The sequence below is a fragment of the Tenrec ecaudatus genome, chromosome 18 (assembly GCF_050624435.1).
Source record: "Tenrec ecaudatus isolate mTenEca1 chromosome 18, mTenEca1.hap1, whole genome shotgun sequence".
In the NCBI taxonomy this organism is placed as follows: domain Eukaryota; kingdom Metazoa; phylum Chordata; class Mammalia; order Afrosoricida; family Tenrecidae; genus Tenrec; species Tenrec ecaudatus.
Genome location: NC_134547.1, coordinates 46,337,945 through 46,613,706, shown reverse-complemented (window position 1 = coordinate 46,613,706; position 275,762 = coordinate 46,337,945). Strand labels below are relative to the sequence as shown.

The window sequence follows — 275,762 nt, the reverse complement described above, 5'->3', positions numbered from 1 at the left end:
CGTTGGGCATTGGAGGCTGTGACTTCTGTCCCATGAGACTAAGAATGGAGAAATTGCTGCGTACTTTTGCCCCCATGCATTTGCTAGCTAAGCACCTGGCAGTGTTCCAGACTCTTGACTACATGAGTGGGCTAAGCATTCAAAGACCCTTGTCTTCCTGGAAACAGTGTTCTGTCAGTGAGACAGGGGGAGTCTTGGGAGACAAGAAACATAATGAAACAGACATTGCGTGGTCTGGGAGAAGGAGATAAGCCCTGGGGAAAGGAGTCACTTGGGAAGGGGTTCGGAGGTCCTGTGTGGGAGAGAGGGGTCTGGAGTCTAACAACAAGCAGGGACTTGGAAATGGTTCACATGTAAGCAAATACGGGCTGAACCATGCGGGCCTGGTAGTCATTGACTAGCCCACGGACTGCCAGAAGGAACAACCCTCTCTTGGAAGAAGTACAGGCAGCATCTCCTTGGAAACCTTTGAGGATGCCCAGACTTTACCTGCTGTGCACATGTGATAAGAAGGGACCTGTAGACCCTTGACAATGACATCATGCTTGGTAAACTAGAGGGTGCGCTGAAGACAGAGAGGCCCTCAGGGGAATGGAATGACCCCCAGAGACACGGAGAATGTGCTGATGGTGCGTCACTCTGTTGTTCCCAGGTAGCTAAGAGTCAGAACTAACGTGGCAGCACCTGACAAGAACACCGCCCTCCCCACCAGCAGTGATCGCTCCTTCACTCACGCATTCATCCGGCTGTGGTCACTCCCTGCCTACATACTTGAAGGATGCTGTGTGCTGTACCTGAGCAATGGGAATCGTTCTCCCCTCCAAGCAACTCCTGGCCTCCATGGTAGGGGTCCCCCTGGTGACTGGTATGGTCAGCACCAGTTGTGACTGGCGGGGTGTGAGAGGTGAGTGGGGCTGCATTCCTGGGGAAGAAAGGTCTCCTAGAGATGAGAACACTGCAGTGGGACAAGACGTTTGAAGAGGCTTTAGCAGTCCAACCTCAAACCTACCCCAGGACTTTTGCACTTGCTGTTCCTGCTTTCTGAGTTGTTGAGCTCTCCATTCAGTGATTATCTTTAACAAAAAAATCCCTTTCTGATCACATCAATTTAAAATACACATCGCCCTTTTTAATTCCATTAGATTCCATTAATTCCATTCTATCCAAATTTCTTTTTCGTTCCATTTGGTTTGATTGGTTTATTAGATCTCCCCCTTGGGTGGACTATGCAGCTCTGGTGGTGTAGTAGTTAATGTGTTGGGTTATGATTCACAAGGTCGATAGTTTGAAACCACCAGCTGCTCCATGGGAGAAAGATGAGGCTTTCTACTCCCTCAAAAAGTTAGTCTCAGAAACCCACAGGAATGGTTCTACTCTGGCCTATAGGGTCACCAGTTGGAGTTCACTGAGTAGCAATGAGTTTGGGTTCTTGGTTTGGGTGAACATGAGCTCTGTGCGGCTGGGAGCCTTAGCTGTTCTATGTCCTATTAGCATGTGCTGTCCTCTGTGAAGAATACAGAGAAGGGAATAGAAGAGAAACCTAGAGAAAGAGTTAAAGCCCTGGTGGTGTAGTGGTTTCGAACTGGGCTATGATCCACAGGGTCAGCAGTTCAAAACCACCAGCAGCTCCTCAGGAGAAAGGCTGATCTTTCTTCTTCTGCAGACAGTTACAGTCTCAGAAACCCACAGGGCTTACGATGAGTCAGCATTGACTTGATGGCAGTGAGTTTGGTTTGGTTTGGTTTGGTTAGCCGGGCCCCCTTGGGGCCTGCTTGAAGGCAGAAGAAAGTCAGGGAATGATTATAGGTTTCCCTCTTCATCACAAATGCATTTTTTAAAAAGCAGTAATGGAATCATCTTTCCATTTTCCAGGTCATGAAACGGTGGCTCTCAGGGACTGTGTTTTGGGACTGCAAGGTGGAAGTGACAGAGTGGAATTGAGAATGTGGGTAACCTGGCTTCCAAGTCTTGCCTCTTCTACCACCTTCTGGGGACACACCCTCAGAGCCTCTTGGGTAGTCATGTTCCCCTTCTCTCATCCACTGCACCCCCTATCAATCTGGTTATGAGGTCCTGAAGATCCCGCTTCATCTGCCTCCTCTGGAGTCCTAGCACAGCATCTAATCTAACGTTTGAAGGTTCAAGGCCCAGGGGAAATTTGAAGTAAAGGTGTGGTGATCACCTTCTGCCAAACCACTAGTGAAAATCCCAGGGAGTACCTCTCTCTCCGACACACATAACATCACCATGAAATGGGATTGACTCAGTGACATCCAACCGTGCCCCTCCTAAGCCCACTGTGGTAGTTACATAATCTGTTGTCAATCTGAGACTTAAGAGTGAAGGGGTGGAGTTTAGCCTGTCAATCAGGTCACAGTTTGATGACTTTATTTGGAGGCACTAACGAGATAAATAGCTCACTGGAGGTGGGACACACACACACACTCCCTGTGCGACATTACCGATGATGATGAGCCTAATGAAGCTTTGCTAATGCAGTCAGAGTCTGGAGCCGCATGTCACGTGGAGCTCTGCTATGCTTCCACCACCACTGGACCCACAAGACTTTCCGTCCACTGACCTTCCTGTATTCAGCATCCATGCATGTGTTGTGTGAATCTAAAGAGGAATTCATAGACTGGTATCAGACACATGGGCTAGTGTTGGACTTATAGACTTGATCTTGACTGGGCTGGAATGGTTTCTCAATATTCAATTGCTCTTTCTTATACACCTATGAGTGTCTATGAATGTGTTTCTCTAGTGTACCAGGACTCACACACCCAGCTGGCTACTGTCACCACATTGCAGTGAAAGTGTCAATTACCTTTTACTGCTCCATCACCCTACCCTATGACCCACATCCAGTAGCTTTCCAAACACATGCCCTTCCCTAGCTGCCAGAGATGTTTCTAAAACCAAAGTTTGCCCACCTCGCTCCTGCCTGAAATTCCAGTGCAAGGCACTGACCATGACATCAGTGTGATGGGACTCACCCAGGGCTTCAGGCCCTTTTTTGGTTTCTTTTTTTGCACATCTCTTTACCAACACTGCTGTACTTGATGAGCACTTGGTACTTACACAATCAGAAAAAGCAAACCCACCATTTCTTGAAATCCTCCCATCTCCCGAGATATTATCTAATCCCCTTTGGCAGCATGGACAAGATTCTGTCTGTCCCTTTACCCTGTCTGTCCCTTTACCCACATCTCATATTGTGCTAGCTCTCTCCACATTCTCCCTACAAACCAACACAAAGACCCAGCTCATTCTTTGGCAACATGAGAAACACTCAACTCCTACTGGTTTCCTTGATGTGCTGGCCTTATTTCCCCTCTACACCTGTAGACTTTTAAATACACTGTCTCCATCTTCCCTGCGTCTACCTGGTGAACTCCTGTTCATCTTTCAAAGCCTCAAAACTGTCCCCTCTACAGCAGAGTCAGGCTGCTTCAGAGGCTGGTACATTTGCCTGCTGCAGGCAAGGATGGTACCTGTGTGTCCTGGTACATGGCAGGTGCTCCAGAAACAGGAGTAGAACAGAGCTGGAAAAGGCTTCCTTCTTTGGCTGAATAGGTTGGGGCTAGCTGATGCTGGATTGCTCAGAATCAGAACCTAAAAGAGTGATATAAATATGAGCCCTTTATTTAGGAGACAATACTTGCAAGCCTGGAGAGGGGCGTGGAGGGGGTGTGGAGAAGGGAGGCCGGAAAGGAGAGGAAGCCAGCAGAGGGGCTGATGAGGAGCGGTGACTGCTGTGAGTGGCCGTTCAGTCTTGCTGGCAGCCCCAGCAAGAAAGCACAGCACACCCATCAGAGTCATCCCCCTGGAGAGACAAGGACGCTGGAGTATCAATCCATCACAGCCGCTTGCAGGGTGCCAACGTCTCCCAATGTTTCAGCCTGCCTGATGTCTCAGGTGCTGGCAGCCCAACAGGGTTGGGCTGGGTCTCCATTGGCAGGAACAGTAAGTGACAAGTGGTGTGGGCGGGGCGCTCAGTGTTTGCCCATGCAGTAGTCAGAGGGCCAATCACGAGCCCTGCCCCCCCCCCCCCCCAGCAGCTTCTGAGCCTTTTGAAGGATGCAGGGAGGAGCTGTGTTGGGGCTAGGCTGAAGAGGAAGGCATGTGGCTCCAGCTGTGGTCCAGACTCCTGACCCACAGCTCCAAGAGCCATGGGGCCATGTGGCTTCTCTCTGTGCCCTGTATCCTGCCCCCAGGTCGCTTCAGGGTGAACGTTATCAGAGTTAACGTGATCTCTGGGAAGGCGCCACTTCCATTTACCGTGGCACTTGGTGACACAGGCCATGGGGCACAGAGAATGGCTGGTGCTGTCAGGCTCTGGTCATTTCCCCGAGGTCGCCAAGACCTGGACACACAAGGCCAGGCTGGGCGACATTTGGAATCCGAGGGGCTGGGTTCAGGGGTGTCCTGGGTCACCATCAGAAGCAGCACCACCATGGTCCTGAGAGAGGAGGCGAGGCTTGCCTGGACACTTGCTTCCTTTGTTCTTCTTTCTCCTTTGTTCCTTTTAAAATGGTGTGTCTTTCTGTATGAAGGGGCATGGGGTCTATGTTCTTGCAGCCCACTGCCCCAAGTGAGCCAAGGGCAGAGTTCTCCCCTTGTGCCCTGAAGCTGAGTCTCCACACACCAAGGCCCCCCTCTCTAATAGACCTCTTATCACTGAGAAGAAAATCTGAAGTTCTCTTGTGAACTTCCCAGCCTAACGTGAACTAGGCCTAGCCTTGTGGCCCTTGAGAGAAATCATACTGGGCAGAAGCCAGGGGAGGGGGGAAGCAGAAGAGACTAGTAGAAGATGTGGATGAAAGACAACCTGGATGTGGACCACCTCTTCGGCGCTCAAACCAAGTCCATCAGCCCAATGGAGCTTCCAAGAACAAACAGAGTCGTCTGAGGCCAGGATGCTCTGTAGAAGGGAGAATGGGGAGACTTTCTCTCCTGTGCTTTGGACAGGTTGTCAGGAGAGACCAATCCCTGGAGAACGACAAGCTTGACTGATGCCTTGGCTGCCAGATTGGGTGCAAACATAGCCACTCTCAGGGCCCAGACCCAGGCCCGGGCAGTGTTTAATTCGGTAGTGTGCACAGGGTGGCCATGCACTGGAACCAATTGGATGGCACCTAAGGACAACAACAGGACAGAAAGGTTTAGTCTCCTAAGAGGCAAAGAGAACCTTCCTCCTCTAGTGAGATCTTAGCCCCGGCCCCTGAGCAGATGAGCCTGTTTGGAAAGAGGACTTTGCTTCTGTTCCTTCAGCGAGGGGAGAAGAGGGTTGGACGGGTCGTACTCATCACTGCCGATTTGAAAAGTGCAGAATCGTCACAGACACACACAGGGGCAAGAGAGACCCCGGGTGAGGATCCATCTACCAGCAAGGGAGCGACAGAGCTTGTCACCGTCCAGTTCTGTTCTCTGAAGCTCCCCATTGGTGATTTCTCTTCTGGCCACAAGGGGAAACGAAGACATCTTGGATAGAGGCATCCTTTGGGCTCAGGGCAGTGAGATAAATTTCAGCAAGGATCTCACCCCGGATGGGTTTCCTGTCCTGCCAAATGGATATTCTCCAGGGCGAAGAGGGGGCCGAGGTTGACAGGCAGTCATCATAGTGAGCCTGGCACAGGGGCTCTGTCCACCAGGGGACAGAGTAGGGAAGAACCACAGAACACCACCCCCCAGCCCCCACCTCGCCACCCATGTGTTCTCTGTCAGGAGGGAGATCAGGCACCCTGTAGCTGGTTCATGAGATTAGATCATTTTTTAAACCTTGGACTCCCTTTCTGGAAAGAAACCACACAGACAGCAGTTCTTATTTATTGTGAGATTAATGTTACATAATGAAAATCAGGCAGAACATGTATAAATCGCCTGTCGTTTAAATAACATGGATCATGAAAACACAGGAATCCCCTCCATCGTACGCCGGATTAAGAAGTAGAGCATGCCCATTTCCCTCGAAGCCACCGTGTCCTTTCTCCTGTTGCATTCATTCACCCCAAAGGTAGCCAGTGTCCCGAATTCCACAATAACTGTGCCTTGAATTACAGCTGGCGATTACTTCTGTAGGGTGATAGTTTCTCAAGGGTCTATACTGTGGAGTAAAACATTGGTTTGACAGGTCTGGGTTTGTCCCGCTTTCGATATTCATTTCTGTGTTATAAAAACAGAGATGGATGATTTTACAGTTCCAGAGCCTAGGAGTCTGAGATTGGGGTGTCGGTCCTGTGGGTTCCCTGGGAGAGCTCTGAGGGGATCTGCCCCGTGCCTCTCTCCTGCGGGTGACCCGCGTTCCTTGACTCTCAGATACTTGTCTGTCTTTGCTCTGTGAGTCTCTTCTCCTCTTTGATACAAATATCACTCAGATGAAATGAGAAGTCACCACGCATGACCTCATACTTATTTACCTCAAAACATCTCCAAACAACGTGTTTCCAAACACAGCCACATTCACAGGAGCCAAGGTCAGGACTTCAATATAGCTTTTTAATTTTATTTTTTAAGGTAGAGACCAAACCAAATGAAATTCGCTGCCATGGAGTAGATTCCAACTGATATTGACCCTAACTGCAACTGATATTGACCACGACTGCAACTCTTTATGGGAGTAGAAAGCCTCTTCTTTCTCCTGCAGAGTGGCTGGTGGTTTTGAATATTGACCTTGGAGTTAGCCGTCCAATGTGCAACACCCCTGCCCTACAGGGTTCCAACACCATAGTACTCATAATGGCAAAGTATTTTCTAAAGTGGTTGTACCATTTGAGTCTTCCTGGAGCAGGGTCTAATTTTCATTTTAATTTCTTCACATCTTTATCACTTTGGGGTGCTTTTTTTATTTTTTATTGCCCCTCCCAAATCTTTTGAGTGTGCAGTGGCATTCCACCATGGTTTCAATGGGATTCACCTGACTTTTAATGACATTGAACACTTTCTCACTGTGCTGGCTGTTATTTTGTCTTTTGTGTAAGGCTAAGCCCATCAGCTAACTGGCATGGACCATAAAAAGGAGAGAGATAGATAGATAGAGAGAGAGAGAGAGAGAGAGAGAGAGAGAGAGAGAGAGAGAGAGAGAGAGAGAGAGAGAGGTGCCCAGGGAAAAGATATTGTCCTCCTAGGAGTTAAAAAAAAAAAAAAAGGACCATGTTCCTGTCTTGAGTGAGTTGCCTTTTGCTTGTTGGTCTATGTATCTCTTAGTGATCTGGTAGCCTAGTAGGTTACAGGGGGGGGGGGGGTTGCTAACTGCAAGGTCAGCAGCGTGAGCCCACCAGTCGCTCCCCAGGAGAAAGCTGAATTACAGTCTCAGAACCCGAAAGGAGCAATTCGACTATCCTACAGGGTCAATCTGAGCTGGGATCCATTCGAGGGCAGTGGCTTTAGTTGGACTGTGTACTAGTAGCAATAATCCCCATTCGGTGCTGGTCTACCCACCTCTCAAGGACAGGGGCCAGGGAGGGTGGTGGGTGGCACGCGAGCATTAGGTAAGTTGCAAACATCTATTCTTAGTTTGTAATGTCTTTTAAATCTATAGTGAGTCTAGATTACTAGAAGTTATCACTCACTGTAGAAACCCTTCTTTCGGTTTAGATATTGTGTCTTGTCTAAGAAATCTTCCCCTATGTGGTATTTTCCTAAAATATGTAATAATTTTACAGTTTGAGCCATCATATTTGTGTGTTTAATCTACCTGAAGTTAATGTTTTGCTGAGGTGTGAGGTAGGGACTCCACTTCAATGTTTCTCATAAGCTTATCAGATAACAATCGTCAGAGATCTCTCTTATAAATCCAGTGTCCTTGTACAGTTGGGTTTGATTCTGTTCCATAGTTGTCTGGTCCCGAGCGATTCTACACTGTATTATTATTGTTGTCTTATTAAAAGTTTTCTTATCTGGTGGGACACGGGTCCTCAGCTTAGATTTTTCAATCAGCTGGTAGAGTTCTTTGAACAATTGTATTGGGATTTTCATTGGCATGGCATTCACTCTATTGATCAATCTGGGGAGAATTAGCATCTTCAACGTGTTGTTTTCCTATCCCACTCTATCTTTCGATGTACACGGCATTATAAATACAGTTGTAGAGGGGCTCACAGTTTCACATGTAAAATCCATCTCCAAAATCTTAGAATGCCCACTGGTTTCTATACACTATTTTTTTCCCTAGAGAAACATTCCTGGGGGGCTTTCCTAGCAACAAAGTTGGACCCAAGTGAACCTTCTCACGACCTTCCTCCTTTGTTCCCCTTTGTCTCACTGGCTCTCTCCTATGTTTATTCTGGGGGAAATTGTCCGATGACACTCTCACTGCACTCTGAAGAAGTAGGATGGCATTCTGGCTAATACCAGGAGCTTGTTGTTGTTGTTAGGACATCATCCCGCCACTTCGGACTCATCGAGGCTCTATGCATAACGGAACGGAACACTGCCCGTTTGGTCACGTACCACACTCACCATCATGGTAGGGTGGAGCCTATTCTTGCAGCTACTTGGTCAATCCATCTCTTTGAGAGTTTGTCCCCGCTTTTGCTGCCCCTCTCCTTTACTAAACCTGATGGCCTTTTCTAGAAGCTGACCCCTCCTGACAACATGTCCTAAGAACTTGAGACAAAGCCTCGTCATTTTTGCTTCTAAGGATCATTCTATTTGTACGTCTTCCAAGGCAGATTTAATCTATCTATCTATCTATCTATCTATCTATCTATCTATCTATCTATCTATCTATCCATCTCTCTATCTCTCTATATATATAAAATTTAATCTATGGATTAAAGTTTGGTTATGTTTGGCTGTCCTCATTACTCTCAATACTCATCACCACCATCATAATTCAAATGCATCAATTCTTCTCCAGTCTCCCTTATTTAGTGCCAACTCTGACGTGCTTATGAGGGGAATGAAAATGTCCCTTCAGTCAGGATTAGTTCAGGCACACCTTAGTCTTCCATATGACATCCTTGCTCTTCAACACATTAAACAGATCTTATGCAGTATGGTCACCTACTACAATGTGTCATTTTCTCTCTTGACTACTGCTTCTGTGAGCATGGATTGTGGATCCAAGCAAGAAAAAAATCCTTGACAACTTCAATGATTTCTCGTTTATCATGATGCTACTTCTTGGTCCAGTCGTGAAGACTTGGGTTTTCTTTATACCAAATCACAATCCACATTGAAGACTGCAATCCTTGATCTTCATCAACAAATGCTTCAGGTCCTGTTGCTTTTGGCAAGCAAGGTTGTGTCATGTGTATATGGCAAATGGTTAATTAGCCTTCATCCAATCCTGATGCCATGCTCTCCTTAACCCAATACAGCTTCTTGTGTAATTTTCTCAGCATACAGATCGAGTCTCACTGCCATCAGGTCATTGCTGACTCATAGTGACCCTCTATGGGTTTCCAAAACTGTAATTGTTTATGGGAATAGAAAATCCAGCTCCTGAAGAGCTGCTGGTGGTTTTGAACTGCTGACCAGGTGGATTGCAGCCCAACTCATAACCACTACACCAGCAGGGCTCTGATACAGATTAAATAAGTATGGCAAGAGGATACAACCCTGAAGTGCACCTTTCCTGACTTTAAACCAGGCAGTATTCCCGCATTCTATTTGAACGACTTTCTCTGGATCCGTGTCCAGGTTCTCCATGAGCCTAAGGAAGTGTCTGGGCTTTGAAACCACATCTCCCCAATTGCAATCATGGCTCCTGCCACCTATGCTTATTATCTGGGAAATCTCTGTATCACAGCGTCCTCGTTGGTAATATGGGGAAGCTGTTGATATTAACACTACTTATGGAATTGTTAAAAGGAGTAAATACACACACTTAGAATGGTACCTGATATGACACATGTGTAACTTCTTTGTTTTCGTTATCGACCTTTTTATTTCTCTATGTCTGTGGAAACAGAAACCTTTCCCAGGATTTTCATGAGTTTGGTCTGACTTCGATTCCAAGACTGGGGTGAAACAGGAACAGAGAGTGATGGTCTAAGAAGTATAAGGACAAGGTCACCAACTCATGGTGACCTTAGGTGGTGCAAAAGTTTAAGGAGCTTGGTTGTTAACCAAAAGTTTGGAAGTTCGAGTCCACCAGAGTGACTGTCTGAAGGAGAGCAGTCTGAATGGACTGGACAGCACCTGGACTAGCTCTGGGTAACAATGATGGATGTGGCTTTGGAGACAAAACCGCTGGATGCAGGGTCTGGCTCCACCCCTTACTACAGGGTAGGCTTCGGCTCCGGAACCTCGTTCTCCCCACCTGTAACCAGGGGTAGCAATGACCATGGAGAAGGGGCTCTGTGGGAGATGATGGCGATGCTGTGTTGGCAGAGGATCTGTCATGCCTCGGATACCCATGTCCTCTGAGCTCATTGCTGCTTCTTAGAAGCTTTGGCCTTTTGGCCCCTTTCCCAGCTCATGCCAGCCTGGCAGATGAGTTAAAAGTGCAGAATCCTGGGTCTCATCCTAGAAAATTGGATGCAGTGGGTCTATAGTGAGAACCAGACAATGGAATTTTATGGCCTGTTTGAATTTGGTTTGGTTTTAAATAATTCCTGTGTTATTGCCCAGGTGGAGATCGACCGGGGTGATCTGCATTTGTTTTTCTCAGACTGGCTGCACTCTTTCTTCCCTTAGTGCGGATGGGCGAGGGGGGAAGGGGGGTGGCGGCAGGGGGCGGGGTGGTAGTGGGCATTGCCATCTGGTCAATCCCAGCTCGTGATGTCCGTATGGGTGCCAAGCAGCGCTGGTCCATGGCTTGACGGGGCTGTGGTCTTTCCGCAGCAGGCTGCCAGGCACTCTGCGTGGGTTTGAACCATCAACCGTAGGAGTCAATCGTTTCGTATTCCTTTGGTGCCATCGCCGACTCTGCAGAGATGTCCTGACTGAGCTCTTTTCCCAGGGAGGGTGAGTGGGTGCCCTCTAAGCATGGATGTGGGAAAAGTGGTTTCTGACTCCTGGTCTGGGGACTGTCGGGGAGGTTCCAGTGGAGGGGTGTGGGGTGGACGAGGCGATGGAGGTGTGGACTGCATGGGGCTAAACTAGCCACTCACCATGAGCCCCCCCCCCTGGGGCTAGGGATCCACATCCAGGGACCCACTGGTGGGGCTGATCCTGCTCTGCCCTCAGGCCTAGGGCCTGAATCTGAGAAGCCGCCTGTGGAACATTCATCTGCCTCACCATCCGCAGGAAGCTCCTGCCCAAGGTGCAGTCCTCCAGCACAGAGGTTCTCTACCTCCCTCAGGCCGTGACCCTTTCACATAGCTCCTCATGTGTGGGGACCCCCAGTCATAAAATGATTTTCATTGCTACTTCATCACTGTCATTTTGCTACCGTTATGAATCATCATAACTATGTGATAGGCAGGATGTATTTCCATGGTTACAAATTGAGCATCATGAAAGCATACTGATGGATCACAGAAACAGTATGTCATTCTATCTTGCAAAATATTTACTTCTGATGACAAATAAATGGCATTTTGTCTTGAAGCATGGTGTAGCCTGGGTAACAGTCTTCACACCGGGTACTAGTATGTGGGCGTATCTGCATGTGGGCAGATAGAGGAGACGGATAGAGGAGCGGTGTCTTGGTTCCTAAGACCATCAAAAATAAGCGTTTTCCAAAGATCTTAGGCAACCCTGTGAAAGGGCCGTTGGACCCCCATAGGGGGTCGCTACGCACAGGCTGGGAACTGCTGCTCTAGCACATCCTCCTGCATCTGTAGCCCCGGAGACGAGCATTGGGGGTCTGGGTCAGACTCCTCCCCCAGACTGCTTCAGGTCTTGGTGTACTAGAAGCAAGGACAGTCCCTGCGTGTCCCCGTAAGGGGTGGGCGCTCCAGAAACAGGAGCAGAACAGAACGAGAAGACACTTCCTTCTTTGGTTGGGTTTGGCATCTTTCGCTGGGGGTTGTCTTATGTGGGCTTGCCCAGGAAGGCGCAGAACCAGAAACAGTGGTGTAAACACAGTCCCTGCGAGCCCGGAGGAGTGGGGAGGGCGTGGGGCTGGAAAGGGAAGGAAACCAGTGGAGAGAAGGTGGAGGAGCCGCTGCAGCTGTGGGCTTCATGCCCCTCTTTTAGATAAACACCCCCCTCCCATCTGAGTCCCCTAGGAGCCCCCACGTCCTCTGGTCTCCTTCTTGGAACACTTGGGCACGCACTCCCAGGATAATGACTTCCAGGTTCAACTCTTGGATGTGTCCCTTGTCAGCTGGCTAGCTGGGTGGGTCTGCCCAGCCATGCTCTCTTCGGTGAAATGGTGTATCTTTTAAAAGTCGTTCTGGGGCTGACGGCACCGATTCAGTGTCCGACTTGCCCTGAGCACCCAGGCTGAGCACTGAAGGCACAGTGCAGAAGCACCTGGCTGCTCACTGAAATGTAAATGCACCCTGCGTCCCCTGGGGATCTGCTCCCAGAATGATCGCTGTCTAGCAAAAAGTCCGGGCAACAGTTCTGTTCTGTCCCATGGGGTCCCTAAGACGCACACGTTAACTCAGCAGCCCCTACCAACAACTATGCAATAAATCATGGTTACGTATTTGCCATCCTTCCGTCCCTAAGCATTTACTGGTTCTAAGCCAGGGGTTCTCAACCTGTGGGTCGCAACCCCTTTGGGGACCGAACAACCTTTTCACAGGGGATGCATGATTCATAACAGTAGCAAAATTATAGTTATGAAGTAGCAACAAAAGTAATTTTATGATTAGGGGGTCACCACCACATGAGGAACTATATTAAAGGGTCACGGCATTAGGAAGGTTGAGAACCACTGTTCTAGGCACTCTATTTTGGGAGAAAGATGGGCTTTCTATCCCATAAAGAGCCCTGGTTCATATTGGTTATGCAGTGCACTGTGAACTGCAAGGTTGGCAGTTTGAAACCACCAGCAGCTCTGCGGGAGAAGATAGGGCTTTCTGCTCCTGTAGAGGGGCAGCTCTCCCCTGTCATATAGGGGTGCTATGAGTCAGCATCTACTGCAGGGCAGTGAGTGAGTGAGTAAATGATGTTAAGTACGATTTCCTATAATACTCACTGTTAATTATGCTTGTTTGTGCAGATTGAAAAATGAATGCCAGAAACAGTTAAAGGTCCCAACCAGGGCTTTACAATGAGGTAGTGTAGAGGGTAGGATTTGAATCCAGGCCTAGGGTGAGGTCAGGCCACACACTCTTAACCATTGTGCTCTCCTACCAAGGCTCACCCCTCCACACCCACACCCCACTCCCTCTGGGACCTGCCCCACTTGCTCTCTGACTCTGCCTTGCCTTTTCTCTCTCCTCCTCACCTTCCCTCCGGGGTCAGGCCCTCACCACCCAACACCTGCTGGGCCCAGGCATGAGCAAGCCCAGTCTCATTGCCTTCTCCCCACAGAAAGAGAGCCTGCCTCTCCGTGCCTGGTGCCCCGGGATGGAGATGCCTGTCTCCCGCTCTCTGGGCCCTATTTCCATGAGGGGAGGCCAGGCTGTGGGCCAGAATCTTCCAGCCACCACAGGGTCCAACAAGGATTTAATAGCAGTGTTTTATTTCCATTGCATTTATTTTTAGATGCTTTCTATTTATGGCATGTGAGATTGATTTTCCATTTATGAAAGTGATATAAAGTTTCTTTCATTATTTATTAGTCTGCATAAATTTTAAGTTATGAAGTATTTTAGACTTATATAAAAATAGAGAAATGGAAATGGCACTCGCCATGTCTCCACCAACCAACCCGCTGAAGGAACAAAGACATTAAACAGCGGTTGACACATTCTCTCCTGTCTTGTTCTCCCTCTTCGGGCCCTGTCCTTAGAATGTCCTCAGTCCCAAGCAACAGGTTTCCAGACTTTGGTGAGATACGAATCCGTACACCCTCATACATATTCCAGCCCTATGCATATGCATGATACGCCATCCATACATGCAACTCACTGCCATCTCGTTGGCTCCTGTCCATAGCGACTCTGTGGACAGAGTAGAACTGGCCCTGTGCGTTTCCCAGGCTGTGAATCTTTAAGGGAACAGAAAACCTCATCTGTCTTCCAAGGAGCAACTGGTAGGTTGAGACTGCTGACCTTACAGTTAGCACGGATGGGTAACTTGGCCACCTATGTATACTTTACACACATAGTGTATACTATATATATATGCTACACATGCATAAGAACTGTAAGTCCCTAAACACATACATATGTTCATGTGTGTGGGTGGAGGCGATGCCCACCTTCTGTGCTGGAGGACTGGGTTCCCGTCTGAGCCAGTGGCTCTCAGTGGAGGCTGGCATGTCGCTGTGATGCTGTCCAGGCCTCAGCGGAGATTCCAGATGAGGATGAACTTCAAAGAAAGGCTTGGCCATCTATTTCTGAAAAACAGTCAATGAAAGCCCTATGGGTCTCTGCCGTCCCACCTGTAACTGACCGTGGGGACTGCGCAGGGCCAGGCAGTGCCTTGGTACCTGGACTCACCATGAATCAGGGACCAACTGGAGGACAGCTAGCAATGGCAAGATAGGGGCACAGTGGAAGTGCCCGGTCTTCAGGTCATTTATCACATAGTTGAACACCCCACCCCCAACCTCCACCCAGGCCTTCAAGAGCAGCCAACACCCCAGAAATCCCCTCCTCCCCAAAAGGTCACCCTGTCCCACCTTAGCGCTCCAGCTTGGCTTTGCCTGACTAACGCTGGGCGGCCTCATGTTACATGTGCTCAGCGTTTATATGACGCGCACCATTCTGCGTGGATCCGTTGGCAAATGTTCTTGATATTTTTCCATGTTGATGCTTGTGTTTCCTTTGTACAATCGTACGAAGCGGGGGTGATTTAAAGGGAAACACCAGATGCCTACCATGATGATTAAACAAGGAATGCCGGGATTCAGAAATGCTGGGTTTAACCCAATCGCCTCCCCTTTCCAGATGTGACCATGGGAGCCACAGGGGGACCACCCAGCCCACTGGCAGGACAAGGGGAACAAAGCCCCTCACCACGAGCCCCCCCCCCCGGGCATAGCTCATTTCCACTATGTCATGCTGGCAGGCACTGTCCCCCACCCCACCCCACCCCACCCCACCACTATCTAGTTCCTAGCTAAAGCAAACTCTTACCCTTGAACTGCTGAATGTAAATTGTTTGGGTTGAGTTGATTGTTTGAGAATGAAGCCTGGGGTTGGGGTGGTGAGACACAAGGGGAAGGGTGTGACATGAGCCCCACCCAGACAGCTGTCCAACCTTCAAAGTTCTGACAAGTCTTATACTTGGCAGCTCCCTTCTGTGACCTATATTTTAATACGTGCTATTAGATTATTGCTAATGAGGCATCTTAGGGATAAAAGAATTACGCTCACTGCCCAGGCTGTGGTCAAAGCACAATTGAATTAAGGGATAGGACCGCTTAGGACTCTGCTAGACAACCTGTCCCCCAGGCTGGGCCCCAATGGAGATATTAAGCTTTGGAAATTACACAGGAAAAATAAGTATAATTGATCTAAGGTAACTTCACTCGTCTAAATTAAATAATGTGATTGTTCCAGGCAGAGAGGCTCAGCAGCAGGAGCAGGACGGAAGAGGCTCGCTATCTGCAAACAAAGTTATAAGTAAGAGCCCTGGGGAATTCACTTTCTTTGAGGCGCAGAGCACCCTCCTGTGGCTTCCGAGAGTCCACTGGGTGCTAGCAGGAAGTAGGGGTGCTGGGAGCACCAGAGAGGCCGCCAAGAGTTACAGGTTCAAGCACACCCAGGGGCAGTTCCACCCTGTCCTATGGGATCACGCTGAGTCAGAATCAATTCCAGGGCAGTGAGTCTGGGCTTAGGTCTTGCCTTGGTTTCTTCCTGTGTGATGCCAGAATGGTCCTTAGAAGAGAGGATGGCAAAGTTTCGCCTCACAGCTTTGTGATCAGGAGGGCCCGCTCACCCCCTGAACCTTGTGCTTGACAAAGTAGAGTAGAGGGTGCTTGGGAAGGAGGAAGACCCCCCCCACACATGGGAGGTCGACACGGTGGCAGTAACAACAGCCCCAAACATAACAACGATTGTGCAGATGGCACGGGACTGTGCACTGTTTCTTTTTCTTCTTTTATTTTGTCTCAGAGCTATGCATTTAAATTTTTCTTTTAAAACAATCTCATCACCTTCAAAGTACTCTGCATGGCACTTAATACATTTGTCAAATCTGCCATTCCATTTTTTAAAAAAAATCAATTTGGAGGGGGGGCTCATACAGCTCTTATCACAATCCTCCCATCGATCCATTGTGTCAAGCCCATCTGTGCATTTGTTGCCCTAATCATTCTCAAGACGGTTTCTTTCTACTTGAGCCCTTGGTATCAGCTCCTCATGCCCCACCTCCCTCATGAGCCCTTGATCATTTATAAATTATTGTAATCTGTTCATGTCTTACCCTGGCCAGTGTCTCCCTTCACCCACTTTTCTATTGTCCGTCCCTCTGGGAGACGGTTGTATGTCGACCACTGTGTGCAGTGTTTCCTTCTGTTGTGGGCGGGGTCACTGAAGATTGGAACGGATTCGACGGCACAGGATAAGGACAACTCTGGGCGGAGTGCTCACCTTCGGCCGGCCCTGCGGTTGAGCTAGGGTACTTGGGGGTGACCCCACTCCTGGTACTCTTTCTAAAACAGCAAATGAGGTGGTCGCTAGTGTCCCAGGCGGTCTTTCTTTGACTCCATCCTGCCCGAGTTTGCATCGGGGTCTCCTATCTGCTCTACCCTGAGACAACACAGCTGGAGCCTGCCTCCATACCGCCTCCCCTCCGAGCCTCCAAGGACCACTGGTTCACACCTCCTCTGACTCTTGGCAGAGGACAGCTGCGCCATGGGGTTTTCAAAGCTGTGGACTTTGGGAAGATGATTGTCAGAAATGTCTCCCCAGGGGCCTCTGGGTGGGTCTCAACCAGCTAACCTTTCAGTTAGTGCTTAACTACTGTGTCCCTTAGGGAGACCCAGTGGCATGGTGATTATGCGTAGGGTTGATAACTTAAGGTCAGCAGTTTGAAACCACCAGCTACAGTGCAGGACAAAGGTGGGCCTTTCTACTCCGGTCAAGAGTTCCCATCCTGGGGACTCTCAGTGGCAGTGGTACCCTACAGTACAGGGTCGCTGTGCATTGACGTGACGGCAGGGCTGGCAGTTGGGAATTTGAGTACCTCTTCAAAATCCTTAGTTCACTCTTTTAAGTTTCACCCTCTTCTGGCTAAACATCCCCCAGAACTTGTAGATGCAAGAGACCCTCCCTCCACCTTTCCTGATTTCTTCTCTCTTACTTCTCTCTGCATGCCTCTTTCTCTCCCTCCCTCCCTCCCTCCCTCCCTCCTGCATTTCCACAGACGTATCCCGACTCCTTAGCAGTGATCTGAGTCCCAGCTTCCACAGACGGAGTCCTTGATTAACCTTAAGCAGGGGGAAGAGTGACACCGTCCATATCAGTAGATACTGCAGCGCTCTCTGAAGAAAATGCAGAGTGAGGGTCAGACGCGTGCGGGAGGGCCTGGGCCCAGGAGCTCAGGGACAGCCTCCGAGGCGGCTTCTCTCCTGGGAAAGGGGGCAGCATCTTAGGTGGAAGGTGCTGCCCTGAAGCAGGTGAGAGAGGGGTCGAACATCAGGAAGGGCCGTGTGGCAAAGGCCTGTGACCGAGGGAGGGTGCCACCACGTGGAAGAAGAGGTGAGCAGGGGGTCTGGTCATAGGCACATTTGGGAGTCCCTGGTGGTACCTGTAGGCTGCTCACCAAAAGGCTGGTGGTTTGAGTGTGCCTCAGAAGAAAGGCCTGGTGATCTGCACCCTTGTACTCTGACACCCATGAGTTGCCAGCAGTTGGTCTCCATTGGACAGCAAGTGGGTCTGGCTCTGGGTGTACTTAGGAGGGTAATCTCATTCTCCAGCCAGAGAGGGAACCGAGGCAGCTTCTTAGAAGTGAGCGGTATGGTCAGCTGTGTCATGTGTAAGGCCTGGCTTCCTGGCTGCGGCACAGAGTGTGGGCCAGAGGCAGCAGGGACCTGCCTCCACACAGCCACGCAGAACAGGTCTAGTATGGAACAAAGGGTGGTGGTGACGAGATGTGTAAAGAAGGACACACGAAAAGAGCCCGCGGAACACGTTCAGATTCAGAAAATGTATTAATAAGCAATGAAAGGGAAAATGGAGTGTCCATACAGATGGGCTTTGGGTCTCCATTCCGCACCCTCCACCTCATTCACATTGATATGATTTTTTGTTCTGGGTCTTTGATGCCTGATACCTGATCCTATGGACACCTCATGATCACACATGCTGGTGTGCTTCTTCCATGTGGGTTTTGTTGCTTCTCAGCTGGAAAGCTGCTTGTTTATCTTCAAGCCTTTAAGATCCCAGATGTGGTATCTTTTGATAGATAGGCACCATCAGCTTTCTTCACCACATTTGCTTATGCACCCATTTTGTCTTCAGTGATTGTGTCAGGGAGGTGAGCACCACAGAGTGGCAAGTTAGTTGAACAAAGTGTTCTTCTGTGGAGGGAGTACTTGAGTGGAGGCCCAATGTCCATCTGCCGCTACAATACTTTATAAATAAATATATGTACATAGATTTATTCCCCAATCATTATATATAAATATATTTACATATGTACATGCCTGTATTTAGACCTCTATAAATGCCCTTTGCCTCCTAGTTCTTTCTTCTATCTCCTTTTACTTTCCTCTTGTCCCACTATCATGTTCGCACTTTAATCAAGTTTCAGTAAGTCCTCGTGGTTACATTGCCCTTGATTAAGCCCCAATTGAACATTCCTTTACAGAAGGGCCACAAGGAAGAGACCGGCCATTCAGGGTGCAGTATAGCACTGCTGAAACACACAACCTCCTTTAGTTCCTTAATGCTTCTTCCCCGCCACTATCATGACCTCAATTCTACCTTACAAATCTGACTGGACCCGAGAATGTACACTGGTACATATAAGAGCAGGAAACACTGGGAATCCAGGACAGATAACCCCCTCACGACCAATAATGAGAGGAGCAATACCAGGAGGGCAAAGGAAAGGTGGGGGCGAGAAAAGGGGAACCTATCATAATGATCTACATATAACTCCTCCCTAGGGGGATGGATAACAGAAAAGTGGATGAAGGGAATGAGCAGTTGGTGTAAGACATGGGCGGGAGGATTATAAATTTATAAATTATCAAGGGTTCATGAGGGAGGGAGGGTGAGGGAGGAGGAAAAATGAGGAGCTGCTATCAAGGACTCAAGTAGAAAGAAAATGCTTTGAAAATGATGATGGCAACATATGTACAAACGTGCTTGACACATGGATGGATTATGGATTGTGATAAGATCCCCCAATAAAAATGATTAAGGGAAATGTTCTCTTTCCAAAAGGAGCAAGCAAAACTCACTGCCACTGAGTCGATTCCAACTCAGCATGACCCCATGGGTCCATGTAGAACCGTGTCCTCTTCAGTTTCAGAGGTTGTAAACCTTGACCGGAGTAGGTAGCTTTCTCCTCTCACCGCGGCTGGTGGTTCGAACCATGGCGTGGTTTCAGCCCAATAGGCAGCCCACTACACCACCTGGGCTCTCCCATTCTGTCTCCAAAACCAAACCAAACTCAATGCTGACTAATAGCAAGCCCCCAGTGGTCTTCCAAGACTATAACTGTGTAAGAGACTAGAAAGCCCGGTCTTTCTCCCTTGGAGTTTGGGGTGGTTTTGAACTGCTGCCCACGTGGATCATAGCCCACTGCATAACTACTACACCACCAGGACAGCTCTCTGCAAATAGGTTTGCCTTCCCTCTGGAAAATGCTCAGCCTGTTTGGTCCTGCTGGAAAACCAGGGCAGGGCCTCCGTGTTAGTCTGGGTACATTAGAGAAACAACTCCACAGAAACTCATGTGTATAAGAGAGAGTTTTATATAAAGGGTAAGTGCACACCAAGAAAACATCCCAACCCAGTGCTGCCCAAGCCCACAAGTCCAACATTAGCCCATAGGTCCGACACCAATCCACAAAGTCCTCAATCTCACAAAACACACACAACAATGCCAAATGCAGGAGGAAAGCCGAGTCAGTGAGCCTGTAAGCATCTCAGCGCTGTCAGGGGTCTCCACACGACTGCTTCAGCACCCAGGGCTGCATCAGGGTAGATCCATGTGGCTTCTTTCAGGGATGTCTCACCGGAAGTGAGCCTTGCCAACTGAAGTAGGGAAACTGGCTAAGACAACTGCACCCTGGTCCGACCATCACAAAGCAAGAGACCCGAGAACTAAAAAGGCAAGGCTCACTGAGCCATTTATCTCTCCACTCTTCAATTAACCCCACATGTGTTTATTGGCCAGGTTGGCACAATAAACTTTAACTATCTCAGCCTCTCTCTGTCTGTCAAAGTTGTACTCAGTGAGTCTTCAAGAGTTACTGGGCGCAGAAGGACATCGGGTCAGGCTGCTCTCTCCATGAGTTCGTGGAAAGCACAGAGTCATTTGTCAAGAGCACAGAGTGTGACTGTTCTTAGGTATGTCCCCAAGTTTCACCCAGCTGACAAAAGGCGACTTTCTTTCCCCCACCCCAAAACCATTTTATTGGGGGCTAATACAGATAGCCTATCCTTCCACAGTTCAATCACCTCAAGCAATATTGTACAATTGCTGCAATATTGTACAATCGGTTTCAAAACATTCTCTTCCTTCTTGGACTCCTTGACATCAGCCCCCTTTTACCTCATCTCCTCTACCACCATCCCCCCCCACCCAGGAACCCTTATTCTGCTTGGTTATCTCTATAGGTTCATGGATCCTGGGTCTCCTATATTGAAAGACAGAAAAGCTTACCACTGAAACTCAAGAGAGACTCCACTGTTGAAACCCAGGAGGAGGTGTTGTTTAAAAGCAGCAGCTCAGGCTCTCAATTTAGCAAGGAGGAAGCCTTCTGTGGTGAACTTGAGCTTGACAATGAACTGACTCTTGTATGCCTCGACCATCCCCACGGCCCTTTGCACGAAGCCCGGTCTCTGGGCCTCACATTCCCCTTCAGTCTGATGGGCAGGAGGGCCCTCAGCGAGCGCTTCTGCTCTGAGAGCCTGTCTTGACTGAGAAGAAGCGAGGGAAGGGCGTGCTGGTGGGCACTCTGGGTTTTCCCAGCGGCAGCAGGGTCAACATGGTGACCCCACAAGCCTCAGAAAAGCACTGGGCTCCATTGAGCTTCCAGGGCCTGGATGCCAGGAAGTGGCTCTCCAGGCTTATCTACGTCCTCTTGGGTGGACTTAGACGCCCAGCAGGCAACAAGAAGTTGAGGATGGGAACCGTCCGCACTACCCAGGGCCTCTCTGGGCTCTGTGACCAGGCCTAAAGGAGACAGTAAATGTTGTCTCTCCCATGGTGTGCTGGCGCGGGGGCCGCCATTGACTGGGCAGAAGTCAAGGGAGCCTGGGGTGCAGGGTGGGCTGCTCTGCCTGCCCCAGAGGACGCACATGCCAGTGTGTAATGACATGTCTCCCCACTTTGCCCATTGCTTTTGTCAACTAGGGTCCCCACAAGCCTTCATGACTTTCCAATGGTCTGATTTTCTTTCTTTCTTTCTCCCCCACCCTCCCAACGGCTGCCTTCAGACTTGAAAATTAGCTCAGTGACTCAGCCTTTTGACTTTGTCTTCATCCTGTCCACCCTCTGCCCACCCTGTCCTATCTGTCCATCCTCGGCCCGACTGCTCGGAAGCCTGGCTTCTCCTTTAACTCTTCCTGAGAAGACCTTCGTCACTGTCACTCCTCACACGCCAGCAGCCTGGCCTTCTTTCTGCATCATCTTTGATTTCCATTGCAAGAAGAGAAAGAGAATTCTGGAGTTTGGGCACATTTTTTCAAACGCACAGAGAAATAAAGTGGGTGCATTGAACATCGTAGGCTATTGCTGATGAGATGGAGCGTCAACTTTCTCCAGGTAGAAGGGACCGCAGCATGTATCCAAAGTAGCCTTTCTCTCCATTGTATCATCCCCGAGCTGCGCTTGAATGAAGGGTGCTTACTACCTCCAGAGTGCATAAGAGGGCTCTTTAAGCAAACTCTGCTTCCTGAGAGCTTTGGACTTACAAAGAGATTGATACACCCCTTCTACATGCAAACCCCTCAGATACTGGAAGACAGAAATAAAAACTCCTGGCTCTACACACACACACACACACACACACACACACACACACACACGGGTTCTCTCATCTCTAGACAAAGCGCCCTTCACAATGACTTTGACCGTTGTGATTGCAGTTTGATTCCTGCTCCTAATACTCCCTATGATGGCTACGTGTGCTGTCACCTCGAGGTACCTGCATGGAGTGGAGATAGGGGTGGAGGCCAGCCTGTCAATCTAGTGATGACTTGTTGAGAGGGGTGGCATTTTCATCAAAGCGACTCAGAGGCAAAGGGAGGACTCTCTTGCTCTTCACCTCCCTGCTTGCTTGGATTCCGAGTCTGGCTCCAGGAGAGGCCCATGTGACCTGCCATCCTTCAGAGCTGTCAGCACCCTGCCATGCTCCTGCCCACCTGGGAACCACATAACTCTGCACCCACTGGCCTGTGAGTGCCTAGCTTCCCAATGGGCCTCCCTGCTTTACCTACTAGCTGCTCCATGAGTCTCTGATCCGTGAACTTGAGTTGGACAGGGCTGGGTCATTTTCTTGATATAAGATTCTGTTCTTGATATGCAGTTCTTTCATATATATATATCGTCTGAAGGCAACTGATTCTGTGTCAGCCTAACATACCCTCCATGCAACCAAGAGTAGAGCCTCCACCACCATTACCCATGGTGTTTTCTAGGCTGTAATTTTCACGAGAGCAGCTGAGCTCATCAGGCTTTCTCACAAAGAGCCACTGGCTGGGCGCTCCTTAGCAGCCAGGCGCTTAACCATCGTGCCTCTGGTGATGCTCTGTCCAGGACCTTTAAGCATGTCTTAAAAGTCTGGTTCCAAACCCAAACTCCTGGAATTGCCTTTGGAATGCCACAGCTGCCAGGAGCCTCAAAGCGAATTGCTTATGGAGCCTGGGGTGGGGGAAACACATCTCATCCCTGCCTTCGTCTCTGACTGTCACCGGGTTGAGCCAGTTTGCATGGTGGCATCCCGGTGAATGGCAAACCCTCGCAGCGCCCCAGCACCCAACACCTCTGCCCGCAGCCTCCTACTGGCCCCAGGACATAGCCCCCGTAAGTGCCCAGGAAGGGCCCAGAGACACAAGAGCAGGTTCTGTGCCACACAGCCGTGCATTCTGCGGGCCCCATGGAAGGCATTGCTTCTGTCATGGGATGTGGTAAACCAGTGCCGTGTGGGGTGGGCCAACTGGCTCTGTTTGCCACCCCCAATGCATCCCAAATCCACACACTGTAAAGCACCCATTCCTGGCATCTCCTGGGACTTCAGGAGCTCTGTCTGGCCAGCAGACCTCTGCTCCTTTTTCTCCATCTGCCATACCCAACCCGGTTCACCCTCTCGTGGACTCTGACTCACGGCAGGCCAGTGTGTGGCGGGTAGAACGAGTTCCCCAGAGTCTCCAGGGGCTGATTTTTCAGAAGTCCATTGCCAGGCCTTTCTTCTGAGGCACACTGATCACTCGCACCAGCCAGGTATTCCCTGTTCTGCCCATCTGCCTGGCCTCTGTGGTGTTTGGGAGTCTGCCATTTCTGCTCATGATACCTTACCCCTTCAGGCACCAGCATTGCCCTGGTGGTGCTAGTCCTGCTGGGAAGAAGTTGGCATCTTGCCTCTACACCAGCAATTGGGGCTTCCCACGCTTACCCACGCCCATCCCTGGCCTCGGCCCAAGTGTCCACCTACCCAAGCCTTGCCCGCTCCTTCCTGACCCTCAAGTTCGGTGGCCCTCTTGGTCTTTGCAATGTCCTCTGCTCTGCCGGGCCACCTCCAGCCTTCAAGATCCAGCTTTGGGGGCTGTTCTCTGAGTGTAAGGTGAGAAGTTACCTCTGGGCACAGCCCAAGAGGAGGGTTTGTTTGTACCTCTTATTGACATGGTCAACCAGCAAAAGTGAGACCAGCCCAGGAGGGGCTCCCCACATTCTGATGGGACCCAAAGTGGCCAGGGAGATGGGCCCACCCCCAGGCTGGGCAGCCCAAGCCCCGAGAGGGCTCAGCAACCAGCAGCTTCCCTACATTTACAAATGCGGGTCAGCCCACAGGTGATTTCCGCTAGTGACACAAATGCGGGTCAGCTCACAGCTGCTAGAGACGGGTGGTCAGGAAACTGTCTCCACTATTTGAGAGGCCAGGAGCCGTGTTTGTGGGCCAAGACTGGAGCCAGGACATCTCCTCGGGACAGATCTCTCTCAGCTCTGAGAGGGTCATGTGGAGGGGCATCATAATCTTACAAGTATGAAGTAAGTACCCATGCGTGGCTCCTGGGGCCACTGTGAACCCATGAGGACAGCCCAAGAGCACAGCCAGAGGGTGAGATGCTAATACAAATGGTCCCTCTGGGCTCCACTGCTTCTCCCCCCAGTGCAAGAGAAGGTTACAAACTCAGAAGTTTTCCCAGCCTGCCCTGTCCCTCTCACCCCTCCCCTTCCCCCCTCCCCACAAAAACCCATATTCAAGGGCATAGGGACCCGCTTCTTCTCTCTGCCTCAGACTGAATAAAGACCATGGCCTTGGCCTGGACTTGGCTGGGTCAATGCTCCTGGCCCTTGTGGAGGAGTAGCGGGATGGGCCAGTGTTTCATTCTGTTGGGCATAGAGTTGCTATGAGTCTGAACAGACTTGACGGTCCCAGACAATATTGCGAGGATGGTGCGGGACCAGGCAGTGTTTTGCTCAGTTGTACAGAGGGTTGCTGTGTATCAGAGATGACTTGGGAGGCACCGAACAACAAGCCAGTGTTTGTTAAATGGATGGTGACTCGTGGCGTTGGTCCCACTGTATGCTCTTGAGCTCAGATCTGCTTCATGAGGGGACCAGGGGAAAACCCCACTGAAGGTCTGAACTGGAAAAGGGAATGCAGAGGCTGTTAGCTGGATGGGGAGGGAGGTGCTCTTTCCCCATTGACCATGGCGGTGCTGGGACCCTGGACTTGGGAGAGGACAGCTTATGAGGACTTGCTCCAAGGGAGAGACGCCAGCACAGGAAAGTCTGCAAAGAAAGGGGCTCAGGATGGTAGGAGGGCTGGTGACCGCTGTGGAATGTTCCTTTTCTGCACAATTATTCCCAACGCAGAGCCTCAGGGCTTCAGTAACATTGACATGCACACACTTGGAGGAATGGAGGAGGGAGTGGGGCAGGAGACTGGAGAAGGGTGGTGACCAGAGGAAGTTGGTCTGTAGCCCAGAGTGAGAGGTGGTAGGTGACCAGCAGGACCGATATGTTGGATGCGGGAATGCTCCCTAAGGATGACTGGAAGGAATGTGGGCCCAAACTTCTTAAAAGACCTGGGTTTTATTATTCTAAAAGACAAGTCCCAAACCAGAACCTTCCTTGGCTATCCTAGCCCGTGATAAGAGTTTGACACTGGTTGGCATGGTGGGTGCCCACAGGAAGTCAGGGTCACAAAGCAGAAGAGTGCCCCAGGAAGGAGGAGAACAGGCCGATGTGTTATCAGAGGTGCTGTGAGCAATGGGACCCAATCCCTCTGAGAAGCCCGAGGACCACCTCTCCACACTGTCCCCCGAGGATGGGAGGCTGGACATGTTGTTGGTGTTACTGCTAAAGGCATTGACTTCCCTGGGATTTCAGGTTCAGGCCAAACCAGCTCCTGGCATTCTAGGAGCCCCTGTGGTAGAATACAGGTCAGGCACGTGCCCTCTGCAGACTGTACACAGCCTGCACATGGTAGCTTGGGACCCTGTGATAGCTACACAATTTCATGTCTAGGGTGTTGAGTCTAACCTGTCAATCAGGCCACAGCCTGATAATCCCTCCTGGTGGGTGTGGCCTTCTCATGAGGATTCTGGGACCTCCTCTCTTCATCCCTGGAGGGATAAGATAACGGATTTGAATAAAACTTCAGATCCTGAGCTTGCTTTTCCTCCTACTTCTCTGAAGGATCCCATTGGGCAGGCATGACAAACATGCTTGCTCTGAAGAAGGCTGGTCCTACTCATTGGGAGTTGTCAATCAGATGGTGAATCCCTAACACAGTATGCACTAGAGAGTCCCTTCCTGATCCAAACTGCATCGAGTGCTACAATGCCATTCCTTGGAACGAGCTAGAGTGTCTTCACTTGCTCTGTTTCCTGTTGATTGGCCCTTTGGAAGAGGTTGAGAGAGCGAGTTCTTACTTCTCCCACCTCTCTGGTCCTACTGCTGCCTCTGTCTGAACATCTGTACAGTGGGGTTTCCCAGGGTATTCACAGGACAATGCAGGTTCAAGGTCCTTGAGCTTGGAGCTCCTTGGGAGAAAAAATACCAGATTATATCCATCAGAGTCTACAGTTTTCCCAAATCCCAAGCAATCATGGTATCTTCAAATGAAGATGTTCTATTGAAATGACCCATACAAAATCTCTCAGTCATGTACCCATTTTAGAGACGAGGAAACTGAGTCCCAGGGAGGGTAAGGGGCCTAACCGACAATGCATCAGGAAATGAATCCAAGGACTGGAACTAGACATGCATGTTCTTTCCCTTCTTCACAGCAGTGGTCCTCAAGCTTCCTCATGCCACAACCCTTTCATACAGCTCCTCATGTGGTGGTGACCCCACCTCCCCACCCATAAAATTATTTTCGTTTCTACTTCATCACTGTCATTTGGCTACTGTTATGAATTGGGCGGCGACTGTGAAAGGGTCATTCGACCCCTGAATGGGTCACGACTCACAGGTTGAGAACCGCTCCGTTACAGGCTACATGGAGGTGTGGGGTTGGGGAGGACTGAGCTGGCGCCCTGGTACACAGGAACCTGGCTCCAAGCCAGGAGACCAAACCGTCTGGGAACAAACAGACCCTTCCTCCCACCGCAGAGCACACAATTATTCCGGTCTGCTCTGGCCTCACCCCAGACACCTGATGTCAGAGCAGCCAGCGAGTAGACGAGTAGACGGGCTCGTGACCTCTGCAGGAACTCGGCCATAAACCCACACACAATGGCTGAGGAAGTGGGGACTTTGATGTGGCCAGCTGCAGAGGAGTGGGCATTGGGGAAAAGGCAGGCGACACCCCAGGTCTCTTCCCACTTGTGCCATCATGTGTGACTTCAGAAGTGTTCAGAGCCCTTTCTCGGCGTCTGATTGCCCCTGCAAGTCCCCGGCAGGTAGAGGAGTCCACCTTATTTGTTCTTCTTTTCACTACCAGTTGCCTTCCCATTGACTCCTGTTCCTGGAGGCCTGAGTGTCAAAGGAGACCTGTGCTCCATCGGGGCTTCAATGGCTGACCTTTCACAAGTAAATCGCCAGACCTTTTCACCAAGGGATGGTGCCTGGTGGCATCGTGGTTATGTGTTTATCTGCTAACCACAAGGTCAGTGGTTCGAACCCACTGGTCCTGCAGAAGAAGATGAAGCTGTCTGCGCCTGTAAAGAGGTCCAGCCTCAGAAACCCGCAGGGACAGTTCTCTCCCGTTCTGTAGCATTGCTATGAGGAGGAGTCGACTCCTTGGCAGCCAGTAAGTTTTTCCAAGGTGCCTTTGCCTGGACTTGAACTTCCAACCTTTGGGTTTGCATTTGCACCACTCAGGGACTTATTTCCCTTTCGGGGATTAGAAAAGGAGGCTCATGGAGATGGAAGTGCCCAAATGATGCTGTGCCAAGTGAGTTTTCCAAACCCCAACCAAACCCATGGACATCACGTCTATTTCACCTCATAGCCACCCTAGGAGAGGTTTCCGAGACACCGATGTCTTTGAATGGGACAGGTGGAAATGGTTGCACTGGAAATAAAGAGCTAAACGCATCACTCTGGCTCCATTAGCTCCAAGATTGGAATGACCTGTGCCGTCAGTGGATGGCTGAACACATCCCTGAAGCCCCTTCGTGGCAGTCTGAGGGAGCCCAAGCTAGACGAGGAAGCCATTCTCCAAATACGTCTTCTGGGGACCAGAGGTCCTGGACATGTGCTGCCTGGCGAGTTCGCTTCTGAAAGCAACTGTTGTCCACTTGCCAAACGGATTAGCAACGTCAGCGACACGGGTGTCCCCGGCTGATGGCGTGCAAAGAAAGGGCACCACGCCTCCAGGTTAGGGTTCCATTTCCATACAGTTTCCCGAGTCACGGTGTCACTGGGAAACACAAGAGCATCCCTCTTTGAGGGTTTCTGTGTTTTATTCTGAGAGGATACAGTTCCTCATCTGAGCAGAAGCCTCCTGGCAGGGTGGCCCAGCACAGTGAAGAATCCGACGACAAGAAAACGTGGCTGTAAAGGCAAACCAAGACAGGGTGGCACGTTGGAGGGTTATTGGAACAGCGTTCCATTTTACTACGGGCTGCATCTGGTTTCTCAGAGGGGGGAAAAAATAGGCTTTTCTTGTTTTCAAGAAAATGAATCCTACCAGAAATTCTTCTAGCCGTCTAAACGTATCACTTTCCTTTTTATTTGAGCTGTGACACCTCCAGTGTGTGAAGCTGACCGGAAACCTGAAAATGGGTAGGAAACATGCCCTTCGGTGCCATCCACGGGGCTCGAGTTCCCTTCTCAGAGGAAAGGGTTTTGTTCCTACCACGCGGCAGGCGCAGAGGCTTGACGTGAACCGTCTCCGTTTCACTTGGAGAGGCTTCCAGTGCAAACACACTGGCAAGGAGATGACAGCCGCAGAGACGTCTGGAAACGCCGGCCAGCTTGTGATTCTTGCCCCGACCCTCTGAAGGAAGCTGCCTCTGTGTGAAAAGTACCGGAAGCTGGTCCCCCAGTGCAGAGAAGTGAGCTGAAATTCAAGGATGGAGATGCTAAAACAAGCAACCACACTGGCCCGGCCCCACAGTTACCCACCGACCCACCGGAACCTTCTCGATCAGACACAGGAGCTTCGGCTTTCTTTCTTTCCATTGCAAAAACAGGTGCACCGATTTAGCAAGCCACCTCTTGGGGGAAGGGACTGTTTTCTGAGGGTCAGTCACAGACAGGGCCTTCTAGGGAGTTCTCTAGTTCCATCTCCTTGTTGGCTTGGGAGGTCTTCTCCACACTCGACCGCAGGAAAGATTTCCACCTTCTCTTCTTGAGGGGAAGTTATGAAGGGGTCACCCCTGCCCCTCTCCGTATTCATTTGGTAATCTGATAACTCGGCAGAGTGTAACCTTTCACCTGGGTGCAGCGACAGAGAGTCTTGTTGTTTGAGGTGAAGTGGGGGACATCATTTCCTCTTAACTGACTCAGAGATTTGGTTCTGGGTTTTTAACTGCTCTATAATTCTTACGGATACTGAAACAATGGAGTGGGTGGGGGTGATCGTAAATGAAAGGAAACAGGTAGATCAAGCGTGAGTTTAGGTTCTTAGCTTCTACAGTTGGAACAGAAAAAATAAAACATCTGGCATAGAGCAGCAACCAAGGAGAGGGCCTCTACACATGCAGGGGAAGTTGTGACTCTCCCTTGCCTGACAGGTCTTGGGAAAAATGATGAAAGGGAGGTACAGTACCGTGATTTCACTCAGAGACAGGGGATTAACACCGGTTCTAAAATCAATGGCAAGGAGGTGAGAGCCCGACAAGGGTGAGCATGATGGTGGGGCAAGGGGAGAGTGAAAGGAAATAGAGGAAAGAAGCAAGAAGTAAAAGCCATAGAGAGAGGTATGAATATAGACATGTATATATGCAAATATGTTAATATCTAAAGATAGGGGTATTGGTCTATGTATATAGACTTATATGTGATAGTATTAAGATAGGTGATGTACTTTGGGCCTCTACTTAAGTCTTCCCTCAACACAAGAACACTTTGTTCTCATAATGGGGCACTGTGTGATACTCACTTTCCTGACACAATCGCTGAAGACAAAAATGTGTGCATAAGCAAATGTGGTGAAGAAAGCTGATGGTGTCCGGCTATTAAAAGATATAGCATCTGGGGTTTTAAAGGCTTGAAGTTAAACCAGCAGCCATCTAGCAGGGAAGCAATAAAGCTCACATTGAGGAAGCACACCAGCCTGTGTGATGATCAGAAACAAACGGTTATATTGATGTGGAGAACCAAAGCCCGTCTGTTGATAATTGGACATTACCTCACAGAAGGGACACAGGGAAGGGACAATTCATCCAGGGTGCAATATAGCACCGACAAAACACACAACATTCTAATAGTTTGTAATGCTCCCGCCCCCCCCACTATCACAGCACCAGTTCTACCACGCAAATCCTGCTAGACCAGTGTATGTATACGGGTACAGGGAAGAATCCAGTAGAGATAAACCCTTCAGAAACAGTGATGGAAGTAACGATTCCATGAAGGTATGGGAAAGTGGGCGGGGTAGGGGAGGAAAGGGGAAACTGATAGCAAGGAGGGATGTATCACCCCCCTCGAGGGGGACAAATAAAAGAAATGTGGGTGAAGGGATACAGCAGACTGTTCAAGATGTGAAATATAATTTATTAAGGGTTCACAGGGTGGTAGAGTAGGGGAGGGAGGGAAAAAAGAAGAGCTGATATCAAAGCGTTCAAGTAGAAAGAAAATGCTTTGAAAATGATGATGACAACATCTGTACAGGTTTGCTTGATAGAATTGATTTATGGATTGTTATAATATGTGTAAGAACTCCCAATAAAATTATTTAAGTGATTTATTAATCTTTATAATTTTCTACGAAAATAGGATTTATATGATTTCACTGTCTTTAAATGATAAAGTTCTCAAATTTCCTGGAAGGATTATTCATTACAATGCATTGCAGATAGTAAGCCTTGAGTATCAAGGCTTTACGCTAAAACATATCTCACCAGCTCTTGTGTGCTCCCAGTCCCATTGACTCCTCCCTCTTCGCTCTCACTGAGTCTTCTCTACCCCAAGCCAGACTCCACCGTGGGCATTGAGCCGTCTTGCTTTCACCTGGGTGGTGCAAGCTTCTTGGATTTGGCTTTCCAGGCCTCCCTTCTGGGCCATATTTGGCCGATTCATGCTTCTTTTCCGGAATATTCTAAGCTTATTATGAATCCCAAATGACCTGTGTATCAAGAGCCCAGAAAGGTAAACAGATGGCACCGCCAAAGTCGGATCATTTGAGAAGGGCTTCACAGAGGGTCAGGTTCACAAAGGTATGCCCTAGATTTAGGAAGGCAGGTGGGCTAGCCCAGGACTCTGGGACTGTGGTGGAAGCTCTTTCACCTTGAGGCTTGAAGGAGCTAAAGGAGGGAGTGGCTTTTAGGCTTCCTGGAAGGAGTCTCAGGAGGAGGTGCTGCCTTGCAAGGAGCTGTGGTCTCCAGCAAAGGGATGCAGCCAGCCTGAGAAGAATGTCAGGGATATATACCCAGACTTCATCGCCTTCCCTCTCCGAGCGAGTCACGTCTCCACATTGGTTGGATCCAGAGAACCCAAGAAGGCAAGGGAAATACAGTCTACGCAGGCCACCTTCCCATGACAGAGGTCAGGGCAGAGGAGTGGAACTGAAAGGTTAGACAGCTGGGTCAGCTTGTTGACGTGCACATTTCTCCCCACATGGCTATGGGCTTTTGGAGGGCGGGACTATGCTTGATTTACATGCCCTCTTACTGCAACAAGTATAGTGTTTATTACTTAACAACAACAACAACAACAAAATAACACAACAGTGCACTGGGTTGAAGGCTGAGTGGATTAAAGTTCCAGTGTTCCTTAAAGAGCAGCATTGAATACATTTTTTCCTGTGTATAAACTTGTTCCAAATTCCTTGTGGACAAATACACATAAGCGAGTGAACCCTAAAAGGCAGCTGGAAGCTGAGAGGACTAAACAGGTAGGCCAATTGCTGTCCATTGGCTGGACAGACAGAACTCCGACTAGGGATACAATCAAGTTAACTGCCTGCTAGGGCAAAACTCAACTCTTCAGATGCACAAAAGAAAATCCAGAGTGCCTTTAATGTATCATTCATCCTGTTCAATGTAAAATAAAATCTCACTAAAAATCTTAAGCAGGAAAATGTGACCCATATGCAAAAGAAAACAAATGTATAAGTATTAATCCTGAAAAGACCCAGATGCTACACTTAGCTGGAAAAGACCTTAAAGCAGCTATGGTGCGAAATTCAAGGACTTAAAGGAAACTATGCTCAGGAATTAACAGATAGGGAATCTCAGCATAGTTATAAAACTACGAAAAAGAACTACAGGCGAGTCCCAGGTTAAAAATGAATTCTGTTCATCAATACGGTTTAAATAGAAGTTTTATATTAAGTTGAACCAATTAGGTATGATGCATATCTAACATCACTTAATAGCATTTAGTGTCTGTTTCTATGCATACTATAAAACTATGATGGAAACACTACCAGACAGACTAGAACACCTTTAACATGCTACACCCAGTCAAAGCAATTTTAGACTGAACCTTATAAGCTGGACTTCTGTAGCACAGACGTCCATCAGTTGGGCCTTTGTCATGCAAACACAGCGCATGGAAACTATAAAGCTGACGTTTCACTTTATTGGTGTAATAGAATGTTGGAGATAACAAGAAGGGTTGGTAAACTGTAAAAAATGTGTAACGAAATGGAGGAAAAGATAGCAAAGGAAAATGAATAGGGCCTCAGAGATACAAGGGATAATTCAAAGAGTTCCTACACGTGTCTAATTGGAATTATAGAAGGAAAAGATAGAGAATATTAAGCTGAAAAAAATTGAAGAAATCATAGCAAATTCTTCCAATTAGTATATATATTAGTATATGAATATATATTAATATTCTTCCAATTAGTATATATTAGTATATTAATATATATCAATTAGTATATAGTAGTATATTAATATATATCAATTAGTATATATTAGTATGTTAATATACATTAATTCTTCCAATTAGTGTATATATTAGTATATAATATACATATTAGTATATATAATATACATATTAGAAGCACAGCACAACACAACAAATACCACTCAGTGGAGGGAAAACGCACAGTTGCCTACATCCTAGTCAAACGGCTTGATTAAATGTGAAAATAACCAGGACAGTTTGAAAGTAGACTGAGTAAAATGCAAGTTGAAGGTGGGTAAGCAACGACAGGATTGACAGTTAACTTTTCCTGAGAAACAATGGAGGACAAAAGACAATGGGCATTATATATTTCAAGAAGCAAAATCTTTTTTCTTTTCTTTTTTTTCTGATGACAAAAGTAAAGTACACATCTCAATCAAGAATTTCATCCTCAGGAGGCTGGAGACACTTTGTGGCATACCTGTAGAACAGAGACCCTAGACCCCAAGAAACACACGTGCCGTTGATAATTCTGGAACTCGAAGGAGCACTGAGTGAGCAAGTAAGGCATTGGATGACGTGCCCACTGGAAAGGGAGACTGAAGGAAAGCCGGCGTGGGCGAGAGCGATGGAACGGGATCTCACGCTGCATCTGACTCTTTTGAGATGCAGAACTAACACCCACTGGGGAGGGGCAGCCAGCTTCGTGGGAATTCCATTCGGACAGGGACACGGGTGAGTGAAGCAAGCTGAGTGGAATAGGAGCTGGATTGGGGAGAGGAACGTGCCGTAGAGCGGCAGGCTGGTACACTCATGACTAACCACAACCTCAGAGTGAGGAGGGAGGGGTCACTTAGAGGGGACCAAAAAAAAAAAAAGCTCTCTGAAAGAGATACCTGGTCCTTTGGGTTGAGGGTCCTCCATGTGGAGGGGAAGGCTTGTCAGGTAGCAGTGGGGGAGGTTGCACCCTGGCCATTCCTGTCCTTGGTTGAATCTGGGCAGGAACCAGATAATTGACTGTGCCCTCACAGAAGGGTACTAGACCCACCCTAGTGAACGGCACCCAGAGAAGTGCTTTTCTCCTGCTTTCTGAAGCACACCTTTCTGGAGCCCAGGGATGAGGCTTCTTCAACCTCCACACCTGCCTGGATCAGTCATGCCGCCTCCTCCCACCAAGTATCTCTCCACACCTGCCTGGATCAGTCAGGCCGCCTCCTCCCACCACAGGCCATCCAGCACACGGATTCCCATGCAGACTTGGCTTTGTGTCTGAAGCACACACGTGGCCGCCACATTCCGCTCTCAGGGAACCCAAGATCCCATGCCCACAGCCTCTGCGGGCTATGTGCCAGGATCTGATCCTACCTGGTGGCATGGGCAGGAAGGCTGAGGTTTGGCTCATCTGTGCAGTATCTTGTGACTACATTTCCCACAAACCCTTGCTACCCCCAGCAGAAGTTTCCCAACATACCCTTGCTCATGGGAATCTAAAAATCCTGTTCCCCAGGAGATAGGCAGGGAGGCGTCAGAGACCCACGCCTGCTTGCTGGTGGGGCTGTTTCTCTCTCTCTTGGGAGACTCTCAGTAGAATCCTCTAAGTGAAGAAACAACTCCTCCCCAATTAAAAATAAAGTGCTTAGTATATTACTTTGCTCAAGCAAGTGTTCCCAACCAGAAAATAAAAAATATTCTAAAACTAAAACTTAGAAATATTGTAAGCATTCAAGACAAGTTGCTTATTTTCAAAAAAATAAAAGAAAAGTTACTTATCTTTTTAATTAAACTTTGATTCACATGTACCTTCCTGGGTTTGGTCTGACCTCCCCCTGACTGCTTATGCTTCCACCGTGTATTGTGAGGTCAGTATCTTTTCTTCTATTCCTGCTGCGTTGATTATACTTACCTCAGGGGACTCATGTTATACTTGTCCTTTTGAGATTAACATAATTCCTTCCAACTCTTCCCAGGAGACGGTGTGTTTCATGTGATCATCCATGCTTTTTAGTGCTGCATAGTACTCCATTGTGTGCATGTGCCAGAGTTTACTAATCCACTCGTCTATCTGGGTCATGTAATATACTTCTTATCCTTTGAAGCCTCCTCATCCTGCTCCCCTCCCCCCACCCCCCGCTATCAGGACCCCAGTGCCGCTTCCCATTCTGGACTAGATGGGAGCATGTACACAGCTATAGACAAGAGATAAAACTCACCACACATGGAAGCCAGGAACAGGAATGGGAATAGAGATTTTTTAAAAGGTAAGGGAAGGGGGGAGAGGAGAGGAGGGAAGGGGGCACTGATCGCAATGAATGGCACATAACCACACACCCCCATCCAGGGGGAAGAACAACAGAACCCAGAGGGGAAGGAAGACAGCAGTTGGTGTGAGATTTGAAAATAATTAACAATCTACAATCTATCAAGGGACCACAAGGATTGGCGGGGCTGGGGGGGTGAGGAGGGAGAGAAAAAAAGAGGAGCTGATCCCAAGGGCTCAAATGGAAAGTAAATGTCTAGAAAAGAACGATGGAATATATGAATATGTCGGATACAATTGACATGTACATTGTAACAAGAGTTGTAAGAGCCCCCAATAAAATGATTATTAAAAAGTTTGTGATATATTTTTGACATATAATTCCCATAGCATACAGGTCAATGGCTTAGTCATCTTCAAAAGACTTGTGTAATCACCACCACAATCGATTTTGAAACATTTTCTTATTTCATATACTCACGATGATTAGATCTCCATGTTTCTCCAACCTTCCCTGCCGTAACACAAATCCAGTTACTGTCTCTCTGGATTTAACTATCTGGAGTTCATATAAAAACATACAAGCAACAACAACAAAACAAACAAAACCCCAACAACAATAACAAGAGAAAAAAGCCTCAACAAAAAAAACCCAGCAGAAAATATTGAAAATCAGAACAAATTTAAAATGGGCCAAAGGGGAGCTCAAATAGAAGGTGTACGTCTGCATCCTTCCAATCTCTGATAGTCTGAGACATCAAGTCTCTATGGCAACAGGAAGACTTATCATTCTCCCACACAGCGCCTGGTGGATTATTTTCCATTTTTTGGTTCCATTTATTTCTTCTGTAATCTTTACAATGTCCTTTTCCTTTGTTGTTCTTCCTTTTTCTAATTCCTGGAGTTGTTGGGTTAAGGTATTGACCCAGTAAGGTTCTTTTTTGATGTGTACATTTATTACAAAGGAGTGCGCTCTGAGTACTCACTGGTGATGCTGTGTCCTAAAGGTCTTGGTATGTTGTGTTTTCATTCACCTTACTTCTAAGATTGTTTTCCACATTTTGTTTCTTCTATTACTCAGTAGTTTTTAAGGCGGATGTTATTCTGTTTCTGTGCATTTGATGTTTCCCCCTAATCACTTCGATTATTTGTCCCAAATTTTATAACATTGTACTGTGAGGGGATGGTGTGCATCCTTTAAAGTTCAAAAAAACTGTCGAGACCTGCTTTGTGCCTACCATATGGTCTCTTCTGCACAACGACCCATGAGCTCTGGAAGAGAATGTGCATGAGGCTTTGTTGGGTGGAGTGTTCTGTATCGGATTATGGGCTCCAGTCGGTTTGCTGTGTTGTTGGGATCTTCTGTATCTTCTCTTAGTTTCTTTCTAGCGATTTCAGCCCTCGCTGAAAGTGGTGTGTTACAATCTCCTGATATTATTGTAGAGTTGTATATTTCTATTTCAAATCTATTAATGTTTGCTTTATGTATTTTGAGGTTCTTTCGTTGATATAGATATTTTTTATGTTCATCTCATCCTATAATCCTATTTCTAGGTATAGATCCTAAAGAAATAAAAGTTTAGGTATGAACAGATACATATGGCTACACCCATGTTAACTGAAGCTTGATGCACAATAGCAAAGAGATGGAAACCACCCCTTGGTGGGTGAATGAGTAAATGAATTCCAGCACAAACAGCTCATGAAATACTACAAAACATTAAAGAGTCACAAAGAATCCACAAACACCTTCAAACAGGGATGACTTTGTAGAACAATATGCTGAGTGAAATCAGTCTATCACAGAAGGACACATGTTTTATGAGTCTGTTATTATAGAGCTTTACATGCCAAAAAAAGATTATTTGATAGTTACCAGGAATAAGCTAGTAAATAGATAATACACATGTATTAATTTAGATGAAGGGGAAGGCAATATACAATAAGAAAATGACCAGTACAACATTACTAGTAAGAAGGAAGATACAAAGAAGTAAATAAGAATTGTGGACAGCAAACATAAGTAAGAGTGTTACAAACACGTCGCCATCTCTGTAGCTCTTCCCCTCAGGACTTCTATGCTCCTGGATTGACAACACATGAAAGGGTGGCGTGGGCATTCTCATGGGACTCAAATCATGTCTGTGTTTTCAATGCGTTTTGGGTTTGGGGAACAAAGGAAGTCTCAGGGGGCTACGTCAGGGTAGTAGAGTGGATGGAGTAAAATTTCCCAATGAAATTTCCATTGGAAAATTCCCTTACAACCCTTGAAGAATGAGCAAGTGGATCATCATGATGGGAACATAAAAATCATCAGGGCAACTTTCCTAGTTTTTTTTTCTCACCAAGGAAGTTTTTCAATTTTCTTAAAACTTTTTCATACGTAGCTCCTGTGAGCATCTTGTACTCTCAAACAATCCAACTTTTTTCAAGATTATGCCTTTGAAATCCCTAGAAAGTATCCTAGCAGATCCCCTCACAAGACACTCTTTGATTGTATTATTTTTAAGGTACCCTAATAGAACACTGGACACGTTACCCGGAGAGACCTCACCGAGAGGAGGACGTACATCATGCTTGGTAAAGGGGAGGGGCAGCAACGAAGAGCAAGGCCCTCAAGGAGAGGAACTGACCCAGTGGCTGCCACTGTGAACCATTGTGAGGATGGCACAGGCCCACCGTGCCGTGTTTTGTTCTGTTTTGAATGGGGTCGCAATGAGTCACGACTGACACAATGGCATAACAATGACAGCGGAAGCTGGACAAACATGTGACTGAGAGAAGCTGTCTGCGGTCATCCTCTAATCAGAGACATGCTTCAGCACATTTTGTTTGGAATGAACTTATGCACGTATGAACAAGAACCCTGGTGCTCTTGTACGTGCAACAATGGCATTTCCCCACAATTTTTGTATATATGTGTGGGTGTATTAATAATAAATGTAATGGAATCCCAATGAAAAGTTGGAAAATCTAAATCCAGCCATATCCATAAATAAATTTTGAAACACTCTGAACAGAATATCAGATTTGATAAGAAAGCAGGCCCCAATTTGATGCCTACATACTTTATCTCAAGGATACAAATATGTTTAAATTTAATGGTACAAGAGATATCATAAACCAGTATGCATCAGAAACCTGAAGTAGCTATATTAGCATCAGAAAATAATAAACTTCAAGAAAAAAATGTTACTAAAGGCGTGCAACAGAACAGCAAGGGGAACAAAGCAAAGAAGTCTCCAGGGAATACCCAAAATAGACTTTGGGGCCAGAGCGTGGCACCCCATCAGACTCAACTGGAAAATACTAAAGGCCAACAAACAGTTCTTGAACTAACTACAAACTTTCCTTTTTTGTTGTTAAAAAAAATGTTACTAGTGACCAAGGACATTGAATAATGATGAGTTGGTTATTAAAAAAAGGTCTAACAACTATTCTATACTATGAATTGAATTGACTAGAGGGCAGTAGTTTGGGATGTGAAGGTGTAATGGATTCAATTCTGTCTCACCAAAGTATTTGGTGTAAGTTCTAAACTCCAGGCCTGTAACTATACTCCTGTTTCAGAATGAACTATTTGTTATGCTAATGGGTCAAGATTCGTATAGGTTATATTTTGAGTCAATTTCTCTCGCGGTATAAAGGAATGTAACCAGCAAGCAAACAAGAGATGGAGGGAAAGAAATGGAAGTCACGTGCAGATGAAGAGCAGAGAGCTGAGTCGAGGAGTTTCTCCAGAGTAGGCAGAGAGAGGGAAGCAGCCCCCTCGAGCCACACATTTGTTCTTCAGGTCTCCTAAATGGTGACAAAATAAATGTATGCCTGCTAAAGCAAATTACACACACACACACACACACACACACAGATGTATCTGTATACATATAACAATTATTAATATTGTATTCACCTAACAATAAGACTCAAAGTATAAGAATTTAAAACTGTCGAAACTCAAAAGGGAAATAGAGAAATCTATAATTGTGGTTAGAAACTTTAACAACCCTTGTGATGGCTATATTTTTTGTCAGCTTGGCTGGACCATGATCCTCAATGGGTTGGCAGTTACAATAGCATCATCCCCCATGATAAGATCTAATAAAATGTAAACATCTCCACAAGGAGAGCTGCTAAGGACAATCGACCGATTGAAAGCAAAGTTCCCCAGGGGTGTGACCTGGCAAAGCTCCATTAATTTTGGATGGATCTAGATCCTGTACCTGACTTCTGGTTCATTGGACTTGAGCCAGCAGCCTGCTGTATTACCTGCTGATCTCGGGAGTGATTGGCCTCTGCAGCATGGGTCTCTGTACTTTATTGTTTTACCTACCAACCTTGGATTCATATGCCTTTTAGCCGAAACTTGTTTTCTGACCTATAAAAATCGGGCTCATTACCGTCTACAGCTTCATCAATCAGAAGTTTTCAGCCTGACATCTAACTCATGGAACATGGCAGCCTCTACTATCATAAGTCATTTCCTTTGCTTAATCTCTCTCACATACACACCTTTACAGGTTTTGCTTTTCTAGACAATCTAGCCTAAGACAAGCTACTCCCAGCATCTTCTAGAATAGACAGTCTCAGTCCTCCTGCCACCTCCCAAATCATCCTTTTGGTTCTTTTTCTCTGGAGGACCCTGACTGGCGATATTTTGATTTTGAAAATGGTTCTAGAAGAATAAAAGTATGGATTAATTTCCTGAGTTGGATCTGGGGTTTCTCAGGGCAGATTGTGGCAGTAAAGATAAGCCAACTATTCTCATTGGTTATTCCTAATCAAATACTTACAAAACGCAAGCACCTAGGTGCCCATGTGTGGGTAATTGATGTCTGAGAGATCTTTGCCTGGTTGCAGCCAACTATGCCAGAGAAAGTGAGGAGGGGAAAGGATATATTGAGTGGCAGAGAGAGTCAATACACCTGATGTTAGCAATCATCTGTATGTATCGATCATGCCGTTGTCCTTCAATACAGCTGTTTGGATGAAAATTTTTATGATTTAGAAGTCGTAGAATCTAGTGTTTCTCATTTCAAAGAGGACCCCATTTCTTTTCCAGTGAATATAAATAATCATAAAGTAATGGCACCGATTTAATGAAATTTCCTTTCTTACGTTAAGTCCTGACAGGAGAAAAGCCTTTGAAAGAAACTGGGTTGAGATGACAGAAAAGCAGAGTTCTGGTCTGTAGTCAATCTGAGACTTGGGACTTGTGTCATGATCACAAACCAACCAGTCAGAAGTCAACTCTTGCCACTTTGGGTAAAATTCAAGTTTTTTTCATTAGAGTTAAACTTTCTGACATTTCACAAAGCTTAAATGCAAATAAAAATGATTAATCACATTCATAAATATGCAAACTTCCATTCACCCTTGGTATTAAAAAGGTATATTACATTTGAGACAAAATGACAACACTAGAATTTTTTAAAGGCCAAAATGATTTTATGTAGGAAGCTTGTTTATTCAGTAACATACTAATAAAGCAGGAATATTATGTTGACAGACTAGTGGAATTAAACGGCATAAAACAGTACTTTAAAACAAAATCATGGGATCGTTTGCAAGAGCCTCATAAAAAGCCTTTAGTTAATAATGCCAGTCTTTCATGACTATGAAAATGATAGATGCTCTTTCTGTGATAAAAATACATCATGGTACCTGAGTATGACATACATTTAATTGCACATGATAAATACTATTATAAGGACAAATCTTGCTCATTATTTAAACTATTATTTTTGGCTCATTTAATATGTTATCTACATAGCTTTAGGTTTTTGATGCTTAATTTCCACAGCTATTTCAGCCTCTTGTCTTAGCGATGAAAGCTAGCTTGGAATCATGATTCTGGGACAGGCATAGCCTCCAACACCTCTCCTGGGAAGCTTGCTCCACGTGAACGATAGTGGACATTAGCATGAACTAGGCTGGGAGACTCGCCCACACGTTCAGAACCACAGCCAAAGCAAAGAGCTCTAGGGCCAGGGCCAACTGCAGAACACAAACTATCTGATGCCTTATATTACTAAACTGCTTCTTTGTTAAAAAAATCTCAAAAATAAAGGTTACACAGTATACCATCGACAGGATACATACGTAGGACCCAATAAAAATGGCACTTGGAGGAGATGATTGCTTAACTTCAAAGGAAACTGTCATTCGGAAGATTCCCATTGGGAGGTCACATGGGTGCTCTGAGGCTTTGGGAGCCTCTGGCCTTGGGTGACGCAGTGGACTCTGTTGTGTATTCTATTCAAAGTATCCCAGCATTGCATCAACACAATGCAAGGCAACGCTTCAAGAAAACCCTTGCTTATGGCCAACGATCTTCATCTGACTAATATATAAACAGAGAAAATCTGATTCATTTATTGGACAGGCACTCGTCATGCTGAACCATCCAATTCAAATTAGATTGGACTCTGTGGCACGCAATTCATTATTCTCATTAAGCCATCAACGCTGCCTCCAATAAGGCAATTCCCACTTAGCCTTCGGCAAAGTAGCCGTCTTGAAGATGGAGTTTAAAAACCCTTCTCTAAACCTCAGTCATGTAAAAAGATATGATTTCCTTGCAATGGGGGGCTGCAAAATAAATCTTCCATACAGATGCAAGCTCAGGGGAATATGAGTTTAGACGGAGTGTCCTCTGGTGACTGGAGCCCCCCACCCACCCTTAGGGAGCTTAGAGACCATAACATGAAAAGGGGGGGGGATGAATGTAAGAAGTCCAAGGGACAACATTCTGCATGCTTCTCAGACTCCCCATTCTTATTCTCATAATGGAAGTGGATTAGAGATATGAGAATGTTACCTTCATTTTTTCCTTTAGAGGAAGGTAGATTAAAGATGTTTACACGGGGTGGGGCCTTCACATAGTTCCTGGACAAATGGAATTAAAATAGAATGTAATTTTTCCACGAAATTTTTGAAGGCCCTTCAGCCTTTGAAAACGTGTTGAGTGTTGTTGTATCCTCGCCGGTTACTAAGGAAGGCCACGGCATTCTTTGGGATGTGCGGATTCCGTTACAAAATCCAAGAAAACTTGAGATTTGCCACCAAGCACACCCATCAGTAACTACACAGCACAATCTGATACAAAAGAAAAACGATGCTGATGTCCATATGCAATCAAGAACAATTCTAATAAGAAGCTGCGTGTTTCCCTTTTCAAACATTTCCATCCTGAGCCTCCTCTGTATGCATCAAGTACGTTGAGAAGTCAGTGGACGGGTCTGCAGCCTCACGGGAAAGCCAGTGTGGGCTTCTCTTTGGAAAGAGGCGCCTTCTTCAGTCATCTTTTTTTCCAGAGGTGCTTTCTTCATGGTTCTCAGGACCGACTTTATTGCTGGCAAGTAAGGGAGCTGCTTGGACTTCCTCTGGTAAGGCAAACACATGGCAGGTCTGGAGGTCTAAGTATGTGGTAAATATTTTAGCATATTCCGGATGCCTGAGGGCAAAACTTTTAAATTCCTCTGGAAAAAAAAGGAGGAAAAAACACAATAGGATAAATTGGGATGAATCATCTTTTGGCATGATGCAGATTCACGAGTGTGATCATTTGTCACTTAATGTCTCCAAACACATCCGTGAAATAGGATGTTATGTGACTTGGCCGTTCTGCCATCTTAAAACAAACAAACCCAAACCCACTGCCTTTGAGTCAATTGTGACTCCTAGTGACCCCACAGGACAGAGTAGAACTGTTCCTTAGGTATTCTGAGACTAAATTTCATGACAACGGATAGCCTCATCTTTCTTCCGAGAAGCAGCTGGTGGGCTTGAACCAGGGACCTTGCCGAGAGCGGACCACTGGGCCATCAAAGCCCATTCTCTACATACATATTACACAGACAGTCCCCAGATTATGAATGCCCCCGTCTTTAATGGATATCTGTCCACAAATTGGAACAGCTAAGCACGATTCATATCTAACACCAGGTAGTCAAATGTTTGTCTTGGTGTACAGTGCACCATTCTGTGCATCTAAAAGTGATACAGAAACACTCCAAGATACACTGACACATTTGTAACATAATAAACAGTACAGTCGTAATAACAGTGTGTGGACACATATCCCAGAGCAGGCCTGTTTGTGATTACAAACCATTGTATATACTTCAAGCTTTTCATACAACAAGTTTTCCAGGGATCGGGTCCAGACACATATATGCAGTTGGATATTGCCTGAGAGGACAGACAGCGTGGCCTATGGCTGTACCACAAAGTTCTTACTCAACACACAGCCGCTGCTGGTGAGAAGCTATCCACTGTACCAGCACATGGGAAAGCAGGTTTCCTCGGCCGAGTTAAGCGGACGGTGGGCACGGTTTACCCCTAGGCACAGAACTCAAGGCAGGGGTGTGTGTGTCGTGCTGGGCTCCACGATCCTGAGGGGGAGCTGCTTGCACTTGACTACTGAGTGGTCATCAACCCAGCTCATCGTTATCCATAACGGAATTCCCCCCAAATGGGCCAGTCACAGCAGAAACGGACAGATAAACGGTGGCATGTCAGCAACATGGTGCTACACAACATGAGAAATGAATGCCTCGCCATGCCGCAGCAATGTGGATGAACTGCAACACCACCGTGCGCCCCGGGAAGGAAGAGGCAGGCACAAAAGGGCCAGTGTGGTACCGTCCCACCTCTAATAGCTCAGACATGGGCACAAAACTAGGTCTGACTACTGAAGGCTGCGGCGTCTTCGCGTACAATTCTGAACAAAAGCTTAGAGGCAACCTTTCACGCGAGGAAAGGGCTCCCTCGCCGAAGCCAGGGGGAGAAAGAGCAGTTGGGAAGGGTGCAAGGGGTGTCTGGGGCTCCGAAAAAGCTCCATCTCTTGGCCCGAGTGGTGGCTAGACCTGATACCACTCCGCCATGCTCTGCATGTGCATCTTACTCAGTGCTCTGGAGGGTGGTCATTTTGGGCAAGAAGAAAGTTCAAGACACCATACTGCCCTCCAGTTGGAAGCTTCTCTGCTTTCTTTTGACTGCGGAGAGCCAAGGAAGCCTTAGCTTTGGTTGAGCCTGATCCTTGACGCCAACGTCAGAGGATTTGAACCCCATCGTCCTTTGGCTAACCTTGGATTTCTTACTGATCCTCCCATAGCCAAGGCTCCCCCTCATGCGTGAGGGACATGTGGGACATGAAGACAACAATTAGGCCTCAGTGGTGAGGAGTTACTGAGCGGTGCAGACAGTTAAGCAATCCACTACTAATGGCCAGGTTGGTGGTTCAAGCCCAACTACAGGGGCTTGGAAGAACGGTCTGTTGATTGGCTGCTGAAAGGTCCCAGCCTTGAGAACTCTGTGGGGTGCTGGTGTGCTCTGCACACGTGGGGTCCCTCAACATGACTCAACAGCCATTGGCAGAGTGAGCTTCCCCCCGCCCCCTCACCCCCTCACCCCCACCCCCAGTGGTGAGGAAGTCACTGGGTTCAGGCTAAATCAAATTCTTTGGAATTGCAACATGGCTGTGCATTAAAAGGCCTCTCCATACCTTCATAATCAGATGAGCTAATGATTTCTTTCTAGCTTCCAACATGCAGGTTCATCTGCATGAGAATTGACGATTGAAAAGACTTGTGCCCCTTCAAAAGACCCAGGGCCTACCCAGCCTCTGCTGAGAGGGGGGTGGCATCAAAAACAAAGACACTCACTCACTCACAGCACCCCTGTGCCATGGGGCCAAGGATCCTGTGGAAACCTCCAGCTGTCAGCAAACCAAATGCTTAGATTTTAAGCTCCTTACACACTCCTCAGTTTTTGTCTCAGGGCATGCGTCTTCATTTCATAATTTCTTATTAAAAAAGGCAAACAAAAAAACCTCAACGAAGTAAATGCCCTAGGCATCAAATTCCCTTAACCAGGCTAATAAGGCTTGCCAAAATGACAATAATTAAAAGCAGAGAGCAAAGGAGACATTTCCCTCTCCCAGGGAAGTTAACGAGCTGATGCAATTGAAGTACCATTAAAAAAAGAAAAAAAAATTTAAAGCCATTCCAGAGGAATCCCTCTGCAGCCTGAGGGGCCAGGAGGGGCATGGCAGGCCATCTGCCTTCTAGGCCCACTTCAAAGCTGAGGAGGGAAATGGCCACTGTCCTCCGCTGAGGAGGAGGACCTCAAACCCAACCCTCCACCAGCAACTCCATTCTGACTCACAGGGACCTGTGCAGGGTTTCCAAGACTATAAATCTTTAGGGAAATAGACAGCCTCATCACCCTCCAAAGGAGCAGGCTGGTGGGTTTGAACTGCTGACCTTGAAGTCAACAGCCCAACTCGTACCCGACCTGCACTGGGAAAACTTTGGAAATGAATTCTTCAGCTCCATGGACTTGTTTGGATGTGTACGCGTAAGCCACCAGCAGAGAGGCCAGCCATTGAAAGATGGACCTGCCACAGAGCCACAAAGTTGTCCACCCTAATAGTCAGTGCCTGCCTCGCAGGGGCTGCCACCAAGATGACAGGGAAAGATAGGGGAAGCGTACACAAAGAACCATTCAGTAACTGCTGAAGCTCCTATTAATACTGCCCGGGCACCTAACCATCTCCCCTTACTGTGATTGCAACCCAACCTCATTAGCAACCCTGGCCATACTACTCAGAAGAAGAATGCCCGAGAGAGGCTGTGCAGGCTTCAAGCTCCACGGCCAGGCTGCCAGTCCCCAGCTGGGTGGGGGGAGGTCAGTTAAGCTCTTTGTAGCTCAGGAAAGTAAGAGCAGTTAAGAATACTCATTAAGTAAGCTTTCTATCTATCTATCTAGCTATCTAGCTAGCTAGCTAGATAGATAGAAAGCTTACTTAATATATTTATGTATATTATTTATATAGTGTTTATGTATCTATATCTATCTATCTATCTATCTAGATAGATAGATAGATAGATATAGATACATAAACACTATATAAATAATATACATAAATATATAAAGAAATATATTTATATAGACAAATAAAGTTTACATATATAAATAAGCATTTACTTATAACTATATAAATATACATAAACTATAAAATATAAATTAAATGAGTTAATATATGTAGACTATTCAGAAGAATGCCTAGCTTATATTAAGTTTATAGTAAGTAAGCTAATACCTATCTTATAGTAAGCACTCAATAAGTAGCTAATATCATTATTGTTCTTTTTTTTAAAAAATCATTTTATTGGGGCTCATATAAGTCTTATCACAATCCACACATACATCATTTGTGTAAAGCACACTTATATATTCGCTGCCCTCATCATTCTCCAAATTCGCTTTCTGCTTGGGTTCCGGGGATCAGCACCTCATTTTCCTTTTCCCCCTCTCCTCCTCCCTCTCCATTCCCCCCTCCCTCATGAACCCTTGATAATTTATAAATTATTATTTTATCTTATCTTACACTGCCCGGCGCCTCCCTTCACCCACTTTTCTGTTTCCCATCCCCCAGGGAGGAGGTTATATGTAGATCCTTGTGATGGGCTCCCCCTTTCTACCACCCCCCCCTCCTTCCCTCCCGGTATTGCCACTCTCACCACTGGTCTTGAGGAGTACATCTGTCCTGGATTCCCTGTGTTTCCAGTTCCCATCTGTACCACTGTGCATCCTCTGGTCTAACCAGGTTTGCAAGGTAGAATTGGGATCATGATAGTGGGGGTGAGGGAGGAAGTGTTTAAGAACTAGAGGAAGGTTGTGAGTTTCATTGTTGCTACACTGAACCCCGAGTGACTCATCTCCTCCCCACTATCCCTCTGCAAGGAATGTCCAGTGATCCTCCCCCGACCCCCCACCTTTGGTGTTTGAAAACTGGTCCCCTCAGCCCTTCATGATCACACATGTTGGTGTGCTGCTTCCATATGGGCTTTGTTGCTTCTGGGCTAGATGACTGCTTGTTTACTTTCAAGCCTTTAAGACCCCAGACGCTATAGCTTTCAATAGTTGGGCACCATCAGTCTTCTTCACCACACTTACTTATACACACATTTGTCTTCAGAGTTTATGTTGGGAAGGTGATCACACAATGATGGTTTTTGTTCTTTGGTGTCTGCTACCTGATCCTTTCAACACCTCGTGATCACACAGGCTTGTGTGCTTCTTCTGTGTGGGCTTTGTTGCTTCCGTGCTAGATGGCCGCTTATTTACCTTCAAGCCTTTAAGACCCCAGACACTGTATCTTTTGATAGTCAGGCACCATCAGCTTTCATCACCACATTTGCTTATGTACATGTTTGTCTTCAGTGATCATGTTGGGAAGGTGAGTATCATGAAATGACCATTTAGCTGAGCAAGGTGCTCTTATATTAAGGGAATGCTCATGAGGAGACCCAATGTCCACCTGCTACCCTACTACTAAATCTATAAATATATGCACATAGGTCTATTTCCCCCATAATCATAAATATATTTATATATGTACATGTCTGTATTTAGGCTTCTATGTATGCCCTTTGCCTCCTAGTCCTTTCCTCTATTTCCTGATGCTTTTCTCCCATCCCACTAGCATGTTCAGCCTTCATTCTGGTTTCAGTAATTCTTCTCAGTTACCTTGCCCTTGGTCACTTCCTATCAGTCCTTCTATCCCCTCCCGGCCATTAGTGTAGGAGGTAGGGGTAAGGAAGAGGTGTTGGCCAACTCAGTGACAAGGGAACGAGTGGTTCAAAATCATTACTGTTCTAAAGAAGCCTGGTGGTGCAGTGGGTTACATATTGGGTTGCTAACCACAAGGTCAGCAGTTTGAACCCACCAGCCACTCTGAGGGAGAAAGATGAGGCTGTGTGCTCTGGTGAAGATTTACAACCTCAGGAAACCACAGGACCCTTTAACTCAATCCTACAGGGCCGTGGCAGGATTCGACAGGATGCCAATGAATTTGGCTTTTTTTTTTTTTGGCTTATTACTACTCTACCTCCACTTACTGTTATTGCTATCATCATCATCATTATCATGATTATTCATAGTTGAGGAAAACTGTATCCTTTCATGGGGTCCATTTATAACCCAGATGCCCTCCTTGTGGGCTAAATCAGGAAGCGCACTCCTCCGCTCACCATAGGAAATAGAATCCCCGTGGGCGATTTCCTTGAAGAGGCTCGAGACATCCAGGTCAGGAACTCCCAGGGAAGCCTGCAGAATGGTGGAGAACTCATCCTCTCTGATGAAGCCATCCTCGTCAACATCAAAGAGCTGAGGAAAAATAACCAAAATACAAGAATGTGTTCCCACGGAACAATAATGGGATGGAAAATACACCCATGAACCATTCAAGGATTTCTTATGCCAGGGACCCTTGAGACATCTGTGAAGAAAGCCTGCTCGGGTGCCCTTAGCAGGAGCCCTGGTGGCGCTGTAAGGAGTCAGCCTGTTAACTGCAAGGTCGTTAGTTCAAACCTACCAGCTGCTCTATGGGAGAAAGATGAGGGAGAAAGAAACCCCATAAAGATTTAGAGCTGTGGACGTCCTATAGAAGGTCACTATGAGTCAGAATGGACTTGATGTTGTTATAGCACTTACCTTAGGAGAAAAAAGAAAAGTGAGACACACTGCCATCAGCTCAATTCCAATGAATAGTTAACTCTATAGAGTGGCACAGAACTCCCCAAGGTTTCTAAGACTACATCTTTATGGGAGCAGAGAGCGTCATCTTTCTCCTGGGGATCAGCTGATGAGTTTGAACTGCTGACTTGGTGGTTAGCAGCCCCCTGCACCACCAGGGATCTTCAGAACTAAAACAGCGTTATCTAATGGTATGTACGAGGAGCCCTGGTAGGGTCGTGATTATGTATTAGGCTGGTCACCAAAAGGTCAGCAGTTCAAAACCACCAGGCTTTCTACTCTTGTAAAGATGTATGACCTAGATACCACAGGCGCAGTTTCACTCTGTTCACAAGGGTCGCTGTGACTCGGTGGCAGTGAGGGAGTGGTAAGTATACTCTGTGGATAGCACAATGAACCCTACCAGAGGGAAGTGAGTTGGATCTTAGAACAAGAAGAGATGAGGACTGGCAGGTGACAGCTTGGGGCGCAAGGCAGAAGCGCGACACTGGACGTCTTCCTGGTTTGGGTCATGAGGAGGGCCCAATGACGTTAGTAAACAATTTCACAGACCTGGACACCAGATGCTAATGAAATCCAGGAATGAAAGCGGTGAAAAGGGGTAGTTACATGATTTCATGTCAACTTGAAGCATCTATAAAGGTGTAGGGGTAGAGTTTAGACTATCCATCAGGTCACAGCCTGGTGATGCCTCCTTGTGGGCGTGGCCCTCTCATTCGGGGGACCCTGGAACCTCCCCATTCTCTCTCTGCCTGCAACTCCCTGCTGGCTGACCTCGATTGTGGTCAGAGCCACCACCGTTGGATCCACACGACTTCACACCCATTAACGTGTGGTCTTCCTGCATTCCGCATCATTGCCATGTGGCTGCGTGAGGCTGAAGACAGACCTGTGGACTAGTATCAGACTTGTGGACTTGAGTTGGACTGGGCTGGGATGCTTTCTCGACACATATAGTTAGTTCTTGATATAGAGCTCTTTCTTACACATATATGAGTGTCTCTGGATTTGTTTCTCTAGTCAACCCAGCCTAACAAATCTACCTCACTTGCATCGCTCCTTTGCCACAACTCGCCCAGGTCATTCCCTCAGTCTCCCTCATCTACTCATCACTTCCACATAGCTTCCCTGCTACAGAGTTCTCATATGTAGGGTGACTGACTGACTAACCATTCAACCAACCCATTGCCATTAAGTTCATTTTGACTTAGCGTGACCCTATAGGATAGAGTAGAACTGCCCTATGGTGTTTCCAAGGTTGTCCATCTTTATGGAAGCAGACTGCCACATCTTTCTTCTGTAGAACAGCTGGTAGGTTCCACCCCCCCCCCCCGAACTTTCACTTGGCAGCAAAGCCCATGGCCACTGCGCCGCGAGGGCTCGTAAGCCTAAGGGAGCCCCAGAATGAGGGTCATGGTAGGAAGTTTAGCATTCAGTTTCTTTGCAGGTGTCTCCAATGATGTCTCCCCATTGCCAAGGATACTGGGGGACTCAGAATCAAGATGCCCTTAGCAGGTCATTGACCCAGGACCCTCTGGGGCCTTCCTGGTGTTTGAATCATGAACACTGGCGTTCGCCCATTCCAACTCCAGTGCCCGCAGGAGTTCCTGTGGCTATGACTCCAGAGGTCCCTGGTTCTGAGCCTGCTCTTGTGCCTCCTCCACAGCCTGACTGCTACGTCCTCCTGGCCGCCAGCCAGCCAAAGCTGATACCTATTGCTTGCAAAGAACGAGCTGAAATATAATTCTACCCCCAACAGTTAGTGTGAAGATGAAATGAGATTTTAAAAAATGAGAAGTGGCTTGTTAACTGTCAGGTGCTATTCAAAACCAGGGTGTGAAAGGATCCTGCAGTTAAGCAGACAGTGCGAAATGACAATTAAATACAGGTAGAAAATGCTTACAAAACCATCAAGTACACCTGAGATCCACTCATCCACCCACTGCCAGTGAGCCAGTTACAACTCCGAATGGCCGTCAATCTTTATGGGAGCAGACAAGCCTCAACCTTCTTCCAAGGCAGGTTTGAACCACTGACCCTGCAGTGAGCAGTCCAATGCTTACCAGACAGAGCCACCAGGACTCATGGCAAGATTAGAAACACATACAAACTAAACAATGTAAAGTATGACATTTGCCTTACTATAGTTTCAGGTCCTTGTTCCCTTTCTTTCCCTACCCAAAAACCAAGATTGAGACTAGATAGAAATCACATGACTTCTCTCAGGAGCTAATTACTGTGATTAAGGGCCACATTTTCTATCAGGATTTTCCCCTGGTAAACCATGAGTGACCATTTCTGTAACAAAACATATCATTACACAGACGATCCCCAAACAGAAACAGACCACTTGGATCAGAATAAGTCAGCTCTGTGTGTAATGTTAGGTTTGATGATGACGATGTTGGTAAGAGCCAGAGATTGTAAACTTGGGGAAAGTTCTAGCCCCTAACTTAGAGCCTGCTGCTGGGCACCCACCACTTAGATTCACTCCCTGGACCTGGCAGTCCCTTGGGTGAAACCCGTCTGCTTTGTGGCTGGTCTTGGAGGCAGAAGAAAGGGCTCTTGGAGGAAGACAATCTCTCCAAATCATAGAGCTAAGAAGGCGTGTCAGAGGCATGGTATGTTCCAGCATTTTCTTTGTTGTGTTAATGGGGTGACACCTGTGTCTTCAACCTACTCACTTTTGAGATTATACAGAGAGCCGATTCAGTCCAGAGGAGCAAGCAGAAACAGAAGGGACAAATGATACATGCCACACGGAAATGTTGCCAAGAAACCAGGGTATGCTAGGTCTCTAAAAACAGAGATATCTTCCCTAGAGAGGGCAAAGGGAGAATCTTCTCCCAAAGCCAGAACTTGAATTTAGACTTCTAGCATCCTAAACTGTGGGGGAATAAAGTTTTGTTCTTGACAACTACCTATTTATATAGCATTTTGGTTGCAGAAACACCAAGAAACTAAGACACTCAGTGGGAGAGTCTTCTCAGATAAGGGATCCCCTGATGTCAAGAAGAGGTTAATTCCTGCAGTAAGATCAGGGAAGGCAAATAAGAAAGGATGGCAGCCAACAGACCAAGTGGCTAAACATGAAGAGCTTACTAGAAAAAGGCTGGGAAGACCTGTAAGGGCATCATGTTTTGACTTGGAACTCAAAGGAATCTTCTGTTGAAATGCTAATTCCAGGAAGAACGTTCAGTCTCCTTAGATGGAGAAAAAAACACTATAGGGATGTGTTCTTTCTTCTCCTTTGCACAGAGTGGGGATCAACAGCGTCTGTATCCTCCACAATGCAAAGTTCCATTACGCTGTGGTAAGGAACAGGACCAGCGGTTTTATTTATCTGCCCCACAGCCTGGTGACCCAGTAGGTCTGGTGTTATGAAGCTGGCTGCTCCTGGGAAGATTTACAGTCTTGGAAACACTACGAAGCAGTAGTGCTCTGTCCTCTAGGGGCGCTGTGAGTCAGAATTCACTCAATGGCACCTGGGTTGGCTGCCTTAGCTCCCTGTGATGTTTTAAAAGTGAAATGCATGATTCGACAGGGAAAGCTACAGGGTGGGATGCTGGGGGATTAAAGATGGTGTTCACCTGACATGACCCCAGCAAAATAAATTCCATCAGAAAAATATCACTTAGACTCTCACGCACAGAGGGAGAAAATAAAGATGAGTCCCACTGTGGGGGTGGTGACGGGGATGGCCCGCAACAGGTGGTGTTTATTTATAAACCTCACTTTGGGACTTCAAAAAGGGGAGGCTGAGAGAAATAATTTTTTAAGTTAATTTGTGAAGTCGCCTGCTCTTCAGTCTTGATGCTGTTACCCAGGCTGTTTCTAACGGCTTTTAGGCTTCAATGGATGCTTGTGTTTTCTTCTTCTTCTCTCATTCTCAGTAGCAATTGTCTTAATCACATTATTCTCGCAGACTTGTCACAGCAGATCTATAAACGCGCCTAATAGATTCGCTGATTTCCGAATAATACACTTAGGGTCAACCCTCGTTTGCGAGGCCGACCAAGAGGCTTCCAGGGGGGCTGACAGTACCTTAAATGCCACCTGGATGATTTCCTCGGTGTTGGCAGGATGGCACAAGACCGCCAGGCCGATCACGTACTCTCGGAAGTCGATACTGCCATCGTGGTTCTGTGAAACAAGGGGAGAAATGAATGAGGGGGGCCCCTAGAGGCATGACCACTCAACACAGCTCACATGGTGACATTCGGGTATGCCACCTACCCGGCTCAGCATCTTCGTGCACTGAAGCTGATTGACAAAAAGTCCCCGGTGAGAGAGAACAGCAAGCAAGTAGCTCACTGTTTCCAGAAGGAGCAAACAAGCATCGATCCGCTGAGCAATAAAATCAGCACCCTGGAGCACTGAGGCCATTTAGGGTGGCCTTACAGCGACCAGAGCGGGATTCTGGGCTCAGGCCTGATGGAACCCCACTTTCATGCTTCATTCATCCTAGGTGGGATCACTCCATTCATTTCAGGACACATGGTGGCCCTGCCAAATGCCTTCATGTACAGCGGCCCATGAGGTGTACGTGGATGTACATAGAGGTACATGGAGGGCGAGCAAGGGGTACATGGAGGCCAACCTCACAGCTCTAGTCTTTCTTTTATCCAGGCTTCCTCTGCAGAAAACCAGAAGTGGGAGCCAAGCTCGGCCCCTCCAATGGCCCCCTGGGAAGATCAGGCCCCAGAAGATGCGGCCCTTTGAAGAAGCAGCTGTGGCTACAGCTCTGGACACCAAACCTAATCAGGCTACCCCTGGTCACGGAAAGGCTGCGGAGGCCCTTCTCGATGTCATCTAAATGAGAGGATGGGAAAGGCAGAGCCACATGAGATACTGATCTTCTTCTGCACGTTAGCTATTCACCGAGAACAGAAAAAAGAGAGCTTAAGAAGGAAGGGGGGTATAGGAAGGAAAGGAGATGCGGGGGTGGGGGAGGGAAGCAGAGGAGAAGGAAGGGTTGACGGAAGGGAGAAGGGAGAACACGGAAAAAAGATGGAGAGTGGGAGGGCAATGAGAAGGGGAGGAGGGACTTGGGCACACATACACTCGGGAAATCCACCCCAGGTGTGAGTCACTTTGGCAGTGAAGTCTTCCAACAATGACTTCCCAGATAACCTGTGAACAGGCCAGAACAAGCCAGAGCAGCATTTGCCAGATGAGCCAGCGTTGTTGGCACCAGCAAGCTGGTCTTCGTCCCCGGTGACTACAGTCATGCACCTGCAGCCCCTTAAGGGCACGACGGCGCTTCTTGCACCAGTGCAGTTGGGCACTTGGGGGGACACCAACAATGCCACCCTCTTCCCAGCCACCCTTACCTGGGGTCTTCACGTGATAATGTGGGGTTCTTGGGTGAACTTGGGGAAAAGGCGTGGGAAGCCTTGAAATGGGATGAGATCCCCGCCCCCTTGGATTTTGTCTAGGGAAATATTTCCACAGCTGTCCAAAGACACCCCCCCCCCAAGTCACAGAAGGCCCCACATCACTTCTCCCACAAGACTTTATCTAACCAAGGAACAGACATGGTGAGGGCTGATCATTTCATCTCACTGGGCCACTGGAGTTGGTGAGACAGGGAGTTTGCAAGGTTTCCCTAAAGAAACAGGGCTTCTTCTGGGGCGGGGAAGCCCGTGTCAGCTCACTTCCAGTTTTGTCAGGCTTCCAGCTTGCGAGAACCGTCTGCTTTCCATCAGATTGGTTTCTGTTCTTAAATCGGCTTTACTGAGGTATCATTTACATTCGATAAAAATGTCTCCATTTTGACCAACGCACAGAAGACCAGGAGGTTAAGCTCCCCACCCTGCCCACACACACCTCGTCATGACTCGGGAGAAGCAGAGGGTAGGGGAGGCATCGCAGCCTCCCCAGCACCCTGCTCCTGTGTCAGGGGAGCCTGTCTTGCAACTGCCCACAGAGGTTTGGTGGGGGGGGGGGGAGACTAAAGTATCGCGAAGACTCACGTCTGAGGTCCTTCTGCCGTGGGTTTTCTCCACCAAACAACACAAAAGCCCCCCACGGGGAACTGCTTCTACCTCTGATTACTTATGCCTTGGCGAGTTAGGGTCATACATTGTCTGAATGACGGGAAATATTCCTTTGAACTTATGCCGTGTCTTTATTGTGAGAGTCCACAGGTTTTATCTGTGCTGACCCCTGTACAAGAATGCACGTTGAATATACCATAACTCAATTTTACACCGAAATGTACTAGACCTGGGGCAGGGCGTTATGGGTACAGGAATGCAGTGGGGTTTTGGGATCTTGGGGTCAGGATGAAGAAACCCGCCTCAAAGGTCCAGGGAGCAGCTCTGGGTCGGCTGCCATCAGGGCAGCGTCGAATGGGGCAGTGGCTGTGGCAGGTACCTTGTGGGGCCCGCTGTGTGTTTGGAGAGGACAGCTGGGGCTGGGATCAGGTAGCAGCAAGACCTCTCCACCAGGCCGGTGGCCTGTGGGTCCTTTGGGGGCACCTGCGGGGATGCAAAGAGGCCCCGGAGGCAGGGAAGGTGTCTTAGCAGCAAACATTGGGTCTGGTTCTTGGGCAGGTCCTGAGGAGCCCACCCTATGGCCCTGGGTCTGCACACCCCGCCATACCCACCTAGCAGCCCATGGAAGAGGGTGCCCAGGGCTTCCTCTGCTGACAGCTGCCTCCCTCTGGGTCTCCTGGCAGCGCAGCGGGCTTTCTCTGAGAACGGGGTCCCTGATGTCGGTGGTCTCCAGTTCTCGCCCTTTGCACCAGTCCAGCAGGTAAAGGGAGCAGTTACATCCCAGCTGTTGCACGAAGCATGGGACTCCATAGTCTCCCGTTCCAGGGGCTCTGCCACCCTTTGGTGTCTGGCTGGGCTGTGGAGCCAGGCTTCCCAGGGAGTTCAGGTCCCCACCTTTCAGGCAGGCTGTCCTTTGGCTCCTCTGCTGGAGGGGAGGATTTGGAGAATGGACAGCTTCCTGCTCTGGACCCCAGGAGACCCACTTCTCACAGAGCCAGAGCCCATGTGGGCTGGGCAGGGTTCCCTTCCCCCACAGGGGCTCTGAAATGGGTGGCTTGGAGTTTTCCTTTCTGTCGACAGCCACTTCCTGGAACTGGTGGACTGATGGGATGCAGCTTCTCTGGGCTGACCCTTAACATGGAGCCGGCGAGAGGGTGAAAGACAACGTTCCAAGTGCTGGCAACAGGCACGGGGCCTGGTGCGGGATGCAGCCCTGGGCGGGCCTCCTGCTTCTGGCTGTTGGGCAGTGTAAGGCCTCCTTTGGCTTTCAGCACATGGGAGTCCGGTTCATTGTGTGTGAAGTCTTCCGCCACCAAGGGTCCCTTCTGAGCGCTCTACCTGCAGCCTGGGTGTGACAACCTGGCACCGCCCAAGTTGTAGAGCACGATGGTTTCTCATCCTCATCAGTGGACAACAGCCTCTTTGTAAAGCATACCTTTGGACCACTTGTAAGATGCCGAGCTTCACAGACAACACACCCTCCACGTGCCGGGGCCTGCCACCCTGGCAGCTGCAGCTCATGCACGTCCACCACCTGCCCTATGAAGTCATCCCCGCGCTGGCAGCGGGCACCCCCACCTCCGAGGCAGCAGACCACCAAGAACTCGGAGCACAGAGCACAGCAGCCACGTGGCCATAAACCAAACTCACTGCCAAGGATCCATGCCGACTCACAGCGACCCCCCAGGACAGAGCGGAACCTCGAAACCACAATGGCAGAAGCGAGGGGCTAGGCTGCTGGGCGTTCCACCATCTGATACAAGCCCTGCACTGTGATGTGGGACTGGGGCCCATTTCTTCTCTCTCTTCCTCCCTCCCTTCCCCAGTTCCCCACCATCTTCAAAGCAGTTTTCTCCGGTGGATAAGCATGGGTGTGTATATATGTATGAAGAACTCTTACAGATGCTGAATATTATCATGGTAACAATTTTTTCTTAGTTGCTGTCATTAGAAAAAAATAAGTCTCGTGCGAGTCATTTTGACTGACAAAACAATGTTAAGGCAGATGAACTGCATGAGGTCTGGTACAAGCATGTCAATCGTAGTAATGGAAATGTAATGTAAAGTAAATGAAAAATTACAGTAGTAATGCAAAGAAAATAAAAAGCAGCCTGGAGATGTTTTTCCTGAGAGATTCTGTTGGCAGATTAAGAAAGCAGTTTGAAGACGCTAAATTTACAATCAGCACATTCAGAACTGGATGGAATCTTACTGACTTCTTTTTCCTAAAGAAAAAGCGGCCACCCAAGTTTTATCTGAGGCTATGATTGTTGTACGAAAAACCCAAACAAAACAAACTCGCTGCCACCATGTCCATTCCAGCCCCAGCAGAATGGAGCAGAGTCACCCCTCTGGGTTTCCGAGACTGGAAATCATCATGAGGAGCAAATAATAAGTCATCTTTCTCCCGCAGCACTGGTGGGTCCCACAGCTGGCTCTGCTTATCTTACAGGGCAACCGGGGCCACTCAAGTGCCATTGAAGGCAGTACGACATTTCAGACATGCCTTGTCATTCCATCTGAGACACCTCGAGTCCCTCCGAGAGAATTATGAAGAACAATAACAACAACTTTAGATAGGAAAATGTATCATGGCCTTGTTTCAAAGGAAGAGATCAATTTTTATTCACTAAGCAAAACAAAACAAAAAATAAACTAGTTGTATGAGCCCCTAAAAAATGTAAAAAAAGAAAATGATTAGAGCAAAGAATGTACAGATGTGCTTTATACAATTGATGTATGTATATGTATGGATTGTGATAAGAGATGTATGAGCCCCTAATAAAATGTTAAAAATAAATAAATAAACCAGTCCCACGGAATCACAGCTGGCTCAGAGAGACCCCAGGTGACAAAACAGAATGGCCACTAAGGTTTTCTAGGCTGTAATCTTTATTATGGATTTTAACCTTTTGATTATGAATTGGATGAAGGTTTCTGGAGCTGATCAATTTTCCATTCAACGATTCATACACATTTTGTTTCATGCCGGTGATTGCCGTCCCTGTAGTGCAGCATCATTTATCCGATTTCTTCCCTGCGTTTTCGGTTTCTATTCCCACTTCTTTCCTAACCCTTCTGAAACTTGTCCTTGGGGAAATGCTCCCCGTTTGCTCTCAAGTGGTTGATTGTTCTACGGTGTTCACATCTCCCTAGTCTTTGCATTTCCCCTTCGCGCTTAGAAAAGTAGAGGGCCGTGGAGTGAAAATGAGGAGGGCCTTCAACAAGACGGATCCACTCAACGGCTGCAACAATGGCTTCAAACCTAAGAGCGACGACGGGGAAGGCACAGGGCCAGCAGGGCTTTGTATCATTGTACATTGGGTTGTTGCGGGTCTGAGCCAACTTGACAGCATCGAACAATATCAATTGTTTGGCTGAAAAGTGAGCCAGGGGAGGAATTAATTCCCAGATCTGAAAAGGGATGAAGGGTCACAGGCTCGGGAGTCCTACCTGACCAGTAGGCCTGGTCTTTTTTGTGATCTTGAGTTTTGTTCTCCATTGTTCTCCCACACTGTCCAGGGCCTTCTAATGGGACCCTGTTCAGAGCAGTTGTCTGTGCCGATGAGCTGGGTGCCCACTAGCGCTTCTGGTGTTGGGGTCATGCAGAATGATCTTTGCATGGCCTTTTAGTCCATGGAACAAATTAGTTTCCATAGTGTTTTTACATTTTGTCTTACTTTTTCTTTTCCCTGGGGTCTCAAAAGCTCATGAGTTGCTCGCCATTCATCTAAGCAGTATGCACATTGTCTTTGCCAACTCTGTTGTGCCAACTGACCTTAGTGAATGAAACCCACAGACGCCCTCCCTCACAGGTGTTTGGTGATGTGTAAGACATCTTCACCACTTCACTCTGTACGCCCCACTGCATTCAGGGCTCCAATTGCCACAGAGGGAAGTACGCATGTGTGGATACCCTCTGCCAAAATTATAGAGATGAAGGGCACACACCCACACTCTACCTCCTGCACCTGTGTGGGCAGACATGCTTCTACTGCATTATTGCAGGCTTGTGTATAGAGCAGCCTTGATCTCGGTTGCTCTTTAGCTCTTGTCTTCTGCTCAGTGTCTCCTCCTGTCTCTATCATTGTTCGCCATCAGTGCCTTTTCCGTCACCCAAGTGAGCATGTGTCTGTCTACCTTCTACCAGCACAATCGCTGCAAGAGCACCTTCTCCATGGAGTGGCCAGGGGGCTTTAGGCCACCAACCTTGAGGTGAGAAGCCCAGCACTTAACCTCTGTGCCACCAGGGCTCCTTTCATCCTTCCCTTCAACGTGCTCTCATCTGGAGTCCAGGGCAGCCCAGAGGAGCTACCAAAAGGGGAGACTGAGCCTCACAGAAACTGCAGGCACTGGGCCCTGGACCCTCAGCTGGCAACAGGATTGGAAAAGCAGGGCTATGCCTGTTGGGGCCACTGTGAGCACCTCTCTGTCCCCACATCACACCACACCAGTCCCAGGGCCAGCAGGCCATTCAAGCCACTTGTTCCCACGCTGTCCATTTGGAATTCCCAGCGGAAACATGGCGGGTCTCGTGCCTGAGTCTTAAGCTCCTGTTTCCTAAGGTTGTTTCATAGTTAACAGTTTTAACTTAACAGAATCAGAGACTTTTTGGCACGTGTTAAGTGCAGCTACATGTAAGGTACGGTTATGAATGGATTTTGAGATAATGAGCTCCCAATGATAGGGCCTGTCTTCTCTGTGCTGTGTGGGCTCTGCTGTTACACCGCACAGGACAGCCTCTCCACAAGCAGGAGATCCTCGGGGGCGGAAAAGCCTTGTAAATGGCACATAAAGTAGAACTTACTGGGCAGTGTCCACTAAGACGGCTATAAAGATACCCTATAAATCCAGAGGGGTGTTATTATTGAGATACAATAAATTCTCAGTTACCCACAGGCATCAGGGAAGAGGTTCTGTTTCCGGGAATATTCTGACGGAGAGAATATTCTACCCAGGTATAGAACTGTTTTACTAATTTTATGGGAATTAAATTCCTTTAATCCACCTTATATTAAAAGGAATTTTTAAAAAAGTAATTCTGAAGGCACTTGGAGATCTCTACCCTGTCGATTTGCTGTCAAATCGATTCTGACTCAACGCAAACCTATCAGGACAAGCGGAACTGGTGGGTTTGAACAGCTGACCTCTAGCTCACTGCTGAGCGCTTTACCTTCGTGCCACCAGGGCTACTTGGAGTAGGTCAGAGATTGAACAACTGTGCTTGCATTCGCTCTGGGGAATAAAAGAAACGTGAGCCGCCTCAGCCTCTGCCTGCTGTGAGGGAACCAGACAGTGGGCACTCCTATGGCCGGAACAAGAGAGGCTTCTGGTGTGAACAATTGTCTAAACTTTTATGAAATTTCAGGAAGGAAAGTGTGGCGACACTGTCCTTCCCACAGTACCATGGGAAGTTTAAATCATAAGTTCAATATCCCGAGTCCTTAAGGGACATCCCAGTCGTCTTCCTGATGACTCTTTCATATGCTTAATAGGCTCGCGGACATCGAGGCCATGCCGACTCACAGCGACCCGATAGGGGCATCCCAGCCTGTACATCTTCACAGGAACATCCAGTCTCATCTTTCTCTACAGGAATGGCTGGGGGGCTTGAACTTCTGATCTTGCCATTAGCAGCCCAAGGCCCAACCCACAACACCACCAGGTCTCCTTATGCTCAGTGTAAGCGGGCTTATTCCGAAATAGAGAGATTGTCATTGCTGAGTGAGGACTTGGAGAAACCCTAACCATCCTGTAGCTGTCCTGAGCCTCCAGGCAGAGCGTCCCGCGGAACTGACAAGCCCCTCTAGGGCGGGCTCTCTGCACTTGGTATGGTTCAGAACCCAGCATGCTGGTGTTTCATAAATATTTCACGGTGGCGCTGGAGAGCACGGGGCCGAAGGCCAGCCTCTCCACATTTCACAGGGGGTTTCTGAAAGGCGGCTGGGGGCCTGTTAGCAGGCTAGTGACATACTGTCTGTACACCTTCCCTCTGAATGAATATAAAGAGGAAGAGAGAATTTATCTACATGCTGCGCTGCATTGAACACCTTCCCTCTTTCCCTCTGAGAACAGCCAGGAAAGTGGCCATGCATTAAAGCCCAGAGTGGAGACTCACGACATAGCGGGCAGGTGGACCGAGCACTGAGGAATATAGGCCCCGCCCCAGTCCACTCGGCACCGGACTCTAGGTTCTGTGGGCGCTGCTCCATCAGCCTGAATCACAATGACAGAGCCGCGCAATGCCTACACAAAGCCTGGAAGCCATGGGGGTGGAGGTTCCCCAACAGCCCAATAGTCCAACGCATGGGCATGGGCGATCCAGACAGACTCTGGATTACAGTCAGACTGGTCTGGCTGACGGACCCTACTTGTCCTTTAATGTGAATCCAGTTGCCCTCATTGTGAAACGCTTGAACCAGCCCCAGGCTCCTACCAGAGTCTTCACCACAACCCCCTGCACTTGCTGGACCTGCAGCTTTCAAATCCCAGAAAAGGTTTCTCGCACTCAACCCCCAAACCCCACCGCCATGGAGTCCCTTTTGCCTCATACACCGAACCGACCCCATCGCCATCGAGTCAGTAGGTTCTGCTGAGGCTGTCAATCGTTATAGGGGCAGCCAACCTCATCTTTCTTCCTCAGTGCGGCTGGGGGGCTGGAACTGAGGTTCGGCTAAGGCAGAGCTGTGGGCTCCTTATATCAGACCTACAAATCCACTTACAGACATTCAGGAACAGTTCCCGCTGGCAGACCTGAGTTCTCCAGCCTCACTTCTAGCTGAGCCAGCTTTGAGGAGTCCTGGGGAAAGCCTCCTGTTAAGGCAGGCTCTCAGCCTGGACTGCTCATCAGAACCCTCTGGGGCCTTTCCCTCACCCCACGACCACCTCTACACCACTCCTGCCAGTACCACCAACTCCTCTCACCGCCAAAACCACTCTGCCATCAAGTGGACGCCGACTCCCAGTGACCCTGTGGGACCGAGTAGAACTGCCTTGTGCGTTCCTGAGACTGACTCTTTACAGTCGAATGCCTGGTCTTTCTCCTGCAGAGAGGCTGCTGGTGTCCAACCGGGGACCTTGCGGTGAGCAGCCCAGGGCACGACCCCTACGCCAGCCGGCCTCCGCTCTTCCTCTTACCGTTCTCACCAAACTCGCTGGGGTGGGGCTTCAGGAGCTAGCGTGGAGGAGCTCTCTCTCCTGGGACGCTGGATCCCAGCCAGCGCTGGGAACTGCTATCTCCATACAGAGGAGGGGACGTTGGCCTTTCCCCGGCTTTATATGAGTCGCCATCGACTCGATGGTGGAATTCTATTTATTTGTTTGTTCATATTCCATTTAACTGATGGCGTTCTAAGGTTTTCTTCTTTCCCGTGTTTACTTGATTTCCTGCCTGAGATGTTTAAAAAACAAGCAAGAGGACTTGCCTTGCTCCGAGGCAAGACAAGGTAAGACATAACAGCCGGGCGTGCCTGGTATTGTAGTAAGCATCCATCAGAGCAAAGGGTTGATTCATTGTAAGCAGCCAGAACCATCTCACAGGGAGCTACCCCTGATCTTGCCCCCCCCCCCCGCAACTGATCTTGACTTTCCTTAGGAACAGAGCAGGATAAACGGAACCACTGCCCTAATGTGAATTTAACTAGAGGAACCCGACTAAAGAATTCTAGAACTTTAGGCCATTGCTCGGCCGCAAGAAAATGCTTCGCTGACCGGAGACGGCTTGGAGTCGCATTCTGAAGCTGTTTCTACCCGGTTCCACACAGAGTTTTCCAACAAGGCACATTGTACATAATGGAAAGATCAGCTGTGACTTCAGATTCTGAGCACCCTCCTTATCCTTCGATGGGGACAAACCTCTCCGGAGTGCTTCCTTGGTTCAGGCCAGGATTGCCCCCACCCCCTACCCCACCTCAATCTTGTTCTTAACAACAGAGTTCCCACTCCTTGGGATTATCTACCAAATGAGCGATAACCATTAATTACCTCCTCCATGAGGGCTCTGTCTGCAACCTCCCATTACTAATATAACCTGGCCTCCCCAAAAGCCAGTATACAAACCACTCAAATCAATTCTCATGAAACATCTCTTTTAATTAAGCCAGAAAAGTGACTCAATTTCAGAATTAGGCAGAGGTGTGATGGAGCCAGCTCGGGAGTGACAGCTGCGATCGGGGCCAGCAGGCCTGTGGAGGCGGGCCCAGCTCCAGGAGGGCTGTCCTCCAGGACGGGGCGGCCTTGCGGTGTGGCCGCTTCAGGAGTACATGGTCAGCTGCAGCCACTCTTGGATGGACACCTGAACAAGGCCATCGGCATCTCGGTCCAGAGACTTGAAGGCACGGAACATGGCATCGAGGCGAACGAGGCAGTTGATGAAGTTGTTAAAGTCCATGCTGCCGTCCTCGTCAGCATACCGGCGGACAATCATGTGGTAGAGCTGGTCATTCAGCCGGAAGCCTGCTGCCTGCACAGCCCCCTGAAGCTGAGAAGGCCCCAAGGACCCGGAATGGTCGCTGTCATATTGCTTATAGACACATTGCCATTTCCTGATGTTGTTCCACAGATACTTAAATTCTTCGAAGCCCAGCTTCCCAGTTGTGTCGCTGTCCATGACAGACACAATGCTGCGGCAGGTGTCCAGGCTGAAGCCGTCTGTCTTCAGGTCCGTGTGCTTGGCAAGGACCTTGTTGAGGATGTTCATCAGGTCGGTGGCACCCACCTCCATGTCTGGTCCGGCCAGTTGGGCAAATTGCCTCCGAAATCGCTTAACTTCCTCGCTTTCACAGGCCTCCACGGTGGTGAAATGCTGCTGGGTGGGCGGCGGCTCGGGGGTGTACTGAGCCGCGGCCTCACTGATGAGATTCACAATCCCTCCAACGAGCCCTCTCACACTGCCTCCTGCTCGCCCTGCTCTCTGGCCCCCTCCTCCCAGAAAGCCGCCGAGAGCTTCCCCGAGGCCTCGTTCTGCACCTTCCAGCACAGCCTTTGCGAGAAACATGCTTTGGGATTCACAGAGGAGTGTGGAAGCTGCCAGGATCTTGGCGATGGTGTGGAGGGGAGCTGAGATGGAGTCTGAGGTGCTCCCAGGTGGAAGAACTGGCTTTTCTGTGCCTGCTTATCCAGCACCACACCCTGGGGGTGCTGCCTCGCCTTGGACAGGGAGAGCTGGGAGTCCATTAGGTCCTAGCACCTGCCGTTTCTCAGAGGCGCACACTTAATGGATCCCCATTCTTCTAGATACATATTCATGAGTGATCCATTGGAAAACATTGTATTTCTTCAAGGAAAACATACAGAGCTCTAGATTTTAAGAATATGTGATATCATATAAAATATGATGTAAAAGATGAATAGTTATACTTCTTAGTTCTTCCCTGCTCCCTTGCCCTGCCCCAGTATCTGAGAAATGACCCCCCCCCCAACAAAACCACAAACTCGCTGACATTGAGTCAAGGTCGACTCATAGTGACCCTATAGGGCAGGGTAGAACTGCCCTTGTGGGTTTCTGAGACTGTGAACCTTTATGGGGGTAGAAAGACTTGGTGCTCCCCTGTGGACCAGCTGGTGATTTCGAACTGCTGACCTTGTAGTTAGCAGCCCAATGTATAACCACTACATCCCCCGGGCTCCTTGAAAGATGACAGTTACTTGGATTTTCCTACCAAGACAAGGTAAATGACTCATGGTTTTCTTTTCTAAAGGAGTTGCCTGGTTAGAGGGAACCTCAGAATCCATGGGTATTGGAAGGACTTTTGCCTGATCTCCCTCTTTCTGCATAAGTTCTCAAAGGGCAGTGTGCCAAGAAACACTTGGACCAGGGATACTTATTAAAACACAGACATTCTGACTCACTCCATCTGTTGTGGGACCCATGGCTCTATACTGTGGGAATCTTCATGCAGTGTAACATTCATACCCAAAATAGAAAGCACTATCAGTTGTAAGTGTACAGCTCAAAGAATTTTAACAACTATACGCACCCAGGTCATGCTCAAGAAACAGGAAACAGGACCCATGAAACTCCTCCTGCTCTCCTTCAAAGTCACTTTGGTTCCCCAAGGGGACCTGCCCTCCTGAGAGTTCACCCAGGCTCCTTCAGCCTGTTTGGTCCAGCAAATGAAAGGGATCTTACAGCGTGTACTCTGGCATGCCTGGCTTGCATGCCCTGCACTGTATTTGTGAGTTCTGATTCTATATTTTTAATAAGCACCTTCAGAATGGATTCGGTGGATCCCAGTTGGTACTTTGAGAAACAATACCCTTAGTAATATTTATGCAGCTAGGTGACATAAGTGGGTGACAACTACCTGCCAGCTGGCGGTTTGAATTGATCCAGAAGCGCCCTGAAAGGCAAACCTGGCACTCTGATTTCAAAAGGTCCCACGGGCACTTCTACTCTGCACACCCAAGGTCATCATGCATTGGGATCAACTTGAGGACAACCAACAACCCTTGACCCTCGATTGGACCAGAGTCCAAGTCTTCCCTTAAAGTGTTTATTGATGAAGCTCAGACTACAACCTTCACTATGGATTACACCTCAACATAAAGAAAACAAACACCCCTACACAAACTGGATGGAGAAGCAACCCCCTGATGAACAAGGAGAACAGACATTGTCGAGGATTTCACTGAACTTAGTGCCACAGCCGCCACCTACGGAAACAGCAGTCAAGAAGTCAAACAAGGTGGTTTCGTTGGGCAGATCTGCCTCCAAAGATCTCTCTCAAATCTAACAACAGCAACAACAAAGCCAAGAAGTCACTTGGATGACTAAGATGAGTCTGACGCATGTCTTGATAGTTTAAATCACCTCATGCGCATTCAGAAATTGGACAAAAAGAGAGGAAGAGCAAATCCGTGATGTACTTGAACTACAGAATTGGTGAAGAGTGGACCAATCTGCCTCAGGGGAAGTGTATCCCGAATACTCTGTAGAAGTGAGCGTGGTCAGTCTTCATCACACTGGCTTGGTCCACATTTTCAGGGAGGGCATTATACTTGGTATAATACAGGGTAAGTGAAAAAGAAGAAAGCCCTCCGTGAGATGGACTGACAGAGTGGCTAGAAATGTGGGCTCAAACATACCCTACTTTTGGGAGGATGGCACAGAATGGGGCAATCTTACGTTCAGTCATACGTAGGGTCACTCTGAGTCAGAATTGACTCAATGGCACCTCACAGCCTCAATACTAGAAAGAGTTCTCATACAGGTCCTCCAGAGGCCTCTGGAAATTCTACTGGTGAACTCAAGGAAAAGTGACCAGGATGTAATGACTGATTCGCGTTATCAGGTAGCATTTGGGGGTTCATTTTCTATCTGCAAAATTTCTCTTTCAATTTTACAATGATTGAATCAAATTTATTATTATCAGGACTTGGGCTTAATAGTTAGAAGACAAAAATGAATTCAACAGGATTGCTGTTCTAAAGGATAAAGATGAGCCCCAGTCATCTGAATTGCTATGTTCCTATTTCTACTCCATGACGTTTTTATAGAGTACAGTTTAGGACTGGGGTTTCATCAGAGTCCTCTGAAAGAAACCAAAGTATTCTGAAGAAGGAAAGTATAAGAGAAATCAAGATATTTATCCAATATCACACAGCTATACTTTGTATTGTCTTACCTACTCAGTATGGTGCCCAAAGACCCCTGGGTGGTGGTTTGCAAGAAGGTTGGTGGTTCAAACCTACCCAAAAGTTCCACAGAAGACTTCGATGTGGAATCTGCTTCTGTAAAGCTTATTGAGGATACACAATGCAGGGCAGCTCTCCTCTGTGAGCCAGTACTGACTTGAGAATAACTGGGGGTGTGTGTGTGGGGGCGTGTTGTATTGTTTTTTTTAAATGGTGCTCAAAATCGACAGCCAGGAATTCTGCTGAGGCTCAGGGAAGGAGAACCTTGACAGGCTGTGTCTGAGTTCTCCAAAGAGACAAGGGATCAGAGAAGCAATACAATGGGGTTTCCAGAAAGCCTCCTTGTCTGGTGAAACCACAGAGGCACTAAGGCATGTGAAGCCCACTGTGACTACTCCTGGGAGGATGGACAATAGGGTGGGATAGGACTGGACCTGCCAGGTGACAGAGGCCATCACACAGGTAGCTGTGGGGACCAGTGGAGGCTCAACTGTGAACTCAAAAGGGGATTCGAGGTAACCTCGACATTCTATCTAGAGCCAAGGACTGATTATCCTAGCTGCTCCTCGGGAGAACAGAAGTGGCGTGAGGTTCTGCTCTGGTTAGGACATGGGAGCCATGTCCTGTCGCTTCCTGCCTTAGCTGGGGGTTTGGGTTAAATTCACCAATGACTGGCTCTGTTTTTGACGCAGACAAGGAAGTGGCCCTTGTGAACACAAATGGCCCAGGATTTTCGCAACCACTCCAAAAAGTCTTGCAAAAGGACTCTTCTTTTTAGGAGATCCCAAGGGGCCATCTGGCCTCGGAAAAACATCCATTCACATCGACTTCTCTCAGAGGAAATTACCTGGCTTTTGTTTTAATAATATTACAAATTAACTTGATAGTTATGTCATACAAATGAGTCATCCGATGAGTCTCCTTATGTCTATCTGAAGTGTCTTTTGCTGAAGTTTAAATCCAATTCCTCTTATTTATTTTCTGTGAAGATGGAGGGCATGTGGCTAATAGTTTCTCATAAGCCATCAAAGAATAAAAGACTGCTATTAGATTAACAGGCCTTTCCTCTCTGGGCCATTTAATCCCCTAAGGCTATTGATGGGAACATTCATAGCCACTGTGAATGCTGTCTCAGGGAACTGTACCGTCCAGAGCTGCAGAAATCAGGCAGGGAAAGAGGCCGAATCTGATGGCTAATTTCATGACCATTTGAGAATAAGTGTTGTTGAACTTAATACGCTAATGGTGACATGGGAGTATTCTAGCAGCATTATTTATAAGATCCATAATTGGAAACAATGTCTACCAACTGGTGACTGAAGAGACAAAGTGTGGTATAGCCACACAATGGACTACTTATTCAGCAAGAAACAAGAGCAATCGACTGATGTATGCTAAGTGTGGGATGAGCCTCAAAGACATGATGCTAAGGGAAAGAAGGTGGACACAAGAGACCATTCATGGTATCAATCTATTGTGAAATACCAAAAAAGTCGGGTCTAGAGAGCGACAGAAAGTAGATTAGTGTTTTCCTAGGGCTTGAGGGTGCAGACAGGGTGAACATTTAATGGACGGGGGGCTCCAAGGGGTGATGGAAATGTTCTAACTGATTTATAGGGATAGCTGTCCAACTTGGTAAATTTACTACAATTGTATGATTGAAATGGGTGGACTGTCTAACACGAGAAAGAGGCGCAATGTGAAGGTTGTTTTCAGTTTTGTTTTGTTTGTTTTTTAAGTCAGCGCCCATCGCTTGTTGTGAAATAGAGCAGTGAAGGAAGTGTTCCGGTCCCTGCGTTGCCTTGGGCATGGCGCTTCCTCTCTTGGGCCAAAAGCTTTCTGCAAAATGAAGAGGATGGGCACTGAACACCAAAAGTCCCCTCAGCTCTAAGATTCTGCATGTATGACAGCAGCATCCTTCTCGGATGGCCCTTGGTGTCCCTCTGATGCCTTTTTAGGGTAGGTAGGTGTGATGGTTAGGTTTATTGTGCCAACTAGAGTAGTAGGAACATGTGGGCTGAGTGTGATCAAGTCACAGCCTGATTTGAGGGAAAGCAAGATAAATGAAGAGAATAGGTGTCCCATATCTCTCTTGCTCCCTGGTGACCAGACCGGAGTACTGCTGATTTAGCTAGTTCTCTGCCTCGACCTGTGTGCTACACTACCTGTGAGCCAAGCCAACCCATGGGTCCTGTCGCTAGATCTTGAGGTGCCTTCAAGACCTGCTTTGCCATGCTGCTGGTGCGTACATCGTTTGAGCTTGAGGCTGGTGGATCCTGTCCCCACGTATTGCTTGAGCTTGAGATTGCATCAGAGTCTGCTTTGCTAAGCTCCCACGCTACTGACTGTTGCTGACCCACCCTGCTGTCTGCTGCCAATAGGCAGACTCTGCCTGTCTTGCCTGAGGGAAGACTCTACTGTCTGCTTGCTTGTAGAGTAACTGTTCCATGAAAGTGAGCTAAACTGAGCCCTCCGTACAGCTGTGTGGACTAATTAGCTGTTATATTCCTACCCTCTCAAAAATATATTCTGTTATATTTCTATACAATCATGTGTTCTAGTTTTGTTTCTCTAGAGAACCCTGCCTACCATAATAGGAATTTAACCTTCCTTTACCTTCAGTCTGGTCCTATGACCTTCAAAGGATGCTTGATTATCTCTAGCTGTAGTTTGATACTTTCAAAACTATTCCTGATAGCTTGTTTTCCAAGGTAGTCTTGACTGGGGCCTATTTTGTGCACTGCAAATTCCAAGAAGAGATACTGAACCTGGTCTCAGGTGATATGAGAACTGACCACTCCCACTTGGAGTGAAACCCTTCTGGTCAAGCCGGGCCTTCATATAACTGCAGTGTGATCTGGGCCAGACCTTCCCCATTAATTGGTGAGAATGTCATGCTGGGTGAAACCAAAAGCCTTCCTAAAGCCCACACAGATACTATCTGCTCCTTTTCCCTATACTCCTGGCCTGTCACTCTATCGTCAGAGACAACTGCGCTGGTCACATCTTGTGTTTTCACGAAGCCCCGCTCTGTACTTCCTTGACTCCTGGAGGAACAGTGAGCACTCATCTGCTCGAGGAGGACTGCTAAGCTTTTCCTTTCGGCTTCCCGTGTGGATCTCTCATCTGACGATGAAATGCTCAACAAAAAGTCCATAATCCTCAGGTTTAAATAGGCATTGCCAGTGTAACAACATGCACCAAGAGAAAATAGGCAGGACCTTCAAAAAGTTCATGAAAAAACTCCACTGTCTTTCAATTCCATTTCCCCATGTCTTTCATATTATGATGATGAACAAAGTCAATCTGAGAACTGAAGGGGGAAATGGTCAGAAATATAGAGCCTTCAAACTGTTGGGGCAAATTGTACAGTAGAGCACTAAAGTTCATCTGCCCAATCCAGAAAGCCAGGGGCTGTTTCTACCAACTACAGGAAACGTCGATTTCTACAGTGCAGAGAATGCTTGATGTGGCCCTTCTAGCGATGATCTTTGTGACTCTCATGAAATAAGTGTGTAATACTAAGCAAATGTGAATTGCCAATAGCTCACCTATGGGATTGGATAGCTTGTTAATAATATAAATAGTACCTTTGTGGGGGTGGGATCATGCAAATAGGCAGAGGGAACTCTAATGTGGGGATCGATCAATTTTGTCATCCTGCTAGGTGTAAAAGGCGTCATCTCAGAAGCAGAAAGGGGACTCACTACCATCAAGAAAGAGGAGGCAGGAGTGGAGCGTGGCGTTTGGACCCTGAGATCTGGGCACTAAACTTCTTCCACCCAGGAGAAGGGAGCGGTGACGCCAGAGCAGCAGCAGAGACATGGCGGTGGCGGTGGCAGAAGCAGTACATCCAGGACATAAGACAGAGCAGTGGACATCTCAGCCTTTGTAGTGGGACAGTTGAGAGTCTTCAGGCTTCCAGGTGGAGTGGATTGCCTTTAGGCACTTAATGGTGGGTAGCTGGGTTTACAGACTCGGAACTCACAGCAGAGAGGACTGTCTTTTGGATATGCATCAGCAGAGCTAAGAGAGTTTTATAGCATTGCCCAAGCAGAGCAGGAGCCAAGGTTCTACATGGGTAAGGGGCATGCCTGAGAGTACGGCTGAAAAGGAGCTGTCTTGACGAAAGAAGTGTATCCAGAATATTTCTGAGCCTGAATCTTAACCTGCCAACTTCCCCCATGAGCACCACAATCCTAATACTGTCCACGAGTTCTATGTGGTCCTCACACAGATGCTCAAACTCAGCAGAGAAGGCGAGAGAGTCAACATTGGTAAGAAGGTTGTAGGGTGGAGACAAGTCACAGGAAGGGGCCCTGGGCTGCTGATGACAGTGTTTCTCCTGTGAGTCTCCTCCTCCCTCCTGGAGAAAGGAGAGCCATCAGGCGCCATGCCCATGCCATTTTTGTAATTTCATATGTCAAATCCAGATGAACTGGGACTGGAGTGAAGGCGAGTTCTCTTCAGATGAGTCATGAGATACTTTATTGCACATAAAACCTGAAGTGGGGATTTCGAGGACCGAAGACCTCCTTGTCTATTTCTAACTCCTTAAGCCCTCCACCACTCTGTCCGCCCTCTCAGCAGGAGCAGAGGGCCACACGGGACAGTTCTCTGCCGCATCTAACAGGAACGGGCAGCCAAGGTTCCTTGTCATTGGCACTCAAGATCTAAGATGTGAACGGATACCAAGAACAGAGCAGGCAGGAAGGACTCCTTAGACCTTAAAGCCCTGGAGAACTTTACAATCACCCAAAAGGCTGGGCCGCCAAAGTGCTAAAGTACCCACAGAGGTCTCATGTCTCCACCATTTAAAGAATGGACATGGTGGTGACAGAGAAGTGAGTACTAGTGGGGGAAGTGGGGACAGCCACACTGCTTTCAGACTTTGTACCAAGAAGTGGAGTAGCTATTGATCTGCTACATGGAGGAGACCTATGATGCGCAACCATGGGACTGGTCAAAAAGGGTGGACCAGAGTACACCTGAGGACTGAGCAATCAGTGTCCGCCGCACTTTCTATCCCATTGCTGATGAGGACGGATACACCACTAGCTAGAACTGTGAGTGTGTGTGTGTGTGTGTGTGTGTGTGTGTGTGTGTGTGTATGTGGTCAGCATGAGTACTGGCTGCCATCCTATAATCCTGTTACCTACTACTATGGTATGAACTTGGGAACTGTGGCCGGGGCCAGCACACTGCACTCTGAGTTCCACCTAGGCAGGTACCTCTTTTGGACAGGAAGTTGTATGGGAACTCACCCATGGCCATTCCTTTATAGACTGTCCGCCGCTGCTGTCATTCTACGACAGTGGGGAGGAATGGTTGCCGCAGGGACCGTATGGCGCACAAAACCAAAAAGATTTAATGAGACCTTGTGCCGCAATGGCCACCACCCAAACATTGGTGGTTCAAATCCACTGGTAGCTCTGAGGAAGAAAAGACCTGCCCCTGTGCTCCTGTAGAGAGGACAGTCCAGGAGACCCTGTGTGGCACTTCTGCTCTGCCTATAGGCTCCCCGGGAGTTGGAATCGACTTGATGGTGGGCAGTGATGACAAGCAGCACTGAGCGGTTAGCTGAAAGACCGGCCATCTGAGCTCACCTGAAGGCTCCGCGGAGGCAAGGCCTGGCGCTCTGCTCCTGGGAAGATTCCAGCCGAGGAAACAGAAAACCCTACTGGGCCGCTGTCTGGTCACGTGGGGTTGCTATGCATTGAAACCAACTCATCGGCACCCAACAACAAGAGCCTCTCCAGAAAAGGTGTGCAGATCCCTGAAATCCAGTTCTGCCACCAGGGAGTAAATGGAGGGGCTTCTTGGTGGTTGTCCAGGGACATGGAGTCAGTTCTGACTCACAGCGACCCTACGCACAACGGAGCGGAACTGTGCCCGGTCCTTCGCCATCCTCACCCTCATTCTTAGGTTGGAGTGCACTGCTGCCAATCCACCACGGGGCCCATCCAGCTCATCAAGGGCCTTCCTCTTTGTCACTGCCCCTCCACTTCACTGCCCATGTTGGCCTTCTCCAGGGACTGGTCGCTCCTGTAATATGTCCAAAGTAGGTGTTTGCTAACCCCTGAAATTCAGCTTTGCTACCAGCGATTATGCAAGCAGGCTTTTTTAAGTTCGTGAAAAAGTCTGTCTAGACCAAAGGATGTACGCTGGTACAGAGAGGAACTGGAAACACAGGGAATCCAGGACAGATGATCCCTTCAGGACCAGTGGTGTGAGTGGCGATACTGGGAGGGTCGAGGGAGGGTGGGTTGGAAAGGGGGAACAGATTACAAGGATCTACATGTGACCTCCTCCCTGGGGGACACACAACAGAAAAATGGGTGAAGGGAGACGTCAGACAGGGCAAGATATGACAAAATAATAATTTATAAATTATCAAGGGTTCATGAGGGAGTGGGGGAGCGGGGAGGGAAGGGAAAGATGAGAACTTGATGCCAGGGGCTTAAGTGGAGAGCAAATGTTTTGAGAATGATGAGGGCAATGAATGAACAAATGTGCTTTACACAATTGATGTATGTGTGGATTGTGATAAGAGTTGTATGAGCCCCCAATAAAATGATTTTTTTAAAAAAGGAAAACATGGAATGAAAAGATAATGAAATTTCCCCTGATCTTTTTGAAGTCTTCTTGGGCCAACTCCTGTGGTCATTCTTGTGTGTGGTGGCGGGGAATGATAACCTGAAGCTGTCAGGAGATGTAGAGCTAATGACGTAGGACCTCAAGTGCCCCCGGGCTGGGTCAGACTGTGGATAGGGACCAGGATATGGCTAGAGATCCCTGTATCTCTTCAGCGATGGTGATGGTGGATGCCCCACTTGTCCAGCTAGCAGTCAAGGTCACGCCTTCACTGGACTATTTGAGGCCTTTGCCCAATGGCGCAGTGGTCAAGGAGGATGAAATGAACAAAGGTACGAGGCCTTGTGGACTTTGCATGACATTGTCATTCAACAGAAATGACCGCGTGGGAATTCGTGCTGAGTTAGCTTGTGTTGTTTCTTAATTCTGTTGAGGGGTTTTAAATCCCGGCACATATGCTGATTAAAAGGAGGTCTATAAGGAACGTTGAGAAGTCATTGCAGAGCGATGGCCTCTGCTCAGTTCTAACGCCCCTGGACAGATGTGGAGGGCAGTGTACAGTCACAAAAACTTAGAGAGTTAAATGACGCTGAAGATTGAGATCGCACTAAAGTCAAGCCCACTGCCCTCGAGTTAAGGTCAACGCCTAGGGACCCTCTGAAAGGACTTCATCCAGCAGGTGCCTTCAGCCTGCTTTGGGTCAAGGCCACATTTTGGTAGAGCCTTCAAGGTGCCAACCCTAGGAGCTGGAAGAACATGTCAGGAGCTGCATGAACGACAATTTTTAAAAAAATGACAAATCGAGGGGATGTTTTTGTAGGTAAGACAAGCGCTTTTGAGAGTAAGGGAATAGTGGAGAGTCGGCCCCTCCTGACCCCCAAGTACCAACTCCAAGCACATTACACCAAAATCCAGACCAACCTGCCCCAGTGGGTTTCCGAGACTGTGGCTCCTTACATCTCCCAGGGTTAGCCGTTCACTTTGGGAAGGGGAGGGGAGTGGAGGAGAAAGTGCAGAAGGGCCAAGGAGTGGCTCCCAGGGACAGTCTGCCCCTCAAGAATTTATAGCCATTAAAAGAGCAACAGGAACACCCCCACCCGTACGCTCCCCACCCTTCCTCCCCACCCCCAGTAGGCACTGAGTTCAGGGAGATAACTTACTCAGAGAGAAACAAACTGACGGAACATCATCACTTCCCCCGTCGCACAACTTAAAGAGACACAAAAGAAAGCAGGCCCAGCCTGGGACTGGGTATGCACGTGCTACCATCCGGCTCCTCAAGACCAGGCAAGTCTGCACAGGCCGGGCACGCAGGTGTGTTTCCAGTACAGTCGAGGGCAGGGGGGGTGGGGGGGGCTGCGGGGAGCAGCAGAAAGAGATAACACAGCTAGAGAGAGAGAGGTGAGCTACATTAGTCATTCGGTTTTCAGATTACTATCCGCCGTCGGTCAGCATGTTGAAGTTCAAAAACAAAATCGCTTGGAGGGTCAGCTTACAGCCTACCTTTAAAGCTCAGCCACGCCAGGCACAGAAGGGCAGGGCATCGAGACTTGGTGTGAGCGGATGGAAGCAATCCATGGGAAAAGTCCTACCACCACACTGGCTACCGTCTCCCCAGTCTCTCAACTGTCTGAGCATGAGACTGGCTAAGCGTGGGGTTCAGGCAGCCCTGGCTCAGGCATCCAATTGCCCTTATCAGGAGACAGAGGGACTGAAACCTGGACCGGGTTAGGACACTGTGGCAAGTCCTTCTGGGAGGCTCCTTTAAACCGTGCCTTATGTTCCTTCTCCACTCCCAAATTTCTCCCAAGCTGGCCTGTGTTTGGAAACCATAGGGTCGCTGACAATTGTCCTTTGTCAATAAAAGGCAGTGCTGATGTCCTAACCACCTTGTGACACCTTGCCCTCTGGGACTGCCTGACACCTGAAGGGAAGGACAACCTCTAGGCTGTCGCTTCCTATTTTGAAGAAGAATCCAGTGAGCGTGCTGAGTTGTGCTGTAAACATTCCCCTCCAGTCCCATTCAGGTCCCCTCCCATTTCCTCCCCTGCCCTCCTTGTTTATGTGTCCCCGCCATATTCCTTCCTGTCTAGAGTCATGTTTATAGAGGCCCGCGCTCACGTTACTTGCATGGCTTCCAACGTCATAGTGCAAGATGCCAGATTAAACTCACAGAAAGACTCTACTTTTCTCCCTTGCACATTTGCGCCCAATAATTTACTTCTCCCTGCCTCGAGTCTTCATGGCACATCGCAGACACCGCCAGTGGAGTCTCTTCTTGGCTGGGGCGAAGAGAAACAAGAAAACCAAAGGCTCAGAAAAGAAGCTAACCAGCCTATACATGAACCCTGAGACCACATGGCACCTGGCTCCCACGAATGATGATTCTGACCAGGGCCGACACTGAAAGACCCTGAGGAACAGAACTTAAGTTGTTAAAAACCCCAGTCTTCCTGGGCCAGCGGAGCCTAGAGAATTCGCCAAGACCTTGTCCCGAGATACTCCTGACACCTTGAACCTGCAATTATTCCTGAGGCCACCTTGTACCTAAATAACAGATTGGCTCATAAAACAGAGAACGTCACCAGCAGTGACATTGAGTGCCTTTTCACAACATCTGTGTGAGACCGCCGCATCCACATTTCCTCGGCAAAGGTGAAAGAGTCAGGGGACAGGGAAACCAGGTCACTGCACACAGCGCATCTGGACTGGGATTAGTGAGACTCGTGGACACACCGCAGATCCTGTAACTGATCGCTCCGAGGTAGTTGTGTAGTAATTGTGCGACGGGAAACACATTTCTTATGCACGCAGTCATTTTGAAATCCATAAATGATAGCTATTTGGAAATCTTTACCCTGCATGGTGATACTGCTCCGATGATGCCTTCTGAGTTCATGGATAAGGGGAGATGATTTATATGCAGCAAGCAAACCCCGGGAAGAGAGATGGGGGCACTACAGCTAGAAGACTGATGCTTAACAGTCTCGTGCTAAATAAAAGCTCACATATGAGAGCCCAGAATCAGTCATTAGGAGCCTCAGACAAAGACACTTGTCCTGGTTTCTGTCACCAACCTGTAATTTCTTTGTCAAACTACCTTTATTTCTGGGGGTCAATAGAGAACAACACGGGACAAGGGTACCATCCCTCCCAAAGGCTCTGAAGGGAAAAAGCCACCTCCTGTTGACACGAGAGCACACCAAGAGGAGCGACGAGGGCAACCCGTCGGGTGGTGAGACCGTGGGGCCTGACGATGTGCTGAAAGAAAGGAATCTGGGGTACCACTCCGATTGTCTTCAGAAGTGAAAGTGAAATGATGGCATGCTCAGATGATGGAAAGCTAAGAGAACTTGTCACCCGAAGACGGACATTACAATACATGCCCCAGGAAATCCGAGTGGCCAAAGGGAGAGGATGTCTGACGTACATCTGGAACGTAACTAGGAATGGACAAGATGGAAAACACAGGAAACGTGAAGCACAACCCAGTGTAGCCAAAGGGTCCCGTTGGACAGCAAGGCTTTAAGGTTTGACTTGAACTTGTAGAAAAGAACCCAGCAGAGAGTTCCAAAGTGAGTTGTAGTTACTGCGTCCCCGAAACCCACCACTTAAAAATCATTCAAAGAGAAAAGGCAACAGATAAAATAGAATATTCTAAAATGTTTTTTGAAATGCTACAGAAGGCCAAGGAACAAAACTCAAACAAAAAGAACAAGATAATAGATCCGACTCCACCCAAGTAACCCACACATACATTATTATTACAGTTAAACCATGGTCCAGCCTTCTTGTGACAGCTGACATACTGGCTTATGCTCTGCAGACAGAAATCACTTACATGCTTCAGATAACATGTGCACATACCCTGTCGAAGAGGGCGAAAAGTTGTTTCAAGACATCGGAAACCGGCAACTTTAGATACTCTGCAAATTCCTCTATTCCAATTCTTCCTCCTTTTGAGGCACTGGCGATAGCTGCATATTCATCCAACTGCTTCCGAATGCCGTTCCAGTCCAATCTAAACCAACAGAGCAGTGCAGACACACACTTAGGGCTTAGTCCTCCGCGACCCACGGGCACAGCTTAAGGCCACTGCTTCATCCATTTAGCAAAGGGGAAAATGGTTGGCGTTATTTTTGAAAGGAAAATAAAACAGCATTTAAAACTACATATTTAATATGTACTTAATTTTTTTGACTTATCATACTGAATAGCTGAAGGGAAAAATACATATCCAAAAACAGCAAGGTAGTTGTGATTCAAATACTAAGTGATTCATGAAAAGGAAGTGAAAATGCAAATTTTAATATTTAACCTACTCCTCCCCTCTCAACTATCTCAATTTCTAACATTTCATATTTGGAAAGAATAGTAATAATAATAATAATCTACTATACAACTCTTTTGGGCACTAATGAGGGTGATGGGCATGGAGGCGGCATCTGGGGATTGTCCCCTTCCTCTCCGAAGGAGAGTTTCCAGGGGGGTCTGTGGGAAGCTGGGCTCTGCTGTACCTTCTGCACCCACTGTCTGGCAGGCAGCAGTGTCCAGCTGCGGCCTGGGACGGGAATCAGGGAGGACCCACAGGCAGCAATGAGCCAGTGGCTCACTGTGCTGGGCTCCCAGCTCCTGTGCAGCAGGAAGCCCATCAGCTCAAAACTACTGTGAGGTGGAATGCGAGCAAAGAGAGGAAAGAGACATGCTGCTGTCAGGGCTGGCAAGTCAGTTCCGTCACTGGGGACACTGCACAACGGCAGGTGACACGGCTTGGCCTGTGTCGTCCTTCCCATTGCTCCTGTGACTGAGTCCATTCTTGCAGCCACTCATAGGAGATGGCACTTGGAAGAGATGCATGCCAGTGTCATGATATCCAAAGGGAGCTGAACTGTGCTTTTGCTTTGGGGGGGCTGTGGTGTGGCCAGGCTTCCAGCGGCCTCACCCTTGTAGGCAGCCCAACAGCCTCAGAGATTGCTGGGCCCAGAGGGCGGAGACTGCAGGCTCCAAGATTTGGGATCCAGGAACACAGAGCCTGCAGGGGTGAACACGGAGCCTCTGTGAGCGAAGCCTGACAGAGCCCAGCTGTCTCTGCTGCCGGCTGAGGAGAGACGTGGATGGGGACCAGTGGCTTACTGTTGGCTGTGGTAATCTGTTAACTTCCCTGAAACAAATCCCCTATTGGTGAGGGTTGTCTGTGAGTTTGCAATGAATTGTCCAGGCCGGCATGGAAGAGGGCCACGGGAAAACGGTTGGGGTCAGAATAAGTAAAGGGCAGAGGGTGGCGGCATGTCTGACCTCTGCCTCATGGCCACAGAGGAGCCAGAGATTTGGCCGCCATACTGTTTTTACAGCTTCTTCCGTGTCCAAGTTCAGGGACTCTCTCTATATCTATCTATCTATCTATCTATCTATCTATCTATCTATCTATCTATCTATCTATCTATATATCAGTTATCGAGGTATAATGTTTTATTGCTGAATATTGACATAAGAGGGGGCGTTCCTACCTGACAGCTCAAGGCAATGTTCTCTAACGTTTAAATAAGATATTAAAAACCCAAAAGAGTGTTTCTGCCTTGGTTTCTTTCTTTTTATTAGTTAGGTACGCAAAGGAAAAGGGGTAGACTGAGGGCGTTTCGAAGGAGCTGATGGGGCAATGAGTGAGTGCTCAGCTGCTAACTGGAAGGTTGGCTGTTCAAATCTACCCAGAGGCTCCATAGAGAAGATCTGCAAATCTCTACAGCAGGGGTTCTCACCCTTCCTCATGCTGCAACCCTTTCATACAGGTCTTCATGTGTGATGACTCCCCCAAACCATAAAATTATTTTCATTGCTACTCCATCACTGTCATTTTGCTACTGTGATGAATCAGGCGACCCCTGTGAAAAGGTCTATCGACCCTCCCAAAGGGGTCACGACCCGCAGGTTGTGAAGCGCTGCTCTAAAGATTACAGCCAACAACACCTGCCGGGCATGTCTCCTCCGCCTCACAGGCCGAGTGGGCCGGGACAGGCGTGATGGCACACATCAACAATGGCAGTGTTTAAATGCCGCGATAGTCAGGACTGTTGCTCATCAGCAGGTTCGTACTTCACCTGCAAGCTCTGTCCACGTACACCACTGACGCCTTCCTATCAGAGAGGGCATTCTCAGGGGCTCTGAGGAGCCCTGGCCGCATAGTGGTCAGCCGTGGGGCTGCTAACTGTGAGGTGGGCAGTTTGGAACCCTCGGCCACTCTGCAGGAGCAAGATGAGGTGTTCTACTCCTGGAAGGCATAACGGTCTCTGAAACCCACAGGGGCAGTTCTTCCCTGGCCTATGGAGTCACTAGGATTTGGAAGTGATTCAATGGTGATGAGTTTTCAGTTTTGAGGTGCCTTGGAAGAAAGGCCTGGTGATCAACTTCCAACATGATCAGCCGTTGAAAACCTATGGAGCACAGTTGTGTTGACACACAGGTGGGGCACCATGAGTCTGAGATGACTCAACAACAGCAGGTTTTCTCATAAGAAGGTGGCAGTGCTCTAGGTAGGAAAGGTGTGTGAGTGTGTGTGTGTGTGTGTGTGTCTAATCTATGCTGATGTATAGTTGCTACCTCTTAATCTCTTCCTGTCACCAATACACACCACCTCCAAGTTACCGGCTCTTGAGAAACCAAAACTGGATGGACTAGATGAAAACAAATTCAAAACCCTGGCTTCCCTGGGAAACATCTGGTGGCGCTGCAGGTTAGCTGTCGAGTTAAAAACTGTGAGGGCAGCAGTTCAAACTCAACAGGTGCTCCACAGGAGAACAATTACATGATCTACCCTATAGGGGTATACAGCCTTGGAACCTCTCTATAGGGTTACTATGAGCCAGAACTGATCAGACAGCAGTAGGTTTGTTTTGGGGGTTTGGGAATCTTTATGAAACTATAGTCATTTGAAAATATCCGACTCACTGCCATTGAGTTGATTCCAAGTTATAGCGCCCCTAAGGGGCAGGGTGGAATGGCCCTGTGGGCTTCCAAGACTGTAACTCTGCGCAGGAGTAAAAAGCCTCCTCTCCCTGGGGTGGGGCAGCTGGGGGTTTAGAAATGTGAACCTTGTGATAGCCGTCCAACTCAACCCACTATGCCAGCAGGGCTCCTGGAAATTTGAAAAATATACTTACTTCAATTTCCGGCTAATTTTAGTAAATTCCACCAACCCAGCTTCCATGGGCAATGTTAGCTGACCCGCTGAAATCATCAATCGGCAGTCTTCATAGGTATGGTCTGTGACTGGGATTTTCAGAGCGCTAGAAGCAGAAGAAAGGCAGACCATGTTCGGTGCTTAAAATAGGTAGTGGTTGTTCAGTAGACCTACTAGAGTCAACACGCAACAGTAGATGGAAACATAGCTACCTTTTCGACCCAACCACCTGTCTGTCAGTCTGTAGGGGCTTGGGCGTTACTGCAGTACTGGAAGTTATGTCACTGGCATTTCAAATACCCGGAGATTTACCTAAAGTGAACAGGTCTCCGCAGAGCTTCCGGACTGGGAACAGACTCTGAAGAAGGAATACGCTATCCACTGCTGAGGATTAGCCATGGACCACTTTCTAGATAGAATCAATACACGGTCAGGTACAGAAAACCTCACGAAAAGAGCAGAACATTGCTCATAAACCAGCAGAACAAGGTCTGAGACAGAGCCAGAAGATGAGCCTCCAGGTCGGAAGGCACTGAAAATATGACCGAGGAAAAGCTGCGTTCTCAAAGTAGAGTCGACAGATGCTGGAGTAGACTCTGTGGGACTAGCGGCATGAGGACCTTCATTTGCTGATGAGGCACGACTCAAAATGAGAAGAAACAACGGGAAGCATCCATTAGTAACAGGAGTTTGGAGCCAATTAAGTACGAATCTAGGAAAATTAGAAGTCGTCAAAACTGACATGCAACCCATGAAGATCGATATTCGAAGTGTCAGTGAATGGAAATGGACAGGACTGGTCATTCTGAATCAGAAAACCACATGGTTTCCCATGTGTGTCAGGAATGACAGAATCATGAGGAATGTCATCACATTCGTCATCAAAAAGGACAATGATTTCTGTGATAAGTTCATAGCTATCCTCCTTCAAGGAAATCCAGGCGATACCACTATTATTCAAATTTATGCACCAACTAAAAAAAGCTAGTGATGCAGAAATTGAAGAATTTTACCAAGGTGTATTCAGTCTGAGATGGATCAAACATGCAAGCAGGATGTATTGACAATCATTAGAGATTGGAATGCAGAAAATGTGAAAGAAACAGTAGTTGGAAAGTATAGCTTTGGTGATAGAAATGAAGCTGGAGATCACATGACAGAATTTTAAAAGACCAATGATTTCTTGAATACAAATACTTTTTCAACAACATGAAATGTAACTATACACATGGACTTCTCCAGATAGAATACACAGAAATCAAATTGATGACATCTATGGGAAGAGATGATGGAGAAGCTCAATACCAGCAGCTGATTTGAGACCAAGGGCCAACTGTGGACCAGACCACCAACTGCTCATATACAAAGTCATGTTGAAGGTGAAGAACATGGAAACAAGTCCACGACAGTCAAAATAGAACCTTGAGTCTATCCCTTTTCAATTACCAAAACATCTCAAGGACCAATTTGACACACTGAACACTAACGACAGAAGGCCTGATGCTCTGGGAGAGGACAGCAAGAACACCACACAGGAAGAGAGCAGCGGGTCATCACAAAGACAGGAAAGGTCAAAGTGAATGTCAGAAGAGACTCTGAGACTTGCTATTCATGGTAGATCCGCTAACAGGACTGGAAGTAATGATGCAGTGAAGAACTGAACAGAAGACTCCAAAGGGCAGATCGAGGCGACAAAATAAAACATTATAATGAAATGTGCAAAGACCTAGACAGAATTAGACAGCTACAATGAAAGGACATGCTTAGCATAGCTGAAATGGAAAGGCCTCAAGAAGAGTCCAGCCTCGAGTTCCAATATTGAAACTATGGGCAAAGTATTGAGCGATCGGGAAGCATTAAAAGAAGACAGAAAGAATACACAGCCACTGCACTAAAAAGAGTTCCTCAATAGTCCACCATCCAAGAGGCTGCAGACGAGAAACAACCAGAGACATCAAAGGACAAAGTCCGAGATGCACTGAAGACATTAGCCACAAACAAGGCTCCAGAAGTTGTTGGAATACCAATGGAAATGTCTCCATAAGCTGATGAAGCACTACAATCACCTACTCGTCAAGAATTTGGAAGACAGCTACTTGGCCAACTAACTAAGAGAGATCTGCATTTGTACCTCTTCCAAAGAAAGAGGCACACCACAATGCACAAATTATAGAACAATATTGATGATACACACAAGTAAAATTTTACTGAAGATCATCCATCAATGTTTTCAGCAGTACATTGGCAGAAAATTCAGGCCCGATTCAGAAGAGAGCTTGGAACAAGGGACATCATGGACCTTGGCTGAAAGCAGAGAATAGCAGAAAGATGTTTGCTTGTGTTTTATTGACTGTCAAAAGGGATTTGACTGTGTGGTCCATAACAAACTACAGATAGCTTTGAGAAGGATGGGAATTCCAGAATATTTACTTATGTTCATAGGGAACCTGTGCATGGATCAAGCAGCAGTTATGGGAACCAAACAAGGGACTACGGCATGGTTTAAAATCAGGAAAGGTGTGTGACAGGGCTGTATTCTCTCACCATTCTTGTTCAATCTAAACGCTGAGCGAATCACCAGAGAAGCTGGACTATATGGAGAAGAACGTGGCATCAGGATCGGAGGAAGGCTTATTAAAAACCTGAGCTATGCAGATGACAGAACCTTGCTTACTGAAGGACTTGAAGCACTTGCTGATGAATTATCAAAGATTGCAGCCTTCGATATGGGTTACAACTCAATGTAAAGACGACCAAAATCCTCATAACTGGACCAATAAGTAACATCATGTTAAAGAGAGAAAAGATCGCTGTTGTCAAGGACTTCATCTTGCTTAGATCCACAATCAATGTTCAAGGAAGCTGCAGGCAAGGGAATCCCACAACAAATTGTGTGAGGTAAACCTCCTGCACAAGACCTCTTTAAAGTGTGGAAAAAGCAAGGTGTTACTTTGAGGACTATGATGAGCCTGACCCAACTTGTGGCACTTTCAGTCTCTTCATACACATGTCAAAGTTGGACACTGAATAAGGAAGACCGAAGAAGAAACGATGCATTTGCATTATGGAGATGGTGAGGGATAGTTCAAGTACCATGGACTGCCAAAAGAACAACCAAATCTGCCTCTGAGGGAGTGCAGCTAGAAGGTTCCTTGGAAGCAAGAATGGCAAAGCTTCATCTTATGTCTTTGGAGGTGTTGTCAGGAGAGACCAGCCCCTGGGAGAGGACATCGTGTTTGGTTAAGCAGAGAGGCAGTGAAGAAGAGGAAGACACTTCAGGAGGTGGCTTGATAACAGTGGCTGCAGCAATGGGCCCAAACAGAAGGAACCAGGGGGCTCAGGATTAGGGACTGTCCCATTCTGTTGTCCGTGGGTTGCTAGGAGTGAGTAACCTAACCACAGAATAACATTGTCAACCGGAACCTCTCGCTTCTCTTGACAAAGAAATGCATTTCTCTACTGTGTCACTGACTGACTGGACCCTGGGTTCAATTCCCGATGCCTACATACTTGTCTCTGCGGCTGGAGAGTTTTGTTTTGTAGCTTAAATATAATGATAACAATAGTTGACTTCAGTCACGAAAAGTAATTCGAGAAAACCAGTTGGCACATTTCTGGTTGGCACATAACTTGAGCGTCTCATCCGTAAGTAGGGATGCTGTTTCCTCACTTACTCCACAGGGTATTGTAAGGAAAACTAAGCATGCATGTTGAAGCACCGTGTAAACAGAGAAATGGTGGTTGTATGTATGACGGGCTCTCCAGCTCTACAATCCTCTGGCCATATGAGTGTTCTGATCTGGAAAACTAGAGATCACCTTCTTGCTACACAGCAATGTTTGGCAAACACTTCTTCCAACATGCATGGCTTCCCTGCTCAAAGGAGAGCTTAAGCTCTACTCTCGCCCTCCCGCTGGAAGACCTGATGAGAGTGAACTCAATTGTTAAAACGAATCCACGAGCAACTAACACATCCCCCTGAAGCACTAAAAAGAAAGGCTGCGCAGAGTATGTAACAATGCTCCCTCTTCACTAGCCTGAGGCTTGTGAATATTCAGTACACATCCTAAGATTAGGCTTGCGCCTACATTTGACTTCCCTGTGTCACTGCTGGGGATGTGACATTCTAAAGATGACCATCAGAACTGAATCATTTCCCCACCTATCCAGAACTAGGTTGTTCTTTGACGGATACATATTGTGGCAGAAGGGTATATAAAATGGAAATAAATTTTTTTAATATTTTAGGGACTAGAATAATACATAGTATCACCTAACAGTTTGGGCTTTGGTCACAGGACGTGTGGGGTCATTTTCAGTGCAGACCCTTGAAATCTAGTCCATTCTTACTCCTCTGAGCCTCAGCCTCCTCACCTAATGCACAGAGTTGCCGGGAGGATGAAGTCAGCCAGCGTGGGTAAAGGGTGCGGTGAATGACTTCATCTTACCCTTCAAGCCACGGTCTTTGTGGTTCCCCATGATGGGATCAACTAGCAAATGTGTGGTACCTGGGGTTCAGTCAGGGGATCAGATACATTTGCTAATATTATAAATAAGATGCAAGACACTCTTGTGGGTATAGGGACAGACAAATAAGATGTATAGGACACTAACCTAGTCAGTTCTGCTAGCCCATTAAAGTTAAAATGAGTCATTTCAGAAGCCAAAAAAGAATCTCACTACCATTATGGAATGAAGAGTCACAAGTGGAGCACATCTTTTGGACCCAAGATCTCTGTACTGAACCTGCTTGGAACAGGAGACTGAAAGCTGGGACACTAGGTGTGGGGAGTGACAGCAGTAAGCAGTGGCAAGGAAGTGGCAGCACAGGAGTGGCAGAAGTGACCGAGCTCAGTAGCTCAAGGCTGAGCACACCTCCTGGGGAAGTGTGGTGCCTTGGGGCATCTGAATGGCAGTGCTCTAAGGGCTTGGCCACACTTGTCTGAGCAGGTCAGACAGCGAGGGTTCAGGTCAGACAGCGAGGCCACACTTGTCTGAGCAGGTCAGACAGCTGCGAGAGGCAGGGGCGCCAGAGAGAAGCTTGCCTGCAGGTATGGCCGAGAAGAGGCTGTGCTGATCACAGATCTGTATCCTGCGTCCTTTCTGATCCTGAATTGTAATCTTTTTAGTTCCTTAATAAACCCCATAGTCGCAAGTATCGTCTATTAGCCGTAGAAAATATTGATCGAGTGTTTGATTGGGCATACCCCTGGCCATGTTATTTTTACTTACCCAAAATGTGGTAGGGCATGCCCCCCAAGGAGAACCTTAAAATGATGTAAAATGCAATGCACCAGTAATTTTCAAATCACTTGCAAATTATGATCATATACAGAAACTTACTCTGCCATGATTTTCCGGACTTTGTTGGCAAAAAGGACAGGATCTCGCTTTTCTTCCTCATCGGGTACCTGAACAGGCAAAAACTGAAAGACAAATATACCTTCCATAACAGTCCTTGGGCCAAGGGTACTCAATGCTAACAAAATTCATTAAAACACTCTGTCATAACATGAAAGGAGGCCAAGAGAACAATGGTGAGGTGCTTGGCTTCTCAGAAGAAAGACTTGGAGATGTGTTTGTGTGACTACACTCACTCACTCACTCACTCACTCACTCACTCACTCACTCACTCACACACTCACTCACTGCCATTGAGTCGATACTGACCCAAGAGGACAGAGCAGAACTGTCCCAGTGGGTTTCCAAGCCGGCAACTCTTTACAGGAGTAGACAACCCCATCTTTCTTCCAAGGTGAGCCTGGTGGTTTTGAACTTCCAGCCTTGTGGTTGGCAGCCCAATGCATGACCTCTACGCCACCAGGGCTCCCTGTAAGGATCACAGCCCAGAAAACCCTCCACGGTGGTTCTCCTGTGCACATGGAGTCGCCATGATGGCAGCCACCAATGACAGCATCATCACGACATCAACCCGCCTTCCCAAGCAGAATTGCCACGTGGCAGGGGAAAGGACCAGGCGTGGCTTCTGGAGCGCTATCTCCAAACCTGGCTGTTCTCGGGCTCCTCCTGCTTCATTTCTGTTTTCGCAACTGTCTCCTGAGCTCCGCAAGGAGGCCCAACTCGCCTGGGTTGTTGGAAGAAGTGCGTCCACGTGCATCAGGGAATTCTGGGCGTTGTACAGTTCTAACTTCTTAGACCTTCGTTTCAGAACTGCCCTTTCCACTCCCTTCCACCTGCCGCTGTTGCTACAAGTGTTGTGGTTTTCCTGGGGGAGGTCGGTCTTTGGGTGGAGGTTTGTCTTCTCTATCTTGTCCAGTGTTAGCTCTATCTTCTCCAGTGTTCACCACTTATTCTGATACATTTCTTTTCTGCCATGTTTGACCCTTAACATTGGCTTTCTAGCTTTTGCTTTTTACCAAACATGGTTTTGTTGTTTGGGGGTTGTTGTTTGTTTTTAGAACTTTCTTTTGGCATTGTTGCAATTATGCACAACACAACAGGTCAAGACTCTAAGGATCCCATTTAGTGATACTGACTAGGCTTTCCATCCGCTTTCTCCAATGAGAAAACACACCCATTGCTGCCGCGTCAGTTCTGCCCCATTGGGTTCAAAAGCTGCGATCTTGACGGAGAGGGGGCATCGCGGCTCTCTCCCACTAATCCCTCCGTTAGCAGTTGAGTACTTTCACCATGGCACCCCCAGGGCTGCGATTTCTCCAGTTCCTGTTATTTATTTAATGATAACTAGGAACTAGGTAGCATCCCAGGTGTTGTGTGTGCATCGTTCCATTTCATTAATCCTCCCCATTTTAATTTTTTTAAATGAGGTTCAGAAAGATTTTCCCAAAATCTTAAGGTTCAATTCCACTCAACAAACAGAGATGACGTACCTACTATGTGCTGCGCACTGCACTTAACCCTAAAGTCCCAACCGCAAATGCTCTCCATGCCTCGGGGCAGAAAGACCACGGACTACAGGGAGGTAAGTCGCCAGTCATAACTGCCATCTGTTAGGTATCTGTGTGTTCTAGGCACGTATTAGGGGCTTTATCATTCCTGAGCCCCAGCTTTGGGGTTGGGGGATGAATGTACCCATAAGGACCAGGCTAGGGACTCAGAGATGGGACATGGGAAGACTATGGAAAATACGGGGACAGAGGAGAGTGTGAACGCAGAAGGCGTTTTCCAATTGACAGGGAATGTTGACTAATGGATTGATGCCACTTAGTTGTCACCTGCTACAGCTGTCCTTTCCAAGAGGGCTGTGTCATATTGTAGAGAGAACACCAGGCCTGGCCTTCTGCCTCGGTGCTGCCCTGAGACCCTGAAAAAGTCACTTAAATGTTCTGCATCTCCGTCTCCTTTCCTGCCAAACGGGAACCTTTGACTAGCTGATCTGTGAGCGTCCTTCCCTATGTCTTGGTTTTCTATGAGGGGAGCTTCAAAAAATTCCATGGAAAATTTTCATTATCCTTTAATTCCATTTTTCCATGAACTTTTTGAGCCCCGCCCCCATCCCCACATCAAGTCAGGAGAGACCAGTCCCTGGAAAAGGACATCACGCTCGGTAAAGTGGCGGGGCAGCAAAAAGGAGGACGATGTGGCTAAGGATGGGCACAGAGGCTGGGGCAATGGGCTCGGGCACAGGAACAGCGGTGAGGGTGGCACAGGGCTGGACAGTGTTTCCTTCTGTTATGCATGGGGTTGCTGTGGGTCAGAACCGACTCGAGCGCGCCTAACAACAACGTGACCAATCAAACCACAAGAAAGCAAATTCCCTGCCACTGAGTGGGTTCCAACCTGTACCAACCCTACAGCACAGAGAAGAATAACCACCTCTTTGGGCTGAAGTCTTCATGGGAGGCTGTCAAGTTGCATGGGAAGAAAGAGCCTCATCTTTCTTCCTCTGAGCAACCCGGTGGTTTCAAACTGCTGATGATGCAGTTAGCAACCTGACACATAATCCATTACTCTGCCGGGGCTCTTTCCCTGGTATTCAGCATGCAGTTATTGATGATGGAAAAACCGATTAAGCCACCAGAGGTCCCCACATACCCTTAGATAGCCAGGAACAAAAACTACCTGCGCAAGTCAATATTTCCAAACTTTCCATCCCCCCAGACCCAGCAAAATCTCCTGTATTTGTGTGGCTAAACTAGTCTCATATTCCTGAAATATCTAACAAAATAGCATATGAGATTAAAGTCTCATTTGCCATATAAGTCTTCTTTATGGAAAAAAAAACAACCTAAAGGACCATTTATAACATACTTGATCTGTGGGTCATAGAGGTGTTGTGAAAACGAAATTATTACCACACTCTTAACCAAACATAACAAAATGGACTGTGGATTTGGTTCCTATTCATGCAGGTGATCGCTTCCACAAAATAATTTTTAATAACTCTCATATTGGCTTGGCATTTAGTTCTTGCGGTGGGGTGGGGGGACATCCCACTGAGAGTACAAGGTAATGAAGAGTCTGGGTTTGGCACTCATGGATGTCTCCATGGCGACCATGAAACAATTCAGAGGAGATTTTAATAAAAAGTCCCCTTGTCCCCTCTGCCGGTCGACAACAACCTGAGTCAGAATCAACTTGATGGCTGCTGGTTTGGTTTGTGGTTGTTTGCACCTGGCTCATGATGGTTATCTTCATTCCACCTCAGCCACAGAAAGCAACATCTGCCTCTACATGAGCCCTGCGTGTGGGAGGAGGACTGTACTGCACAGGGTTTCCGATGGATGGTTTCTGGAGGTCAACCGCCAGGCCTTTCTTCCAACATGCCTCTGGGCGGACTCAACCGCAACTTCTCCGAGAGCAGCCCCATCTCTGTCTGCACCATGCGGGGAAGCCCAGGTGCCCTTGTAAAAAGAGTTGGTGTTGCGTGTGGGAATTTGCCTGAAGAGCTCCCCTGGCCCTGTTTGAACCTATACATATGTGCCAAAATATGTGCTCTCAATGTGGAATCTATTCAGTATCGTGGTGACCGGAGAGGACCCTAACTCAGATGGAAGCTCACTGTTGCTGGCCAATCCTTGGTTATCCCCCTCCAGGGCCTGCTGCCATCCCCTCACTCTTGACTTTGACACAAGTCCCATGCTTCTCAAGCTGCCGACAGACTTTCCACTCACTCACCCCCGTTCACTGGCCCTTCACGTTCCATGTTGGAAAGAACCTCGTCAAGGACCTTTTCCAGCCCAGGGCACCTGGGATGAGCTGCCCGGTTCCATTCCCTTCTCTACTTAGAAAGCCTCTAGACCAGTGGTTCTCAACCTGTGGGTCTCTACCCCTTTGGGGGTCGAATGACCCTTTCACAGGTGTCGCCCGATTCATAATGGTAGCAAAATTACAATGATGAAGTAGCAACGAAAATAATTTTATGGTTGGGGGTCATCACAACATGAGGAACTGTACTAAAGGGTTGCCGCATTAGGAAGGTTGAGGACCACTGCTCTAGACCATTCTTCCGCTGGGTACTGCAAGTGCTCATCCCTGCTGAGAGGGAGGCTACCTGACAGGTTTCCCAAACCAGCCCCTTGTGAGTGCAGGGCCTCTGACCTCAGAGTCCCCCACCACCCCGCCCCTTGGCCCTAAAGCTGAACACCAGCTTGCTATCCATTATCCAGAGCCAGCTGTTTAGCTGAGTGCTCAGTACCGGTATAACTGGTTTGCCCATCTCCTCCTCCCATCAAGCACACTTCTTTTCACTACATCAGCGATGCTGACAAGGAGGAAAGAGGGATGCCAGACGATACAGTACTCGCCATCTTTCCTTCTTTCACAGCAACAGAAAAGTATTGTCAAGGGCCAGTCTCAATAGCTGGGTAGCTCTAGCTCTTCCCATGCTCCTACCTTTAGATCCTCAAAGAGAGAAACCAGCACAGGGAGAGGTTTGGGAGAGGCATCTGATGTGTCCTGTCTAAAAGAACAGACACATCCAGAGGACAAGGGGGAAAAGTTCATGTTTATTGAGGACTTATTACATGTGCCAAAACACAAGTGAGCCGTAAAACCCTCTGGGAAGTAAAACCCTCTGGGCCCTGTGGCCAAGATGCTGGTTTCCCAACTTTCCCAACAAGGAAAACTCCTTAAGGAAGTGCATGTCTTTTTGTCTGGTGAATATGGAGACACATCTCAAATAAAAACCTCAGTAACTACCACTTTCTCTTGTCACTTATAAAATTGAGAATCCCACCAAGTTCTAGCAGCAATCCTGTTGCTACAAGTGTGTGAGTGTGTGTCTATGCGCGTGTACCTTTGTGCGATGAGGTTTCCTAAAAGGCCCGTTTCAGATCCAGAGCTATCAATCATTTCGGTATACTTAGATATTTAAATAAGCTATGTAAATGCATTTCCTTTTCCCCACATCATTAGTGCTTTGGAGATTTGAAAGGGAAAATATACTCATATGTACTGATCATAATCCTCATAATTACCCTCCTTTCCTAAATCAGAAATTTCGAATTTTCTGAATGGAGAAAACAAAAAAATATTTTGTACCTTTGCTGGCCACTTTAGATCTTGCAAAGGAATTTTCCTGAAACAAAGTATGTACCTAAGACAAAAGCATTGTTATTGAGCTATATATAATACACTGATGGCTTTTAAAGTCAGTCAAAAGGCTCCTTAGACATGAGGATAGTGAGACTTGGGACCTGCTACCGGGAGAGCACAGTCCCTGGAATAAGATCATCCGCAGAGAGACTGGTTGACACAGTGGCTGCATCAATGGGCTCCAGCAGGACAATGGCGCAGGACCGTGCAGGGGTCCTTCTGCTGTCCACAGGGTCCCCGGGGGCCCGAACTGACTGACGGCACCTGACAATAACAGCAATAGTCAAGAGAACGCCCGGTTGATGCAAATGGCTAGCACATTCAGCTACTAACCCAAAGACTGACTGTCTGAGTCGAAGCAGAAGCACCTTGAAGAAAGGTCTGGCCGTCTACTGCGACAGAAATCAGCCGGCGGCCACCCCATGAAGTACAGCTCTGCTGACACCCACGGGCATCTCAGCGGGAATCGATTGACTAGTAACTGGTTAATAGTAACCAATTGATCAAAACACTCATCTGTTAAAAGCAGCAGTAAGGATTCCCATTCATTTGAAAGACAGAGGAAAGGGGAGGCGTGCTTCTGAATAACCAACCGAAACACAAAACTCACTGCCATGGAGTCCTCGAGGACAACGCATAGCAATCCCGTAGGACTAGATAGCGCTTCCCCCGAGTTTCTGAGACTGTAACTCTTTATAGAAGTAAGACAGCCCACTCTTTCTCCCGCGGGGTAGCTGGTGCTTTCGAAATACTGACCTTGTAGTTCGCAACCAACGCGTAACCACTACACCACCAGCCAAGACAACTGAAACTGGAAGAACCCAAGGAACTGAGACTGCTGCCCAAGCCACAGGTGGGCCAGCTCAAGCTGAGCCTCCTCGGATGTTGAGGAAAGGCTGGAGCCTCAGTGATAAGGCCTGGCTCAGCCAAACCGTGAGCCAGGCTGTGTGTACACTTCATGCCCAGAGACCTATGGGAGACATTTTTCAGCTAAATCCAAACATCAGTGAATTGAAGTATTCAGCAATCTCAGTTAGGGGTCCTCGGGGTGAATCTATAGTCGATCTACAGTTGATCTACCCCCAACATGAGAATAAGAAATGCAAACTCTACAAATCTCCATCCTCTGGCACGGCCCCTCGATCCAAGCACATCCAACTGAAAGTCGTTTTGTTTGGGAAGCTCTGGAACAAAGGATAGATTCTTTCCTTGGCCAGAAAACATTGCCCGAAAGGGTGACAGCTGGAGAATGCAAACAATGTAACTTAAATTTTTGTTTTGCTTTAAAGTCTCTACCAGGAAAGGAAATGTGGTAATAGCAGTTGGGGTACAAAAGGAGGAATTTGCATACCTCTGTTGTAATGTAATTTCATCACAGAGGGCGGGGCTGAGGAGGGGGGCATGTCCACTTTTGTCCCTACATCTTGTTTTCTATGAGAAGGAGATTTTGAAAAGGAAGTTTACACACACACACACACACACACACACACACACACACGCTATCTTCAAACTTGCCGAGACTATAGGATGGCTGTTTCATATATGGGCGGTTCTGGTAACTTACAAAAAAGGAATCAGAGTTGTACTACTATGGGTGCCGGTGTAAAACTAGGGAGAGCTGGGCTCAGAGGACTTAGAAGTTGTGCCCCCCCAGAGCTTCTCGAAGTGTGTCCTATGGAAACCTGGTCACGGAGAGAGCCTGGGTGAAGGCGGCCTGTGAGCAAACATTTCCAGAGCTCACACTCCTCAAAGAAGCCTGCCCCATTTTGTTGGTCCCAGCACATCCTCCACGTATTAGGCCACAGATGCATTTTCTTCCAGAGACACCTAAACACATACCAAGAACCCGTGTTCCTGATCACTCTGAGAGATGCTGTGTGGGTTTACAAAGGAGCGTCTGAAGATAAGCAAGTATTTTCAAAGCAAGTGGAATGTGTGCAAATCTCCAGACATCTTCTAGGAAGGTTAGACTCGTTTTGAAATCCAACTTTACTACTTCCTTCCCACAGCAGTCAGTATTGCTGACAACGTGGAGGTTAGCTGAAGGGCTAAGCATTCCAAACCAAGTAAAAAACAAACACTCACTACCACAGTGTCGATTCTGACTCACAGTGACCCTATAGGACAGAGTAGAACTGCCCCTGTGGATTTCTGAGACTGTAATTCTTTGCGGGAGTAGAAAGCTTTCTTTTTTCCTCCGCAGAGTAGCTGGTGGTTTCGAACTTCTGACCTTCCAGTTAGCAACTCAACGTATAACCCACTGTGCCACGAGAGCTGAGTGAGATGATATTCCTGTGACAGAGCCCTGTCACTACTGCACGGCTCCCATTCAGGATCTACGTACACATGTTAAAAAGCTAGGGTTTCATGATATGAGCCATGGATGCAGCTTGAAGCCCAGGCAAGAATCTGGGGACCTCTGATCTGGACGACCTCTGTCCCCAGCTGCCTGAGGGCATCACTCTCAAGCAAGCACACTGGAATCGGAGGTGCATTCTGCATCCCACTCAGAAACGGAGAGTGGACGTTGAACCATCCAAAAACTACCTCTAGTCTTTAGATCTCGACAGAATTTCCTAATGGCCCCACCTACCCCCACACGCCACCCTAGAGGCTGCCCAGGTGAAGTGTTCCCACGCGTTCCACCTGCAGGATTCAGTCCATACACAAGGGCTTCGGAGCTCTCGGTCTCTGCTCCGCACCCCAAGGCGCATCTCTGAGCATTCACGGGATCTGCACGGCTCTCTCCGCTCCTGGGGCTCTCCTGTTGGGGACGTGAAAATGTCGCCAAGGGTATGCCACAACAAGCCGAGAGCCACCGCTGCAGGATGGCCCTTTCAGACGGTGACGGCTGTCACGGACTTGGAGCTTCTTTAAAGGAAGGTGTGTAGAAATGACTAACGCCACAGGCACAAGTGCCTTTTGGAATGTAAAAATGGTGTTTAGAGCTTAGGGGGTGCTTGGTAACTCAGCTCCAAGGGCTAGATGCAGACAGCCTGGTTTAGGCACCCGATTTATGAAGATCCAGGGCTTTCCCATGTCCTGACCTTTCTCCAGCAGGCCACCCGAGCCTGGAAATTCAAAGAGGAAAGAAAGGCCAGGTCTCGACTTCCCCAGCAACCTCACTTACCTCCACTTCCACCCTCGTGAAGGGCTGGCAGAAAGTCAGCACGCAGAGCTGCAGGCTGAAGAGAAACAAAAGGAAGCGGTGTCTCTTTCTGAGCCCAAGGGGATCACCTACAGGGATTCAGTGCGCCTGTCGGACACGTCCTCCACACACAACACCTCCCCCCCCCCCTCCCGTCACACTTCACCCAGCTCTTGCTTTCTAAATGTCACATTGAAACTTTACCTTCTTGGGCTTCTCTGGCCCTTCTTGATACCGAAAGTTACAACATCAAAGGCAACACCAGCAATGTTTTTGTGAGTCAGAGCTGCCTCTCTGCAGACTAAACCCCAAATTTGAGGTCTCCCTGACAACGGGGACTCAGAGGTCTAATTCCCTAGAGAAATCTCCAAGGCTGGAGTTTAAGGTATGGATATAAAAGTTGTATAGGAGCAAACTGCAGAGTGGAATATGACATTGCTAAAGTCTTTTCTGATATTACAAAGTCCCCCACCATCAAAAAAAATTATCATTAATTGTCTCTGTACTGAATAATGCTTTTAGTTATGTGGAAATTTTCTGAAAAGTTTCAGGTTTCATTGTAAACCTAGACAAAGGCTTTCTTTAAGGCGGTTAACCAACACTTTCAAAGATTCTTTGTGAGATTGTTGTTCCCGCTTGTAGCTTTCCAAGTCATCCTTAGCGTTCCTGGACAAGATTTTCATGGCATTTTAGTTTACCCTGATTTAGTCCGATGACTTGGAAATCAGGCAAAGTGTATTAACGTATATGGTTAAAAAAACAACTAACCAATCTTCCCTGCTCCCCAGTAAGAAATTAACATATATTTAATCTGTAAATATCAGTCACAATGACTTAGTTAAGATTAGAATTTTAAACAAGGAATTTAATGAAAAGAAGAAATTTAGGAAACACGAGCATTCAGGAAATCAGAGAACTTGGGGAACAGAATTTAAGAAACTGGAGGTTTCTGTAACAGAGTATAAAGCGTAAAAATAGAAAAGTCAGTTCTCAAACTTTCCATCTGAAAGGCGAAAAAATCTGCAGTTACGGACGTCAAGCAAACAAAGCTAATCCATTTTAACCACCATAAAGTAAACTGCTTTTGAATTACTTTCGTTGGGTATTAGCATTCAATTATTTATGAGCAGCATGCTGTCTTCTGTAAATTCAGAATGGGTTGAAGAAAACAAAAGCACTTATAAAATCTCACTACCCTTGCCTTGTCCTCCACTCCACAGATAATCCCAACGGACCGGAAACAACTTCTCCACAGCCGTCCCTTTTCCTTAGGTGTTTCAAACCCTTTGGTTTAAAATGTCTACCACAGACTTCTGAGTCTAGAGGGCACTAGGAGCCAAGGTAATGAAGAAAATGAACTTCCAGTAAAAGATGCAGTGCTACCAAGCACACGGAGCAGACCACAGACAACAGGGAAATAAACTCATTGCCATCCTGAACGCTAGCGATCCTACAGGACAGAGTAGAACAAGCCCTTCGGGCTTCCAAGACTTGAAATCTTCATGGGACAGAAACCCTCATCTTCCTCCAGAGGAGACGCTGTGGCCCCCAGTTCTGTGAATGGCCCACTACACCATCGGGCTTCCTTCCCGTTGATAAATCTTACAACAAGGAATTCATACCCATGCTTCCCCACGATTTGACGCTCTAGAAAAAAAATTCATTCATTGAGCTAGTGTCGACTGTAATATAAGGTTTTGATAACCGTGTTGTAACTTTTCTTTATTTGGGGTAGGTCCGCTTTAATTTCAACCACCAAGGACTGAAGCATAGCAGGTCCAAAAAGGTCTCGTGCCTGGTAATGTTCAACCCACGTCAGTTACCTACTTGAGTTAAATGGATTCGGTGATTTTGTGAGTAAACACACCATGATGGCAAAAAATCAGGATGCAATCTCACAAAACAACTCTGCTGCTTGGAAGTTGGCTGGCTTATCTCAGAGGTATCTAAAGACAACCACGGAAGCAATGATGACTTCCCTTGAAATATGTTAAGTGCTAATCATCTACCCGTCCCCTATGCTGTCTGCTCGCTCTATATAACCCCCCCCCAAAAAAAAGGCACCGTTGGTTAAGTCCTCGGGGGAAGTCTTCCAATCCAGATGTCTCACCTGGCTCTCTCCAAAACTAAATGGGTGCAGACTTATCGAAGGGGAACGCATTAAAGAATGTACCTAAGGAAAAAGAAGATTCGACCCATTCTGTTCTTTTTAGAGACTCTTCACTCTGGCTTGCTTAACAATGAAACTGTATTCCCGTCCTTTCTTAAGAGCTTATAGAAACTGCTGATCCCCTGCTTTTTTAACCCAAGAACGGAACTGAAAGCTTGGTGAGCTATTTTCTCAGCTCAAGTCAGACGCATTTTAACTATTTCAGGCTACATGACTAAGTTGCTTTGGGTTGTTCAAACCAACACAGAAAAGTGATGATGGAGGCATTAGGTAATAAACCTGCACCGGAAATGAAACTACAGAATCAAAGTTAAGATCAGTGCGAACAAAACCGTTAGAATGTTCCAGAAGAACACACCATGGGAGCATGCTCATCAAGAACAGAGCCCCTCTCGAGATCCCAGAGATGAAAGTGAGGCTCTCTCCAGAGACTTGTCGGTTATGAGGTTTAATGCTGTTCTGTCTTCGCCTTCACAGAACAGACCTGTTTTTAAAACAACCAACCGCCTGCCATCTTCACTAAACAGAAATGTACATACATAACTTACAAGGTATATCCTTGCCACGTCCAGGTCACAGTGTCCTACAACAACAAAATAAAGTGTTGGTCTGGAAAACAGTGGACGACAGGAAAGAGAGAGCTTATTTTTAATATTTATGTTCATGTATGTCCCCCCTCACCGGATGAAGAGCAACGTGTATGTTATTACTGTTAAAGAATAGGATTCGCCGGTTCTAGTATCAAGCAGCAATGAGTTGATCTTGAATGCGTGGCTTCACAGATACACAGAAAGATCTGGAAATAAGTTGCTCTGAAATTTTTAACTGTTTTCTTTCACTACTGTGCATACTTGGCTATTGCTCTCTCCTAACATGAATAGATGTGGATCATTGGCTGACGAGAAATATGTCAGTTCCGAAGGGAAAAAAGGATTATTTGGGAGTACAGACTGAAATCGTAGAGCATCGAGGGATTTTGAATGCATGGTCAATGCAATGCAATCGGCAGAAGCATAATGAGTACATTGTAATTGTCTAATTTTTTCTCTTTTATTTTCATGTGTTGATGCTGTTGAAAACACACTAGAACGCGTGCACACTCCTTCGTCAGGCTGTGGCTGTGCCATTGAGTGACCGTGATTATACTCAGCTTGTGTAATCATTCTCATCTTCCTCAGGTTGTCCCTTCCCCAGTCATAAAAACTCATGACCCTCTCCCTTTCTACGGAATCTTTGAGTGGGCTGTTGTCAATCCGATCACATCTCAAACTTAACCTAACTCATTGCCCTCAATCCCTGCCAGTGCAGGGTTCCTGACTGCGGCTGGAAGTCCTTAAGTGAGCAACCAGCACGATCCTCCTTCCATTGAGCGGCTGGTGGGCCGGAAATGCCAACTTTACAGTTAGGGGTCCACCAAGCATCTGAGAGCGCCACCAGCTAATTCTGGAAAGAGTACCATGCTTGGTTTAAAGAAGGCTTCAGAATTGCAAATTCTCTGGGAATCCAGACTTTAGGGAGCCATTGAAGTTGGGCAAACTCCAAAAGACTATTGTTCTGAGATAATCTTTAAACCTTGGACCAAAAACATGCCCTGCAGTTTTCTTTAATTCCCTTTTTTATTATTAGGAAAGCCCAAGATTGAGAAACTAGCCACTGAGTAAAAAGTTAAACTGTAGGGAAGTCTTATGTTTCGTCTCCCAGATGATACTTTTCCAGTGGCCATGGCCTCAGTCCTGACCACAGTGCTCTCCGGCGTCCAGGAGCAGAGCTGGGCTTCGCGGTGTTGTCAGGGGCTAGTTTCTCAGCAGACCGCCCACCTTCCTTCGGAAGTGATTCGGATGGACTCTAACTGCTGAAGGTGTGGGCCCCGATGAGGAACGACTCTCTGTGTCCCTTCGGTAGAGCAGCGGTTCTCAGCCTGTGGGTCGCAACCCCTTTGGATGTCGCCCGATTCATAACAGCAGCACAATGACAGTGATGAATTAGCAACGGAAATAATTTTATGGTTGGGGGGGGGTCACCACTTCATGACAGGGTTGCGGCATGAGGAAGGCTGAGAACCACTGCTCTAGAGAATAAAGTTCGTTGGAGAACCATTGCGTTCCTTTTCCCTTAAAAAGCAAGGGAAAAGGAAAATGGTGGCATGACCAACATCCAGAGGGCAACAAGGAACCCAACTGGAGGGGACAGAGACTGTTCTGTGAGCTAGCTCAGGACTTTATACAGAGCGCTCATTTCTTGTCCAATCCTGTTGGTTTAGATAAGCTACTTGCCAAGAGCAACCCAGCTAGTTAAGTACTAAACTAGTCATCATCTGTCATTGCCAAATTACCTTTCTGGACTGAGAATCACAAATGTATGCCAGCTCTCTACTGTCCGTCCTAATGAGACCCTGACTCTGGAACATAGTGGGCACAGAGGGGCCTCCGGAACTGTGCTACAGAATCCTGACAACTGGCCTAATATCAGTTAATAGGGCATTACCAAACAGAGCCTCTTTTGCAAAAAGAGCCAGCTGAAGGAGTCTTCCCAATGGTCTCCTCACACCTTACTACGCTAGGACAGGGTCCCAGGGATCATGCTGTTTGGGAAGCCTGGCAGGCTGCCACGGTGGAACGCCATGCTTACCAGCTTGTTTGGGTATCGGAGGAGGATCGGTTGCACTGGGGCCCCAGGAATGAAGGCTCCTGTAAGCACAATGACATGTCAGAGCATGCTCTTCCTGCTAATGCGAGTTCACCTGCAAGGAAGGCTATGGGCCAATCCAAGAGTAAACGATACCATTTTCTACATTTTGGCCAATTCTACCATTTACCGAAATCCGGGATTTAAAAAATTCAGGATGTTTGAAACAAACTTTTAAATGCTGTGTCTCAGACACTTGAAATAGGTGTTTATGTCCCCACTCTAGTTTTATTTTATTTTTATTTAACTTTCAAATGCCTAGATTTGACACAAAACTGCAAATCCCCTGCTATCAAGTCGACAGTGACCCTATAGGTCAGGACAGAACTACCCCGTGGGTTTCCAAGACTGTACATCTTTACAGGAGTAGAAAGCCTCAGTTTTCTTTTGCAGAGCGGCCGGTAGTTTCACACTGCTGGCCATGTGGTTAGCAGATGGAGGGAGGAGTAACAAAAGCAAGGCAAAGAGAAGTTAGAGGAATCCAAATGCTTGAAGCCAAGCTGCATCACCACCCCCTCTCTGTGAGTCATGTTGTTGGGTCTGAACACTCTAGCGGCCAGCACCAAGTCATCTTAAAGTGCCAGTGGCTCTGGAGGCTGCATTCCAATGCCATATGTTATGAGAGGTGGCCGTCAGAAAGCATCCCGAGACCCCATAAAGGTAAAGAAGTGGGTTCTCTACTTGGTGACATGGGACCCAAGGGGAGAGGGCCCTTCAGGGAAGATTATGATAGCAAATGAGAAAGTAAAGTAATAAGTGGTTTCACAGTGTTAAAAACTTTTTAGCAGGAGAGAGAGAGAGAGAGAGAGAGAGAGAGAGAGAGAGAGAGAGAAAGGTGTTCAGGGCCACTTGAAGTTATTTTTGTGTATTACTGGGAAACATTCGAGAAATCTCCCATAATAGATAATTTAATTTTTTCTCACCTGGTTTAAAAGTAATCAAACAGGAACGATTTGTACAAGTGCCCTCTGGGAAAACAAGTATCTTGGGAAGAAAGGAACAGATTTAATATTTCAGTCTAATTAGGAGATCACTTCTTGACTCATTTTCTTATGACTTTACATCGAGCCGCTAATTCTTTCAAAACAAGTAAGCACGTCACAAAAGCGTCGCACTTGAGTCTAATGATGGTGGAACTGCTACAGTCAGCTCGACTTTAGAAGTAATGTGTCTGGTTGATAAAATAACCAGAGAACAGACTTGCTTCTTATTGATATTATCAAGGTCTATGAAAAGTGTAAAGAAGATGGAATCCTTACACCCTGGTCTGAGTGTACATTAGCCTCACTGAATCCTTTATTCGGCTGCTATACATCCTAAACGCAATCATGGCCTCTGGGTTTGCCTGCTCCCCATTTAAAGACCCTTACTCCCGTAAGATATAGTTCAGAGAGGTCTTGAGGAGAGCGGAGGAAATGCTCACAATTTGCTTTCTGCTAACATGAACTAGTGGACCTATGGGATGCAACTTAATCTCTTCCCTTAGAAGGCGTGTTTAGCTGCTAACGTACATCCTATGCTTCCCACGTGTAAGATGTCTAGTACAGTTGCTTCCCCTTTAACTGAGTCAAATAGCAAGTGGATTTGATGAGGTTTGAAGAAATTAGTGGTGAGCAAATGAATACGTGTATATATAAAGGTCAAAGAGAAAATCCTTGCGCTCACAGCGGTCAGTGATGTGTACTTTATACTAATTAGAGATGAAACGCATTAATACACTAACGTGCCATAATAACGGGCAAGTGGTAAAATAAGAAGGACGAAGAGGTAGGATTCCAACCTCCAGTTTAAATGATTACGAGTTCGCATGGCAATGGGATATAACAACAAACATTATTTGTTCGGTAGAAATGCTATAGTGATGCGATTTAGGATGGACGTATGTAACGTGAATCATAAACTCTTACAGCTAGAAGGGGCATCGAAGGTCGCATCACATCTCGGATGCTTGAATTCTTTCTACAATATCCCCCCCAAGTGGTTGACTAGCCAACGCCTGGAAATTCGAGGAAAGGCATCCAACCAAAGCAGCTCATTCTACTTCTGACATGAAGTTTCTTTCTCCGGGTAAAATGACCTGGCAGGTGTCTACCTGTGACTTCCCATCTGCCATGCCTAGATATACTCCTTAGATACAAAGAGAAACATAAACCATGCCAGCTGTTTACAGCATTCCTGGCATGGCTTAGTGTCTAAAATCTTCAGGTTATGCAAATTCCTCTGAGTTCACCGGTCCATGTCAGCATGGGTGGACACTTGCAATCCCACTAGTTCTGCTGGAGAACACAGTGACCGCGGCATAAGGAAGTGAGTCACCCACAAGGCTTTTTCGCTGCTGCCCCTTCCCACATCCTTGGACTTATAGGGGGGGGGATGAGGGTGGACAGCTGCAGTTTGTTCTACAGGTGATTTGGGTATGTCCTGAATTGAAAAACACGCTCGAAACATACTTCAGATTAAGATTAAAGATCCTAGGCACCTTTCCAGTAAAGCCACTTGGACTTAGAAGTAGAGAATTCTTTTATATGATGCAAGTAAAAAGCGGTTCGGCGTTAGGCGAGTGGAAAAGAATGAGATATTTATCTCCATGGGGCACCGCGTGGGGAAGAAGACTTCTTAGTCCTATTACAACTATTTTGCACCGATTATACCAAAGAGACCCAGCCGGGGTGTCCAATACACTGCTGTCTCTGGATCCAAATGAGCAGGAGTTCCAAATGCACAAGAATCGACTCTCAGAAGATTTGAATGAACATTTTACTCCGTGTTTTACCTGCGGCCATTCCCCTCCTGATGTTGCTCGCTTTATTATTTCATTTATTGTGTTTTTTCGAGAATCTGGATCCACACGGGAGACCAACACTGGCTGCAAAGCCCGCAACAGTCCTTTAAAACAACAACAGCACCAACAAAGTCACAATCAAGCTCTTTGCTTTTTTTTCACTGCTAGGGTGACCAGGGCATCATCAACAACTTTTATGAGAAACTCAATGTTAGAAAAAACAGAAAAAAGAAATGAAATGAGCCTTGAATCCAAAGCTCCTCAGAAGGTAGTTTTGAATTTCTGAAAGAGAGGTAAATAGTTAAATCTAAAAACATTTAAGCTGCAAGAACATGGAAAGAAACTGATGCCACTTTCTCCTTCCAAGATTTTCTCTTAATTGCCACTGGAATGGAATTCAAGGTCATCCTGTCTTTTTGTAGGAAGAACCAGAACACTGGTGACGTGAATTCAAAGTACAGATAATCGTGGACGCAATGTCTATTCATTTTATTAAAAATGTTGGCGCAAATCTTTCTAAATAAGTAGTACTGTCCTAGCACACGCACGATAAATCACAATTTATTTGGGATGTTTTTCTACGTGCCTCGTTAGGAAAGAGCCATGGTACACCAAACCAGGTGCTTTGCTTTGTTCTGCATCTTTCTTGGCCAAATGGCATAGATGCAGAAGCTGTTATTTCTCCAGAGAACCAGGCAACGTTCACAGTCACGCTCTCATCACGTGACGTTCGCAGTAACCTGGGGAGGGACAACCGGGAGCAGTGACTTGGTGACTGGTGCCTCTGGGAGGGCCCAAAGCAACGAATGGGGAAAACATTTCACTACCTTCATTATGTTTTATGGAAGGACTCGTTGTTCCACGTGAAAATTTTCAGAGTTACACACTGACCCCTCATGGAGGTTTGGAGGCAACAGGGAAGCAAGCAGAATAGATGTGATGTTTTCTCAGCATGATACCATGAAGAAACATTGATGCAGCAACATTAAGCTCCCCCCTCCCCAAACTCATTAAATTAAACAGAAATCAATTGTAAATTAGGTGAATGTTTCCAAAGCAGATCAGCTTCGCATTCAGCTAGGTGTACACCTCTTTTGCTAACCCATTGACTGCAATCTGCTCAATGTGCAATCAATTGCCCCCCCCTGCCTCCCTCCTGCCTCTTTCTGCGCCCCCTTCCTGCCTAACCCGCCCAACTTTGCCCTTGGGAAACTGCTGCCATGTTTTGCTCTTCAATGGTGGATTATTCTGCTGCAGGGGTAAGCTGAGTTCCAGACCTGAAGGGCCAAGGTCTCGGGTCCTGAGGATGCCCCAGCTGGACCTGGGGCACAGCGTTTCCTGTTTCAGTCTTGAGATTCTGTTGTAATGCAGGAAAAGCTAACAAACCAGCAGTTTCTCTTTCGAAGCCAAAGTGACTCCTCTCCACCAGACGAGGATGTGAAAGGATGCCTGCAGCTACAGTGTAGAGGCTCCTCTTGTAAGCAAAGAGGACAATCTGCCTGTGAGGAAGGCCAGACTCCCCCAGAAGACCCCTTTCCCTGAGCCCTGTCCATAAAGCAACCCTCAACTTGCTGTCGAGAAAATCGATGTGTATGGACTGGGTCTACTCCCTAGGTCAAAATAAAACAAACTCTATGCCATCGGATCAATTCTAACTCATAGTGAATCTAACGTGGACAGTGGGTAACTTCCCCTATGGGTGTCCAAGACTGGAGCTCTTTGCGGGATGAGAAAGTCTCATGTTTCTCCTGTGGAACAGCTAGTGGTTTCAAACTGCTGGCCTTGCAGTTCAAAACCCAACACGTAAACCACTAGGCCACCAGGCTCCTAGTGTTCAGTCAATACTCTCACTTTCATTTCCAACCCTGTCTGGTGAGTTGGCTCACTTTGGACAAGCTGCCCATTCAGCCCTGTGTGTTTATACCATCAGTCTCTATCCCAATAATTAAGTAGCCAGAACAGGGACTGAATAGGAATTATCCCCCCAGTGCCTGTGTGGGGCCACAACAGAGGCATTGCAGAGAAATTAAGCAAGCCATTGGACACCTGTGTGAAAATCCGGAACTGTGCATGTGCAAACTAAGCTCCCCTGCACAGGTGCAACCTAAGCCTAAAGCTATCTATGAGCCTGACATCACACAGGTATGCTTCATTCAGTCAAAGAAGTCAGTCAACTCCCTCAACCACGCCTCCCCCAGCCAGTAGGCCGCATGGAACCAAGGCAGGGAGCACAGTCCTGAATGCCCTCTTTGGCCACCGGGGACTCCCCCTTTCTGCGTGTGTGGGTTTCCGCTCCCCATTCAGGGATTCTTTCCATGTGGTGTTTCATGCCCAGTTGCAAACTCTGCGCGGTTTCAGCGCAGCCTGGCACACTTTCTAGAAATAGTGTGTGCCTTTCCATGACCAATACCTGAAACTTTCCCTTTCCCCCATAAAACTCGCTTGGATTACAAAAAGGGCTTCTGCTGCCTTAACTCTGAGCGAGGTGAAGCCAAGAACAGAGGTTTCCCAATCCAGAAACCTAACATGTCCAATAAACCTATTATGATTTTGAGTTTTGTTCTGCATTTTTCTCCCACTCTATTTAAAACCTTCTAATATGATCCTTTTCTGAGCAGCTTGTTTTAGGGGAGAAGAGACACCTCAAATCACAAATAGAATTTAAGAACATTTATGAATACTCAAACAGGACGCAGACAAGACAAAGACACATCGTCAGAAGAGGGAGACCATTAGCACAAGGTCACGAGGACGCTCAGGTTTTATGGAGACGTGCCCGATTAGGAAGGAACAAACAAAAACAAACTCACTGCCACCGAGTCCATGCCAACTCATAGTGACCCAATAGGGCAGGGTTTACCTGCCCCTGTGAGTTTCTAAGACTGTAACTCTGTGTGGGTGTAGAAAGCCTCATTTTTTCCCCAAGGAGCAGCTGGTGGTTTTGAACTGCTGACCTTGCAGTTAGCAGCCCAATGTGTAACCACTGCACCACCAGGGCCCCTTTAAGTAGAACATGGGTGGGATAAAGGAAACTCACAAAAGCATGAGTGGTGGGAGAGGCTTCTTGCAGAATGACAGAAGCAGGAATGAGGTCAGGATTGAGACACATACATTATGCTAGACAGAAGGATTTATAAGATTCAAACGAGGCAGGAGGGGCATGACTCATGAAGAGCATGCCCACGCAAGTCCCTGAGGGAGAGGCCACCCCTCCCAGAGGAGTGGCAGCAATCCACTCTCTAATTCACCAGGCCTGAGAGCAGGCCGTTCATTCACGGCCCTAAAATGGTCAGAATCCGATGGAGGCGGAATGTATGTGTAGACTCACACCTGGATTTGCTTTCAGCAAACGGTGCTCTGAAATTCAACTTCTAATATAGTCCTCAGATCATCCTGGATTTAAAAATCCTCTGATCACAAATAACCTGAAGTGTTATTTTCCACAGAGTCTCGTCACTACCTTCTGTAGATGGCTGCATGTTTCTGAGAAAAATCTTGAAGACCCCTGGCTACGACTCAATGGCTGGGCACCATGTGATTTCTTCATTGCACTTTGTAGGCCTCATTGCTTTGGGGATCATGTCACTAGGGCAAGTGTGAGATTCCTTGGGTGGGAAACGCCTCGCTCCTTGGCTTCGCACAAGAAAGAAATTCACGCCGAAGCCTGGTTTGTGATCCCAGTGGGTTTCTATAAAGGAGAGACGAAGTTTCGGGCATTACAGTCACTGAACACAGGCCTCGGGGCACTGCACACCCACGTGGTGGCCTGGCTGAAGCCCAAGTGAGCAGAAGGCACAGGGGCAGCTGGAAAAGAGAGGGTGGTCTCCGGTCCGGCATTTTTGAGGCTTTCCGTGGGGAGGTGTGATCAATGGTATTGGTTGACCTCACTGGCTGAATTAAGCCCACCTGGCCTAGACTGGGCCAATCCAGTGTAGTGACCACCTAGGTTGTATGTGCCACGTCCCCTGACTCTGTGCCCTGAATTGGCACATGCCCTTTCACCTTTATCAGGTTCCAACTTCCTGTGGGGGGGCGGGTGTGCTTGGCATGTAGATGAACAACCCGTGGGCCCTGTTGTGCCACCCAACACAAGTATTGATCATGGGCACTTCATAAGAAATAACTGTTCTCATATTGGGGCTTAAATTGAATGTGAGCTCGAACCCATTTATAAGATTTTAATCGTTCCAGTCAGGTTTATCATTTTGATCTCCTATTGTCATCTCCCAATACTCTGCTTGGTAACCAGTTTCTTCCCAGCCCTCCATTATGGATAGAGGGAAATCACTGGAGGATTATTTATTGCCAGTGTAGATCTCATGAATGCAGTGTGCTCGCTTGCTTGGTTGTTTTTCCACATTGGGATTTACCTCCGATATATTGTGTCATTGAGGGAGCCTCCTTGCATTTTTGTGACTTGTTTTTCCTGTATTTGAAATCCAGGATCGAGGGACTTATAGTGACCGCAAGTAGAACGAGGGTTCTTGGAGGGTAGAGGGGGGTGGCAATTCAGAAGAAAGAGAATGTTTTGAAACTGATCGTGTTAGCAACTGCACATCACAGCTTGATGTGACTGAACTATGGAATGATAGGATATCTGTCTTAGCTCCCAATAAATCATTTTGAAAAAAATTAAAGCATATATATTTTTAAATTCGTATCTATGCGATGTATGTCTATAGTCCACTTCAGACGCAGCATATTAGCTTCCAGAGGAGCATTTTAAGTATCTTTCATGGAGCATTTGATAATTCTAGTAAGAATCATTGGTCTAATCAAACAATATAGATATCATACTGTTAGGTAGCCAGGCAGGGACCGGGGGCTGTGCCTCCCATGACTGCGTAGGCCACATAGAGGGGATTGGGAAGGAATCAGGCGAGCATAGACTTTCTACCCCCTGGCCTGTGACCATCCTACACCTGGCATCATTGCATGTGTTTTGTGAGTCTGAAGATGACTTTATAGACTGGTATCAGACATATGGGCTTTGAATGGACTGGGTTGGGATGCTTTCTTAATGTACAATTACTCTTTGTATAAGACCCTCTCTTATACACATATCAGTGTCCATGAATTTGTTTCTCTAGTCAACACAGACTAACACAGAGATGAAATGATTACTGACATTTCTGGACTCAAGTGACTAGCCTGATTTTCCTGTTTTGTTTTTTTTTAGTCTGTTCCTTTAATCAGATTGAATTCTTTAACACACCACAAGGCTGAGAGCAAACTGGCCTACTGGCTTTTCTAGTCCATACTTCAAATTTCTAGTGGCCTTTATGCATTAGGTTTGGTTTGGTGAGTTGTTTTTCCAGCCCAACCTTAAAAAAAACCAACAAATGGCTTGTGTGGGTTACCCTGAATTCCATGGAAGGCAGACATAGAACAGAAATAGTAACAAAATTAAGTCAAATGTCTGAAAATACATGTAAGATGAAGATCTGAAGGTCTCCATCTAAAGAATGATAAGTACTATGAGGTGTTTGTCTTTATCTACATTCTATACACCCTCAAGATGTAAAGGAACAAGGGCACTGCATTGCTTACCTATAAAGAAACAAAGCTATTCCTATTGGAGACCTAGTAGAAAGCTTAATTTCATTCTGTTTTGTAAACTATAGCTTAAATTTCATTAGCTTCTCTAGTCACAGTTTTTATAAAGTTTTGCTAAGTTTATTAATAAAGGTATTCAATTAGAAAAAAATATTTTGTCCAACCCATAATATCTAACCCATTAGACAATTTAGGAGAAATTGCAAAAATGGTTACTGATATAAAATGCATAGACTCTTAAAACACACAGAAAAATGAGGAACTAATATGGTTTTTGGATCAGTTGTAATTCACGAACCCTGCTACCTTCTAGAATTCTAGAAGTCTTGATTTAGTCTGGTGGACTACAAGCTTACAAGATCAGTCCTTTTTTCTCAGCCTAATATGTTTTTTAATTTGGGCAGGTCCACAAAGCTCTTTCGGTTAGCTACACCCATTTTAAACTACTACTGAAAATGTTCTCCACAGGTTGCCAGGGCTGGTCTAAAACAGTGTTTCCCCAAGCAGGCCATACCACCCCCTGGGGGGCGCTGCAACAATCCAGGGGACTGGTAAGAGCAGATCATCTGCACTGTGTCCTTGATTACGGGCAAAATCATCCCCAAAGAGCCCATAGTCCTAAGGGGGATAGTCCCTTGTATTTATTGTACAAAAGTTTTAACCATCAGGGGGCTGGTGAGTAATTTTTTTTTCTGAAAAGGGGGTGGTGAGTTAGTTTATTGTGCCAACCTGGCTGATAAACACATGTGGGGTTAATTGAATGGCAGAGGGATAAATGGCTCAGTGAGCCTCGCCTTTCGAGTCTTCGGGGTCTCTTGCTTTCTGGTGGTCGGACCAGGGTGCAGCTGCCTTAGCAGTTCCCTGCTTTTGCTTGCAAGGCTCACTTCCTGCAAGACATCCCTAAGGAGAAGCCACATGGACCTACCCCGATGCAGCCCTGGGTGCTGGAGCAGCCGTATGGAGACCCCTGCCAGCGCTGAGATGCTTACGCACTCACTGACTCGGCTTTCCTCCTGCAGTCGGCGTCATTGCGTCTGTTTTGTGAGATGGAGGACTTTGTGGATTGGTGTTGGGCATATGGGTTAATATTGGACTTGTGGGACTTGAGCAGCACTGGGTTGGGGTGTTTTCTTGATGCGCACTTAGCCTTTATATAAAACTCTCTCTTATACATGAGTTTCTGTGGATTTGTTTCTTTAAAGTAACCCAGACTATTACAGGTGGTAAGCCAAATAAGTTTGGGACCCTATGTTCTAAAAGGACCCTTGATTATTGAATGCCAGTCTCTATTGCATGGGAAGAGAGGAGGCATTCCATCTTACCAAGAGAGACGACGTGTGCTCAAGACAGTGGGATAACTGACACCTATTCCCCTCTGCTCTGGGTGATTTTACCCTAAGCCTGCATAAAAATCCAGGCAGCGGCAGCGATGCAGTACACGTCAGCATCCCCACTGTACGCAAAACAACACACTCCAGAGCTGCTCAAAAATAGGAATTCCCTCTGCTGAACACCGCAGCAGAGCACCATATTCCAGAGCAGCGGTTCTCAACCTCCCCCACGCCGCAACCCTTCCAGGCAGTTCCTCATGTGGTGGTGACCCAACCATAACGTCATCTTCGTTACTACATCATAACTGTAATTTTGCTACTGTTATGAATCGTCATGTAAATATCTGATAGGCAGGATGTATGTTCATTGTTACAAATTGACCATAATGAAAGCATAGTGATTAATCACAAAAACAATATGCAATTATATATTGTGAAATATTTATTTCTAAGGACAAATAAGTGAAAATTTGTCCTGAAGTATGGTGTAGCATGGGTAAGAGTCTTCGCACTGGGTACGTGGATGTGGGACCCACCTGGAGACGGATAGAGGAGCGGTGTCTCCATTCCTAAGACCATCGGAGATGTTTTCCGATGGTCTTAGGTGACCCCTGTGAAATGGTTGTTTGACTCCCCCAAACAGGTTGCAACCCACAGGTTGAGAACCACTGTTTCCAACAATTCTTAATGTCACCCCAATCCTAGGCATATATATTGGAAAGCAAGAACAAACTGTAAAGAAGGTAGTCAGAGGCGAGAGAGAGAGAGAAAAAGGAACAAAGGTTTAGTAATCCACAGATGAAAAAACACACAGCAAGATTGAACAGAGTTTCTGGGGAAGAAATTAAAAAAAACAAAAACGTGTCCCTAAATCCAAGAGTATTCACCTTGTGGAGTCTCTCAGGGTTCATGGAAATGTGGTGTAAAACATTCTTTTCTCTGATGCCAATTCTTCAACCCTCTGGAAATCCAACCAGGGAATCTGACCCTCATCCTGCCAACTATGCATTTGTGTTTTTTTGTTGTTTTTTGGGGGTGGAGTGGAGACCCCGGATTGCAAATATAATTTAAGGAGAACATTTATGAAGTCTTAAACAGGACATAGACCAAACAAAGACACATTATCTGGATGAGGGAGACCATTCACATCATGGTGCCCAAAGATTTACAGAAACACATCCATTTAAATGGAATCTGGGAGGGCAAAGGGAATTCACAAAAGCATAATTGGCAGTCTCAGGACATCACAGTTTCAGGAATGGAGTCATACACATTATGCTAGACCGGAGAATTTACAGGATTGGTTAAGAGCGCTCCAACTAAAGCAATCAGGATCATAAAACCGCGGTACCCCAATATCCATTAAGGGCATGCCCATAACTTGCCAGGAGAGTAGCTGCCATCTACGTTCTAGTTGGCGACTGCCTTGTTATTTATATTCCTGGTAAAATGGTTGGAAAGAATCAATGGCAGCTCCCTTTGTACTGCGACATATAAATGGATTTAGGGCTTGTGATAGCTAGTTTTTCTTGTGCCAGCATGCCACCTGTAAGAAGATACAAGTGGCGTTTATCTGTCAATCGGGTCGCAGTTAGATGACCTCATTTGGAGGTGCCACTGAGACAAATTGCTTCCTGGAGGTGGGCACCTTCTTCACTCTCTGGCTTCACCTTCCTGAGACTAACCAGAGCCCTGTGATGCGTTCACCGCCATTGGATCCATAGGACTTTGCACCCTTTGGACAAGTATCAGAAATAGGGACTTGATCTGGACTGGGCTGGGATGTTTGCTTGATCTAGAATTACTTCTTGACATAAAGCTCTCTCTTACCTATGTATGAGTGTCACTAAATTTGTTTCTCTAGTCAAGCCAGCCTAACACATTATGGTACCTTGAGAGTGAGGTACTAGAGTAACAAATCATGAAGGTGCAGAGTGGACGCTGGTCTGACCTCCTACTTATGGTAGTTTTTCTTCTTTCATTAGCCAGAGGTCGGACAGGCCCACGCAGTTGACTCCATTGTGTTCTGGAAAGAATATGGGAAGTTAAGATTTACATTCTTTCCTTCGGTTAGTCCTGTCTGAAATGGTGAAAATGAATGTGACACGTGTTAATTTTAAGCTCAGGGGGTGAAATCGCCCTTGAACTTCTTCTCTGAGACCATGTTACTTAGTCAAAATGGCTGACAGAAGGCCTGGCACTGGCTTGATGCAACCAAAGGCTAAAGGCCATATTGTACCTGAATGGGATAGTTTAGCTGAGAAGTGGGATTGAGTTTGACTGTTTTAAGAATGTGTTTAGGATCTGGCTGTACTAGGATGATAATGATTTCTTCTTAAAGTGTTAGAAATGATTATTAGGCCATATGAATATAGAGCATTTGTAAGTCCACTACTTACAAACATGAATTGGATCTTTAAATGGGTATAGGCCGTCCTTGCAAAGGCGGCTCTGAAAAGATCAGCCCTTGGGAGCTCAGGACATTTGCATTCAAAAAGACTTGCTGAATGTGCTGTTGGTAGACTGAAGGGGAAAAAGGGGGAATGTTTTGCTATTTTGAATTTTGAACTAGTGGTTTGCACCTGAAGTTGGAAAAATTTGAAGCCATGAAGAAACTCTCCTCTCCAGGACTGAATGCTCAAGGGAGCCTGCAGGCAGCCTAAAATGCTCTTTAGGTGACCACCTGGATCCAATGGTTGAATGGAAGTGGGAGAAAAGCACTAGTGGAGAGATGGCTTGAGTCTGGCCACTGACACCCATGGACCTGGTTCACAGGAACTAGAAGTGAAGAGGAGAGCAGGTTGGCTGGTGTGAAGCTTAAAGAGTGGTGGAGAACCTGGGCCTATGGCATGACCTAGCCCAAGGGGGATAAGATTGTTGAGAATTTGTGATTGGGCCCATGGTCAAAAGGCAAGGCTAAGTGAGATAGCCCACATTGAGTGGTCCAGAACCCAACCAGATGAAGAAAAGATTTTTGAGTCTGTGAATTGGTGCATATTGCTGCTAACTTTATGGATGGCCTGTCCTGATTTGAATTTTCTTATGAATGCAGGCACACAAAGTTACAACCAGAATGAAGATTCTTTACATCAAAGATCATGCTTGTCTCCTCAGAGCAGTGGGTTTATGTAAATGGTCAGTATAGAAATTAGATACTCAAAATGGGGGGATAAAGGCATGAAGCGGCTGGCTTAAGGACTTTCATGGGTGGGGTAATATGTTGATCAGATTAGGGTGTAGGCTTTCACTTTGCTTCTTAGACATAGACTTATAGAATATTATGTTTAAATGATGCTGGCACATTTTCAGTTGTATGCATTTTAGTTTTATCCTATTAGGCACAAATATGATTTTACTATTGTCCTTGTTTTAAAAAGCATATAGGGCCAAATACTTGTGTACAAGTGCCAAGTTGGCAAGGGGTGGACTGTGATGGATAGGGTTGTGTGTATGTGTGTGTGTGTGTGTGTGTGTGTGCGCGTGCCAACATTGCACCTGTAAGAAGATATGGTGGAGTTTAGCCTGTCAATAAGGTTGCAGCCTGATGACCTCATTTGGAAGTACCACTCAGATAAATGGTTATTTTCACCTTCCTTTGGATGAGCCATGCAGAGACTTGCCAGGGCCTGTGATGCATCCTCCACCATTGGATCCACAAGACTTTTCACCCACAGACCTGTGGTCTTCCTGCATTTGGTATCACTGCATGTGGCTGCATGAGTCTGAAGAAGGACTTATGGACTTGATCTGGACTGGGCTGGGATGTTTTATTGATGGATGATTACTTCTTGATATAAAACTCTTTCTTAGCTACATAGGAGTGTCTCTGGATTTGTTACTTTAATCGGCCTGGCCTAACACAGGGCCCCCACTATAACCCATAGCTTTCAGGAGACTCGATGCTCAGAAGTTAAGTTCTAATAGAAGTTTCTTCCCACATATTTTTTAGTTTAAATCTTTCTAAATAAAAAAAAAATCAAGTATACATGGCATTTGAAATTGATCTTTCTGTTCACAAATAAGAAAAGAAAGACATGAAGGAACAGTAATAAAACTAATTTTTAAAAAGAATTATAAGGGAAAAGTGGAGAAATCACAACTTTTTTTTTCTTTCCATAAATTCATTCCTTCAGCATCATATTCTCATGAAAAAGAGGAAGGGCACACAAGATGTTTTAGTATTTCTACATTTCTTAACAAGTGGGTCAATAAACTGGACATCATTTTGCAGGTAAAGTGTGAACATGGGAATACTTTGTTACCTTATTAGTACTTACTGCCAATCAGAGGCACTTGTGCATTCTCATTTCGGGAGACTATCGAAGGCATCCCAGCTATGACACAGGCGATCCCGTCGAAGAATGTTGAATGAGGGGCAACCACAAAAATGGGAGCTTCCAGGGGACTTGCAACCTTTCCTTTCACCGTGATGGTAAATCCCATGGAGAGGAACATGACGTGACCCAGAAACTTCAAAGCAGATTGAGTGACTTTCCTTTGAAAATAAATATTTCCAGAAGGACATAATTAGCTTTGCTAATTGAAGCTAACAACAGGAATTTACTCTAAAACATAATAAGAAAATCAGAACCTGTCAACACTTTAGTTTAAAATATATGCTGAGAATAATCAGCAACATTCGCACGAAGCCCTTGCTTTCAGGTATTAATTTGCCTTGTCCTCAGTCCACTCTTGCAACACAGCCAGTTAATGAGCACAGTTCTACTTTGCAGATGAGGACATGGAGGCACTGCGAGGAAAACATAATTTTCCCAGAGACACACAGCCAGTACGTGGCTTGACTACTCTGTTGCTACAAAGTACTACGGATGTATTTCCAACACTTTGCTCGCTGAGACATTCAAGAGTACTGCCCTGCAGAGTAATGATTGTGAGACTCTAGGAGGAGCTTCCAAAAGTGTGTGGGACAATGGAATGCAAAGGTAATGGGATTGAAGCCAGGAACGGTTTGAAGCCTCCTCAGAGATCTGTGTAATAGAGATGTGACTCACTCCCAACGCATTCACAGAGCTCTCAGGTTAACACTGTCCTCAGAGCTGCGGTTCTCAACCTGGGGATCACGACCCCTTTGGGGGTCAAAGGACCCTTTCACAGGGGTCACCCGATTCATCACAGTAGCAAAATGACAGTGATGAAATAGCAACAAAAATAATATTATGGTTGGGGGGGTTCCCACCACATGAGGAAGTGTATGAAAGGGCCGTGGCATGAGGAAAGTTGAGAACCGCTGCCTCGGAGCCACTTGAGGACGAACTTTTAGAAGGAAACCTCATTACTCAGAAGCAGACTTCTTCTACACCATCAAACATCTGAACGAAGAAATCCACCTCCCCCCCCCCCCCTGCAACAGAGGTGTACGTAACCCATCCAGAAACGTAGTGGTTGACTTAAAAAAGAAATCTGCCCTTGAAAGTTCATTCATCAAACTGTGCCAAGAACTGGGCAGGGCACACAAGACAAGGTCAAGTCTCTGTCTTCAATAAATCCAGGGGTGCAGGGAAGCAAGAATGCAGTCAGTCTGACAAAGGCAAACATAGGAAGGATGTCTTCATGTGACTAAGCAGACAGCTTTCTATGAAAACAAGCAAGAAGCATTACCTCACCCACAAGGCATCTAAGGAGAGCTTTTAAAAACAGGATTCGTTCAAGGTTGCGGTATACATGGGATTGATCACCGGGGGTTGGAGCCCAGCAAACAGCAACTATCTAGCTCTCAAAACATTCTTGAAATGCTTTAGTGAGTCCCCATTGCCATCAACTGAATGCCAGCTCAGAGAGCCTCCAGGAAAGAACGGAACTGCTCTGTGTGGTTTCGGAGGCTCTAAATATATTTTCCAACAATTTTATTGGCATTTCACGTGCATATCCTATAATTTAATAGTCCAATCACATCAAGAAGATCTGTACAATCAAATCACCAGTACAATCAGTTTTAGAGCATTTCCTTCATTCTTGTACCCATTGTTATTACTTCCCCATTTCCCCTCAACCTCTCCTACCCCCCAGGTTTACCTATCCTGGATTTCACATACAGAAAAATATTTTAAAACCCCAAAAGCCACGAGCAACAACAACAAAGTAAAACAGATGAAACTAGAACAGAACAAATTTAAATGGATCATAGGGGAGATCAAAGGATAGGGTGCTACATTTTAACCTAACTGCATCTGCAACAATCTACTTTCCTTATGCATTCTGCATGATAGCAAGACTATTCACTGTCATGGTTCATGGTCAGAGGGATTCAACAGGGCCTTATTCCACGTGTATTTCCCCTTCACTTAAAAAAAAAAACTGAAACAGCTTTAAAATGGGTCAAAAGGGAGATCAAATGATAAGATGTACATTTTAACGTAACTACATCTGCCATAGCCAACTTTACAATGGTCTCTGTCTGATAACAGGACTATCCACATCCCTCAGGTGTGATCAGAGGGGATTCACCAGAGGTTAAATCCATGTGTGGTGCCTGCAGATGGATTTTGAGCTTCCGCGGTCATCCATCGCCTTCCGCAAACCAGGCGTTCACAATTTAAGTTCTGATACCATTCGTGTCTGTAGATGTGGATTATATTATTTAGTCCTTGGATCACACGGCTGTTGTGCTTCTTCCATGTGGACTTAAATGAAGCCATCACTTAGATGGCTGCTTGTTTGACAACAAGCCTTCAAAACCCCAGACACGATTCCTTCTGATAGCCGGGCACCATCTGTATCCTTCCCCACACTTTGCTGTAGCACTCAAATCTTCATGAGGGTGAGCATTAAGCAAAACCATGTCATAAGAATGAAATTTTCTTAGTTTGGGGCTAGGAATTAAGAGCAAGGCCCAAATCCATCCATTCATCTAAAGCAGTGGTTCTCAAACCGTGGGTCGTGACCCCTTTGGGAGTCAAATGACCCTTTCACAGGGGTCGCCTAAGACCATCAGAAAACACATAAATACTTCACAATATATAATTACATATTGTTTTGTGATTAATCACTATGCTTTAATTATGTTCAATTTATAACAATGAAAATGCATCTTGCGTACCAGATATTTACATTACAATTCATAACAGTAGCAAAATTACAGTTATGAAATAGCAATGAAAATAATTTTATGGTTGGGGGTCACTACAACATGAGGAACTGTGTGAAAGGATCGCGGCATTAGGAAGGTTGAGAACCACTGATCTAAGGTTTACCTATGTCTCTGGTTCACCTTAAAGACATAGTTTTCATTTTATGTTAGAGAACATTTCCAAGATCCCTATTAAGTCAATGGTAACTCATGGTAAGCCTGTAGGATGGAGCAGAATTTCCCTGGTGAGTCGCTAAGCCTGCAACTCTTCACGGGGGTAGAAAGCCTCATCCTTCCCCTGCCGAGCTGACTGGTGGTTTCAAGCTGCTGACCTTGCCATTAGCAACCCAAAGCATAAACACTGTAGCGTCATTAGTTTAGCCAATGGTATAAAATTTATAAGACTGTTGAGAAAAGGAAGAAATACAAGTTTAGATAAGGCTGCAAATCTTTATGAGAGCAGCCAGCCTCATCTTTCTCCTTTGGAACAGCTGGTGGATTTGAACTGCTGACCTTGTGGTTAATAGTCTAACATATAACCCTCTACCCTCCTAGGGCTTCTTGTACAATTTATTGTTGCTGTTAGGTGCCATTGACTTGGTTCCGACTCATAGCGGCCCTACATACAACAGAATGAAGCACTGCCCAGGCCCGTACCATCCTCACAATTGTTCTTATGTCTCAGCTCACTGATGCAACCACTGGGTCAATCCATCTTGTTGAAGGTTTTCTTCTGTTTTGCTGCTCCTCTACTTTACCATGCATGATGTACTTCATGGGATGCAGAAGGGGTTTTTCCCAGGTTTCCCCTCCTCCAATATATGAATGCAACACATGATAAATGACTGTCCATTTGGAGGTCAACACAAGCTGCTTAGAGGTTACCTCCTTGAGGTTTATCAGCCATCTAGAGCAATCAGACCATATAGTCTGTCTCACCCTAAGTAGGGCCCACTTCATTCTGGTAAGGATAGTGGAGTTTCTCCCTGAAGGAGAGCCCAGAGACAAGGTTGAGCCTACTCAAGGAGGACCAAGGTTAGGCTGCCATCTTGAATTTAGGGTTCATGTCACATGTGTGCTCTTAGTGCCGCCCCTTCTGATTGTGTGTACACCCCTTGCTTGTCACACTCTGATTGATGTATACTGATTATATAACCCCTTCCAGTTATGATGCAATCAGGAGGTTTGCATGTCCCTGAAAGTATATATATGTCGTGATTGGAAATATACCTGCCCATCCTGCCCTCTCTCTGCATGGACCTGGCTGCTGAGATCATGGTCATCCAGGAGGTGAGCAATTGCATGCCTTATATTGTCTGATGTCTCTTTTAATGTTACCCCATTACACAACCACTCCTTGGACCCATTCGCTTGTGGGGGCTGGTACCCCACAGTCCCCCAGACACTGATTTCTCTTGACCACATATCCAGTATCTGTATTTGGGGCATGGACAGTTGAGTGCCGTGAATTATATGCATTGTGTGCAACCATTACCACTATGCATTTTCTCCTTTTTTCCAGCATTCTTATTAGAAGTTCAAAATCATCTAAGCAAAAACCACTCATCCATCAACCTAGGTTGTCAGTAACCACCCACTAACAAGGGACCAAAAATAGATAGATAGATAGATAGATAGATAGATAGATAGATAGATAGATAGATAGACAGACAGAGATAGATAGATAGATAGATAGATAGATAGATAGATAGATAGATAGATAGACCGACCTTGCATTAGGGTCCTGCTGGCACTGTGTGTGAAGTTTTGGGCTTCACCTCAAGGTCAAGAGTTCAACTCCACCAGCTGTTCCTCAGGAGAACAATAAAGCTATCTACGCCATTAATGACTTGCAGCTCGCCTTGGAAACCTACGGAGCAGGTGTGTCCTCTGCCCTGTAGAGCTCACACAAGTCAAAATCACCTTGATGGCAATGGCTGGGGGAAGCTAGGGTTACAGACACAGGAGCGCACGGTTTGCAAAGACCGAGGCGCTATCAGTTCTGTGGTTGCATTTGGTTCCGTTCCATTTCACCGCGGTTTTTGGTTTGCTTTAGGTCTGGGTTTGTTTGCTGAACATCAAATTACTTATCTCTTACAAAATCTCAAGAATGAAAAATTTGAAGGATGTGTACCCACTTGAGGTTCGGGTGAATGGAGCAGATCTTTGCACACTGAAGAAAACAACACCTTCAGAGAATTCAGCAGCCTCCACAATCCACTTAGGATCCCCATGGAATCCACAGCAAGAGGCTCCACTGTCTGGGCCTACAGATGCCTGTGAGGAATTAACGTGTACCAATATCCACCTGCTCCTATGATCACTATGCTAATTAGAGAATGCTTCACACACTGTTCCATCCTAGCTCGAGGCTGTTGCAAAAAGCCTGGACTGTAATTATTAATAAAGTATTAATAATAGCAATTACTTAAAACAATAAAATATATCACAATAGCTGCATATAATTATACCACTGAACACTTGTTAGAAAGCATTTGGTTATTGAAGGACAAACTCAATCCAATTTGCTAGGAGTCGGCTCTAACTCATAGCGACTCCTGTAGTACAGAATGTAGAAATGCTCCCTGGGGTTTCTGAGGCTGTACATCTTCACAGAGGAAGACAGCCTCATGGTTCTCCTGGGAAATGGCTGGTGAGTTCAAATTGCTAAACCTCGGGTTAGCTGTTCAGCACACAGAGCACGTCACCCCCAGTGGTCCTTGTAGAACAAAAGCAATGAAAACAGACTGAGAAGGAGGAAAGAAAGCCCGGGCTGTGCAGCTTCGATGGGTCCAGGTATCCTACCAGGGTCGTTTTCAGAACCAGGGATGTCCCACCTTTTGGCAATAACTCAGAGAGCAAGACGTTCTCACATCAGAAAATCATGACTTCAACAAAAGATTATCATAATGCATTTGGGCAGTGTTTTCTATATGTGATAAATTAAGACCATGGTTCTTCTGAGCAATAGTAAACTATTACAAATAAGTAAATGAGCGATATGGCTATCAGCACTGCCTAAACTGTGGTAAACACTTCTTGACATTGATATACCAAATAGTTGAACATAATTTGTTCTTACCTCCTCCAACCTGTTATCGGATGAGTCAGCTTTTCAGGACAGCATGCTGTTGAAATTGCAGCAAATGGCCAGGCCAGTAATAAAATCAATCCGACCAGCAAGGCACGGACGGGGAGCAGGATAATTCCAAGAAGAAGCATCTACAAGCCAAAGTTGACAAGAGTAGGTGAGCAGACACTGGAGATACATTGCTGGAGCTACGGAACAGAAATCTGAGGACACAGTTACCTGCTATTTATGCATCAAACAAGGGTGACTTACTCACTACTCTGTGCCAGACCAGGACCGATGCCTCAAAGAGAGAAAGGAAACTAAGCCAATACATGTGACTCCACAGAACCTACCCCAGGTCAAAATAGACAGCAAAGAATGCCAATTACCAAAAGGTAACTATTAGTAATATGTAGACGTGGAAGTATACTGAGGCAACCAAGAAAAGGAATGGTGGGTATAGCCATCAGGAAAACCTTCCTGGAGGGGTTGTTTCAACTTGACTAGTCTTGCAGGAGAAGTAGATCCAGCGAGGTCAACTAGGGAATCTACTTTTGAGAGATATCCATAGAAGGAAGAGTGTTAATAGGGGTGCTGGTATGTAAAGAAGTAAATGGAATAGCTTATATACTTGCCAGTTATTGCTAATAATGAGTAACAGGTGATGTGTGAGGAAGAAATTAAGAATGAGAATGAGAGCTAAGGAAATAAGAATGCGGGTGAGTCTGGCTCCTGGCGACCCGTGGTTTGCAGTGGAACTGCTTTAGAGTGTTTCCGGTGGCTGTGACCTTTCTCGATACATAGTGATTTCATTTGTCCAGGAAACACCATCCCCTCTTCTGTTGGAAGAAACTCGGCTCCAGTTGGGCACCACCGAGTGTTCTAGAAAAGGGCCCTGCTGTTCCAGAAAAGTGTGGAGTTTTCATACCTGGGGTTCCACATGACCAATGGTACCGACTTAAAAAAAATTAATGAGGTCTTCACACTTGTTCATCTAGTTCTTGACAAACATTTCTTGGTAACAGTTTGGATAAGCGATTGCTTAGGGTGTGTTCATAATATTTTTCCTTTGTATATATTTTCCTCAAACACCTACTTCTTCATCTCTTCTCTTGGTTGACTAAGAATGGTTCATATTAACCTAAAAATAATGGATTGAATTATGTCCCTCAAAAATACGACTCAACTTGACAAGGCCAAGATTCTGTTAGGTGTTTAACACAGGGACTGGGTGCTCATTGCGCATGCTCAGAGGTTCAAGTTTCCAGCCAGGAAGGGGTGGTACACCTAGGTGGGTGTTAGAACTGGATTTGTCCATCTGGGCCAGGTGAATTCAATCCACTCAATGGGGTTGACCAGGATTGTCGACCATGCCTCCCGACAGCGCAACCTAAGAGGCAGTCTCTGGATCCCACTGGGGGTCTCTTTTTCATCTCTCTCAAGCAGTTCCTTGACAAACTGTGCAGGGGTGAGGGGCACTGAGGGTGCCTGTGTAAACCTGAAACTGCTATCTTTCATAAAACTCACGTGGATCGCAATCCAGGCTTTGGAGTGAATTCTTTCTCCTGTGAAGTCAAGGTCTGAGTAATCGCCCACCTGTGGGAAACCTAACAATTCTGTGGTTTGGCAATTACACAAGGATATGATTTGGCAGTTACATGATGATATAATCACCCCATGATGTAATATACGTATTCTGTATTTGTGATATGTTGCAAATCTTGACCACTCTGTGTTAATCAAGCAGGGTTGGGTTATGCTCATGTGGACTCAGTTACGCTTGTTATTTTAAAGAGGCAGGATTGTGAAGAATAAACAAAAGAAACTCATATCCATCTGGTGGGTGCTGACTCAGCGACCCTACAGGACAAGGTAGACATGCCCCTGTGGGTTTCCAAGACTGTAGTTCATTATGGGAGTAAAAAACCCTGTCTTTTCAACAGAAAAGTGGGTGAAGGGAGACGTTGGACAGTGTAAGACATGACTAAATAATAATACATTTTAAATTATCAAGGGTTTGTGAGGGACAGGGAAGCAGAGAGGGACAGGGGAAAAAATGAGGAGCTGATGCCAGGGGCTTAAGTGGAGAACAAATGTTTTGAGAATGATGAGGGCAACAAATGTACAAATGTGCTTTACACAATTGATGTTTATATGGATTGTGATAAGAGTTGTATTAGCCCCAAATAAAATGATTTTTTATAAAACCAATTTTCTTCCATGGAGCAGCTAGTGGTTTTGAACTACAGACCTTACAGTTAGTAGCCAAATGACTAACCACTATGCCACCAGGGTTCCTTTATTCAATCCACAGACCTGGTTCAATGTAATGGGAGTTTTCCTGAGGTATGACCGACATCACCTTTATATCTTACAAGAGTTAAAAGGAAAAAATACGTGAGCTGAGAAAAGAGACCAGATAACACCAAAAATGAAGAGCTGGAGCAAATTCATTGGATGCAGAGCCTCCATTGGACCCAGAAAATCCACTGGTCTGAGAACCTCCTAGACCTAAGGCAAGATTGATGCCGAGATACATGTAGATCTTTAAAGAACAACACTATATTTAAAGGAGACAAAGACCTTCCTCAAGCTCCAAACCAAGAAGCCTTCCCTAGATGGCCTGAATTTGAACTTCTTGACTCCTAAACTGTGACAAAACCATCCAATTGTGACATTTCTGTTATATATGTGTAAAACCATCCAATTGTGATATTTCTGTTATACCAACATTAGATTACTAAGACACGGTCTACTGAAAGTTCAATCATTTGTGCATCATTTTGTTGATCACCTACAATTGAATAGCCTCTTTCTGTTAAGAACTCTGCTCTCCTGATGGTTAATTAATATTAATTTCTTCACTTTGCTGAGCTAGTAGGCCTCATCTTCAGGGTAAGTCGAACTTGATTTGGAACCAGGCAAGACCAAATGGGAGAGACATATTCAGGACAAAGTCAAGAAACAAAAGGTCAACACCAAGCAGCCAAGGAAACAAGTAGGACTTCTTCATTTATCTAGCTGTTGGCAAAGGGTTTGCAGAATAGGGCTCAAAGTCAAAGTAGGCACACATGTAACATGTGACACGAGAGTCAAATAGGGAGGGGCCCGGGGTCAGTGTTCTGCTAAGGATTCTGATTCCTTGACATACAATACTCTTTGCATCATCAGTGGTGTTTCGTTCTGGATGCAGGTATCAGATAAGCATTTCATATACTTGATGAATCCTATGAGGAATTAGAAAGGAAGGATCAGTATGAAGTCAGTTTCTAAAGTGAAACAAACCCACTGGAGACATGAGAAAAGAAGAGCCAGGCATAGGAGGGATGGCATGTAGCCAAGTAGTTCTTTGGCAAACTTTCCTGATGTGCTGTTTTCCTTCTGCAAGCATGGCAAGAGCCCAAACTGATCACTGCTGTCTAACACCACCGTAGCAAAAGATCCTCAGACCTTGCTGGGCAATCCTTCTGTGTGCACCACCATCTGCAATCTGACTCAGGGGAGCAGGTTGGGGAACACTGTAATTAGGGAAAACTGCCCACAAGAGTATCCATTCCAATCCAGGGTCACCAGCTATTGGAGTATGGCCTGCCATAGGTCACTTCTCTATTTGAAACCAAGATCTTGAAACCAATTAGTCTAATATATGCATTAAGTGGTGATTATAAAGGTAGCTATTTAGAGGAACTCCCAAGATATCTAATGTATAAAACACACTCACTGCCGTGGTGTCCATGCTGACTCACAGCGCCCCCTGTGGGTTTCTGAGACTGTAACTGTTTATAGGAGTGGAAAGCCCAGCGTTTCTCCTGAGGTGCTGCTGCTGGTTTTGAACTACCGACCACGCACCTTCTTATCCTCCAGCCATGCAAACAGGAGAAGGCCCAAGCGTAGGGGTTATCATTTGGATTTGCATCTTCTACTGTACTCTCCTTTGATGCCACACACAAAAAAATATATCCAAGAGGAACACCGATCATATTGTTTCTGGGACAATTGCCCTAATCTTACTGGGCTCTAGAGATCAGTACAAATGATGGACAAGCTAGTTAATTCAGTGTCTTTTCCTGTAAGCAGTTGAGTAATGTGGTTACACTTTGAGGTAAACTCATGAAGGACCTAGGAGAATCAGCAGGGTGTTATGGGAAAGTATTAATATTTAGGCATTCCTTCTACAATATGTTCCAACTGGCAAACAATTTTACTTTAAAACAATTAAATCCCTACTGCAGGATATAAGTTCGATTGGAGCATGGTACCTGAGGTTGGGCTAACCATCTAGGGGGGTGCCACAGCTTAACACGCAAGACTCACTTAAAGATAACGTTGAAATTGGAAAGTAGCATTGGGCACGAGGCTATCTTTTGATATAGGAAACGCTAATGGATCTGAATTTCCATGCCCACATTGTAGATGAAGATGATGGATTCAACATTCCGTCCAACTGCTCCCATTAGCTACAGGTGGGGCTAATTTAATAAATGTCTTCTTTTTCCATATGGTGGGAGGCGCCATTGAAGAGAGAATGATAGATAAGTGGACCTTTGTGTTAGATAAATCCAGGAGAAAGACAAATATGAAGTAAATGTAATAACTTTAAGAATCACGACAGCTATAAAACAAAGTCCATACGATTCAGCGAGATTCGTGGAATCTTGTCCTGCTTTCACATCCTGCCATAATCATGTACATTCCCCCAAAATACCTACAATCGGTGTGAAAATTAACAGACCTGTAGAAGCAAACATTTAAGCTCTAAACCACTCCAACGGATTTGCTTCTGACTCATAACAACTTTATATGGAGTTTGCCAAGACGGCAAACTTCTACAGGAGCAGACAGCCTCGTCCTTCTCCTGAGGCGTGGCCACTGGGTTTGAACCATTAATCATGTAGTCAACAGCAAGATAGCTAACCATAGCAGCACCGAGACTCCCTTATAGACCCTAATAAGGACACTTAATTCTGTTTGTTAGGCCGAAGTAGCTTCGGGGAAGATGTGACTCTCGGGGACTTCAGAAGTTGCAATGATATATCCAGCCTGATAATGCAAGATAATAAAATTTCCTCTTAAGCAGAAGCCACCCGTAAACAACACTAAATCGGACTAGCAAAAGGGGTCAGACTTATTTTTTTTTTCACTTCAAACTAAGTTATCAGTGTACCACTCACTCTTTAATTTAAAGTCATCAGCAAAACAAAAAAGTGGCTCCACAGAGAGTCTCTGCCTTTCTTTTAAAGAAGGGAACTGGTTCTTTTCACTTTACACCCACCCCACACACGGATCATAAAACGCACCACTTCATTGTGTTGGTCAGGAGCATTCCCAAGAGGAGAGTTTAAAATTCGCTCCCACAGCTTCTGGCTATCAGGAAAACCATGCTTTCCTCTGTTGGAGGAGATTGGTGCTGCTGGTGTCTCTTCATCCTCGCCTTGGCTGCTGGGGGCATTTCCGCCGGTGCACTATCTTCATCTTCATTGAAAGCTGTGGCTACTGAAAGGGTTTGGGGACAAGAGTGGGAGCTGCTTCTTTGGGCTCACTTCATCCAAGTGTAAAGCTGATGCTTTCTTTGTTGTCCAATGACCTGGTGCCAATCCAAACTTGGAGACCTCTGAAGGCTTTGTAAGAAAGTCCTCAGCTGCTTCTTCAGCTGATTGTTTCTCAGTGCGAGACTGGAACACCCCCAACCCCAAGAAACAGCCTTCCTTTCCCTAGGTTTTTCCGCTGCTTCTTTGGGTCCTCAGGCAGCTCCAGCTCCAGCTACTTGCAGATTCCCAGGCTTCTCCCACCCCACCTGCCTGTCTGCCATTGTCCCTGCCACGATCTCTACACATTCTGAAGTTTTGGGTCTTTTTTGAAGAATCAAAAGTTCTTTAGTTAAACCCATGCCGTTGTTCACAGTGTAAATACTATTGTCCATTAGGGCACTTGCTTGAAGCAAGTCATCTGATGAAGCACATGAACGGATGCTCTGCATCATTAATCAATAGAAAAGTGCAGATTAGAATCGCAATGAGATACCGTTTACACCCACAATGTTGACGAGACACCGAGCTTCTGTTAAGTGTGATGGAAAAGTTGGGGAACAATTAATGATGGTGGAACAACATGATGCATATTGTTAATTTCCTTGAACTGGACATATGAAGGCTAGAGAAATGATAACTGTTTTGTTTACATTTACCACACACAAAAATAATGTATGCATAGAGCCACCATAAAAAACGAATAATATATTAAGATAATGGAATAATCTGTAATTTAAAAGAATCAACTACTACTATAAATGGCAATACAGTTTAATCTCAAAATATGAAGAAGCCAGACATGAAAGGATACCTACTACAGGATTTCATTCATATGAAAATTTCACACAATCGTGAAAGACTACCTATCAGCAGCTGCCTAAGGCCCAGGAAGGAGTATTACCTGTAAAGGGATACAAGGAAACGTTCTGTGGTGATGGAATCATGGTTAACTTGATTATGGTGGATATGCGATTTTAGAAGAAAATCGCAGCCTATGTACCCAAAGGGGGTGTATTTATGTGAATGATATACCTTAATAAAATCTGATCTTTATAACATACTGCCAACACCAAGGGTCTGAGGATCCAGAGTGATTAAAATCCTCATACATTGCCTATGGAAATTAAAATAATCAAATCACTATAGAAAACTATTTGGAAGGTATTTTTTCTTTTAAAAATCATTTTATTGGGGGCTCATGCAACTCTTATCACAATCCATAGATGCATCCATTGTGTCAAGCATATTTGTACATTTGTTGCCATCATCATTCTCAAAACATTTTCTTTATCCTTAAGCCCCTGGCACCAGCACCTCATTTTCCCCTTCCCTCGCTGCTCCCATCTCCTCCATGAACCCTTGATAATTTATAAACTAGTATTATTTTGTCACGTTTTACACTGTCTGATGTCTCCCTCCACCCACATTTCTTTTGTCCGGCCCCCAGGGAGGGGATTATCTGTAGATCCTTGTGGTCAGTTCCCCCTTTCTACCCTCCCCTCTCCTTCCTCTCCAGGTACCGCTACTCTCATTATTGGTCCTGAGGGCTTCATCTGTCCTGGATACCCTGTGGCAGTTTCTTATAAACTTGAGCTACATTTGTGACCCAGCAATTCCGCTTCTAGGTATAAAGAGAAATGCCTAAAGGGGTGGCGACTGACTGCCAGGAGGACAAGGCAACTCACGGAAGTGGTGGATATAGTGGCTCAGTGGCTACAATGTTGGACTACGACCCACAGGTCAGCAGTTTGAAACCACCAGGTGCTCCTCAGGAGACAAACAGGACTTTCTGCTCCAATCAACACTTAGTCTTGGGAATTCACGGGGCAGTTCTACTCTGCCCTAGAAGGTCACTATCAGTCGGCAGCCGCTCAGTGGCAGTGAGCTTGGTGGTGTGTGTGTGTATGTGGATAAAGGACATTCCAGGAAGACTAGGAAATATTTGTCAAGGAATATATTAGTCAATATGAAGAGATAATTTCTTCTTTGACATGTCTGTGGTGCTGCTCACAGCATTGTCAAGCCACCAGACACACTGTATTTTCATTTTGTTCTGCTCAACACGAGCTATTGTTCCTACTCCTAACAGAATGGGGAATTTTGGACATATTGGACATCCAAAGTAGGGTATCAAAAATGTATTCCCTCCATTAACCCCTAAGGAATTGATAGTTTTCCATCACACTTAACAGAAACTCGGAGTCTCTTAAACATTGTGGGCGTAGATGGTATCTCATTGTGACCCTAATCTGCATGTTCCTATTGATTAATGATGCGGAGCATCTCCTCATGTGCTTATCGGGCATTTGCAAATCTGCTTTGGAGAAATGTTTATTTAAATAACGTGCTCATTCTTAAATTGAGCATTTGTCTTCTTTAACTGATGAGTTCAAAGAGGCCTTTGTATATTCTGATACCAGAGTCATGTCAGATTCATGGCTTCCACATATGTTCTCTCACTCTGGCAATTGTCTGTTCATTATTTTGTAGTGTACTTTGAAAGCCCAAATTTTTGACTTTTGGGGAGTTTCATTGATCTCGTCCTTTGCTATACTTATGTAAGGAAATCCAAGGTCACAAAAAAGGAATCTATGTTCTTTTCTAAGAGTTGTATAGTTTTAATTCTCAGATTTTGGTTTTGATCAATTTTAAGCCAATATTAGTAGATAGCCCACTGTATTGCCACCATGTCAATATCAATTGGCCATAGTTTATTTATTTTTTTAATAGATCATTTTATGGGGGGCTCTTAAAGCTCTTATAACAATCCATACATCAATTGTAGCAATCACATTTGTACTTAATGTTACCATCATCATTTCCAAAACATTTTCTTTCTACTTGAGCCCTTGGTATCATCTCTTCTTTTTCCCCCTCCCTACGTCACCCTCGTGACCCCTTGATAATTTTTGTTTTATGACTAAATACTTTTATTGGGGGCTCTTACATCTCTTACCACAATCCATACATTCATTCATCCAGTGTGTCAAGCACATTTGCACATATGCTGCCATCATCATTTTCAAAGCACTTGAGCCCCTGATATCAGCTCCCTATTTTTTCCCCCTCCCTTCACTGCCCACCCTCCCTCATGAACCCTTGATAAGCTATAAGTTATTATTTACATCGTCCTCCATCACCCCCACCAACTTTTCCATTGTTTGTCCCCCTGAGAGGGGGTGATGGGCTGACCCTTGTGATCAATTCCCCCCACACTCCCCTAATCCTCCTGGTATCTCTACTCTCATCGTTGGCCCTGAGGGGTTTATCTATCCTGGATTCCCTGTGTTGTGGGCTCTTATCTGTATCCGTGTGCATGCTCTGGTCTAATCCGATTTGTAAGGTAGAGTTGAGGTCATGATAGTGGGGCGAAGGAAGGAAGCACCAAAGAACTAGAGGAAAGTTGTATGTTTCATCAGTGCTATACTGTACCATGACTGGCTCATTTCTTCACTGTGACCTCTCTGTAAGGGGATGTCCAATTATCTCCAGATGGGCTTTGGGTCTACATTCTGCGTTCCCCCTTGATATGATTTTTTTGTTCTGGGTTCTTGATGCCTGATATCTGATTCCATTGATACCTCGTGACCACAGACTGGTGTGCTTCTTGCATGTGGGCTCTGTTGCTTCTCAGCTACATGGTCACTTGTTTATCCTCAAGCCTTTAAGACCCCAGATGATATAGCTCCTGATAGCCGGGCACCATCAACTTTCCTCACCGCATTTGTTTTTGCACCCATTTTGTCTTCAGCGATAATTTTGGAAAGCTGAGCATCACAGAATGTTGGGTTATTAGAACAAAGTGCTCTTGCATTGAGGGAGTACTTGAGTAGAGGCCCAAATGTCCATCTGCTACCTTAATACTTAACATATAAATATATGGACATAGATATATTTCCCTATTATTATATATATTTACATATGTACATGCCTGTATTTAGACCTCTGTAAATGTCCTTTGCTTCCTAGTTCGTTCCTCTATTTCCTTTTACTTTCCTCTTGTCCCACTATTGTGTCTGGCCTTCATTCAAGTTTCAGTAATCCCTCTTGGCTATATTGCCCTTGATCAAGCCCCACCAAGCATTCTACGTCTTCCTTGCCATTGATTTTTAGATCATTTGTTGTTCCCTTGTTTCTGGGTTTGTTGATACCCCATTGCTTTCCCCTGCCTTCCCCTCTCCTGTGTCCCCACAGAACAGTCAGTCCTGTTGTTTATCCCACCTATCTTATCTAGATAGACATGCAGAGATAATAATAAGCATAAAAACAAGACAGAACAAAACAAAACAATAAAAGAAAACTGAAAACAAAACAACAAATACATAAATATTATTTAATATTAAACTATTTTCTAAATTTCATTTCTATACTTTTTGCTACAAATGTACAAAACTATAATTGGTACTATAGAATGATCTTGTAGTCTACAGCCTTGTTGAACTTATTAGCACCAGTAGTTTTTCTGGCTATTTTTAAGATTTTCTATAGATAAGATCAAGCTATCTATAAGTAGAGCAAATTTTACTTCTTTTCTAATCAGGATTCATTTACACTGTTCCTTGCCTAAAACCAGGACCTCCAATATGATGCTGAATCAATGTGTTGAGAGCAGAAATCCTAGTTTTGTTCTAATCTCAGCAGAGAGAAGCTTTTACCATTCCGTGTGATGTTAGCTGGGAGATTTTCATAAATATCCTTTATCACATTGAAGGAGGGGCCTTCCCATCTTAATTCATTTCGTGACTTTACTATGAAGGATTGTAAAATCATCTGGAGGCATTAAAGTCGTCATGTGCTTTTCTCCTTTATATTCTGTGTTTATATATAATACCGGGAGTAATTTTATAAACTGTGTTTTCACTGAAGTCTCTGACAGGTTAGCTTGGAACTCAGCTAGTGATTAATTAGGCAGAGGTTTCTTTAAGTGCCCGAACCTAGCAAGTCTCCTAGTGACTGTCTTTGACATTCAGCCAGTCAGTAGTTTATACTCTGCCGCCTTCAATTCTTACTAGCACAAAGCCTCCTGTTGCCTAGGGGTGAGGGCTTAGGTTATTGCCACATCGTTGCTGGGCAAGTGCATACCTTGACCACACGCACAGCCTTTTCCAAGTGTGACTTTCAGAGTCCCCGGACTGAGGCAAAGATTTTTCAGATCCCCTGTGGACCTCTCGCTGCCTAGGTTTTCCTTGGATACGTTTGGCTCCAAGTGTTAGTCATTAATTCAGGAAGGTGTGATGTTAAGCAACGCTCTCTAATTGTTTTTGTCAGAGGACAAAGTCATTTGATCCCCCCTCCATAACAGGAAGCTAAGTAGATGGACATATTTTCACTTAAGTATGACTGATTTGGCTAATTCGATGAAATTTAATCATGAGTGATGGTCGATATAACTAGTAGAGTTTTAACATACAAAATGAACATCTGTCCATTTGAAGCATGGAGATCAGATATTTTAGTTTTTTTAAAAGCGATATTACCACATTCATGGCCTTCCTCTTCCTCTCTCATCTTCCTTGTCTTAACCACCCACCCGCCCCTACTCTAACCACCAGCTGCCTATGAAGAACATGACTGATATTTGGCCCAGCATTCAACCTGCCCCAGTAAAGCAAACCATAGATGCCTCCGTGCATCCAAGCTGAATGTGAATAATTTACACGACCTCAAGTTCTAATAAAGAAATGAGCAAAATGGACAAGGAAATGAGGAAATCTTCCCCCTCCCCGCCCCCACCCAGAACCCACAGGACAAATGTGGCTGCATAGACTATCTTGTTTCCTGACCACTAAGCTCACCAAAGAGGAAGTCCAAAGCTTGAGAGTAAAAGCAGACTTTTGCACACACCAAAAAGGAAACTTTTTTTTATGGACCTTGCTATTTTTTTTTTAAATTTTGGGACATGACTATTTTTAACAGTGGTAAAAAGGCTGGTCACCTCTCATCCTTGAATCTAGAAGTATTGGGGATGACTTAGACCACAATTTATGAACACCTAAGCTGGCTTGCAGTTTTCTTGTTTCTGGTTTTGTTCCAGTCCGGTTCTCCATCCTCCACAACCCCGCTCCGAGCCCTGGTGGCAGAGTGGGTGAGGTTGGCTGCGAACCTCAAGGTAGGCAGTAGGATTTCACCAGCCAACCGGCTGAAGATAAGACGGCTCCTGTCACGATTTACAGCCTCAGAAGGGCACCGGTGTCTATTCTGTCCTCTAGGGTCGCCATGCTCCAGTGTGGTGGGGGTCGGCTTTCTGCTGCGTAGTCCCAGCTTTACCCACCGATTCTAACTTAGCTCCAGGCGCTTCCCACCCCAGATGGACTTCCCATGAGGCAAAGGCAGGTTTCCCCAAACCTGCTTTCTGGTGGCAGATCTGCCTCCCACCCCCCTCACAAATCCAAGTGCCTGGCATAGATTCATCGTTCCTTCTAGGCCAGTGCCAGGCTCATGCCCACTCTCATACCCCAACGTGGGCATCTTCTCTCTTCCTCAGACCGTGCCCCCCAAGTGTCTTCCTTTCAAATCCACAGCCCCTTTGAAAAACTCCCTCTCCACTCATCCCCTTCTCTCTCAGCTGCCTTGGCTCCTGGATTCTGGGGCCCCCAGCCTTCTTCCACCTGAGTCACACCCCTCAGACCCTCTCTTATGGGCACGCCCCTCAGACCCCAAATTCTCCCTGGCCCCGCCCCGCAGACCCTGGCCTCTCTCCGGCCACGCCCCCTCCAGACCAGCGCCCTTCCCGGTGGTCCTCGGCCCTCACCTGCAGCCGGCTCCCCGCGCCCATCTGGGTCTGCTGCACGAAGGGGTTGGGCACGGGCGGCGGGATGAAGGACGCCTGGCGGGGCACCATGGGCGGCCGCAGCCCCGCATCTCCGACGCCCGCACCCGGCACGGTGGCCGCCACCGCCGCAGCCTCGGCGCACCGGTTCATGGCTGAGCCAGGCGTCTGACCCGACCTACGGGCCGACGGACCGACGGACGGACCGACCGATGGGCGCCCAGCGCCTGCGAGCGTCGCAGCCGGGCTGGAGGTGGGTGGGATCCCGGAGGAGTCGGAGCCCCAAGGGAATCTCAGTCTGAGGTGCCTCGCCAAGGTCCCTGCGCAGGCGCCAGACTTACCTAGCTGGGCTCGCGTGGCCCCGCCCCAGGCCCCGCCCCTGGCGCTAGCCCCAACCTTCCAGGCATCTGACACTTCCTCCTTGTTAATACAGTTCCGCCCACTGGAGATGGAGGTTTCCCCCTGGGAAGCAGGATCCGAAGGATACCTTGGTTTTGCCATCCTCTCAGACAGTTGAAGCAGAGTTCTCTGCTGTATAGATTTCCAATGTTACTGGCACTGCAGCCTTGGCCAGAGCCTTCGCTGCTGGTTCTGTGAAAACCCTATGTAATGTACACAGCTGAAAGGGTTGTGAGGCATACATCCCAGAATGTTCACACAGCAAGCCATATGGAAGCCCTCAGCAAATTGTTTCCCTAATTTCGTTGACACCTCAAGACCCAGAGCACACCAGGTGAGGTCTCTACAGCTTCTTCCCTCCTCCTGGATTTAGACAGAAGCCTTGGAGAGTAGGTGAAAGTCCAGCCTGAAGCAGAGACTGGACCAAAGGCCAGCACCTTTGCCTTCCTGGGATGTCACCTCAGTCTTTATCCTGGTCCATAGCACTGCCTCCCACCCCCACCCTGAGGAGCCTCTTAAAAAGGCAACCAGTTGACATCAGGTTGACTTGGTCTCATGGTGATCACAGGTGCGCTACAGTAGAGCTGTGTTTCACAGGATTTCAAGTGGTTGGTCTCTGAGGGGTAGGTCATTGGGGCTCTCTCCCAAAGGTGCCCCTGAGTGGCCTCCAAGTGCCAACTCTTCACTTAGCAATCGAGCTTGTTAATAGATTGCACCAGCTAGGGACACCAGAGACTGTACTTCTCCGTCACTAAACTGAAACATGAAGGATCTTTTAAAGTGGACACACAGACCCAATGGGACAGTGGCCTCAAATTACCGGGAACCACTTTCCAGGAAGATCAGGCTTAAGGTAACCTCTGTTTAGTCTTATTAGGAACCACCTGCTGGGTTGGTTTGAAAACACCAGGCTTCCAGACATTCGGAAGCATGCAACGTAAAGATCACGCTGAGTCGATCCAGCAAGGTTAGGAGCAGCTACTAGCCCTGGGTCCATCTCATCCAATTAGCGAATCTATTCAGTTTTGGTTGTTTGTCTGCTGAGTTTCCAGTGCGTGCTTTGTTTTTTGCTTAAACCACGTTGAGTTGTCCATTACAGCTGGGTCTTGACTGACACAGAAATTGGTACCAGGAGTGGAATTTGGGCACTGGCTCTCCACAGAAATATTGAACTATTACCAGAAAGAGGGAAAAACAACAAATGCCATCCAAGATGTGGAACCTGCCCCAGAAAGGGGAAATGGCTCCGCTTCACTCTGGGGAAGTTCAGGGGCCTATCTGGTCATGAGTGGCAGGAAGGGAAACAGGGCTGCCCAAGAACAGCGACCAACTGGTGAAGCCCTGGGAAGGGTGGAGGCCAGGCTGAGAATCTAGTTAGCTCTGGGAAAGCTGCTCCCCAAACTTGTTCCCTGTGGAATCTGAGCATCTCCTAACCCATGCAGACCCCAGTATAACCCCCAGCCACTCACTTAAGCTCCCTGGCCTTGTTTCTTCATCCAGGAAGTGAGAGGCGAGTCACTCTACTCTCTGGTTGTAGTGAGAACTAAATGATAAGGCATGTCTGGTTCCTAGAAATAGCTCCTTTTAGCTAACTTCGCCCAGTATGGCAGAGGGCCTTGCCGTTGGGAGCCGTTCCATCAATCCCAACTCACAGCAACCCCACAGGAGAGCATCTGGATGGGTCCCAACCACCCACCTTTCAGGTAGCGCTAAACACGTAACCATCACCTCTTACAGAGAATCTGAATAACAGTGTATTAAAGCCATGATGTAAGCATTCTCAAGGACACAAGGCGCTCCCCAGAGTGGGCATCTTCAAGTAGGGCATAGCAGTCCTTTGTAACATTTTAGTCCATCACTTGCACAGAAAGCTGTCTCACCAGGGCCCTTCAAGCCGTGGGAGGTGAAGTTGCGTTCAGGCCACCGAAGTCATCTCCAGAGACCTGTCCACTCCCCCAGCCCTTTCTACACCAGCCCCACCTTGAGTGGCGTACACCAAGGTGGACCGTCCTGGAAGGCGCCTTTGAAAACCCCTCGGCTTGTACGTCTCTGTTCCACAGCCAGCCAGGGAAGCATTTGGAGCCAGCAGTCTAGTTCTAGAGTTCTTTTCCTAGGAGCTGGGTTTAGGAAGCAGCATGCATTTCTCCCCTGGGGGCATTCCCTTGGGTGCCTTTGGCCATGTCATTGGTGATGCTGCTGATGGAGAAGATGGGTTGAAGCCCCTCCTCTAGGCCCACGCTTTGACCTTGGCTGGGACTGTTACCTAACAGCTATAGGGCCTGGTCATGTTTCCTCATCTACAAACTTCAATGAATACAATCTCCATCTTTAGGCTAAATTAAGTGGTGCCAGTAAAGTGCGTTCCACAGAGGAAGCACTCTCTTGAATGGGGGGGGGGCTGTTCTTGGGGAGATGGTGGGCATTGAGCTCACTTTGATTCATGGAGACCCTGCGTGTGTCAGAGTAAACTGTGCTCCAGATGCTTGTCAATGGCTGAGTTTCCAAAAGTAGAGCACCAGGACTTTCTTCCTAGTGACCTTTGAGGTGACTCCAACCACCCACCTTCTGGTTAGTAGACAAGTGTAGTAATCACTTAGCCACCATCCAGGGACTGAGCCAGTAGGGAGGACGGTGGTGGTGTTGCTGGTCATGGTTATGAGGAGTGGCGTTAGAATTAGTGTGCCTCGTAATGAAGAAGCTAAGAGCGAAGGGGTCCTTGGCAAATGACTCACAGATCATAGTCTAGGACTACTGCTGGTTTGGGTTTTGGTCCCCGTGCCCTCCCCCAGGAGAGGGGCTGTAGCTCACCTACTGGGGGGCAGGGGCTTTATTTGGCAGTTCTGATCTTTTCAACAGCGGCTACCTGTGCTCTGCAGGGAAGTGGGGACGTGGGCTTTTCACCTTTCCTTTTGTGATGGAGGCTGCGGCCCCTCTCTCGATTCTGCTAAGAAAGCTAACAAATGCGGTCTCTTCAGCGCTGCTTATTCCTGCTAGCTGGCATTTCCCACGGGGGAACGGTGGAAAGGACAGAGAGGAAGGGCTGAGTGGAGATATATGTCTTGTTTTCCTCCATCCGGTAGAGGAAGTGAAGGGTGGGGCCACACTAAATAAGAGTGCAGGAGGGACAGTGCTCCGTGGGCTGAGAGCCACTGTGCAGTGACGTCACACAACCTGAGAAACCAACATTAAGTCCAAGATATGGGACCATTCGGTCAGGAAATGAATTTCAAAGTCGGGGGCAGGGGGTGGGATGGGTGGGTAGGTCAAAATAAAAGAACAAAGTGCATACAAAGCAAACTGCTTACGTCTGGAAGGTTCGAAGGCATCCAGCAGTAAGAGGCCAGGTGTCTGGAGTGGCCACCTGGCCATGCCCCTGTCCCACTGTCCCATGTCAGGCCAGCTGTCAGGCCACCAGTGGCCTCTTGAGACAGTCTCTGTTGGCTCTAGGGATGCTGAGAGCCACAGAGGTTATGGAGGGAGAAGAGCCTGGAGTGGGGACAGCACCAGGGAAGCCCAAGGCAGGGCTGCATTGACAATCTCAAGGCATGTGCTTGGGGTGGCTCCTGAAGACGGACGGGACTAGGGGAGAAGGGGTATGATCAGCACCTTTCCTTGGGCCCAGGGTGCGGCCGCTCTTCAGAAGCTGAAATGGTCAGGTGGAGGCGAGAATGCTGATTAGCTACAGAGTTGGAGGTGGGGCTGCCAGGCCCATCTGGGTCCTCCCCTGGTGCTCAGGGCCCCTGAACGTGAACAGCGATGGAGAGGGGGCCAGGGCCGGCGGGAGCCAGCCAGGCTCAGCAGGCCAGCCAGTCAGATTTGATCCCGCCAAACTTGACGCTCTTCAGACTTTGGTTCTCCAGCTTCAGGTAATAGGCTCCCTTGAAGAAGTAGGTGTGACCTGAGGAAGAGAAAGGAGAGAGACTGAGTGCTCCATCCCCAAGCCGTGGGGGGGGGGGGGGGGGTTTGCCTGGCCTGGGGAAGAAGCTTTTAAAGCAGAGAAGGAGGACGCCCCTCTGGCTAGAGGAGGGCAATGGAAGCCAAGTAAGTCCTTCAAGTTCCTGTTTCCTCTTCTCGCGGATGAAGATGAAGATATGAACCACGTAGGGCTTGTGGTAGGGGCTAACGCCGGTCAGTAAACACCCGCTGTTCATATAATAGTTACAGCACCCTGCTTAGCACGACCACCGCACACATCGCAGACGGCAAACCAGGAGGCTTCGGCTTGATCAGGCCCACCAACGGGTTTTAGTTGGCTTACCCCCGCCATCAAGTCGGTTCTGACTCCTAGGGACTGTAAGACAGGCTAGAACTGCCCCATGGGGTTTTCAAAGCTGCCAGTGTGCCGAAGCAGTTTTACATCATTGTCCTGTGGAGGCAGCTGATGGATTTGATCTGCCAACCTCTTGGCTAGAAGGAAAGGGCTTTACCACTGAGCCGAGAAAGTGCTTTTATTTGGTTTATACTTTGTTGTTGCTGCTGCTATTTTGTTTTAAATCACTTTACTGAGAGCTCTTACACCTCTTATACATTCCACACATTAACTGTATCAAGCCTATTTGTACATATGTTGCCATCATCATTTCCTGAACATTTGCTTTTTATTTGAGCCCCTGGTATCAGCTCCTCTTTTTCCCCCTTCCATCCCATGATTCTTTGATAAATTACATATTATTATTATTTCATGTCTTACACTGTCCATTGTCTGCCTTCACCCACATTTTTTGTTATTTCTTGGGGGGAGGGGCTATATATCCAACCGTGTGATGGGTTCCCCCTTTCCCTCTCCCTGACCATCCCCCTACCTTCATGATATGGTTTCTCCCACTCACTACTGTTCCTGAGGGGTTTATCTGTTCTGAATTCCATGTGTTGAAAGCTTTTATCTGTACCAATGTGTATGCTCTGGTCCAACCAGATTTGTAAGGTAGAACTGGTCATGGTAGGGGGTGGAGGGGGCCGGGGTGGAGGAAGCATTCTGGAACCAGAGGATTGGTGTGTGTTTCAGGGTGCTATACTGCGCCCTGGTTGAGTCGTTTCTTCCTTGTGACTCTTCTCTGGGGGGGAAGGGGGGCATGTACAATTGTCTGTAGATGGGCTTTGCGTCTTGCTGTTTTATTTATTAATTCTGAGTAAGCTGCTAACATGTAAACACCTAGAAATTGTACCTGTTGCGGTACAATTCTGGTTTCTCATTACAATGCGGTGGAGGCCCTCCTCTTGTCGGAAAGCAATCAGCAGAAGCTGAGAAGCAGCTATCCCATGTGGATGGGCTTAAAGGGCCAACCTGTAAACACCTGGGATTTGTTTACCTGAAAGTAGACTTCTGGACCCAGCTCACGCCGCCTCCTGGGTGTCTGCCCCTGTCTGCTTCGTGAAGTTGTTATTCCTGCCTGGCTGTGGTGGCAGAGTGGGTCATCTACTGGGCTGCTAACTACAGAGTAAGCAGTTCGGACCCACGAGCTGCTCTGCGGGAGAGAGGTGATCCCATCTGCTCCTGGCACGGGGCAGTTCTGTGCTGTCCGACACTGTCACTCTGAGTCAAAAGCAATTGGAAGCCAGGGGGTGAGCCTGGCCTCTACAGACTTTGGGATTGATGACTCCTGACAAACCTACAAAGAGCCCTGCAGGCACATTGGGTTAGGCATTGAGCTGCTACCAACAGGTCAGTGGTTCAAACCCACCAGCTATGCCGAGGGACAAAGATGAGGCTGTCTGGTCCTGTAGAGATTTATAGTCTTGGAAACCCTACATAGCAGTGTTGGAACCCTGGTGGCATAGTGGTTACATGTTGGGCTACTAGCTAACCATAAAGTCAGCAGTTCGAAGCCATCAGTCCCTCCATGGGATAAAGAGGAGGTCTGCGACTCTCGTAAAGAGCTACAGACTTGTAAAATCAATAGGGGCAGTTGTACTCTGGCTTTATAGACTCGAAATGAGTCAGAATCAACTCAATGGAGCTGAGTTTGTTTTGGGAGTAGGGAATGCCAAAGTGGGCATGATCGCCCCCTGGTGAGCACTGGAATGACCCGTAACGGAACTCACTGCCATCGAGTCGAAGCTGTCTCACTGTGGCCCTACAGGACAGCGTAGAACTGCCCTTGTCACTACCGGAGACTGTAACTCTTTATGGGAAAGAACCAACCAAACAAACAAGCTCACAGCCATGGAATTTGACTCAATTCTGACTCATGGTGACCCTAGAGGACCGGGTAGAACTGACACTGTAGGTTTCTGAGGCTGCAACTCTTTATGGGAATAGAAAGCCTCATCTTTCTCCTAAGTAGTAGCTGGTGGTTTCGAACTGCTAACCTTGCAGTTGGCAATCCACTTCGTAAGCACTACACCACCAGGGCTCCTGGGGTAATCAAATGCAGATACCTTAACTGTATCCTAGATGATAGTACAAACATTCTTAATTGCCAGGGGGGTACTGAGTAATTTCTTTATCCCCTGAAAAGGGGATGGTAGGCCAAATGAGTTTGGGAAGCTCTGCTACACAATCCACTTGTTGTCAGTGGGTTTGTTTTTAGACAGACATAATCTTTCTTACTTCTAAAATTTGGCACATAGTAGGTACTTGTAAAGATGGTTCTTAACTGAAAATGAGGTTGTGTGCTAAGGTCTGGGAGCACTGTGAGATCTTTAACAATGGCAGCTCAAAGCTGTATGTCCTTAGCATACTGTGAGGGCTCAGAAATATGTGCGGAGCTTAGCTGAATCCTTCTCTAATGAGCCAGGCCAGCCTCATTCCCAGACCCCCCAGGAACTCACAGGAGCCTCCTTGAGAATTTGCTCCTCAAATTGCATGGTCTTTTCCTCACCGAGACAGGCGGTGTTGGGGTCCGCAAGGGACCGGGGCAGAGGGAGTTAAGTGGGGCTCTTTGCCACATCAGCAACAGAGCATGACAATTTGTCCTGTCTCAAATGGAGACACCCTTCTGTTCGTGAGAGGTGGTCACAAGGCCTTCTGTGACATCAAAGGGCCTGGGCCGAACACCAGAATGAATTCAGGGCATGGGGCCCAGGTTTTCGCCCCCTGGAGACCTCCTCTGGCCCTCTGGCTCCCTGGCTCCAGGCCCAGCAGCTGTGAGGGGCCTTTCTGGGCCTTCCTGCAGGGAGCAGAGGTCAGGGGCTGGCCACCCGCCCAGCACTGAGCTGAGGGCTGGCTTGTTTTGCTGAGACTGCCGCAGGCTCGCCCCGGCACAATGAGGAGTGTGTGCTTGTGAGCAACCAGGCCCTAGCTGGGGGAGGGGAGTCCTAGAAAGCCAGGGCGTGGGGATAGTGGGCATGGGAGGGGGTGGTGAGCAGCTTACCACTGCCCTGCAGGTCCAACACAGCATCCAGGTTATCGGGGATGGCGTTCCAGGCATCTGCGATGAGCTTGGGGAAGCCAGGATCCATCTTCTTCTTCACTTCATTGTATCTGCAGAGAGATGGGCATGGTGAGGCGCCCTACAGGCCAGCCTCTCCAATCCTGGCATGGGAGCGCCCGGCAGAGGGCTCCTGGGTAGCTCTGGAAGCCAGACCTGGCTCTTACGAGGGACAGCCAGCTGTTGTAGAAAGAGTGTGGAGTTAAACCCAAGTCCAAGACCCAGCTGGACCCTGCAGTTTTAACGGTCCACATGACTTTGGACAAGCACATAAAAACAATCTTGTGAAAACAGCTCACACAGAGAGAACACTTTCTGCACGGCAGGCAGTGGGTTAAGCGCTTTCTGTGCGATCTCCTTCAGTCCTCTTGATGATGCTGTGGCCCAGTATTTACCATAATCCCTTTCGATAGTTCAGAATCTTTGAAAGGGCGCCCAGCTTCCAAGTGGTAGGTTGTGCGACTCACGCCTGTCTGACGCACTGGCAGGCATTCTAACCAAGCCTCAGTCTAACCAACTGTATCATGGGGCTGTGTCACATATTTCCTCGGACAGGTAGGTAGACACGGAGCTGCTGTCAAGTCGACATTGGCCCTGGGTGACCTTACATGCCACAGAACAAAACAAGCCCAGCCCTGTATCCTCTGCACACCTCCATCTTGTTCCAGCCCATCATTGTGGCCCCCGGCCTAATCCATCTCTCGGGGGTCTCCCAATGCCTGCTGGCTCTCTGTCACCACACAGGACGGCCTCCCCTAGCAATGGGCCCCTCCTGACCATGGGCCCCAAGTGCAGGCATTGACCCTGACTCTGCTGCGGTCTGTGAGGTTTTCAATGGCTGATTGTCAGAGGCTGATCACCAAGACCTTCTTCCTACCGTTGCTTTTCTCCACTCTTCCACGAATACCGAATGAGCTCCCGCCACGGGCCTGTGGGTGCTATGGTAAGCCAGCTGATGTTCCTCGAATGCTAGGTTTGATGCCACGCTGGTGTCAGCTCCACGGCCCTGGACCCTTCTCCACAGTCAGCCTGAACTTCAGCCACAGCACCCCCTTTGGGCTCCCTGCCCCAGGGATCTCCTTCTCAGCCCAACACGCCATCCCTCACAGTCTCAGCCACAGCCCGACACGTCCTCTGGGAAACTCTAATCTGTGTCTTCCTGACCTGAGCCACCCAATCCAAGAGCCTCAGCTCAAAACGCTCACCCACGTCACCACGGTGGAACCCTCGGACTGCGTCCCTGGAGTGATTGCAGCTCATGCTTGACCATCCCCTAATTTCTTTCCAATTCTGTCTCATTTTATCAATGAGGAAACCGAGGTTCAGAGAATTGCAGCATTTTGCTCCTAAGCTCTCATCCCGGAATACCGCAGCTTCAGAAGACTTCCCCTTCCTCTCTGCCCAGCAGCCTCCTGCTGCGGTGCGTCCCCCTCACTGGTGCGGGGTTCTTGAAAGCAGTCTCTGCAACACATTTCTCGGCTGCAGCTGTAAGTTTGGAGGCTGTGTCCGGCAGCTGTTCCAATCACGAACCTGGATGCCCCAGTTTCTCCACTTGTCTGCAATGTCTGTCCGTTTCTACACCTGAAAAAAGGGGTTTATAGCAAGAACTCCAAACCCCAAACCCACTGCCACTGAGTCCACTCGATGCAGCGTAGAGCTGTCCCGGGTGTGTGAGATGGTAAAGCTTTCCAAAAGCAGAGCACCTCGTCTTTCTCCCTCGGATGCACTGGTGGGTTTGAACCACCAACATTTTGGTCAGCAGTACAATGCACAACCCACTGTGCTGGCCGGCTGGTGGTCGTATGGGTTGAAGGAGGTCTCCAGGTGAAGTTCACAGCTGCAGGCCGACGATGTGGCTCAGGTCTATCCACTGACAGCCACTGTCGGTTTGGGTCTTTTTCATTCCCCGTGCTCGAAGCTGCTTGAGGGCAGCGTGGCTATTTGTGACCATTGTCTCCCCAGTCTTGAGCTAGGGGTGCATGCATAGATGCTGATGTGTACTTGTGGGTTTCGTTAGAAGCTTCCCAAAGCTGAGTCTGAGCACTCCCTGTCATGAACTGGGAGACGTGTAAGCTGTGAGCAGCAATTCATCCTCCAGAACCTTCTCCCCTTGTCTGGCAGCCTGAGAGTCACGGCTAGAGTTGTAGCAAGGTTCCATGAAGTGGATTTTGACCGGGTAGGTGTGAATCGTCAGCTACTCCGTGGGCAGCTGAGTGTTGACCTGTTTCAGCACCAGGACTCGATTGCTCTGAGCGTATTCCGGCTCGTGGTCGCCTCATGAACCAGTGTGTAGCCGGGCTCCAGAGGGGTTTCCCTGGCTGATATTTAGGCAATAGGTCACCAAGTCTTTCTTCTGAGGTGCCTTGGAGGGAACACAAACCTCCAACCTCGTAGTTAGCAGGTAAGAGAGTAAACGGAGTTCACCACCCGGACATTCACTGGGAGCCCATAGCAGAAGCAGTCCTTCGGGTTCAGGAATTACTTCCCCAGGGAAGAGACCTTGCTCCTTTGGGCACTTGGGGTGCTGGAGGTCTGCTCCCTGGCCAGAGGTCTCACTGAGAACCTCTGCAGAGCTGCTCCCTGGACGCAGACACTGGCAGGTGAGCTGTTGGATAACATCAAGTCGGAGAACACCTATGCTCTGAAACACAGCAAGGCGCTGCCTGGATGTCAGTGTGTGTCCTTGTGGGCGCTCACGCCAACACATGTGGACACAGCAAGGACCCGGGGGCAGCTGAGGGTGCACTCCTAACTCCAAGTGCTTGTGCGTTCCGGGTGGTTCTGAGACTTGAGTTTTGTGATTGAAGATCCCGGGGCCTGTGTGCTGGTGAGGCCTCTGCTGGTCTTCCACCCTAAGGCTTGAGATCCCAATCAGCTTAAGTTAAGTGTCTTAGCAAAATGTCTGGACAGGACGGACACAAATAACTTCTGAGGGCAGCTGGGGGGAGGGGAGGAGGGCGCCCGATCTTGGGCAGGAAGCGGCAGTCATCTAGGGACTGGGGGCCAAGGGCTGAAACGCAGTGGTGGCCCCAGAAGGGATGTGGAGGAAGCTGCATTGCACCATTGGCCCTTCCCCATGGGGGGTGGCTTACAATCCTGACATTGTGACCATCCTGTTACATTGGCAAAGACAAACGATTCACTGTCTTTGGCCTTCAACTGACAATCCAACGCTTGAGGTTTGGGCCTCTTCTCACTGGCCAGTCCTGGACACTGGGCTCTCTGACCCCCTCCACCTTCACATCTCAGAACAAGATCCTAACCTTTAGACAACAGAGAGCTGAGAACTATTTCCAATCGACCCGGTTTGTGCCCGCAGCCACGGGGCCGCCCAGTGCAGGTGCTGGCGGCATGGGCTGAGTAAGGGCAGGGTGGCTGGTTCAAGCAAGGGGGCTGCTGAGGCTCACCTGCTGAGTTGGCATCACATGTCACTCTGCCTCCACGACCCATCTCCTGCGCCCCCACTGCCTCAGGGACAGTGGTGTCCAGGGAGGGTGAGCATGTCCTCTGGGAAGCAGAATGCAAGCTGCCATTCCCTGACTGTGAGGCTTTAAGCTAATTACGTCACCTTTCGGAGCTCAGGGCTCCTTGTCTGTGAAACAGAGTGAGCATAATGCCACCAGCCACCTCGCAGGCCCCAGGGACAGGGCCCGGCACAGTGTCCATTAAGACAAAGAACTTGATTTTTTAATGCCCCTCTTCTTCAGGGAGGTTTGTCCCTGGGGGGGGGGGGGTGTGCACGCAGTAACCACAAGGTCCAAGTCCACCCAGAGGCTGCTAATCTACTTCTGAAGTAGTGGCCATTGAAAGCCTGTGGGCACAGTGACACCCGGATTCACCTGCGCCACGGGGCAGAAGTAAGTTGGCAGTGGCAGCAGCTGTTTTTTTGTGTTTCTTTGTTAGTAGTGTTTGCATTTCATGAGTCACCCAGACAGACCTGACCACAGCAGCAGACTTGTGAGACAAGAGAAGACGGTGCTCTGACCGGAAGGACAGCAGCCCACGCACACAGACATGTCATCCTCCAGCGGCTCCTCGGAGGGGTTGTGACCTTGGCAGGTTGGCAGCGGCTGTGGCTTTGGCCCAGGAAGCACAAAGCCTTCCTCACCTTAGCCCCGCACCGGCCCTTACCTCCAGAACTTGTCCCCAGCAAAGATGTACGTCTTCTTGTTCTTGCTCCAGTTAAAGGCTGCGTCCACTCGCTGGACATCAGCGGGCAGCCCCAGGCTGGTCAGCGGCTTGGGGTAACCTCGATCCAGGGTGCTGGCGGAGTAGACCCAGTACTCATTCCCTGCGGTGAAAGCAAAGGGACATGCTGCGTGAGGGCATGCGAAGCCCCCAGCCCGGCCGATCCCGCCCATCATCCGCCTGCCAGGGGACCCCTGACCTGAGTGGGACCACTCAGCAGAGACATAGGTTTCTGTACGTATTCAGGGGCTGGGGTGCACGGCTGCCACCCAGGAAGCTACGAGAAGGTTCTAGAAGTTGCTGGCCAAGGAGAGGGGCTGGGAGGAGACACGGTCCACCTCGCTCACCAAGCCACTTGCTCTTGGTTCGTCACAAGAGACACACGGTGCCCTGAGGGCGAGCAGCTTCTCAGCTGGACCCCAGGACCACTCTGAGACAGGGACAGAGGGCATAGAAAGAGGTGGAGCGGAGACTCAGGAAAAAAGAGAGGAAACGGGAGGGAGGGGGGCTCAAAATAACTCACTGCCATCGAGTGGATGCTAACTCACAGCAACCCTGCAGGGCAGACAAAACTGCCCCTGTGGGTTTCCGAGACTGGAAATCTTGGCAGAAATAGAAAGGCTCCCCTTTCTCCCGTGGAAGGGGGAAGTGGCTGCTGCGTTCACACGGCTGGCTTTGAGGTTACTAATCCACACCACCGCCAGGGCACCTAATGGGGGGGCTGGCTGAGTGGAATAACACGAACCCACAATCCTAGAGATCTGCCTTTACTTCCGCTAGGGAGTCTTTCCTAGCTGAGGGCAGGAAGTCTCTCCATGAGCCTCCTTAGTGTGCCCTATTCATGGCTTGCCTCCCCCAGTATCTGTGAGCGCCTTCAGGACAGGGTCTATGTCCCAGGGCAAAGACCGCCCCCACACTCCAGATTGGCCAGGCACTCACAGAAACACCACCTGAGCGGGTTTTCTGGGCCTCCGTCCTGTGAACACATTTCTGTGGGCCGCCATCGAGTCAGCTGACAGATGGCGACATCACGTGTCACAGCGGAGATGCCCAGAGTCGTCCCACAGGGCTTTCCTGGCCACCGTCATGACAGCAACAGCACTCAGGTCCGGGTGGGTGTGAAGCACCCACCTACATGTGAGCGGCCCAGAGTGCATGGCAGGGCTGCCCAGTCACCAGGGCATCACAAAGGACCACTGCCCCGGCCGCCCTGACCCTTCCAGGCCAGCTTGTTACTATGATGTACTTAGCTGTCTGTTTCCTATAAAGCTGTTTGGAAGCTACAATATAAATGGAAGTTTCTAATTTTGAAAAAAAAAAAGCTAACTGAAAGTCTTGCCTGTGGAGGGCGCTCATGGTGGGAAGGTCAAGCCCATGGACACTATAAACAGATTCGCCTTCTGGAGAGGGAGTCAGAGGCTTAAAGAGGAGCGAACAGGAAGGAAATGAGAGCTGCTATGGGGCCTAGTGCTACGTGATGCTGGGCCTCGGCCACAGCCTCCAAGGTGCAATCGCGCTTGGAAAGGAAGGTTGAAGGAGCAGATCTGGGGCCCGGGGCCCGTGGACAGGGCCGCTGTGCAGAGCCCAGAGGGGTTGAGGGCAACACCCATCCAAGCACCTGCAAAGAAAACAGCTTTCTCTTCCTGTGGGGCCTCGTACACAGCGTCGATCTTTTCCGGGACGTCGGGCCAGAATGTGGCCACCAGCAGAGGCCCTGTGGGCTTTTCATTTGGTGTCACCATCCGCCAAATGAACCTGGGGGTGGGGGAGGGACAGAGGAGATCAGACTTTATCATTCTGCAGCACCAACCACATATGCCGATTCAAGTCTGTCCAGAAACTCAATCCCAGCGTCCCTGGGGGTGGAGGCTCAGGAGAAGGTCAAAGGAAGGTTGGAGAATGGCCAGAGAGAGGGCAAAGCTGCCCTCTGCAGGCAGCCATGGCTGAGAAGCAATCTCCTTGTTCCTCCCCTCTCCTCCAGGAAGCCTTTCTTGACTACCTCAGTCAATACTGCCCACTCCCTCTTCGGCACCTCTAAACATGATGAATACTGAGTGCCTGGTAGGTTAGTTTATCCTTTAGAATAAATAAGAAGGCTTATGTCTCCTACTGGACTAGGAGAGATTAGAGCCCTGCTACTGGCGTAGTGGGTTAGGTGCTGGGCTGCTAACTGCAAAGTCATCAGTTTGAAACCACCAGCTGCTCTGTGGCAGAAAGATGAGGCTGCTTCTCCTGTAAGGATTTATAGCCTTGGAAACCCACAGGGCCAGTTCTACTCTGTCCTATTGGATCCCTAGTAGATTTGAACTTGACTCAAGGCAGGGGGACTTGGGGTGTTGGTGGTGGGGGTGATGTGTGTGTGTGTGTGTGTGTGTGTGTTTTGAGGCTAGAATATCTTAAAAAGAAAAAAGAAGTCTTGTGTCTCCTACTAGATTAGAAGTTACTGGAGGCAGCAGCTAATGGCGCCCAGGGGGGTATTTCCTGAGTTGCAATGGCTTTATGCCATTTGGTGAGAGCGGGCACGGGCAGAGGGAGGGTCTGTGACTCGTCCAATGCCCACTCATGAGGACCTCCCCAGCACTCCTCCCCCACCGTCCTTTCTCGGTAAACAGAACCCTCATGTTTACGATCGCGTCTGCCCCCCTGCTTGTCCACCTCTTCTCTTTAGGAGTAAATACTAATTAGTCTCAGCCATGGGCTCTCAAACTGTGGTCCTTAGACCACCACACCCAGCCCAGCCTCCCCCTGGGAATCCCTGCATTGGCTTGGCTTGGATGTTCAGAGTCAGGTGGTACCAGGCTGCTCAGTATATTCTAAGTTTCATCTCTGTGTTCTTGTCATCCCTCTGAGTGGCCAGCCAGCCCTGTGAAGGGCAGGACATCTGCCCCCTAGTGCCTGAAGAGGAGGAGGCCCTAGCTCTACATACCTTCTAACATCTGTCCCTCCTTGTGTATGTTCACCACGGACCCTCGGGGCTCCGTCTCCCTCACCCTCCCAACCAGCCATGCCATCACCTCCATCCACGTCCTGCTTAAAGGTTACTCTATCTGAGTTGCCTTCCTGGATTCCCTGTAGACAGTGAACCTCTGCTGCCTACATGCTCACATCGGCACGTGGCACAAAAGCTATTGTCTCAGCCGCCACCATCCTTTCCACCTGCCATGCTACTGTCTGTTCTGTCTGTCTGTCTCCCAAACCAGACAGGAGAGGCTCAAAAGGTGATATGCATCAGACTCATTTGGGTAATTGGCTATAAGGCAGAGTCCCAGCGGAGACTCTGTGGGCAGAAGCCCACAGTTCTGATGTTCACACTACAGGAGGTTCTGGGATAGGTGACCCTTGAACTTCTTCATGAGAAACAGCTATCTGATCCTAGAGCAGACCCTTGTCAGTACCCATCCCAAGCACTACCACCCTGGTGGCATTGACACACCAGGTGCCCATTAATTACTTATCAATAGTCATGGCTAATAAGAGTGCACACTTGCTCTCCATCCAGTACTGCTCTAAGCACTGAGCGCATGCTAATCCTCACAGCAGCCCCACGGCACAGCATCAAATCCTACCACGGGGTCATTTTATAGATGAGGAAATGAATCCAGGAGCCTCAGTGGTACCAAGGCTAAGTGCTGAGCTGCCAACCAGAAAGGTGGTGGTTTAAAGCCACCTGCTGGCTTCATAAGCAAAATACTTGGCACCTGCTTCCCGAAGATCCCAGCCTAGGAAATGTGACTGGGTGGGCAGGACTACTCAATGACTCAATGGCACCCGACACTGCCAACAGTAGCACTCAAAGAAGTAGCAGGTTTGAGATCTTAACCCAAATAATCTGACTCTAGAGCCTAAGTTCTTAACTACTGCCATAGTCTTACACAAATAACACGTGCATTATACATGTTTTTGCCAGAGGCACACCCTCCTATGCATTATTATGCTAAGCATGCTATAAACATTACGTGTGTGGGTGATTATTTATGAGAGTGCTTTACTTGTGAAAAATATGATACATTCAGTGGATGGATGAATGGGTGAATGGGTGGATAGACAGGTGGATTGATGGGTGTATGAATAGATGGACAGGTGGGTGGATGAATGGATGGGTGAGTGGGTGGATGGGTAGGTAGGTGGGTGGACAAATGGATGGATGGCTGTGTGGGTACATGGGTAATGAATCGATAGATGGGTGGATGAATAGATGGATGGGTGGATGGCAGGATGGAAGGAAGTGAAATGAATGGTGAACAGGCCCTAGATACTTACTACATGACATCCTCCAGGAGGAGCCTTCCATTGGTTGGGTGGGAGCCTGAAGTTCATTGCCTCTCTCTACCTTGAGACCATCCCACCTGGGGTAATGTGGTCATTTGAAATAGAGGTTACTTCAGAGAAGGTCTGTTCCCAGCTCTACCCCTATTTTAGGATGAGGGAGGCCTGAGTTTGCAGTGCCACGCCCAGAGGAGGTGGTGGACCCACAGGACTCGTTACTGCCAACAGGATCTTCCCACACATGATGTGGCTGGAGGCTATTCCTGCGCTGTGTGGTCGGATGCTCCTGCCATCAGCCAGGAGTCCTTGAGGATCCCAGAAGGCTGATGTGAATGCAGGGCAGACCTGAACCCGAACTGCAGCCCAAAGCAGGCACCCGAGCGCATCCACCGACTCTGAGGGTGTCTGCTGTGGCGACAAGCTGAGATTCGGAGGAGGCTGGGGGACATGCAGCGGCACCTTTAATAGCAAGTGCTCCTGTGGGGTCCTCTGTCTGGCACAGGGGACAGAGCAGGGAGGGCAAGGAGGACACTCACCGATCCTTGAAGAAGAAGATCTCCCCACGGATCTGAGAGACGGCGTCAAAGACAATGTCCTGTTTGCAGATCTCAGGCGTGACGGGCCCCAGTGTGGGGGTGGGGCCGGTGCCGGTGCCGGTGTCAGTGTCAGGGGAGGGCCCTGGGCAAGGACAGCTGGTCTCAGACTCTCCCTGCTCAGGGGCTCACCCCACCAGGCTGAGTCCCCCAAGCTGTCCACCCAACCTACTAAGGGTCAGAAGAGACCATATTCTAGACCAAGGGTGAGCCCAGGTAAGAAGGGGAGACCAGAGCCTTGGCACATCACCAACCGCTCCTCACAGACTTCTCCTGGCTCCGACCTCTGGACTCCACTCCTTACTACTCCCAGCTCCCACACAAGGACACTGAGCTTGAATGACTTGCCCAAGGATTTATAGCCAAGACTCTGGTTCTTCAGCCCACAAGAGTGCCAGGGCAGTTGGGAATGCAGCGGCATTCTCACACCTGGCAACCTATTCTTCATTATACCCAGCCACCCTCTGCAGCTGGGGAAACTGAGTCCCGAGAGGGAAAACTTGTTAGAACTCTGGCAGCTGCAAGTGGCAGAGGAAATATTTGGATCCCAAGCTTCTTGGAGACTCTCAGATATCAGGTTCTTCAAGTCCGTGGCTCCTCAAGGTTCATCCTGCCACTCCTACTGGTTTGGCCTGATCTCGGTGTCACTGATAATATCATGAAACTTTGGTGACAGGCGTAGTGGGTTCCACATTGGGCTGCTGCCCACAGGTCAGCAGTTCGAACCTACCAGGCATTCCATGGGGGTGAAGATGAAGCTTTCTTCCCCCATGAAGATTACAACCTCCAAAACGCAGAGGGGCAGTTCTACTCTGTCCTGTAAGGTTGCCGTGAGTCACAGTCGACTCTGTGGCAGACAGCTCACACACACAGGGGCCTTCAAAGAGCTCGTGGGAAATGGAATTGAAAGGCAATGGGATTTTACCACAATCTTTATAATGCCCCAGACAGATAGATCACAGAGATACGATATGAGGGGGCTTCAGAAAGTTTGTTAAACATTTTCATCATCTTTTCATTCCTTGTTCCCTGGACTTTTGAAGCCCCTCTCAGGCCTTAAGTACCATGACATAAATAATCTCATCGATGTTGACTTGGTCCTCACCATGGCCCAGTGGGACAGGGTGGGGTCGCCCCAAAGGGTTTCACAGCTGCCATTTCTGTGAACGCCAAGCTATCACTTCTTTCTCCCCAAGACTGGCTGGTGGGTTTGAACCAACACCGTCTCGGTTAAGATCCCAGTGCTGAATCATGGCACCACCAGAGCTCTGTATGTGTACGAGTATGTAATGTATGTGCATGGATCATTCACATACGCACACAGCCAAGCCTGGGGAGGCCAGAACCTGCGTAAGGCAGAAACTGGGCAAAGAAAATGGCAATATCTTCAATGGTTAGAGAGAGTTAGAAAGATGGTCACACTGTCCCCTGACCCCCCAGGACAGAAGACTTGTGACACTTAAAAGAAAGCAAAGCAGTTCCATGGACTTCCGGCTCTCACGGGATCCTGTGTGGGTGGGTGGGGGGGGCATCGGTCAAGGGTAAGGTAGCACAACATGAGCTAGGCAACTGATGTTACTAAGATCAACCCAACGGATTTGTAAATGCTGCGTTAGATGTAGTTTTATGACAAACACACACATATATACATTACATTCAAAGTTTATATAGTTTGCATGTGTGTATGTGTGTGTATATATGTATACATATATATGTGTGCGCGCGTATAAACTCTAGTGCCACTATAATTCTCCCCCCACAGCAGCCCCCCTCCACGCCAAGATTACCGTAGAGCTCCTGAATGCCCTTGATGTCGTCCTGGGACAGGCGGAAGTTCTTGGTGTAGGTGTAAATGGGCGCCATCAGGGCTCCGGGGTCCTGTGAGTGCTCCAGCCCCATCGCGTGGCCAAACTCGTGGGCTGCCACAAGGAACAAGCTGTACCCTGGATGGGGTGGTAGGGGGCACAGAAAGATGAGAGGAGCGCCTGCTCCTGGCCCCAGGAATCGCCATGGGGACAGAGAGCCTGGGCCAGGGCCGGAAGGCACGTCCTTGCTCCTGGGAATTCTCGATTCATGATGTTGGCTGACTGCTGCTCTCAAGTAGGGCCAGCCAGTGTCCTCCAGGTCCTTTTGGGGCATGCTATGAAAGGGGGGGTGTGTGTGACAGCAGCACCTGGGAATTCTCTGATGGGAGGGCGAAGGGCCATCTGGCCTCATCAGTTAATGGTGCGTTTGCACAGCGTGAGCCAGGCAACTGAGGTCACTAGCATGGACCTCGGCTGGGCTTGTGCATTGGTAAAGGTTGGGTCATGACAATTACAAACAATGAAACCTGCTCCCCAGAGCGGCCGGAGTGCCAGTGAGCTGGCTCCCCCATGGGCTCCCTGTAGAAGCGCAAACCCTTCTGACAGAGTGGCTGCCCAGGCTCAGCACCAGGCACAGACAGACCTCTTTCCTGCCCACCACCTCCCTCCCTGGGGGATTGTCCAGGCAGACGGAGAAGCCCCTGGCGGCTGCACACCAGAGCTGTGCAGGTAATGTCACGATCCACCCCAGGGAGGCCCCTGAGAGGGGGTGAGTCACACTGTGTGGGCCAGCCGCTGTGAATGGCATTCGGCGGGCCCTCTCGTGCTGCTGCAGAATGAGGAGCAGCCACAGAGCGGGGACAGTCTCACTCTGTGTTAGGCCATCGAGTAGCTCAGATGGCTTCAAACTACAGAGGGCCCGGCGGGCGGGGCGTTTCTGTACCTTGATCCGGGCAGAAGCCCCACTTGCGGTCATCGTCGTAGCTGCTGGTGGTGGAGCACCACATCTTCCCGTCGCTGCGGCCTGCGCTGGTGCAGCCCTCATGCTTTTTGCCCAGGAAGGTGAAGGGGAAGACGCAGGGGGCACCTTCTGAGTTCCCGCCCACGGTGGACATGACTGTGGAGTCGGGGACACCGGTTAGGCCGCAGGGAGGGCATCGAGACCCAATCCCACTGAGTGCCCACTCAGTCCCAGGCCCTGCGGGAGGGGCTGCAGACACATCTCCCAGGCCCCACAACACCCCCAGCCAGGGGACAGCAGAGCTCAGCGAGATTCCGGAAGTCACTCGCTGGAGCAGAGGCAGCTGGGAAGTGTCCGGGCTGGGACTTGAAGGCAGGCGGCCAGATTCCAGAGCTACAATTAGTCTCCCACGAATGGGAGTCCAGGGCTGAGGTAAAGGGGGCCAGGCAGAGCTGATAGGGTCAACCTGCCCCCCTAGACAATGAGTAGCCCCCGTGGGGCCCAGGGGTGCCAGCAGGTAGGGGCAGTGCTCACAGAGAAATCAACTAAAGATAGAGTGTTCCAGGGCAGCTCTTATAGAAAGCCAGCTACAGAGAGACAAGGCCAGGGATGAGAGACATGACTACCAGGGCAGTGGGAGCAGAGGGCAGCGGTCAGGGAAGGGTCCTGGGCTGGCCTGCTGCCTGCTGATGCCGGGGGTGGGTCTGGCTCCAGTGGCCACGTTCAGAATTCCGACTAGCTCCCCATGCAGGAGAAAGGCGGGTGGGGCCCCCTCGGGGTTCAGGTTCGGGCATACCCACCGGTCTCAGGGCAGAAGCCATACTTCTTGTCTCGGTCATAGTCCTCGGTGGTGCTGCACCAGCGGTAGCCGTCAGTGCGGCCCTCCGTGGTACAGCTGTCGTAGGATGTGCCCTGGAAGCGGAACGGGAACTTGCAGGGCTGTCCGTCGGCGTTGCCACCCATGGTGAACAAGGCTGGGCAGGGGAGAGAGGGAGGATGGGTGAGGCTTGCGGGGTCAGCTGGGCACCTTTGTGGCCACAGCAACACCAGAGAAGGGTTCAGCATGGTGGCTGTCAGCAGGTTCAAACTCCTGTGTCCCTCTGTGCCCTAGGACGGACGGACGGATGGATGGACTGTACCCAGTCCTGCACTGCACACCCTGACAGTAGTTGTGTATGTGAGTCTCTGGTTTTAGCCACGGTGTCCATCCCTCTCACCGAGTGTCTCCCCCTTGTCACTGCCCCCCCCCCCCTAGGAAGCACGAGGTCTTTCCCCAGGGACGGGTCCCTCCTGATCATATGTCCAAAGTGCTGAGCCAAAGCAGGAGCGTAGGCGTCCTTCTTACTGAGTGGTAGGCTCTTGGGTGGTACAAGGGTCTGCATCGAAGGCTGACTGAGTCAGAGAAAGGCCTGATCATGTGCCTCCCTCAGACTCGTCACCAAAGCCTCGGGAGCCCTATTCTCAGAAGCGCACCGGGTTGCTGTCTGTCAGAATGGACCCCAGGACAGCGGGCTGTCTTAACGCGGTGTTTGCCCCTTCTTTGAGGGCCAATCCCTCCCCCAAGGTCTTTGGGATCCAGCATGGCCTGCAGCCCAGGTCCACTAGGACCCTGCCTCAGTCCCAAGGACACTCAAGGTCACCATCTATGCTGTCCATCGACACACAGGGCAACTGGGCCTTCAAGAAGGCAAGCCCGGAACCCTCTCATGGCCACACAGACAGATAAGGCTCATCACTGAAACAATCATCAAAGCGACAAAGACCTGTTCATGCCAGCCCGTGGCAGGCCATGTGTGTGTTCACAGGACTCTCCTGGCTGTATAGGGCGTCGATGAGAGCGGGTTTCCAGGCCTTACTTCCACAGCACCACCAGGTGGGCATTGAATGCAAGGCATCTTGTATGACTCAGGGACTCTAAAGTTCAACTATAAACACACTCATTTCAGAATCACTCACCCACACTGTCACACATGCACACACACATGGTCATCTTTCATCAATCCTAGGCCTTTTCCTGACGACCCTGCTGAGGTCCCAGTGGGAGCGAGACAGGAAGGGGAGGGGGAGAAGCATCCTCTTTGGGAACCTCAGGATCCCCAAGCCGGGGTCCTGACTGAAACGTGAGGGCAGGAGGATTGGGCTGGCTGGGGCTCTGGGCTTGCCTCTCCGTGCTCTCCCCAGCTCCTCACCCACCCCAAGGCTACAGGATGGCGTTTCTGGAATGGTCCACGAGCAAAACCACAAGGCGTAACAAGGACCAGCTGTGCTTGGCAGTTCCAGAGGTGACCTCACCAGCCCAGGGACTCCAGCACAGGCAGGATGGAGGCCAGCCCTGGCCCAACCGCAGTCACAGGGCCCCTGCCCTCCCTTCTCCCCACTCCCGACCCAGAGACCCTCTCCTGGAACGGAGGCAGCCAGCGCACCACGGGAGGAGACAAAGTGGAGCCCCCAGGGACTCGGTGGCTTCCGAACAAGGAAAGGCAGCACATGATGGCTGGCTGCCATCTCCAACCACCCCCAACCACCCAGCAAGCCATCCCCGCTCTGGTCCAGGCACCACAGGGATGGCAAGAAGCAGACACTGACTCAGCAGTCAGGAGAGGCCGAGTCACTTCAGGCTTAAGCCCCAGACATGTGGCTATATCTGGCTATACACCAAGCTCGGGCTGGGTCACGTGTGTAGGGACCCAGTCTCCCCGACTTAGGAATTACTGCTCTGTTTTCACTCTGGGCTCCAGGCAGTCAGTCTTCCAAGCAGGGAGCTGGTGCCCAGGGGGAGGGGTAACATCTTCCTGGAGCTCTACTTGAAAAGGCCAGACAGAGCCTGTGACTCGGAGGCCAGGGCCTGGCACACTCCCTTCATACAAGGCTTCCTGTTCTAGTTAGTTACCAGTGTGTCAGCAGTGGCTCACGGAGAGCACACATGTGCCGAGAACTGCACATATGGTATTGCCGTACTTCACACGCACCCTACGGTGAAGCCCCGGGCCCTTTGGGAAGCAGATGGTTAGGGCTTTGGTCTGAGACATTTCTGGGTAGGCTTCAGTCACCAATGTTCCTGTTAGACCAGCACTCAGCACCTTGCATCACCAGGAACTCCGTCACACCAGGCTAAGGTTTGGCAATCAAAATGTAAATCCCCTGCCCACCAACCCAAACCTACTGCCACCAATTCAATTCTGACTCACAGCACCCCCATGAAGGATTTTCCAAGACAGTAAACCTTTCCTGGAACCAACAGCTTCATCTTTGTCCTGAGCAGTGAGTGGCTGGAGGATTTGAACCACCCGACCTTGTGCCTAGCAGTCAATGCCTAACCCACAGTGCCACCAGGGCTCCTTAATCAAACACAAAGAGGAACATGACTAATCCACTCTTTGTCTCCCTACGAGTGGAATTGAAATTTCAAGCCCTGTACCTGCGACCGTCACCCTGTTGGGAAGTAAGGGCTTTCTTAAGTTATGTGGATGAGGTCCCACTGTGTGTCGGCCGGGTCCTAAACCGAGTCCCTGCTTTGTGATGTTTTCTAAACAGAGCCAACTCCACGCGAGATGGACACACACAGGGGAAGAAGACAGAAGTCACTCGGGAACCACCAATGAGCAAAGGCTCCCCAAACACGGCCAGCAGACCTCAGCAATGACAGAGAAGTCTCCGTCAGAAGCCACCCACCCGAGAGACTCTGGTCTGGAGTCTGCGTCCCGAGGGTGGTGGGAAAATGAATATTTCTTCCGGAACCTATGTCGGTTTCCATGGTGGCAGCACGGAATAACCGAAGTGGCACACACAGACGGCAGTGTCTTTGTGGGGATGAGAAGAAAGAAATGCTTCGGGGGGGAAAATCGGACTTTTCTCCCATTTCTCTCCAATTTTCTAGGCTTTCTTCAACCTCTGGAATCATTTGAGAGGATGCTGAGGATGGAATGGGAGAGTGAGTGTCTTTGCTGACTGATGACCAGGACATTGTCCAGGGCAGTTAAGGAAAGGATGGTGTGCATTGCGTGTGTGTGTGTGTGTGTGTGTGTGTGTGTGAACGCCTTTGCTTCTTTCTGAAGTTTCCTCTCATGGCCTCAAGTTCTCCACAGCACTTGTCACAAGTGCATGCACACACGTGCACACACACACACCTTTCCCAAGACACAGAGGTGTCGTCCAAGCTAGATAGGTTGGAGGGGCAAAATGTGACCAAGAGAGGCAGATGGACTAGCCATCTTGCCCAGACATACATGCATCACACACACACAAACAAACACACACACACACACACACAGATACACATGAACAAGCACACACAGGAACACCAAGTACACACACATTGGCAAGGTCACCATCAGAACCAGGAAAGTGGCAGAAATCCCCGGGCCAGGGTCCCAGATCAGTCAGGGTCCCAGCCTTGGGCTTTGTGTCCTGAGTCCCAATTCCATATCGCACCAGCAGATGTCTGGTCCAGCCCTGAGCTTCAACTTGGGCCCCCAGACTTGGCTGGCGTGTGGAGTGAGTGGTGTGGTAAGGCTGAGCCTTTGAAGCGTGCACCGGAGGGATGGAAGTCAAGGACGATGCACTCCAGAAGGAAGGAGGATGGGGCTGTGTCGGGGGACCTGGTGGTGCCAGGCCTGCGAGGCCTGACCGGGGAGCCCAGGGGCCGGCCCAGGACGCTCACCTTCATGGGGGCAGAAGCCGTACTTGCCGTCCTTGTCGAAGTTGTAGGTGGTGGAGCACCAGAAGAAGCCGTCGCTGCGGCCCGTGTCGGTACAGCTGTGGTACTCCTTGTCGTTGAACAGGAAGGGGAATTTGCAGAACTCCCCATCGGCGTTGCCGTACTTCACACGCACCACTGAGGGGCACACAGGGCAGAGGGGTCACCTCTCTGGGCCCTTCTTTGGAGACCACGCCTCTGACACCCTCAGCTCCAGGACCCCGGCCCAAGCCTCTGGCTCCACGGGAGCAGGTGAGGTTGCCCAGGGCTGCTGAGGGGCATGCAGGGACTGAAGGGAGGGACAGGGGTCAGGGGGCCACTCTCTCACCTTGTCCTTCTCCCAGAGTCCACATCTCGTCGTCGTCAAAGTGGGAGTCCCCCCCGACTCCAGGGCCTGGGGCGAAAGCATGTGCCAGGAGGCCATCCTTGCCATCAAAGGGGTACCCGTCACCGTGCTCTGCAACACATGTGGGGCTCAGCTTCTGACGCCCCCGCTGGGCTCCAAGACCCACCCCTACTCCATCCACACGGCTGGGACCTTTCAGCCCACCCACCACCTGCCCCTTCCCCCAGACCCCTTGGGGTGACCCAGGCTGGGAACACAGGGCCAAAGCAGAGGTGTACTGACTGTGACCATCCTCCAGCCTACACCACACGACACTGGGGTCTGCTTTCCCTCCCCACGTGCCTACGTTGTTCTCACCATGCACCCGTCTGTCTCTTCCTCCGCATTCACACTCACCGCTCCACTCTCTTGGATCCCCCTTCCCTCCCCACACACCCAGAGTCCTCTCTGCTCACCCATGTCTGCCTTATCCCCAGCCTCCACAGCACCTGCCTGGATGTCCACACTGCCCTCTTGACCGTCAGCCACCAGCCACCAGGTCACACTGCCACCCATGGTCCCCACACTGCCCTCACGCCTGCTCTACCAGGAGAGTCTGTGCCAAATTCATGCCTGCATTGATCCTTGCACCTGTGCTCCTCTCTGCACGGCGCAGCGTCTACACCACCTACCCCGTGTCTGCATTGCCACCAACCCTCGGGGCAGGTGCCCCTTACTCTCCCGTCGGGCCTGCCCACCCTCAGGGGCACAGCTCCTTGGGGTGAGTCCACCACTGTTCTCTAAGACGGCTGTCCACACGACAGAAATGCTCCATGTGTTGTCCTCGTCAAAGCCACTAGCCCCACTGGGCCATCACACATGTGACGGAGGGACCGAGAGGTCAGGTTTAGTTCATGTTCAATACAAACTTAGCCCCATGTGCCCAGGGGCTCCCATCCTGGCTGTACTGCAGTGCACGTGGCCTCCGGCACATCTCCGGGGGCTGCCCTGGGCTCTCAGCCCACACTTGCTCTCCCCATCCAACTCGCATATACACTGCTTTCAGCATCTGCCCCCGCTTCTCTCCTGTCTAGCTGGACTCAGTATCCCCATGCCTCCAGGATCCACAGTGATCCTCTGTGCCTACGCTGACTACCCCCGCCGCCCCGTCCCCCCTCCCACCTACCCCAGCGGCCAAAGTTGATCATGATGTCAGCCTCTCCATCGTGGATGCGTGAGAAGCGCAGCGGGGTCACGTCACTCCAGACCTGGAAGGCTCGAGCGAAGGCGTCATCCACCGTCTCAGGGTCCAGATCAGGCGTGTAGCCGATGATCCTGCGGGGTGAGCCACATGTGAGGTGGTAAGCGTATGCACGAGCATGGGGCTGAGTGTGTGCGTATGTGGAAGATCCCACGCCAGCATGGGAGGGTGTGTGTGCATCCACATACATGTGTGTACAAGGCAAGCAGGGTTCCTGTCAAGAACAGCCCTCCCAGAATGCCTTGAGGTACCATGGATTCCAGACCAGTCTGCACTCTGAGGTCCACCCTAGAGTCTCATTCCTCACTTCCGCCTGGGTTGGGGGGCCTCCCATTACAGGACACAGGGCCAAACTCAGCTCCCTGGAACCCTGGGAGAGTCCCCAGATGGCAATAACCCATCACCGCCTTCCTCTGCTGCCCCTGCCGGGAGCCCGTGGAACAGCAGCATTTGCTGCACACGAGCTCAGGCAAGTGCTCTGCAAGGCCCTTCATGTGTGCGTTCTGACTTCAGCAGGATTCTCCCCTCCCCTGTGGGTGATGCCGGTTCAACCCGTGGCCGATGCCATCTCCTGCCCAGCTGCTTATCTGTCAGGGAGGCCTTGAATATTGCCAAGAGGCTGGGTAGGTGTCCAGGGAGTTTCTAGACTACGAAGGACTAGGAAGAAAGACCTGGAAATCTACTTCCCCAAACCAGTTATTGGAAATCCCACGGGGTCATAACACTCCGGACTGCAAGCAACCAGGGGCAGGCCGCATGCCATGCCACACTGCACGGGATCATCACACATGAGTCGCTATTCTGAAGCCTCTTAACAGACCCGCTGCGATCCTAGTTGCTAAGAACTCTCGAGGCCAACCCCATGAAATGCCACGTTGGTACAGAAGAGGCCTCGAGGACACGCCACATCCCTCAGCCCCCTGCCCGAGAGTGACAGCCCTGCCCCAGCACCTGTATGTGATCTGGTTCTTGTCCCACTTGGGCTTGCGGGGGAAGAAGTTGTAGTTGGCCACGTCAGGGTTGCCGCAGCGAGGCTTCCGCATGGTCATGATGGTTTTCTGGTCCAGCATCCCCGTCTGGGGCAGCCCAAAGAACTTCTGCATGCTCTTCAACTTGTCCTTCAGCACAAACAGGTTGCAGCTCTTCTTGGGGCAGCCATAGTAGGTGTTCAGGTATTGCTGAAAAACATGAGCACCCCGGGGTGGGTCACGGAGCCGTCATAGCTTGTAGCCACCGGCCTCCAACTTGGCCCCGGCGCCCAGACAGGACACAGGAAGAGTCAGAAAGCCTGGGTTCCAGAATCATCTCTGCCCCCCACTAGCTGAGTGAAATGACAGCTGCAGACCCCCATGGTCGGGAGGACGAATGCCCAAGCACTGAGGTCAGCATGTGTCCATTCATTTAATGGTCACAACGCTTCTATGATGTCAGTAGCATGCCAGCCCACCGTACGGAGGAAGGCACTCAAGCACAGAGAGGTTAAGAAGCGTGCCTGTGCTAACACAGCTCAGGAACAGCAGAGCTGGAATTGCACCCAAGGAATATACTTCCAGACCCCATGCGCAGGACAGTGGCTCTCCACCACCCGGTTCACCTCCATCAGCTCATTTAAGTGGGATGCCCATCCCACCTTTTCTTCCAAAGATGGGTCCAGAGCTGTGTGCATGAGCCCTGGGAACACACAGCTCTTGGTTCAAATGCAGGACAGAACTTTTCCAAAAGAGAAAATGGTCCTGCCCTCGGGGTCTGCTGCTGGGTCTGCTCAGCCTGAGGCCCAAATCCAAATATGCCCTGACAAGTTCAGAGACCAAGCAACTCGTTTCTTTATTCCATCCATGCTTTCTGCCACCGGCCAGGCCCTGAGCTAGTGCTGGGGATAAACTGGTGAACAGGACAGGCTGTTTCTAATCGCTCAGGTCCCCAGGTTCAGCAGCGAAGCTGACATCGATCGGTCCTCAATAAACCCAGCTGAATGTCATTGAGTCAATTCTAATGCATAGCGATGCTATAATTCCGTGTAGAACCACCCCTGTGGGTTTTCAAGAAGGTAACTTTTCTTTAAACATTTTATTAGGGACTCATACAACTGTTATCACACTCCATACATACATCAATTGTATAAAGCACATCTGTACATTCTTTGCCCGAATCATTTTCAAAGCATTTGCTCTCCACTTAAGCCCTTTGCATCCAGTCCTCTTTTTTCCCCTCCCTCCCCACTCCCCGCTCCCTCATGAGCGGTTGATAATTTATAAATTATTATTTTGTCATATCTTGCCCTATCCGGCATCTGCCTTCACCCCCTTTTCTGTTGTCTGTCCCCCAGGGAGGAGGTCACATGTAGATCCTTGTAATCGTTTCCCTCTTTCCAATCCACTCACCTTCTACCCTCCCAGTATCGCCTCTCACCCCCCTGGTTCTGAAGGTATCATCCACCCTGGATTCCCTGTGCCTCCAGCTCCTATCTGCACCAGTGTACAACCTCTGCTCTATCCAGATTTGCAAGGTAGAATTCGGATCATGGTAGTGGGTGGGGAGGAAGCATTTAGGAACTGGGGGAAAGCTGTATTCTTCATCGGTGCTACACTGCACCCTGACTGACTCATCTCCTCCTCTAGACCCCTCTGTGAGGGGATCTCCAGTGGCCGACAAATGGGCTTTGGGTCTCTACTCTGCACTTCCCCCTTCATTTACTATGATAAGATTTTTTTTTGGGGGGTGATGCCTTATACCTGATCCCTTTGACACCTCGTGATCACACAGGCTGGTGTGTTTTTCCATGTGGGCTTTGTTGCTTCTGAGCTAGATGGCAGCTTGTTTATCTTCAAGCCTTTAAGACCCCAGCCGCTATCTCTATTGATAGCCGGGCACCATCAGCTTTCTTCACCACATTTGCTTGTTCACCCGCTTTGGCTTCAGCAGTTGTGTCGTGAAGGTGAGCATCATAGAATGCAAATTTAATAAAAGAAAGTATTCATGCATTGAAGGAGTGCTTGAGTAGAGGCCCAAGGTCCTTCCGCCACCTTAATACTAAACCTATAAATGCAGGCACATAGATCTATCTCCCCATCCTCATGTATATATTTGCATGTACATGTCTTTGTCTAGACCTCCATAAATGCCCCTTGCCTCCCAGCTCTTCCCTCCTTTTCCCTTGACTTTCCTCCTGCCCCACAATCATGCTCCGCCCCCACCTGGGTTACAGCTATACCTCTTCATTACGTTACCAAGAAGGTAACTCTTTATGGGACAAGAAAACCATGTCTTTCTCTTACAAAGTGGTTGGTGGTTTTGAACTGTTGACCTTGAGGTTAGCCACCTCATGGGTTTTCCACTATGCCACCAGGGCTCCTCTACGTGGATGACAAATAATCGATGTAAAATTAAGGATGTGCTAAGTGCAGTGGTGGATAACCCTGACTGGGGGAGGACTAGGGAACCAGCTGGAGGATATATTGACTCTGGGAAGCCAGAGGCAGAAGGTTACAGTAGCAATGGCTAAGGCTTTGCTGTTTACCAAGCACTCTTCCAAGTCACAAGGTTTCCTGATCTGTCATGCTGAGGCAGGCACCGTGGGTGCTGCCCCTTTTGCAGATGAAGAAACAGACTCAAGAGAAGTCAAATCACCTGCTTATGATCCATCACCAGGTCGGCACAGACCCCCATTTGAAATCCAGCAGCCTACATCCTCATACGACCCCCTGGGCTCCTCCAGGCTTAACTCTAATAGCCAACCATCAGGCGTGTCGGTCCCAGGAGCTGTCCCTGGGAGGTACAAGTGCTTTGCTCTCACATGGCTAATCCACCCAGCAGTGCAGGGATCTGCTTCCCTGAAGCTGAGATTCCAGAAAACCCGAAGGGGCAGTTCTATTATACACCGCAAGGGGTCGCCGTAAATCACTGCAGTATGTTTGGGGTATTTTTGGTTTGGTGTGGTTTAGCAACCTAGGGCGGTCTCCTAGCTCATCTGGTTACAAGTAGCAAAGGTTGGGACGCTGCGGAAGGGTAGGAGCTGCGGAAGGGTAGGAGCGTCAACTGGAGAAGGAGTTCCCAGAGTGGGGGTGTCCTGGGCAGGTTGAATGGAGGAGGGGAGAGGAATTCTAGCGCTGTGGAGGCCATCAGAGGCGGTGGAAGCCCTGGAGTCTGGACGGATAACCTTGCAGGGGTGGAGGCGTGCACCGAGGAGGCGCAGCCTTCTAGAGTTGCACCCCCACCCCCCGCCTCCGCTCGCCCCCAGCCAGGCTTAAGGAAGGAGGCGGCGAAGGCGCAGGGCGAGCCTGGCGCGCGCTCGCAAAACAACCTCGGAGCTGCAGCTCGGAGACCCGCCAGGAGCCGGGGCTCGCTGGCCGCTCTCCGACCCCGGGCGGGCGCAGTCCGCCCCAGCCCCACGCGCCAGGGCCCTCCTGAGCCCGGCCCTCCCTCTGCCAGTCCTCGCCAGTTCCCCGATCCGAACGGAGAAGGTCCCACGGAGAAGTTCGAGGAAACTTTCCGAGGCCCAACTCTTGACTAATTTGTCCTGGAGAGACAGAGACGCGAAAAGGGCATGCTCCCCGCTACCCCCCCACCCCCACCCCTTCCCTCCCCGCCCTGCCGATTTACCCAACGGGCCCGGAGCTGTCCTTCAAGGCCTAGCTCCAGATGTTAGCCCAGGGGGTCCCTGATGCTTGCCAAGCGCTGCTCCCCCGGGAGCACCCAACCTCAACTTGGCCAAAGTTCACCCTTCCCAAAGTGCCACGGGGCGTGAAAAAAAATCCGCTCCTTGCAAGCGTACTCCCCAAATAGACCCCTTTAGCCATCTGCCCATGGCCTGGTCAAGATACTCAGGCAGCACCCACCCCCTCCATGCATCCATAGTTGTTTACCAAGCCCCCTCCCCCTCCCCAGCATTGCCCTAGATAGCGCCCTCCCCCACCATGCCATCAAAGTTGTCTTTGTTTACCAAACTCCCCTTTGTCCCCCTCATTTTTAAAGAACCCTTGGTCAGTTCTACAAAAGAACCCCCAAGTTGTTGACCAAAGCCCCTCCCCTTGCCCCCCCCCATCCCCTGTCGCCAAAATCTGTCTCAACTTGGCTCCGTGGGGCCAGCGCTGCAACTCACCACAGCCAACTCTTTGTCCGTTTTGGGGGAGATGTCGCCAGGGAACTTGATGACCGGCGCGGGCGCTGCAGCTAAAGGGCCCAACAGGCAGCTGAGGACGCAGAGCGCCCGCACTGCACGGGCGAGCGCATTCCAGGCTCCCGGCGCCTCCATCACCGCGCTCCTGGGCCCCGAGCGTCCCCGGGGAGCCGCTGGCTCGGTGCGTGTGGCCTCGCTGCCGTCTGGCCGGCGCCTGCTTCGCTGGGCAACGCTGCGCTCCAAGGAAGCCCGCGCAGGAAGCTCGGTGGGCTCCGCTGGACCCGGATCGGCAGCTCGTGGTCCGGCCCCCGCGCCCTGCACCGCCGCCGCCGCCGCGGGTCTGGCTAATCTCTTTCTATGTGTAAAGACCCAGATGCGCAGGCTCCCGCCACCGGAGGAAGTCTGGATGCAGCGGAAACAAGAGAGGGCGGCCGCCAGATGTGGCCGGCTGGGCTGGGAGGGTGCTGGCAGCTCTTGGCCGGAGGCGGGGGTGCGCTCGGGGCCCGCCCCTCCCAGCTTTCCCCCACCCCACTGGCCCTCCTCCTCTTGCCTCTCCGCCTCTTTTCCTCGCGGCTGCCGGGGCCTCTAAATCCACCATCCATCCTTGGGGTACGCGTTCGTTCTGCTCCAGACCCCCGCCGCCCGGAAATCCCAGGGATCTGGGGAGAAACGCCTGGCGCGCCCGCTCTAGACCCTTGGCGTGCGGAGCTTGGAAAGCAGCAGTTCTGGGAGGGAAGGCGGCCAACCCGGACACCCTCCACGCTCCTCGGGGACACGGGGTCAGGCATGGGGAAGGATGATCAGAAACAGATGATCCAGGCACTGGCCGAACCCAGAGATAGATGGCGGAGTCCAAGAAGTTTCTCTGTGTTACGGCGGAAACCGAGAGGGAAAGCACTGGAAAGGGACAGAGATGGAAACGCGTTGGTCAATGGAGGCTCCCATGGGGCCTTTGTCCCCGTCAGTCCTCCCACTTAACTTATACCACCTCTCCCTTTGTTCCTCCCTTCCTAAAGTATCTAAGCAGGGCGCTACTACAGGCCCCTTTCCCCTTTTCGCAGGCAAGACTGACTGTAGAGAGCCCACTCAAGGCTCCCTGTACAACCTCTGTAAACACTCCAGGTGGGCTTCCTGGAAGAACTACTAAGACCTGAGAAAAGGTGTGTGTGTGGCAGGTAATGTTTCAGGCATGCTGGCCCCATCAGTGCTCAGAGCTCACTGAAGGTCAATGGTTCTAGCCCACCAGCTGCCCCTCCAGGAGATGAGGCAGTCTGCTTCCCTGGTACAGATGAAAGCCTCAGAACACACCCCACCCCCACCCCAAATTCTATTCCGCCTCATGGGGCGATGTGGGTCAGAATCCCCTGGAGGACAATGGGGTGGGGTATGTTTCAAGCACAGTCTGTTTTTATCCAGACACCCCCACCCCCACCCCCATGGCGATCCCACCTGTGAGCGTACCGGGGTCCATGGTGACCCATTGGGTGTTTCTGCCAGTTCTTCTTCCTACTCAGACTAGAAACTCTGTAGAAGTCAGCTGAGCATGTCATCCACATGGGATCCAGCCCCACAGATGGGCAGTGGCTGTGTAGGAAGTGCACCCGCTTGGGATCAAACCTGGTCTCTTGCAGGGAGGGCAAGAATTCCACCATGGTCTGCTCAGCAAGGCTCCGCTTGTCCGGTCCAGTCCAACCCATAGACCCCAGAGGGGAGCATCCCGTGGGGGCTTCTAAGGTTGTGGTCTTTACAGGGCAAACTGGCCCCATCTCTCCAGAGCTTTTGGCAGGCTCAAACTGTCGCTCTCGGGTTTTGCAGCTGAGTGTAACCACTGGGCCAGGGCTCCTTCGGGGCCCTGGGGAGAACAAGCTAACGGGAGGTCTAGAGAGGAGAGTGAGATGGGCTGGAGAGGGAAGGTCCTTCCGTCGGAAGGGGTGGCAGGGACAGATGGGGCTCGAGGGATGAGCCAGGGACTGGTCCAGGGAGGGAGACGGGGGTCTGGAGAGACATGCAGAGAGCAGCCTGGGAAGGGACGAGATTCAGCAGGGGTCAGCAGGGCCCAGCTTGAGGAGCAAGGACATGGGCCTGACCAGGTCAGCAGCAGTTGCCTGTGGAGGGTCTAGGAGGTGAAGGGGATCAGTCTGGCCTTTAGCTAAAGGACCAGAAAGTCTCCCCAGCTTGTGGCTCAGTGGGCTTTGGACAAGTCCAGGCTTGTCTGGCAGGCGGGTGCTAGTGGCCTTCCAGAAGAGTCTGGAAAGAGCCCCTTAGGAGAGACTTGCCCCAGGAGGGAGCTGAGTATATCTGCCTGACCTAGACCTAGTGAGCAGCCTAGACTGTTGGGGGAGCGTTCCTCTGAGGTTGATGGGATGGGGGGAACCTTGCTTTGTGGCCCGGCCTCCTTTGGCTTCCTTCCACATCCCGAGGAGAGCGGAGCGCTATAGAGCCAAGTTGGAGAGCGGAGAGCTGGGAGAGAAAACGGAAAAAGTTGTCTCACTGAAGCAGGGGTGGCAAGCTCGTGGCCTGTGGGCTGAATCCTGCCGGCACCGCATTTTGAAATTGGGGGAAACTTCATGCAAAATTCTGACCTTCTGGTTTTCATTTTTAAAAAAAAAAAAATTCCCGAAGATACCGCAGGCCTGTTTCCACACAGCAGCAGTGCTCCTGGCTACCGTCCTGGGCTTGGCCTCACCTGGAAAGATGGCCAGAGGACGCTGGGATTTCCAACAAAAGCGAAACCATTGATGCCATTCCATTGCTGACAGCACCAAGCCTTTCAAACTTCCAGAGCTGGGGTGGGGGTGGGGGTGGGGGTGGGGGAGAGCTAGAGGTGGTGGTGATGGATTCTTCACGCAGCTCAGCTCCCAAAGTCCTTCCCTGTGACATAAGGAGCCACGAAAGCTTTTTGAGAAACAACAGATAAGGATTTGCTGACAAGCAGACGAGTCATTATTTATCCTGGAGAGAAAAAAAAAAGCACACATTGTTTGTGTGAGCAATCGACATGCACAGAAAACCTGTGACCCAAAGCCGGATCACATTTAGCATGTGACTCATGTGTAACCTCCAGCCCTCCCGAGAGAACATCTCTCTTCCCTCTGCAGACCCGGGGAACGCACTGTGTTTTACCCCTGGTTACCCAAGACCAGCTGGTGGAAACCCAGTCATCATGCTCGCTCACAGCTGCAGTAGGGATTGTGAGCTCCATGTTGTTCGAGCTGGTTAAACGCCCTTTCTTTGTTCATCTCAGAGACGAAAATGTCCCCTGTGCTTGGAGACGCAAGGCCTGGCTGGGGTTGCTGATGGGAGATGGCGTCAAACTGGTTCCATTGCATAACAGCTGGGCACACAACAGAAGCAAACACGGCCCCCTTGTGCGTCAAGCTCACATCTGTTTGCTTTGAGCCCCTGGTCAGTCACTGTGTCAACCCCTCCGGCGAGGGCCTGCCCTTCTCCTTTACCAAGCATGGCCTCCTTCTCCAGGGGGACCATGTCCACAGTACCTGAAATGAAGGCCCCAGATGTTCCCTCCCTCCCTTCCTCCCTCCCTCCCTCCTTTTCTTTCTCTCTTCCTTCCTTCCTTCCTTCCTTCCTTCCTTCCTTCCTTCCTTCCTTCCTTCCTTCCTTCCTTTCTTGAGCTTCACTTCCAGACAGCATTCTGGCCGTACTTCTTCCAAGAAGTGTTCTTTTGGCAGTTGGTGGTACTTTCTGTTTCCTTCACGAGAACAACAGTTCAAGTGTATTTCTTCTCCTTTGCTCATCCTGATTCTGTGTCTACCTTCCACATGACCATGAGACAATTGAATAAGCTCCTGGCTCGGGTCAGGAGCTCCTCGGTCCTCAAAAGTCACATCCTTTTATTTTTGCTCTTCAACATTTGAAAGCGGCCTTCTGCAGCAGACATCCCCCCTCCACCCCCCAGTGCTATCCATCACTCAACGTCGAATTGACCTGATGACAGTCCGTTTGAGTTTTTTGGCATGTGTCGTTGCAGCTCCTGGCTGCTGCTCCCAGGAGCATTCATGGTGGCCCAAGCAAAATAAGATCCTAACAACTTCAATCTGCTCTCCGTTTATTGTGAAACCACATTGTTCAGTAATCTCTGCATTCTGTAAGGTAGACTTTCTTTAGAAAGGATTCAAATATGGACCCCTTTCAGTTAGTTCGCCAGGTAGCCACCAGGTAGCCAAGTTTCTTGGCATAGAGGAGTGAGTTCTTCCAGTGCTCCATCAGCTCATTGAAGCATCCCCTTGTTACCACGTGAGTTCCCGGAGTCTTGTTGTTTGGCGAATGCTTTCAATGCAGCTTGGACTTCCTCCTTCCGTCCCATTGGTTCTTGATTATATGCTCCCTCTTGAAATGGTTAAATGCCAACTAGTCCTTTGTGCGACGGCGACTCTGTGTGTCCTTTCTTCTTCTTTTCAAGCTTCCTTTATCGTTCAGTAGTTTGCCCACAGAATCTTTCAGTATTGCAACTCGAGGCTTGGCTTTTTCCTTGCATTCTTTCAGCGTAAAATACACGGGCGGTGTTCTTCCTTTTGTTATTCTAGCTCAGTGTTTGCACATTTCATTACAATACTTTATCTTCTCCTGCTGCCCCTGGAAATGTTCTGTCCAGTACTTTACTGCACCATGGCTTCCATTCACCTTGGCGACTCTATGATGAGTGGTCTTTTCTTTCTTTCCTGTATTTTTAGTGAACTTCTGCTCTCTTCCTACATGTTCTTGATGCCCATCGGGTCTTCTGTCATTATTGTTCACTGAGTCAAATCTGTTCTTGAAATTCAGGCAAGGTCAACTCAAGGTCATATTGGGGCTTTTGTAGACTTGCCTTCAGTTTCTTCAGCTTCAACTTGCACTTGCATATGAGCAATTGGTGGTCTGTTCCATAGTCAGCCCAGGCCTCATTTTAGTGACTTTTCTTTGAAAGTCTTTGTAAGATTTGGGGTATAAGCAGCAGAGTTTTGGAGTTCCCCAGGTAGAATGTAGCTTTCTTTAATTCTTCCTGGCCACGGCAGCCTTGGTATTCTCAGAGTGGAGGTGTCCAGTGTAAGTGCCTGGCATATTGTGGGGCCCACCGAGAGGTGACAGCAGTTGCAGAAGCAGCCTTCCATGAGAGAAAAGGTCTTCCACAGCCAGGAGCAGGCAGTGTCCAGTGATGGCCCAGCCCCAGTTCTGGGAGAGCAGAGGCATATGGAATGGGCTTGTAGGGGGGGGGGGCACGTGAGACAGGTTCCAGGGCCCCTCTCCCTCTCCATGGTGACCCTGGGAGCCCCGTGTTGCTAGCACAGATGCACAAAATGAAAGCAACCAGCCCCACTGCAGAAAAGCCAATGTAAACTTCATGCTTGGTAAAGTAGGGCAGAAAAAAAGAGGAAGACCGTTGAAAAGATGGATGGACACAGTGGCTGCAACCATGGACTCCAACAGAAGACAATTGTGAGGATGGCCCAGGGCCAGCAGGGTCCCTACAAAGTGTGACTGCGATAGTTTATTGTGCCAGCCTGGCCGATAAACACAAGTAGGATTAACTGAAGGGCAGAGGGATAAATGACTCGGTGAGCCTCACCTTGCCTGTTCTGTGCCTCAGTTTAAAGGGGTACACTACCTGTGGGATGCCTAGCCTGTGGACTGTGTCGCTGTAAGTTGAGGTCCCTTTACGCCCACACGATTGGAATGTTCATCTCTGGAGCTGGGGACCGACAGTTGACAGTTGGGGACCTACCTTGCTGTTTGCTGCCTGGAGATATATAGCCCAGCTCTCTCTATAAAAGGGGACTGGTAAACTGGTGGCTCTCAAGCCTTAAAGGACTGCTAGTGTCTCATTGCTTTATAATTTAACTGTTAATTTCTTGTATTATCTACCTGTATATAATTTAACGGTTCATTTCTTATATTATATATCTATCTTTATAAATATATTCATCTGAGCATCTGAGGAGCATTCTGGCTGTACTTCTTCCAAGACATATTTCTTTATTCTTTTACTAACCTGTGAGAGCCAGCTCCCAAATCGAACCAGGGTCGAGAGGGCATGATCACAATTGGGAGAAACAGAGTGGAGCCAAAGACAGGAGACAAAGTTGGGGCACAGGGGGCTCAAGACGAAGGGACCCCCACAGTTCTGAACTTTATTCCAGGCAGGCTGATACACAGTACATGTCAAGTAGCCTGCCTCCCTCGACCAGTTCCCACACAAAGGGTTTGTTAATCAGTACCTGAAGGCAAACAAAGAGGCATTAATATTTTAGCCAACTTGTCAGTGGTCCGGAGGAGGACAGAAAGCCAGGAACAGGGAACAAACTGATGTTTTGCAGAATGCGGTGTTTCAGCTGCCACCCAAGGGGGTAAAGGGGAAACTGTCCACTCGGTCTTAGGTGACGGTGAGACCACGCAGTCCCTTGGTTCACCGGGTTGAGCTGTCAGCTCCTTCCCACAGGCCTCGCCTAGACTGTGGAATGTCGTGTCGCGCACTGCTCGCACAAGGAAATGATGTCCAGATCATCTCATTGATGTACCTTGTTGCTCAGACTCCTGGGGCAGCGTTCTGCTCCAGGTTCTCTGCAGTCAGAGAAGAATTTAGCGCCAATACTTCCACGTTCCTGGAATTGGGCACATCTTCCCTTCTTAGAGTTCATCTCCAGGTAATCTGCTCCCTCGGTGGCCCTCGGTACTTTCAGTGGGGCCTTGGTGGGTAGTGGTTAAGAGTTGGTGTGCGATTCGCATGGGCACAGTTTGAAGCCACCAGTGGCTCCGAGGGAGAGAGACTGGGGACCCACCAGGGGTCCCTTAAGTCCGCATTGTCTTGGTGGCAGAGAGTTTGGCTTTGGGCACTTTCGGTAGTCTTCGCCAGCACCGTCATTCAAAGCCCAATTTCACATGCATGTGAGGCGAGTGGAAATGCTCGGGCTTGCGTCAGGAACACTGTAACCCTCAAAGCAACACCCTTGCTTTCCAGCACTCTAAAGAGGTCTAGGCCACAGATGGACCCAGGGCTGTGCATCATTTGATCTCCGGACTGCTGTTTCTGGGAGTATGGATTGTGGATCTGTAAGGTCTCTCTCTCCTGGCTAGATTTCAGCCTCGGTCCTTGGCTCCACACGAGAAAGAATTCACGCTGGAGCTGGGCTCGTGATCCAAGTGAATTTAATGAGAGTTAAAAGGAGCTTCAGGTTTTACACGGCACCCATAGGATTCCTTTGACCATGCAGCCTGGCAGAGATGGCTCAGGGTCACGCAAGGATCCCTCTCCCAAGTTTCCTCCCACCAGACGACCAGACAAGCCAAGCCAAGTCAAGACCCCTCTCCCTCTCAGTTCCTGCCTTTTCAAGGGTTCCCGGGGGAGGCGTGGTAAACGACCCCAGGTTGATCCCATTGGCTGAATTGCAATCACCTGGCCCAGGTGGGCTGCTCCAGGCCTAAGGCCCATCCGCGCCCACCGGCTTTGTCCTATGCTGGCTCTCATGGGCATGCGTCAATGGACATCCCATCCCTGATGCTAGCTACCTAACAGATCTACGCAAGATGAAATCCTCCACAACTTCAGTCTTTTCACAATATCCCAATGTTGCCTATTGGTCCAGGGGTGAGTATTTCGGTTTTCTTTACATGGAATTATAATCCACATGGAAGGCTGTAATCCTTGATCATCATCAAGTGCCTCAAGTCCTCATTTTTAGCCAGCAAGGTGGTGCCCACATATCAGTCTGTCCCTCTCACCCCGAGGCCGCGTCCTTCTTCATCTCACCCAGCTTCCCTGACTAGCTGCTCAGCACACAGGCTGAGTAAGTATGGGGAGAGGATATGACCCAGATTCACACTTCTCCTGATTTGAAGCCAGGCAGTGTTCCCTTGTTCTGTTCGAGCAGCTCGATCCAGAGACAGGTTCTCCGTGGGCACCGCGAAGCGTTCTAGAATGCCCACCCTTCTCAAGGCTCTCCGTAGTTTGTGTTGAAAGGCGGGGGGTGGAGATCCGTTGTCAGTGGGACCCTGACTTAAGGTGAGGCCATGAGCAAGGGGACAGAATGCTGTGTCGCTTGCTCCAGCCATCCCCACCACAGGCTGTGCTTTCATTGCACCTTGGTGACCCACAGCAGATTGGCAGAAGTAGGTGACCAGGCCTTTCTTCATCGTCTGTCTTGGTCTAGAAGCTCCACAGCACCCTGGACCTAGCCCACCCAGCCTAATGCCAGGGGACCCTGGAGTTTTGAGTTGGCGAGATACTAATATGTCCCCTCTGCCCAACTTCTGGCTTGGCTTTGTTCTGGTTGAACCCGCTGGTGTGGAGTTTTGGTCATGTGCAACTGGGGGTCCTGGCAGACCTGAGCGGGTGAAAGATGTAGCTGAGGCACCAGGGCCACTCAGCTCCCGCACCTGGGCTCAGGGCCCCGGGCCCTAGGTACATCTGAGCCACTCTCCCAGGGCCACATCGGGCAGGGCTCACTCCTAGCACTCGGGAACCCCAGATGCCCAGGCCTGTGCACCCCAGAGGCTGAGAGGACCTGCCTAGCCTCCCACTGACTTCAACTCGGGAATAGAACCCTGGCCCCCTCACCTTGGCCGTCAGGCCCCCCCCAGGCTTCTCCGTGGCCTCTGTGGCCCTGGAGGAAGCAGGCGGCTGCCATAGCAGTTCCAGGAGACTGCTCGGACAGGGAAGACGACCAGCCCCGGTGGAGGGGGTGACAGGGAACCCAGTGTGTGAGCGACGAAGGGAGGAGCCCTGGAACCCAAAGGAGACACCCTAGGGGAACTTGGACCCGATGCCCAGGTATAGGTCTCCTGCCTCGCTCTGATCCTGTGCTGGGCTCCCCACGGACTGAGCTCAGCACAGGGCTGGAGGGCGTGGAGATGCATGTCAGCAGAGATATGGAGAACTTCAGGGGGCAGGCACAGAGGGAAGCTGCCCACCACCTTGGGCCTCCTGCCCTAGCCGTCTCCCCACTGCCCCCTGAGCTCCAGCCACCCAGGTCTTGGCTGGATGACGGATCTCCCATTAGGTGTGAACCAGGACGGAGGCTCCTGGAGTCTCCTTTCAAATCTGCCTTCAGAGAGCAGAGCGGCAGCTCCCCTGGCACTCCAGCAGCACCCTGCCCAGCCTGGAGTGGCAGGACACTCTCTAGGTGCCTAGGAGACACATCAGATGCGGGTACCCCACATGTGTCAGCAGGGACCTGTGCTCTGCAGGGTTCACTGGCTGGGTCTGCCAGGCCTCTCTTGTGAGGCCCTGTGGCTTGCCTGTGAACCTCCAATCTTTCCGTTAGAGCCCGGTGGGTGTATTAACCCTTTACACCTCAGTGACCCTCCGAGGGGACTGGGGGTGGCCAGGACTGCCAGATAGAAGAGCCCTGGCTAGCCCGGGTGCCACTGCAGGCCAGTGGTGGAGAGGTGGTGGGGGGGGGAACTTCACCGCATGCCTTAGAGCGGGGAGCCCTCTCTGTCCTATTCCACATCCTCCCTCTCTTCTCTGGGACTCCCAGCTCCACCCCAGGGTCTGCTTCTGGGGGGACCCCTCTTGCCCTCAGGGCCTCAGGGCTTGCCATCACGCTCCTCCCCTTCCAGGTCTGGGCTCCATCGGCTCTGCACCCCAAAGCCTTTCCTGACTCACCGCCCCCAAGGGTCTCTGCTTCTTTTCCTGCTGGGCCAACCGGCTGGAGGCAGCCTGGTGCCCTCGATTCCTCCCTGGCTTATTGGCTCCTGCACTTGCGGGCCCCACGGTGCCCCCAGCCAGAGCAGGTTTGGCACCGTGGGCGCTCAGTCAGTGTTTGTTGACTAAATGATTCCGTAAATGGATGATTCTCCCTGGATGTGGGGGATGCAAGGGCCGACTCGGGGCCCCGTTGTGGGAGAGGGATGACCCTCAGGATAGAAGTGGACCCTGCCCTGAATCCACCAAGAGTCATATTGCCGATTCGAACCTCGAGGGCTTCCCTTGCCTTGTAAAGAGACAGCTTCTGCCTGTCCCAGCTCTGTCCTTGGCGTCAGGCCGACGCCAGGCGAGGACTGACCGGGTTTGCCTTTGGGGAGTCTGAGGGAAGACTTTTAAACATGCAATCAAATCAAGAGGAATTAAGGGCAGACTCCAGGTAGAACTTCCCAGCAGTGAGGAGAAAGAAGGAGGCCTTAACGGCTAAGTTAGGCTGAGGCATCTGCTCCCTTAAAGGACCCAGGGAGCCGGAAGCGAGACAAGAACCCCCGTCTGACCTGGGCTGGACTAGGTTGTTTTGCCACTAAGAGCAAAAAAAAAAACGCATGACCACGGAGCTGTTCTGACTCGCAGCAACCCTGCAGGACAGGATAGAAGCGCCGCAGTGACTTTCTGAGACTGTCACTCTTTACGGGAGTAGAAAGCCTGATCTTTCTCCTGATGAGCAGCTGGTGGTTTTGAACTGCTGACCTTGCGGTTAGCAGCCTAATACCATCTAACTGCTACCCTACTAGGACCCAGTGGAACGCTGGACTCTCCTGGCAGGACTGGGAAGGGGAGTGAGTGGACTTCCTTCTTGCCCCTCCCATCGTACCCACTGGTCCCTCACTCTCTCCCTTGCACCCCACTCTGCTTCCCCCAGACTGCTGCCTCTCCCATCAGCTGCGCCTCTGCCTCTGCTGTTGTCCAGATGTGTGGCCTCCGGCCAGGGCAGACTAGACCGGACATAGAGTGGTGTCCAGGCCCTGTTTGGGCTGCTCAGTCCCTTGTTCATTCTGCTGGTCACTGCCATCCCCGGGTACCTCACAGCATCTGACCAGACCTGACCAATCAGAGTCCTGGACACTGGGTGGTGGCGAATGTAGCCTCCAGCAGGGTGGAAGGCAGAACAGGCAGACCAGGTGATGTGTCTGAGACCCTGGCTGCAGCATCCCCTGAAACCATAAGTTCACAGTTCAATTTTAGTAGCATTCCTATTGTTTGCTCCCAATTGCATCCTGGGCCAGGCATGTGGCATCAGAGAAAGGTCATCCGTGAATGTCCTCCCTGGTGCTGCCAGGAGGTGGAGCCCGAGGGGCAAGGGTCTGCAGTGAACCAGGTGACACGGGCCCCAGTCTGTGGGCCGTGTCCTGCTGTGGGCCATGTCCGGCTGCCTGCAGCTCTCCGAGTCAGGCAGGGAGCGGTGCCTTTGTGTTTAGCACCAGGAGAGGACGAGACCTCGGAGCAAAGATCCAGGCCCTACGGGACGCGGAGACGGCAATGAGAAAAGGCTCGCAGGGTGCTGAGCTCAGACTGAGGCTGGGGTTCCAGCCAGAGGGAGGTTACCTGGGTCAGAAGACCTGCTCCCTGGTGCGGGGGGGTGCCGCTTGTAGATGACGATCAGTCTTTCCGGAGTTGCCTCCCAGGAGAACAATATGTGCACTCCCCAGACCACTGACTGTCCAAGGTGGGGCTGCTCCACCTCCATCCTCCACCCTCGGACCCCACTGTTCCCTCTGTTTCAGACCAGCCGCGGCGTCCTGTGCATGCGCTTCGCCATCTGGTGGGCACTCGTGGTAAAGCAGCCTCGGGGCGCAGACCCTTTGGGTGAGCCCATTCTCTGGGCTCGTGGCTCCATCTGGTGGCACATCCGGGAAACTACAGCCCATCCGCTTCAAAACTCACAGGACACCAGAGCAGAGCAGAATGGTTCCTCTGGGTTTCCAGGACTGTAACTATCTAGGGGCAGAACGCCTCCCCTGCATCAGCAGGTGAACTCCAGTTGATGATTTTGCAGTTAGGGTTGGCTCCATGGCGAGGACTCCTGTCAGCTTGGGAGCGTTTAAAACTCCCAGGATCCACTGGGCAGGGAAGGCAACAGTATAGTTGACTTCTGCCTCCATGACAGTGGTTCTAAGCATAACGACATCTTGGACAACCTCGATCTTCTCTCCATTTATTGGATGAGGGTTTGGGTCTTCTTTACACCGAGTCATAATTCATGTGGAAGCCTGCCAACCTGGGTCTTCGTCAGCCAGGGCTTCACGTGCACTCCTCTCTTTCAGCATGCAAGGTCGCGTCGTCTGCATGTGACAGGCTGTTCCAGGCTTCCTGCATCCCGATGCCGCATTCTTCTGCCTAGAATCCAGCTTCTTAGATGATTTGCTCCACAGAGAGATGGGGAAGTATGGTCAGAGGAAATCATCTCGATGCATCCCTTTCTTGAGTCCAAACCAGGCAGCATTCCCTTGGTGTCTTTGATTGAAGTACAGGTTCCCCGTGAGCACAATGAAGTGTTTTGCAATTCCCATTCTTCTCCTCAAACCTAGCCACTGTTACCATAGATGAAACCCAACTAAACATCTTTCTGGAATTCTCTGCTTTCAGCCCAGCTCCATCTGAGGTCAGCAGTATTCCCTGTTCTCCGACCTCTTCTGGAGTCAACTTGACTCTCTGGCCGCTCCGTGTCAGTCCACTGTTTCTGTAATAGATGACTTGCTGATGAAATCAGACGTGAAGGAGGTCAAAGGTCACTCAAAAGGCAGGAAAGGAAGCGAAGATCTAGGTGGATGTCAGAAGAGACTGAAAGTTGCTCTTGCTCAGAGAGTCGCTAAAGCGGAAGGAAGGCAGGAGGATGCAAAGGAGCTGACCAGGAATTCCCAAGGCAGCTTGAGAAGGCAAAGGAAAGCATTTAATGGCTGCGCACCGGCCCGTGGGAGCCCAGGAGAGTTACCCAAAGGGCTTGACCAGAGTGGCTGGTTGGCGTGCTCTGAGAGCAGCCGGCTTTGTTCTAGGCACTTCACATGCGTTCATGCCTGAACCCTAAGACCAGGCCCGGTTCCTCCGACTCCTCATTTACTGACATCTTGTTATCGGCCATTTTCCATTTACAACCACAGTAGAAGATCTACCATCGGATTTCTGCACCCCTTAATGCCGTACGTCTGGCAGTGAGCAATTCGGAGTGCCAGGCAGGAGTCACACTAGCTGGGCCCACAGCTGGGACCACGATGCTCAGGGGTGGGGCAGGCTAGTGATGATGTCATCCTCCTCCTCCGTTTGGTGGTAGGAGGTGGCCGTCCTCCACTTTAACAGGACACGGGTGTTCCAATCCCAACCTGGTCTTTGGAACGCAGCTGCCTCAGTGGTGAGGAGGGAGTATGTTATCCTTTTGCACACTGGGAAACTGAGGCACAAAAGACATAAAAATCCACTTCTCAAGATTATGCCCTTAGGGAGTATTTTAGTCAGGCCCAGGCAGTTGGATGTCGAGCTCATGTCCTTAGCCAAGTGCTAGGCAAGGTCTGGAGTGTGTGTGTGTGTGTGTGTGTGTGTGTATGTGTGTGGTGGAGGGCAGTCACACAGTGACTGTTGGCACCAACCCAGAAGTAACAAGGAAGAAAGACCAGGCCCAATGTCTTCACAAAGATCACAGCTATGAAGCCCCGACCGAGCACAGTGTTTCTTTGATGCTCAGCACGGACTCCAGAGCAGCGGCCTTGCTTTCTTTAGGCCAGGCTGGTGCTCTGCACCTGGGTTACCATCAAGCCAGCCTCCCTCTCCTGCTCGGCCTCTTCGGCTATGTGTCAGGCCCGTGTGTGTTGTGCCCGGGGCTTTGCACGGGTACACGCTGCCGTGATGAGCAATAGTCATGGCTCTCATGTGCACATCCCACTGGGGGAGGACCGGTATACAGAAAGTCAGGAAAACTTCGGTGGCTTAGAAGGCCTTGGGGTGGGATTGAGATGATCCGGTGGGAGAAGCTCTCCCGGGGGTACTCAGGAAGGGCCTCTCTGAAGAGGTGGCATGACGTTAAAGCTGAGTCCTGCAGAAGGGAAGCTGAACACTTGTGGAACCAGGGGCTGAGCATTCCAAGTACAGGGAATAGCCAGTCAGAAGGCCTTGCTGTGGGGAAAACTGAGTGGGCCTGAGGATCAGGCTGCAGGCCACTGTCGCTGGAGCAGAGTGGATAAAGGGCCCCAGCAATCATGTGGGGCTCTGGGCACTCTTCTCTCTGCTGAGAACAGTATTGTGGGGAAGGCATCCGCGTCCTCCTTTCTTCAGAAGCCAACCGGTTCTTTGAAGCTTTCAGGGCCAGGTGCCTCCTCTCCCTCGTTGACCATCAATAGACCTGTTACCTACGCTTGCCCACCAACGGGACACTCCCAGACTCTAAAGAGCTGTGGATGCAGATGGAACATTGGGAGCCCACATGAACAAGCTGTGGAACCCCAATGGCCTGGCATCTCCTCTTGGTCCCTGTGCCCCCCCCCCCTGTGTAGCTTTCTATCTGATATCCCTCTCATCAACTCCCTTTAAGAAAGACTATGGTCATGTAATTAGAAGCTCTTGCAGCTATTATAACAGTCCATACTTCAATTAGATCAAGCATAGTTGTACAGTCGCTGCCACCATCACTTGTAAAACATGCTCTTTCTTCTTGAACTCTGATATCAGCTCCCGTTATCCCCTCCCTCCCCATCCTACCACTCCCACAAGCCCTTAATATATTATGTATTATTATGATCATTATTTATTATTGTTTTTCTTTTGTTGTATCTTCCATGAGCCAATGTATCTGTCACCTACAATTCTGTTGTTCGTTCCCCTCCAGTGGGGTTATACAGTCATCGTTGCTATCAGTTCCCCTTTCCTTCCCTTCCCACCCCCTCTCTTCCCGTGCCCTCCGGGTGTTGTTACTCCTGTTACTGTTTCTATCTTGGGGTTGATGCATTAAACCATCTTAATTATACAAATGAGCATACGCAGATCTAACAAGATTAGTGATCTAATACGCAGATCTAACAAGCTAAGGCCATAATAGTGGGGAGGAGGAAATATTAATAACCCGGAGGATAGTTGTGTGTTTCAGCAGTGCTGTACTGCACCCTGGATATAGCATCCCTCCCACCATCAACTCCCGTGTACTTCAGTTGTCTAGATTTTACTTCTGTTGTCTGCACACACAGTAAGGAGCCCTGGTGGTGCATTGGATCAAACATTGGATTGCTAACCACAAGGTCAGCAGTTCGAAACCACCAGCTACTCTGAGAAAGTTAAGGCTTTCGACTCCTTCTTGTAAAGCAGTGGTTCTCAACCTTCCTCATGCCACGACCCTTTAGTACAGTTCCTCCTGTGGTGGTGACCCCTCAACCATAAGATTACTTTTGTTGCTACTTCATAACTGTAATTTTACTACTGCTATGAATTGCCATGTAAATATCTGATATGCAGGATGTGTTTTCATTGTGCAAATTGAACATCATGAAAGCATAGTGATTCATCACAAAAACAATATGGAATTGTACATTGTGAAATATTTATTTCTAATGACAAATCAATGAAATGTCATCTTGTAGCATGGTGTAGCATGGGTAACAAGTCTTCAAGCCGGGTACTCATATGTGGGTGTATCTGTATATGGGGGGACCCACCTGGAGATGGACAGAGGAGCGGTGTCTTTGTTCCTAAGACCATTGGAAAAATGTTTTCTGATCATCTTAGGTGGCCTCTGTGAAAGGGTCGTTCAATCCCCAAGGGGGTCGGGATCCACAGGTTGAGAAGCATTGCTGTACAGTGTTACAGTCTCGGAACCCCCCGGGGCAGTTCTGCCCTGTCCTGTAGGGTTGCTGTGAGTTGGCCTCCACTCGGTGGCCGTGAGAGTGTTGGAGCATCCATGTCCCTCCGTGTCGGAGGTGAGGAGCTAGAGGCGGTGTATGAAGGGTGTACCTGAGGCCAGACCCCCCAGAATTGCCTGGACTGCGTTGCAGGGATTATCTGGTGCGCTTCTGAGATGCCGTGGGGGGTGTGCAGGTGGCTACTTAACAGCGTGGACCGCCACCCACCGGTCCCCATCCAGTGTCTCCCTTCCCTGGAGAGCCCACACGCCAACCCCCTCTCCCACCAGCAGGCAACCCTCCTCTCTCAGCAGAAACCCGGGGCAAGGGGGCCCAGTCATTGGCTTTGAACTTGAGGCTCCATGGGGTTTTGCCTCCGCTCAGACTTTCTCCCAACCTTGCACTGTGGAGAGAATAAGAGAGAGGGGGGCTTCTTACACAACGTGGGGCCCAGAGGCCAGGGAGCTCCGGGTTTAGCTTCCTGCTCAGGGGTTCTGAAGCACCAAGAGCCAATCACAGCCCCCAACAGCCCAGCAGGTGACCCAGGGACAAGCCCCAGATATTATTTTTCTAAGAATTCAGTCAGTCTCCTTCTGTGAGTGCCCGCCCTGTCCTTTCTGCCCAGTGGGCCCTGGCACAGATCTCCTCTGGCCCAGAGCTGCCCAGTGCCTCTAGTTCTCCCCTTCCCCCCTGCCCTTTTCAATAGGGACAACCTGACTTTCCCCCCTGCCCCTTCTTTTCTTTGAAAAAAAAAAAGCATTTTATGTTCTCAGCGACATGGATGCTCTCAGAGAAGAGGTGGCAGTGGACAGGCCCTCAGTCAGCTCTGCAGGCAGTGCCTTTTCTGGCTTCCCTGGCATCTGCTGGTGCTCCCTGCAGATCACGCAGCGTCTGTTGCCCCCACGGGAGTTTGCACACGCATTTGCTCCCTTTGCACCCGTGCTGCGGTGGTACACAACTCCGACCCACAAACTCCCTCCTCCGGGGCAGCCTGCCTCTCCCAGGGCCCACCTGCAATCTGGCCCTGCGCTGAATCTGGACCTCCATTGGTTGGGTCCACAGCACATTCAAGTCTTACTGTAATAAAAAGTAAAGTTGGGATTAGTGGTACTTACAGACTGTTGTGCCGACTTGAAGCTATAGAAGCCAAGGGGTGGAGTTACCTGTGATGGTCCCTCCTGGTGGGCGTGGCCTCCTCACAAGGAAGATCCCGGGAACTTCCTCTCTCTCTGCTTTCACTTTCCTGGTGAGAAACCAGGTGGAGCCTTGCTGGGAATTGCGAGGGCCCTGGAGATGCTTCCACCGCAGCTGGATCCACAGGGCTTTGCACCCACTGGCCTGTGATCTTCCTGCATTGTGCACCATTGCGTGTGCTGCATGAATCTGAAGAGGGATTTATGGACTGGTATGGGACTTATGGGCTGATATAAGACATATGGACTTGATCTGGACTGGGCTGGAATGTTTTCTTAATATATAATTACTCTTTGATATCAAGCTCTTCCTGAGACATACATGAACATCCTGGATTTGTTCCTCTGGTCAACTCGGACTAACACAGAATTTACAGCTTCTTTGACAACAATCACAATAAAGAGATTATCTAGGCTCTTGGGGAGGCCCGCGGGTGCTAATCAAAGTGTTAGTACTTTGAACCCACTTAGAAGCTCTGTGGTAGAAAGACCCGGTGAACTGCTACCGCGAAGAAGCCTTACGGGGTAGTCCAACTCTGCCACATGGGGCAGTTGGCTGTGTGTCGACCACCTACTTGATGACACCCAAGTACAACACCAAGGAGAAGCTGCTCCTGATCACTGCCAGCTCACTTCGGACCTCCCCGCCACCTATCCAGTCTCACCCAGCCCACTGCACACCTGGGCATGTTCACCTGGTGAACCGCATGGTGGCTGTTCACCTACCACTCTTCCACCCACAGTCCACACCATGGACACACAGGTCCGATGTGGCAGGCACCAGACTGGAAAGGAATGGTCAAAGGAGCCTCCAGCCAGGAGGACTTGGCTGGAAACAGTGCCCCGGCACAGACGTGTCCAGGGTGGGGAACATGAGCTTCAGGGATCTCCAGTGAGGTCGAGACGTGGCTTCAGCAGAGTCTCAGGGAAGAGTCCCATTTTTCCACTTTGGGGGTTACTTTCCTTTGCGTGTCATTCCTGAGGATCCATATCCAAATTCAAGCGTAAGGGCATAAAAATGTACGCCTAATTTCTTCTAGAAGTTTTGTGGTGTTAGTGCTTAGAGTTAGGTTATGATCTATTTTGAAGTGATTTTTGGATATGATTTGAGGTAGGGATTGGACTTCATTCTTTTGTGTGCAGCTATTTCAAGTTGTCCCCACACTCTTGGTTGAAAATGCTGTCCTTTCCCCATTGAATGTTTTTGACAACCTTTGAGTTTGCTTTTAAAACATGAATTTGTTGCACTATTAGCTAATGCTTCCTGACAAGCTACTTCAGAATTAGTGGCTTAAAAATATCATTACTATTGTTCTCTAATATAAAATGACCAATATAAAGTGACTAATATAAAGTAAACCAGACACATCAATAAACCATAGATAAGTGAATGAATTTGAGACTCAAACTTAATTCTAGCCCCAATCTAAGAACAAAGAGTTCTTAAGACATGGCCCTGCTTGATGCTTACCTTTATGAAGGGGTCACTGGGATACTGGGTGCTACATCAAAGGGGGGTGAAGAAACTAGATGGTGCCCAGCTATGAGAAAGAATACCATTTGGGGGTTTTAAAACCTGTTCTTCACATAAGCAGCCATGCAAGTGAAGCATGAACTAAGTTCACATACCACCCTGGGTGATCCAAAGATTGTAAACAGTAAAGCCCCAATCTGAAGGAGGGAATGGTATCAGCGCGTAAACTGTGAACACCTGGTTTTCAGAAGGCTATGCATGACAGTGGAAGACCAACATCCACTTGCAGCATCCACACATAAATGAAGCGTCTGGCGAATCCCCTCTGACCATAGGCCAGGGATGTGAATAGTCTTGCTATCGTGCAGAATGCATTGGGAACTGTATTGTTGCAGATGAAGTTTGGCTAAAATTTAATACCTTATCATTTGATTCCTCCCACCCCACTTAAAAATCATTTTGTTGGGTTTTTCTTTACTGCTCTTATAACATTCCATACATCAACTGTATCAAGCATATTTGTACATATGTTGCCATCATCGTTTACTAAACATTTACTTTCTATTTGAGTCCTTGGTATCAGCTCCACCCCCCACACACCTCATGACCCCTGGATAAATGATAAGTTATTATTGTTTTCATATCTGACACCGATCACTGTCTTCCACCACCCACATTTCTGTTGTTCATCCCCCTGGGCAGTGGATTATGTGTTGATCATTGTGATTGGTCCCTCTTCTTCCCTGCCTCCCCCAACCTTCTCCCTGTCTTTCTGGTATCGCTACTCCCAGTTCTGTTCCTGAGAGGTTTATGTGACCTGATTCTGTGTGTCGTGAGCTCTTCTCTGTACCAGTGTACATGCTCCGGTAAAGCCAGAACTGAAAGGCAGGACTGGTGTCATGGTAGTGGAGGGAGAGGAATCCTCAAAGAACCAGAGGGATATTGTGAGTGATGCTCTACTGCACCCTGGTTGACTCATCCTTTCCATGTGACCCTTCTGTGAGGGGATGTCCTATTGTCTACAGATGGGTTTTGGGCCTCTTCTCTAACCCCCTTGTTCTCAACAATATGGTTTTGGGGTGTTTTTGTTTGTTTGTTTTGTTTTGGGGAGTCTTCTGGTGCCTGTTGCCTGATTCTGTCCATACCTCATGATCACACAGGCTGGTGTGCTTCTTCCATGTGGACTTGTTGCTTCTGTGCTAGATGGTTGCTTGTTTAACTTCAAGCCTTAAGATCCAAGATATTATATCTCTTGGTAGCCGGGCACCATCAGCTTTCTTCGCCACATTTGCTTATGCACCCGCATTGTCTTCAGCAATTATGCCAGGAGAGTGAGCATCACAGAATGCCAGGTTGTTAGAAACAAGTGTTTGTGAGTTGAGGGAGGGCTTGAGCAGAGGCCCAAAGTCTGTCCACTTCCTCAATGTATTGCCATATAAATATATGTACAAAGGCCAATACCTCTATTTTTATTAATTAATATATTCACATGAGTGCACACCTATGTTTATATCTCTATCCATAGCTTTGCATCCTCAATCTTCCTCTGTTTCCATTTACTTTCCCTCTTTCCCACCATCATGCTCACCCTTCTGCCTCTTAGTAATTCCTCTCAGCTAGACTGCTGTTGCTCCAACACCCCCAGGATCTCTACATCTTCCAAATTGTTGCCTTTAATTCCCTAGTTGTTCCCCATCTGTGGCATTGTTTGCCCACTGCTCCTCCTCCCCCAAGGTCCCTCTAGAACCTTAGTCCCATTGCTTTCTCCCTGGATTTCTTCCCATGCTTATCTCTGGAGTACCGGGCAGGTGATTCTAGCTGAACGCCATCTTCTTGATCTCCCTTTTGACTAATTTTGTAGTTTTTAATATATTCTATTTTCTCTTTGACTGAGTTTTTCTCTGTTGTTTTGTTATTATTTTTAAATGTTTTTCTGTATATGAAATCCAAGATTGGTAAACTTAGGGAGACAGTAACTGTATCAATATTAATTATTTCTTGGAAGGGGAAATTGGAGTGGGAGGGGCAGATGGGGAGTTAATAATGAGAATTAGAAAGAAAATGTTCTAAAATTGTTTGTAGTAATGATTGTGCAACTCTTCTGAATATGATTGAACTATTATACAACTGGTGAGTTATATGCCAATTAAGCTATTTTAAAGTTATCGTTATTATTACTAGATTTCCTGTGTGGTTGACCTGGACTCTGTGATCTACAGGAGCCACTGGGTCCGCTGGGGTGGGCTGGTCTAGGGCAGCCTGGCTGGGACTATGTGGCCTGCTCCCCGTGGACTCTGACCCTCCAGCGACTGGCCAAGTTTGTCCTCACAGTGGAGGCAGACTTCTGAAGAGGGTGGAAGCAAGGCCATTTGGAACCTCGGCTCCAAACCAACTCTGCCACTTCTGCCACCACTTTCAGTGAGTCCACGCAGATGCGAGGGGTGAGGAAAGCCACGCTAGCTAGCACTGGCTGGGAGGAGGGTGAAGTCACCCTGAATCAAGTGCTGTGTGTTAGGAAAGAGATGGATCCGTCTACCCAGTGGCAAACATATTCTACTTTTCTGAAAATGTGGGGAGATCTGGGTTTCCCCTTTGCACAGTTGACTGAGCCTAGTGACAGCCATTGCTTTAGATGGAAGTGCTCTCCCTGGTGCAGACAACCTATTAGGCCCCTGTCACTCATGTCAGCCTGCCTGGCCTTGAAGGCATGTAAATGGATGGCCCCTTTCCCCCTACCACCCATCCAAGCTTATTTACCATCTCTGGCTCCCCATCGTTCAGGATAAACGTAAAGTTCTTTAGTCTAGTACTCATGTCTCACCCCCATTAACCATCCTTCGCTCACCTCCTGCCTTTGCCTCCTGCCCTCTCCCTGCCCCGCTAAGCAGACTTTCCTTGTGCTTTGTGGAGCCTGTATAATTCTCAGGTGGGGCATGGTCTTCAGGGATCCTCTTCCTAGAAAAACTTTCTCCTCCTTAGCTCCCTGCTCCATGGCATGTCTGCATTGATCCTTTGTGGTTGCCCCTGATGCCCCATCAGGGCCCTCTATCCCTTATTTGCATGCTTCCACCCGGTCGTTTGATGGACATGGCAAAGACGAGGCAGCAGTCGACCTTCATAGGCTTTTCTGAGAGGCTTGATGTGGAGGACATATCCAATGACTGGAGCACAGCAGGTGTTCAGGACAATTTGCCTCAATTTTTAGCAATCTCTGGCTCAAGTTTTAGCAATCTCTGTACCTCTCACCCCGCCCTTTCCATCAGCTCCCAGGCAAGAACGCCACGAGACCCTCTTCATTTCTTTCCTGAAGATAACAGTTACGTTTCTCAGTGCATGTCAACTTGGTAATGGCTTCTCTGGGATGGGGAGGAGGAGCAGGAAGACGTCCACAAGGTGCTTGGAATGATTGGTGTTTGGGGTCAGAAGACAAAGATTAGTTGCCATCTCTGTCTCACAAACAAGTCACAGAGCGGCAGTGTTGGTGCAAAATGCGCCTCTTGCAGAAGGGATTAGACTTTCTAAATCCACCCCGAGTACGCTACAGTCTGTGTGTGTGTGTGTGTGTGTGTGTGTGTGTGTGTGTGTGTGTGTGGTAAAGCTGCCGAGAGCATACATTTACAACTAATAAATTGGGTCCTTTAATTCCTCTGCAATATTGCTTGGAAATATAATCTGTCATTTTAGGCTTACAGGACCATGGTTTTTCATCACTATAATTCTCCAGCCCATATTACTACCTGTAATTAAATTCACTTTTCAGAAATCGGAAATATTTGGGTGGATTATCTGTTCCGACGACGTCCTCGTGGCGAATTTTCATGTATAAGCAGTTGCATCAGTTCGGTGATCTTGGAGAAAAACACACAGCCTCGGCTATTGATCAAAAGCCGCAAAGGTAGGTGAACACAAGAGACACCGCTTCTCAGCAACAGGCTCCCAAACAGGCCTTGCCCACCCCTGCTGCCCAAAGAAGGCAGCCAGCCCGAGGACAGAGGGCTGCTGGGATTAGTAGGAAAGAGGCAAACACTTACTCAGGGTCAGGTTCTCCATAGGAGACCAGCCGGGCTGGATGGGTGCAGAAGGAGTTGGGTAACTCCCAGGCTGAAGACTCAGAAACAGATCAGTCCTCACAGCAGAGAACAGGTACAGGAGTTGCAATTAGATCCACACTCTGAGGCAGCAGGAAAAAATAAGTAGATAAAGAAAGTTGAACTCTTACACTCTGAGAAAGAGCCAGGGCCCAGCTGTCCTGAGCATTTGGGTCAAGTGAAGCAGTGCTGTGTACTGACCATAGCCCTCACTGAGCCTGGCCTTTGTCACTCAGTCTGAGGTCAAGGTTGAGCCAGCAAGGCCTAGGAGCTTCCTGTTTGCGCCTCAAACTCAAAAAAAGCACTGCCGTAGAGTGGGAGCCAGCACACAGCCACCCGATATGGGAAGAAAATGCTTCCTCAGGGATGTGATTTTAAGAATGACAAGGAGCATTCTCCCCACCAGCTGCCATGCCCTCCTTGATCTATCCCTTCGCTCGGCAGTCAGCAGGTCTTCGTAGAGAAGACTTTCCTGGGAGCGATGACTTGGAGGAGATGATCAGAAGCTAGCAAACTACCGGACTCACTTCCGTGAGTGGATGCTGACTCAGAGCGACCTAGAGCACCGGGGGGAACGGCCCCTGTGGGTTTCTGAGACTAACTCTTCATGCGAGTAGAAAGCCTGGTCTTTCTCCCGAGGAGCAGCAGATGGCTCCGAACTGCTGACCTTGCAGTTAGTATCACCACTAGAGTCAAATATTTAGCTGAGCCTGAGGACGTGGGTCACTTTGGACCAAGGTGTGGGAGAAAGGGCATTTCCAGTTCTTGGGGTTGTGGTTTGAGCAGGAGTGGATTGTTGCGTGAATTGATGCTATGCTAGTGATCTCCTGGGGTCAAAGTTAGGGAAGAGATTACGATGGCCAGATTGTGTGTGTGTGTTGTGTATATGTGTGTGTGTGTGCTGCTGTGTCTGTGTGAGTGTGCCCAAGTATCTACATGTGTTTCTGTATTTATTTGTGTGAGTGTATCTCTGTGTATGTGTCTCTGTGTGAGTGTGGTTGCCCATGAAAGTGTGCACTGCGATCTGTGTCTGAGTGTATGTGTGCATGCACATGTACATGTGTGTATGTCTGCCTGTATGTCTCAGTCTGATGCTGGGCTTTTCCTTCCACTTCCACTTCCCCTTTACCCACCTTTGCTCCCAGTTCTGGCTGTGCACCCAGGGGCTGCCTACCCACACCCACCTACACTAACTCAGGGGCTTCCTACCCATACCCACTTACATTAACTCAGGGACTGCTGACCCACACCCACCTACTCTAACTCAGGCAGCTCAACACACAGAGACTCCTGAAGCCGGCATCTGCAGCCAACTTCCCTCCAGTCCCCATGAGAACGGGCAGAATCTGGACAAGGGGTCTCCCATGGCAGTAAAGAAGGGTAGCTTGGGTACCTGGCTGGAGTGGCCAGTAGGCAGACTTGAGGGCAGGCGTGGTTAGCCATCAGAAGTTAAAAGGGAATGATTTTGAAAAATAAATGTCCCTTATGCACTTTTGTATTTCATTGACATTTTAATTAAGACCGGAGCACTCTTTGGGGAGCTCCGCTCTGAAGTTGAAATCATTTTAATATGCTACCCTGGCATAAAGCAAGAGATGAATGGAAGCTTGGGGTTCTCATATGTTTCATGGCACTTAGCAATTAGTTTTCACAGTGCATTATAATGAGAAGGCAGCTTATGGTTTTTGATTGGCTAAGCGTGGTCACATCAAATGATATTTTTGCTCAGTGGGTTTTACTCTAAGAAGAGTCAGGATCACCATGACTTAGAGTCGACTGCTTGGCGAGTGGCCTAGCCCTACAGAGACCCAGAGACACTAGAGGGGAGGGTGACAATGCCTGTAAGAGTTGTCACCCTAAAGACAGAGCAGAACTGCCCTGGAGGGCCTTCAAAGGCTGTGATCTTTCTAGAAGTGGAGCGCTACTTCCTTCTCCTGTGGCGGATGTGAACCCCTGACCTCTCAGTTAGCAGCGGAATGCTTAAACATTGTGTCACCAGGCTTCCTTAGGATCTTATCCGACCTAACTATCGACTCAACTATGCATCGACACGGGCAAAGCTTCTAGGACCCCAACCTTGAAGCACAAAGGGGATTATGCTCCGTGACCTGCCTGCTTCTACCATTGTCACTCCCTGCTCGGCCCTGGTGGCACAGTGTTACACACTGGGCTGCTGGCGAAGAGGTCAGCAGTTGGAAACCACCAGCCACTCTACGGGGGAAAGATGGGGTTTCTACTCCCACAAGGAGTGACCGTCTCAGCAAATCATGTGGGCAGCTCTACCCTGTCCTACGGGTTTGCTATGAGTCAGCATCAACACAACGACAGTGAGCTTGTTTCGTTTTCCTTTGAGTCTTTCCTCAGTACCCTCCCCCAGGCTCTACCAATGCGTGCCTTTTCCTGCCTTCCATCAAGTATCTCAGCTTCGTTCCAGAGAGTTCTCCACCCTTGGAGATATATATATATATATGTATTTGAACCCAATGATAAAATATATATATATATATATTTTGAACCCAATGATATATATATGTATATATATATATACATATATGTATAAAGGTACATTGAACCCAATGCTATATATATATATAGCATTGGGTTCAATTTACCTCGACAGAGGAAGGAAGGTACTCTTATCTCAATTTTCTTGACCAGGAAACAGAACCTCAAAGATTTGAGTGACGTGCCCTGGTGCCATCTGATTCTTCCCAATATCCTTTCGCCGCTGGGAAGAGTGTTCACACAGTTCACACAAGCCCTTGACACAATCGGATGGGAGGAAGTGGTTCCTTCGGGCTCCCCTTCAGCTGGGTTCGTGTACATTCGTCTGCTCAGCACTGTGTGCTGAGGAGCTGAGTCGGAGGCGGTGAGGGGTTTGCAGGCATCCGTGGTCGATGGCCATCAAGGTGTCACTCTTGTCTGGGGTCAGAAGTTAAGCAGAGTTGAGCCTGGTTGGTTCTGGGCCAGGAGAAGGCTGGTGTTCAGCTCAGCCCTAGTCATTTAAGGGTAAGTATGCTCCGACGGAATCTCTCTTGTCGAGCGCTGTCCAGCCAATTCCAGTGTGAGCAGAGCGGCCCCCGGTGGCCTTTATCTTCTTCCTGTTGAATGCTGGGTGGGTTTGAACTTTCTGCCTTCTGGGGAGCAACCAAGCACTTAACCATGGCACCACGGGGCCCTTAGAGTCCTTACTGGCCACTATTAACGAGAAAATAAAGTTTAACCGTCAAGCTAGTTTATGTATATGTTTTTGTGCAACTGATTGGGGCGGGAGACTGGGAGGTGTTTGTTGCCTGTGGGATCTCCAGGGGCCAGGGGTCAATTCCACAGCAGTTAACAAGGGAAGGATGGGACACTTCTCTTTCAGGGTGAGGGGTGGATTCTGTGGCAGAATCCTAGGATACTAGAATTTGAGGGTGTCACTTCGCCCACCCCCCCCCCAGATCCAGGAGGATGCTCACCAGAGGGCCAGCTCCTTCCACACTTGTCACCCCCAAGCTGAGAAATACGAACCGTAGCTGCTGGTCTCCATGCCAAACCCTCCACATCCCTCACCTGCTTCCATGGCCGCAATTGCGGTGTGGAGCTGACCACCCCCTTTCAGAGGAGAGAGGGCTTTGAGACATTGCGATTGCTCCAGGGCTGTGAGATGCAACAGTTAAAAGCTTCGTGTGTCCAGCAGGCTGTGGATCAATCAACAGAGGTGACCAGAGCATGGGAAACTCCCCCAGTACCCACCGGTGGTGGACAGGAGAGAGGTAGAGAGGAATAGGTACAGGGAAGGAGCCCTGTTGGTGCAGCAGTTAAGTGCTCGGACCCGCACCCAGAGGTCAATGGTTGGAATCCACTCGGTTGCTCCCCGGGAGACAGACAGGGGGATCTGTTCCCATACAGATGACAGTCTGTGACACCGGGGCCACTCTACACTGGCATTGGTTCGATGGCACCCGAGGGCCTTTCAGGTGGCTTGGTCTAGCTCTCTGTGGGGGAGAGGGTGGGGAGGGTCTGGTGACAGGCCTGACAATACGTAGCATGCTTTCAATGAAGGGAGGGATCATCCCAATGGTATTGGAGAACAACATGCAACACCACTACCCCCCTTTAACGGCAGCACACACACACACACACTCACACACACACCACACACACACACACCACACACACACACATACACACGCACACTGTCACCATTGCTGACTTGGAGAGGGACACTACAGCCTCGGGCCCCGGTGTCTTTGTTCATCTCCCCCAACCTGTGACCCAATGTGGTGCCCATGGGGAACCCAGTGACTGTGCTCAGTCACTCTTTGGATTTCAGGAGACAACGTCACAGCCCCCAACCCCTGTGGAGTGAGACAATTGATCCAGGAGGCAGCTTAGCCTGGATGAAGCCAAGATCGGCACACCGATTCCAGGCAAGAGGCAAAAATAAAACCAGGAGCCAAGGCCTCCAGTGCCCTGAGCAGCAGAGCCCGTTGGCCGTTGGCCCGCCGTCCACGGGGGCCGGTGTGCAGCTCCGTGGGAGGCGGGGCCCTGGTGTGCACAGACACGTGAGGTCTTCCTTGGCGACACCGTGATTAGAGGGTGACACATCAAGCCACAAGCCAGGCTGCCTGCCCGGCCCTCCACCCGTCCCCTGGGCCACTGCCCGACACCTCCTGATCACGGGGTGCTGGCTTTATCTCCGAAGATTTAGTTTAAATGTCCAACACATCTTATTAATGAAAGTAATCAGCGGTTGTTTATTATAAATCATAATGGGGAATAAGACTATTTAATATTAATCTGACATTTAAATTCCACTTAGTTGGGCGATGTGGCTGATATCAAGGCATAGTTCTGTACCCTGGAGTGAAAACTCCCTGGATCTGCATGTTAAAGCATTGAAGTTTTCAAAGTAATCAGGTTCTTTTTTCCCCCACCCACCCCCTTCTTCTTTTTCCAGAGGAACCAAATTGTGAAGACATCTGTTCTGTTATTAATTTCACATAAATCTTAAGCTCCTCAAGGCCAGAAATGAGGCTTCATTCACGTCGAATTAATGAAACATGATTGTAAGTCCCTTGCATGGAAACGCTGTCACACAGTTCTGAGCTGCTTATAAGCACCGAGTAATCTCAGAAACTGCCAGGGGAGCACCACTTGCAATCGCCCGTCCCTTCTCCCCCCTGCCCAAAAACAATATCTGAAAATATCACAACACTAACTATATCCTGAAAGATTAATAGCAGATGAGCATTTCTGGGAAATGAATCAGACTTTCTCGGCAAAGGATACCAAGAGCCCAGGAAAAAGCAGATTGGCCCGTGTCGGGCGGCTTCAGATACAGTTCAATGATGGCAGCCCAGCATCCTCCAGGCGGGGGACCTCCAGGAACGTGGGGCAGACAGCACTTTGTGGGAGGGGGATGGGGCGGCACCTGGCCAGTGTGTGGTACAGAGCTTAGGCGTGGAGCTGGTCTAAGCATCACGGTGTGTTGAGTGTGTGTGAGTGTGTGTGTGTGTGTGCGTGTGTGCGCGCGCGCCGGTTGGGGGGTGGAATGGGGTGGTGCCCGTGTGTATGATGGGTGTGGGCATGGGTGGGTGAGCTAGCTTGTTGGGGGTATGTGAGTATGATGAGTTTGCTTTGTGGGTGTGTGTGCACGAGGGGGTCACGGCTGGTGTGGGTGAGGATAGGTGTGGGAGATGAGATTGGGTATGTGCAAGACGCTGGGTAGGTTTATTGAAGGTGCATGGCTCTGAACATGAATCATGAGAGCGTGTTGGCTGAAGAGGGGGTGCCTCACACAGACAGTCTGTGTGTGTGCACGTGGGTGAGTTTTCGTGTAGGGATGCGTATGTGCGCCTGTGTGAGAGTAGAGTGAGTCCGTCTCCACGAACAGGTGAGCATCTGTGAGCGGGTGTGTGTGAGTTTACTGGCCTGCGTGAGCGTGTACACACGGACACACCTAGAATCAGTCCTGACACCTGTGACCTGTTCTGTTGGAGAGACGTCTTTGACAGCAGCTCAGCGCATCCTGCATGGATTCTGCTAGGCTTTAGGAACTAGTTCTTGGGGGCCTGGACCTGGGGGGGCACTGTGGATGTTGTTCAAATAACGAACTGGCAGAGGCAGGGCCGTCTGTAGGAAGGCATGGACCGGGGCACCTGAGACTTCTTAATCAAACTTCTAAATGTTATTTTTGGTCTTCCGCCGATCTGGGACGGGGGAAAAAAAAGAAGAAGGAAGAAATCTGCATAGTATATTTACATCTCAAATCTTCAGAGCCTCGTTAGCTTTGATAGTTATTTATTTATTTATCTGCAAAAAGGAATTTAAATCAAACAGAGAGGCACACAAGCGAAACCTTTGAATGTTGTGCAAAATTAATTAAACCAGGCAGAGTGGGATACAATAGCAGCCAGAGGAAAGACAATGGGATACATTAGAATCTGATGGGGACACCCTCCCGCGCCCAGTGATTAGCCATTGGCCATGAATAAGTCCCCAATAACACATTGCAGCCGTCTGGTCTTCCAAATAAGACAGATCACACTATTGGAGGTCACAGCCATTAGGCTTTGGGGGAAGCAATTTAGTCTGGGATAGCATTGGGTTAGTGCTCCCCAGTTTTCCTCAAAAAAATATCACAAAACAAGTGCAGATTAAGATGCATCCAAATGCAAGGGCTGTGAAGCTCCAACAGTGAGCCTATGCTCTCACGCGCTGGGTCCGGTCTGTGAATCTGAGAGGATGCAGTACCGGCTCCATTTGCCCTGGGACATTTTGAGCCCTTGTTTTATGATCCTGGCTTTGTAGATCCAAGAAACAGATCTCCATCCCTCTGGTTGCAAACCCTCAATCAACAGGGCAAGAAGCACTTCCAGCATCACTTAGCCTCAGATAGCATCCAGGGATGCTGCCAGAAGTCCTTTTGAATGAAATGATCAGTTAGTATTTATGCTTTTAGTCCTTCTGTATTATGCAACAACACACATGTACGGCGGGCCCGGTGGGACAGCTGAACGCATAGCCAGCCTGTCGCGAAGTTTAAAGCAGGCCACGCGTGTCATTGGCAAGTCCCTGGTCTCCTTTTAGCTTCTTTCAGAATCTCTCCTTTTTTAAACCACCCCTCTCTAGCCGGTGCTTAAGGCCGGCAGGCAGACTCTGGGTCCTTTCGAACTTAAAGAGAGCAGCCTTTGAGAAAGACCTTGCTTAGCCTGAGCTCAGCGTGAAAGGGGGACTCAAAGGCTAAGGGGTGGGTTTTTAGGCCATGGTAGCAGTTGGATGAAAGAGATATTTTTGAGCAAAAGATCTTTCCAACCATCCCTCAAACCAACTGTCTTCCAGGGCGTAGGGGTGATCTTGTTCAGAGAAATCGACAAATACTAGGAAGGTAATTGAGGGAGAATGATCTTAAAGAACGCTTGAAGCCTGTGATTTGGACCTAGAGAGGCTTTGGCAGGGACAGAGAAACTCAGACTCTCTTTATAATCAGTGCATGCCTTCCCTCTCTTCGTCCCTCCTTCTTTAGTCCTTCACCTCCCCCTCTCCCCCCACCCCTTTCATGTCATCTCTGGGCCAAGCCATTTTCCACACGATTTCATTCAACTCTCCTAACACCCTTTTGGGGAGAAAGATGAGGCTTTTACTCCTGTAAAAAGTGGCACTCTCAGAAACCCACAGGGACAGTCCGACTGTGTCCTCTAGGGGTGCTCTGAGTTGCCATGGACTAGAGGGCAGTGAGTGAGAACACCCTTTGGAGGTGGGTGCTCCGCCAAGGGCGAATTGCACGTGTCAACTTGGCCGGGCCGTGGCGCCCAGCTGTTGGGTAGAACGCTGGTCTAGTTGCTTCTACGAGTCCTTCCCTGTGATGAATCACGGGCTCACGTAAAGCAGACGATCTTCCTTTGTGCTGCGGGGACTGCGTCCACAGGTTGCAGGCCTCCAGAGCCCCCAAGGGAGTTGCCCTGGGTCCACAATACGAAGTGACATCTTGGCAGAACAATGACACTCATCACCCTTCCAGTTGTCTGACAGACCCAGGACTTGTCAGGTCTCCCCCCATCACGTGAGCCAATTCCTTGAAGGAAGTCAGTCTCTCTCTCTGCCCATTCCCCTCATGTGTGCTCAAACCACCACAACAAAGCAAACACATACTCACTGCCGTTGAGTTGCTTCCAACGCACAGGGACCCTATAGGTCAGCGCAGCATAGCCTTGAGGTTGTCTGAGATGGTCTGTCACGGTTGACGGAGTAGAAAATCTCACCTTTCTTCAGAGTGGCTGGTGGTTTCGAATTACATACCTTGGGGTAGGCAGCTCAACAGGCAACCACCATGTCACCTGGGGTCCTCATTCCGAGATGCACTGGGGGCTTCAACAATTTCTTTCTTTCTTTTTATAAATCGCTTGATTGGGGGCTCTTAAATCTCTTGCAAAAATCTACACATCCCTTGTATCGAGCACATTTGTACATATGCTGCCATCATCAACTTCCAAACATTTTCTTTCTACTGGGGTTTCAAGAATTTCATGGGAAAATGCCAGGGTTGCTTTGAGTTAGAGTGGATTCTCTGAACTGAAGAGAAACAACTTTCTTTTCTAGGGAGCCCCATCTCCAGAGCCAGAGGGGGACCGTGGAATCCTCCTAAACGTTATCTGTAGTGCCTTCTTGATTTTTAAAGTCATAAAATGCCATCCAGCTTCCCCTTTCTCCTGCCTCTTTCTGTCCTTCCTCCACACCAGACGGCCAAGCCATGGCACTGGAGTTGGGCTTTGAAGCTGGAGACCGTGGTCCGGGGGGGGCGTGTCCTCATCTCCAGATCACATGGAAACCATTCCCGTCCTCAGGCCTTCATGGTTTGCCTGCTGCAAGTGTCATGGTTTTTCCAGCTGCAGTTATAATTTCTGCGACGCCCCACCCAGCTCACATGGTATTGATCAGAGCACATTGCTGCTTTGGAAAAGAGAATGGCCTCTTAATAAGAGGTTGGCGATCCAGAGCCTGGTTGCAGACGAGGAAAATTAAGCAACTAGTATAACATCGACTCCTTTGAACTGGGCTGTGACTCTGTTCTGTGGGTTAGCACCACACTGTCTACACTGGCTGAGGGCCTTCGTCTGTTTGACTCCCACCCTCTGGCTCAGGCATGCCTCACACAACAAACAGAAAGAAGTCAGGAGGCTATAGGAATATACCGTTCAGAGCACAGTGGCATGAAGGGCATGTTGGTATCCAGAGGTCATGCCTACGGGTCAGTAGCTGGGTCCGCATGGAAGCTGGGAGCATCTGGCTTTTTCTCCACCCATGGACAGAGAGTGGGCATTGGAAAAGTCTTCTGCAAAAGACCTCTTTAAAATCTTAAGAAGAAGCCCCATTGAGGGCTCAGGTATGCCTGACCCAGGCCATGGTATTTGCTATCACCTCCTATGCATGCAAAAACTGGCCGATGAAGAAGGAGGACCATGGAAGAGATGAGGTCTTTGAGTTACAGGGTTGGTGAAGATGAATGAATAGCAGAACAAAGAAATCTGTGCTGGCAGCAGCAGAGTCAGAGGGCACCTTAAAAACAAGGATGGCAGCTAAAAACATCACCTAGAAACGACATCTATACATTTTTCAATGCCTTCTTCCCCTTTTAGAAGTGCTTTTCAAAATACATCACTGGGATGGTGATTCTATGAAATGAGACTTTACAAGGTGGAAAAAGGTCATGTATATTTATGTGCTTGGAAAATTACCTTTTCCCACTTGTGGTCAATTTCTATGGGAGTGTAACTGTAAAAGGCGTGACTTATTTGTAAAATAGTATTTAAAAAGTTGGACTAGTCGTTGGTGGTATTTAACTTCCCTTAAAAACCAAACCAAACAAGAACTGAGGCTGGAAAGACTTTAGGCGTGTGTGGTAGTTACATAATCTGTTGTCAGTTTTAGATTTAAGAGTTAAGGGGTGGAGTCTAGTCTGTCAATTAGGTCACAGCTTGATGACCTCATTTGGAGCCACCAAGGAGATAAATAGCTCACTGGAGATGGGGCACAGATACACTCCCTGAGATACTCTTTACTGACAGGACACATGAAGTTATGCTGATGCCAGCCAGAACTCTGGAGCTGGAGGAGCCATGTGGAGATCCATGCCAGCACTGAGATGCTTCCACTGCCACTGGATCCACAAGGCTTTCCACCCAATGGCCTGTGATCTTCCTGCATCTCACGACATTGCATGGGTTTTGTGAAACTGAAGAGGACTTTATAGTGTGGTATTGGAAATATGGGCTAATATCAGACTTATGGACTTGATCTCAATGGATGGATGGGTTGACACGTTGGCTGGAGCAATGGGCTCAAGCATAGGAACAATTGTGAAGATGGTACAGAACCAGACAGCGTTTCCTTCTGTCATGCGCAGAGTCACTATGGGTTGGGAGGGATTCAATGACATCTAACAATTAACATTCGTATTAGGACCATCGTGCAACAAATGAGGACCCTGAGACTCAGACAGGTCAAGTTGAACTTGTCGACCGATACATGACAAGGGATTAAAAGTCAGACTTGCTTTTAAAACTTAGATTTAGTTATTGAAAAGCAAATCATTTCTACTTACACAACAGTAAATAGAACACCAGTAATTCTACCCCAGAACTTGTGCCTGAGTCAAGGCTGGCCCTCTCCTTTGCCAGCTCACTCGGACAGGGCACAAGCAAACACGCACACAGGGAGCCTGCCGCCACAAAGACAAGCTCTCGATGCTCGAAGGCTAGCGGTTTCAACCCAAGCAGTGGCCACGCGAATCAGCTTAGGAAACCCAAAGGGATAACTCTCAGACCGGACTCCATGGCACCTGAACCCAACACAGAGCTGAGAGAATGCTCAGGAGTTTTCTTTCTGCAGGGGTCCTTGAAAAACAGAGGAGGGTGGAAAAGCCAGAATTCGGCAGAGGTGTGCGCTTCTTCCCCACAGATGGGCTGCGTGCTCACCGGAGCCTAGAATGGGAAGGGCAAGCATGCCCATGGCAGCAGAGGAACCCCGCCCTCTGGCTTGGGCCATGCATCCACTTCCTTCCCTCTGGCCTCCCCTGCCCACAGGGCAGAAAGGTGCAGCTGATGGGGAGGCCAGATCACACCCAGTGTGGCAAACCACTTCCTCGGGGTCCCTGGAGCTCTGCACAGCTGGCAACCTGGTGGGCTTTTCCTTAAGGACCCCCTCAAAGCACAAACACAGACCCAGGCACATAGGCTCACTGGATCCACCAATACACCAGAGGCATCCAAAGATGGATGGGGCCTTCTACATGGTTCAGTGTCCAGGGCGGGCCTCCGTTTCTCAGTCTGAAAAGTGGCAGAGGAGAAACTCAGACATGTAAGAATTCTCCTTTCTGTTCTGTAGTACAGACAGCACTCTCCCATGAAGTTGCAGACACACAGGGGAGCCCAGGGAGAAGTGTTTGTGGGTACTATGTACCCTGATGCCAAGCTGCTGTAGGGACAAAGTCCTAGATAATGAAGGCAAATTCAACTATGGGGCAGATGATCCTCGAGCGGTCCAAGAGGTGGGGCTGCATGTGTTTAACAGATGGATGCAACTCTGGCATGGTGTCTGTTAAGATGCAACCATGATATGAATAACAGATATCTGATCAAAGTTTCGATAAAATCAGCAGACCTAGCAGATCAGGAGCTAAGTAAAGGACCTGGCTTACCTTAGCACCCATCAAAAATAAACAAACACCAACAAACACAAACCCCCTGCCATGGGGTCGGTTCCAGCCCATAGGCACCTCATAAGACGGAGTACAACTACCTCTCACAGGAGCAGACTGCCACATCCTTCTGTCTCAGAACAGCTGCGGGTTTGAACCACCAACTGTTTGGTTAGCCGACGAGCCCTTCATCGCCTCTTGTCACCTGCCCAGCCCGGGTATTTGAGGGGCGACTTGATCAGGATGTACAAGGCAGCAAGGGAGGTGGTCTGCAGAGAGGTCAGTCAGCGCTCTGCCTCCTGACGTCTTACACACAAACACCCGTGAGCCCTCTCAGTCATAGCCGACAGCCACAGTTCCGAGTTGGCCACGACCCCCTGATTATCTTGCTGGTCGTGGACAGGGCTGATGCACGGTGGCCCGGGCCCAGAACCGAGTGTCAGCAGACCCGGAGCTGGGGTCCATATGCTCTCAAAAAAGTCCGACTTCCCATTTGATCTGGGCTTCCTGCTGAGTCTCCCTGCACCCACTGCCAACTGGCAGCTTTTCATGTTCTTTTGCCCTGGGTCTTTTCCCAATGTGTGAAATTGTTCCCTCTTTCTTTCTGAGGGCGGGCCGCCATGCTTGGGGAAAGGGTTCCGTGGGGTTGGCTGAAATGATTGTTCAGAAAGGCATTATCCTCCCCGACTTCCAAGACTCTGTCGACCTCACAGTCTCCATGCCCAGCTTGGTTGGCACAGTGGGCACAGGAGAGGAAGGTGGCAAGTGAGAGCCAGAGGTTTCTGGAGGAGGGGACCCCTGAGAAGTTTCTGGGAAGGGGGAGCCAGCTAAAACTTTGGGAAGTCAGGCTCAGAAGAGAGAGGGGTTTTGGGGAGGCTACAGAGGCTAGTGTGTTCTGGGATCATTTAGAGGGCAGGAGTGAAGGAGAAAGGAGAAGGTAGGGAAGGGCAGGTTGGGCCCAGAGTGCACAGGGATGGGAATGCAGTATGTCTGAGTCACCTGGTGCTGCCGTAATCCAAGTAGTTCAGTGCTGGGGCTAAAAGACTGAGTTCAGAGCTCAGCCGTGTGGACTCCTTCCTTGTCACTAGCTCTGGGCAGTCATTGGTTACTGAGCTAGCCGTAAGGCTCATATGATCTCTGCCTTTGCCTGTGTGTACATGTGTATACATCTTTCATCTCATCTGCTCTTTCCATACCTCAGAAGCAATTAGATTTAGAACCCACCCAACTTGCTTGGGATCCAATGATCATCACAACGAAAACTTCTTTACACACAGGGTCACAGCAACAGGGGCATCGGTTAGGGTCCCAACACACCTCTAATCCACACACTGTGCTGCAGAGAGAGCTTTGTCCCGAAGTCAATGGGAACCCCTGGAGGTGTAAGAGCAGACAGCTCTGTGCTCAGAGATGGGTTTGGGAAACAGCAGAATCTTGGCTGCCACTGAGACAGACGGCAGGAGGAGCCATTAGCAGACAATGGCCAGAGACCATTGAAGGCTGGTTGGAGGGACAGAGTGACTGAGGGCGGTGAGAGGAGAGGCCGAGTGAAAGGACATTTCTCCCAACAGCAGGTGAAGCTGGCGGGACAGAGGAGAGTCCCCCAAGTGAATCGGAAACCACGTCCAAACAGACACTGGGGCACAAGTGTGTAAAGCTGCTTTATTATTCATAATTCACAATCCAGGCTATCCTTCAAACGGGCAAAGGATAAACCAGCTATTGTACATTTAGACAATAAGGTGCTCATCATTCAGGTGAGCTATCGAGTTATGTAACGATCTGGAAGAACCTTAAATGCATACTGCTAGGTGAACGAAGCCAGTCTGAAAACCAATCCTACCTTAGGAGTTCAAGTATACCATATTCTGGAGCAGGCACAGCTACAGAGAGCCAGAGTGTGGTTTGCTGGGGTTTGGTGCTGGTAGTGTCTGTGAGGGGCGGGGGTGTGAATGGAAGGAGCGTAGGGCACGTTGTTATTGTTTGGTGCTGAGTCGATTCCCACCCACAGCGACCCTATCCACCAGGGAGCGAGACGTTGTCCCGCGGTGCGCTGTCTTCACAGTTGGTCCCACACTCAAGCCCGTTGTTGCAGTCATGGTGTCAACCCATCTCCTCGAGGACCTGCTCTTTCTCACTGTCCCTCCCTCCACTTTATCAAAATGACGTCCTTCCCAGGGACCAGTCTCCTTTGACACCAAAGTACGTGAGATGAAGTCTCGCCATCCTACCGAGGCTGCCCAAGGCTTCGGAAATCTCGAAGGAGGCAGACAGGTTCAACTTTCTCCCGTGGATTAGCGGGGGTTGGGGTTGGGGGGTGAACCTCTGGCCTTGCAGTGAACAGGTTAACTTACCCAACAGCACCATCAAGACTCCGTCTAAAACAATGTAGGGGGCTCTTGGGGGGTAGTAATGCTTTTACCCTTTGGGAGTTAGTATCATGTCACCCCACATCCATGTATACCATCCAAAGCCCTTTCTGTACCATCAGTGGCACCCATCTCACTCCGGGGGGTCCCTGCTAGCCCAGCCCCTCATTTTACAAGAGCACAAGGAGGAGAAGGGTGTACCTCAGATCACACTCATCCATCAACACAGATTCACTGAATGCCTGCTAGGTGCCTGACACCGTGACTCAGATGGGCAGGGTGAGCAGTCCCTGCTGCCATGGACGGTAGCAGTGTAGTGTAGTATGGTGTAGGGTCTAGTACAGCATTGTGTAGTACAGTATAGGGCATAGCACAGCATAGTACAGTATACTTTATAGTATATAGTGTATAGTACAGTGTAGTGTAGTATAGTACAGTTCAGTATAATGTAGTGCTATGTAGCATGGTATAGTATAGCGTAGTATAGTATACTTTACAGTATAGTGTATGGTACAGTATAGTGTAGTACAGTAGGGTATAGTACAGTATAGTGTAGTGTAGTACAGTACAGTTCAGTATAATGTAGTGCTATATAGCATGGTATAGTATAGCATACTTTATAGTATAGTGTATGGTACAGTATAGTGTAGTACAGTAGGGTGTAGTACAGTATAGTATAGTACAGTAGGGTGTAGTACAGTATAGTGTAGTACAGTACAGTTCAGTATAATGTAGTGCTATATAGCATGGTATAGTATAGCGCATATAGTATACTTTACAGTATCGTGTATGGTACAGTATAGTGTAGTACAGTAGGGTATAGTACAGTATAGTGTTGTGTAGTACAGTACAGTTCAGTATAATGTAGTACTATGTAGCATGGTATAGTATAGTACACTTTATAGTATACTTTATAGTATAGTGGATGGTACAGTATAGTGTAGAGTTTATAGCAGGGGTCCTCAAACTACAGCCCACGGGCCACATGCAGCCCGCCAAGGACCTTTATCTGTCCCGTTGGGTGTTTTTGTCTCATTTGTTTTTTTATTTTAAAATAAGAGACATGCAGTGTGCATAGGAATGTGGTCATAGTTTTTTTTTAAAACTATAGTCCGGCCCTCCAATGGGTCTTGAGGGACAGTGAACTGGCCCCCTGTTTAAAAAGTTTGAGGACCTCTGGTTTATAGTATAGTATGGTACAGTATAGTGTGTAGTGTAGTATAGTATAGTGTATAATGTAGCATAGTATGGTATAGTAGAGTGTAGTGTAATATAGTATGGTATCATATAGTATGGTACAGTATAGTGTGTAGTGTAGTATGAGATCATGTAGTACAGTGTATAATGTATGGTGTAGCGTTATATAGTATAGTGTATGGTATGGTGTGTAGTGTAGTGCAGTGTCATATAGTGCATAGAATAGCATAATATAGAATGGAATAGTATAGAGTGTAGTACAGTACAGTCTAGTGTATGGTGTAATGTAGTGCAGTAGAGTGTATAGTATAGTGTGTAGTATAGTAGAGTGTACAGTGTAGTATGATATAGTGTATAATGTATGGTGTAGTGTTGTATAGTGTATAGTATAGTGTGTGGTGCAGTAGAATAGAATCGAATATTGTGCATAGAATAGTATCGTATAGAGTGGTATAGTCTAGATTGTAGTATAGTACAGTACAGTCTAGTGTATGGTGTAATGTAGTGCAGTAGAGTGTATAGTATAGTATAGTGGGTAGTGTAGTACAGTGTACAGTATTGTATAATCACTGTGCCCAGTACTAGGTCACTCAATAAGCAAGGCAAACACGGGCTTACTTACTAATCTGTAGTGCGCAGTTTCATGTTTTTAAAAGCCACATCAGAGAACCCTTATGAAACGGTTCACTGCAGATTAGTAAATAGGCACAAGTAAGCCCGTGCTTACCTCTCTTACTGGATGATCTCCCCCATCTGTGCCCTGAGATCCCTGTCTCCTCCCTAGCCCAGTGTTCCTGCCTGCCTCTTCCAGCCTGGCAAGGGCACTGCCATCATGCCACCCATGCCCTGGCCTCCGTGGGTGACTGGGCCATGGTGACATTCGCGTCTTTGCGTTTGAATAAAACAGCGACGTTTTCAGCCCGTCCTGGACTCCTTGTCCCTGCAGCACGCCCTTGGAGGCCGCTGCGAATTCCAGTGTCTGGCTTCCAGACCCAGACGTCAAAACAGCTACCTTTCATCTCAGGTTTGTAACACAGAAAACCTTCAATATTGGGAACAGAGAGCCTCAAAGGTGGGTTCATATCTCTCAGCAAGATTGCTGTAACTTAACTCTCCTGCACCCGATCAAGGCTTTCTCGCTGCCTCGTAGGTATTTTAATACAAATGTTCCTTTCATTTGACTGATTGAAGGTCCCCAACCTGCAATAAATGAAACATCTGATCCCCTTGAATCCAAATAACTTTTTCTTTGATTTTCTTTTACTTCTATTTCTCCATGCTTTGTTCTACAACTCGAGTCAAATTTCCCTTTAGAAATTGAAAGAATGTGTGTGGGTTTCTCCTGCCCACTTTTCCCCCCCCCTTTTTCTTTTAATTGAGCTTTACTGAAACTGTTGGTTTGTGAGCTAGAATATTACGATCGAATTCAATGGCAGACTGCTTTTGCATGCCATTGTCCAGCCCCCTTCCCCGGCGGTAAGCAATGATTGTACAATTAGCCTCTGTGTGCTTGTCCCTGGAGCTGGCCTCTTGAGGAATCCCCAGGCTTGGGAGAAGCTAAGAACTCAAGATTTGTTTTTCCTGTTGTAAAAGCGAAGTGATCCAAACATCAAGGCCTTTATGCTGGCACTGTGCTCTGCAGTGAAGCCCGCAATTTGTCTTTGGAAGGACGTGGACCACTGGAATGAGCTGGGGGCCCAGGCCAGTGGGGTGTGTCAGTCGCTGGAAGGTCCAGCTTGTGTGTGTCATTCACGTCCAAAGACCAGCTAGAAGTGGCCCCAGGCTCTGGGTGATTACTCCCCTGCCAGTGCCCTGTGGGTGTGCTTGGCAGGGCATCTGTCCACGCGGTGGCCTTGAGCCTGAATCGGGGAGGTTTCAGCTGTGTGTAATGAGGCACGTGATGGTGCCAATGACGGCCTACTTGTACATTTCTCTCCCCCCAAACTGTCAGAAAGTTCTGTCCTGTGGAGTGACTGGATGGGTACCAGGGGCGGCCTTCAGGAACTTTCCTGTGTGCCTCTTAACCTTGGGCATGGTGCCAACCAACCTCCTGAATCCTGCCTGTGCACTGTCTTCCTGGCTTTGAGGAGCTCTTTCTGCGAGGATCGATAGACTCTCCCCGGTTCTCACTGACCTACTGTGTTAGTTCCTGGGAGTCCTGATGGCACAGGGCTTAAAGCACTCGGCAGTGAGTCAAAGCATTCGAAATTAGAATGCACTAGCCGCGTGGTGGGAAACAGCTATGGCTGTCAGCCCCCATGAAGAGCACAGCCAGGCAAACCCCCTAGGCCCGAGAGGGTCACTCGGACTTGGTTTCTCTCAACAAGCATTGTTTGCATTTGGTTTGTCTTAATTTCCAAGGAAGATCATAACAAAGTGGTACAGCATAGGCGGGCAGGTTTACACAACCTGTGAAGGCCCGAGAGTGCCAGACGTGCAGAACTCAATGTGCTGCGCAGCCGCGCTCCTACAGGGCCTCTGGGGCAGTGGGTCCCCACCTTCCTCAGGCTGTGACCCAGTCGTACAGTTCCTCATGTGGTGGGGACCCCCAACCATAACATGATATTCATTGATACTTCATAACTGTCATTTTGCTACTGTTATAAATCTTCATGTAAATATCTGATATGCAGGATGTATTTTCGTTGTTACAAATTGAACATGATGAAAGTATAGTGATGAATCACAAAATGATATGTCATTGTATCTTGTGAAATAGTTACTTCTAATGACAACTCAATGAAATTTTGTCTTGAAGCCTGATGTAGCATGGGTAACAGTCTTCACACCGGATACTTGTATGTGGGCACATCTGCATGTGGGTGGACCCACCTGGAGACGGATAGATGAGCCGTGTCTTGGTTCCTAAGACCACCAGAAATATGTGTTTTCTGATGGTCTTAGGTAATCCCTGTGAAAGGGTCATTCGACCCCCAAAGGGGTTGCGACCCACAGGTTGAGAACTGTTGCTCTAGCGGAAGATCCATCCTGTGTCTGACAGCTTCTTTTAGCCCCAGGTGTTCTCTGGCTTAAAGATGCATCTTCACTTTGCCATGTTTCCTATGTTTGTCTCTTTTACAAAAATTCCACTCTGGTTGGAGGAGGACCCACCCTGCTCCAGTGTAACCTCCTGCTAGGCCTCCTGTGTCCAAATGAGGTCATGTTCACATATGCCAGGGGTTAGGACTTCAGCGTATCTTTTGGAAAGACACGGTGCAGTCCCAACACCTACCCGTGGGGGCAGCCAGCTCCCGAGGTGCAGGCATCTGCTCCTCCTATTCACTCCCTTGTGTGAATATGAACTGGGGTCGGTTTGTGGAACCACAAGAAAATGGCAGACCTGATGGTCTCTTCTGGGAAAGGTGACGAGACTGGGGCTTCCATCGTGGGCACCTGCTCGCCCCTTCTCCTTCCTCCTTGGGGCAACTCTGAGGCCTGTGCTCTCCACTCTCTCCCAGAATTCCCATCAGGGTCAAGTGCTAGCTGCCCACAGTGGGCACTCATTGGGCAACACATCCGTTCTTGTCTCCCCCACCTGTCTTCTTGTCTTCTGAGATGATCTCCTAGAGAGTCAACTCGCACTCAAAGCCTTGCCCCAGGGTCTGTTCTGAAAGCCAGGCAGTTACCAAAGCTCTTGGCATAATCCACCAAGTAAACCTGGATGCCATTTCCTAGGATCAGAAGCCCTGGGGATGGAGGAAGGTTCCGAAGGGAAACTTCAGGACTATAATTCTGGGAGTGTTGAGTTTGAAGTGTTTCTTGGCCATTTAGGCCAGCTGGCTGTTGAGTCAACTCAATGCCATCAAGTCACTTCCGACTTATAGTGACCATATAAGTCAGGGTACAACTGCCCCTGTGAGTTTCCAAGACAACAGCCCTTTATGGGAGTAGAAAGCCTCATCTTTCTTCCACAGAGCAGCTGGTGGTTTCAAACTGCTGACTTTGTGGTTCGCAGTCCAATCCGTAACTTGCTATGCCACCAGCTCTCCTCAGCTCTTGAGTAGACAGTTGGAAATAATGGTCTGGAGAGTCGAGGGTAGCGAACTGGACTGGGGGAATAATCTGAGCATGGAGCATGCTTGGGCTTACATGTGTCAACAGTGAGAGGCTTTCACCTCTGACTTTGCCTGCATCATCAGCAGAGAATGATGACAAGTACAAGTTCAGGCAGGTGCCAAGTTCAAGTTACTGATATAATTTTCAGAGTCCCAGGTTCGATAGGACACTGCTTTCAAAATGCATAGGTGTTGGTGAAGGAGCCACCCATCCATTTAAAGTTTAAATGGTTACTATATAAAAGAGCTGGACCTCAAATTCAGACATCCCTGAGCTGTGAATCTGGCCTCATCACTCATTAGTAGCGCATCTCTACACAAGTCAATGATCATCTCTGAGCCTTGGTTCCTCTGTCTGGAAAATGGTAACTCTAGAATTATTGGGATTCTAAGATTTTATTTTTTTTAAATCATGTGGTAAAAGGTTCAACTAAGAGGAGGGTCTAATGCATCTTGATTCCCTTTTCTCCAGAAGGAAAAAGCAAATGCTGCTTCTTACCTGTCTGTATGTCTCCCATGGTTCCTAAACAGTGTTATTGGTCAATGTGGTAAGTAGAGGCAGGGAGTCAATGTGATGGCCTGAGAGGGTTGATTTTCAGTGAGCACCTTTGATTGTCCCAGAACCACCATAGAACAAGTCCACGGTATGCTCACAGGGAGGAACGCATTAACCCACCACCTTCTGCAATAAAAAGTTGAAAGCGTAAACAACAGGGAGAGGGGGAGAAAAGACTGGGAGAAACTATTTGAAAACCATGCATTCTGATTAAGTGTTTAATATCAAGGAGTGTTTAATATCCAGGGTATGGAAAGAAAACGACAAGTCAGCAACAACAAAAGACAAAGGACCAGTTACAAGGTAGGCAAAGGACTTGACACGATATTGTACAGAAAAGATAAGACATGGAAATAATCTCAACCTCATCATGACACATCAAACCACCTTGAATTTAACACTCTGTTGAGAAGAGGAAATTCTACAAGTAAAGGCAGGCTTCAGAGCACAATAAATGAACTGCTGACTTGTACAGATTAAACTCTTACGTGTCTGCACAACATTTACACAAGCGATGGGATCTGTGATAGGGCAAAACTTTCAATAACACTCACTCACAAAGGCAGATCCAGACCTACCATACGAAAACATGTCATCATAAAGCAAAGAGAACATTAAAATAGTAAATATATGCTTATCCTAGGCTACCATCATTAAACACTCTAAAAGTAAGAGATCTTGAACCAATGTCCAATGACCACCGACTCCATGATATGGTATGGTCAATGTGGCTTGTCAACAGGAAGGTGAAGCAGAGAGTGTGGCCCACCTCTGGAGAGAGAGAGGAAATTTCCAGAATCCTCATGAGTAAGCCATGCCCAAAGGAGATGTGTTAGTCTGGGTAAACTAGAGAAGCAAATTCATAGATGCATATATGAGAACTTTATATCAAAGAGTGATTGTACATGAAGAAAACATCCCAGCCCAGTTCAGATCCAGTTCATAAGTCCAACATTAGCCCACATGATACCCATCTATAATTTCTTCTTCAGACTCAGATGCAGTTAGGTTACAGTGTAACACCTGATCGTTTGGTGTCCCCTTTAAGCCATGTTAAACTTGTTTCAGTGTAGTGTGTTCTGCTTTCTTTTTGGTGGAAGTTTGTGGAGGTTTTGTCTAGTTGAGGCTGGATCAAATGGTGGTGGCGGCTGTCCAACGTGGCAAATGGCATCAAAATAACACCAAACTATACCCTGGACATCGGTTCCAATGGAACTTTGTTTGTTTATGTATGCTTCACCACAATGGAATTATTATGATTTTTCAATCCTGCAGAGAGTTACTGAGATATGAGATTGACTGACTGGTTCTCCCACCCACTCTCCTTCCCTTTTAGGAGTGTTTTGTGCGTCTTTGAGAGAGGTCACACAATAAACCAGCATGTTGGCATGAGGGGCTAAGGGACGTTTCCAACCCTATTGGAAATGGTTCTGTGGGCTAGAGACTGAGCTCTGGCCTCTGCTGGCTGGAAGGCCAGCCCACCTGCTAGGAGGAGGACATGACATTCCGAATCAGACCAGACCCCTTGCCTGGACCGCCCTCTTTCAGTGCCCTGCACATGCTCAGCCTCCCCACTTGATAGAGACTCTTCAGACCCAGGGCTGTATTGGGAGTCTTTGCAAACTCTCATACACGTGTCTGTAGTTAGTTTTAACGGGCCTCATCCTTCAATCACTCTCTACCGCAATCATGTCTCTCTTCCTGCTCCAGCTCCCTTTTAAAAAATGTTCTGTTTTCTCTCTGCATCCATTTCTAGCGTGATTGGAAACCTGCTCGTGCGAGTGTGCACGGAGGAGGTGAAACTTGTCGTGTCCTCCTGCTTGTTGATCACAGGAAGGCAGGCCTCAAAGGTCCTGTGCTGGCTCCCCACGCCGGCCAGAGAGTCAGTCCTGTGTACTGTAGAGAGGAAGCCGGCCTTTGTGCAGGCCTCGCTCGCTCCATCTGATCGATGCCATTCTCCCCTCACTTGATGTGTAGCTCTGCTCTGGCAGGCACAGCAACGGTGAGGAGGGAGGTCGGGGGTGGGAGGAAATCCGTCTAGATGTGGGGCACAGACTGCTGCGGGGTGCGGGGGTGTTTGAAAATGAAGGGGGGTATCCCTGCCCTTGGGGGTCTCAGGCCTGTGACCTTTCAGAGATAGATGGCCAGGCCTGTCTTCCGAGGTGGCTCTGGGTGGGTTGAATAGCCAGCATTTCCACCAGCCTAGTGGAAGTTCTGACTCATAGCGTCCCTCCAGGACGGGGTAGAACTGCCCCCTTGTGGGTTTCTGAGACTGTAACTCTTTACGAGAGTAGAAAGCCTCCTCTTTCTCCCAAGGAGCTGCTGACGGTTTTGAACTGCTGACCTTGAGGTCAGCAGACCAGTACATAAGCACTGGATCACTTGGGCTCCAGAGCTGTTAGGTGTCGGAACTCGATGGCAGTAAGTTTCAGTTGGGGTTGGGAGCAACCCAGTGTTTAGCACCCGTGCCATCCAGAGACTCCTAGGTAAACCCTATCAGGCGGTTGGGGTGTGTGTGGAATCACCCTGGGGTGCCTGGCTACCCTGTCGCTCAGGGGCTCAGGACTCATGAGCATTGGCATGCACTTCAGCCCTGGTAGACCACGCAGGCAGGCCCATTCCTCTTACCCAGAGCCTGAGGGAGTCTCTTAGTCTGGAGCATCCCCCTGCTCCTTCTCTCCACAGGCTGTGGCCGTGAGACTTCTGGGGGTGGGGGTGGGGGGGTTAGTCTCCTGCGTTTGGAGACCCCAGAGCGGTACTGAATGGTGCATCTGCCCCGCACTTCCCGGCAGTGCCCAGAGTACCATGCAATATAGTGTTTCTCGTATGCGTACACATTGCGGTCTGCCTATATTTCCCACTGGCTTTCTTTGTAAATATTTAAAATGTATTTATTTATCTATTTATATTATTATTATTATTATTATTATTATTATTATTATTTTAAACTCACACGTTGCCTCAGCACATGTGGTGGGCTGGATTTCCCCTGTGGGTCACAACCCTGTTCTGGAAATGCAGTCCCTGCTGGGGTCAGCAGTTAGCACAGTGGAAATGCTAACTAAAGATGGGAGGTTCGTGTCCCATCCCTATTCCACATTGCCCTTGAAGCACCTCAGAAGAAAGGACTGGCAATATAATGTCAAGAACTCAGCCCTTGAAAAGCCTGTGTGGAGCACAGTTCTCTGGTCATACATGGGGTCACCAGCATGGGACCCCCCCTGATGACAACATGTTTGGGCTGTAAAAATAGATGGCCCTGGGTTCAACCCCACTTCTACTGCTTGGGTTAGTCATTTAAGCTCCCCGATCATCATTTTCCTCATCTGTAAAATGGAGATGATAACTCTTCTTCTCATAGGGCCACTTCCACTCAAACCACCACTGCCATCGAATGACTTCAGACTCAGGGCAACCTTGTGTTGGATTTCCAAAGCTGTACATCTGGACGGGAGCAGACAGCCTCCTTTTTGCCCCTCGGAACAGCTAGTGGGTTTGAACCACTGATCTTGCAGTTAGCAGGTCGATGCTTTACTCACAGTGCCAGCAGGGGTCCCCAAAGAGTCACTATAAGGATGAAGACTCTCTGGCATATACAAAGCACTGCGTAGTCATTGATAATTTGACTGGTAGTCATATGACCATTATTAATATGCAGCTGGGGAGCTGGGGCCGATCTGGATGAAAGCTGGACTAGAGGTGGAGTGTGATTTTACTTGCCTCCGGGTTATGGTATGTAGGAGAGAGCCCAGGAGAGCTCTGTACCTGAGATTCACTCATTCATGCGCCCGCCGAACCATTCGTTCAGGCACCCACTTATTCTCGAACACTGACCTATGTGTTACCGCATGCCAGGCACTGAGAAAAGAGCAGAGTGCCGAACAGACCAGATCTCTGCCTGCAGGGTGTTCTGATGGGAGGAGCAGGCTGACAGGTATCTAAGGAAGGGCCTACCCGGCCCATCAGAAGATCACAGAGAACAGAAGGGAAACTCTGGCGCACACACACAGGGTCACCGCGAGTCAGCATGACTTGATGGTTTTTCTATTGAGTGAGGGGCTAGCCAGTGACATGGTGTAGGATGAGGTTACCGGGGGTGGGGGACAGTAATTTTACGTGGGGGCTCAGGGAAGGCCCAGAGCAGTGTTGGCTGAGCAGAGACCCACAGGGGGGAGGGTGTGGGGGCTGTGTATATTTAGGGGTGCCAATCCCAGGCAGAGGAACCAGCAAGTGCAAATGCTCTGAGCCTGGGGCCCGTGTGGCCTCTTACAAGAGCACCCTGGGGATCAGGAAGGCCGAGCTATGTGAATTAGGGAGCTGATGTGGCACAGGTCCAAGAAAGAGAAGGGTGCAGAACATGTTAGCTCTTGTTGGCCACTGTAAGGTATCGAGCGAGCTTGAGGTGCCCGCTCTGCGCCGGACATCATCGCCACCACTGTGAGTGTGCACCCTCCCCCCATCATTTTAGCACTTAAGGAGTTTAAAATCAAAGGTGACAGACAGTCACTTGCTCTATAAGGACATAAAAGTAAGTCTTCTCCTGAGGGATGACGGGAGCTAAAGGCCACAGCAGGGGACTCTGACCTACTCCGGCAACCAGGGAAGGCTGTTCAGAGAAAGGGGCAGCCAAGCAGAAGACTGGCCTGGTGGGAGGGGAGAAGCCAGTGTGCCTAGAAGGTGGGCAGCGGGGCATTGCGTGGTGGATGCCTGAGGCTGGAGCAGTGGGCACCAGCTGTATCACGTAGGGCCCTGTGGGTTGGCTCAAGACTCTTGCTGGTAGAAACAAACAAACAAACAAACAAAAACTTCTTTGAAATAAATACAGCAGGGAGTGGTGTGACCATCTACAGAACAGATCAGTCTGGCTGCCCCATGGGGAGCAGATTTGAGGTGGAGACAAAATGGACTGGGGACCTCCTGTTGGGAGGTTATTACAATGATCCAGGTGGAAATGGGGGGAGCCCAGGCTGCCAGGGAGAGGTGGATGGACTCTGGAAAGGGTGCGGAGGTGGAATCATGAGGACTTGGTGGAGGTGAGCCAGGCGGGTTAGGGGTCATGGAGGAGGAGGCACCCCATGTCCCTGGGGTGGGGGGCTGGTGTCCCAGAGGAAGGAAGGGTGGCAGAAGTGCCGATGCCTCCGCATGTCCTCATTGATGCCATCTTCTGAAAAGTAGGCCTCTTGAAGTCAAGGAGCAGTTCTTTCCCCAGAGCCCAGCCCTGGAAGCAACACACCGCAAGTGCTCGGCCTGTGGAGTCCAGGCCCCTCCAAGTCAGTTCTTCTCCAGAGACTCTGGAGAGAGCCAAGAGGGCCATGAAAGCTGGTCAACACTGAACAAATAGCAACTCTATTTGGAAGTGACAAGAATGGGGCCTTGAGAATCGGGGTCGGGGTGCTGCTAGATTGACGAACCAGCGATTTCTCCAAGGGATCTTTTTGATGTCCTCATTCCCCTTAAGCCCTCTGCATCAGGTCCTCTTTTTTTCCCCCTCCCTCCCTGATCCCCCCTCCCTCATGAGCCCTTGATAATCCACAGATTGTTATTTTGTCATATCTTGCCCTATCCAGAGTCTCCCTTCCCCCCCACCCTTCTCTGCCATCCATCTCCCAGGGAGGAGGTCACATGTGGATCCTTGTAATCAGTTCCCCCTTTCCCACCCACTCACCCTCTACTCTCCCAGCATCGCCCCTCATACCCCTGGTTCTGAAGGTATCGTCCACCCTGGATTCCCTGTGCCTCCAGCTCCCATATGCACCAGTGTACAACCTCTGCCCAATCCAGTTCTGCAAGGTAGAATTCGGATCATGGTAGTTGGGGGTAGGAAGCATCCAGGATCTGGGGGAAAGCTGTGTTCTTCATCGGTACTACCTCGCACCCTGACTGACCCATCTCCTCTCCTAAACCCCTCTATGAGGGGATCTCCAGTGGTCGACACTTGGGCCTCGGGTCTCCACTCTGCACTTCCCCCTTCATTCACTATGATATATATATATATATATATATATATATATATATATATATATATATCTCCATATACACACATATATATAGTCTTCTTTTTTTTTGCATGATGCCTTATACCTGTTCCCTTTGGCACCACGTGATCACACAGGCTGGTGTGCTTCTTCCATGTGGGCTTTGTTGCTTCTGAGCTAGATGGCCGCTTGTTCACCTTCAAGCCTTTAAGACCCCAGACACTATCTCTTTCGATAGCCGGGCACCATCAGCTTTCTTCGCCACATTTGTTTATGCACCCGTTTGTCTTCGGTGATCGTATCATGGAGGTGTACAGCCAATGATATGATTTTTTGTTCTTTGATGCCTGATAACTGATCCCTTCGGGACCACGTGATCACACAGGTTGGTGTGCTTCTTCCATGTGGGCTTTGTTGCTTCTGAGCTAGATGGCCGCTTGTTTATCTTCAAGCCTTTAAGACCCCAGTCACTATCTCTTTTGATAGCCGGGCACCATCAGCTTGAAGAAAATATTTTAAAGCATTAAATGTCTATGGTTGTCATGCAACTCCTCCATAACTCCTCCTCCCTCTGACCATTCCATCATCATGCGTTAGTGAAGAGGGAACGTCACCTTGGGAGGGAATTTCATATGACATGGAAACAGGAGAGAAAATGGAAAGCCCCCTCTGGACCAGTGGCAGGTAGGAGGCAAGGGTCAAGGGGTGAGAGGCTTGGGTGTCAGATAGATGTAAATGGAAGCAGGGGCTGCGCCTCCAAAGTTCTGACTACTTCTTCCAGGGATAAATCCTGGGACCATGAAACTCTATCCATGTGAGTGGAAGCATCGCCTCAAATTTCCAGATGGAGTAAATCATTCGGAGAGTCTGGTCCTGGGAGCGAAGCAGACCAGTCACTCGCAGCAGGGACTAGGGAGTATTTAGAAGTCATCACAAGAGCCCCCTCTCTTGATCATCATAAGCATGAGGATTTAAAGGGACTAATCTAACCATCTCTCATCTATCAGTTTGTTCTGCTGTGGTAGCTAGTGTGCTGTGTGATGTTGGAAGTTATGCCATGAGTATTTCAAAGGCCAGTAGAATCTCCCTGGATGGACAGATTGCACTGGAGCTTCCAGACTGAGAAAGACTTGGAAGAAGAACATGGTAATCAGAATGGCCAGTGGGCACCAGGAGGGGAAGGGGAAGGTGGGGTGGAAAGGGAGAACAGATTACAAGGATCTACATATAACCCCCTCCCTGGAGAATGGACAACAGAAAAGTGGCTGAAGGGAGACATTGGACAGTGTAAGACATAACAAAATCATAACTTATAAATTATCAAGGGTTCATGAGGGAGGCGGGTCAGGGAGGGAGGGGGAAAACTGAGGAGCTGAAACCAAGGGCTCAAGTAGAAAGCAAATGTTTTGAGAATGATGATGGCAACAAATGTACAAATGTGCTTGACACAATGGATGGATTGTGATAAGAGTTGTATGATCCCCTAATAAAATGATTTTTAAAAACCCAATCAAACAAAAAGAATTGGCCAGTAAAAACCTTATGAATATCAGTGCAAAATGGTCTGATATTGTCCTGGAAGATTGGCCTATCAAGTTGGAAGGGATTTAAAATACGATTGGGGAAGAGCTGCCACTTCAAAGTGAAGTCAACCAGAAAGCTCGCAGCACCGTCCTGCTCTTTGTGGATGTGGCACATCTCAAATTGAGACAAGTCATCTGCAAACATCCATTACTAATCAGACGTTGGGATGTGCAAAGCATATGTCTGGAACAATTGTAAGTGGCAAAAGGGGAAGGGTGTGTATAACGACTGATATCCGAGGCATTAGTGAATTAAAATGGACTGGTATTGAAAATTTTGAAGTAGACAGTTTGGGTCTACCAGCCCAAAATGACAAATTGTAAAAGAACAGCATCACATTCATCATTAAAAAGAATAGTTCAAGATCGAAGCTTACAATGCAAGATAATACTCATATGCCTATAAGGAAAGTTAATAGAAGGTTATTCAATTTTATATACTAATGCCAAAGATGAAGAAAATGAAAAAATGTTAAATCAATCTCTGTAGTCTGAAATTTACCAAATATATAATTAAGATACATTGCTGTTTGGTGGTGATTAAGATTCATAGGTTGGAATAAAAGCAGAATCCATAGTTGGAAAATGCAGTTTTCCAACTATAGATTGTTCTTTTCGTCCAACTTATGAATGATAGAAATGCATAGTAGGATTTTTCAAGAACAAAGGAAACATATTTTTATCAACAACATAATAGCCATCATACACATACATGGACCGCTCCAGATAGAATATACAGAAATAAATCAATTACATCTGTGGAGAGAGACAACGGTGAAGTTTAATACCATCAGTTAAAAGGAGGCCACCTGTATATTAGATACAAGTTCAAGTTGAAGTCAAATTAAAACAAAGCCAAGAGATCCAGAGAAGGTCCATAAATATATCCCACCTGAATTTCAAAACCTAGATCTGAAACATTGAACACTGAAGGACAAAGACCAGACGAGTTGTGGATGACATCAGGGAGGTCAGACATGAAGAAAGAACACGGTCATTAGCAAAATTAGAAAGAAAGAAAAGACCAAAATGCATGTCAGAAGAGGGGCTAAAGCAAATGGAAGAAATGATGAAGTGAAAGATGACTGGAAGATTTCTTAAAGTGGGGCGCAAAGAAATGAAGTATTATGACGAAATGTGCAAAGATCAAGTTCCTCTCCAGCCCTTGATGACCCAGGCCTTGATGACCCGGAACTAACGTTGAAAGGTCGAGATGCCCAATATCCTTCCAAGGGCCACACAGAAGGAGCTGAACTGAACTTCCCGTGATACACACCCGTAGCAGATTAAAGGAACTGAACTACATCCTTGGACTTAAGGCTGAAATGCTCTGGTATAAGAAGCAGCAGAGGATGACTATCCCAAGGTTACAGATTTGGAAATCACTGGACTTTGGTTCCAATGTCTTGCTTTGAGGGTACCCAATAAATGGCAACTCAAGACTAACACATATTTGTTACGTTCATACTCTTTGCTTCTTCATGATATGTCTGTCTTAACTAAGCAGGATAGGAATGAATGTTACTGAAAGTTTTTCCCTATCCCCAACCATCTTTGTTTGATAAACAGTGCCTGGTCACTTAAGTTTTTAATCTGTCCAAGTCAACAATCCATATATTTTAGTCTAAAAATTGTCCTATCCACACATTCTTCTTCTCAACAGTATTTTAAAATATATACCATTGGCTAAATAAATGATACTATCAATAGAATTACCATATGCTTTGTGGGGATGATTTATAATACTCTCCAATAAGGTGATCATATGTTTCTAAAATGGACCAGGGACATGTATATAAAACAGAGATACACGGATGGATTTTGAACTTGCATTTATGGGAGTCCTAATCTAAGAGCCATCAGTTCCTATCACTTGGCCCTACTCAATACCTATCCTTGTGAAGAGAGCACTGAAGATCCGGGGCTACAGTGAAGTGTGGTGAAGAAAGATGGTGCCTGGCTATCAGAAAGAAGAGCGTCTGGAGTCTGAAAGACATCCTAAAACAATCAGCCGTCTGAGTGAGATGCCACCTAAGTCCACAGAGAAGAAGCACACCGAAATGTCAATAGTAAAAACCAAAAGCCAGAAGAGAGAACTGACGTTCTGAGCATCGGGTTTTGCTGAAGGCTATGGGTGATGATGGAAGCCTGATATGGAGAATCTCACGTGGATGAAGTCTCCAGTGAATTCCCGCTGATCATGGACCAGGGACTCAAGTAGCCTTGCGATCAGACAGAGTGCACTGGAAAATGGATTGATGCAGATGCTAGGTTAAATCTAACACCATTTTAAATTTAATTTTTATTATTTGCTGTTTTTTGAATTGAGATTTTCATGTGTTTTGATTTGTTATTGTTCGTGGGCTTCTTTTGGTTATTTTTTTAATGCATAATCCAGCATAGATAATTCTCTAGGCACAATTACTGGATTAATCATTTCTTTGTGTTATTGTAACAAATGTTGAAGGGAAACATAGAGCTAATAATAATGAGCCCAAGAGTGAAGCCTGTGATCTGAAATTGATTGGCGTGACGATTGCACACCTCTCTTTAATGTTTAAACCTTTGAGTTGTATGCTTTGTGAATTACATGTGAATAAAATTGTTAAAATCTTTAAGAAAATTGTTTGCACAAGTCCATCAGCAGGGAACTGCCAAAAAATTCAACTTGGATGCAGAAGAGGATGTAGATTTCAGATCATTGCTGATATCAGATAGATCTTGGCTGAAAGCAGAGATGACCTGAAAGATGTTTACCTGTGTTTTATTGACTATGCCAAGGTGGACAACTGTGTGAGTCATAACAAATGATAGAAAATACCGTGAACAATAGGAATTCCAGACCACTTAACTGTTCTCATGCAGAAATGATGCAGAAATCAAGAAGCAGTTATTCAAACTAAATAAAGGGAGACCGGGTGATTTAAAATCAGGAAAGGCGTGTGTCAGTTGCATCATTTCCGCATATTTAGTTCTTCTGTATGCTGAGCTAACGATCTGAGAAGCGGGGCTGAATGAAGAAGAAAGCAGCATCAGAATTGGGGGGCAGAAGCATTAACAACCTAAGGTTTGTGCAGGACACAACCTTGCTTGCTGACAGTGAAGAGCAGGTGATGGGTTCACTGATGGTGAGGGGCTGCAGGCTTCGCAGTGGATTCCACCTCAACATAAAGCAAATTGAAATCCTCACAACTGGACCCATAAGCAGCATCATGATAAAGGAAGAAAAACATCGAAATTGGCAAGGATTTCACTTTACGTGGAGCCACAACCAACAGCTGTGGGAGCAGCGATCGACAAGTCAAGTGACTCATCGGTGCATTGGGAAAATCTGCTGTTAAAGACCTACTTAAAGGGATAAAATGTAACGGTGTCACTCGGAGAGCTAACTTGAGGCTGACGCAAGCCAGGGTGTTTTCAATCATCTCCTATTCATTGGAAAGCTCCATAATCAACTTGAAGAAGGAAGACACACTGAGGCCTTTGAATTAGGGTGTTGGTGAAGAACATTGGCTCTGCCTTAGCCTGCCAGAGGAAGGTACAAGCTTATCTGGGAAGAAATCCAGCCAGGATGCTGTATTTATGAAGTGAGACTGCTAAGACGTTGGGTATGTTATCAGAAGAGACCCGTCCCCGGAGAAGGGCATACCGTAGTTCGCAGCGCAGTAGAGTGTCCGGAAAAACGAGAAAGATCTGCAATGTGTTGGATCAATGCAAAGGCTGCAGCAATCGGCTCTGCCAAGCAATGATTTTGAGGTTGGTGCCCAACCACGCCGTGCTGTGTTCGTGCCGGGAGCGTGGAGTTGATGTGCGTCAAGGCAGAGTCAATGGCACCTAAACGTCAATTTTACTTGGAGAAGATGCCGCACCTGTTCTGGCTTTGGTAGAGAAGGTGGGTGTGCAGGTCGAATTCCGAGGGCACAGGAGGCAGGCACTCTCATGGGGTTCTCAGTGGGACCTGAAAATAAGCATCAAGCAGGGTTTTAGGGCGTGGGGAGGCTTAGGGTAAGCATCATTTCAAATTCAACTCTTCCCAACTGCATTCGTTTGGTATCTTTTTTGACGGGCAGGACAGGGCGGGTTACACTGTGGTGACAAGAGTGTGGGGCTCTCAGCAGCTTAAGTGCCATTGGTTCAGGTATCACAAGTTACAAGGGGGTCGGGTCAGCTCCACTTCCAGTCTCCTCCACCTGGAGGGACTCCCAGGCTGACATAGTGCTGACAGATTCCCTGGCAAAGGGGGAGAGGCAACCAGAGAATCACCTGCTCACTGACTGTGGTGTTCCTACCTGCTCAGCCTTCATTGACCATGACAACCAACACCTTTCACCTGTGACAGCATCTTAGAGCTTTCCTGCTATCTGACCCCTCTTCTTCCTCTCAATTCCTACCACCGTAGCTCTACTTCTTGCCTGGTTGTCTGCAGAAGTCTTAAATGCGTTCTTGCTGCTTTCTTGCCATCTGCTTTCCAGACTTAGAGGGAAGTTTTCTATAGGCAAATCTTCCCCCTCCCCCAACTTCTCTTTCGTTTTTTATTGTGAATTAGGTGGGGGGTTACATTTCAGGTCATCGTTTGGGCATTTAATAACTTAAAACACTACTTAGCAAAATCCCCAATATCTGGCTTTGCTCACCATTTTCTTTGCTTCTCCCTCCTGTAACGTCTTCTCTCCCCTGTCAGCCATGTTAACACGGGCTGCTATCCCAGCCTCTTCCCTTCTTCCACTACCAGCCCCGGTGACCATCACAGCCTGCCTCTTCTGATTTGAAAACCTCTCCCTTGATTTTTTTCTCTCTCTTTGATAATATACAACATGTGGTCTCTTGCCATAGTTGTCCTTGCCATAGTTGTCCTTTGTACAGTGCCCGCCGAAGCCTTCCACGTCGTGCAGTGGTTCACAGTTCCATCGTTGTTCTTTAGCAGCGATGCACCACCCCATTGTGCGTGTACACCACAGGGGATTTATCCAGCTTTCCGTTCGGAGTATGTAGGTTGTTTCCATGTCTTGCCATGTGAATAGTGCTGCCGTCACTATGGGTGGGTCTGGGTCTGCTCTCCGGCTTTGCACATCATTTATTTAGGGAATATGCTGGATGGAGAGATTGCTGGGTCATAGGGTATTTCTGTTCCCAGTTGTTTCAAGAAGCCCCATATGGCTTTCCACAGTGGCCCTATGGTTTTACAGTCCCGCGAGCAGGGGATGGAGTCCCAAGGTTCCAATCTCTCCACCTCCTCTTTAGTATTTTCCATCTGCATATTGCAGGTTATTCATAAGTCTCCCTCCAACCCTGATGCCACGTTCTTCCTCATATAATCCAGCTTCTCTGATGATTTCGTCAGCATACAGCGTGACCAAGTATCGCGAGAGAATACAACTCTGGCCCACACCTTTCCTGATGTTAAACCATGCCATATTCCTTGTTCTGTTCCCACAACTGCCTCTTGGTTCATGCACAAATTCCGCATGAGCACAATAAAGTGTTCTAGAATTCTCATTCTTCTCAAGGCTACCCATGGTTCTTTATGATGCACGTAGTAAAATGCCTTGGCATAGACAATAAGACATAAGTAAATACCTGTCTGATATTCTGTACTTCCAGCCAAGATCCATCTGATATCAGCAATGATGTCCTTTGTTCTAAGTTCTCTTCTGAATCCAGCCTGAACCTCTTGTAGCTTCTTGTCAATGTACTGCTGCAATTGTTGTTGGATGGTCTTCAGCAAAATTTTCTTTTCATGTGATATTGCTGAGAGTGTCCTATAATTTTAGCATCCTGTTGTGTCACCTTTCTTAAGAATGGGTACAAATGTGGATCTCTTGCTGTCAGCTGGCCAACTAACTGTCTTTTGAATGTCCTGGCCTAGATGTGTGCGTGCTTCCAGTGTTGCGTCCGTGTGTTTCTAAAGACATGTCACATGTGTTTGTTGTCTGGTTCTTCCCACTGGAATGTTCCATGAGGGTAGGAGGTGTTTGCCCTGCTTATCACAACACTGTTAGCTTCTGGAATGGTACCTGGGACAGAGGGGACTCAATGAACATTGTGAATGAATAATTATTTATTATGGTATCAATGAACTAGAAATAATTAAGGAATCGGTCAAACTTTAGCTTGATTGTCTGATATTTTAATTGTTTGATCCTAGATCAATCACTTTTCATTGTTCCTCCAAGAATAGGAGGAATTATCTTCCAAATTCCGATCTATTCATCTCGGTCTCTCTTTCTAAACTGAAGTCATATATGTATGTGCACCTATGTTTATGCCCAGTGACTTTATTAGCTCATTAATTGAGGTTACGGAAAGTTGATGCTCTTTGTTTTTCTTCTTCATGTGTTACAGATTTCAAATAAATTAAGTTAGTCCCAAGAAAACAAAGTATGAATTCTGAAGTTTTCTGAGAATTATTAGAACCAGGTCTTTGACACGAGATACGAGCCTATAAATATTTTCAATGCTTCCAGCAGTAATTACATTTTTGGTGCTGATTCACATGTAAGTGTTTTCACATTTCCAACACATGCATGGTGGAGTGTACTCGTTTCCTTTCCCAGAAAAGCACATAAAATACAAATCTCTCTACTTCAAAGAGGCAGCAGAGGAGTTCGAGTTCTAAATATTCTCTGATTTGGAACAGCGTTCCACTCGCATGAAACCAACATCTCATCAAAGTGGTTTGCTTCAATCAGGGTTGTACCGGTGAGGTATAAATTATAAATCATATCTTCTGTTTTACATGGGCAATGGGAACTCTGAGGTGGATCGTGCTAGAACAGATGGACTCACGTCTTCTGTTGCTTATGTTTTGCTTCTAATGTCATTTTCAAAGATTCTGTCGTTAACTTCAGAGGCACCCACGGAAGGAACTTTCAACACCTAAATATGGGCTTTGGCAAAGGTGCCAGCAGCCAAATAAAGCAGGGTGGCCTGGGGTGGCTGGGGAAGCACAGAGAATAGACCAGGGGGATGGATAAGATTGCAGAGAGCCGAGAGAGGAGCACGGGGCAGAGAAGGGATGGCCCCGAACCGAGTTCTAGCCACCAATTGCCTCCCGCCTACCCTTGACTGGGTAAGGGAAGGAATGTAGGACTGAGTAGCAGAATAACTGACTCTTGGGTTCACCTTCATCTGCAACCCACAGTTAGACCTGGGCTTCAGTTCCCCATCTGGAAAATGAAGGGGTTTAGATCATCTTTGGCTTGATTAATCTGGCCAGTTCAAAGAGCCCTGGTGACACATTGGTTAGGAACTTAGCTGCCAGTCAAAAGGTCGGCAGTTCAAATCTACCTAGGGGAGAAAGACTTGGTGATCTGCTGCCATAAGGATGCACCACCACCCACCCCACCATGGCCATTGTGCCAATACCAGTTCTTATTGACCATATAGGACAGAGTCGAGGCTCCCCATAGAGTTCCCAAGCCCGTCAATCTTTACAGGTTGCCACATCTTTTTGTTTCCTAGGGAGCAGCTACGGGGCCCAAACAACTGGCCTTTTTTGTTAGCAAATGAGCACTTCAACCACCATACCACCAGGGCCAAGGAACCCATGAAACCAAGACAATGCCTGGTCCAGCAGGGTCTCCAAGAGTGGGAAATGGACTCACCGGCCCCTAACAACAACACGGTGAGATTCAGAAGCTGCAATCATGCGCTCAGCTAAGCAGAGAACATGAAGATGATACAGGGCAGGGCAAGGTGTTCTGTTGCCATAATAAGGTCTCCATGCGTTGGCGTCGACTAGCTGGCAACTAACAGCAACAACTGAGCAGGGTACCATTTGCTTTAGCTAATGCCATCAATACAACTCAATGTAAGGAAGACCCCAAATCCTCACAACTGGACCAATGGGTGACATCACGATCAATGGAGGAGAGGTTGAAGTTGTCAAGGCTTTTGTCTTATTGGATCCATAATCGATGCTCATGGAAGCAGCAGTCAAGAGATCCAAAGACATAGTGCGTTAGGTCAATGTGCTGCACAAGACCTCTTCAGAGGACTGAAGAGCGAGGATGCTCTTTGAGGACTAAGATGTGCCTGACCCAAGCCACGGTAATCTCTTTTGCATTATATAGATGTGCAAATTGGACATTGACTCACGAAGACTGTAGAACATGGAAAGTACCATGGGCTGCTACAAGGACAAGCCCATCTGTATTGGGAGAAGTAAGGCCAGAGTGCTCCTTAGAGGCAAGGATGACAAGACTGTCTTACAGACGTTAGACCTTGTCGGGAGAGACCAGCCCCTAGGGAAGGACATCGTGTTTGGGAAAGGGAAAGGGAAAGGGCGGCGAAAAAGAGAAAGGTTCTCGATGGGATGGATGGACGCAGTGGCTGTATCGATGAACTGAAGCATAGGAACAGTTGTGAGGATGGATGGTGCAGGAGGGTTGCTATGGGTTGGAGCTGACTTGATAGCACCTAACAACAGCGCCAACAACAGCAGTGCTGCGACTCAGCTGCTCCATTTGTTAAGCTATTGAAACACTGGTTGGTTGATACAAAGCCTCCCAGAATCAGGACCATCGTCTCAAGGGACACCAAGGTGAGTTGGCATAAATAGTCCAAAAAAAGAATATCCAATACCCGACACTGGTAAATAGTGACCGGGTCCTTCAAAGCTCCCGAGCAGCCATCTAAAGTGCAAATATTGGTCTCTCCCCATCCAGAGGGAGGAAGTGTGGTGAAAATGAAAAGATATATGGAAATCATTAGACCAACGTGAACTAGATGGTGCCCATCAATCACGACCAACTTAATAGAGTAAGAGAAAAATGTGACATAGAACTCAAAAGACCCTATCAGGTCAGGCTTCCTGGCCTGACAAAGCCTGGTGGCCCCACCAGGACTGAGGCCCTTAGTCACCCTTCAGGTCTGGAACTAAACTCACCCCGTGTTAGCATAATCAACCATTCGAGATCACAAGGGTGGCATTTGCCCCAGGACAGAGTGCAGAGGGTTAGGAAAGAAGGGGAAAGGAAATTGGTCAACAGAGGAGGAAGAGGGACGGTGATGGAACCTGGGGGGGGGGGGTTGTCATCATGGGTTGAACAAAATGGCTGTGCATGTTGATCTGCTCTGTAAGCCGTCACCTAATTCACAATAAGACATTTTTCTGAAAGCTTCCCAGCGTGCTTTGCTTCCCTGATCTTATTCAATCAGTGGGACTCTCAGCTCTCAGAACCCCCCTGGATGCAGTGATTAGGGTCCATGAATGGCCCGGGAGCCTGCTTCAGGGGGCAACCAAGAGGACAATGCTACGGCTCAGCTGCTGCACTGGTTCAGAAAATGACAAGCCGGCTGATGGAAAGTGTCCCAGAATCCCTCCTGTACTGCTCGAGCCTGGCAGGGAAGACAGTGATGGGGAAGCACTTTCTAGAAAGACTGGGCCCCAGGCTGTGGTGTATGAGTGTGTGTGTGTGTGTGTGTGTGTGTGTGTGTGTGTGCGTGCGCGCGCGCATGCTGGGAATAGCTTATATTTAGCTAACGTGCTGCAGGTGCAATGGTTAGGAGGTCAACTGCTAGTGTGTTGAACCCATCTTACGGTTGTAAGCCAACCCAGCATCTCCAAAGGGGAGAAGACCAAGAGAGATGCCCTCTACTAAGCATGTCGCCTAGAAAACCTATGGAGCAGTTTCACTCGGTCACGTGGAATCAACATGAGTCAAATAGAACGAACAGGTACCTAATGAGGAACCTTTGTTAGGTGGCTTCAGTGTGTGGCAAGGTCTTCCTCCTCTGCTTAGGCTGCCATCCACATCCTTCAAAGATTTCCAGAGTTTGTTCACACTGTGCCCACACTTGGACTGCTCTGCCCTGCCTGGGCCAGAGGAGTCTGAGTCCAGAGAGCTACATATATACGCCCCAGGTGCCCCAGCTGGTTTGGCCGATGGGAGGCGCTACTGGGAGACTGGAGGGTGGGAAGAAAGGGCGGACCAAGAGCAGGCACTTGAGTGGGCGCTCACTGACCCGTCACAGGTGGCTCCAGGCCAAGAGTGGCCACGGGGGGAGGAAAGGACAGTCATGGGTACTTCTCCCCTTTCTCTGCTTGGACAGAGTCTCCAGCAGCAGCTACCCTTCCCCCACCCTCCAGTTCCCACTGAGCAGGAGTTCTCCCTTTCTCCCGGTGACCCTGCCTCCTGCCTGTCTCTTTCTAGCCTCCTCTGGAAGCTTCTTCCTGCTATTGTTACCATCTCCTCTACTTCCTGCTATTGTTGCCACCTCTACTTCCTGCTATTGTTACCATCTCCTCTACTTCCTGTTATTATTACCATCTCTACTTCCTGCTATTGTTACATCTCCTCTACTTCCTGTTATTGTTGCCACCTCTACTTCCTGCTATTGTTACCATCTCCTCTACTTCCTGTTAGTGTTGCCACCTCTCCTTCCTGCTATTGTTACCATCTCCTCTATTTCCTGATATCTCTCCCATCTCTCCTTCCTGCTATTGTTACCATCCCCTCTACTTCCTGCTATTGTTACCATCTCCTCTACTGGCTGCTATTGTTGCCACCTTTACTTCCTGCTATTGTTACCATCCCCTCTACTTCCTGCTATTGATACCATCTCTTCTGGTTTCTGATTTTCTCTTCATTTAAGAACCAGTGCCCTACATTGTGGGACTGTTGTTTTAAACATTTTGAGTATTTGACTAAAGTCCTTACCATGCCCTCCACAGTCCTTCGCATTTGGGGCATTCTTCTATTCTTTCCAGCATGATGGCTTCTCTAGCGCCTGGTGCCTCCTGATAAAAGGTTCAAAATACGTTGGATGACATTTCAACGTTCTTCCTTGCCTCTAAGAAGCATTTTGGCTGTATTTCATCCAAACAGATGTTTGTCCTTCTGGAAATCCATGGTATATTCAATATTCTTTGCCAACAGCATGATTCAAAGGCATGAATTCTCCTTAGGTCTTTCTGTTTCATTGTCGAGATTTTGCCTGGGTAGGTAGAGAGGCAGGGAACACTGCCACCAAATCAATTCTGACTCATGGAGACCGTATGGCACAGGGTAGAACTGCTCTAGTGAGCAAGGCATACTAGAGATTGTTTTTCCCCTGCAGGTACATGATCCATATCTCTGATCCTCTGTCTCTCCACAGCCCCTGGGTGCTCCTCTGTCTGACTCCCACTCTCCAGACTCCACTATGTTGCAGGGGTCCATCCTGAATGTCTCCTTAGAAGTGTGCGCTGGGTTAGGGAGTCAGCAGGGTTGCTCCCAAAAGTCTAGTTCCCATGTCTTTCCAGAACAGGGAAAGGGGATTCCTCAGACTCCATGAGCGACAGGTGACCTTCCAGGAGAGAGCTTGGAGTGCACAGCCCCACCCATCGGCTGGAGAGGTGCAGTAGCCCCTGTGGAGGGCTTGCCTCTGTCTTCCTGAGTGTCCACACACTCTTCTGGGCAGTCACTGGAATGGGAAAGAAATGTTTGGGAGATTGTGGAAATTAGGGAGATTTGTCACGGCTACACCATCCAACCTCTCCTGACTGATACACGAGTCTCAGTCACCCTCTTTGCCTCCAGACCCAGCGTACAGCAACAAAACAAGCCCAACTAGTTGGCACATGGATGACTCCCAAGCTCACGTGTTTCTGAGTAGACTTGTGCTTCAAAAGCCATGGCTGGCTTTTTGGCGATAGATTGCCTGACTTTCCTTACCAAGTGCCAACAGGTGGACTTGAACAGCTAACATTTCGGGGAGTAGCCAAGTGCTTAACTGTTTGTGTCACCCAGGAACTCAGGATGCAGGAGGTTGCCCGACCCACCATGTAGTGGGCTCTCAAGAATTACTTGCTAGATCGATGAATGAGCAAACAGTTATCATGTGAGTGAACAGAGTAGGAAGGGGATAGAGGAAATGTGGAGGGTAGATTGGATGGAGGAGTTAGACAACTGTGCTAGTACAGTAGAGAAACAAATTCACAGAAACTTACATGCGTCAGAGAGAGTTTTATATAAAGAGTAAGTGAACATCAAGAACACATCCCTTCCCTGAGCTCCTAAATCTGTTACATATTACTTCCTACCATAGCCCTTCACGCCCTTCACAAATTCACTTTCTGAGCGTCAACGTCCCACGTCACACAAGCTGTCTTATTCCCTCAATACCTCACCCAGTGCCAGACAAAGGATTGGCTCTCTGCACCGATTATTTGTTGAATGAATGAAATAAATAAACAACCAGGAAAAAAAGAAAACAGCCCAACCCAGTGCTGCCCAAGCTCACAAGTCCAACATTAACCTATATGTCCAACACCAATCCACAAAATCTTCCATCTCACAAAACACATACTATGACACCGACTGCAGGAAGAAAGCTGAATCAATGAACATGTAAGCATCTCAGCGCTGACAGGGGTCTCCACACAACTGCTCCAGCACCTCGGGCTGCATTGGGGTAGGTCCATGGGACTTTTCCTTGGGACTGTCTTATAGGAAGTGAGCCTTGACAGCTGAAGCAGGGAACTGGCTAAGGCAACTGTACCCTGGTCCGACCATCACAAAGCAAGAGACCTGAGAACTAGAGTCATTTATCCCTCCGCCCTTCAATTAACCCACATGTGTTCATCGGCCAGGTTGGCACAATAAACTACCTCAACTGCATAGGCAGCATTTCAAACTAGAATGCTGGAGCCTCTTCCAAGCCTGTCTTGTGGTCCATGTTGGAATGCAAGACATTACTTTGAAGATATTGACACTAGCAGTGCCTTGGTCATTAAATAACAAAACCCAAACCCAAACCTACATAGAAACATGCTTACAACTTGACTGTGGAGGTCAGTGAGGCAGACACACACGTGGGTGGTGGCTCTAGATAGTGTTCTGCCATCCTCCTGGGTTCTCCTGGCTTGGTTTAGTGTGCTAACGGATCTGCCGCTCATTGCCCTTATTTATCCATGCATCCTTCCAGTCCCTTATGCCCACAAATATCTGTTGAGGAATTACGGGATGCCCGCTTCTGGGTTCTCTACTGGATGGTTTCCAGGGGGCCTGTTCTATTAAGGAAGTCTCCAATCCCTGGGGAATAGCAGCCCAATTAGAAGGGCAGTCTCTTCTGCCCCTAAGCTGCTCGACAGAAGGAACAGGGTGCTGCCTACTGCCATTCTTTTCTCTCTTCTTCTTCATCCCTTAGAGAGCTTTGTCCCCTCGACTCATCTAAGCGGCACAGAAGTTCTTTGAAGGAAGGGGAAATACACAAAGAACCAGTGGCCCTCCAGTCCATTCCAACGCATGGAAACTCTGATGCCTGGTCACCTCATGGGTGACGGGGTAGAACTGCGCTTCATAGGGCTCCAGGAGCTGGATGTGGGGTAAGTTGATCCATAAGTTTTTCTCACAAGGGGCTTCTGGGCAGACTTGAACCTCCCACCTTTGGTTGCGAAGCTGCCTTAGTTCCTTAGAATCTGTAGCAGACTTACGTGAGTGACCTTTAAGAGCAGCACTTTCGTTTCGGTTGAAGAGACTGGGAGTCCAAACACCGCGCCCTGGGAGGAGATCCCGTCTCAGCTTCTGGGACCCTGGCAATTCTGGTTCCTTGATTGTCCCTCCATGGGTTTGTCCTTGGTTTGTGTTCACTCGGCTCTGTGACTAAGTTGCGCTTTTTGTATGGCAAACGTGGCCGACCGCTGTCAGTGTGATCCATGCATTGAAAGAGCACACTCAAAGCTGGCGTCCGTTACTCATTAAGCTAAGCGGAAGGAGTTCTGGGGTCTCAGGGTTGCATCTCGTGCTGCGTGCTACCTGCCACCCGCCAGGACAGCGGTTCATGAACCCCTGGCAGCTGTGCGACGAAGATGGAAGTTTCTGTTCTGGGGAAGAGTCACAGTCCTGGAAACCCACCAGGGCTACTTTGAACCCTGTCCTATAGGTTCACTATGAGGCAGCATTTACTAGCTGGCAGGAGTTTGGTTTGGGGTTTTCTTGCTTGGTTCAAAGAAGATTTGGGGCAATGATTTTGGTTAAAAGTTCAAAGACTGCCCCCAGACAATAGTTTTGGACATTTGTTCAGCCTCTATGGGTCTGAAGGAAGGGAAGTTTTCGTGGGGAAAATCCGAGGTTTGAGCTCACTAGCCAAGAACCGCATGCTGATTGATTTTGCTTCTGATCAAAATCAATTAAATGCAAGTTTCAGAAACACCTGGCAGACCCCCTTTCTCTCTAGATCCCAAGCCTTTTGCTCTGATGAGCATGGATGAAACAGACCCCCAAGAGCCGTGCTGGCCTCTGACAGCCCTGGACACCCCTTGGGCACAATCAAGATCGTCAGTGCTTGTGTGAGCGGCTCTTCATGCCACCAGTCTAGGAGACAGGTGGATGGCTGCCTTTGCAGTAGGGAGGGAGGAGAAGCAGGCCTACCAAGTACCTGTGACTCGAAGCGAGATGAAAGAGGAGCTGGCGGGCCCTTGTCAGAGCTGAAGGCAGCCTGCATGGGTCGATGGCATGGCTGGCCGCATGGCCAGCCAGCTGGGCCACATGAATTTCTTCCACTGCGATTGACCAGGAACATGTCTCTGGCCTGCTTGTGCTAATAGGTTGTTAATGATTAATGGGGTTGTGGGAGTAGGGAGGCTTTCATGTCCCCAAATGAAAAGGAGGAGCGGGGGCCTGACCTTGGAGGTGATGACTACGCCAACCCTTGTGCTGTGTGTGCGAAGGTGGGATTTTAAAACATTTATGCTGGCTGAGTTGGGGCTGGGCTGTCCTGCTGCTCGGGGGGCGATGAAACGATCTTGTCTGGGGCTCGCCTTCCTTTGTGCGCTCACTCGTTCATTAAAAATACAGCAGGCTAAAAGGAGAGAATACATTTCAGAGATCCTCGTCAGACACACAGAGGAGAGGCGTGATCGGCCTGACTCTGCCGAGCAGGTGGAGAAAGCAGGTGGGAGGCTCTTTGGGGACAGGCGCCTCTCTGTGGTTGGATGCCTTAGCAACCCCGGACAAATGGGAAGTTTTCCTACATGGGAATGGTCTGCCTGCTGCCCACTGCCTAGTGTGGGGCCGGGACTGAGTCTTGCACAGACACGATGGGCTTTTCTAGAACACACCAGCAAAAACCACATTTCCCCCGAAAGGATGTGACTGGCACACTTAGAAACCATAAGCTTGTTTATAGAAACGTAACCGAAGCGCAGTGTCCCGTGATGGTGGAAACGGTTGCCATGATCAATGGCTACCAGAGGCATGGTAGTTCGGGTGCCTCCGAAGCAAGGCCCGGTGATCTCCTTTAGAAAACTCGGCCACCACAGACTCTCTGGAGCTCAGTTTCCCATGGTCACATGTGGGTCGCCCATGGTGCCAGCCCAGTCGGTAGTGATCACATCACCACAGAAAATACATAGATCCTGAAGACACACTTCTCAATTTGAGTTTGTTTGTTACAAGGGAGTCAGAACAAGAAGAGAGTGGATTGTCTCCCGGGTACTTTTTGAAGCTCCTTAGAAGTATGTATGTGTTTCCACTGGAAGACGCCTGTGCATCGCAACCTGCATCAATACCAGCATGTTAGTCTGGACACTTGGCATGTCATGGGCCAAAATGAGTCTTTGGGGACTCTCTGCCCAGCGTGGTTCACGTAGTTCACACATCCACAACGGTTCTGAGCTTTATCTTCCACACTGGGATGGATACCTTTGTAGGTGAAAATGCACTCACGGAGCACTGGTGGCATGGTGGGTTACAAGCTGGGCTGCTAAGCACAAGTTCAGCTGTTCGAACCCACCAGGCATTTCTTGGGAGAACAATGAGGCTATCTGGGCTCATAAAAGAGTTGAGAGACTTAGAAACCCACCGGGGCTGTTAGACTGTTTCATGGGGTCACTATGGGCTGGAATCAAGCTGATGGCAGTGAGGTACTCACATGGATGTACTCACCTGGAACCGTCTGAACAGCTGGGAGCTTCATGCTGGCCAGGAGCCGGCACTTTGTACAGAGCATCGCATTTGTTCTGACAGCCTCCAGGAGATGGCTACTCTCACCACCCCACTCTGCAGACAGGGAAGCTGAGGGCCGAAACCTGACCTCATGTTCCCAGTCACCCAACTGAGGAGTGCTAGACCCAGGCTTTACCAGAGGGAGGACTCTGGACAGGGTAAGCTTGGTCTTGCTCAAAACTGTCCTTAAACCGAGGCCCTGGGGTGTCTGACATAACCCCAAACACCGGGAAGCTTGGTGCATGCCCTCGCTTCAGTGAAGAGCCTGAGGTGAGCATGGGCTCGGGAAAGCATTGCGTGCCCACATGGTCCCCTTTTCGAGTGACTTTCCTGATGCCATAGGGAAGCAGGGTACCAGGACCATTAGCATCAGCATCACCTGGGAGCGAGTTAAAAATGCAAACTGCCAAGGCCCACCCCAGGCCTCCTGAATCAGAGTCTCTGGTGGGACCTGTCTCTGGGGTCCACCCGGCTCTTGGGAATGCTGACGCCCTGACCCTTGGGCTTCCGCAGCTTCCTGCCTGAGGCCCCAGGCCTGACCCCTGACACCGTCTAGTTTCAAGAGCTCTTTTGGATTTTCCAAAATCCTCTCTCTACAAGTGAGAAGATGACATGAAAAACCCCTGCTTCCTCCTCTACCCCGGGGGGGCGGGGAGGCACTATCTCTACTTGCGGAGCTGTGACAATCACTGAAGAAGTTGCTCATGACTATTTCGGGGCCACTGACTGATCCTGGGTCTGATCAGCCAGCTACCAAGGCAGGCACCCCAGAACCTACTGACCTCACAGGTGGCTGGTAATTGAAGCAGTTATTTATGCACTGAACTGCACTGGGTCCTCCAGTCAGAAGGAGGAGGTCCTGGTGATTTTGGAGCCCAGGTCTGATGAAGAGTCAAGGTCGATTCTGACTCACGGTGACCTTATGAGTGCAGAGTAGAACCATCTCATCGGGTTTCCAAGGCTGTGGCCTTATGGAAGGATATCAGCAGATTTACCTTAAGTGTTTTCTACTGATTGAATCAGGCCCACCCAGTTTATTTAGGGTAATCATCTTTACTTTCAAGTCCATTGATTATGAACATTAATCTTAGTGACAAAATACCTTCACAGTAACCCCTGGTATTTGATTGACTAACAGGGGGCATAGCCTACCACGGAGCTGTGGTGGTGTAGTGCATTGCAAGTTGTGCTGCTAACTGCCACGTCAGCAGTTCAAACTCACTAACTACTCCTAAGGGGAAAGAAGAGGCTGTCTCCTCCCTTGAAGATTTACAGCCTTGAAAATCCCAGGGAGCAGTTCAACGCTGTCTTCTATGTTCCTGTGACTCAGAATCGACTCAAAGGGAGTGGGTTTAGTTTTTCTATAGCCTCATTAAAGGATCCCTATAGGTGGAGTGGGTTAAGCATTGGGCTGCTAACTGGATAACGTTGACAGTTCAAACTCACCAGCTGCTCTTTAGAAGAAAGTTGAGGCAATCTGCTTCCATAAAGATTTATAGTCTCAGAGACCCTAGGGAGCAGAGTTCTACTCTGCCCTATCAGGTTACTATGAGTTGAAATTGATTCAATGGCAATGGATTTGGTTTTATAACCTAGCCAAGCATGGTGGTTCAATGGCTAAGCACTTGGCTGCTAAAGGAAGCTCAGTGGTTTGAACCATGGGAGCAAAGACCTGGTGATCTATTCCCATAAAGATTTCAGCCTAGGAACCTGGGGGGTGGGGGGTGGGGGACTCGACTCTGTCCTAAAGGGTTGCCATGAGTCAGAATTGACCTGACAGCAAACAACACCAACATAGTTGAACCAAATTGATACATGAAACTAACACACCAACAGTAAAGGAATGGCACAATTGAACTGATAGGGTTGAGGAGTTCTCTGGAATGCCAAGCAGTAGACGTGCTGGGATACTGTTTCAGGGAGCAATGGTTAGGGAGGTTCTACTGTCTTTGGCTAGTTTTTCATTCTGCATGGCATTCTGTGGTGCCACCAGTATCTCCAACCAGAAATGGTTCTGATGAAGGACTCCAGCCTACCATTGATTGGGCTGGTGGCATAGGACCAGGCAATACTTTGTTCTGTTGTATATGGGTCTCCATAAGTTGGAGCAGATTCAAAGGCAACAAATAACAAATTAGGGAGAATAGCTCCCATCAAATTTATCTTATATCTCTGCTTATAATCACCATTCCTGAATGTGTAATGTGTCTTCATTTCAGCTCTCAGATTCAAAGGATTCTTCTTCATTCTCTTTCATCCCATGTGTACATTTTCCTTTCTCTCACTCAATTGCTCTTTCCTGCACAGCCCTCCAAAGCAGATTCAGAATTACCAAATTGATTCCCGTCACAGCACAAGATGTCCTAAATAACAATCTCTTCATACTAATATTTGTTGTTGTTCTTCTTAGATTATATCTTACTAAAAGGGGGCACTCAGAATAATGTGTCCAAAAGTTATTATAGTGTCTTTTCTGTGGGTACATTTGTGGTAGTTACATAATCTACTGTCAACTTGAAGAAGGGGTGGAGTCTAGCCTGTTAACAAGGTTGCAGCTTGATGACCTCATTTGGAGGCACAATGGAGATAAATGGGTCACAGGCACATTCTTTCTGCTACACATTCTTGTTGACAAGCCATATGGAGCTTCACTGGTGGAGCAGAGCCCTGGAGCTAGAGGAGTCATGTGGAGTCCCTTGCCAGTGTGGAGATGTTTCCACAGCCAATGGATCCACAAGACTTTCCACCCACTGGCCTGTGATCTTCCTGAATTCAGTGTTATTGCATGGTTCTGTGAGTCTAAAGAAGAATTTATAAACTGGTATGAGACATACGGGATAATATTGGACTTATGGACTTGATCTGGACTGGGTTGGATGTCTTCTCAATATACAATTACTCGTTGATATAAAGTTTTCTCCTATACATATATGTCACCTTGGACTTGTTTCTCTAGTCTACCCATTCAAACACAGCCAGTTTATATTATCATTGTGAAATTGCTCCCCATTAGTTAATAGAAATCTCCCACATTCTTTTGTGACTGTGTAGTACTGTGTAGTACTCTGTTATGTTTATCCAATCCATCCACTATAGATAGGTCTTGAGGGGTTTTCAAGTTTTGATTATAATGAATAATGCCACAGTGAATAACGTGCATATGCTACTGGTCATTGTGAAGATGTGCTTTCAGGGTAAATTCCTATACGTGGTATGGCTAGGTCAAGAGGTACAGGCTTCTGTAGGTTTGTGATTTTGTTAGGATGTGCTTTTCAGAAAAACAAAACCAGTGACACACATATATGAAAGGACTTTATATTGAGAAAGATTTCGTAACAAAAATAGCATCCCAGCTCAGTCCAACTCTGGTCCTTGGGTCAGAGGCTGACTTACATTGCTGCAGATGGATGAAGCAGGAAGTCAAAGCAGGAAGCTGGAAGCTCATTGGTCAGTAAGTGCAGAGTCTTGTGGATCCAAGGTCTGAAGGAGCATGTCAGGAAGCCAACAGCTCCCATGCTTGGCAGGTCGAAAGAGCCATGGGCCACAGATGTAAGCTTGAGGGCCTGGTCCAGCAGGAAGGGGAAGAGCCAGAGAGAGAGGAATGCCCAGTATCTCTCTTATTAAAATGACACGCCCCCATGGGGGCATCATCAGGCCGTGACCTGCCTGAGAGCATCTTGATCTAGTTTTAATGTGTTTTTATGATTATGAGTGAGCGTCATTCAGCATCTTTTCCTAGGTTTAAGAGCTACCTGTCCTTTTTTCTCTTTTTTTGCACTCCTTATTTTATTTGAAAGCAATGTATAAACATAGAAAATATTCTGTAAGAATATATTGCCAGATACTTACAGTCTCTCCATGTGCACATTCGGTGTGTTTGTGTGAATGAGCTATACTTATTTTGGAGTTTTGGTCTTTGTTTTTTATCCTTCAGTGTTTAGATTGGAGCCACACCCTGGACCATTATCCTTGTTACAAGTAGGTAATATCATCTAAAAGGGAGACATCCCCTATGAACATCCCAATGTCCTCCATGAGGAATGTCCCGGTTTTGTGGAAGCCAAAGAGACCAAATCAACTTGACCCCACTCTGGCAATGCTGGGGGTGAATACACACTTGAACCCAGCTCACGCCAGGACACAGGGAGCTGGTTACATGCTGCCAAGGTGGCAGCTGTCGTGCCATACCTGCCAGGAAGCTTTGCTGCGGCTTTCAGACCAGTCCTCTGAGATGGCGGAGTTCTTGCCGGTTCTGTGCATCCCTTGTTGAGGCTCAGCCCCATACAGCCCTCTAGACAACGACGTTCCTCTATTCACTCTAGCCAGAGCCTGTTCCTGCTGCCAACTCTCAGAAATCCAAACTCAACTCTCTGTGTTGCGGTTCTATTCTCCTGGGGCCTAGGAATACAGCTGCGCACAAGACAGAGAACCCCTGCCTTAACGCTGGCAGTGGAGATGGAACGAGAAGGATGCACGAACCATGCAAAGGCGATGAGCGCTTGATGGAGCGTGGGAAAGGGACATGAAGTGGTGAGTGGTGGGTAGCAGTCTTAGGTGGAGAAGGTCATTCTGAGATGCTGTCATTTGTGTGAAGATGTGAAGAAAATGTGGCCCCCAGGCTGGCTCCTCATTTTCGTCACATCTTCACTCAAATCACAGCATCTCAGATTGGCCTTCTCTTACCTACGATTGCTACCTAGGGTGTAGGATAGCACCGACAAAACACACAACATTCCTCTAGCTCTTTAACGCTCCCACCCTCCCCCCATGGTGACCCCAGTTCTACCCAACAAATTGAGCTAGACCAGAGCATGTACACTAGTACAGGTAAGAACTCTTGACACACGGAATCCAGGACAGATAAACCCCTCGGGACCAATAACAACAGTAGCGATTCCATGAGGGTAGGGGGAAGGTGGTGGGAGAAGGGGGAAAAGGGGAACTAATCACAATCACAATGATGGACATATAACTCCCCCTAATAAGATTATTTATTAACAACTACTACTACTACAAAAATGAGGCCCCAGGCGACTCTGAAAATCGTGAGGAAAAACTTCCAGGTAGAGGGAACAGCAATACACTGGTGCTGAGGTAAGCCTGGGGAAGGAGAGTAGATAAACGTCAAGAGCTAAGGGGCTGGGTGAAGGCCCACTCAATCACTGCCATAGAATGGATGCCGACTCATAGGAAAATGGGAGCTATGTTAGTCTAGGTAGACTAGAGAAACAAATTCATAGACACTCATATATGTGTAAGAAAGAGCTTTGTATAAAGAGTAATTGCATATTAAGAAAACATCCTAGCCAAGTCCAGATCAAGTCCCTAAGTCCAATATTACACCATATGTCCAATACTAGTCTATAAATTCATCTTCAGACTCACACAACTCATGCAATGATGCTAAATGCAGGAAGATCACAGGCCAGTGGGTAGAACGTCTTGTGGATCCAGTGGTGGTGGAAGTATCTCAGCATTGGCGTGGGTCTCCTTGTGGCTCCTCTAGCTCCAGGACTCTGGCTCCGTCAGCGTAGCTCCATGTGGCTTGTCAGCAAGAAGGTCTTACAGGAAGAGTCTTGCCTCCAGTGAGCTATTTATCTCTGTTGTGCCTCCAAAATGAGGTCATCATGCTGCAACCTGATTGACAGGTGAGGGTCCACCCTTCACTAGTCTCAAGTTGACAGGAGATTATGTAACTGCCACAAGAGCCAGGGAAGGATTCTGAGAAGAGGTGAGCTAGAATCTGGCTTAGGTAACATGGTCCCTCTGGCTCCTGAGTGTAGAACAGACTGCAAGGGTGGGTAGGTGGGGAGATTGGTGAGGTGATAGCTCAATAATCCAAGGCAGTGTAGTGCTTCTGACCAGGCTAGTAGGAGTGGGTAGAAACTGTCTTAAAGCTTCTCTGAATCCCATCTAACATCATCCTATAGACTCCAAGTGGCTGTTTTTTTTCTTTTTTCTAGAGATTCTACAATTTCTTAAAAACAAAACAACCAAGCTCACTGCCTTCAAGGATCCCATAGGACAGGGTAGGACTACCCCTTTGAGTTTCCAAGCCTGTTACTGTTTATGGGAGTAGAGGGTCCCATCTTTCTCCTGAGCAGTGGCTGGTGGTTTCGAGTTGTGGACCTTGTGAATTGCAGGCCAGCATGTTACCGCTGCACCACCAGGGCTCCTTTATGGATCCTTAGAAAGATTTACATTTCAGGCTACAGACCCGAGTTCCAAGGGCCCTCCTTTGTACCTCAGTCTCAGCAGCAACAGGCAGAGTAAAACTCATGAGGGTGCAGATGAGAAGGCAGGGTTGAGGAGGGGAAATCAGACAGGCAATAAAGAGAATCAATGGGGAAATGGCTGGTTGTCATTGAAACGATGAAACGGGTTAGAATGAGACTGAGATGAGAAATGGGGAGGAGAAAGACCCTACAAAGCTCTCTAGTCTGAAAGGAAAGAGTTGGCCAAAGAAGAGTGGAGGGGGCACATATCAGGTGGCTGGGCAGCATGTGCGAAGGCCCTGAGGCAGAAGCGTGCAGCTCCGCTGGAGGAACAGGAAAAGCATTTGACTGTTTCTCTAACCAGTTCCCTCTGCTTCTCCCCCAGTTCACATGCATATGCATGTGTTGTGTTTGCTTCAGTTCAGCTGTTTTGTTCTTTGGGGTAGAACATGGAGATGTTTCTTAATTGCTCTATATTTAGCTTTGTTTAAAAATCTATCATTTTAAAACCACCAAGGGCTGGGCTGGTGATTCAGCTTCCATGGTCCATTTAGTCTTTGGCCCTTGCTGCTGAGCCAGACCACCAAGGTGACAGTGTGTGCCAGGCATGAAGGAAGTGTTCGTCAGCAGAACATCTGCTCCCCCAGAGCTGGCCTCGGTCCACTTGCTGAACCCTGGAATGAATGCCAGGGCCCCCTCAGTTAGTTTCCTACAAAGCTGGGGAACAGGACTGCTTGGCCACAATGGAAAGGGGTGGAAGACATCATCAAGGGTCCTGGATCAATCCAGTCTGAGCTGTGCTACTTTCAAGCCTCATCACTTCTGTTTGCAGCCCTGAGTTTTTCTACTTGTAAACTGGACCGGATTCTATGAGAGGCCCTAGATCTAGGAGTTACAGTGCTCAGAGGGCTTGAAAAATTGTAACGAGTGGGGTGAGAGTAGTTGACGCAGTCTGGTAGATCCTCATGAAGACCTGAGATTTTTCTTTTGAGAGTCCCCCGACAAGATTTACCAACATTTGAAAGGCACATTCCATTTGATCTCATGGTTCCATCTCTAGGAATTCCCCCGGCTCATCCACTCCTACATCTGTAGAGAGATGGAAATAGCACAAGGGTACGCATATGAGAAGTGGAAACCTCCTTAAGGCCTATCGGTAGAGGACTGACCAGTTAAATGATGGCGCACCCCTAAAGGAATGCCACGCAGCCTCAGAACGAATTAGACAGATCTAGGTGGACAGCTAAGGTCTTGGTGCTGTGCACCCTCTGGTCCATTCTGATTCACAATGACCCCATAGGGTTGAGTGGAACTGCACCATTGGGTTTGCAGGCTGTAATATGTGTGGGAGCAGGTGGTCAGGCCTTTTCTTCCATGATACACCGTGAGAGGTGCATTATCTAAGGTACACTGCTATGCCCGCAGCAAGGTGTCGTGTTAGAAAACAGATGAGGACATCCTGTGTTGTACATGCACATTCTGGCTTTTTCTAGAGATATACAGCCCAAGGGGCTGGCAGAAGGGTTGTCCCAGGAGACGTTGGGGCAAGGCAGGAGGGAGGCTTACTGTCCACTGAATACCCCCTTGTACTCTTTGAAGTGCCTTTCTGAGGCACCCGTGGGAGGATGCAAGCAGTCAAGTGCTTTGCTGCTTGCGCCACCTAGGGACAGTCCTCCAAACGTACTAGATGCACTGCTGTTCATTAAGGGCCATATTTTAGGCCAGAAAGAGGCTATTTTGCTACTGAAATGATTTGATATAGACCAAAAAAAAAAAAAAGGTTTGCAACAGTCTAGTAAGGACAATTTCTGAAGTCATCTCTGTCTTTGACACGCGTGTCTCGGGGATGGTATTGTCTACCTTGATGCAACGGCGAACAAGTGAGTCTCCTTGAGTGCTGTTGATGTTCGGTGCTCCACAAGAAAGATGTTAGAATTGAAAAGACAATAAATAATGTATTAAAAGCAATTATTTATTTCCTTTCTTCTGATGACCGGTAGCTGCCTGTTCCCCGCGATGCATCTGTTTCTTAGACTACCGCGCTCAGGAAAACTGTAACAACAAAGGCGGGCTTTCCGTTTAAGACGACTGTTTACGGGGGAAAGCTTGCTAGGTTTGCAGATGCTAAGAGAGCAGGGTGGAGCGAGGTGGTCAGCTGGGTGTGGGGAAGGCGATTATCCATTTACACAAGCCTCCCCTGAAGCACCCGGGAAGAGGAGGCTCAAAGACTACTTGAAAGGTGACAAGAAATGAGCAAGGCACCAGCTGCATGAGGGGAAGACATTGCAGTGTTTCCCCAGTGACGGCTCTGGCCCAGGTCTGCCGAGAGAGAGCTCTTTGTATAAAACGCTGGGGTGCAAATCAACCGCCGGCCCGAACACCCTCCTGGTTGAGACACGTCTGTTCTTCAGCAAGACCTTCCGGGGGAAGGGAGACTACATTTCATCCCACTAATGAATTCTCAGCAGGATGGTTCTGCCTCCCCTCTCTTCTTGCCCACCTCGTTTCCGGAGGAGAGGAACAACAGCTGTGTTGGTTTGTGTGCTAGGCTCTGTGTATAGATCTCTATACAGGCTCTGTGTACAGACTGTGCGCCAGGGGTGAGTGTCTGTGTGTGGGTGTGTGTGTAGACTCTCAGTGAAGGTTCTAAGTGCAAATACGGTGTGCAGGCTCATTGTGCAGGCTCAGTGTATATGCTCTGTATACAGACTGTCTGCTGGCTCTGTATACAAGTTATCGGTACACATTATGTGTAGACTCTGTCTACAGACACTGTGGATTCTGAGTGCAGACTGTTCAGGAAAACTCTGTGAAAGCTCTGTTTTATGTACTGGTTCTGGGTCAGGCTTTGTGTTCCACTTCGATGGGCCAGGCTCAGCGTGCCGTCTTGTGTGTAGGCTGTTTGTGCTTGTTTGGTGTCGGGCTCTGTGTGTAAACTCTGTACTGGCAATATTTAAACATTAACACAATGGCATGGAGATGTCACATCAAGCCTCTTTGTCTAACTACAACATGAAGGAAGAAGAGTGAAGATCAACTCCAACAGCCCAAGGTAGAGATCAGACATGACTCCACTCTCTAACCCTTTTACCATTTCTGACACGAGCTGTCGTTGATAGTCATTGCCAGGACCACTCAGTACTCACAGACAATGCTCACAATTAGGGGGATTAATTGGGCAACAAGAAGCCCGGGACACCATTTGTCCACTGATTGTACTGTGGTGACTTTCGCGTGACCATGATGCTGGAAATGATGGCGCCGGCTCTCAACCCCAGAAGGGTCACTCAAGGAGAACTAGTTTCAGCTGAGCTTCCAGACTAACAATAGATGGCAAAGAAGGAACAGGCTGCCCACTTCTGAGAAAACAACGAAGCCCTTAGAATAGCAGCAGAACATAAGAAAATCTCACAAATGTCAGGAGAACATGGTCAGAGATCGTGCTGGCAGATCAGCCCCTCAGGTGAGCAGGCACTCCATATATGACTTCTCAGAGTGGAGTCGCCCATAATGACATGCCTGGGGTAAAGATTTCTGGACCTTCATTTGCAGATGGGGCAGATTCAACATGAGAAAAAAAAAACAGCGACAAATATCTAGTCAGAATTGGCCCTGCAGTGTAAGAGTGTGAATCTAGGAAAATTGGAAGTTGTCAAAAAAGAAATGGAATGCATAAAAATCTGTATCCTTGGCATTAGTGAGCTGAAATGTAAGGTACTGGCCAATTTGACTCTGGCAATCAAATGGTTTACTATAAGGGAATGTCTAATTCAAGAAAAATTGTATTGCATTCGTTGTCCAAAAGTACATTTAAAGATCTATCTTGTAGTACAATGCTGTCTGTGATAGGATACTACCTATATGCCTAAAAGGAAATTCAGTTAGGCTAGGATATCCTGACAGATAGATAGGATAATATCTATATGCCTAAAAGGAAATCCACTATGATTCAAATCCACACATAACAACTAACTATAGTGATGATGAAATTGGTGAATCCTACCAATTTCTTCAGTCTGAAATAGATCAATCATGCAATCAAGATGTGTTAGTAATTATTGCCAATTGAAATGTGATTGTTGGAAATAAAGAAAGGAACAGTAGTTGAAATATCACCTTGGCAATAGAAACGAGGCTAGAAATGGCATAAGATAATTTTGCAAGACCAATGATTTCTCCATTGCAAATATATCTTTTCAACAACATAAACAGCTACTATATATGTGGCCTTTGCCAGATGGAGTATGCAAGAAGCAAATTGACTACATCTGTAGGAAGAGATCATGAAAAGCTCAGTATCAGCACCTAAAAAAGGACCAGGGATGACTGTGGAACAGACTGTGGAATGACTCATATGTAAATTCAAGTTGAAGTTGAAGAATATTAAAACATGTCCATGAGAACCCAACTACGACCTTGAGTCTATGCCCACCTGAATTTTGAGGAAATCTTATGAATCTATTTGACTCATTGAACACGAGTGACAGAAGACCTGATGATCTGTAGATAAAATCAAGATATATATATATGTATATATATCCACTAAAGGGATAGCAAAGAAGAAAAAAATCTAAGTGTATGCCAGAAGAGACTCTGAAACTTGTTCTTGATTGGAGAGCAGCGAAAGCAAATGGAACAAATGATGAAGTTAAAGAGAAGAACAGAGCATTTAAAGGGGAGCTAGAGAAGATTTAAAGTATCATAATGAAATGTGGAAATACCTAGATTTAGAAAACCAAAAAGAAAGGGCATGCTCAGCAATCTCAAGCTGAGAAAAATGAAGAAAACTACAAACCTCGGATTGCTATATTGAAAGATTCTATGGATGCGGTAGTTAGATAATCTGGTGCCAACTTGGTGAAATTAAGATTGAAGAGGTGGATTCTAGCCTGTCAATTAGGTCCCAGCTTAATGATCTCATTTGGATATGCTTTCAAGATAAATAGCTCACTAGAGGCCAGACCCACTCTCTTTGCTTGGCATTCCTGTTGACAAGCCACATGGAATTATACTGATGGCACCCAAGCCTGGAGCTGGAGGAACCACGTGGAGACCCACACCAGCACTGAGATGGTTCCACCACCACTGGATCCACAAGACTTTCCACCCATTGACCTGTGATCTTCCTGCAATTAGCATCGTTGCATGGCTGTGTGAGTCTAAAGAGGAATTTATGGACTGGTATTGACATATAGGCTAATATTGGACTTAGGGGCTTGATCTGGACTGGTCTGGGATGTTTTCTTAATATACAATTATTCTTTTATATAAAGTCTTTTATTACACATATACGAGTCCCTGGATTTGTTTCTCTAGCTAATCCAGAGTAACACAATTGGCAAAATATTGAGCAATGGAAAGAATACACATAGTCACTATATCTAAAAGAACTGGTCAATAGTCAACCATTTTAAGAGACAGCATTTGATCAAGAGCTAATGAAACTATGTTTGTCCCGGGAGACTAGAGAAACAAATTCATAGACACTCATATATGTATAAGAAAGAGCTTTATATAGAAGAGCAATTGAATATTGAGAAAGCATCCCAGTCCAGATCAGGTCCGTAAGTCTGATATTAGCCCATATGTCTGATACCAATCTGTAAATTCCTCTTTAGACTAATGAAAAAAATGCAATGACACCAAATGCAGGAAAATCACTGGCCAGTGGGTGGAAAGTCTTGCAGATCCAGTGGCGGTCGAGGCATCTCAGTGCTGGCAGGGTCCTCTATGTGGCTCTATCAGCTCCAGGGCTTTAGCATAGCTCCATGTGACTTTTCTGCAAGCAGGTCTCACAGGAGTGAGCTGTGTTCCGCCTCCAGTGAGCTATTTATCTCCTTAGTGTCTCCAAATGAGGTTATCAGCTGCATTCCACCCCTTCACTCTTGACAGGCTACATTCCTGATTGACAGGCTACATTCCACCCCTTCACTCTTAAATCTCGAATTGACAACAGATCATGTAACTACCACAAAACACCCCTTGTCAATTTGACATTTTCACACAACTTTTGAGCCATATATAATTTTCAAGCAAACAATAATAAAATCATATCTGTACTTAACAGGATAAAACTAAAATGCATGCAATTCAATATATGCCACCCTCATTTAAGCATAATATTCTATAAGTGAACAAAACAAAAATATCCTATACTATGTGAACACCTACACCATAATCTTATAATTCTATGAATATATTCCAGTACCTATGAGAGTTTATAAGCCAACCACTTTATGCCTTTATCTGCCCCATTTTGAGTATCCAATTTCTATACTGTCCACTTATATCAACCCAATGCTCTGTGGAGACAATCATATCCTTTGAAGTAAAGAATCTTCATTCCAGGTGGAATCTTGTGAAGTCCACATCCATAAGCAAAGCCAAATCAGGACAGGCAATGCATAAAGCAGCAACAACATGCACCAGTTCACAGGTTGAAAATCTTCTCTTCATTTGGTTGGGTTTTGGTCAACTCAATGTGGGCTGCCTCACTTAGCCTCACCAGGATGCTCATTGACTGCCTTGCCTTTATACCAGTGGTTCTCAACCTGTGGGTCACGACCCCTTTTGGGGTCAAATGATCCTTTCACAGGGATTGCCCAATTCATAACAGTAGCAAAATTACAGTTAAGAAGTAGCAACGAAAATAATTTTATGGTTGGGGGCTACTGCAATATGAGGAACTGTCATAAAGGGCCGCAGCATTAGTACGATTGAGAACCGCTGCTTTAGACCATGGGCCCCATCACAATTTCTCAACTACTCCAGCCCTGCTGGGCTAGGTCATGAACTTCAGACCAGTCAACCCACTCTCATCTTCTCCTCTAGTTCCTGTAAACCAGGGCCACAGTTGTCAGTATCCTTTACTCTTACAATTTTTATTCATTCCTTATGTGGAGCAAATAATCTGAGAAACTTGGGTATATGAATAAGAACACAGCACCCGGAATGGAGGAAGGTTTATTAACGATCTTCAAAATGCAAATGACACAACCTTGCTTGCTAAAAATGAAGAGAACTTGAAGTACTTACTGATGGAGATCAAGGATTTCAGCCTCAGTAAGGATCACAGCTCAAGACACAGAAAACCAAAATCCTCACAACTGGACCAACATGTACTATCATGATAAAAGGAGAAACAACTGAAGTTGTCAAAGATTTTATCTTTCTTGGACCCACAACCAATTCTCATGGAAGCAGCAGTAAAGAGATCAAAGAATGTATCACACTGGGTAAATCTGCTGCACAAGACCTCTTTAAAATGTTTAAGAGCGGGGATATCACTTTGAGGAATAACTTGCCATTGGCCCAAACCATGGTATTTTCATTCGCCTCCTATACATGTGAAAGTTGGACATTGAATAAGGAAGACTGAAAGAAGAATAGAGATATTTGAATTATGGGACTGGTGAAGAATGTAGAAAGTACCATGGACTATCAAAAGAACAAATAGATCTGTCTTGGTAGAAGTATGGTCAGAATGCTCCTTAGAGGCAAAGATGGTGAGACTGTCTCGTGTACTTTAGAAGACCAGTTCCTGGAAACAGGACATCATACTTGGTAAAGGTGAAGGGTATTAAACCAGAGGAAGATTATCAAACTGATGGATTCATACAGTGGCTTTAATAATGGGCTCAAACACAGCAATGATTGTGAGAATGGGACAGCACTGGATGGTGTTTTCATTCCGCTGTACCCAGTGTCGCTATGACTCAAGACTGACTCGACAGATCCTGACAATAGCAACAAGCATCTCTTGTGGCGCTTCTGAGTCAGCATTGGACTTCCAGCCAACAGGTTAGTAGTTCAAACCCACTAACTGTTCCCCAAGAGTTACATGAATCCTATTTGTGTCTATATAGATTTACAACTTCAGAAACTTTATATAGGGTTGAAATGAGTCAGAATCTGTGTTTGAATTATGGTGTTGATGAAAAGTGCCTCATGCGGCCCAAAGAACAATCTGTCTTGGAAGAAGCACAGATAAATGCTCCTTAGAGGTACGGATGGTGAGACTTTGTCTCATGTACATTGGACATGATGTTAGGAGAGACCAGTCTGGAAAAGTGTAGCAAAAGAGAGGCCCTTGGCAAGATGAACTGACACTGGCTGCATGGATAGGCTCAAACATAAGAACAATTGTGAGCATGGTACAGGATCAGTCAGTGTTTCACTTTGTTGTATGTGGGGTCGTTGAGGGATGGAACTGACTCAGTGACACCTGTTTGTTGACCTTTAGGAGTGTTTGCTGGGTCGTTGCCTGATGAGGTGCCACGCCTTGCCCCCAAAGTCTGTTTTTGGGATTCCTCGGGGACTTCAATGCTTTGCTGCTCCCTTTACTGCTCTGTTGCATGCCCTTAGTGATTCGCTTGGGTGTGGTGGTTTCAGATTGGGCACAATATCTGCACTGTGTCCCCTGTGTTGTCTCCATGATGCTATGGATCAGTGAGGGACTTAATGTCGTGTCATGAGGCCAGCTCTATGGTTCTTTCTGTGTATTGGTTGCTCCAAACAGGAATATTGTCCTTGGGGCTTGATGGGCCAGGATGTGTTCCACTCTCTCTTTCTTTCCACTTCCTTCTTACTTTGCTCCTATGTGTTCTGATAAGATGTGCCTCTCTCCCTCTGAGCTGCAGCTTCAGTGCTGTCCTCTGTAGTGCGTTCTTCTGGCAAGGGAATGGGGGTGGGAGTCCACGTAGCTGGGATTGGAGCCAGCCCTGCAGACCTTCCTAATGGTTCACTGCTTCATGCCAGTAAGTTGCATTCACACCTTGCCACACTGGCTTGAAGTTGGGTCCCTCTCTCTCTTGTGGAGATATAAATAATACCCCACCTTGGGTGGGATAGTGCCCTGTTCCCCTGCTACCCAGGTCTTATATTTTTTCTTTCTTTTTAGTTGGCTGTCACATGTACCCCTGGATTGGGTCTGGCCTCTGCCATAGTACCTGGACCTCACCCCAGGAATGTATGCATATAATAGCTTTCCCCCATTCCCCTTTTGTTTTTTAAGCTTACCTCAGTGGGCTCATCTTGTACTTGTCCTTTTGTGCTTGGCTTACTTTGCTTAGCATAATTTCCTCCAGTTCTTCCCATGTGGTGATGTGCTTTATGTGTTCATCACTGCTTTTTAAGGATGCATAGTACTGCATTGTATGTATGTACCACCGTTTTTGATCCATTAGTCCATTGATGGAAATTTAGGTTGTTTCCAACTCCTTGCGATTGTGAACTGTGACGTGATGAACATTGGAGCACAGATGTCTGACCATCGTTTGTTTCTTGCCTCTTCTGGGTATATGCCCAGTAGGGGACGTATGGTAGCTCCATTTCCATCTGTTTTAGAAATTGCCAAATCAATTTCCATAGTCTGTACATATCCAAAGGTCCACCAGCAGTGGATGAGAGTACTTATCTCACCATAGTCCCTCCAAAATCTGTAACTTTGGGATTTTTTTAATTGGGCTGTCTTTGAGGGTGTTGGGTGCAATCTCATACTAGTTTTAATGTGCAATTTCTCTTATGGCTAATGGTTGATTGGAAACATTTTCTCATCTGTTCATTGGACATTTGGATTTCTGCCCTTGTGAAACTTCTGTTCAGGTCTTTTGCCCACCTACTCAATGGGCTATTAATTTTTTCTCATTGTAAGCAGAGTATTGTAGATTTTAGTACTAAGGCCTTTGTCTGATGCGTCATTGCTAAAGATGTTTTCCCAGTCTGTGTGCTCTCTTATTATTCTCTTGGATAATTCGTTCAATGCACACAGGTGTTTTATCATCAGTATATCACACTTGTCAATTTGTGCCTCCTCTGTGTTTGTGTCCTCCCCTATTTCTGATAGCTGATATAATCACTGTGCCAAAGATCTCAGATTTGTCCTAATTCCCTCATTGATGGCCCTAATAGTTTGGGATTTTTACCTCGAGGTCTGTGATCCACCTTGAGTTTATTCTTGTGCATGGAGTGAGGTAAGGGTCTTGCTTCATTTGTCTGCATATAGATATCAAATTTTTCCAATGCCATTTGTGCAACAGGGCATCTACTTTCCATTTGACATTTTTGGGGCCCTTATCAAAGATCAGTTGTCTGTATGTTGATGATATTATTTCTGTATTTTCAGTTCTTTTCCATTGGTCTGAGTATGTCAGTACCACACTACTTTGACCACTGTGACTATATAATAGGTGCTAAAGTCAGGTAAAGCAAGCCCTCCAACTTTGTCCTTCATCTTGAGGAGTTCTTTGCTAATTCTGGGCTTCTTACCCTTCTATACGAAGTTGGTAACCAGTTTTTCCAATTCTCTGAAAAATGATGAAGGAATATGTATCAGGATAGCATTACACTTATGTAGTGCTTGGGTAGAACTGACATATTTACTACAATGATTCTTTCAATCCATAAGCATGGGGTATTCTAATAGTTTTGTGTAGTTTTCCTCATACAAATCTTTTTGGGTTTTTTGGTCAGGTACATCCCTAGATATTTCAATTTGTGCTTTGCTATTGTGAAGGGTCTTATCTTTTTGAGCCCCTCTTCCATGGTCTTGTCTGATATATATAGCAATCTAATATAGATTTCTGTTTGTTGATCTTGTAGCCTACCACTCTGCCATATTCCACTATCACTTCCAGCACTTCCCTTATGGAGCTTTTGGATTTTTCCATATATAAAATCATAGCATCTGCGAATAATGATAGTTTCATCTCTTCCTTCCCTAGATGAATACCATTGCTGTCTTTTCTTTGCCTTATGTTGTTAGCTCAGACCTTCAGTACAATGTTAAATAAGAGTGGGGACAAGGGACATCCTTGTCCAATCCCCTTTTTCAATTAGATTGTTTTCATCTTTTCTCCATTGACTACCATGTTGTCTGTTGGCTTTCACATATAGCTTGTATTATCTTGAGGAATTATCCTTCCATTCCTATCTTTTTGAGTGTCTTAAACAGGAATAGGTGTTGGATGTTGTCAAATGCTTTTTCCACATCTATTGATATTATCATGTGCTTCTTATAATTTTTCATGTCAATATGATGACTAATACTAATGGTCTTTCATATGTTGAACCATCCCTGCATCTCAGGAATGAATCCCACTTGTTCATGGTGAATTATTTGTTTTATATACTTTGTATTCTATTGACTGGTATTTTGTTAAGGATTTTTGCATTGAAATTCATGAGGGATATTGGTCTGTAGTTCTCTATTCTTGTGAGCTCCTTGTCTACTTTAGATATCAGAGTTATTCCAGTTTCATGGCAAGAGTTTGGGAGTTTGCCAAACTTTTTCTATGCCCTGGAAGAGTTTGTGTATGATTGGTGCCAATTCTTCCCTGAACACTTGGTAGAATTCTCCTGCGAAGCCATCTGGTTCAGGGGATTATTTGTTGGTAATTGAGTTAATTTATCGTGCCAACCTGGCCGATAAACACATGTGGGGTTAATTGAATGGCAGAGGGATAGATGACTCAGTGAACCCTGCCTTTCTAGTCCTCATGTCTCTTTCTTTGTGATGGTTGGACCAGGGTGCAGCTGCCTTAGCAGCTGAAGCAAGTCTCACTTCCCGTAAGACATCCCCGAGGAGAAGTCACATGAACCTACCCTGATGCCACCCTGAGTGCTGGAGCATCTGTCTGGAGACCCCTGCCAGCGCTGAGATGTTTACCCATTCACTGATTCAGCTTTCCTGCTGCAGTCGGTATCATAGTGTGTGTTTTGTGAGATGGAGGAGGACTTTGTGGATTGGTGTCGGACATATGGGTTAAATTTGGACTTGTTGGCTTAGGCAGCACTGGGTTGGGATATTTTCTTGATGTGTACTTACCCTTTATATAAAACTCTCTCTTATACATGAGTTTCTGTGGATTTGTTTCTCTAAAGTACCCAGAATAACACAGTAGTCCCTTGATAACCTTGTCTATTTCTTATGTAGCTAAGGGTCTATTGAGATTCTTGACGTCCGTCTGGGATAGTCTAGGGAAGGATTGTTTTTCTAAGTATTTGTTCATGTCTTCCAAGTTGTTGAATTCATTGGAGTACAGGCCATCATAGTGCTGTGTGGTTATCCTTTTAATTCTATTAGGGTCCATTATAATGCCCCCTGTTTCTTCCCTCATCCTTGCTATTGAAAATTGTTTCTTCCTTTCTTTGGTTAGGTTTGTCAGCAGTTTGTCAATTCTGTTAATCCTTACAAGGAACCAACTTTTAGTTGCTTTAATTTTCCCCATAGTTTTCTTTTTTCCTTCTCATGAATCTCAGCCATGAATTTTTTTATTTCATATCTTTTGCTATTATAGGATTGTCTTATTGACTTCTCTAATTGCTGTAAGCTTTGTGCCAGTATATAAATCATAAGTCTCTATATTTTATGTGTGCATGTATTACTCATAAACTTCCTCTGATAACTACCTATGCTGTGTCCCAGAGGTTTTTCTCTTACATATTGGTTTCTAGAAACTTCCTTATTTCATCTCTAATTTGGGACATTACCCACTCCTTTTGCAGTGGAGAGTTGTTCAACCTCCAATTGTTTTCTTAATCATCCTTCTGTTGATTTCCGGTCTTATAGCATAGTGGTTGGAGAGGTAAAGTCTGCATGATCTCTATGTGCTTGAATTAACACAGATTCGACTTGAGTCCCAGCATGTGGTTTATCTTTGAGTATGTTCCATGTAGTTTTGAGAAGAATGTGAATTAATTTCATTTGGGTGGAGAGCTCTGAGAATATCTATCAGGTCAAATTGTCTAATGGTAAAGTTTAGATCTGTAGCCTCCTTGTTAAGCTTCTTTCCCTGTAATCTATCTTTCTCAATAGTGGTGTATTAAAGTCACCTCCTATAATCGTTGAGCCTGTGATTTGATTGCCAAATTTTGCAGGTCTCTCGGTGGGTGTGTACATATTTATTGTGCTCACTGGTTCTTGGTCTACTGTTCACTTAAACATTTTAGAGTGCCCATCCTATCTCTTGTTATGGGTTGTACCATGAGATCAATTTAGCCCGAGATTAAGATTGCAACCCTGCTGTTTTTGAATTGCCATTTGCTTGATATATTTTCTCTAGCCTTTGATTCTCAGTTCATTTTTGTCTGTAATTTTGAGATGTGTCTTCTGGAGGCATCAGATCGACGGGTTGTTTTCTAAGCCAGACTGCTAGCCTCTGGCTTTTAATACCTGAGTTCAATCCATTGATATTAAGGGTTATTACATCCATCTGAGGACTCTGTGATGTCATCTTGTGCCTTTTGTATTTGGTGGTTTCCTACCTCCCTTTCTTATCAGTGTGGATGTGTGTTTGTGTGGTTCATTCTTGCCTTCTTTCCACCATTGAGCCAATGCTATCTTGGGGATGTTTTTATTGGGTTGACCTCTGTGTGGATTCATTCTATGTGGTGGTCTCTTATTTGTGCTTGGTGAGTGCTGTTCTTCTGCCCACACTGGGTCCTCAAGGATAGTTTTTTGCAGGGCTGGGTTTCTATTAGTGCGATCTGTGAGTTTTTCCTTGCCTGGCAGGACTCTTACTTCTCCATCTATCTTGATAGTAATTTGGTTGGATAGAGTACTTCTTGTTTTGCATTATTTTCTTTCAATTTTCAGGAATATGTTATTCCACTCTCTCCTCTTCAAAGTGTTTGCTGATAGGTCTGAGCACATTATTATTTGGTTGCCTCTATAGGTGATTGCTTTCTTCCCCCGTAGCTGCGTTTATGATTTTCTCCTTTTCCTCAAAGTTGGATAGTTTAACTATTATATGCCTTGGTGAATTCTTCTTGGAATTCAGTCTAGCTGATGTTCTTTCAGCCTCCTGAATGGTTGCCTGGATTTCATTCACTTACCTGGGGAAGTTTTCCTCTAAAAATTCCCTCGCTATGTTTGCCATGGACTTTGTTGTGTCTTGTTCTGGTAGTCCAATTATTCTACTGTTGTCCCCCTTCATAACATCATACACGGTTCCCAGGTTTTCTTCTTGTTCCCTGAGTATCTTGTTTGACTGTCTTCCCCATTTGTTAAAGTCTGCCTGATAATCCTCTGGGTCACTGGTGCAATTCTCTGCCTCTTCAAGTCTCTTGGCGAAGTCTGTGAATTTGCTTCAGGCTTCTGTTACCTTGTCCCTTAACTCTGTATTTCCCTTTGGTGTGTGGTCTTTATCTCCTCTATCATTTCATCCTTTCACTGTATTGCTTCCCTCATATCCTTTATGGCTCTAAGCAGCATTCTGAAGCTTTCTTTCTGTGACAGATCTACATCTGCCTCTTCTATGAATGGCTTTATGTTCACGTAATCCTATGACACTGGATTTTGGTTCTCCTGTTTCCTTTTTTGAGGATGTTGAGGCAACCTGCTCTCTATGAGTCAGTTTGGAGGAACTCAGTGCCATTTAACCAGGAGTCAAAGATCCATGGGTTCTGTCTTTGGGAGGTTGGTATGAATGCTTCTGCAGGCTGCCCGTAGCCAACTGCCCTCAGGGATTGTGTTTCACCTTTGCCCCAATGGGTTTTCCTCTCATCCTAGCCTATCGGGAATCCATTGTTTGGAGGGCAGTTTGGATGACCCTCTCAGTCATCAGGATCTGAGGTCAGCCTTCATTGTGGTCTAGGAACTCTCAGGCTTCTGTGGGGACCCATTTGCAGCTGTGCAAGCTACAGTCTGAAGAAAAGTGCTGGCACAGGAAACGGGAGCATGTTGCTCTGGGGGTGACGATGGGGTAGGGGTGGTGGTGGTCTTTTCTCAGCTGGAGGCACTGTGGACAGGTGGGCAGGTGGGAAAAAGGGCCCTGCTGCATCTGTTAGCACACAGCTCCACTGCTCAGAGCACAGAGGTCAGGGGAGCACTGGGAAGAGCAGGGAAGAAGACAGAAAGGAGAATGCCAGTGTTGGAGGAGGGATCCACCATTGGGCAGTGTGAAGTCCTCATGCCATTTGGGATGTCAAACTGTGGATGCAGAAGCCTCTGCTGGGCAGTTGGAGGGCTTGTTGTGCTGTGATCCGTGGTGGTAGTTGCAGTGGGGTCTGCAGCAGCATGAGTAGATCAGGCTGGACCAGTTCCCACAGCAGGCCTTGGTCCTCAGAACTCCACAGCTGTTATAAGAGATAGGGTGGAAGTCAGCTTCTGGTTCAGCTCCTGGCTCCTGGGCTGTTGTGGCTGTCTCAGAAACCATACTTGGCCCCCAAATCTCCCCCTCGCTGATCTCCAGGGTGCTCCTAGTGTGAGCTGCCTTCCTGGTCACTATCTGCCGCTTTCCTCCTCACTGCATTTGTATAATCCCACCCTTTAGGCTGATTCCAGTCAGCATTATTAGTAGGCTGACCAATGCTGTTGCTGGGTCACACACACCTTATTTACACAGTCCTACCCAACCATTTTGCAGGAGCCACAAGACCATGTGTGACTGGAAGGGCCATAGTAAAGAATGCACTGTACCACAGACATTTCTTTCTTTTCTTTTTTTTTATTTCTTTTTTTTTTTTTTCCCACCACAGACATTTCTTTGCAACATCAAGTCAGCTAAACCTATGAGGAAATAGAAGTTTTGGAAAGAGAGAGACAGCATTGGGATTTGAACCCAGAATTTTCTACCCCTAATGGCTAAGCTCTTTGCACAAAGAAAACTTTACAGCTTATAATTTCTTGGGTGATGGTGGTGGGGTGGGGCAGGGGGGAATCTAAGTGCTTAGCCTAGCAATCTAGATCCTAAAACCCTTTCCTTTATCTCTGCCAGTATCACCTGTCCCCTTCTCATGACAGGGACATGCACTTCAGCACACAGGACCCTCCCTGCTCACTCAGCATTTCTAGAACACTCTTCAGGTACATTAAAAAGCAAACCAGTTACTGTTAAATTGATTCTATTGTGAGTAACACACCTGGTGGAACTGTGCTATGCCAGGTGTTCACAGAAATGTCCTTTTGAGAGCAGATTGTCAGGTGTTTCTTCAATTGACACCTCACGGTAAGTTTTGCCACCAGCTTTTCGGTTGGTACTTGTTCACTGCCATGGCATCATACTGACTCATAGCAACCCTATGTGTCAGAGTAGAACTTCCCCTGTGGGTTTCTGAGATGGTAGCTCTTTACAGGAGTGTGAGCCTCAAATTCTCCCACAGGGAAGCTTGTGGCTTCAAGTTGCTAACACTCTAGTTAGTAACCCAACACCTAACCACCATGCCACCTGCCCAAATGCTCATCCAAAGGCTGATAGTTCAAACCTACAGCCACTCCATGGGAGAAAGAGAAGACAGCCTGCTTCCATGAGATTATAACCTTGCTTATAATCAGTAACAGCTTAGTTATCTAGATCTGTAACATTATAGATGGTTATTTTTCATTCTGTGCAGTTGACATGGAATGTGAACACTTACTGGGTCACAGACCTTTACCTGATGGGTCTTTTAAAGATTCCAGTTTTGTATCAGGGTCCCGTCACCAATCACTCACTGGAAAGCAACTGCTCAGAAGACCATTTTACTACAGGCAAGGACTAAACCCCATTTGAATTTGAAGTACTAAATATTACAAATGCAATGTTCACTTGAATGACAGGTTTCAAATTCCAAGACCTGCAGGGGCCAGGTGGGTACCATGAGTGAAGCCCCTCTATGAGATGAGCACCAGGAAATTGCTCTCACAAGAGCATTTTCTTTCTTGCTTTGAAAATAAATGATCCAGAATTTTCCTATAGGGTTTTCTGACTTTTTGTTATAGTGGCATCAAATTCACATTCAAATGGAAAATGTTTAATTAGACCATTTAGTGTGGCTTCATCAAAAACTCTTTTTCAGTCCATGTTCAGTCTTGGGACCATCTGTCTGAAAAGATCACTTGGCTTATTTCACTGCATTATTTCCATAGACTTTATTTTGTACAGCAGGTTTAAGTTTAGAGAAAAAATTGCTCAGAACATACAAAGTTCCCACATGGTCCTCCTCTCTGCTTACACTGCTTCCCTGATTATTGACATCTTGCCATAATGATAAATGAATATGTTCATGATCATTTAAGAATCAGTATTGATACCTTACGGATGATTAAAGTCCATTGTTTTAATTTACTCTCTGTTGTACAGTCTTGTGTATTTTGGCAAAACCATCAGGTTATGTGTCCAGCATGACAGTATCCTGTAGAATTGTCTCACTGTCTTCAAAATGTCCTGCACTCCATCTACTCATCCTTCCTCTCTTCCCCATGAACCTGACTCATTGTTGTTGTCTTTGTAGTTTTGCCTTTTCAGAATGTCATACATGATGTGTGTGTGGAATCATTCACACTGATCTCTTTCCCTTATAAATATTTATTATTTATTTATAAATAGCATCTCATTTCATTGCATATAGGAGGGTAAGTCACAATATATCCCAATAGGGTTCCATTTCATACATGCACAGGTTTGTTCTTGACAAAACATGTTCAAACTTGTCTCTGCCATTAGTAGATGGCTGTAAACAATTTATCTCTGGAACATATTTGTCTTAGTTTCATTAAGATACCTTGAGAAAAAGAAGACCCAAATCAAAACAGGAGTTTCCAGGTGGATCTCTTTGACCAGTGAAATTCAAGGTTATGGAAATTGTTTCCTGGGCTACACAAAGGGTTGAGGGTGAAGAGCATTTGGAGCACTTGCTGATGAAGGTCAAAGACTATAGCCTTTAGAATGGATTAAAAGTCAATGCTAAGAAAATAAAAATCTTCACAGTTGAATCAATAGGCAACATCCTGATAAGTGTAGACAAGAATGAAATTGCAAATGATTTCCTTTTACTTGGATCCACAATCAACACTCGTGGAAGCAGCAGTCAAGACATCATCAAATGATGTATTGCAGGGGAAAATCTACTGCACAAAACTCAAAAACCAAACTCACTGCCATCAAGTTGATTCAGAATCATAGTTACCCTACACATAAAATTTCTTCAAAATGTTGAAGAGCAAATATGACACTTTGAGGACTAAGGTGCACCTGACCCACCTCATGGTGTTTTCAATTGCCTCATATGCATGTGAAAGCTGAACAATGAATAGAGATCAAAGAATACAAGCATTGGAATTGCAGTGTTGGTAAAGAATATCAAAGGCATCATTGTGGTGGTTACATAATCTGGTGTAAACTTGAGGAGGGATGAAGTCTAGTCTGTTAATCAGGTTACATCTCTATGACCTCATTTGGAGGTGCCAAAGAGATAAATAGGTCACTGGATGCCAGATACACTCACTCCCTGTGAGACATTCCTGTTGACAAGCCACATGGGACTATGCTGATAGAGCCAGAGCCCTGGAGCTGGAGGAGTCCTGTGGAGACCCACGCCAGTGCTGAGATATTTCCACCACCACTGGATCCACATGACTTTGCACCCTCTGGCCTGTGATCTTCCTGCATTCGGCCTCATTGCATGTGTTTTGTGAGTCTAAAGAGGAATTTATGGACTAGTATCAACATATGAGGTAATATTGGACTTAAGGACTTGATCTGGACCAGGCTGGGATGTTTTCTTGATGTATAATTGCTCTTTGATATAAAGTTCTCTCTTACACACATATGAGTGTCTGTGAATTTGTTTCTCTAGTCTTCCCAGACCAACACAATTATGGTCTCCCAGAGGAAGAAACACATCTGTCATGGAAAAAGCACAACCAGAAGGGTTCTTAGAATAAGAATGATAAGACTTTGTCTCACGTATTTGAACATGTTTTCAGGAGACTCTTGTCTCTGGAGAAGGACAATCATGCTTGGTAAAGTAGCAGATCAAATGGGGGTGGTGAGTGAGGGGGTGCAAGACTTGGGGTGCAATAAATTACTTGATATGGCTTTTCTAGTTGTAGTGTCTGTAACTCCCAACAAATGACACTTTTCTGATAGTTCTGGATTAGAGAAGGTGGGGAAGATGCTATAGATTATTTGATATAGTGATATGTGAATGGTAAGAAAGTTCATTGCGATTGTAAAACCTTGGAATAGCTGTAACAAGGGGCTTGGCCATATTGCTATTCCACTGAATTGTAAACAAGCCATCTCAATAGCAGGAGTAGGGGAACTTGATACCAGCAAGAAAGAAGATTTTAAAGTTGAACTTGTCCTTTAGACCTCCAGATCTCTATTGGTTGAACCTCCTTGATCCAGGAGACAGCTGTGACACCAGAGAAATTGCAGAAGAGCAGCAGCAATAGAACCAAAAGCATACAACATAGTGGTGGCTTCACAGTCTAATGAGTGATCAAAGCTGAGTGCATTCCGGCAGGAGGATTGCTTGCGGAGTGGTGTACCTCCAGGCACTTAATTGGGGGGAAGTTAGGTTTGCTGACACCTAGAACTGAGTGTCTTTGGATTGAGGCTTAAGGTGGAGTAGTGTGCCTTTTAGGCATGTACTGGCATCACTAAAAGAGCTTTGTAACAAAGCCAGAGCAGGGTGGAGGTCAAGAGACTGGGAGGCTAAGGGCCATAGGGAGGCCTGCCTATGAGCATGGCTGGGAAAAGGCTGTTCTGACCAAAACCAACCAAACAAGCAAAAACACCCTGGGTCCTGAGCATTTCTAATCCTGGATTGTAATCTATTAACCTTCCTAATAAACCTCAACACTGTGAGTATGATTTGTGAGTTCTGTGGCAATTTTTCAGTACATGTTGACCCAGCAGAGGAACAGAGAGTGCTTTGGCAGGGACAGCTGGTGTTGGAATCGGTAAAGAAGGAAAGTGAATAGAGGCATGAGTGACCTCAGCCTCATAGGAATCAGCCTTGGCCTGATGTTGAGTTTGATTCTTTCCTCCCTGGTGAAGTCAGTGGAGGCCACCTGCTGCCCCAACACTGTTAACAACCACTCACAACTGTATCAGCTGACTGTAAGCATCTTCCCCCATCTTCTCTTTACAACCCTCAGGAAGACGGGTTGACACAGTGACTGCAACAGTGCACTCAGTGTAACAATTGTGGGGATGGTGCAGGACCAGACAGTGTCTAATTCTGTTATTCATAGATCACTGTGAGTCAGATCTAAGTCAACAATATCTATCAACAGCCATGAAGGGGTAATCTTGATGGGCTTTCTTGAAGGTTGCAGAATAATCACAGGGATTATTGGAAGAAGTTTTTTTTTTTTAAAATAAAACTGCAGGCCTATCAATCAGACGATGGGCTAGGCAGAGGTGCTACTCGGATGCTTTATGAGTAAGGCACAAGAGACCAAATGAAATAGGTAAGGATCATAATTCGGGAACTCTGCCCTCCAGAGGAAAGGATAGAGATGTGGGTTGACCAGGAGAGGCTGAATGAAAGCTGTGAACAAGGAGACCAACAGACAGATAAATTGTTGGCTGGTGAAGCGGGCAGCCATTTGAAAATTTGCAAGCAGAGTTCTATCAGGGCAGCGGCCTGATAATTCACTTCACTCCCCCCCAAATTGTACTAGTGCCCATGCTAGTGGTTGGTGGGCAGAAAGGTGCCGTCTTCTCCTTGTGTCCTACACCCTCCTGGTGACCAGAAGCACTGTCAGTCCTCACCCTCATCCACCGGTGACATAGGTGACACACCTCTCTTTATAGCCCCTATGTGTTTCACCTGAACTCAGAGGCTCCTGGATAAGGTGCAAGGTGCATGCCACTCCCATATTTGGAAGTGCATGCTCCTTCATGGACCAGCAGAACATGCAGTGCAGCATAAGTCTTCCACCCACCTCTATCCCCGGGCAAGCTGGAATTCTGACCTGGACTTTGTGCACTGGCCCTGGCTACACTCTGAATCAGCGGGAACTCTAAGGAACTCTAACCACTTCTAAGACAGTGGTTCTCAACCTGTGGGTTGTGACCCATTTGGGAGTCCAATGACCCTTTCACATGGGTCGCCTAGGACCATCAGAAAAGACTTACTTCTGATGGTATTAGGAACCGAGAAATCACTTCTCAATCCATCTCCAAGCAAGTCTGCCCACATGCAGATGTGCCCACATACGAGTACCCCACGTGAAGACTGTTACCCATGCTACACCATACTTTAAGACAAATTTTCATTTATTTGTAATAAGAAATAAATATTTCACAAGATATAATGACATACTGTTTTGTGATTAATCATGATGCTTTCATTATGTTTAATTGGTAACAATGAAATACATCCTGCATCTCAGATATTTACATGGTGATTCATGACAGTGATGAAGTAGCAACAAAAATAATGTTATGGTTGGGGTCACCATAATTGAGGAAGTGTCTTAAAGGGTCACAGCGTTAGGAAGGTTGAGAACCACTGCACTAGGACCAGGCACCCTAATCACAGATGCCTCCTGGGCTGCCAAGAACTCCTTCCAGGACCAGGCTTCCCTCCCCACGACTTTCTCAGCCAGCTGGAAGAAGCACAGTTGGGGGAGGGGTGGCTGCTGCACCCACAGTTCTCACCTTTCTGTGTCCTGTTCTCTGCCCCACCCCAGTTTTCTGCTTCTCTTTCCTTTCCCTTATCCCCCCAATTTCCTTATTTCTTTTATTATGTTTTCCTGTTTGTCTTTTCTCTTTCCTTCTTTTTTTTAATGATTGCTATCTGACTTTTTCTGCTACACTGTTTTCTTTTCTGTACGCCCTAGTTTTGTTTTCTTGTTTCTTTTTTCTCTTCCTTTCTTCGTCTCTTTTTAAACTATTTTCTTTCTTCTTTTTTGGTTCTTGTATGGTATTCTTTCTCTTGTTTCTTCTTCTTTTTAATCATTTTATTTGGGGCTCTTAACATCTCTTATAACCATCCATACATCAATTGTATCAATCACATTTGTGCATATTTTGCCATCATTTTCAAAGCATTTCCTTTCTACTTGAGCCCTTGTTATCAGCTCTTCCCTTTTCCTCTTCATCCACCACCCTTCCACCCTCGTGAACCCTTGATAACTTATAAATGATTGTTATTTTCACATCTTACACTTACACTACCCACTGTCTCCCTTCACCCACATTTCTGTCATTCACCCAGCCCCCAGGGAGTGGGGTTGGGAGGTTATACATTGATATCCATGCTGCCCACTTACACCTATTTTCAATCTTGTAGATTTGTTTGCCTTTAGAAATGTCTATATCTGGGTTAATTTGTGGGTGTTAATCTCAAGTCATTGTCTGCCATTTTTTGTTTGTTTAAAAATTTTCTGAGAGCATTTCTTATAAAGTTGTTCTAGTATTTATACATTCCTTTCATTTCTGTTTACCTGAAAATATCCTAATTTTATTGTAGTATATTTTCCACCAATCACAACAATGCCCTTGCTCATTCTTCAAAGGTGTAAACAACTATCCTATGAGAATTTCCCTGAGAAACGACCTCATCCACCTCACAACTCTGACCTTGTCCCTGCAGACTTCTTGTGATTTGCCCAACTCAAATACAGTCCAAACAAACATGATTTGAGTCCTCTCAGGATGCCCCAACTGCCTTTTTGATGTAGTATAAATCAAGGGGAGTGAACTTCTTCTGAGGAAGGATTAGAGAGATGGAATCACCCTCTTCAGCAGTGTATGGAAGATGTTAAAAAAACAAAGCAAAACAATAGCTACACATTTTGATATATTTTTTAAAATAAAGCTCTCAATAATTGTTTAGCAATACTTTTTGACTTAGCTTCCTGCCTTTCAACTTTGTCCTAAGTGGCCCTACCTTGATAAGATATTCCAGTTTTGTTTTGTTTTTTTCTTCTTTTGTTGCCTCTGTTCTAGCACCAACATTGGCCTTACTTAGTTTTTGGGAGCGGACTTTCTGGGCAGAGCTGGTGGGAACCCAGGCAACTTGCATAGTGAGTGGATCCTTCCCAAGGCAGCCATTGCCTGCTTTCCAAGGGGTCCCAGTGTCAATCCAAAGGTGGGAAAAATAAGCATCCCTGTTCCCTCATCTCAAATAATCACTGATTCTTTGTGCATTCCAGCCTCCTGGTGATGTTTGTTTTCTTTGAATATTAATATGCCCCTCAGCGGACAGCTTACATTTGAGAGGGAGCAAGTGAGAGGTATGGGTGGAGCATACTCATATGCACATACATACAGTTCTTATTCTCTCTGGCACGACCCAGGTGAAACCAGACCCTCGTGGGCCTCCTGTGTACCCTGGACATCCAGGGTTCAGGAGACTTTGGCTCTTTGTTTTCTAAGGACGACAGGCTGAGAACAACTGCTCACCTTGTCCCAGATTAGAATCAGCCACATGGCTGAGCTGGGCTCGGTTCACGGTGATGATGGGTGACTGGCAGAGAATTGGGGGGCAGGCCCTGTGTGGGAATGAGGAGCATGAGGGAGTCTGTATTCACGTGTTCTCAGAGCTAACCCAGGCAGCACTGAGTCACCCGCAGCTTTCAGAGCTTTGGACACCAGCCTTTACAGAATGGAATTTAGAGATGAAGAGTTTGAATTTTCAGTGATTATTTTAGTATTGGTGCTCTTAGCAATCTTTCTAGCAAACCACCGAACAACAGCATCTTCTAGGCCAGTGGTTCTAAAGTGGAGTGTGCATCAGGAGCGCCTGGAGGACTTGTCAAAACACTGCTTGATGGCTTCACCCTGGTTTTTTTATTGTGCATGTCTAGGGCTGCACTCAGAATTTCATGTCTAATGGGCTCTCAGGTGGTGCTGATGCTGCTGGTATGGGGGCCACATTTGGGGAAGTATTGTTTTAAAAAGGAGCCCTGTTTATATAGTAGATTACTTAAGGTCAGCAGTTCGAAAGCACCACTGGTTCCTTGGGAGAAAGAGGAGGCTTTCTTCTCCCATAAAGAGTTACAGTCTGGGAAACCCACAGGGGCAGCTCTCCTCTGTCCTGTAGGGTTGGTGAAATGGACTCAGTGGCCGTGAGTGAGATGGTCCTAAAGAACTGGTCAACAGTATCCCCAAATCAGGAACCCATGTCCTTAAAATACGTGTTGCTTCTAATTTTATTTAGAAGTGTATGGAGTGGAGTCCATAAGGGGTACACATGGTTAAGGGCTGGGGTGCAAACTCAATAGCTGTCGGTTGGAATCCACCCAGCAGTGCCTTGAAAGAAAGGCCTGGTGGTCTGCGTTTCTGAGAGGTCGCGAGCATTGAAACCACAGTGGAGCGCAGCTCTCTGCTGGAACACGTGAGAATTATACGCTTGACAGTAACTGGTTTGGGTCTTCTGTTTGTTTGTCCTCCTGGATCTCACCGGGTGTACTGCATTAGAAAAACTTGGGTTCCGATGCTGGCCCTGCTTTAACTGCCAAATCTATGGTTTGGGACCAGAAACTTCTCTGGACTTCAGTGTTCTCACCAGGAAATGGAAGATATTCATCCCAGTCTTGGGCTTCCCTCAGTGGGTTGTGCGGAAGCGTCAGCAATTGCACACAGCGGGCAGCCTGTGGGCGTCAGAATGTGGGCATGAGCTTTGCAACCTCATGACACCCCGTTACAAAGGACTTGCTGCACAGGACAGAGGGAAGCTGCTCAGGGGGGTGGGCAGGGGTGGAGGTGGGGGTACTGCCACATCTTTCTTCAGGGAAATAACTGAGGAGAAAAAGCTTTAGCTAAGCACTTTAACCACATTTGCATAAAACCATGCACAGACATACATGCTCACAGCAGCTTGGTTCCTAATTGCCAACAATTGGAAGCAACCAAGATATTTCTCCACAGGTGGATGGATAACCCCACTGAGGGACATCCATGCAAAGGGGTGTCTCTCAGCCACACAAAGAAACAAGCACTCCAGTTCTAAGAGACATGGACACATTGGAGGGTGTGTTATCCTGGGTAGACCAGAGAAACAAATTCATAAACATGCATATGTATATAAGGGAGAGGTTTATATACAAGAGCAATTGTACATTAAGAAAGCATACCAACCCAGTCCAGTCCAAGTCCATAAGTCTGATACTAGCGTATATGATACCAATCTATAAAGTCCTCTTCAGACTCTGAAATACATGCAATGAAGCCAAAGGCAGCACAATCACAAGCCAGTGGGTAGAAAGTCTTTGAATCCAGTGGTGTTGTAAGCATCTCAGCACTGGCAGGGGTCTCTCTGTGGCTTCTCCAGCTTCTGAGGTCTGGTTACATTCAGTGGCTTCTCTTCTGCAAATGTCTCCCCGGGAGTGGCGGAGAGAGAGAGAGAGGTGTCTTCTGCCTCTAAGGAGGAAGTACCAGATTTCTTAGAATTCTCAAGAGAAAGCCATACCCACAGAAGTCTCATTGGCTATCTCCAGATTGACAGCCTAGACTCCACCCCTACACTCTTAATCCCTAAATTGGCACCACATTAGGTGACTACCACAGAGGGCATATCACCAAATGAAAAACACCAGTCTGAAAAAGTCACAGATGGTCTGATTTCAACCGTGTGACATCCTAGAACACGCAAAATGTGCTAGGAGGTACAAGAGACCTCCATCTCGAAATCATTTAAGGAGAACATGTATGAAGTGGCAAAAGGGACAGAGAACACACAAAGGCACAGGAACACCGTGTGGAGGTGGAGGCCGTTAGCATGAGGTCTAAATGGCATATGAGGATTTGCAGTTAGGACACTAGTTAAACAAGGCATGGAACAAAGGAAACTATTGGAACTTCATGATTGGTGGAATATCAATACATCAGTTACAGAACTGGAACTAGGGCCGTGGTTTGGACACATACATCATGTTAGATAGAAGATTGGTCCCCGGCCTTCAAACCAAGGCAGCCAGGGCTCAACTGACAGAGTGTGACTGGTGACTATGAGGTTCTCCTCCCCGCCAGTACTGTGTGTAAACGACGTGCCCTGGAAAGCCCCTAAAAGAGGCTGCCCCTCCTGGGCTGGCTGGAGAGGGGTGGAGGCAATCCACTCTCCCAAGCACTATCCCTGAGGGCATCTACATCCTTGGTGAAAGCGCAAAAGGAATTCAGTGGAAAAATGGATTTGGGCTTATCCATTCCCACTGCCATTTAGTCTATTCAGACCTATAGCCATCCTATAAGACAAGGTAGCACTGCCCCTCTGGGTTTCTGAGACGGTAACTCTCTCCTGGAGTAGAAAGCCTCATTTTTCTCCTGTGTCGAGGCTGGTGATTTTGAACTGCTGACCTTGCAGTTAACAGCCCAAGTTGTAACCGTTATGCCCCCAAGGCTCCTTCTGCAAAAGGGGTCCCAAGAATTTAAGCTCTAACACAGAAACTACAGCGATAGTACACAGATGAATGGTGGTCGAGTTAGAGGGGCTGTGGGGAGAGGGCTGAACAGGTGAGGCACAAAGCATTTTTAGGGCAGGGAAATAATTCTGTATGATACTGTAAGTATAACATTATGCAGTTTTCAAGACCCATGGGGAAACACAAGGAATGAATGCCGGTAGAAGTTATGGATTTTTAGTTAGCAATAATGTACCAATATTGGTTCATGGATTATGCCCCACGCTGGCACAAAATGTAAGTAACAGGAGAATCTGCATACATGGGGAGGGGTCTGTGGGGATGCTCTGTTTCTGCATCATTTTTCTGGAAACCTAAAACTGCTCTAAGAAAAAAGTCTATTTAAAAACACAAATGAGACGGCTGACTTGAAGCATAAGGTAGCATCATGGAAGAACTGAATTAGGTCAAGTCAACAAGCAAAGGTTAAAGTTGTGGGGTGCAGGGCGGGGTCTCTTCAGGATGAGTTTAAACTTCACGGGCCGAACGCAAACAGCTCTTTCCTCAAGCACAGTGGGTGGACACTATTACATTACGGGCTCTTGCGCTCTTCCCTGATTATAAGCAGAAATTCCCTGTCTCTGTTGGCCCAGCCCACGACTACACTGGGCCAAAGCTTGAGTGGATGCAGTACAGCTTAGACACAAGGCAAACCAGGGACTCCAAAATCCTTGGCCTAGGTCCTGGCAGGAGCAGTGGTGGACCAAGATCAATTTCTAGTCTTCCCTGGAGACCAGGGTTCAACTCTTGATACCTGTACCTCAGGTGCCCTGCCTACCTATTCCTCTTTGCAGGTTTGAACAACTTGCAGAGTCAGACAGACTAGAAGTAAAGTTCTGGCAATCGACTTTAAGCCCTTTGGATCACAATGGCTTAATTTGCAGCCAAGTATGGGGGTGGCACAGGACTGGCAGCATTTTGTCCCTTCATGAGTCAGGGGCGTGCCTCCATGGCAGCTAGCCACCTCCACCAAAGCAAAACAAACTCAAGGCCATCAAGTCAACTTCGACTCTCAGGGACCCCACACAACAGAGGGGAACTGCCCCTGCGGGTTTCTGAGACAGTGGATTTCAAATAACTGCAGTCTAAGCCATAGCTGCAGGAAGACAACAGAGCCTGGGAAAGAGCTGAGGCTCCCAAGTGGGATACTGAAAGGAGAGCTTCTACTTTAAATGCCTTCAAAAGAAACGCTCTGAGAGCTGTGATGAACACAAAGGAAAGCGGAACTGCTGATGGGAATGGGGTTGAGTTCTCACCCAGCATCATCCCAGAAGCGGCCTGGGCTCCTGGCCCCTTTGTGTGCCTGATTCCTTTCTTTTCCTATTGGAAGATTAAAACAATAGCTCCTGGTTCCCATCCCGCATATTATTGATTAAAATCCTTGCCCGAAGACCTTCCATCTCACTCTCCAGCATGGAGTGATTTACTTTTCTTTTTACTCCCTGTAACGTATGATTAATGCTGATCTCCGGAGTCCCGGTGAGATGAAGCTGGGTGTCAGGTACGATTTGTCAGCTCGGAAGTATAGATTATTTTATGTGTCTCGAACTTTGTGGCCAAGGGAACACAGCTCTTGATTGTTAAATCCATCCACACTTTCCCTTGGGCTATGAAATGCCAGAAACATTAAATAGCCCACTTAATACATAACCTCATTCTCTATGCCTGACGATTTTGTTTTTAATTTTTCTTCCCTTTCCCGGCTGCTCACATGAAATGGGATCAAAGAAAAAAATTATCCTCACTGGATTTTGTTAAAATATTAATAGGTTAGGGTTGACTGGCTAAATTGAATATCTTTGCTGATCTCACTTGCATGTTTAACTTGTGCTTAGGAAAATATGTTTCCAAGGTGATAACCTTTTATGTACCAGGCTGACTTCATTGAAATGCATAGAGATAAAAATATGTCACACTCAGGGCTATGCTATTCTTGTGTGGCACTGTGATTATTCAGATGGTAATTGACCCCCACCTGTAGACAGTTCCGATTCTGTAGTCAATCATTTCATTTGATGTTAAAATATGTGAAAGTACAATGACATAATTTACATTACAAATCATACTGAATGCCAAGGGTCTCTGAACTGCTGACAAATGCTAAGGAATTGGGAGTGGGGGGGGGGGAGAGGAACCTCGGCCACAAATGAAGTGAATTACAGGGAGGGGGGGGTAGGGATTCAACTCTTCTTATCTGTGCCCATAACAAGAGCTTTTGTGTATGTGTCACAGAGAGAGTGGCGATGGCCTTCTCACTGCAACTTACTTGGTGACAGCATTTTAGACCTATTCATTCTCTAAGGGCAACTCCTCTTCCCAGCAAGGAATCTATCCCTGGCTCCTCCTAGCCTTCCCTTAGGAAGAGGAGAGTTGTTAGTGGCTGGAAAGGGGAAGTGGGTTATAGGTGGGAGAAGAGACAGAACTAGGTTCTGGTGGCTGGTTGATGCCGGGCCCACCAAGACCACTGTCATGGGGTGGGTTCTGATTCCTAGCTATCCTTCAGGGCAGAGTAGAACTGCCCCTGTGAGTTTCTGAGGCTGTAAATCTTTAAGGGAATCAGGAACATTCAACTTTCTCTGGTACAGACAAGAACTCTTGACACGCAAAATCCAGGGCAGATAAACCCTTCAGGAACAGATATGGGAGTAGTGATACCAAGAGGGTAGGGGATGGTGGGGAGAGAAGGGGGAGAAAAAGGGAAACCAATTGCAATGATTGACGTAGCCCCTCCCCCAAAGGGGAAAGACCACAGAAATGTGGGTAAAGGGAGACAGCAATTGGTGTCAGATATGAAAAAATAATAATTTATAATTTTGGCTCATGAGGGTGGGGGAAGGACGGAAAAAAGAGGAGCTGATACCAAAGGCTCAAACAGAAAGAAAATGTTTAGAAAATGATTATGACAACATATGCACAAATGTGTTTGATACAGTTGATGTGTGGACTGTTATAAGAGCTACAAAAACCCCTATTGAAAGAAAGAAAGAAAGAAAGAAAGATCAATATTACTAAGGTGCCCTGGTGGTACAATGGTTAAACTTGAGCCTGCCAACTGGAAGGTAGGCAGCCTGACCCTACCCAGCCCTCTCTCTGTAGGAGAACATCCGGGGATCTGCTTCTATAAAGATTAAAAATCCGTTGCCATTGAGTCACTTCTCACTGATAACAACACAATCTCACTTGGCGGGTTCCAGGGCTATAATCTTGATGGAAGCAGCTGACTTACTTCCATGTCTTTCTCAGGTGGGTTCAAAGCACCAGCCTTTGGGTCAGCAGCAGGGCAGTTAACCAATGCGCCACCAGGTCTCCAGCCGTCATGATTACAGCCAAGAAAGTCCTATGGGGCTGTGTTAGTCTGGGTAGACTAGAGAAACAAATTCATAGACACTCCTGTGTGTACAAGAAAGAGCGCTATATACGAGAGCAATTGGATATTGAGTAAACATCCCCACCCAGTCCAGATGAAGTCCATAAATTCGATGTCAGCCCAGATGTCCAATATCAATCTATAACATCCTCTTCAGACTCATGAAACATGCAATGACACCAAATGCAGGAAGATCGCAGGTCAGTGGGTGGGAGATCTTGTGGATCCAGCGGCATTGGAAGCATCTCCGTGCTGGCAGGGGTCTCCATGCAGCTGCTCCGGTCCAGGGCTCTCGCTGCTGTCAGCATAGCTTCATGTGTCTTGTCCCTAGAGAGTCACCCAGGGAGTGAGCTTGTGTCCCACCTCCAGGGAGCTATGTATCTTCATAGCATCTCCAAATGAGGTCATTAAGCTATGACCTGATTGGCAGTCTAGGTCCACGCCTTCACTCTGAATCCTCAAATTGACACCAGATTATGTAACTACCACAGGGTCAATTGTACTCAGTCACACGGGGAAGCCAAAATCGACTCTATGACAACAGCATGAATGTGAGTGGTGTTGCTGCTGGCAGGTGGCCCCGAGTCACCTCTGGTTCCCATGGAGCTCAGGTACTGGAAGGAAATAGTCTGTCCTCACACTGGAGTTTAGGGCTGCAGCCACCATGTCAATCCATCTGGTTGAATGGTCTTCTTTTTGTTGACCTTCCACTTTACCAAGCATGATGTCCTTCCTCAGGGATTTGTCGCTCCTGATGACAACATCCGACAGACATACGTGAGACAAAGTCTCGCCATCCTTGGTTTGAAGGAGCATTCTGGCTGTACTTCTTGTAAGACAGATTTTTTCCTTGTTCATGGAATATTCAATGTTCTTCGCACATCAGTTCTTCAGTCTTCCTTTTTCATTGTCATGGCTGTTATTTATGGAGGCTTTAATATGTGCCAAGGAGGCCTGGTGACCAAGTGGGTTAAGCATTGGGATGCTAAGCACAAGGTCAGTGGTTCAAGTCCTTCAGCAACTTCTCAGGACACAAGTAAGGCTACCAAGATATAGATCAAGAAACCCTAAGGAGTTTCTGTCCTATCAGGTAGCTAGGAATAGGAAGGGACTCGGTGACAGTGGATTTGGCTTGGTCTAATAAGTGCCTGGCATTGGGATAAGCACCGTCCATATATTGTCTCATTAAGTTCCGCGTTGTCCATATATGGTGGACCTCCTAGCAGATGAAGAATGGCGACTGGCTTGCCCCAGGCCATTTACTCGGAAACTGGGAGAGGGGAGGGTAGAACCTAGGCCCTTTGAGGGTGGAGGCTGGCTGTAATGTCTCTGCTTTTCTGAGTCAGGCCTGAGGTTGTTTGTGTGACCACCTGATGCCAGAGAAGGGACACAACCTATCCCCTGACTGGGCCCTGGGAGGAAGCCGGTGGTCCAGTGAGGCGGGATGTTCTTGGTGGGGTAGCTGAGCCTGAGGGCGATCATGACAATACTACAATGTGGAGGGCAGCCTCAGGGGGCACCAGTGTCAGGGATACACGATGAGAGAGCTGCCAAGAACTGGAGACACAGGGGAAGGAGCCCTGGTGGCACAGAGGTTAAGCACTCTCTGGCCAACCTAAAGGTCTGTGGGAGGAGGCTGTGGCCATCTGCCCCCAGAGAGACCACAGCCTAGGAAGGCCTAGGGGCAGAGGCCTATCTGAGTGAGGTGGCTGTGCCCTGGATGCCATTTAGGGGATGGGGGGAGAGGGTGGGGTACCAGTGAGCAGTTTCTATTGGCCACTGCTGATTCCATCACCAGCTGCCAGAGATCAGGCAGCAAGTTAAAATGACTTGTCTGAAGTGCTATTTCCCTCAGATATGCTTCTGTCCTGCAGGCAGCTCTGCTATGTCCTATCTGGACACTCTGAGTGGTAATCAACGTGCCGGCACAAAGACACCAGGCCAGGGACAGAGGCACTTTTACCTCCCCCCTGGGTGCAGGCAAGTCAATGCCGGTCACTCTCTAACCCACTGCCATTGAGCAGTTCTATGGGACAGCAGAGAATGGCTCCGGATGGTTTCTGAGACTACACATTTTTACCTAGGCAGGTAGCCTCCTCCTCCTCCTAGTGAGTTTGAACTACTGACCTTTCATTAGCAGCCCAGTGCTTAACTTGCTGCACCACCAGGGTTCCTTTCTAGCTCTGTGGTGCCAGCTATCCCACCCAAAGCCACACTTTCTGTTTTGGCCTTCTCCCGAGTTCTGTAGTAGGCAGAATGGCTGGCCCCTGGGTCTCTCTGGCTTCCAGAGTCAGAGACTTACCAGTGCAGGTGCACAAGAGAAAGCCCCAGTCTTCCTACCTGGATTCAGGTTAGCTTCTGCTGGGGCGGCCATGAGTTGGGGCCAACTTGATGGTGACAGGTTCATGGTCCAAAGAATAAAGTAGTGACCTCCGTGCCTAGGCTCTTGTGTAACCATTTCAGGAGCGACAAGGCCGTTTCGTTCCCATTGGAAATTGCTCAGCCAAGGGCTGCAGGTGTCAGAAGGCAGGGCTGGAAGTCAGCAGGTCGTTCCTTGACTCAGTCAGAAACCCCTGGTGACAGAAACGGCCCATTGGGTGAGCCAGCTAGATGCCCTGACTGGGGAAACAGTTCCGGACATTTTCCAGAGGCCCATTTGGAAAGTGAACTGAGACATTATCTTTACTGCCTCCACTGGGCTTCCTCAGCTGATGGTGCTGGAAGAGTGGCCTCCTTGCCTCCTCTTCCTGCTTTTAACGTCTAGCCCATCGGAAGGCCAGCTCGCTAAATTGTTTTTAATGGAACCATAGCCAACATGAATAGTAATGAAATGTAACATGATTCCTAAGCTAATGAACAGCCAGTGACTTTGGGCCTCAGCTTGTTTATATTGAAATTGAATGGCAATAGAACTCCAAACCCAAACTGCTTCCTTTCCTTGGGCATCACTTACTGTGGGGTTTGTGCCTTAGCAGCAGCTCAATTTTGAGTTATCGGCTCCCAGTTTGAACCCACTTGAAAGCCAATTAATTGCCTAGCTAATCGTGTTTGGGTTTTGTTTCTCTTTAAAATATAGACAGCATATTTTCTCACCTCGTTATCTATGGACTGTACTTTGCAGGACATGTTCACACTAGGGTGGTGATGCTCATAACTTACTCTAGCATTACCCTTTATTCCACAACTCTCTGTGCACCCAGAAATAGCTTCTCGGATCTGTCATTGGTGTAAGGCCACTCCAAAATCAGGGTGCTTGGCATAACTGAAATGCCTTACGCAAGGTCTGACTCTGGCTCCAGTGTGTCCTCTGCTCTGTTTCTGAGGCTGTTGAGGGGTCACCAAGGGAGGAACAGCTTGCCCTCAGGAAGACTGCTGCAGAAAGCACATTCATATGCAGGAAACTTACCTGGATATGGTCAAAGTAGCCAATCAGAAGAACTGACTTTTCCTAGCCAATCAGGATATTTTAAACTTTAAATCCACTGACGTCAAGTCTGAGGAAGGTCCTAGAACTGTCGATTTGAGCAATCTTCACTCTTTTCCTGATTGGGTTGGGCGGTGGGTGGGTATGGACAGGAGGGCTACACTGTTGTTATTGTTGTCCCGATTGATGCCCATCTTTAGTGCCGATGCTGGAGGGAACTGGAGTCTACATGGCCTTTAGGCTCTTAGAAAAGAGGGAAACCCTTGGGGCCCAGGAAGAAGTCTCATGCCACATGCTTAGATGGCAGCCCTAGGCGTTCCATGTGACGTGAGTTCTCCCCACGGTGTTCCGTTGCTGGACAAGCTTGGATTAAGTGCAATTCATTTTGCCTAGATCTCTGAGTATGTTTGTCTCAGGAAATATGTTCTAAAAACCCCAACTGGCCACCACATACCCTCCCAACCTGCGCAGGCCTGAGGGTTCCCCTCATTTCCCTCTGATGGAGGACAATATAAGATAGCTCTTGAAATCATTGCTTCGCTCAGGATCCTCAGGAAGCCACGGACTGCCCTGTGAGAAATGTGGTCCTGGCTGTCACACAAACTCCCGGGAGTTGTGCCCGGGAACAAGTTATCTCCATCCCTCTAGGGCTCTGTTGCTCTTCTGTCCAATGAATGGGCTGGATTAAGTGATCCCTAAAAAACAAAAGCACAAATCCCTCATCCCTCTGACGGTAATCATTTTATGAACTGGCCACATGTGGATCAACTGCAGGACTGACGGTGGAATGAGAAGCAGGATAATCCCACTGTTAGGAGCAGGTGCTCAGGATTCAACATGTTTAGATTTGAATCTGCCACTTACTGGGAGTGTATGCCCTGGGATTGAATGCCCTCTTCTCACCCTCAGTTTGCTCAGCTGAAGAACAGGTCAATAAAAGCACACCCACTTCAGAAGATCATTGTGAGGATTAAGCTGCAAATATAGGTGGCAAGGACTCGGCACAGGGAAACCCTGTAGAAACCAATCAATTGGTACAAACCAATCAATTCGCCTGGCCCATTCAGTGTGTCCTACAGGGTGCCTCACCTTGCCCGTGTGCTGGTCGAGAAGGTGAGGGGAAATGTCAAATGGCAATGAAGAAAATGTCTAGGAGGTTGATTTCTGGTGGCAGCATGTCTATTAGGCCATTGCTAATTTTCCTTCAGTTAGAAAGGCCTGGGTGGGTATTGGGGAAAACCAACTCCCCAGTCCCCAGTTTTTAAAACCATGCACAATTCCTAAGATGCCTGGAAATGAGCGTAGCATTGTCTATCCTGAATGTATGCCTCTCCTGAAAATTCCTACAAGTCCTAAGAAAGCCATGTTCCACCACCCTTACTCCAAGGCAGCATGAGCCTAGATGACCCAGGTCGGACTCCACTCGATGGCAATGGATTTTTACTGGTTTATCCAAAGCACAGTTAGGCCCTGTCCCCGGCAAAGCTGCCATGCAGATATGCTGTCGTGGCAGGCCCTGGCGGGACATCGGTTTAGGCAGGGCTTCCTCTAGTTGGGTAAGCATAGCCCAGCACATCACTCAGAGAAAGGCAGCATGGAAAGATCTACAATTGGGACCTTCTAATTGTCCAGTCATCTGCCTTGGGACCAGCACCTGTGAACCACCTCTCTCCTTATTGGGGTCCCTGTCTTCACTGTCCTTAGCTGATCACCTACCCAGCCCTCGCCCAAACTTCACTTCTCTGGGCCTGCTGTTCCCAGCCTGTGCTCATGCTGTGTTGGTCTGGGCGGTGACATCGTTGGTAGGCTGGGCAGGAGAGAACTCTTAGGCTGCGAGCAGCTGCCACCTCCCAGCATGCTCTCCTAGGGGCAGTTTATAAGCGTGGAACCGAACAGCACATATTTATCAGACCTGCCAGATTCTAGCATGCAAGGGGCAGAATCACTAAACCCTTGATGAGGACATTCTGATTTAGTGGATCAAGGTGGAAACGAAATCTGTGTGTCTGGGAGACGTGAGGATTGTTTTAGCTAAGTCACGATTTTCTTTTTCTCTTTCCCTGGGTGGCCCAAATCATTTGTCCTGATGGCTAAGTTAGCATCTCACACCTACCCAGTGGCATGGGGAAGTCAGTCCTGGTGACCTTGAATCTACAGGAAAGGTGACAGCCCAAGCCCTCTGAGGCAGTTCTATGTTGTAACACAGGAGGGCGTACTGAGTCATCAGGAGTTCATTGTTGTTTGTGTTTTGTTTTGTCTTCTTTTTCAAAATAACTTTCACGTGAGAAAACGGAGTCTCCAATAATCAATAATCGCAAGTGTGTGAAAATAGTTCTAGAACCCAGCTACCCCGACCCCACCCTCCCCCCAATCCTTCTCTTTAGACATTTTGGAGAAGGCTATAAATGGCTAACCACTCCTTCGACATTCACAACCATGACAGCCGGACTGTTCTTTCTCTTCTCGTGCCTCACCTTCTGGATAAGTCCAGTCACTTTCCCTTGGCAACACCATCAGTGTCACCCCACCCGAGGGCCCTCTATCAGAGCACCACCACGCCCGTGCAGGAACAATGTGCCGGGGACAAGCCTCTCCTGGAACTATACAAGAAAAACACCGGCATCTAAATATATCAGCCATGAGGAGCCTTCTATTTTTGATCTGCTGTTGTGGGGCCTTGAGATTCCGAGGTCTTTGTGTGATGCGCTTGGCCAGAACTCGACCGCAGAGATTAAAAGCAATTAGGGTCCCTCTCTTTATTTTTCTTTATGATGATGATTTTAAGTTTCACAAAGCAATTCCTTAAGAGGCCATCAGAAGAGACCCTGGACATCATTTTCTATCAGCAGAATGGAAATGTCACCTTTGGTCACTTGGTGAATCCCCACAGCGTAGAGCTATCCCTCGCGTCCCCAGCCCCCGCCTCCCCTTGCAGTATCACTCCGTCCTATTCTTTAAGGGCTAATTGCTGTGGTCTCTAAATGAAATACAGCGAGCCTGTCCCACCTTGATGCCAGTTTGTTTAAAATCTACCCAGCTTGATTATTAACACTATTTAATTATGAGAATGTCAGCCATGGAGAATTCCAAGCGCACACTTTCCCTTCATCATTAGTAATAGGGCAAAAAAAATGGAACACTTTCGACAATGAAGGGTTCATATTTCAAGCTTATACAGTAGCTGCTAAAAGGCTATACTCAGAAAATCAATTTTATTAAAGTCCTGCGAGCAGTAAGGGACCTGCATGCAACCAAGCAATTTTAAAAACATGTCGGTGAGCTGCGACTTTGTGATTCATGGTTCTGAGTGGGGTTATTTTGGGCTATTTTCAATATTGTCAGAAGCGGTTTGGGAAGGGGGGCCGAGCAGAGTGGGGAGAACATGTCCTCCCCACGGCCCTGGCCTCTGTCCCAGCAGGGGCGGGCTCCAGCGCAGGTCATCGGGAAAGGGAGAAGTCACTATGGCAGATGATGCACGCAGGTGCGCGGGTGAGCAAAGGCAATGGTTGAAGGGATTCCACCACCCCCCTTCTATTTCACTCTTTCTTTTAATTCAGGAAAATGGTAGCTAAATATGGATATGGATCTAAGCTGTAGGGGGCTCCCCAGTGTCCCGAGTCCTGGAACCCCGTTTGGTTCAAACTCCTCTCCTGACAAGTGATGTGTCACCTTCCTCTGGTGGTTGGAACTGCTCACTCTTGTCTTTGGCCTTTGTGGGTGATTTGACTTGAGTGTTTTGAGGGCAAATACCATGAATCTGTCTCTTTGGACCCATGAAGCCAACCAATTTTTTCCTTGACTTATAACTTGACTCCTTAACGATTACTTAACTGATAGTCTAAGGGTGACTCTTCCCCCCGGCCAGTTTGCTAAGTCCTTGGTCTCGTATGTCGAGAACAGAGCTTGGCACATGGGCAGGGCCTCATCACCGATGGGTGGAAGCCACTGGTGCCTTCCTACTCCCTCTGGTTCCCATGCAGCTTGCGTGGTGCTCTTGTCCATTCTAGTGCTCAATGGTTTACTTCAGCATTGTTATTGTAGCAGGTTAGGGTTACTGACTACTTTAGTATCATTGTTTGGGGACCGGGTGGCCGAATCGTGTGGGAACTAAAATGACCTGCTCCAAAATCAGGCAGCTCAGGTCTGAATCCTGGCGTTTCCTGCACCCAAGCTGTGCCATCTTCCCAAGTTAGGTTATTCACTAATCTAAGGAGAGGGCTGGGAGGAAGACCAGGCTTTGTTTTTTTTTTTTTTTCTTTTTAACAGGTTTATTGGCACTTCATTGGCCTATCGCACCATTTGATCATCCAAGTATATCAGGAAGTGTCCTACAATCTTTAGCACAATCAATTTTAGACCCCTTTCTTCCTCTTTGTACTCAGTGTTATTCGTGTTATTATTTTTTTCAGTGGTGGCAAAAATACACACAGCAAAGCGTTCTCCAATTCAGCAACCTCTACATGTAGATTTCAGTGCCATTGAGTATATTCCCTGTCCAAATCATTCCGCCACCGTTAGAATCAACTCAGTGCCCCAAGTAGCAACACCGCCCCCCTCCTTCACCCAGGGTAACCTTGGGTCAAGGGTTTTGGGGGGAAGTTATCTTGATATATAATAGTCACATATCACACACACTTTCATAGTTAAATCGCTTTATAAAAGAGTTGTGTATACATCATCACAATCAGTTCTAAGGCTCCCTTCCCCCTCCTTCATGCATCGACTCATTGATTGCTTCTCAATGTTCCTCATCCCCACCTCCTATCTCCCACCCCCCCATTCTCGATAAACCATTGTATCAGCTACTGTCGCTATGCATTCACTCCTTCTGTTCTTCGTAAGCTGGGAAACCTAACAGAAACAATAAACACACACAAGGAAACAGAAAGAAGAAAACAACCATAATAATATAAAGATGAAAATAAAGAACAAGAAAGAAAAGACCACCAACAATCCTTTAAAAGGCAAAGAAGAAGCTTCTGTCATGGAACAAGTGAGAACTATTTGAGCCTAGAGCAATTCAAGTTGGGTCAAGAGGGAGGTCAACTAACCACGTATCATATTATGGCATGGTGCAGTGTACCATATGCAAGTTTATAAAAATGTCTGATAGTAAAGCTGTCCGTGTCCCAAGGTGAAGCTTTCCACTCCTGTAAAGAGTGACAGTCTCAGGAACTCGCAGGGACTGTCCTACCCTGTCCTCTAAGGTCCTCATGAGTCAGAATAGACTCCAAGGTAGTGAGTGAGAGAAAGCACGGGCCAGGCCATATACCTTGCAGTCCCTTAAAGACTTAGCTTTGTGGGAAAGAATCCAGCTTTCTCATTTTTCTCTGTCACTGTGTGGCCTTGGGCTCACTGTATAACCCTCGTAGGGTTTGTTAGTTTTTTGTTTCTTATTTTAAATTTGTGAAACAGGGGCAATAATAACTATTTCACGGGATTATTTGAAGGATGAAATGAGATGGCAAGAATTTAGTGCTGGATTGGACACATACCGGTTTTTCTAAATGGCAGCAACTAATGATAAGAACAGACCCAGAAGGGCTATTGTTTGTTTGGAGGTAGGGGAGTTCAAGGTCAGTATAGGAGGTTTCCACATGATGGATCCATTCCTCACTTAGCAATGTGAATAGATTCCACAGGCCAGGTGGTTAGGCAAAAATGGAGAGAACTATATTGGGTCACATCCTGGAGGATGACCACGTTCCACATCTCTGAGAACCCTGGTCCAGCCACGCTGACATATAACCTTCACCATCACAGCCCAGGTTCCTCCCACTAAGGTCCGAACCTCAGTGTTTGCTGCTGTTTCATAAACTAGTCAGATAGATAGATTGTTTCTTATTGTTGTAAATATGAAATGCCAGATAATGAGACCAGGAATCAGCGAGGAGTAGGTTCCTAGTGGTGAGGTCAGGACCCTGGAGCCTAGTCCGAGCTGTTGGTGGTCCTGGGCAAGGCCTTCCACATCTCAGGTTTTCTCTTCATTGCAGTGAGTACAACCACACATGCCGTGTTTGCCTCCGCATGTTGTGAAGCTGAAACGAAGTGACAGAGCTAAATGAGATGTGCCAAGCACCCCTAGGCATTGAGCTTTCCCCTAAATAGGAATCTCTTGATAGTTCACGCAGGCCGGCACCTCCCACTGTAGTGAGGGGAACACAGAAGCCGGAATAATCTAACTACTGCCCTGTGTAGGGCTGGTGAGGCCAATCCTGGCATAATTATCAGCTACTATTGGCCAGTCCTCTTAATTATAACTCTTGTGTTATAATAAACTAGTCCCGGCCAGTACTATTCCCTGTACATTGGAGGTTAGCTCACTTGAAACTCGTAACAAGCTACTCTAAGGAGGCTTGGTGGTGCAATGGTTAAGTGCTCGGCTGCTAACCAAGATGTGAGAGGTTTGAAGCTATCAGCCCCTTCACACGAGAAAGATGTAGTAGTCTGCGTCTGTGAAGACCTACAACCTGGCAAACCCTGTAAAGCAGTTCTGTTCTTTCCTCCAGGGCTGTTGGGAGGCTGAACTGACTCAACAGCATTGGCGTTTCAGTGTCGTTGGTTTCTGAAAAGTTAATGAATTAATTGTTTAGCACACCACTGAGACAGGTATTGGTTTCCTCCTCATTGATGGGAGAAATTACGACTCAGAGAGCGGAGATGATTGCTGATGCTCACACAGTTAGGATGTGGCAGAGATGGGATTTGAACCCAGCCATCTAGCCTTCCCGAGTTGTTTATTTTCATAGACAAGCAACTTCCCTTCTCTGGGTCTCTGTTTCCCTTTCTGGAGATGGACAAGTGGTTTGCAATAATCCTCCGTGGAAGGATATTGAGGGCCCTGCAGGGGGAGCGGGGAAGCTGTTGTAACAATAAAAATGGAAAAAGAGCAAGCGCTGTACTTTAATAACGAAGCTGACCTATCTTAGGTTGTCAAGCCTTTATATTTTCATATACAATTCCCCTCCTGTGGATGTTTACAAAGACCTTCCTCAGTTCAAGGTCAGATAAAGAGAGCTCAATAGGCTGATCTAGTTCGCTCATGTTTTACTTCAGGTCTTTAATTGGACTGGAATTTATTTGGACACAGAGTGTGAGGTGAGGCTCTAACCTTGTATTTTCTAAAAGGTTAATCAATTTCTCCGCACAATTTCATCAAATCATTATTAATTTCCTTACTTATTGGAAGTACTTCATTCATCAAACAAATGAATATGTAAACTTCAGTTTGTTTTTGAACGTCCCTTTAATTTGTGGCTGTCTGCCTACTTGTACTTCAATACCACAGCGGCTGTTGTGGGTTGGTTGAAATAAATCAATACCCAGTGCCTGATGGTTAATAATATTCCAAGCTGAGCACTTGAGATGTGAGGTCAAAGACAACATAGCCCCTTTAACATTAGAACGTTGTGTGCCTGAGTGGCCTTTGATCACAATTTTGCAGTGGTATATGAAGGAGCTGGTGGACAATATTGTGTTTGCCAATTCTTCAGTTGACTTAGTCTCCAAATGGTTGGAAGACAGTCTTGGCACTGACTGAAGAATTATAAAATGTAATGACAACAAGATGGCTGGATAAAGTGCTAAGATGATGTGGAATTTTCCTCGTTTTCTTCGGGTCCTTTGGCAGCATGTGGAAATGGTCTTTCATGCCAGCCTCCAGGTGAACACAGTGCTTGGCCCAATATAAAAGACAGCAAAATAAACTCATGTCTGTTGAGCCAGGCCTGCATCCTGAGAACCCCTCGAGACCCCATTTGTGCAGAGTGGAATTGTTCCCTGAGGTATTTAGGGTTGTGACCATTCAGAAGGAGATCTAAGCTTTTTTCCTCAAGTGCTTCTGGGAAGATTCAAACCTGCAAACTTCTGGTCAGTCGTCCAGAGCTGAACTGTTTATGCCACCAGGGACTCCTAGTGCAGATTTGGGCAGAGGCAGTTGTACTATATGGGCGAATTCCTGGTGTGTAGAACAATATCTCGTCAGCAACTCTTTGGTTTCTTCTCGCATACTCTGTCATGGGTATGTCACCCCATGACAGGTGTGGATCATGAATGAGCAGATCCCTTTAGGCTGAGAGTCTGAGACAGCAGGGGAGCCCAAAGGTCTGTGTCCTAGCTGAATAACTTTGGAGTCATCTCAGCTCTCTCCCTCATCTTCAGTTCCATCTGTCTCTGAAGAGATTCATTCCTGCTAGAAAGACCAATCAAAATAACACACATCCAAATAGACTATTTTGGTCTTTAAGCCATTAAATACATCATGGTCACAGTACTCCACTTGAACTGAGAATCGCTTGTTAGAGACTAGGTACTTTTCTCATCATATTGATATGGAAAGGTCAGATCATTCAACAAGCCAACTCATCATCGAGTTGCATCCAACTCATTTAAGCAGAACCCCTAAAACCCAAATATTGAGGACTATATTAGGTGGTGACCATTCAATGGCTAGCTAAATGGCTAGCTCATTTATGTAATAGAAATTATTTCTCCTGAAGGAGATGTTGATGTTGATGGAAACACCTTTTGTACTCTTTTCTCTTACCAACTTCTAACCCTTGGAAAATACTCAAATGTAGACAACGAAATGCAATGAGCTCTTGAGCTTCCACAGACGACCATGTAGTTGTCGGATGCCTTTTGTCACACCAAGGTTTGAGCTGATGGGACATCATTGCGCCTCAAAATCATTGTTTCTTCTCGCTGTCTTCACTCCTACTTTTTCTATTCAGCCCTGAACTCATTCGCTCCATAATTAGTCTCCTTTCCACAAATAAATCCCTTGTCAAGGTCTCTGATGATTCCCACATGGCTAAATCACTTGGTCAAGTGTCAGATTTGAGGTTAATCAACTTAATTTCCTAAGGCTGCCATAACACAATACACACACCGCCTGGCTTATCAGACCAGAGATGTGCTGTCTTCCAATGTCGAAGGCTAGTAGTCCACATTCAGGGTGTCTTGCCCGTAAAACCAAGTTCTCGATGTTGGCTCTACAGAAGAGCCCTTCTTGTGTCTCTCCCCTTGGGGCATCTCTGGCATTCCCTAGCATATAGCTGCGCCATAAATCTACCTTACCTCCATTGTCACATAGCCTCCTTCCCTCTGTGTGTCTTGTGTCTGTTTTCTTCTTTCGTAAGACCATCGCTCAGATTGGACTCAGCCTAGGTTCTCACTGCCATCAAGTTGATGCCGACTCAAAGTGACCCTATAGGACAGGATAGACCTGCTCTTGTGGGTTTCTGAAACTGTAATTCTTCATGGGAGTAGAAATCCCCACCTTCCTCTTTTCAGCCTACTTTAGTATAATCTTATGTGAACTGATAACATCTTCAAATAAGGTATTTCCAAATAAGGTCACACTCACAGATACAAGGGATAGGACTTTAAAAATTTTTGGAGGGGTGTCAAAATTTAATCCATA

General features: G+C 47.9%; 3 protein-coding genes and 1 pseudogene across 5 annotated transcripts; all 4 read right to left on the bottom strand.

Moving 5' to 3' along the window:
- Positions 1 to 40,466: 40,466 nt before the first annotated feature.
- LPCAT2 (lysophosphatidylcholine acyltransferase 2) lies at positions 40,467 to 132,592 on the bottom strand. 3 transcript variants are annotated; one of them, XM_075537979.1, is made up of 15 exons: positions 130,601 to 132,592; positions 118,331 to 118,470; positions 112,439 to 112,656; positions 101,266 to 101,378; positions 99,416 to 99,476; positions 98,436 to 98,494; positions 96,356 to 96,390; positions 93,620 to 93,674; positions 93,083 to 93,253; positions 85,315 to 85,397; positions 79,952 to 80,077; positions 76,665 to 76,818; positions 52,615 to 52,713; positions 48,066 to 48,201; positions 40,467 to 42,506 (listed from the first exon to the last, which is right to left on the bottom strand). In XM_075537979.1, the coding sequence occupies exons 1-15, from the start codon at positions 131,117 to 131,119 to the stop codon at positions 42,322 to 42,324; spliced, it is 2,154 nt and encodes a 717-aa protein (XP_075394094.1). In that variant the 5' UTR covers positions 131,120 to 132,592; the 3' UTR covers positions 40,467 to 42,321. The 3 variants fall into 3 exon arrangements, with proteins under 3 accessions (XP_075394094.1, XP_075394096.1, XP_075394095.1); XM_075537981.1 differs by lacking the exon at positions 48,066 to 48,201; XM_075537980.1 differs by lacking the exon at positions 93,083 to 93,253.
- On the bottom strand, positions 62,709 to 63,859 carry CAPNS2 (calpain small subunit 2). Its single transcript, XM_075537426.1, has one exon. It carries the CDS (start codon positions 63,562 to 63,564, stop codon positions 62,821 to 62,823), a length of 744 nt encoding a protein of 247 aa, XP_075393541.1. The 5' UTR covers positions 63,565 to 63,859; the 3' UTR covers positions 62,709 to 62,820.
- LOC142432534 (PEST proteolytic signal-containing nuclear protein pseudogene) lies at positions 123,293 to 124,130 on the bottom strand (annotated as a pseudogene).
- A 156-nt stretch (positions 132,593 to 132,748) lies between the features above and the next one.
- MMP2 (matrix metallopeptidase 2) lies at positions 132,749 to 162,057 on the bottom strand. Its single transcript, XM_075537982.1, has 13 exons — positions 161,581 to 162,057; positions 157,434 to 157,660; positions 156,408 to 156,556; positions 155,225 to 155,353; positions 154,861 to 155,034; positions 151,001 to 151,174; positions 150,183 to 150,356; positions 149,222 to 149,377; positions 147,378 to 147,519; positions 144,194 to 144,330; positions 142,519 to 142,678; positions 138,331 to 138,440; positions 132,749 to 134,915 (listed from the first exon to the last, which is right to left on the bottom strand). The coding sequence occupies exons 1-13, from the start codon at positions 161,731 to 161,733 to the stop codon at positions 134,812 to 134,814; spliced, it is 1,989 nt and encodes a 662-aa protein (XP_075394097.1). The 5' UTR covers positions 161,734 to 162,057; the 3' UTR covers positions 132,749 to 134,811.
- Positions 162,058 to 275,762: the final 113,705 nt, after the last annotated feature.

Excerpts from the sequence above, each read along its gene's own strand:
- CAPNS2 (XM_075537426.1), bottom strand. The coding sequence starts at position 63,564 with ATGTTTCTCGCAAAGGCTGTGCTGGAAGGTGCAGAACGAGGCCTCGGG.
- LPCAT2 (XM_075537979.1), bottom strand. The coding sequence starts at position 131,119 with ATGGCAAAACCAAGGTATCCTTCGGATCCTGCTTCCCAGGGGGAAACC. Across the intron at positions 101,379-112,438 it reads ACAAGTGCCTCTGATTGGCA|GACTGTTGCGGGCTTTGCAG; the intron begins GTAAGTACTAAT and ends GTTGTTTTAAAG. Across the intron at positions 98,495-99,415 it reads TTTGATTACTTTTAAACCAG|GAGCCTTCATTCCTGGGGCC; the intron begins GTGAGAAAAAAT and ends TTGTGCTTACAG.
- MMP2 (XM_075537982.1), bottom strand. The coding sequence starts at position 161,733 with ATGGAGGCGCCGGGAGCCTGGAATGCGCTCGCCCGTGCAGTGCGGGCG. Across the intron at positions 156,557-157,433 it reads AAGAACCAGATCACATACAG|GATCATCGGCTACACGCCTG; the intron begins GTGCTGGGGCAG and ends CTCACCCCGCAG. Across the intron at positions 151,175-154,860 it reads CGGCTTCTGCCCCCATGAAG|CCTTGTTCACCATGGGTGGC; the intron begins GTGAGCGTCCTG and ends TCCCCTGCCCAG.